The 254,047-nt window shown below is 48.1% G+C and overlaps 1 protein-coding gene and 1 long non-coding RNA gene across 4 annotated transcripts; one reads left to right on the top strand and one right to left on the bottom strand.

Annotated features, from left to right (window-relative positions):
- Positions 1-24,943: 24,943 nt before the first annotated feature.
- Positions 24,944-230,147, top strand: GALNT14 (polypeptide N-acetylgalactosaminyltransferase 14). Of its 2 annotated transcripts, XM_025454254.3 has the most exons (15): positions 24,950-25,144; positions 153,187-153,356; positions 180,346-180,444; positions 187,711-187,778; positions 190,204-190,269; positions 190,450-190,571; positions 198,322-198,409; positions 199,114-199,198; positions 201,951-202,054; positions 210,702-210,828; positions 213,060-213,152; positions 217,465-217,548; positions 218,000-218,144; positions 228,244-228,363; positions 229,573-230,147. In XM_025454254.3, the coding sequence occupies exons 1-15, from the start codon at positions 25,016-25,018 to the stop codon at positions 229,729-229,731; spliced, it is 1,659 nt and encodes a 552-aa protein (XP_025310039.1). In that variant the 5' UTR covers positions 24,950-25,015; the 3' UTR covers positions 229,732-230,147. The 2 variants fall into 2 exon arrangements, with proteins under 2 accessions (XP_025310040.1, XP_025310039.1); XM_025454255.3 differs by lacking the exons at positions 217,465-217,548; positions 218,000-218,144 and having other exon boundaries at positions 24,944-25,144; positions 229,573-229,756.
- A 4,820-nt stretch (positions 230,148-234,967) lies between these two features.
- On the bottom strand, positions 234,968-240,173 carry LOC118351138 (uncharacterized). Of its 2 annotated transcripts, none has more exons than XR_007402866.1 (3): positions 239,429-240,173; positions 237,764-237,893; positions 234,968-236,432 (listed from the first exon to the last, which is right to left on the bottom strand). It is a non-coding gene; the product is annotated as an uncharacterized LOC118351138 (long non-coding RNA). The 2 variants fall into 2 exon arrangements; XR_004806001.2 differs by having other exon boundaries at positions 239,627-240,173.
- Between the last annotated feature and the right edge of the window lie 13,874 nt (positions 240,174-254,047).

The raw sequence follows: 254,047 nt of genomic DNA, 5'->3' as shown, positions 1-254,047 counted from the left end.
GCAGCCAGTTCCCAGGATTTCTCATTTCCTAGGTATGCCCAGCACCCCTCCTGAGGCCTTTCCAGCTTTCTACATCATGCATCAAAAACAATTAGATGCACTGGGGCGGCTCGCTCGGTTAGGTGTCTGCCTTCGGCTCAGGTCATGATCCCAGAGTCCTGGGATAAAGCTCCACATCAGGCTCCCTGTTCTGGGGAGCCTCCTTCTCCCTCTCCCTCTGCCTGCCGCTCCCCCTGCTTGTGCTCTCTCTCCCGCCCTTCTCTCTGTGTCAAATAAATAAATAAAACCTTGAGGGAAAAAATCAGATGCTTTTTCAGTCAGATAAAGGATGTTGGAAGTCCCCTTAATGAGAAGCAGCAGGAAGCTGGAGAGGAGAAGCAGGCTAGTTTCTCGTGGTCAGAAACCCCAGGTCAGGGCACCCAGAAGTGAGGGGTTTCCTGGAACCCAGCCCCCCGCCCCATCACGCTCATGTACTTTTAATGTCTCTTGGGAATTCAATCTGCAATTGCCAACAGAGGATGTGCCTTTGGAGTGACCAGATGGGGACACCCGCCTTCCAAGAAGGGCCACCACTGAGCACCTAGAAAAGCAAAACAAATCATTACATGGCTAAACAGTGAGACGAGCCTGATCCGCAGCAGCAGAGGCCTTTCTAGTGATTAAATATTTGTGCTGCCAGCTGCGCACCCCCTGTCCCCCTGGACGGCGTTGTGCAACAGCGGTGAGCTCTGCTTCCCGACTGCGCGCCATCAGCTGTCAGTTACTGTCATTCCTCTGCTCACGCTGGTGCGACACCACGGTCCTCATGTGAGCGCACGGAGCTTCCGTGGCTGTCCATGCTGTCCAACTTTGCAGGTGCTTTTATGTTGGTTTGTGTCACCAAGTGTGCAGGGCGGGCCCTCTGGCACCTGTGGGTGACCTCCCCATCCTTCCCCCAGCCCAGATCCCTTTAGGCAGTGAATCCCCCTCAGGAGCGTGGGTTCCTCTCAGGCCTGAGCAAGGAGACTCTGTGACCTGCCCTGCAAGCCGCCCATAAAGCACCACAGGGGTCAGTGTATTTCATTAATAGCTGCTGCCTGACATGTTGCTAGGAGCCCATGGGAGCTTAAATAAAGATCCTTTAAGCCAAAAGTAATAGTATGCATGGGCCATAAGCAGAACCAACCTTTAAGTTTGGGGTTTTGAAACTGAAAACTTCTTCTCCCTTACAAAGAATTAGAAAAAAAAAAAGTGGTAAGCAAACAAATGTGGCTAATAGGCACTTAAAAGCTAATATTTAGGAGAAACAAATAACTTAAACCTCAGGTATGTATCTTCAAGTGTGAATCCCTCCTTAGAGCCCTAGATTTATGAGGTTTCATTTGGGGATTACCCATTTGTTCCCTGTGGCTTGGTGTCTTTACTGGTTGTTCTACTCTCTCTATCACAGCCCTGTAGGGAAAGTGGTCTTGGAAGGAGTCAGTTTGCTTCAAAACTGAGGCTCCTACTTGGTTTCAAACCATGAGCTCTAGGGGTTTGGGTGCTTTACATGTTGTAGGATACCTGGACACCTCCCTAGAGTATCTGACCAGTGGGGCCTTAAATCAGAATTCTCTGGGGACGTTTCAAACATGCACAGCTGCCAAGGTTCTTCATTTTAACACATGGCACTTTCGTGGCATGTCACGTTCTTCGAGTTTACAGATGGTTTTGTGTTGGATGTGTCTTAGGGTGGCAGCTTCCCTGGGGACAAAGGGAAGCACCTTAATTCACCGCCTACATATAAAATTCTGGGCCAAGATGTGAAAATCCACGTTTCTCACGAAAGCTCCTGTTTTGATGAAAAATCACTAAAATGGTTCTGATGTATGCAGAGAACAGTGTTTCTACCCACCTCTCTCTGTTAGCTTTCACGTATTCCATCCCCCTCCAAGAGAGGCTCCGGTCAGACGTTTCCAGAACATACCAGACTCATACCAGACACCTGCCCCATGGGCACTGGCAACTCTCACCTCCTGGCATAATGGCAAATGCTGGCTCGTGCATTTCCTCATCCTCGCTCCTCTCCTGCTCTCAGACCTGCACTTGGTCCGGAGCTCCCCAGTGCAGGACACTGAATCCGACCTGTTTGGCAACACATTTGCCTTGTCGAGGAGAGGGTGAGGAAATGAGTGTTTGGCTTGCTGGAGCCGGCATGCATGCATTAATTTTAGGGTCTTCATCTGCTTTGGTAGATAAATCACAAACATTTCCATGAATAACCACGTCTGTTATGCAAATTGGTTTCCATCCGCTGGTCTGTTGAGAATAATGTTCCATAATTACAACAGTTATTTACTTATGGGCAAATCGGCTTTCTTACCACCTTCTCCATTTGAGAGAAGCCTCCCACTGCTGTCGGAGCCTGTAGATCTGGCCAGGCTGATGGGCTCTGCATTTGTGAGCCTGTGGTCTGAGTTTGTAGACCTTTGTGAGCCTGGGGCCCAGGAGGATCCAGAAAAGTCCTACCACTGAGTGGAGATTAGAGTCCCTTCTCTGTGCTAGGACGTCTAAGACACAGTTCTCAAGGGGTTGACAGCTAGTTGAAGAAAGAGATCACATGGAACAAATGGAAGAGAAATGAGGCCTGAAATGTGTGATCCTACCTGGATCGATACAGTAAGTCTTCAGCAAGGAAGAGATTGGTGTGAAGAATTCTGACCTGGCTTATCCGAGGGGAATGTGCCCTGAGCTTTAGAAGAAGGGAAGGATACCTGGAGAGGCCTTAGGTGAGCAGGCATTCCAGGCCCAGAGCAGAAACTGGAAGAAGGATCTAACATAACATGGGCTGTCCGGGTAGGCCTCCCTGCCTGGAAGGACCCGATGGGTACCGAGCCACTACTCTCTGGCCTGTGTCATGTCAGGTGACACAGTGGTGAGGCAGGGAGGTATAGCTCCAGATAGGGAAGCTGAAGCAGGGAGAGGTTAAAACAGATTGCTCGAGGTTACAAAACCAGGAAAGACAAGGCTGGAAAAGAAGGTCGGATCAGACAACAACGGAATTTCTAGAATCCAAGAGAGAGATCCTAGAACTTGACTCTATGGGATCTTGATGTTCAGTGAAAGTGACAATGTCAGGAAGAAGACAAATCAGAGTAGGGGGTGGCTGGGGAGTGGGGACAATGATCTTACCTTCTTTTCTGGATCTCTTGACTTCCCTCCCCAAAATGTCTTTTTCACCTTGATTTTGTAAATTGAACCCAAAGAATGTTATCCATATTTTTTTATTTTCCATGTTTCACAGTTAAGGAAAATGAGACAAAGAAAAAGTACATCCCCAGCCATTTTGGCTTGTTTTACTAGCTGGTCACAGAGTGCTGACTCTCTTGGGATGTGATCTCTCCCCCTTAGTTACAATTAATAGTGGTACTGATGTCATAGGACATTCACTCCATACTTTCAGTATTGCCCAGAGTGCCTGACAGAGGTAAGTCCTTGTCTTCAGACAGCTTCCATTCCAACATGGAAGAATTTAGTTTCTACTGAGCAGAGGCATAGCATAGAATAGCTACAGGATCACATGCAGAAAAGCCTTTGTTTCCCTGGATGTCCTCTTGGTGGGAACAGATCAGAAATCTGAAAGATTGAGTATGCTAAAGAGTCTAAGTTATACAAAGAGACTGCTGACACATACAACCAAGGATTGAGCCAGATAAACCAAATATAGGATTTCCCCCTCATCTGGCAGATGGAGGGATATTGAGAAGAGAAGGGGAGGCTCGTGAGAAAGATCAGATCAGCTATGGAAAAATAAAGGAGTAATAGTTTTCTTTTTTTTTTTGTTTTTTTTTTTTTGAGTAATAGTTTTCTGCACAGTAGTTACCATGTCAGTAACTCCGCAGCCTGATGGATCTCATGGGCACAGGGGATTTATAGAGGAAGCAGTTTCTAGGTTATTCATTCATACCTTTATTCCATGAGTGTTTATTTAGAACCTACTCCATGTCTACAACTGTGTGAGGCTGGGCATTCAGAGATGAACAGACACAGCCTGGTTCATCCACAATTGGTATTCTAGTTAAAGGGACCCAAATGCTCAGGTTTATTAAAATCAGCATGGTGCTCTGAGGAGGGGTAAGTGTAAGGGGTTATGCAAGACCAAGGAGGGCTCATAATCCAGAATCAGGGAAGACTTCCAGGCAGAGGCAACATCTACTCATCATGCTGCAGCCACACTGGTCTTTTTGCAATTGCAGGTTCCTTCCCACTCCAGGGAATCCTCATTTACTGTTCCCTCAGCGTCACATGCTGTTCCCTCTCATCTTACTCTTTACTCCCATACATCTTCAAGTCTTGGCACAAACACCTCTCAAAGAGGTCTCCCCTGGGTAAACCCTCCAAACCTAAATGATGATTCCTCTGTTGCTTTTTTTCCACTACTCTTTTCCTTTCCTTTATAACACAAATGTATTTGCATCTATGTGAATCTTTAAATATTCGTCTATTTTCCCCACTAGCATGTAAGCTCCTCAAAGTAGATTTTCCTCCGCTGTGTATATAATAGTGTCTGCGACACAGAGGACTTAATAAATCTTGGTGGGATACATGCATGACCTTACCCAACAAAGGCAAGTCAAGAAACCCTCTGAATCTGTTTCTTCATCTGCAAAATGGGATTTATGAACCAACTTTCTAGGGTTTCTGCAATGTGGTTGACTGAGTAACTTCCCCCAGAGATTCTCACATCCTCATCCCTGGAGGCTATAAATATGTTACCTTTAAGGCCAAAGGGTCTTTGCAGATATGATCAAATTAAGGATTTTCAGATGGGGGGATTATTCTGGATTATCCAGATGGGTCTGCTATAATCACAGAGGTCCTTGCAAGAGGCAGGCAGGAGATCCTCCAGATGGAAGGTGATGTGGTAACAGAAGCAGAGAGACTTGAAGATGTTATGTGGCTGGCCCCGAAGATGCAGGAAGGGGCCACAGGCCAAGGACTGCAAGTTAGAGAGGGCAAGAAAGGGATTCTCCCTGGAGTCTTGGGAAGGAGCCACTCCTGCTGATACACTGATTTAGCTCCAGGAGGCTCACTTGGGACTTCTGACTTTCGGAACTGTAAGAGCAAAAAAAATTACGTTATTTTAAGCCTCTCAATTTGTAGTAATTTGTTACAGCAGCAATAGGAAACTAATACATGTAGGGATCAAATAAGATAATGTGTGGGAAGACTCTTGGAAAAACACAAAGCCAAGAATCATTATTAGTTTATGACAGCTCACCCTTGTTTATTACATTTCTGTGCGGTGCTATGTAGGTTCCAGCTCCCATAATGAGGAGAGATGCTTGAATAATAGCCCTACACCCCAAGGAAGGGTATTTTTTCATAGTTTATAATTGCCATAGAGCTTGAAAATCTTCCAGGTCTTATAGTTCTTAATTATGCTCTCATGCATATGCATCAATTACCCACATGCTCCTACCTAGCTTGTTACTGCAAAGATATTTAAAAAAAAAATATTTGGAACAGTTTCCTCTGCATGCATCTCCCTCTGAAAATATCCTATGAAATATTTCACCTCCACTGCAATAATCTGCTCCAGTTGGGACATGCTTGCCAATCTTCCCTGCTCGACAGAATTAAACCTCCCCCCTCGTCTGCCGTTTCCGTGCCTGTTTATCCTACCTGGCAATTCTCTCCTCTTAACTCCCAGTGGCTTAATTGCAGGTTTGGTCTTCTGGGTGTGTGTCTGCTTTGCTGGGTATGATCTGCAATCCAGGAGGGGCCGCGGAGTGCCTGACCCAGGTGGTTATATTTAAAAGACAGTGGAGGGAAGGGGGAGGGGGGTGTTGATGTTTTTGCTTGCTGTTTCTCCCTAAAGAAGTGGCTCTGCAGGGAGTCTCAGTGCTCCAGAGGCCATTTCATCTGCAAATGACTTTGTCAATCGATAGCATGTGTATGAACTCCCCAAGTGGCCCTTCCAGTGATTTTCAGGCCCGCCTGACTCAGTTTACCAACTTGTGAGTCAGTTTTGTTCTTCCCTGGCCCCCTCTTTCCCTTCAGTTCCTTCTCTCCCTGACTTCTCCAGTGTAAGAGATGCCCAGAGGAACTCTGCCTGTGTCTGTTGGGAAGATCATAGATCTTCATGGGGCATTTTCATCAAATGGACCAATGCCATTCTGTTGCTGAGCTAAAAGGTGGCAGACTGTCTCCATTTTTGACTGTTACATTGAACTTAAAAAAAAAAATGTCATTTGTGAAACAAGAGATCTCACCTTTGGAAACCTCCATTTTATAACGTGAGTCGGATCATTAGGTAAATCCTTCAACCTCTCTGCAGCTGTGTTTCCTTGTCTGTAAAATGGAAGTAACAATAGAAATATGGCCATATTATGGGGAGGGTTAAATTAATTAATATGTAAAATGCTTTCACATACAGTCACTTGGAGAATGCTTGTTCCCTCCTCTGTCCGCTCACCCCTACTTTAAAATTTTTTTAAATATTTTTAAAGATTTTGTTTATTATTTATGAGAGACACACACAGAGAGAGGGGGGCAGAGACACAGGTAGAGGGAGAAGCAGGCTCCATGCAGGGAGCCCGACGTGGGACTCAATCCCGGGTCTCCAGGATCAGGCCCTGGGCTGAAGGCAGCACTAAACCGCTGAGCCACCCTGCTCAGCAGGGCTGCCCTGCTCACCCCATTTTTGCACTTGAGGTGCATACACACCCTCTGGTGAGGTGGCTTTAAAGGAAGGTTCTAGGGTCTCAGTCCAGAGAGTTAGATTCGGTTGGTCTTGGGAGAAGCCTGGGAATCCGAACTTTGAGCAAGCTGCCCAGGTGGCCTTCAGACTGCTTTAGAGACTGCTCCCTGGGCTGTGAAGATGGTGAACTTGGACCATAAGCATCCTAAGGGCAGCACCTCTGGGATGTCAATTTGTGTATCATCACAGTGGCTGTCAAAGGAGACACATCCCACACACGTTGGCCAATGTTAAATGAATACCCCTGTCCTCTTTCAAGATTACCTGATTTATTTTTTTCAGGTTTTACTCCTTAGGGGGCAATTAGAAGGCTACGTATAGAGTATACTATGGCAACAACCCGTCATCTGAACGTTGAAACATGTACCCAGGGAATATCTGGGGTCCCCAGTGTCCCTCATCCCAGTGTGTCCAAATCGAATTATGTTCAATAAGCCTCAGTTCAGAGCTATGTTCTTTCTCCATGATGGCTTTCTTGGTTAGAGCTAACACTACCCTCCCCCACTTCAACCAGTTTCTCTCTGTCGTTTAAGATAGGTTAACTCAAAAAAATAAAAATAAAATAAAATAACAGGTGAACTCTGACAGGTTATGCATGTACATTAGCTCTCTCAGCAGACTGCACAGCCCTTTCTTGATAGTTTCCCCCCAAATATTTCTCAAATCCATACCCTGCTCCCACCTGGGCACAACTGGCTGGGTCCCAGCTCTACCATCTTGCTTGTATTTACTACATTGCTGCTTTGGTCTGTCCACAGCATTCTTCCCCCCATCCAAATCATTTTTTTCTTTGTAGCCAGAGGGAGTCTTTGAACACAGCAATCTCATAATGTCAGCCCTCTGCAACCCTTCCTTACCCACCTGCCACTTAAAATCCTCCCATGGCACTGCTTCCCTAACTATTGGGATAAAGCCTACAGGTTTGAACATGACCTCAAACGTTCTGTGGAGTTGAGCTGCCCCTTGCCTCTCTGGTTTTATTGTATATTAGCATCTCTTCACTTGGGACATCTTGTGCTCCCTTAAATGCAACACTCTGTGTTTGGGTACATGGCCTTTGCGCATGCTGGTCCTCCTCCTCCTAGAGTTCTCTTCTCTCATCCTTGCCCCCTGGCCTAGGTAACTTTGTTTTCTGCACTGAATGCAAATCTCACATCCTCAAGAAAGCCTCCAGTTCAACCCCCTCGCCCCAGTCTAGATAAAACTCCTTTGTTTTATGATCTCAAACTGTGTTCTTTCCCTCATTGTCCTCATCTTACTTTATAATAATGTCAGTAGTACAGATACTTGATTAATGTATGTCTCCAGGAGAGCAGGGACTTGTCTGCTTTTGTTCACCTGTGTCTCCTTTGCCTTAGAAGGTCAGACTTAACACATACCAGGTGAAGAGTTGGTGAATAAATGAAGAAGTTAATGTGCAGCTTTTACTTTGAATGGGGGCTATTGTCTTGAACTCACTCAAAAAGCACTTGGTTGTATTAAGTTCTAGGAATCATAATTAAGCTGTTGGTCTCTAGAAAATAAGTCAGAATTGAAAAATTTGTGCAAACTGGTTTATGGCTTAACTTGGACTCAGCGACCATCCTGATTGATATGTTATGACTATCTTCATTAAGTTAAGTCTTTCAATTCTCAAAGGAAGTAGATTTTGCTGACTAAATGACTTACAGAACAGACTTGGGTAGACAGATGGCTATAGAGTACTGTGTCAACATGAGTTTTGGAGACAAATGTTTTTCAGTGAGCAGGAAGGTGTCTGTATGCTCAGATAACTGGAGTATGAGCAGGTGAGTGTAGAGGTGGAAGATGTGGAATGTCTAGAGGAAGATCCTAAACAATCATACACCGTATTGTATATGGTACCCTCCATCCAAAAATGAATCTAGGAATATTATCTAAGACTAACTGTGGTTGAGGGGTGCCTGGGTGGCTTGGTTAGTTAAGCATCCAACTCTTGATTTTGGCTGAGGTCACCATCCCAGGGTCCTGGGATTGAGCCATGCTTTGGGCTTCCCACTCAGAGGGGAGTCTGCTTGTCCCCCTCTCCCACTGCCCCTCCCCCTGCTCATGCTTTTTCTCTCTAAAATAAATTAAAAAATTTTGAAAAGAGTAACTATAGGTGAGGGTAGGTGATGGGACTATAAAAGCCATGGTCAGAAAAAGGATGCTCAAAAGGTGTAAAGAAAATATGGAAGAACAAAATTATGTGTTGAATGACAGGCAGCAGTGCACAGAAAATTCAGGAAATAAAAAGACTCAAGAGATTCCCATCCCAGAAGCTGCAGTCAATATAGCTTAGGGTTCCTGCCCTAGTCAAAGCTTCCTCCTTGGCCAGTTGCTCCCAGCCCAGATTGAGAACGTTGATCAAGGCAGTCATGACTAGAGTGTGCAACCTGCTCTTGCCCTTTACTTCTCATATCATTGTTTGGTCTAGAGAAGTTTCCTGAGTGGAGCTGAGCCAATCAGATCTCTCTCTCTCTCTTGAAATTTGGAAGTGGAATACTGAGGGACTAAGAGGGTTGTCATTACCTGGGCCCAACGTGTATACAAGCAATGGCATCAGAGTCAGCTCCAGTGCAAGCCAAAGCTGAAATTATGAGAGTAGAACCCATGAGCAGCAAGATAGAGCAAGCTAGAGAGAGGTTGCAATCAAAGGACAATTTGTGTCAGAGAGAAACAGAGGGTAGCCACTTGCTTTGATCCTGTGCCTTTCAATTACTTGGATCCTCTTTCCAAAAGGCCCAGCTGGGTCAGGTGACTACAAGTTCTGTATATTCTCAATAAACTCTCTTTTAAGTAGACTAGCTTAAACGGGTCTCTCCATTCTTTATTTTCAAAAGAAATGTGAGAAGGAATCAGTGATTGAGCACGTGATGGAGTAAACAGTTCCCACTTGAATTTGAGATGTACCTGGGAGGACTCAACTTTCCTAAAGAGTAGAGTCACAAACATAGCCTCAGAAGAAACAAGCTGGAAAACTCATGCCTGTGACTAAGCTGAAAGCTAGTTCTCGTATTTATACATACCATTGGCAGTCTCTGTTACACTTGAATGAAGCGAGATTTTCCTGCCTGGACATCTGACCCAGCATGAGGTGGGCTAATGTCCTGCAATGGAGGAACACCTGAGCCTGAGGTCCAAAGTGGAGGGTCTTCTTTGTTGCTTTGAGAGATGGTAGTGGGAATGACAGGCAGAAAGAATTGCTTCAGCTTTTCCCTCTTCACCTCCAAGCGCAGCCTGGCCCAGCAAAGTGCTTGTAGTCCCTTCCCTGCTCTTCTAGATTATTGCTAAGGTCTTAGAACCATGATGATGCCCTTGTAAAATTACATTGGTTGCTATTCCTTTAGGATGGTGTCTCAGCCGCCAGCTCTAAATGTTTCAGGTGTTCAAAGCAGCAGATTCAGCACCCTCCTTATTGGCCTTGGTGTTGCCAGTTAGCCAGTAAGTATTTACTGAACATCCCCTGGGTGCCCATCTCTGCACCAGGTGTTCCATGTATTTGGCTTATATGTGTGAAGAAAACAGTTAATTGACTACTAGTTTTGCTATTCTGTTGGAAGGGTTCTGACGCTTTGGTGAGCATTGCCAGGGCAACCAGGCCAAGAGTCTGTTAATTAATTAATATCACAGTGATTGCGCCCAAGTCTAGCTAAAGAGAAGAGGGAGCTGGTTGGGATGATTTTCTTCCTTGTGAGGGATAGATGAAAGAGAAACATGGAGTTTTATAGCATAATAGATGTTTTGTCTTATTTTAAGGCTAACTGGGGAAAGACACTGAAAGAACTGGCATGAGAGGGGTTGTGGATGAAAATAGTTCAGCTCATAAGCAACTGGATGACCAGAAGAAAAATAGCGAAGAGAGAAGGAAACTATCACTGAAATATCTATCAGGAGAAAAGCTCAATTGCTGAGTTTGGGTTCCGGTTCCATGTTAAGGCTAGCCTTCTGATCAGGGTTCCTGAGAAGATCCACTTAAAAGGGCTTTCATGGAAACAATTGGGAATCCATGAAGAAAGACCCATACTTGTGTGTTTTGTGTATTTTTTTTAATATCGCATGTGTACATATTTAATAACAAAAACCAATTAGTGCTTGTCCGGCTTCCCCATTGGGAACACAAAGTAAATAAAACAAAGACTGTGTACATGATGGTTTTTTACTTAAAGATGCAAATTCATTCTTCCCACAGTCCTGGCTGCCTTTTTGTGTTTTGGGCTCCATTCTATAGCTAAAGGTCGTGGAGTATGGAGTGGACTCCAAAGGAACTCTAGTAGGGTGAACTGGGCTGATCAGATTCTTTCTCTCTTCAAGGATTTCACTAAGAAACTAAATTCATCAATAATTAGGAGCTTAAATGGGGGCTCAGGGGAGGTCACAGAGACTGGTGCTAGGCAGCCGTTTTGTTCTATGAGTACCCAGAAACAGAGAACAAGACTGGGGAGAGAAGGCAAATCCCTTCCTCATTCATTCTTTATTCATTTAAAACTGTTCGATGAGCACCTTCTATGCGTCATACTGTCTTCAGGGCACAGGTGATGCAACACTGCCTAAACGAAAATCCCTTTCCTCAGAGAGTCTACATTCTGGTGGAGTAAGAGAGAGATATAGAATAAATAAACATATCTTATATCTCCAGTCGTATGAAGGGAAAAAAAAGCCCCTAAGGCCATAAAGATTGATATTGATGGTTGTGAGGCTGTTATTTTGACAAGGAGGAAGGAGAGGTAAAACAAGGAAACCATCCATGTGGCTATCCAGGGGGATATAATGAAGTGGGCCACTGAGAGGATTTGAGACAAGGCTTCATGTGGTCCTAGAGAAACGGAGAGAGAAATTCTTTTGAGATCTGGTTGTCTTTTTTTTTTTTTTAAGATTTTATTTATTTATTCATGAGAGACACACAGAGAGAGGCAGAGACACAGGCAGAAGAAGAAGCAGGCTCCCCACAGGTAGCCTGATGCAGGACTCAATCCCAGGACCCTGGAGTCAGGACTTTAGGCGAAGGCAGACACTCATCCCCTGAGCCACCCAGGCATCCCAAGGGATCTGGCTGTCCTTACTGTCCTTACCGTCTTTGGGTTCTTTTAGATCCTTGGCTACATATCCAATGAATTCCCCTTTTTTTTTTGCTTAAGCCGGTTTGAGTGCTTTTCGTTTCTTGCAGTTAACAAATTTCAAAGTCATCTGCAAATCCACAAGGTGAGTCTAAAGCAGTGATAAGCTCTCTAGAATTTCTGTTAAGGCTCCCTGGTCAGAGCATGTGGCTCTTTATCACCATCTGATGATATCCGTAAAATGCAGGAGCCTAACACAGGGGCAAAAAACAACCAGTCTGTGAGTAAAAGAGATGTCAAGAGGTAATAACTCTGCAACTGTTTCTTATTCCAGTTCAGCAAATCTTGAAAACGCAAGGAATTATAGTCTTGAAAGGATTAAAAGAGTCTTTGTGCCAAGATCATTCTATTTCATCTTGGGGATTTGAGGAAACTTAGATACATTAGTTGTGTTTTTTTATTTTTATTTTTTTAATGAGGGCCACTGTTGGTCCCCATCCTGGGCTCTCTCTAGAACTGTGTAGACCCCCAGGACACACAAATATCCCAAAGTCAAAAAAGGAACCTAAGGTTATGCTGTGGCTGGTGGCTATTACTGCCACTGGACTTATGTTGTAGGAAAATATTTATTGAGTCCTTTGATGCCAGACACTTGGCATATATTACCTCCTTCTATCCCTAAGGAACTAACCTCATTCTAAAGATGAGGAAACTGAAATACAGAGATTAAGTGCCTTGCTGGATCTGTCAAGTTTGTGGTTGTAAACTCCAGAAGATTACGGTGACTGATAGAGCAGAAACAGAATATTGAGATGCATTTGGGCTGCCCACAGAGAACCAGGGCTAAGCTTCCAGAGGTATGCCTAATGTCACACCACAGAACTGGTCTGATGAGCAAGCTACCACTACCCTTATAGAGAACCAGATGCCAGTGTTTGCCTAGCTGCCATTTTTGGGTAGGTATGCAGCACCATTGCTCCTGCTATTGATGCCAGCACCATGCTTCTTTTGCCACCTAAAATTCAACCTTCTAGCTGTCATGACTCCCACTGCTCTCTGTCCCTTTTCTCTAGTCTCATCAGCTCCCGTGTAAAAATTTGGCAAAGTGGTTTCTTATTGGGAGAGTGTAAATCTGGGTCCTAGCTGCAAGAGAGGCTAGGAAAGGAAGTGGCTAGTCTTCTCAACTCCCAAGACAGATTGGTTTAGTGGGAGAATTCCTCTAAAATAGAAAGTGGCTCAGAGGAAGGCAGCCAGACATAAGTCACATGCCCACCAAAGTGGTCAATACGGAATGTCCTGTGAAGGGTGGAGTTGGTGCTCCATTTCCAGAACCCATCACTTCCCATTCCCTCTGGTAGAGCTGTTGATAGAGTGGAAGGAGATGCTCTCTTTTAAAAATGTATTAAACAGGGATCCCTGGGTGGCGCAGCGGTTTGGCGCCTGCCTTTGGCCCGGGGCGCGATCCTGGAGACCCGGGATCGAATCCCACGTCGGGCTCCCGGTGCATGGAGCCTGCTTCTCCCTCTGCCTGTGTCTCTGCCTCTCTCTCTCTCTCTCTGTGTGACTATCATAAAAAAATAAAATAAAATAAATAAAAATGTATTAAACAAACATGGTGTTGAGTATTTTCATCAAGTCCCTAAGTGGTGAGGGGTGCAGAGGTACAGAAGACATGGTCCTTGCCCCCAAGGTGATAGCTTATCTAGCCATCATTATATGGTCATGAGCAGCAATGATGGATGATCAGGGTGCCGGCCTGCTGACCTTGAAGGTCACTTCCCTGTCTGACGCCCCATGAAGAGAGCTCATTCCTGGAGTGAGTGACTCCTCAGGGACAGAAAGCTCTAGATTTTAACTCTGCTCTGTGAGACTGTGGGGCTTTCTGATCTCAGGCCAGTCATCCTGACCACAGGAGAGTTCCTTTCCCGAAGGCCTAGGACAGACTGCTGGTGGTGATTAACTTTGTAATGAGAGAAGAGGACTTTTGAAGAAGGAATATGCCGGTGCCTCTGGTGGGGTATGAAGAGTGCCTCTGGTGGGGTGCCTCTGGTGGGGTGTGAAGAGTGACGTTCTGAGGGCATGGCTCCTGGCTGGACAGATCTGACAGCCTTGAGGGTAAGAAGAGTGGATATCCTGAGAGAAGTCAGGAGAGGCTGAGAGACAGAGAATCAGGAGAGTTTGTCCTTTATTCCACATCTTTGTCTCCCATCTTGCACTGCTGGCCCGTGTCCCACCGTACTTAGCCAGCCAACAGTTTTCCTGTTACCCTTCACATGCACTATCGTGGTCTGCATGTACATGCTTGTGTATATGTGCTTAAGCATTACTGTCCTGTTAGCATTATTAGGCCATTTCCATTCAGTTCCTATAAATGGGAGCCCATGCTACCCCCCCCCACCTCCAAGTCAGACACACACACACATACCACACCCCCATGCACACTCCCACACATATCATATACCACATACACCACACCATATCACCCACAGCACACTGCCTTACACCCCCACGCCCCCACACTACACCCCCTATGTACATACACCACCACACCACACCACCCACACATCCACACACACATCCCACAACCCCCCATGCACTACACTCTCTACATAGCCCCCATACCCAACCCCCCCCAACATTACAGCCCCTATGCATACCCCACATCATACCATCACATAGCCCCATACACACCCCACACTCTCCCTCCACACTACACTCCTAACACATACCCTACCCCCCCACCACACACACATCACCCGTCATGCCACACTATACACACACACCACCTATCACACCACACCACACACATCATACCCCCCAAACCATACACACCACACCACACATACCATATCCCCCCTACATCACATTCCCTCAGACCTCCTCACCACATGCACACACGCCACATATGTCACACCATGCAGACCATATCTCCCAACACCACACACACACCACACACACCCACCACACACATATATATACTGCACGCCACCCCCACATCATACCCCCCATTCCCCACCATACACACACATACACACACACACCATACCACACACCTCCACTACACACACATCACATACTCCCCTTCCCCCCACCTCCTGCTCCCCATATTACCAGTAAAAACCTCAGAGCCATTGCTGCACCCTGGAGATTGCTTTGTCTTTGAGAGTCTGAAAAGAAAAACCCATCAGCCATCAGAGATTTTAATTATTTATTTTTAATTACACAAGCAATGCATGAATATGTTCTACTTGTAAAAAATTCACACAATACATATAAAATTAAAGTCTCCCTCAAGTGAAGAATTTTAAATAGTTCTGGTCCTCACCTGTCAGTCCACAGCAGACTGTGAATGCTCTGGTGAATGTTAGCGAGCCTGGCAGGGGTTTAAGGAAGCATGGAAGCCTTGTTACACAGGCAAGGGCGAGGGTGCTGGGGTCACTTGTAAAATGAAATGAGGGTCTCAAGCTGAATAGATCCTTTCTGTTTAGAAGCTGATGACTTTGCCAGGACTGTGCTCTTAGATTTTTATAGTTTGTTTTAAAGGAGTGAGGAAGAGGAGGCTTGGACTCCTGTACCTCCCCAGAGATGCACCCTTTTCCCTTACACCTGTGGCCTTAGGGCAGCCAGCACCACGTGCAAAGGTCCAGGATCCTGCCCTGCCGGCTTCTATTCCAGAGGGCTGCCTTCCCAGCTAGGGCAGAAGAAAGAGAATCTTCCTCAGGCACAACCTGTCCCACCTAACTTACTGAAGGGGTTTCTCAGTATTGGCTCACATTCTCCTTGAGCTTAAGGGACCTGGCTATATTTGGCCATCACAAGTGGGAAGATTTTTGTTAAATCCATCTCTTTCTTCACAACATTCTATCAGTGGGTGTTTTCTGATGACTCAATAAACCCCTGTATAAATTTGCTATGGAACTGAATAGAGATGCATCAAGGGTTTTGAAAGACGACTCAGAGATGCATTGATCTGAAGAAAGATGGAAGCAGAAAGAATCTTAGGGACCATTAGTTTAGTTCTTCAATTTCAGTTTACTTCCCAGAGAAGTAGGGTCCGATGCCCCTGATTCCCATAGGCAGAGTGAGAACTAGGATTCCTGGTGTCAGACCCTCTATTCACTATACCAGTGTTGGAATCCATGCTGCCACAGTGATCTACCACAGGACCTGGCAGGTCACAATGATTCCTGGCCCCTGGGGCTTCATCACTTCTATTTCCTACCTTAGATTAACCTTGCAAAGAATATCAGATGAAATAATGACTGTTCAGTGCCCTACAAATCGCCAAGCAATTTCCCAGTACAAAAAGTGAACTGCAGCTCAGTTATTAGAAAGACAAGCATTCTTAATTAGTCATCTACAGCAGCATTTCTCCAAGCACGATTGTCGCCTACCTGGATAAACATTTTTTGGAATCTGGAGAAGAAGCTTTGCATTTTTGTTTTGGTATGTCTTTTTAAGTTCCCTGGAAACTTGGTTATGGACTGAGTGTCCTATAATCTTAGGAGATTATTTTTAATTCAGTTAGGTATGATAATGGTGTTGTGGTTATGCCCAGGATGTCATTAATTTTAGAAAATGTGTGCTGAAGTATTTGTGGGCTATCCAGGGATTTTGTTTTGGTGTTATGTATCATGATGTCTATAATTTATTTTTAAGGGCTCAGCCATTATGAGTGCATGCATGCGTATGCCCACATATATATGGCAAAAGATTAACTACTTTTAAATGGAGGTGGTGGATATGTTATCGGTGTGGCAGTTGAGTAGATATAGTCTATCTTTCTGTATGTTTGAGAACTTTTATAATAAAACAACTAGTAAAACATTCTCGAGGTGATTCTGATTCTCTCTACTGGTTTGAGAACCATTATGGAGCTGTATTTACCAATGACGGTATGTGAGTGGAAAAGTCTTTTTAATTCCCTCCTTGGCATCTCATTAGAATTGGAGTCACTATTCCCCCTGCAATGCTGTCAAGGTTCTGTTTCCTTTTGCTTTGTTTTGCCTGTGTGAGTCATCTGCAGAGCCAAAATATTGATCTAGTAGGCCATCTTTGTCATTTCCAGGCAGGCCCAGACACATAATGAACTCAATTAGAATATATGGACTAGACCAGTGGTTCCCAAACTTGAGTGCCTAGAAACATCGCCCATGGAATTTCAGCAGGATAAGGGTGAGACACAGCTATTTGATTTAATGGCAATCAGATGTAATTCTTTTTTTTTTTTTAAGATTCTTAAAAAAAGATTTTATTCATTCATGAGAGACACAGAGAGAGAAAGGCAGAGACATAGGCAGAAGGAGAAGCAGGATCCCTGAGGGGAGACTGATGCGGAACTCCATCCCAGGATCCCAGGATCCCGACCTGAGCCAAAGGCAGATGCTCAACCACTGAGTATCTGGGTGCTCAGATGCCCCCGGGTACCCCCAGATGTAATTCTAACATACATGTAGGCTTGAGACCTATATTCTAGATAATAATGACCACAAAGCCAAGGTCATAGATTTGCTTTCCAACTTAAGAGCTGCGGAGCTGCACACAAAGAAAAGTTTTGTCCTTTTATGATATCCTACACACCTTTCCTGTTCTACCATTTTTAAATGAAGGTTTTGATGGAATAAATGAAAAAAAAAAAAAGAACCAGAATAAAGAAGGGAAATGGATCAGAGCAATTTATTGTTGCAAATACATATACTATTTCCCCCCTTCTTTTGAGGACCCACTGCATTCTATTGTAGAGGTGGTTGCATTTTATTGATCGGTGGAAAGGGACCTGTATTTGTTGTTCTCAGATTACCCAATGTATCAATGACTTCAGGAATCTTGGATGAAAAGGTAAAAATGTTTTGTCAGCATCGGTGAATTATCATCAAAATGAATGAGACTTTTAATAAAAAACACCTGATAAAAAGTTACCCAGCAAACCGAAAGGAGAAATTGAGTCTCAGGAGACAGAAAAATTAACCACTCCCTCCTCACCCAACTGTCTGTATCGTGAACACTTTCTGGGGGTTCTTTGGTCGCCATAGAGAAGATGGGGAGAACCCTGGATCCTGCAGCAGCTTCCCTTGTTCTTATGTAATACGTCTTTGCAGCTTAAACCTTTAATTAACCAGAGATGTCATCAAGAAAAGTTTGCCAAGGAAGAGGATGCCTGGTTTAATTAAAAAGATCTTTAATAGTTATTAAGGAAATCAATTTGGAAGTCAGGCCTGAGAGCCGTGATGGGGGAAGAAATCACTGAGAGGAACTTTGCCATCTCTCGGGGTAATGGATTTTAACCCTTGGATCCGCATTGCCTCAAAATCCCCGGGGCGGTGGTGCAGGGATGGAGAGGAATGCTTATCAGCACTCATCACTTTAAAATCTACATTCCGGATCCAAGAGGCAGGTCTGCCTTATGGACGAGGAGCCTAACCTTTCTGGAACGCAGTTATCCTGGCAATTGAGGGAAATAGGAAACCTTTATAAATTGAAAATCTCCTACCTCATAAGTATAAGCTATTTTTTTCCCCAAAGAGATGCATTATTTCTCCCAGAGGATTTGTGCTTCGACTGTACATCAGGCTTCTTTCCATTACTGTGCAAACCCGCCTTCTTCGGATCAAGCTAGAAAAAGGGATTTGGCTCTTTGGAGCACAAGAGAAATATTATTTTCACTTGTCTCATGAAAATGATGACACAAAAGGTGAAATAGCCAGAGGATGGGCAAAATAAATTGTCTGTGTGGAAGAAAACTGCAAAAGGGAAGGAATTTTTATTTTAAAAAACAGCATTTTGCCAACAGGGGGATGATATTAATACTATCCTCTGATGCAGCCCAGTTGAGTTCAAATGCTGAAAGCACTTTTCAAACAGTCTATGTTTAATTAATATTTGTACAGCACTTAGAGAAATTGAAGACAGGTGCAGAGTATGGCTACAAAAATAATTTTCCTGTTGCAATGGATCTATTTCTCCAGTGGACCGAAGCACCTCTACCTGGGACTCCTGTTATTACTCACTGGAAACTCAACAGAGAGGAGGTACCAGGTCTTTGAACACTCGAGCCTGCACCCTAATGGCCAGCTTATACTTTCTTGAAGAGCTGGACATAGGTCTTATATCTATTTATATTCCTCATAGCAAATTGCCCAGAATCTGTGCTCACAATGTGTTTGTTGATTGCTCTGCTGATTACTTGGAGACCTCTGGGCTTAGCAGCACCCCCTTCCCCCAAAGTGTCTTCACTATTTCACTTGAGGGACATCACTTGGAGAACTGAGGGGTCTGGGTAGATACAGGAGAACCTAGGCTTTAGCAATGAACTCATTTTCTTGCTGTAGGCAGATCATGTAGCTTCTTGGGGCTCTACTTTCCTTAATTACAAAATAAGGAGCATTGAACCAGATGTTGTCCAAGGCCCCTTCTGACCCTAACGTAGCAAGATCTGTTATTTCCCTTTTGCCTGAGCTGGGTATATCTGTTCTAAGTCAATAGAACGATGATGATGCATGGGAAATATCAGTGCTTATTAAAACATTTATGGCTGAAGTACAGGTTGTAAACCGGCAAGCAGCAGGCTGGCTCCAGACTGCACACCTGTTTAGTTTAGCCCACCTGATTTTTATATTATTTTTATTTTTGGAAGGATGGAAATTGAATTCGTTAACAATAGTTATGATTCAGGAGATTTCACATAGTTGTCTGGACTTCTGTTTGTGTTGAGAAGTTGGAAGACTCTGGCACCACTTTACCCACGCTGGCAATGATCAGTTGGAACTGCCTCCTGATGAGTCTCACATGTACCCCTACCCGCCCCCCCCCCCACCGTGTCCTCAGAATGAAGGTTGAATGCCAGTTCTGCTGCTACCACTGTGCTTACACTGTTGTCTCCCTGACTCTATCCCGTTGTACTTGTTCATGTTTCTTTCATGGCCTGTGTAGGTATGTGGGCGAAAGGGAGAGACAGTTGGAGGGATAATTAGAGTCTGATGTCAGGGACCCATGCCCTCTGAAAGGACATCTGTGCCGGGAACCCGGCTGCTTTCTGGAATGTGTGAGCAGCTAGGTGGGTAAAATGCCTTCAGCTGGTAAATGGGATCAGACACTGACTGATGTGGGCAATAGAATTATTTCCTATTTAAAGCTAGCTCAATTTGTCCACCTTGTCTCATCGTTGGATAAATGTCTTGAATATCATTTACTCTGAAAAGTGCTCCACATGAACATTTAGATTATCCTGAGCTCAACACACATACAAAAGAACTTTTAATAGCAAAGACCCATGTGTTTAGTCACCTAAGAAAATCAATCTCATGTTTAGCAACATCACTGGAAGCCCTCCTATCCATTAGAGTGGTCATGTAATTCATTGTCTAAAATAGCAATTTCTTAAAAGCCAAAGGGGGGCTATTAATATTTATGCCAGGAAAATAGGAATAAACTGGGAATTTCTCACGTGAACTGGGGCACGTGGTCACCCTGCTCAATATGCAATAGCCACTCATGACTCAATTACAGGACATGCCCCTGGACCCTGGAAGTTATCCTGGAAATTAGGTTTGTCCCATTTATCCCCTGGGGCATGCTTGGTTCCTCTTACTGTTGACATTCCCAAAAGATTGGAAAGAACCCACCTCAGTTCTGCTCTTTCTGGGATTCTAGCTCTCCTACTCCCTTCTACCTTTCACAAATGCCTCGAAGCTTAAGCCTACCAAGGACTGTCTTTGACAGTCAGAGATGATGCAGGTGGCTGTCAGACCTGGCTGCCTGAAATTCTGGGGACCTGGGGGAGTAAACGACAACTGTCTGAATCCCTCTGTTTCTTCCTCTTGTGTCTTCCTTTTCAGAGACCCTTCTAGGTAATTCAGGTTGAAGAATTTTCCTCTACTTTTCTGTAAGCTGATCAGGTCTCCCCTTCATGCAACTAGAACTTAGCACTTTCTGGATGGGTGGGTGGAGGTGGTGGTTCATGGCTCAGGTCACTGCAAGACACTACCACTGAAGACCAAATCACTTTCTACAACCAGGGAAGACATATCATTGTGGCAAGAATAGTTTTCTATTTTGTATTTGGGTAAGGAACAAAGAAAGTTTGTGGGGGGGGGGGCATTTCAAATAGTGAAAGAAGAAGCAGGCTTTTGAAATGCAAAGATACAAATCCCTTTCTAGGAAGCAAATCCTACCTAGGGAAAAAAAAAAAAAGGGGAGGAGGCGTTGAGGGAAGCGGGATGGCGAAAGGAGTTGTTTAATGGATAGAGAAAGATCCAGAAAGGTGATTCTCAGATCTCTTAGATAAAGCCACCCACCTACTCATCAAAGATAGGAGGAAAAGCCGGTTGGCTTTATCCTTCTGACAAAGATGCACCAATGTGGCAGAGAGAGGAGGTAGGGAGATTGGCAATTCTCATTTACCAAGCAGCCTCAACTACTCTATCACTCACTTTATCAAAAAGCCTTGCAAGAGGCTTGGGGCATGTGGTCGTGACCGAATCTATGGTGGCAGGAGAAAGGGAGAGGAACATAGAGGCAAAGGGGCTGATGCATTATTTACAGTTGGAGAATTTGAATGGAGCAGACTGCAGGAGTTGGCCCCAAGACCTGTGTCTGTATGACTATGGAATAAAGACAAGACATCTTTGAATTCTTGGTGTGCTACCTTCTGCTGCCAGGGACCCTGCCAGTGCTGGGCCAGCATGCGTGTGCCTCATCTCTCCACTGGGCTACAATCTGCCCTGCTACCAGTTACCTTTCCCCGTAAAGACCTCAGCAGAAAGCTGTCCAGGCCTCTGTGGGTAAAATCTCATTCGGTTGGCACAGAGGGCATCTCGCTGGTGGTGACAGGTCTAATAAGCATGCAGATGGAAGACACGCATGCACACACACTCTCTCACTTAAGTCACACAGTGGGCAGAGAGGAAGGATGCAGGGAATTGGATCCGAAAGAACAAAAGGCTGCAGGCTCTGCAGCAAGCTCAGTGAGAATGACGAGAGGACAGCTCAAGGAAGCCAGAAGCAAAGTGTGAAAACCCAAAGCAAAAGCCGCTGGAGAGCATGTGCATTGGACTTCACAGCTTCCCCCCTGCTTCCAGCTTACATTTGCTCCATATGCTGCTTTACACAGCTTTCCGGGGCCATAATGGGTTTTATTCCATAGTTTTTATACTAACATGAATGACTCACATCTGCTCCGATACCCAATTTCCTCTCTAATGTCTTCGGCTGTGAGGAGAGAACAGTTTGCACAGAACCTGCCAACGATAGGAGTGGCAGAAAGAGTCCTAATCCAGGGACAAGGAAGGCTAGGACCCTAGGTGTGTGAGCTGGAAGGGTCTCTGAGAGAGCATGATGTTATGGATGGGGAAACTGAGACCCAGAGAAATGAGGAACTTGCTCAGGAACATCAGGGCCAGAGAGGTAGATCCACTGTGGCGCACCCAGATATTCCTAATTCCTTATTCCTAATGAGTATACTTATTTAATTCATCTTATTTCCTGCCATGTTAAATCTTTTGCTAGGAGCTTTTCCTCCCCATATAAGTCTGTGATGAGAAAAAAGTAACTTGGATTAATCACCAGTGATAGCTAATCCCCCACTGGGATCAACTGTGCTCTGCATTACTTAAGCTGGTTATTAAAGTTTTAAATATCCGGCAGGGCATGGGGGACCCCGTGCTGGGTCCTGGGGGAGACCTACAGGGCTGGGTTCTGTGTGGGGACTCACCTGGCTTCCAGATGTTTGATGTCCCACCTGAAGTGGTTTTCAATCCTGATGAACAGTTACTGGTCCAACAACCCAGATTAATATGCCTTTTGGCTAGATCACGTAATGACACTTGGCAAACTGGATTCCCTTGACAGCTTCCATAGGCCCAGGGAATCTTCTCCACTTCAAAATAATGACCCGAGAAGCCAGCGCCTTGGAAAGCAATCTCTGCTCTCCTAGGCATTGCAGGTCCTGCGTGGAGCTGCCTCAGGATACCCAGGGCCTCGGTTTCCCCAGAAGTCAAACAGAATGAAGCACCTCAGCCCCTCGGCAGCAGGCAGTGTGGTGCCACCGCACCATCCCTAAAGCTTGGCGGTTGTGTAACTGTCTGCCATCTGGTACTCAGAAGCAGCACATCACAAAGCGCTGAGCAATGGACTACGGTGTGGTGCTGCAGCTCCTGCCTGGAGCCGACTGCATCTCAGCGGCTTGCCTGGGGGTCCCCTGCGGAGCCTGCCGCAGCACAGGCTGGAGCCCGCAGGTCCAGGCTGAGGCCCCTGGAAGAGATCCAGGGAGCTCAGGATGCTGCAGGGATGGGCTTTCGGTCTGCTCTCCTTAGTCCTCCCTGGATTTTTGCCTGGCCAAAGTGGCAGCTGGGGAGCCTACCCAACCTTTCAGCATACAGAGTTCTACTAAAAGTGAGCCCTGGACCCCCTTACCCCCAACCTCCTTGGCCCAGTTTCTGTATGATGGTCTGAGAGTTCAGCTGAATCTGAAAATGGGCTGCCAAGCGTACTCAGCTTTTCTGGGTTGACTGTCACCTCTGTTCCCAACCCAAAGCTTGTTACATACAGCCTGGCCAAGGAGTCTTTGGAGCCATGAAGCAGGACTGCCCTGTGGCTGAATGACAAGGCACCAAGCACAGGGAGCTTTCAGCAGATTCCTCCGTAACTGACCCCACTTCTTGGGGGGCTCCATTTTACTGGAGAATGAATTCCAGAGCACTGCTTCACACCTGTCCCACCTGCAGATAGGGTATGGGGCTTCCCCTATGCTGAGCTCTGTGAGGAGAGGCAGAAGGATGGTGGCTACACAGTGGTGGGTTCATCCTCCTCACCTACCTCAGCAACTTAATGACCTAAGCACCCTCCGGGTACGGTTGTGTACATTGAAACGGCACAGTTCTGGCAGTCACCGTTCCCCAGGCAGGACAGAGTTTTTAATACCCCTCTTGGAGGGATCAAACGGTCAGAATAACACCAGCACCTTGAATTCAGCTTTCACAACTATTCACTCACTGTCAGAGGAGGTATTTCTACCATCCCCACCATTTACAGATGAAGGATCTAGGGCTAGGGAACGGTAAAGGACTTGCTCAATATTTGCACAGCTGGTTAGGTCTGACCCAGGCCTGGAACTCCCTAGTCCTGTGACAGCACCGTTATTCCCGCGGAGCTGAGGCCTACGTGGGAATCCAATTCCCAATTTGCTCTGCCTCCAGACCAAAACGGCTGGACTCTGCAAAAAGGAGAATGCACACTCCAAAGGCATTTGGGAAAGGCGTCTTCCCCAGGGCCCTTTTCCAAGTACCCCATAGGGTTGGCACACCTTTGGATCCCCGCTTCCTTACAAGCACGGAGCCCCGAGGCTTTACAGGGACGGGAAACCCTTCAGGGAGATAATTGCGTCTTAATTTTTAAAAAGATTTCTTTAAAGTTAAATTTAGACCAGCTCAGCGTTCCATTAAGCAGAAAAAGTTGCCTGGCACCTGCGGGCGGGCGGAGAACCACCCCGGGGAGTCGGCTGAACTCGGCCTGGGGGCTGAAGTGCCCTCGCGGAGGGCGGGAGGCGGGGCAGCGCGGCGCGGGCTCCGGGAGGGCGGGGGCCCTGGGGGCGGGCCCGGGACTGAGCGCCACGTGCAGCCCCCGCGGCGGGCGGGCGGGAAAGTCCTCCCGGGCCGGCCCGAGGGCCCAGCTTGCAGCCTCGGGTCCCGCCCGCCCCGCCCCGCCCCAGGCCGCCCCGGAGCCGCGCGGTGCGCCTCGGTCGGAGGGCGGCGGTAGCGCCCCCTTGCAGGGCCCCGCTCGCTGCCGCCCGGGCTCCCCGGAGTGGGTCTGCCGGGCCCAGGCTCTCGCCGCGCTCCCTCCCCCTCCTCCGTCGTGCTCCTCCCGGGGGGCCCGGCACAGCCTCGCCTTCCCCCCTCCCCGCAGCTCGAGTCCGTTTCCCCGCGGCGGCGGCGGGCGAGGCGGCGGCGGGCGAGGCAGCGGCGGCGGCGGCGGCGCGGGGAGCATCTCGGCCGCCACTGCGCTTCCCCGGCGCGCGCGGGTGTCCGGCTCGGCCGCCCTTCGCCGCCCCCCCCGCCCGCCCCGCCCCGCCTCGCCTCCGCGCCCCTGCTCGCCTCCCTCCCGAGCGCGGGGCGCCCAGCCGCTCCTCGCCGCCCGCGCGCCCGGACCCCGGGGCCGCCGCTCTCCCGCGCTCCTGCCCCGCAGACCCTGGCCGCCAGGGGGTGCCCCCGGGGCGCGGCGCCGCGGAGACGACCCGGCGAACGGGACCATGCGGCGCCTGACTCGCCGCTTGGCGCTGCCGATCTTCGGGGTGCTCTGGATCACCGTGCTGCTGTTCTTCTGGGTGACCAAGAAGAAGTTGGAGGTGCCGCCGGGACCCGAAGTGCAGACCCCCAAGGTACGGGCCCGGGCGGCGGCTTGCGGGAGTGCGCGCAGCCCCGGGAAGCCGGGGCGGGGGTCCGGGTGCCGCGAGCAGGTGGCGGGGCGCCGGGTGCGGCCACGGACCGACGCTTCTGGGTGCAGAGGGGCCCGGGGCACCCAGGGGACCCACGGAGCTGGGCGTGGGAGCGGGCGGAGCGGGGCGCCGAACTTGGGCAGGCGCGGGGGTCCCGGGGCGCAGGGGCGCCGCCCACCAGCCGCTCAGGGGTGTCGGCCGGCGGGTCGGGGCACGCCGCGGGCGGCGGGGGGGCGGGGGCCGGGGCTGGCGCCCGCGAGGAGTCCGGCCGCGGCGCTGACCTGCTTCCTCCCGCGGCTGCCAGGCCCGACCAGGGGAGGCCGGAGGCCCGGGGTGCGCCGCGCCTGTGCATCACGGGCGAGCGCGGTGCCGCCTCCCGCGCGCCTGCTGCCGGGGCGGGGGGGGGGGGGGTGGGCGCCGGCCTGTCGCCACCCCTGCTTCCCAGTTGTCCCCGAGCTCTTCAGCTGCGTGGGACGTTGAATGCGCCCTGAACGCCGCTGAGGAGCACCGGCTCCTCAAGCAGACGTCTTGGTGTCGGTGGGGAGTTGGGGCAAATGAGGATCTAAGCGGCTTTTCCAACTCCTGCCCAAGCGCAGCCACAAGGTTCTCCCTCCAGACTCACTCCTTCCTTTAATTCAGAGCCCCCATTCCTGCGTCTCCTCTTCCGCAGACCCGGCCCTGGGACCCAGAAGGAGGACAGCCAGGCAACATTTGTGAACTGGGAAAAAGCCCTTGGAGGAGGTTGTGGTTTGAAGCAGGAGGCCAAAAAGGGGCAGAAGGGGGAGAGAGGGGAGTCTCCCCGGGAAGTGTAGCACAGAGGACCCGCTTTGTGCCAGGCACACAGTGGGTGCTTCTTCCTAAGTAATTTTATAAGTTGGGTGGTATCCTAATTTTGTAGATTAAGAAACAGGTTCAGTCTTTGTACCTTGCCTTAGATCCCTCTGGAACTCAGACCTCTGATATTCAGAATCTTTCCACTATATCAAGGTGTCTCTCAGATCCCCTTTTAGCTAAGTCTTCTGGAATCTTGCTAATGCCCAGTTGGGTTCCACAAGCAATGCGCTAGGTGCTGTGGGTCCAGAGATGCAGAATTGGCTCTCTGGAGGTAGGGGATTTGCTCAGGAATGGGCCAGGACCATGCAGTTCGCTGAGGGCCAACGGGGCTCAGTGCTCTGGGTGTCATGGGAGCCTGGCGACTTCCTGGAGGAGGAGGATGTAACAGAACTGAGTTGAGAAAGATGAACAGTAGTTTTGCCAGGAGGTAGGGAGGGCATTCCAGGTAGAGGTTAACTGTACCGAACAGGCTGAGAGGAATGACACAGCAGGTTGTGTGAGTTTGGCATAATTTGAGCGTAAACCACATGGCTGATGACAGGAATGAGGTTGAGGGCAGGTATATAAGGGTCAGATTGGCTAGGACCTTGTGGGTGCTAGGGGCCCTGAGGGGGCGGTTAGTAAGCAGGGGAGTGATGGGATCAGACTGGTGACTTCAAGCAGCCTTTGGAGCACTGGATCAATTTCCTCACCTCACACCTGCACCTGCAGGGAGATCTGGAGAGCTTTTCTTCTTTCTCCCTGGGGTGGTTCTGCTCCTTGTGATGCAGTTAATGATGCCTGCAGGGACGTGAACTCTCTCCATTTTGCCTTGAACCTCATTACCTTGAACCTCATTACCGTATGCTTACTTATTCTTAGTTTACACCAGGGAGCTGGGACAAGAAATCTGTATCCCTCTTTGTGCACTTTGTCTCTCATCCTTACCTGGTGTGTGCTGGACACACAGTTATTGAGTACAGCTAGATGCCAGGCTCTGTGCTAGGTTTGGGGGCTGTTGTGATGAGGATACTGTGTCCTGTTGTGATGAGGATACTGTGTCCGTGCCCCTTTGCAGGGAGCTGGGAAGGCTTTCACGGATTCCTGGTTGAGTCAGAATTATAAATAAATGCATAGTGGATGGGATTGGGGGAGTGGTCTAATAGTGGAATTCTGGGCATAGTGGGTGCAGGCATGGAAGAGGGGGTCTTCTAGTTTTGACCCTTTGCTTTTTGTCTGAACATCTTATTTCTTCTTCCCATTTCCTGTATTCTTTCGAAGCACAATTAAAATCTTGATACCTTTTATTATCAGGCCCCCTTCTTAGTGTATTTCTCCTTTCTGTTTTTCACCCTGGGTGTATGACCTTGTGTGTCCACATCTATGTGTTGTGTGTATTTGTGTCTGGTACATGTATCTGAGGAAAGAGATGGAGAGACAAAGAGTCCTTCTTGGCGCCAGAACAGTTTTATTGCTGGGACTGATCTATTTTGGAAATTTGCACATCCTGTCCAGAGGACTGCAGCTGGTTCCCAAACCTGACTGCACGTCAGGATCCCCTGGAGAGCTCATTTAACATACAAGTTTTGGGTTTATTGCAGTGATTATGATTCAGTGGGTTTGGGAGAAGGTTCTAGAATCACTGTCTTTACAAGTGTTGCATGTGAGTCTGAAGCGGCCTATTGATGGGTATCATTTGGAGCTAGATGAAGAATACCAAGTGTGTTGATTTTTTTGTGGTTTGGTTGGCCCCATGTAAATATGGCCGGATTATTTCATTCTTCTTGAGTTCTTCCAGGACCGAGCTCGTGTGAGCATGTGCACTCAGGTGAAATAACAGTAGCTAGCATTTGTGTAATGCTTTACAAATTCACAAACTCTATTTCATGGCATATTGGCTCACTTGATATAGGGCAGATCATACTTTTATGCAGTTGAGACTGAATGATGAAGTTCTACAATTGGCCCAAGATAACAAGGTTATTACTAAGTGGCAGCATCAGGGATCAGAATGGAATAGGGTCATTTTGGGACAGGCTCCTTCCATGCCGCCATGCTATGTGGACTGCCTGGGTCTGCACTTGTGGCTGATGGGGTAAGGCTAGGGATATTTACAGCCTGTGCTTCCCAACCTACTCTCCAGCGTTTCCATGGCTCATCCCTAGACACTTGCCTTTGGAGAGCTCCAGGGAAGGCAGAGGATGTTGTAATTTGTGAGGGAACCACCTTGGAGGGAAATTGTGCTCTGCCCTTGGAGGAGGTCATCTGGGGCAGAGGAGGCTTCTTTGCACCCCGATGGGGAGGGTTGCATCCAGTGGTTGAAGCACCACTGATTTAGGAATCCTTGCCAGGGCTGATTGTTGCCTCAGTGGTAGGGATTCGGATGGAACATTTGTCTATTGTAGGGGAAAAAACTCAGTTGGAGTGAGTTCACTACCCCAGCTTTTCCTAGGAAATGTTCATTCCTTGTGGGGGGGCTGGGGGGGGAGCTCCTGCCTTGGGCATGTCGAAGCCTTAGGGAAGTTTTTAATCTCGCCCAGGCACCTTCCCACTGTGATGGAGGGGGTGAGCTTATTTTCCAAAGCACGAGCAGTGGGCTCATCTTCCCTTAAAACCATTTAGAGAAGTCAGGGAATTGGTGGAGGGACTGGAGACTATGGCCGGGGTTCTTGGGCCAGGGAGCCCTCTGTATATATTCCATGCAGCAAGTCACCTTCCCTGGGGTCTGCTACAGGCTCTAGTTCCTGGGTCCTTCCTTGCCTTCCCACCCAGCATTGAAAAGCATCCTCATTCACCTAGTGATGGGATCTCCAAAGTGGGCCTGATAATAAAATAAAACCTATGCCTTGTCACAATCCAACTGATGTAGAGAAGGCATGCTGCACTCCTGGTTTAAGGAAATTAATTGGATTTTTTTTTTTTTTTTTTTAGTTCCAAGAAGGGCTGGTTCTATTAATAGCTCAAGTAAAGATTTCTTTAAGTTTGACTTTTTAATGTTGATTGGATTCTTTTACCAGGTCCCCCACCCCCAAATTCTGCAGAGCTCTAATTCCTAATTGAAAATCATATAACAAGTTTGGTGTCTTAATTCAAACTGTATTTTAGTGATAAATACTGTACCACTATAAATACCTGAAAAATGTTTTCATTTCTTCTTTCCAATATCGTTTGTTTGCCATTTGGAGAATTATACAATAACTGACAGAATTAAAAAAAAAAAAAAGCAGCAAATTTGTCTCTTACTTCCAAGAAACTAAATTTAGTCCAGGGGCTTAGGGCTTAGTAAAAGCAAAAGAATTTGAGGCTTGAGGGTACTTTTTGAGGAAGGTATTGGAAATGTAAAGGCTTTGAATAAAGTGCCTCGGGCCCATGTAGATGTATTTGTGCTCTACTAGAAATATAGCAAACACTATCAGAAAAGAGCTTGTCTTTCTGTAATATTTGCATACCGCAAATACCTTGAGTATATGACACTGTTATTTTATTCCCCATTTAGTAGATCATTTCTCCCATTAGAAAAAAATCATGAATTTTAGAGAGACCCTATTAATCTGCTGATACTCAGTGCATGCATATTGGACTCTGTCCAGGGAATTTTGATTCTGGCAAGAACACAAGGAGCCCACTGTCAGATGAATGTTGGCCCATTCATCCACTCCTGTGTGCTGGTACCTGTGTCCTGCGCTGGGCTGTTTTTGCCTCTGCGGCGGTTCTCAGAGCAGGTGGAGGGTAGTGTTGCCTTGTGGTCCAGCAGGGGTTGCTGTAAGAGAATGGGAAATATGAAAGTAGTAGGTTGGAACGTCAGGTGTCCAAGAAATGGCATGTCTTTGTTTTGTGGATCACAAGAAGCTACATTTTTTTTTTAACCTTGAGCTCTCCCCCCACCCCCAAAACCTGGGCCTTTAGGTGGGTGAGAATCATCTCTCCATCTTGGTTGGTTTTTGGCCTGCCCTGGGTGGTACCCATGTCCCAGCTTGCTTTCCCAGCCAGCACACCCCTGCAGGGCCAGGCGGGAGGCCCTGTTCTCAGACCTATGGATCTGTTCTGAGGGACTCCCTTTGAGTCACTCTCGGGAGCTGTCTCCCTGAACCCTTGTTCCCCTGAGTGGCCTCCTCCTTTTAGAAACAAAGACCGGGAATCCCTGTCTCAGATGTTCTGGAGGCACAGAACGATCCTGCTCAAATCCGAGAAAACCAAGGGGCAAAATCAAGAAGGAAAGAGAAATTAACGTCCTTGTCAAGAGCCTCCCCAGCCTGTCAAGAGACTATCCTTTTTCAAGGTTGCTGCTGTGTTTGTATCATTTAAAAGTGTTAATTTCCGCAGGGCAGGTCGTTTGTAAACGGCCCAGGGACAGAATGAGGCTGCGGTGGCTGATGCCGAGGCCCCAGGTCTCCACACGGGCCTGGTTCCCGGCCCTCTCGTCTACCTCCTCTCCTGCATCCTCTCCCACAGCTTTCCATCCCAGATTTCCAGAACACTCTTATCCCTTATCAGGCACATTTGAAGAAACGTGTTGCCGTGTCCTTGTTTACTGTCCAACGTGTACGGTTTTGTCCCTCATCCAGAGCATCTCAAAGTCCCGGTGGCACTTCTGGAAAAGCATCTGAATTAGGGAGGAGGGGCACATCCCCGCTCGCCTCTCCGGGCCAGTCTGTGAACCCTGCACCCTGCCGTGGCTTTGGCACATTCCACCCCGGAGCCCCACGTCACGGACTCCCCATTTGCCGGGGGAGTGAGCGTGGCTGTGCCCGCCGTCGCCGTCCTCTCCGGTGGCTGCTGACTCTGCCACTGGTGGCTGCTGACTCTGCCACTGGCTGCGGTGCCCCCCAACTGCCTCAGAGACTCGCTCCCTCCCCTGGGAGCTCCCCAGCCTGCAGTGGGTGCAGCGTCACCCTCTGGCCTTCCTTGTTCACCTGCAGCCCGTTGGCAGAGCCAGAGGTAACTCAGGGGCCTTCCCCTGGGCCCCAGTCTCCCCAGCTGTGAGATGGGGGGTGGGGGCGTGCTGTGGCCCCGCGTCCGTCTCCCACTGGCCCCACCAGCAGTCTCCATCGATTTGGGTGACCCGCAGATCACGCCCAAGTGAGACCTCGTGGCTATAAATAATTATGCCACAGATACTCCGTGTCTCTTACTTATCTTTTAATTATTTTACCAGAAACGCTAGATTAACCAAAAAATAAATCAGTCTCTGAGTCCTCAGATGTTGAGCTGATTAAGAAAGAACCCCTCTGGGCTCTGGAGGAACACACACGGTACTCGGGTGCCCGGGGGAATTCTGCAGAAGCTCCTGAAATCTGCTGGCTCTGGTATTTTGGTATTTCAGAATAAATGGCCTGATGTGACCTTCTGGGGCAGCAGCCTTTGCATTTGGCAGCAGCTGCTGCCGTCACAGGACCTAATGAGCGCCAGGAAGCTGAGGGGGGAGAGGGGAGGGGGTCTCCTGCTGTGAGTGGGGGTCCTCTGTCCTCCTGCGCCTGTCTCCCCAGCAGCTCTCCCCTCCACCACGTTCTCCGTCCCCATCTTTGCGTCTCCTGGAGAGCTGGTGGGGTCTGGAGCACGGAGACCCGGGACCCTGGGCTGGGAGCCCCAGGGAGAGGTGGGGGGCTTGGGGGACAGGAGCCCGGGACTTCCCTGCAGGCTGCAGCCGGGGTCAGGAGCGGCCTGCGGGGTCCGTAAGGCCGGAGGGAAGGGGCTGCCCTGCCCGTCGGGCTCGGATGCCCTGCTCCGCAGGGACCGGGGAGCCCGCTCCCCCACTGCCTCCTGCACGCTGCCGCTTCCAAGTACCGCGTCTCTCCCGCTTACCGTTCGCAGAGACAAGATTAGGCACTTAAAAAAATAATTAAATTCTCCTCATGTCACTTGTCTTCTTAACTGTAAGCACTACAGAGATCTTTCAAGGAAATGCAGGAGAGAGCGGCGCGCTCACATGTTCCTGCCATTGGGTTTGAATTCCCAGATGAAGAGAACAGCCACCCAGCTGCCTCCTTCCTAATGATCCCGGCTGTTTAAACCCAATTTGCATCTCATTCGGGGCCAGGAGAGCATCTATAGAAAGGGTGTGACCGCCCCATCTTGACAAGCTCTCTCCAAAGAGGGCTCCCTGCCTCTCTTCCTTGTCTCACTAAGGTTTAGAAATTAGGATTTTCTTCCCCGTGGTCGGGACTGAAGATTTATGTAGCTCCTCTTGTTCCTTGGAGAACACCCTAGTCATTCATTACTCCCCTAGCCCCCACCCCCGGCCCCGCCAAGCCACAGAGAGACTGGTCCAATCAATATTTATGCGCCCATCACTCGCAGCTGCAACACACAGGCATAATGCACGCCAAATTCCTTGATGGCCATTGAAAAATTAGCTGGCACCTATATATCAGGCTCATTGTTTTCTAGGATCTCGGGGAGATCGGAGCACGTGGTGCACAGATTAATTAAGCTGCCCAGATAATTGGCTGTTAATAGATGGCCAATTGATGGCTGCCAGCTGGGTGCTGAATTGACTGAGGTCCTTACCGTGGGGCTGGGGTCTTCATCGGCAGAGGAACTGCCTCAAAGACTTGATTAATTAACGGTGGATCAGGAACAGGACGTTAAGTGGTAGCTCCTTTCCTCCACCACTTCCTGTGATGTTTTATGGTTTACACAGCGTTTGTGTTCACACATACCTCATTTGATCTTTCCTGCAACCACATGAAGTGGAAGTTATTATTATTACTCTCACTTTCTCGAGTATGATGAAGACGAGATTGGAAGGGGGAAGAGACTCTGGCAAGCATCCCCGACCAGTAAATGGCCTTGAACTCACTCTTTTGACTCTAAAGCTCGTCCTCTTTCTATTCTGGCCATGCTCAAGTTCTGGTTAGCTTCCCTTTCTGGGGAGAAATGAAATCTGTTTTATGGATGTGTATATCATATGTATGGTTTCACATGGACAAAAAGTTAATGCTCTTGCTGAGAAATGACTCCTGACCTCTTAAACACCAGCGTTGCTTTTCTGCATGCAGTAGGGAACTGAGAAGTGGGCTTTAGGGGCACCAGAGAGCCCATCTCAAGAAGGCCACTGGAGGGCCAGGAGGACTTCGGGTTTTCTTCCAGGATGGGCCAGGTGTAACACGCCCACAGGCCCTACAGGATTGTTCCACAGGATGCTGCCTTCTGCTGTGGGAAGTGGCTCCGTCCTCATACCGGTGAGCCCACACTCACCAGCCAGGCCCCTCCTGGTTTAGCTGGGGAGGTTGACAGCAAGAAATGAGGCTCTGCTGTCATTCACGAGGCTGCTGTCTCAGAAGTCAACAGGATTGTGCAATTAAGACAGACACCGTTGATTTGAATCCCTTTCATGATGAATGTGGTCCTTAAACAATCAGAAGCAATTCCCCTCTAAGAGGAAAAATGTCATTTGAAAGAACTGAAAACGTCCTACTTGAAATGTGAGGCAGGTAGTGTGGCGGGGGATGACTCCAGGGAAGTGCCTTTAGGAGATCAGTGGCATCACCGGAACCTCCATCTCAAAGACAGAGGGCGCCCTGCCTGTGTCATGCTGTTCAGCTGTGAAGACCCTGGATGACTGACCTTGACCTGTAGCTGGGCTGCTGGCTGGACCCAGCACAGGACTCAGCTTCTTTGTGGCTGCTTGGGAGGATGGGTGTGAGTTATAGTTGCTGCCCATGTGCATGTTTCAACTTAGGAAAGGATAAAATCAGGAACTGCTAATGTCTTCCTGGATATTTTAGCTGCAATTCGGATTAACTACCGCAGGGCTCATCGTGGTGCTCTTATGTGGCCTGAATGACAAAGTCAGTGTCTACTCCAAGATCCCAAGCAGACACATGACTTTTTCACTGCTGTCAATTTCCATAGAGCATGGCAACATTAAAGGGAAGTGTATTTTTAAAGACCGTGTGTGGAGTAAGAGCAAAAAGAAGTGTAAGCCTAGTAACTCTTGGTATTTTCCCTCTCCACTCGGAGGCCCTAATGATTTTCTAATCATATTTGCTCAATTCTGGATGAGATCACTCCCTGTAATTTCTCCCAGCCTCTCTTAAAACTGACATTATGGTTTCCGCTCCAGGTTTCAGCTTTTCTCCTAAAACTGAGGGTATATTTTTGGAAGTCTTCTTGGTAGTGTCTGTTAAAGCTGAACATAGTACATACCTGTGTCCCTGCAGTTTCACTCCTAGCTATAAGCCCAAGAGAAGCGAATTTGTATTTCAATGAGCATTATGCACTAGAATAGGAGTCGGTAAACTTTTTCTGGAAAGGGCCAGATAGTATTAGTATTATTATTATTATTATTATTATTATTATTATTATTATTTCTTCTTCTTCTTCTTCTTTTTCTTCTTCTTCTTCTTCTTCAGGTTATACAGTTTCTGCTGTATCTACTCGATAGTGCTATTGTAGAGTGACAGTATATATAAATAAATGAGTGTGGCTGTGTCCCAATAAAACTTTATTTATAGACACTGAAATTTGAATTCCATATATTTTTCACATCTCGTGAAATATTCTCCCTTTAGGATTACGTATTTTCAAATATTTATACGTGTAAACTGCATTCTTAGTTTGCAGGGTGTGCTAAAATAGGTGGCGGGCAGGCCAGATTTGACAGTGGGATTCTATTTATATAAAGTACGAAAACAGGCAAAACTAATCTATGATGTTAGAAGTCAATTTCATGGGGACTCTTGGTTCCAGTCAGTCACAAGGAGGAGTCAGGGGAGGGGCACCTGAGTGGCTCAGTCTGTTAAGTGTCTGCTCAGGTCGTGATCTCCGGGCCCTGGGATGGAGCCCTGTGTGGGCTCCCTGCTCACCGGGGAGTCTGCTTCTCCCCCTCCCCTACCCTCTGTGCTTGCTCTCTCTCAAATAAATAAATAAGATCTTAATATCTTTTTTATTTATTCATGAGACATACACAGAGAGAGGCAGAGACACAGGCAGAAGGAGAAGCAGGCTCCATGCAGGGAGCCTGACGTGGGACTTGATCCCGGGACTCCAGGATCACGCCCTGGGCCAAAGGCAGGAGCTAAACTGCTGAGCCACCCAGGGATCTCCCTTAAAATCTTTTTTTTTTTTTTTTTTTTTTTTTTTTTAAAGGAGGCAGGGGACATTTGGAAAGGACTGGTTCTGTTCAGTTTCTTGCTCAGGGTGTTAGTTACTCGATGTGTTCACTTTGTGAAAATTCATCCAATGCATACTCTTTTCTATGTGTGTATTTCACTTCAATGAAAAGTCAAAAAAAAAATCTGAACTGTGTGTGTGGCTTCTGACTTAGATTTTAGCACCTCATTTGGGGGTCAGAACATAGTAGCTTTTGTTCTTTTTATAGCTACTGGTTCCTGTTTCCTGGATAAGACTGTCTCTGGAGAAAGGTCTTGATATGTCTTTCCAGTTTCCCAAATCTTACTCCCTTTTATCATTGGGGAAACATTTAACAACTGGCATGGTTGGGCACCAGCCAACCAAAGTATGTGCTGAGTGTTAACCCCTTAGTTCCTGGATCATAGGAAGATGGGGAGGATTCCTGGAGAGTGCTCATGGTTGCGGGGCCTTCAGGACAGTGGGAACCTTGAGGAGGAGGTTGGCTGCTGTAGCTGTGAACTCTACCTATGCTTCCAGGTAAGAGATGGAGGCTTAAATCCAGAGAATGGAATTATGTGGCACAAGCTATTAGCTTCAGGAAACAGCTCTTTTTTTGTTTTGTTTTGTTTTGTTTTGTTTGGTATTTCGGATAAAAGCAAGGAACTAACAGTCTGAGCCTCTAGTACATGCCCGGTGCTTTGTGTGTCAAGTCACCCATTCCTCATAACAGCCCTGTGCAGTGGGGACTATTCACTTTGTTTTTCAGATGAGAAACCTCAAGACTTGGAAAGTTAAGTGACTTTCCTCAAGTCCTGCAGCTCAGAAGTGAGGAGCTGGATTCCAGATGGGACCTGTCTGGCCCCTGAGCCTACTCTTTTTCCCTTGTTGAGGCCATGCTTCCATCTCTCCCTACACAGTCACACTCACACCAGATGTGCTCTCTTGGAAGTGAAGACTCCAATAGATATTGACCTTAGCCAGTAGCCCTTTGAGCAGCCTTTGTTCTGCTTCTGGGCATTGTACACATCTTGTTTCGACCAGAAGCTATTGGTGCAGTAGTTTCATGTCTGTCAGAAGCTAGCTCTTCTAGGACAAGTCATTTTATAACAACATTCAAAGAGAAAACTTTACAGCATTTCCAAAGAGAAATATATTGTGCTTTTGCCACCATTTGACATCCTTATAAACACTTCCCTCCTGCAGATGACTGGGAGTGTTTCTGGTCCCAGGGTTGAACTTTAAAAAAGGATGTCTGCAAGGTATCACATTCATATGAATGGTACGGTGTGCTTTAGGCACACCTCAAGACTGATTGGAGAGGGGACAGTGAGAAGTGATCAACAGATGGGAAAATGCAGAGGCCCTGGTGGATAGCTAACCACTCCCAATATCATCCCTCGGAGAGGAGGAGTTTCTTATCCAGCATAATAGCACCAATTATTTGGTTGTTTGTGCTGAGGAGTTGAAAGCTATCGTGTGCCGGGAAAATACTCAGCATGGAGCAGTAATTATGGATCAGCTGATGATAAAGGATGCATTGGATTGACTGCTAATTAGATTATTAGCACCAAAAACAAATACCTGCTATTAGTACCGTGAATAAGCTGCACTTATATTTTCTACTGTAAATGCATATTCCTTTTTATAATGTGCAATTTCCTTTCTTCTCTTTTGGGGCCAAGACTTCCAATTTCCTCCAGTCATCTTAAACATATTTGTTTATTGAGCTGTAATCTGGTCATTTTCTTGTTTCCTTCCAGACTCAAAGGTAGGGGAGGGTCGGGAGAGCTGCTATGTAGTGAGTGCCACGTGTCATACCCTGAAGTGTGGGAGGTCTTTCCAGGGAAAAAGTCGGGCTATTCCGGAGCAACATCTAGATCTCTTCCAAGGGGACAGCATCTTATGAGGGATAAGGGATTGTAGAGCTTTCCCTGTGAGCTCAATGCTGGAGTTAATTGCCAAAGATATGACATGGTTGGTGGTGGTGGTTGTTGTTTTTTGTGGCACTTTAAGATTTGGTGCTTGTTATCCTGGGTTCAAGGAGGATGGGATGGACATTTGGGTGTTTCAGGTGCCAGCACCTCTTCTCCCCTCCCCACCTTGGCCATCTTTCTACTTTCTACAAGCAAGTTGAATGTGTGTCCCTAGCAGTGTGAGATTTCAGCTGTCTTCCCACCGAGGGTGGCTATGAGTTTCATGGGTAGGACCATCTGAAAGAGCCTTTGGGAGCTTCCTGAGTTGCCTGGAGAGAGATGCTGTCTCCAGCAAGAGCCAAGGGGCAGCTCTGGCTATAACCTCGGTAAGTGATGCAAGTGACTGTCAGGTGTCCTTTCTCAAGTGCTAGAGATTGACCACCATTTGACATCCTTATGACCATCATCATATGCCAGGAGTCTTTGCAGGAAGGAGAGTATTCTGAGGAGAGAGGGGTGTGTGACTATCTTTTGGGAGAAACGCTAAGTGCTTTATCTATAGTAAGTCATTCATTAATTACCACCCTATGAGGTCAGCAGGCTGAGATTTAGCTGGTGTCTGTCAGTACAGTCATGCTGGGAGTTTAAGGCTGGCACCCTTCTGATTACACAGTGCCTGAACCATACAGGTTGTGAAAATGTTCTCTTATAAATATTACCTGTGGATGACATTGATTAGCCTTATTTTGCTAATGAGGGTCTTGAGATTCAAGTTCCAATAACTTGCTCAAATCAGGAGAGCTAGTAAATGGCAGAGCTAAGACAGGTCTGGGTGATTCTGGAGCCCATGTTGGGGTGCCATCAGGATGGTTCACAAGGGACAGTGAGCCCCTTGAGGGAATTTCTCCTTTTGAATGCCTAGCTACCATGGGGTGCCTGCCACTGGGCCAAACTCATTGGTTCATCCCTCAAGCCCCTGTGGGGCTGTATGTGAAGCCTGGTGCAGGAGATGTCCCCGCCAGGGTTCTGCCCTCCTTGCCCAGGGCAAATTTGGGGCAGCAGTAGGGTATGGAGCTGTGGCTGTCTGCTGGCCCCTGGCCACTCTTCTCTAGAACCGTCTCCTTCCTGGATTTTATACTGTGTTGTGTATTACTAGAAGGACGCAACTATGTCTCTAGGATGGCTTTTTCACAGTAAAAGGGACTGTAAGATGACGAGGAGTCTTTTCTCTCTTTTGAGTCAAAGTGGAACATGAGGCCAAGGGGATGGAGAGATCTTTACTCAAGTTCACGGGATAAAGATTTAAGGCGATTGCTTTTGAATGTACTGGTTGTCTTGGTGAGGTTGACTTTCTACCCCTGGGCATGGGACTCTTCTATTCACTCAAAGGACTCTAGGGAAAGTCAGCCTCCTCCTGAAAAGCTGTTTCGCTGAAACAGAAACCTGTTACTCCACCAGGCCTCTTATTAGAAGAAGCAGCACTTAGGATGGTCTTAATTTTAATGTCATTCCGGTGATCTTTGAAGAAGTACATCTGCTTAGGATCTGCTCATCCCCAAAGTGTTTGCTGTTTGAAAAGCACACTGGTGGAGGGAGGACAGGATGGGAAAACCAATTTCCAGATAGAAGATAGGGTGACTGAGCGACCCACATTGATTGAATTTGTCAGGGATGCCTGTTGTGGTTCTGTACTTTCTGGGCACCCAAGACAGGTCTGCCTGTGGGCCACATCTGGTCCCTTCTTCCTGCTATTTTTGTATGGCCTGGGAACTAAGAGTGGGTTTTTTTTAATGGTTGGAAAAAACTCAAAAGAAAAATAATATTTTGTGACACATGAAAACTACACGAGATTTCAGATTTCAGTGTCCACAAATAAAGTTTTATGGGAACACAGTCACACGCTGGTTCCTTTATGTGTTCTTCATGGTGGCCTTCACACTGCGGTGGCAGAGTTGTATAGTGAGGGAGAAAGGGTGGGTTACAAAGCCAACATTTTACGGGGTCCTGTAGAGAAAGGGTTCACTAATCCCTGCCCCAGACCTTTGCTTCTAAAAGTGTGATTCCTGGGCAGAGGTGTTGGTGCACCTGGAAGTTTGTTAGAAATGCCAAATCTCAGACCGCCCCTACCGATTTTATGATTTTACGTCTGCATCTAAGCAAAACCTCCACGTGGTTTCTGTGCAATTAAAGTTTGAGAAATGCTGTGTCAGATATCGGCTAACTCTTACAGAAAACTTGTGTGGGACAAACTGAGGTCTAGTTAGTGCCATATTTCCCTACGTATTGTGTATTCCATTGGATTAGACTATTCAAGACTAAACTCCGCCCCCAAGACTAAACCCCCCCCCCCCCCCCTTTGGACTTGTAATTCTACTTAGAGCTGCAGGGAGATTCAGGAGGCTTCCTCAATGCCCTGTAACATGAGAGGAGCCTTGAATCTTCCAGGCATTGTGGTTACAGCAGGAACATCATTGACCAAGCCCTCACCATTGTGCTGCTCCCAGGCTGGTGGGTTCCTTGTGAGGCCAGGACCCCTACACTCAAGAGTCTTGCCTCCCTAGGGGCAGCACCAAGCCATTCCTCTTGGATCCTGCTACCCTCTGGGTGCCCACCACTCTTAGGACTGGCTGCCTCCATTGTTTTTCCAAGTTGGAAGAATTCCCTTTTTTCCCTCACCCTCTGGGCTACTTATTCCTTCCAACAACATTGGCTTTTGCCTTCTACCTTCCTGGAAGCATCGAGTCCTGATTATGTGCTGAGATGAGGGGTTAGTGTAGGGCTGGGGTGGGAGTGAGCATGTGGAATGCAGTTGAGAAGAAATAAAATGAACATCCCAATACATTATCCTACCCTACCTGCAGTATATTATGATGCAGTTGATGGGTCAGCCCATGTAATCTAGGACAGTAGCAAATGTAGACTATCTTCTTGTAGAACAAGAGGTAACTCCTACAGGAATTTAGAGCAAAGGAGATTGTGTAGGTGGCAAAAGCAAGGGAGGTCTTCTGAGGTTCTGGGACTCCAGCAAGAGTGACTGGAGGTCATTGGAAACTAGAAACAGACCAGGTGTAGAAGAGTTTGAAAGTAAAGGCATTTGCTTATTTTTGTTCTAAGATGCATGTATGTCTGAAAGTGAACAGTTGGGAATATTACATCCTACTCAGTGGGGACTTTGTTCAGTAAATGTTTTGGGTTTAAGGGTTTTAATTGCTCAGGGTATGCTTATTGCTCTTAAAGTAGCAATTCTGTGAAATTTTAACTTGATGTTCCCTTTCTTTTATCCTTTTGGCCTAAATAAGAGTCACTGTGTATGTTCTACATTTCTCACCAAGGTCAATTCAGGTTTTTCTTGACCACCTCTTTTCATCTTTAATTTGTGGGGCTGCTCTTAGAGAAATGCTTTATGGAAAATCCATCTTCCCTTTCTATATTCCCTTGAATGAGGCCTTGGTAGGGCTGTGGCCACAAGTCACCTAGATTAGTCATGTCCTTTGAAGGGTCTGCTTGGGGTCCTGAGTCCTGAAAACCTGAGTCCATGCACATGACTCATGATGTACCAAGTTAAAAAAAAAAAAAAAGTAGGATTCAAAATTGTGTCCGTAGTAGGGCCTTGTTTTAACATAAGATGTACATTGAAAAAAACTCAGAACATCCAAACGGGTGATTTACCTAAATGGGGTATTGTCTAGGCTATATTTCTCATTGCTTATGAATTAATTATTTGATTGATTGATTTAGGCTTATCTGCTCCCTAGCTTGCTCTACTTCCTTCTCCCCCACTTAGAAGCAGTGTAGTAACCTAGATATGTAAACTTCTGTATCTTTCTCTGTGCACCTGTCATTAGCACAGAAACGTAGACACACATTTACAGATCTGTTAAGGTCATTCTTACAAAGGAGAGGAGAGATGGATCATGTTGTATATATGTATGTATCTTTGCACCTTAGTAGCCTAGAAATCCTCGGGTCAGCCAGCTTGTTTTTAATGACTGCCTAATATTCTGTGGTATGGATGTGCCTTATTTCATTCACTTGTTTCCATTTGGTGGGTGTCCAGCTTGTGTCTTATCCTTTGTTACTAAACACAGTGCTGCAGTAAGTATCTATGCACACATATTCTCACACATTGGGGCTTTTGCTTCTATGTGATGGATTTTGAGGAATGGGAATTCTGAGTCAAAGGGAATCTGATTTTTGTATTAATGGGTATTTAAGATTGCTTTTAGAAACAGTGTAATAATCCACATTTCCATCAGCAAAGTGTAGGTGCTCTTTCCCCAGCATCCCCTTTAGCATAAAGGTTATTTTCCTTTTGCTAATCTAAAGGGTGGGAAAGGAGATCCTATTGTAATGTTACATTCCCCTGACCATCAGAGGTTGAATATGTTCTATGTTCATTGCTCTTAAGGATCTGGTCTTCTGTAATGTATCTATTCGTATCCTCTGCCCATTTTCCAGGAGGCTGTTTATCTTTTTCTTGACAGTTATTAGAGCTCTTTGTATGTTGTAGACAATGCATATTGGTCATATGTATTACAGACTTTTTTTTCTAATCAATTGTTACACTGTTGATTTTGTTTATGGTACATATTGCCATGTAATTTTTTGCTTGTTTTCATATAGGTGAATATGTCTTTTTAATAATAACTAATGAGCATTCTGTCTTATTAAAAAGATCTTTCTGATATTATATGTAGGTTGTATATCCTAAATTTCCTCTTCTACATGACTTAAAACAATTTTAAATCTTAAGTCCATCTGGAATTAATTTTTACATCTAGTTTGAGGTAGGGATTAAACTCAAATTAAAAGGGCTTATTTTCCTCTAAATGGGAAGGCATTTATGTCAGTATCAATAATTAAAGAAACTATCATGTCCTCTGGTGACTGACATACTACTTTGTTTCCCATAAATACTGAGTTTTAGTTCTGGGAAATCCATTCTGTTCTCTTGACCTATTTATCTCTTACTGTGCCAATATGATACTTTTACTGGATTTTTTTTTTTATTAAATCCAGTGGTTACTTGAATAATCCATTGGATTCCCTAGGTATAAAATCATATCATTATCAAAATGAGTTAAATTTCTCTCTCTTTTTTGTATGTTTCTTGGTTATTTCCTTATCTTGTTTTGTCACATGAAAACATTCAAAATGCCATACCATGCTAATATAGGACTTTTTCTTGATTTTGGTACAAATGACTATAGTGTTTCATTATTTACTGTCCACTGTTATGAAATATTTTTATTGTATTTTTAGTCATTTCCTTTTCCTATTTTGCCTCATGTTTTTAAATTAGAAATGAGTTTTTGAAATTTTTCATATTTTGATTGAATTATATAATTTTTCTCTTTTTTGATGCAGTGAATTATTTTGATTCCCTTGTTTAAACCATCCTTGCATTCCTGGGATAAACCGTATATAGTAATGGTTTATTTTTATTTGTATGGCTGGATGATTTTATTTGTTGGTGTTTATTTGGAATTTTAACATTTGTATTCATGTTAAATTGATTTATAGTGTTTTTGGTACTCTATCAGAGTTTATATTTAAAAGTAAACTGTTGCAGAAAATGAATTGGGAAGATATTTTTTAAACATGTGGGGATAGTTAAATAATTTGTATGCATCTGTTCTTTAATGGCCACATGAAACTCAGTTCTGAAATGATCTGGTCCTATTGACTTCTCCCATGGTAGCTCTTGACTACCTGGCATACCTTTTTTTTTTTTTTTTTTTAAGATTTTATTTATTTATTTGAGAGAGAGAGAGAGAGCACAGCAGGGGAAGGGACAGAGGGAGAAGCACACTCCCTGCTGGGCAGGGAGCCCAGGACTCTGGGCTCAACCCCAGGACCCTGAGATCACGACCTGAGGCGAAGGCAGACACTTAACCTACTGAGCCACCCGGGCACCCCCCTTGCATAGCTATTTTTATTTTTCAATCCAATCTGGTAGTGTTTGTATTTTAATAGGAATACTCAGCATATTATAATTCATGGAATAATTGATATATTGAATATTTACTGTTTAGTTTATTTTTATCTTTCTCCTTTATATTATTTTCACTAGTTTGGCCAATGACCATTTCAACTCCTCTGTCCTTTTTCTGTTTGGACACCTTTCTGTGCCATCAACCGAGTATTACTTTCCTTTTCAGTGCATTCAAATACCTATTTGTATGAAAGCAAGATATCAGCAAGTTTTCCCTGCCAAGCTGTTTTCCTCATTCAGTCATTATCACCCTGATGTGCTGAACTTTGTAGGACAATTTTTACTTCCTTACACTTGCTTCCATTGTAAACAGGTAAAACTTCAGAAGGCTTTTATTCACTTCATGATAGAAATCATCTAATTTCCAGGTTTTGCTAGGATAATTGAATACTTCTAGAACTAAATGTCAGGTTTTTCTTTGCAGAATGCTTCTTCTTTTTCAAGTACTATTATTTGTGACTTACATTACACATTTTAAGCCCTTTACTACTATAGATATAACAACTCAGAGGTTCACACTCACCACTGTGTTTCTCTTGACCTTGCCCATCTTGAGATTTCTGTTTAAATTCACTCATTTTTTGACTGGTGCATTTTCCTCAGATGGATTATCTTTTCTGTGAACCCTTGGTTATCCAGATGTTCTGCAGATTGGATGAGTGGGTGAAATCTCGGCTACCTGCCAGTCTGGATGGCTTCCCACTGTTTTCCTGATTCCGGTTTTGCAAATGGCAGGTATACTTGAAGCCTAGTTATGTTTCCTTTGTAAGTTACCTGTTCTTTCTGATTGCAGCATGAGATTTTCCCCTTATTCTTGAAATCTAGGAACACAGCTTGGGGTATGTCCTTTTCCATGATTCCTACAAGAAGCTCAGTTTCATTTTTAGGCTTGGGTCTTTCTTCAAGGGAAATTCTCCGCTTTCTTTTCTTAAGATTTTGTATTTATTCATTTAAGACAGAGAGATACAGAGAGAGTGATAGAGAGCATGAGCAGGCGCAGAGGCAGAGAGAGAAGCAGGATCTCCACTGAGCCAGGAGCCTGACATGGGGGTCAATCCCAGGACCTGGAGATCATGACCCAAGCTTAAGGCAGATGCTTAACCATTTAAGCCACCCAGGTACCCCTAATTTAATTCTTGTCTATTCTATATGTGTTCCTTTTTCTCTTTCTGGGATTACTGTTAACCCCAAATTGGGTCTTTGGGCTGCATCTGTTCTCCCCAAATCTTTTTGCCCTGATTTTTAGGTCTTTGTGGTTTTGCACTAGTGGTGCTATCTTTTTCCATTTGATCTTCCAGGTCACTAATTCAGGTCTCTATAGCAGTGATCCCTTTTCTCAACTCACCCGATAAGATTTTTAGTATGAAAATCATAATTTTTGTTCCAGAAAGTCTTTGTATGTGTGTGCTGTGATTGAATATCATTAAATCCTGTTATTATTTTTGTTTGTGTTGTTCTTTGGCTCCTTTATCAGCTGTTTCATCAACAGCCCCCATTTCTAAGTGTTTCACTTCTTCTTCTCTCTGGCTTCTGGTCCCCTCTGTGGGTGGCTCATTCCCGTTGTCTACTGGATGAGGCTTAGGCCAGCTGTCTTGCTGTTTTCAGGTAAGATCATCAGAGAGTGGTGATGGTATTGTCATCTTGACTTGTATACCTTGGAGTGGTTTCAGTTGGCTGGTGTTGATTCCCTGAGACAACAGAAGGAACCACCTGAATTGCTCTAGCTCCAGGCTACTGAGGACTTGGTAGGTCTGTTCAGCTTCCAGCTCTTGCTCTGGACCAGGGAGATGGAAGGCCCCCTCAGGGTGCTCATGCCTGGGAGAGTTGCCTTTCTTCCTAGGCTTCATCTCACTCTTAGCTGAGCTGTCCATGAGGTTTGGGAGCTCTGCTCTTGCTCGGCACCTCTCTGCTTTTATTCTTCATGCTATCTTTCAGTCCTGCCTCAGTTTTTTCCATCCAGCTCTGCAGAACCTGCGGTCCCCCTCACAGACTCCACACCACACCTGCATCCTGGCCTCAGGGCTTTCAAGGCTCACAAGAACACCCTGTGGTTGGATTGGAGTTCAGAGAGACAGCTCCAGATATCAGCAGGTGCATGCTCAAGACCTCATCCCAAATTGCTTCATCAGTTTCTGAATTTTCAACAGTGAATTTTCAGAAAGTTCCAAGCAAATTCTGTTCTAAGATTTTGGTTTCTTTGAATATAATTAAGTTCTAGTAGGAACATGAGAAGGTGCAGTCTGTGTTAATTTTCGTATTCTTCTACATTCCAGGAGAGGGTTTTTGCTTTAGTTATTGGGAAATGTTACTGTGATTTTATAGCAGCTTCATATAATAGCACCATTGAATAGGCCTAACTCATCTTGACTGAAATGGCTTCATTATGGGGCCATTTGGGAACTTCTAGGCTTAATCTATCACAAAGTAAGAGTTCCAGAAGGAAATGGTGATGAGATTCTATAACCAGACAAAGGAGGATTTGATGTAGCATGGGCATCAAAGTGAAGAACCTGAGGATAGGAAGAATGAGAAGATTTGAAGTAAAATCAAGAACAAGCTTGATGGTGTTGTGGGCCGATCAGCATGGTATTCCATCTTGTTCCATAGAGTAGACAGAGTGCCACCTGGACCCTGGATTGCTAGGAAGCCAGTTGGCCAAGGTGTTATCAGATGTCCTTCCAAGTGAGAACTGGAATGAACAGTCATGAATAGGTCATAAATGTTGGCCATGTTTCTTTGAAGATTATGGCATATCACAAAGATTAGCTCATGGATAATTCAAGAGATTTTCACCTTTTTCAAAATTTATTAAACACCTCTTGCATACAAAATGGTATGCCGAGTGCTGTCCCATACATCCCATTTGATCTCTACCCAACACTCTGTGAGGCAGCATTTTTACAGTTTACATGAGGAATGAGACTAAGAAGTGAGTGACTTATTCAAGGTCATGTGTCAGTAAATGCCTATGGCATGACTTTATGAGTGATTAGAGGGCCTGACTCAGATGGGACAGTGTTGTTGAAAAGCATAGGTTTTGGAGGCGCCTGGGTATCTCGGTGGGTGAAGCATTTGCCTTTGGTTCAGTTCATAATCCTGGGGTCCTGGTATTGAGCCCCTTGTTGGGCTCCCTGCTCAGCAGGCAGTCTGCTTCTCCCTCTGCCCTTCCCCCCTGCTCCTTCTCTTGCTTGCTTTCTCTTTCTCTCAAATAAAATCTTAAAAAAGAAAGAAAGAAAGAAAGAAAGAAAGAAAGAAAGAAAGAAAGAAAGAAAGAAAGAAAGAAAGAAAGAAAAGGAAAAAAAAAACCCATAGATTTTGGTCCAGGCTTTGCTCAAACAGTGCTTAGAATAAAAAAACAAGGGCAGTATGTTTGCTGTCCTGCGCCTGGGGGCTGGCTCATTGCTCTCGGGAGGAGCATTTCGGGGAACACTTCTGCTGAGTGGGCAGGCGTGTGACTGTTGGCCTTCTCTAAAGGGCGATCTTTTATGGAGTTTGAGACTGAAATGGGAGCTCAGGTCCCCTGTGGAATAGGGAGGGTTACAAAGAAGGAAATACACAGAGCTCTGGGGAGAGGAGGCACCCAGCCCCATGGTTGGAGACAGCCCCCATCCTGTGGGACTGTCCTGTTGCTAAGGTGCTTCTGGTGGCTAGTCAACAAACTTAAAGATAAATAAGCTATGAGAAAGGAGCAAAATAGATGGAGGAGGAGGGGGCGGGAAGGATCAAATGGAAACTCATCTTGCCTAGAAAAAGTTACTGAAACCAGGTGAGGACGTCCATTTGGAGCAAGGCTGTAAGTAAGTCCCTGTTCACCTGCATCCATCTGCTTTGTGTGAAAAGGCGAAGGGCACTCCTGGTGCGCTCATGCTCACAGTGATGCAGCCAGGATTCCCCAGGGGGCTGAGCTCAGGGGTGAGCTCCACACGGCCTGCAGTATTTCGTTATGCTTTACTTGCTGTTTGATGGGTTGTAGTTTGAAGTCCTGGATGAAAGCCACACATGGGGCTTCCACGGGAGATGTCCCAGACAAATGAGTCTGGGGAACCAGCAGACAGTCCTCCTTGCCCAACCCCCCAACTCCCACCTTGGGCTTCTCTGCTGTTGATTCAGTAAACAAATTAAATTCTGCACATGTTTAGCGACTATCTACCGTGTGACCAGTGCTAAACTCCGCATTGTGGGAAGAAAAGTGTAAGCAGGCCCTTTGCCCTGGAGACTTGTGGCATCTTGCAGGGGAGCCACCCCGGGAGACTTCGTCCTGGTGTCCTTGGAGCTTGTTAACGTCAAACCCTGGTCTGCGTGCTGGGCGGCTCAGTTGTGGCATTTCCCCATCCACAATCCCGAAGGTTCCCCCAGGGCTTCAGAGCTGAAGCCAGAGGCAGCGTTGTGTTCTCTGCCTCCCTCTGGTTTGCTGTCTTTGAGGCTCTGGAGCGCCTGCTGTTTAAAATTCTCTGGCTCTGCTGGGAGACCAGAGGGGTGAGGGATAGTTTGTCTGACTCTGTCTTACAAAAAGGGTGTGCACTTGGTGGGTCAGGGATGGGGAGTTCTAGGCCAAGCTCCCATCTATACCTTGTATCCACCTGAGTCTAGTTGAGTTATATCTTTGAAAATCTGACGAAGAATATTTTTCTGCATGAATCTAGTGCCCATGTGAGTTGCTGTAAGTCTCACCGATTCAGTTTTACCCACTCAGAGAAAAAGACCAATCAGCTTGACATTAATTCCCCTGAATTTGAGAACAGATGGTTTTCTGAGCACTTAGGAAAAAAAATGGGGTGATTGCCACGACTAGCCTGGCTCCCCCAAGAACATAGCATGCTTTCTTTCTTGTGAGACTTCCACTGGGAGGTCAGGGGAAGGAGATAGCAAGAGATGGTCAACACTTAGCCCAGGGGCTGTCGCTCCCTCCCCTCACACTCCAGCTCTGATTGTCCCATGCTAGCATATGTCCACAGTTTTCATGGAAGCCAGCACATGCTTGGCATCTCCTGGTACGCTTTGATTTTGCTCGTTAAAGATTGCCTTCTGGGTAAGAAACAGGGTTCTTTCTTTTTTGTGACTTTCAAAATCCCTGGCCTGTTCTGTCTCCAAGATGCCTAGTGTTTGAGAGACCTGTCCTCCAGAATCAGTACGAGTAGGACAGCCTTCGACTTGACGAGCCAGTGAGTGGAGTGCCTAGAAATGGAGCCAGGAGGAATCTGTGTGCTTCTTGCATTTATAGGGAATACAAGGATTTAGGAGGTAAGAAGGGGAGAAAGCAGGATCTCGTCTGGCTGTTCAGAGAATATTGTTTCAAAGAAAGGCAATACAAAAATTAAACCTTTTTTTTTTTTAAAGATGAGACTCCAAGACAAGGAAAGAATGGATTTGTTTTTAATGATTTCAAGTAGAATTGAGGCTGTTCCTGCAATTGTTGGAAATAAAATTGGTTAGGAAATGATGTCAGCAGAGAGTGGGGACTGTGAACCAGGAAAATAAATGAGCTCTGAAATCACCTTCTATTTTATAAATATTGTTTCTGGAGCTGAGAAAATTGAGACAGATTATTCCTTTCTCTCTCTCCCAAGCTATGGGTAGAAGAAGCCTTGAGTATCCCATTTGGACCTTGTGAGGAGCATCTCATCTTGTCCTGGCGCGCTAAGTAGCTTTGTCTGCATTTAGACACACTCCATTTCCCCTTCAAGGACCACTATCAGCAGTAGCCAATTACAAACACACCTCATAACACATTATTGAGACACACTGCACGCAAATAAGCTGGAGAGACGTTTAATGATTGTACTGCATCGCGTCCATGACAATCTGTCCGCACTGCCGTAGGACAGAGGGCCTGGTTCCTCTGTGTGTGTCGCTGTGTATATGTGCTTGTGAGCATTGCATTTGCAGTGTGTCCTAATTAGACATAATTCGAGCCAAACCAGTTTACACTTTCAAGGAAGGAGAAAGGGCATCTTTTCACATTCTGACAGGCTCTTTTGAAGCCTTGGATTCCTTGTCTTTGGTTTTCCAAAGCTATCAGCGCTATTAGCAGCCTGAATTCATTTCAGAATGGGGAGTGATGCATTTTCAGACTCACTGGGTGGCTTCTTTCTGTTATCTGTTTCTCGTGGAGAGGCAAAAGGTGGGCAATTTCGAGAAATGTTACTTAGGCAGTCACTTCCTGGCTTGGTTGTGCAGTGAGAGTTTGCCGGGTTTTATTTTCTCTGCCATTTACCAGTGCTGTTGGTCTTGAAGTAATGACGGCAGTTTTGCCACCGTGACAGCTGCATTCCAGGTCGGGGTGGAGTGGCAGCTGATTCACAAAAGCACAAGGCCTTCCTTTAGGGTGTTTGGGGTCTGGGTTCTGGGAATGAGATCGCAGTCAGCCTCAGGGGACAGACCAGAGTCCTCATTTGTTGAGGCAGGAAGCTTTTGAATTTGTCAGACCTGCTTGCTCCCTAGGTCTGAAGATGTGGACCCTGGGAAAAGGAAGTGACTTTCTCAGGAGTACCCCGCTGGTTTGTGGCAGAGCTTATCTGGAACCTGGCCTCTTGGCCCCTATTCCAAATTCTTTGCATTCTGGTTCCAAGCTAGCTTCTTTTGTGTCATAAAATGCAAGGCTCAGTAGGGAGCCTGGAGCTGCCAGCAGGGAAGCTGGGTGCCTGCTGGACCCTCCAGCTGTGAAAACCATCACAGGAGCATGCAAATGGTAACACTTGTATAGTGCTTGTTCTGGGGAAACTGTTTCCATTCCAAAGAGCCTTCTGAAGGAGGACATGTGATTTCAAAGAATTATTTTGTCAAAGGATTGTTCTCATCCTCATTCTTTCGGAAAAACTGAATGCCCAGTTTTCCTACCAGTGTTGCCTTTCTTGAGTTTTGCTCTGGTAGTTCTGGGCCTTCTTTGAGGACGTAGCAGAGGGAAGAGAGAACAAGCCTTTGTGTTTGCCTGTAAGTCAGCCTGAAATGTTTTCAGCCAGATGGAAAACTAGGTTGGGTCTTCTAGAGCCTGTTTGTATAGTTGAGTGGGTGACGTGTCCAGCCTCCCAAACTTGGAAAAATTTACTGTTCACACTTCATTCATATGTTCCCTAGTCCTTGGCAAGCGAATTGCTTTTGAAGAATTTATGTTCCCATCTGCCACTTCTATTAGTAAGGGTGATATTTGTGACTGATGTGGTGATGGTGAAGTCCTGAGGCCTCGGTGATTTAATGTTGCCTGTCTGCAGCCTGAGACTTTGGGGTTCAGGTGGGGTCAGAGGCAGGAGTCTAGGTTTGGTATTTCCTAAAACACTCCCTGGCTGAGAGAGCCTGTGTTTGCTCACAGCCATGCGGACGGTGCCAAGTAGTGGCACATTCCTACTGTTACTTTTGCAGCCAGCGAGAGAAATGAGACAGGGCAGCCAGCAAATTGGTATTTTGAAGAATCTGCTATGTCTTTGGGTGTGATTGTGGGTGTTGGTGGGGAGGCGGTGAGAGTCTGAGGCATGGGGTACGAGTCTAGTCCTAAAGAACCAGCTGTTTCCTGGCTGATGGTTATGGAAGAGCAGATGCAAAAGGAGAAATAGGATGAGAGGTAAAATGATCAGCACCATGGAAAGCACCATGCTTCTTGGCATTGAGGAGAGCCTTCCGAGCAGCAGGGAGACTTGCCTCATGTTTGCACCTTCCGTACTCAGCGTTGATCATCTTCAGAAGGAGCTAGGGAGAGGGACAGCTGTTTCTTCTGGCAGTTCTGCTCATGGGAGGCTGAGGCTTAAGGGATGACTGGTTTGAGATGTTGTGGTGAGCCAGTAGAACCGGCATACCAGACTTGCAGAATGATATGGTTTGTGCAAAACAACCTCTTTTGCTTTTGCTCTTGGATATCAAACAAGAGCAACAAGGAGAATAATTTAAAAAAAAAAACCCAACTGTCATTTTCAGTGGAATTAAAGAATAGGTATAATCTATGGAATCTGAAATAGGGGCAAGGGCTTGCCCAAGCATCTGGGTTTGCGAGAGACCACTGAGAGAAAGTGTGTGTGTGTGAAGAGGCATAGAAGAGTGGCAGGAGGGCCTCTGGGCAGAGCAGACAACCGAGAGTGCCAGCAAAGTGCATGACCTGGAGGTGCAGGGACATCCTGATGAACTCCAGCTATATCCCTTATTTGCAAACACTGGGCAGGACTTGGTGTGAGCAGAAGTGAGGAAAGGTGCCTTCTGAGTCTCTTTTGCTTTGGAGAAGCAGAGGAAGTGGATTAATACAAAGAATCCTCCAGAGAGGTCTTTTTGCAGGAAGAAATGTCTGTGGCAGTAGAAAAAAAAGTTGTCCCCCTCCTTTCCTTCTTTCCTTTGTTCCTAACATTTTTCTTGATGTATAACATACATTCAGTAAAGTATATGAATATTTTTTTTAGCTTGCCAGAATTTACCCACATGTGTCCTCGTGTAACCAACACCCAGATAAAGATCTAGAGCATTTTTGGCACCCTGGAAGTCTTTCTGGGCCTCTTCCAGATCATAACCCCTCCCACAAAGAGAGCTTTCTTTTATTTTTTTAAAAAGATTTTATTTATTTAAACATGAGAGACAGAGAGAGAGAAAGAGAGAGAGAGAGAGGCAGAGGGAGAAGCAGGCTCCATGCAGGGAGCCCGATGTGGGACCGGATTCAGGTCTCCAGGGTCACACCCCAGGATGCAGGCAGGCACTAAACCGCTGAGCTACCCAGGGATCCCCGAGAGCATTCTTTTAATAATGAAAGTTTGCCCTGCTCCTTAATTCCATCTCACAGGAACTTCCTGCAAAAAACTGGTCCACTTGGTTTCTAAAAGTCCACCTCACATAGTGATAAGTAACAGAAGAGAAATTGGGAGCATTGGTAAAATAGAAGCAAAAATATTATTGTGAAAAATGTCAATGTGGCCACAAAAATTAAGGAACCTCCAAATAAGGAACATTCCCAGGAAAATGTTCTTAGAGAGCAGATGAAAATTGCAATCAAGGATTTCACGATAAATTTAAAGACCTCAATGAGGCAATCATTTCTATGAAGAAAAACTACTAAGCAGAAACAAGAATTCTGGAAGGGGGGACAGGATGGCGAGAGGTGCAGAAACGTGAGCTGTCAGTACTCGAGGAGGAGAAAGGAAGGCAAAGCTAACTCAGAAATGAAGATCGAGTCCGAAGGATCTCAAGGGAATATAGATACTGGAAGATACAGTGTGGGACATAGGCAATAGACGTGAGAAAGGTGGATAAATGGATTGAAATAAGGAAGGCATTCACGAAGATTGGAAAAAAAGTGGTAGATATAGAAGACAAGCAATGGGAATTTGGCATATATGTAATTTTAGTCTCTGAAAGAAAATACAAAATAATTGACTAGAACAGATATTTAAAATATAAATTAGGAAAGCTTTCAGTATGTAAAAAAAAAAAAGACTTAAATCTAAATGTTAAAGAACACAAGTTTGAGTGTTGGGTGAGTTACCCAGAACAGTTAACACCAAGATATATAGCCTTCCAAAGTTTTGACATTAAAGATAGGAAATAATCCCCTCCTTCCCTCCCTCCCTTCCTCCCTCCTTCTTTCCCTCCCTTTCTTCCCTTCTTCCTTCTCATCTCCCTTCCCTCTGCTCCCCTTCCTTTACCAGCAGGGTAGAGGATACATGTAGAGGTGCCATGCCTAGAAGGTGGCTAAAATGATTGGAAGATTAGTTATGGGGGCAAATAGGTTAATTTATTGAGCAAGTAAATGAATATAGAGAGGTCAGTAGAACTCATGTTTCTCACTGTTTGAGATTTATAAACATGAAAAGAGGGAAGGCTGGAAAGAACCTGGGGTGCTGGACTGGAATTAGAAGTACTGGTATGTGTGAATTTACATACATACATTTCCTAACCCATTGTGTTGAAACGGTCTAGAAGCAGTAGAATTGCAGTAGCCCTGAGTGCCCACTGAGTACTCAGATCTTGATTTCTAAATAATATCCTCCACTAAAAATTACTGGTACTCCTCAGAGAGATGGCTGACTTAGGGAGCGAGGCAGGGAAAGTATGAAATGAACCTAAAAGGTTCTGTTTTGCAGAAAGTCAGGGAAAGATTAGGACATATCAGAAGGACACAGAAGCCACCTTGGAGTTTCCACAGGCCAAATTGAAGGCAACAAGAGCATGAGTATCAGATGGCAATCTATTGACTAAAATAGAAATCCATAGTTCATACTGTTATAAATGAATGAATGAATGAATGAATGAATATATAGATAAATAGGTAAGTTATAAGTAAATAAGTAAATGAGGGAGAAGGGAAAACTCTTCCTTACTAGAGAGTGCCAACTGATTAATGGAGAAGGAATGGTGGAAATAGATATTCACCCCTTGGCAACTATCATAATGGCAGTTGAAATAGGCAGGAGTTGTCAATGGATGCTAACTCAGGTGGGTGGAGATTTCTTAGAAGGATCACATATTGCTACAATATTGGAAAAGCCTCCCACAAAGTTGTCATCAAATACAATGCAAAGATGGTAAAGTGTAGGTGGTGAGACCAGGCAGATACCACTTTGGCCAGATGACCAAAATCCATGTCACTGGTGGTAGGATGGTTTGACCTAGGGTGCCCTGGATGAGATACACTAACAGCATAACGTCTGCTGTATTTCTAGCAAGAAAGCATGGTTTCTGTCTGGTCATGAGGAAATATAAGATGGGTCGAGGCCCTACTGAATGAAAGGTCTATAACTCATTTGAGACCTCTAAAGACTTGAGAAGCAGAGAAGAACTGAGGAAGTGTGCCACACTGGAGCAGACTGATGAGACATGGCAGCTAAATGGAGTATGTGTTGGTGAATAGGATTGTGGACCAAGAAGGAAAACGAGGCATTGTTTGAGCTGTTGGAGAAATTTGAGTGGGTCTGTGGATGGGGCTGTGCTGAACCAGTGTCGGTGTTTTGACTCAGAGGGCTGTATGGTAGTCATATGGGAGTAGGGTTCTTGTCTTTGGGAGGCATACAATGGAGTATTTAGAGATGATATACATCCTGCCAAAAGAGAAATCCCCTCTCTCCAAAGATGGGGAAAATAGACTTACATGTCACCATCTAGAGATGTGGCGTGAGGGGGTGTAAACATTTGTATTATTCTTGCGGGGTTTTTTTTTAGGTTTGGATTTACTTCAAAATTAATAAAAAGACCACGAAAAAGAATAGTAAATAAAAGGAAAGAATTTACTGGGAATCTGGGCAAAGAAAGTGAGTTACTTGTGGGAAGAAAAATATCAGCTTGGTCCCAGTTTCCTTAGCAGCAACATCTAATGCCCCAAAGACAGCAAAACATCTGAAAGAAACGCAAGGAAAGAAAAGTGTGAGCCAAAATTTATATCCATCCTAGCCATCCATCTTTTAAGTATAAAGAGTTTTGAGCATGCGATAACTCAGAGAATATTGTTCCCATGAGCCCTTCCTGAGCAAACTAGTAGAGGATGAACTTCAGCCAGCAAAGAGGAGACAGAGGTTGAATGCTGAGTATTTCCAACCGTCAATCTACACTAAAACTAAGATGAAAACAAATATAAGCATTAGAGCACCAGAGAAGAATGTCAATGTTCTGTGCCCTGATGATGACGAAATGACACAACCAACAAATATGGGAAGGGCAGAGGGAAGAGTAAATTCTCCAAATGCTTCATTCTGTAATAATAGGGACTCAAAGGATGTAATTTAGAGCTGACAAAAGAAGTGATCTAAGCATAATTATATTTAACAATAAATGGTAAACATTAAGAAAGATATTATTATTGCCTGAAGTCAGGTGGTGGGAGAGAGAGGCAGCATAGCCAGAGGAAATGGTGCCCAAGGGCTATGTCATGCGTTTATCGTCTCCCTCCCCACGTGCAGCTGCCACCGTGTTAACATCTCCATACACTTTCATAACTGCTATCCAGGGGTCTGTGTGTCTCTCTGTCCCCACTCCAGTGATGCCTTTGCTTTGCCTCTGCAGAAAGAAGTGAGGGAGAAGAAGGAAAAATAGGCCAATTTTATCTTCGCTGGTAGTATAGGATTAATAAATCATGTCCAAAGACATAGGTTGAGATTATTATGTAATGTTGCAGTTATGAATGCAACCACTAGAAAAAAACATGAACCCTCTCAGAAGAATCACACAGGAGAAACAATCATAGAAAGACTAAAAATAATGCCAAGAAACCAGAGAACGTGATATAAAATGAGAACCAGGAACAAACCTATTTGTCATGTTGCTAAATATAAATGAGTTTAACTCACCTTTTAAAAAGATTTCCAGATTGGACCACAAATCACAGCCCACTTCTATAATGTCTGTAGAGATGCCCCTAAAATAAAGTGATGCAGGAAGGTTGGAAATACAGGAAGGATAAAGGAATGTGAGAGAAACACAAATAAAGAGTAGTAATGTTGAGCTCAAATGAAGCATAATTCAGGTAAAAATGCATTAAATGAAGTAAAGGAACTTTATAATGCTAAAGTGTACATTTCACAATGAAAAAAACACAAAGCAGCAATATTGAAAGAACCAATTTCAGGAGATGCATGGAGAAATAGACCAAAGCACAATAGTAACAGATCACTTTAATTTACATGTTTCAATCTCTAAATAACTGGACAAAAATAAAAATCAATATTGAGACCTAATTAACATAATAAAGAAGATCTGATTGATAAATAGCAAACCCTGTAGACTAAAGGAAGAGAATACATCTTTCAGGGGCCCATGACACATTCACAAATATTGACCATCTATTAGGGGACAAAGATAACTTCAGTAAATCCCAAAAGGTGGGAAAAAAATACAAGCAGTATTCTCTGATACAATTAAGGTAGAAATTTTTTTTTGGTAGAAATTAATAAATACTAAAATGGAAAAGCAAGAGACCATTACACTGAATGTAAAATCAAATCAAAACATAAGAACAAAATATTTAATGCATGGTTTAAAGAGGAAAATAAAAACTGATATTGCAGATTTTCTGGAAAACAGTGATTAATGAAAACACTATTAAAACAGATGTGCTATAGCTAAAGCAGTACTCAGAGGAAAAATGATGGTCTTAAATGTATTTATGCAAAAGAATAACATAAATTAATCATCTAAGTCAAAGAATTACAATAGAATAAAACAGATTACAGCAGAGGGAAAGCAGAAGGAAGACATAGATAAAAGTAGAATTAATGAGTTAGAAAACAAAACAGTTGAAATAAATTTCAAAGAAACAGTGAAATAGATAAACTACTAGTTAATCCAATAAAGAGAATGTGGGAGCAAGTATAGATACATAAAATAAGAAATGATATGTGGGAAATAATTACATAAATAGGAAATTAAAGGTGTCACAAAAGACTGCTTGACTCAGGTCCATACAAATACGTTTGAAAGCCCAAATGAACGAGATTTTCTTCCAAGAAAATAAAATGTACTCAACTGACCCCAGAAAAAGATCCAAAATTTCCAAAGTGGAAATTAGAATGCAACCTCCCCCCGAAAACTTTCAAACAGATATACTTTGCCTCAAAGAAGAAATCACCAGCCTAAATGGTTTTACAGGAAAAATTCTATCAAGGAACAGACAATTCTAATACGTTCCAGAGCATAGACAAAGAAAAACAGTTATAAGCCTGACAAAGAAGGCACAAAGAGAAAACCAAAGACTAATCCCATTTTGAATATCAATTCAAAATTCCAAAAAAAAAAAAATATTTAGCAAGACAACTTCAGCAATACATTTGAATATCTAGGTCATAATCAAGAGGGTTTTATTCCTAGAATGCAGAATGATTCTACATTAGTGAACATTAGCAGAAAAAATATTCATGGTTATCTTCATAGATTCTGAAAAGGCCTTTGAGAAATTTCATTGATCATGTTTTAATAAAAAAAATACACCCAAGACAACAGGACAGCTGGGCACTTTCTTAACATGCTAAAAATACATCCACCTCAGACTAAAAGCCATCATCAGGCTGAATGGGGAAACAACAAATGAATTCTCACAAAAGTATGATTCATCTTGTGCTAGTGATGCTTGCCAATGCACTAGACAAGAGAAATCAATTCTAAGAGAGAAGTTCAGAAGAGACGAGCGTCACTATGTGTGCAGGTATTGTGGTTGTATGGATGGACAACATAAGAGAAATCACTGCAAAACTAGTCCAAACAATAAAAGAATCCCATAAGCAATGTGCAAAAATCAGTAAACAGAAATTAATACCTTTCATATGCACAGACATCAAATGGAATATACATAGGAGGAAATGCTCTCAGTTACAATAACATCAAAAAACATTGAATGGTGAAGAACTTGGCAGAATGTTATAGGCACATACACAATTAGTTAAAAAGGAACAGAATTAATAACCTATAAATAGATCCAAAAGCATATGATCATTTAGTATGTGTAAAGGTGGCATCTCAAATCACTGGAGGAAAATTTACATATGTGCTATTAGGATAACTGGCTGCCCTATGAGAGAGAAATAAAATTGGATCCATACCTCACACCGTATATACATCAGGATAAAATTCAAAACAAAGATGAGATGTGAATGTTAAAACTATAAAAGTACCAGAAGATAGCACAGAAGGGGCCTTTCTAACCAAGATTTAAATCCAGAAACCATAAAAGAAAAATCTGTCTTATGTGATTAGATAAAAATGGAAAGAAAAAAACCCACCAAAATCATCTAGCTAGCAAAAAAATCTACATAAAGTAAACTGAAAAGACAAATGACAAAAGACTAATCATCCTAATAGATTAAGAGCTCCAAAGAGTCAATAAGATAAAGCATTTCAGTCTAATAGAAAATAAAATAGGCAAAGTATATGACCAGATAATTCATGGAAAAAGAAATAGTATGGTTCTAAATGTGTTAAGAGATATGCTCAACCTCACCTCATAAACAATCTAATTAAATCTCTATATAAATACTTTATTTCACCTATCAGATTGCCAAAGGAAAAACAAGATGTAGAACAATGTGTATATAATACTAATTTTATATAAAAGGTGATGGAGTGGGAGTGGGGCAGAATTAGAATGTATTTATATTTGCATCTGTATGCATAAGAAATTCTGGAAGGATATATAACAAACTGAGAGTGGTTTGCCAATTGGGGTGGTGACGTGAACTAGGGATGGACCAGGGTAGAAGGGAAACTTTTCATTGTGTGCCCTCCCTCCCTTTTTTTAAACCATGTAAACACATTTTTAAAGAGGATTAGTAAACTAACAGGATTTTGACATATTCACTGATGTATTTGTCACGGGATGATGCATGCCCCCTTGTCTGCGCATAGAAAAGGGTACAAATGCTTCTACTCCAAGTAAATGTAATTTGCTCAAATTCACCCTCCTCCTCCCCACCCAGTAAGCCGTGAAGGATAGGGGCAGAGCTCCTCGGAGCCCACCATGAGTTTTTCAGGTAGAATCAGCATCATCTCGAATCACTAACTTTTATTAGGCACTAGAGTGTTTGTTTGTAGAATGCAGTGCATTTGCTGAGTTTGCAGTTTGCATTTCCCCTGACGATTTGGTATGGATCTGGATCGAGTGTTAGATGCTTGTTTTGCAGCTTTTTAATAGAAATGTAGGATGGTGATTGATACCAGCTTGAGAATGCTCAGCTCCCTATTATGATGTACATCTGAGCAGCTCCTACAAATGGAGCTTAGGACATAACATGATGGAAATGAATGGATCATAGAGCTTGACTCGTAAAACTCCCCCAGTTCACTGGTGAGGGGACACTCCAGCCCTTGAGAAGATTTCTGGCTAGCCAATGTGAGCTAGAGCTAGAACCTGAGGTTCCAGTCCTGGGCTCTTTCCCATCTGCCCATTTCCCATGATCACAAAGGTCTTGGCTTGGTCAGTGTGGTGTCCCTGTGTGGGCAGAGCAGTGTGGGAAAGGCTCACGGGGCATGGGGGTGAGTGCCACTTGTGTTAGAAGGCTTGGGTATGACCTACAGGAAACCTGACCCAAGGGGGCTTATACAAAGGAATTAGCTAGCAAAGCTGGAAAGTCCAGTTAACACCTGTGGTTTCTCTCTGTAACAAAGACTCTTTTTTTTTTTGTTTTCTCATAGCCTGTAACATTCAAGTGTCTTCTTGGATTTGTTTATTTGGTAGCGCCATGACAGCAGGGGCCTCTTCTGGCTCATCTACTCTTTTATCTCCCATATCCAGAGTAGATTTTTATAAATACTTGTGGAAGGAGTTAATTCTCTGCCCTTGGGGTGCAAGGTGGAAGAGGGAGCATGTACATGGTCTGTGTCTGGAGAGAGATTGCTCTCATAAAACACTGATGTGACAGTGGATGCTAGGAGCCCAGAAAACCAAAGTCCACTGCATCTCAAAGACTTGCAGACCATCTTTAGCTCTCTTCTCTTTCCTTGTTTCCTAGAAAATGTCTTCACTGTTCATGTTTTCCCTTCCACTGGGTTTGACTCAGGAGGGCAGAGAGAAGCTTTTGTAACTGTAGTTGGTTGTCCTGTCTCACGGGAGCAGGAGGGTCTCGAGACCACTTAGCCCAATCCTTCCCCAGCTAGAGGCTCCAGACTGTTTCTCCTCATTTAGAACTGAGATTGTGCTAATGGTGTGTAGTCTCATAGCATGAAAGGAGGAACACGGTTTTAGGAAGATGCTTTCACTGGAAAACATACAGAAAGAGGACAGGAATCCAAAGCAGGAGGTTCAGAGTCCTGACTTGTCTTCAGAGGCCATTGCCTACCATCGTCACACCTCTCCAGTTAGGTCAAGCTGTGCTCTGGCAAATGGTGGTGGTAGTGGCCATCTTCCCTGTGTGTTTCCATGGTATTCAGACAGGTTTTCACATAGGGCATGTGTTATTTGCCGACTCTAATTTGAAACTACAATGGTCATTTGTTTGTTGTGTGATCTTAGGCAAATCATTTAACTTCCTACTTTCAGATTACACTCCTGCAAAGTGGGCATAATAGCACTCTTCCCTGTGTATTTCCCAGGATTGATGTGAGAATTAGACGAGACAAAGTATAGACAGGAGCTAATCTTTTAATGACCTTGTTTTATCTCCCCAAAGTAATAGATCTTAAAGATCTTCTTAGACTAAAGCCCTTGGTTTTAGAAGGAGGAAACAAAATGACAAGAGGTTTGGCCAGGGTCGTATGCTTAGGTAGTAGAGGAAGCTGTTTCTCAGTCTCTCTGAGACAGTACTGCGGTAAATAAAATAATGCTCTCTGTCCACCAGGCTCCCCCTGAAAAGATGTCCCCACCTAATTCCCAAAAATTGTATATGCCCATTACATTATAAAGGGGAATTGAGCTGCTAATCAGTTGACCTTAAAATAAAGATGGGATCCTGGATTAACCAGGTGTGTCCAGTGTAATCACAAGAGTCCTTAAAGTGGAAGAAGGATGGGGTACTTGGCCAGCTTGGTTGGTAGAGCATGCAACTCTTGACCTCAGGGTTATAAGTTTGAGCCTCATATTGCACGTAGAGATGACTTAAAAAATAAAATCTCGGGGCACCTGGGTGGTTCAGTGGTTGAGCATCTGCCTTTAGCTCAGGTCATGATCCCAGGGTTCTGGGATCGAGTCCCACATCAGGCTCCTTGCAAGGAGCCTGCTTCTGCCTCTGCCTATGTCTCTACCTCTTTCTCTGTATCTCTCATGAATAAATAAATAAAATCTTTTTTAAAAAAATACAATCTTAAAAAGAAAGTGGAAGAAGGAGGCAGAATAGGGGCTCAGAGTGATTCAGTGTAAGGACTCTACCCTCTGTTGCTGGCTTTGAAGGTGGAGAGGAAGGAAAGAGACCAAGGAATACAAGCAGCTTCTAGAAGCCGAATGAGGGAGGGAAACCAATGCTGTCCTTAAGCCTCCAGAAGGGATGCACCCTTGTTGACACCTTGATTTTAGCTTCACTGAGACTCCTGTTGGACTTCTGACCAATAGCACTGTAGGTAAATACATTTGCATTGTTTGATGCTACTAAGCTTGTGGTAATCTGTTAGAGCAGTCCTAGAGAATGGATACAGGTACTCCTTTATCCTATTTTACAAATGAGAAAACTAGGCAGAGAAAGGTAGAGACTTTTTCTAAGTCATAAATCTCAACTGCTTTGGGAACTTTTTCTAGAGAAAGAAGTTGATGTGTTGAGTATATTTAATAACAGTTATGAGAGATAGCCTGGAAGAGATTATTAACTAGATGGTCTTGGAAAGAAATCTTCCTCTCTTTCCAGCTAGCCGGTGTTCTAGCCGTGGAGGGTCAAGAGCTTTAAAATCTATTATTTTTCAGTGACCTGGTATAATCATTACTTGTCCTGATGAGTAGGGAGGTTGACTTTCTTTGTTTTTTTTTCAGGACCAAAGAACATTTTAGTGGGAAAGTAAAAAGTACGAAGTTAGAGCAGAAACCATTGTTGGTATAATTGGAAGTGGAGACTTTGGTGTCCATCCTTTTGAAGGATGATTTCCCCCGTGCCCAATTAGCACTGGGTAGGAAGGAGTAGCTTAATGCAGAACCCGTGCTGTGTCAAATATTTTGATTGCAGTTGTTCTGTTGTTGGAGCTGATGCATATTTGTTAGCACATTTGGGGCAAGGTTGCAATTCCTAGACACTGAATGCCGGGTGGGGTCCTAGTGGTCACTCTACCTTTTGGTATTTGTGTGCGTGGCATTAAGCTATTAAGGTGACAAATCTCTATCAAAATGAAGTCACCTCTGTGTTGTCTTGACTATGCTATTTATACCTCTTTAACTCAGCATGTTATTTGTACTGTTAGTGACTCAGCTAGAGTATTCTCATTGATTCTACTCCGGACTTGACATTTGCCTGGTGGTTCTTTTGTATCGGCTCTTGGCCTCTTCCTCATTTTGATCTTGATATTCCTATTCCATGGCTTTGACCTTGCTCCTGGTCCAGTCTGCGCACTGGAAAGACAAACCACTAAGGCTAGAAAGAAGAAATGGCCTGCCTGGGGCCCAGTATCTCTGTGGCAGCAGTGGGGCCCGAGCCCAGTTTCTCCTACTCCCTTGCTTGCCCCTACCCAGCACATTCCCTACAGCCAGTCTGTGTAGAATCATCATTGCTGGACCAGGCATGGCCTGTGCCTTCCAATCTCAAAGCCAGCCTCGTGTTCTTGGGGAAAATTAATCCTGAATTTCTATTCTTTCTATGCTAAATGCTGAGAGCAGAGTAGAAGCTGAGACACCTGGGGGATGGCAGTTTGGCATGTGGAATAAAATGGATCAAGGGAGACCCAAGGCCAGAGAGTGATTGAGGGCATCTGGCCACATAGTGCCAAATGTCCAGTTTCTATAGCTCTCTGATCACACAAATAGCTTTGGCCTACAAATGGAGCCAGGTCAAAGCCTGCAGTTGAGTAGATCTTATTGTACCAAAACAAATGTGAATTACCTGCATTCAGTGGGTTTCTAGCCAATCAATATGCTTGAGAAGGGTTTCTCAAGTCCTGCTTAGGGTAGTTGAGTGCAGGCCATGGACTAACCTGGCAGCTTTACTGTTCCGTGCTCACAGATGTTTTTCTTTGTAAGAGGCTTAAAGCCTGTAGAAGTTTTTCAGGCCATTTGCATTCAACACCTGCTGGATGCTACAGAAATAAAATGATGTATACATGATAGATAATAATAAGAGATGTAACACTTGTCATTCGTTAACAGTGCTATTCATTATTCTTTGCGGCAGCGTGGTGTGATAGACTCACGTTATCCTCTTCTTGAAGAGGAGAGACACAAGCAGAGTGTGTGGGAATCGATGTATGATGTCTTTTTACTCCCTCCTCAGGATGTGTGGTTCCAGACTCCCTAGACACTGCTTGGAGAGGTGGCACGGCCTCCCCTCTGGGTTAGCTAGTAGGATCTGAAGTCCCCAGTCCTTGCAGAGCCTGGCCAGGCCCTCATGCTTTGAGCCTCCCCTTACAGTTGTTTGAGCTGTTAAGTCAGAGAATCCATCTCAAGCCAGCTCCTGCAAAATGAGACTCTTGCAGCGGTCCGGAAGCGTGGTGCCAGACCCGAGGCCTCCTGAATGGTCAGGAGCCCAGGAGTGAAAGGCTGCTGGGAGCTCCTGAAATAGTTCTTCCTCTGTCTCATCCTTCTCCTCTCTGTATATCTGCTCTATTCCTCTTCCCGGCAGACCAACACTCTGCTCCTTAGCTCTGGGCAGAAAGGTTATACTGCCAGCCAAACGGAGCTCCCTTATCTTCTCTCTCCTCCCTGACCTGCTCTCAGGTTCTAAGGTAGAAGACCCCAGTGGGCCCAGCTCCAGACAGGAGCCATTTCTAGTCCCCCAAGCCATCGCCAAAGCAGGTTGCACAAACACGCATCCCAGAACATCCTGCCCTATGGTTGCTTGTAGTAAGGAGGTCTTTCCAAGCTGAGTCATCTTCTAAAAGGTGCTGGTCACTGATCGCTACATTTCATATTTATGATGTTGTACACTCACTACCTTGAATATATGTAGTGATAGGGAACTCGTTGCTTGAGACAGCTCAGATGATTCTTTATCCTGAGCTGGACTGGGTCTCCAGCCCTACATTTACTCCTTGCAGCCAGAGCAGAGTCCTTATCTTCTTTCTTCCTGACAGGTCTTGGATAGTTGAGGGCACCCCTTAATTAACTCTCTAACCATTCTTCCTCTGACACATACATGTCTGAATCTGAGCATATGCCTGTTTGCCCTCCTGAATATGATCCATTTTGTCTATAATCTCTCTTAAAGTGGAATTCCCAGCCCAACATCAAATCCCAGTTCATTCTAGATCTTTTTCTAGGAATAGCCTTAAGGCAGGTAGAAAGATGATCTATATCAGGAGTTGGCAAACTTTTTCATTAAAGGGCCAATTAGTTAAATAATTTGGGTTTACACGCCATATGGTCTTCGTCGCAGCTACTCAAGTAACTTTCTGGTGTAGCATGAAAGCAGCCACCGACAGTATGTAAACAAGTAAGTGTGGCTGTGTTTCAATACATTTTTATTTATGGATGCTGTGATTTGAATTTCAGGTAATTTTCATGTGTCACAAAATACTCTTCTTTTGACCTTTTTTCTAACCACTTAAAAATGTAAAAACTGTTCTTCATTCATCTGTCATACGAAAACAGGAGGTAGGTTAGATTTGGGTAGTGGGCCACATTTTGCTGACCTCTACTCTATGTTCTGTAAATAAGTGCCCCCGGTCAAAACAAAGACAGTTACTTTCACCCAACCTGAAATATCACCACTGTTTAAGGAGGAAAACATGCCGTCTGCGGAAGAAGAGAAGGGAGGTCAGAGGGTCTGTTTAAAAATATACCTGAGACAGGTGATGCAGTCTTTACAACTTTAGTATGAATTAGTATTAATTAATGCCTTACCTTTATAAGACACTTACCAGTTTCCAAAACATGCATTATTTGATTTTGTCCTCACAGCATCTGTGAAGTAGATACTTTAATATCTACCTTCACAGATGAGGAGATGGTGCCTTAAAGATTAAGTGACTATCGTGGGGGATGCCCGGGTGGCTTCGTCAGTTAAGCATCTGCCTTCAGCTCAGGTCATGATCTCAGGGTTCTGGAATCAAGTTCCATGTCCGGCTCCTTACTTTTCCCTCTCCTTCTGCCTGCTGCCCCTTTCCCCGCCCCCCCTCCCCACTGGTGCTCACTCTTTCGCTCTGATCTCTCTCCCTCAAATATATAAATAAAATCTTGGGGGAAAAAAGTGATTACCTTGGGCTCCATAGTTCAGACAGAGCTGAGGCTTGGGTCGTGTTCTCTTCCTACCTGTGTTAGCATACGACAAACCATTTCTTAGGCACCCACTTGTGCCTGGCACCCTGCTAACTAAGGAAATACAGATGGATAAGATACAGCCTCAGACTCAGATTGCTCAGATCCTAGTAGGGAAAATACCTGAGGACATTTCAGCCGTTGGTTAGAAGCTCAGAGTTGGGTGCTCCTGGAAGCTCAGGAAAGGGGACACCCCCCAGCCCAGCCATGGACTGGAGTGCTTCTTGAGGGACACTTTGCTCCAACAGAGGGGAAGGGATGGGTAAGCTTGAGTTTCTCATGTCTGGAAATGATGGGAACTCAAGAGGCTAGGTTGGAGGCCTTGAGTTGAGGGAAGGTGAGCATGCTTACCTGTCTTACGAGTTTGTTGGTGGCAGCCCTGTTGCCAAGCAAGTGTTCTCTAGACCAGACCTGTTTTCTCCACATATAACTGGTGGGTGTAAAAGATGGCAGCACAGGACCTTCTGAAACTGACAGGTTCCTTGAACTGAGGCTTCAAGGTACATTCAGCCATTCTGGCTCAGGCAGGGAAGGCCCTTGGGAGTAAGCTCCCTCTGTTCTCCTTCAGGTATAAATAAGATCCGCATGGCTAGGATGGAGGGAGCATGTCGGCTGCTTGTTATTTCTGGGACCCCTTGCATGAAATACAGACTCCCTAGCATCACCTGTCAGATCTGGCAGTTTTTGTTTCATTAAAAATAAAACAGAAAGCCCTCTAAGCAATGGCATTAAAGAACATCTGGAAAATAACCCTCTGCTTTCCCAGGGAAGATGTCAGTACATCCAAGGCAGGATTGATGAAAGAATTTTTGAAGCAGCCAAGAAAAGAAAATGGATCAGGCTTCAGGGAAGTTGGCATAAGAAGGGAGCCTTAAAAGAAAAAAAAATAAAAAGCAAACCAGATAACATATCTGTCTTCAAAAACAATAGTTCTGGTGGCTAACTCTTAACAGCTGATCTTGCTTGATTTATTTTGGTCCAATCTGGCTGTCCTAGCAGACAGTAACAATACTTTTATTTCTTGAGCCAGTTAACAAGTAATTAAGCCTCCTTGGCATGAATGTCAGTGTGCCTTTGGTATTGTGCAGGGTTCAGAAGAAGCAGACTGCTTGCTGCCCCCCCCCCCCCCCCCGGCCCCGTGGCAGAGGGAAGGGGCGAGTAAATCCTGCATCAGATAGTGAAAAGGCTAATCAGGTATTGGGCTGGAGTGTAGATTACAGATGCTGTAGGAAAAGGGAGGGGTCATGGTAGGCTAGAGTCCTTAGCAGAGGCTTTCAAGGAGAAAGTAGGACTTTGTAGAATTTAAATCAGTAAAGAAGAGGCGCCTGGGTGGCTCAGTTGGCAAAACATGTGCCTTTGGCTCTGGTCATGATCCCAGGGTCCTGGGATCCAGCCCGGTTTCGGGCTCCCTGCTCAGCTGGAAGTCTGCTTTGCTTCTCCTTCTCTCTACTCATGCTCTCTTTCTCTGTGTCTCTCTTAAATAAATAAATAAATAAATAAATAAATAAATAAATAAATACTTAAAAAAAATAAGCCAGTGGAGAAAATTAAGAGGACATTTAAGGGAGAGCACACAGAAGGCAGCAAAGTACCCCCTCCCCACTTCCAACTACACTCCCCACCTGTGACCCTGGCTCATCATTCCTTGAGAAGATTGAGTCCATTTGATCTGTTCTTAACCATCCCAGGCTTTCAAACCTTCTGGCATCTGCATCCACCTTTTCTCCTCTTATAACAATAGAGGATGCACTTCCTTGCTTACCTAAGGTCAGCTCCTCCACTTGTCCTTGGGATCTCATCCCTTCTTGCTCTTCGTATAGATGTTGCCCTTCCAAAGCTAGCTCACCTTTCCCAGGCACCCGAATCCTCTTTCATTTCATAGATCATTTTCCCATTAGTATATAAATATATCTGGTATCACCTGTCTTAAAAATAACCCTAATTACACATTTCCCGCCCCCCCTTGTGTCAATCAGCTATATTCTCCATAATGCTAAGCAAAAAATAACCACAGCCTCACAGGGGCATACAAGAAGTATCTGTCTTTTTGCTCATAGGCCTGTGGGCTGGCTAGGGTTCCATGGATCTAGGCTGGGCTCCTAAGTTGTGGTTTGCATTCTAGTCTGCCACGTATCACTCATCTTCCATCATCCAGAGGCTACCCAAAGTATGTTCTTCTCATGGAGGAAGACAGGAGCCAAAGAGAACAAGTCCAATTGGGCAAGCACATCTCAAGTCTTTGTTGAAGGCATATCTACACACCTTGTTGGCCAAATCACATCAGATGTCCAAGCCCAACATCAGCGGGGTGGGAAATACATTCTTCTCATGGAGATTGAGAGAGGGAGCAAATACTTACTGAACAATAACATACCATGTCCTTCCTCTTCAGTGCCTTTGTTCTGGTTCTCTGGATAGCTTTTAGAAGGGGTTGCCCATACATGATGTCTCACTCACTTCAGTGGCTCTTCTACAACCACTCTACCTGGGCCTATCTCGTCAAGGTAAGCAACATCGTCCATACAGTCAAAGCCAACAGATGTGTTTCCATCCTTGTCTTAACTTCCTCCACCTTGTGTGTCACTCCCTCTTTCTGGAATTCCTCTTTCATGACTTAAGCAGCTCCTGGTTTTCCTCCTTCCTCCCTGACTCCTCATCTGGCCCCAGCTCAGTGGTGGCATTTCTAATAACTTGGTCTGGAGTTCCTCTTCTCTGCTTTCTTGAAACCCCATAGCTGTTTACAGAGTTTGTGTACCTTCTCTATGTTGGTGACTCCTGAATGTCTGCCTTTAACACAGGAATCTGATTTTTAGGCTCCTCTACTCTTAAGCCATCTTAACATTGACATTCGGATGTCACGGTCACCCCCTAACTTAGTACATCCAAATGGAATTGTTTTTCCCTGTATAATTTGCCGCTCAATGTCCTCACCTTCAGCTAGACAGAGCACATTGGCACCTGCCTCAGAGCCTTTGTAAAGGCTATTTCTCATGCCTGAGATGCCTTTTGTTTTTCTTCTGCCATCCCCCTGTTTTCCTTCCCATGACTGGTGTCTGGTCATTGTCCAGGTCATGAAGTCAAATGTCCCTAACCCAGAGAAGCCCCCCTTCACCATCCATGTGCTGCCTCATTTTTTTTTAATGTTTCCTACCAGTTAGCATAATTGGTCATTCTTTTATTTGTTCCCTTGGATGTTTTCTGTGTCCTTAAGTAGAACATAGACTTTTTAGCAGGCGCTCAGTAAATATTTGCTGAATTAATGAATTCGAAAGGCCCTTGGAGACTGGTTCACTGTTTGCCAGCCTGCAGGCTGTGGACCCCTGGAGGGCTGTGGAATTATTACCCTGGGTCCGAGGATCCATAGTACACCAATCATTGCTTTGCTGTTGGATAACTAAGTAATAAATCTCACTCCTAGGTGTACTACTGTTTTTCAAATGATGATATTGTAATGAATAAAGTACAGATTCATTTGAAGGTATTCCTACATTCATAGGGCTATTTTATCTCACCTGTGAACATAATTTGTATAACTTCTGTCTTTATAGCTGTAGAAGGATGAAGGTACTAGCTCAAGGTCACATTCTTCAGCAGTAGAAAGGCCTGGAGGGGGTTGGAAAAGAAAGGTCAGGGGACTGGGGAGCTGCAAAGCCTGGTGATTAAGAGCACGGCAGTGAGGCAGATACTCTGAAGGTACCTGGATCAGCGGGGTATCCCACGCCCATGGGCTTGAGCTGCTGTTTGTGATTGAAAGGCTGTGGCTGGCGCCGTAGTAGCAGGTGTCAGGGTCGAAGAGCTAGTGACTCCGTGGGCCTGAGAACCAAGGGTTAGCCTGGAATAGAGTGTGGTCCCAGTCCAGAGATCTTGGGATGCTTGATGGCCAGGGTTGGGTGTGGTGGTGGCAGAGCCAGTGTCACATGTGGGCAAGAAATGAACCCTTAACATTAGAGGAACAGAAAAAAAGCACAAAACAGCGAAGGGGTCGCAGTCATGTTCAGAGAGGCTGGGCAGTGGCTGCTAACAACCACAGGGGAAGGTGGAAGGGGAATGATGGCCTGGCGAAGAAGGAGGTGTGTCAGAGGTGGTGGGGTCTAGTGTGGGACTTGGGGTTCCCTGGTGAGTACATGGGCATCCTGACTGCCCTGCCTGGCCTGCTGTGCCCCCATGACCCCCGCTCCATTCCTGTTGCTTTCCTGGGAGTAACACTTCCTCGTCATCTTTTGGCTCAGAGTTGAATGGATCTGTGGCTGTTTGAAACTCTGAAGGTCATACTTGAGCACTGGCTCCGTCCTTTCCCTAGAAGTCTCTGTCCTGATCCTAGATCACCTTTCTGGATGCCTGGAAGGTAAGAAGCAAGAAATGGAGACTCCGAGCCAGGCTCCTCATCAGACAAGTCCATCTGGTGTGGCTAAATGCCATTAATGGGGGAGTGGGCTCTCCTTCTTGACTTGTGGGCCTGGCACCCTGGTGGGTTAGCAGATGTCTGCTTGAAGTTACGTTCCCCATGTATGGAGGGCTGTGCTGTGCCCCATGCAGTGCTAACGGTGACACATGCTGCCTTTAATGCTTGCTCACACCAGCTACGGGTGAGTCAGCTTGTAGATCAGAGGCTGAGGTTCAGCAAAGCTACTGTGTCATCAAGGAGCAGAGCCATCGTTCCAGGCCTGATATGTAGGGTGTCTGCACCAGTCTGCTCTTCCCCGCCTGAGCAGCGTTCCCAAGCAGGTCACCTCCACTACCTCCATGACATCAAAGCCCTTAATAAACATGGGGGAGCTGGACACATGCCCTGCAGGGGTTCAAATGCCACACTGGACGGCTGGCCCAAAGAGGACTCTCCTGGCCCTGAGGACTCTGCTTTGTCGCATCAACCATCATTATTAGTTCAGTGTACGTTCTGGATCCCCATCCAGATCCACACCTTTAGGATTCCAGAATCAACTATCTGAGCTTCAGCCAACACACTGAACCACCCAGCAGCTTCCTTGTCTTGATCAGCTCTCTTCTCTGAGACTAGTTTCTTAACCAAAAAAGGGAGGGAGTATAATGCTAGTTATTTTGGAATTTTTGGTTGAGGATTGGAGACAGAGTGTGAGGGGGTGCCTCTGGCCCTGGCTGTCCCAGGGCTCACTCGGCGTCTGTGAGCTGAGGCTGAATTGGAGGTCTGGACCAGAACCCAGTGTGCCTTCCCCTCTGCCGTGCTGCATACCAGCAGCCCGTCGACACGGTGAGCCTCATCCATCCCCAAGCCCCTCGGTGAGCTCAGGGAGTGCTCAGCTGCTTCCACAGCAACAGTCTGTCACCAGGATTTTCCAGGCCTTCCTTGCCCCACCCCCCACCCCTCATTTGAAGATTCAGCAGCAGGAAGAGAGGAAGTAGGGACCCAGAGCTGAGTGACTGCCCTTTCCTCAGGTCACTCGTGGGGCTCACTGACAGGGGTGTGGGGGAAGGCCTTGGCCTGACATGGGGGGAGCAGGGCAGCCCGCAAAACCACGGCTTCCTGAGCTTATTCCCAGCCAAGTGCCCAGGCCTTTCCACAGAGGCACGTACAGGGAAGCAGCAGGAGGGAATCCCAGCCCAGCACTCCACTTGCTTACGTGACAGGCATGGGTCAAGTGCCAGTCACCTGCCAGCTCCTGCAGTGAGGTGCTGGGCAGAGGTTAGCACTCGGGGAAAGGTAGGGAGACCTGCTGGAAGTCCCTGATCCCGGCACAGCCAGACCCCATGTCCTCACTATTCCTTCCTTCCTCCTGTTCTGTTTTCTTTAACTGGAACCGTCAGGAGGAAATGATTAGACTGGGCAGCTCATTAACAGTTATCGATTCTCTTCATTCCCTTCACCAGGTGCCTTGAAGGGATAAGCTAGACGTGGTCCTCAAACAAGAAAACCCTGCTTTGCCCTTGAGCAGATGTGATGTCCGGCTTCCTGACTATACTGGCCCTTGATCCCCACAGCTAAAGGTTCTTGGGGCCACCTGCAGCTTCTGTCCCACCCCCAGACTCTGTGATCAGTCTGGGTCCTTCTCAGGGAGGGGTGGACCAGCCATCCCAGTTCGCCTGGGTCTTTCTGGCTTTGGCACTGGATGCCCCATGTCCTGGGAAACCCATCAGTCCTGGGCAAGCTGGATAGTTGGTTACACCAGCAGGGAACACTTCATCACCATCATCATGAGTAATTATTAATACTGAGCACTTCCCATGTACCTGGCTGACCTGTGTTCCACGTTCTAAATCTTTAGGAGGCCACTACTCCCTTCTAGGAAGCTGAGAGAGAAGTTGCAGTTAATTCATCTGGTTAACTACACCACTTCCCTGAACCCCTAACTCATGTGTTGAGCATCAGCTTCCTGTGGGGCCCTTCCAATCCCCTTGTTCTAAAAACTGGTTTCCTCCTAGCTCCTGCCTTGTCCTGGTCTGTGGCTGTCCACCCCTCCTATGGCGGAGGTCCAGGGAGGACAACAGTCCCCTGTGACTGAGACCAGCTTTCCTTCTGACATCCATCCCAGAATTCTACAAGAGTCTGGAGTGTCGCACATGCACTGCAGTCCCTAGGTGTGGCCTTTACACCTGCACTCTAGATCCTGTGTGGTTGTCTTCACCTGTGCTTGCTCATTGACATCTCATGTAATTTATGGAGCATTGAACTGACAGTGAAAAATGGAATGGTTGTCTGGGTACCAGCGTGTTGTAAGTCTGTGGGTGGTTCACCCTTGTGGTCACGTGGCTGAACACCGGCTGTGCTCACTGCCACTGCCCAGCATCACGAGAGCATCGTACTGTATATTGCTAGCCTGACAAAAGATCAAAGTTCCAAATATAAAGTATGGTCTCTACTCAATGCATATTGCTTTGCACCGTGGTGAAGTCAAAAAGGTGTAAGTTAAACCCTCGTAAATCAGGGACTGTCTGTAGTTGGTGTTTGGTTGGCCTTCCCAGGAATATCTGCTCTTTGTCCTGTTTGCAAGGCATGAAGGGAAAAGTCCTTTTCATATCAGCCTCAGCATCCTATAAGTAGGCCAGTAGACCACTGAAAATAACATCATGCACTCCAGAGGCATGTATAAATGACTTTTGGGTAGGTTGGGCTCGATTAAAATCGAATTGATTCAGATCATGATTTGAATCACTAGTCAGGAAGAGTCGATTAAATCAATATTTTCCCTTCAAAAATGCATTCGTTTTTGATATAATTTTAATGCACAGTCTTCACAACTCTGACAGAGATAGATGTGGTTTTCATTTTTAGAAGTTACATACCATGCATTTTTAAGCTCTGATTTATTTTGACATTTCGTTGAATCAATTTTGCAGCCACTTCTGAGTCTTGAGTGATGACTTGGTTATTTTATTTACCAAAGCTAATCAAACAAATGTGTATAATTTTCCCAACAAAATAAGCATGTGCACTTTTGAATGTTTTAACTATTTTTTGCTGTAAATGTAAAAATGTGTCTTTGCCGAGATAAATTAGACTATTGGGTCAGATCCAACCCAAAATACTTATCATATTGTATTTTGGAGTTAATTCAATCTTTACCTTTCCTTTCTGCTTATTTCCATATTAGAAGAGAAAGGGGAGTTTTCCTAGTTCCCAAATGATTTTTATTTTTATCTTTTAAAAGATTTTATTTATTTGAGAGAGAGAGAGAGTGCACAAGTGGGAGGAAGGGGCAGAGGGAGAGAGAGAAGCAGACTCCCCACTGAGCAGGGATCCCGACTTGGGGCTCGATCCCAGGACCCTGAGATCATGATCTGAGCCGAAGTCAGACACTTGACCAACTGAACCACCAAGGTACCCCCAAATTATTTTTAAATTTAGGTTTAATTCATCTTCTTTGGAAGAAATTCTTGGATATATAGAGAAGAAATGTTTGTGATCACACACTCTTAATTAATATTCCTCTTCATCATTGTTGAGAATCCACGTGCTTACCTGCCAACCATCGGCCTGGCTTTCAGGAAGCCTTACCAGCATCTTTTGTGATTAATTGAGCTTTACCTTCCCTGAAACAAATTCTCTTTACAGGGATCAGTGGATTTTATTTTAAGAAAGTATTGTCAGAATAACAAATCATTTTAAGATGCACATTTGGAGTCAGACACAGTCTTAGAGAGGGCTCTCTTATAGAAGGGCTACTTCTCTTCTATCAGCATCAGAATGTTTGAGATACATACAGCTTTAGAGCTCAGATACTGTACTTCGATTTATGAGTTTACCTCTGTCTTTTCTGATCCTGTTTCTGGCTTCAACCCGTGGCATCATCTCTTAGACCTTGGCCATATGCATTCTCTGCCTGCTGGGAAGTCAAGTGTCTGTTGATACATGAATGGATAAAGAAAAGGTAGTATAAATATACAATGGAACATTATTTAACCATAAAAAAGGAAATTCTGTCATTTGTGACAGCAAGAATGAACCTGGAGGATGTTATGCTACGTGGAATAAGCCGGAGGCAGGAAGAGAAATCTATATGATCTTACTTATATGTGGAATCTAAAATAGTCAAATTCACAGAAGCAGAGAGTAGAATGGTGGCTGCCAGGGGCCTGGGAAAGGGAAATGGAGACGTGCTCCAGATACGAAGGATGAATGAATTCTGGGCACCTAATGTACAGCATGTGACTGTACTTAATAATGCTTTATTATATGCTTGAAATTTGCTGAGAGTAGATCTTAATTGCTCTCACGAAAAACAAACAAACAAAAAGTTAACTATGTCAAGTGAGGGTGTTTTATGTTAAAGAAAAGAAAAAAGTTCTATATTTTCCAAGCTCTTTAGTTTTATGGGTTTTTTTTGGAGGGGGCTTAAAATGTAAATGCATTTTTGTTTATTTACCCTTTTCATATAATCCTAATAGAATAGAATCATAATATTTTAGAGTTGGAAAGAAGACAGTGATTTCCTAGTCCCGTCCTCAAACTGATGCTTTAATGTAAAAATTCAATGACTTGAACTGGTAACAAGCCTGGGATGAGTAACCATGTCCCCTGAGTCTCCCAGAACAGGGTGTTTCCTGAAATAAACCATGCCTGGGCTTGGGGGAATTTCTTCACCTGGAAAGAAATGATTTTTTTTTTAAACTGTTCTCCATATACCAACATCTAACTTTTATTTACTCACAGCTGTCCTTTACTGGACTCTCATAGTGCTGCATGTAGAGGCTAAGTGTGGTATGGTTTCTTAGTAGGGACACCAGATTTAGGAAATAGAAATAGAGGACACCAGTTATATTTGAATTTCAGGTAAACAATGAATACTTTGTTTAGTATAAGTATGTCCCAAATATTGCATGGAACATACTTATACTAAAACCGAACCGAGCAGGGCATCCTATATTTTATCTTGTGATCCTATTCTCCCTGTTATGTGGGGTTCTTTTTTTTTGGGGGGGGGGTCCTGTGGTATTTGTAAGATGTCAGGTGACATACATAATCCACCTTACAGGTGGCCAGACACGCTTGAGTTGTATTTTCACCGTATACTTTACTCTTCTGTGTTGTTCATTAAAAAAAAAAAAAAAAAACCTTATTTTGGTCCACTCTGATTTTGCTCCCTGTAACATATGCATGAACGTGCACCACTGCGTCACTTTGAGAAGGGATCCCGATGCTTGCAGAGCTCATCCCCTGCCTAAACTAAGTTTGCTTGGCCCCTGGTTGCAGCCGCCTGGCACAATGCAGGAGGCTGGAGCGATGCCCTGAGCACAGGGCCTGGTCTTCCCTGGGAGCACCGGGAGGTTCAGTGTCCGGGTGACCACCAGAGGGAGCAGGTGAGATGGGGGCCAAGTGTCATGAACCTCACTATGCCCAGAATGGGAGATCTAGACCCCTGTGACTAAAGAAGCCTGTGGAAAGCTGGTGCTGCCTCGCTCCCTTAGCTGGTTGATGGGAACCTCACCAGGAAGCTGATTATTGTTAGATGCATTGCTTTCTATTTGGAGGAGCACCTCTTCTCCATCTGTCTTTCCTCCTGAGGTGGGGGCTTGGGCTGTGGCTCTGAGTTCATATAAGCTGTTTTCCCAAAGGTGTGGTCACCTAGCCAAATATCCTGGTATGCATTTCCATTTCTCCTTTGTGTCCTCAAATTGAAAGTGCTCCAGGGCTGAGGCCTGGGTCCAGCCATCTCACTCGGAAACCAACTCCAGCCCCCCTGGTATAGCTTGCCTGGTCTCCCTCTGAGGCCCTGAGATGGGCTGGTTGTCGCAGGGCACCCAGTTTGCAGCCCTGTGCTCCTCTGGTCTGTGAGCCAACCCTTCTCTGCCCTGTTCTCTCTTCACAGCTCCATTCTCTCAGACCTGAATCTTGTCCCTGGCTTTGATTATATGTGTGAGTGCCGTTCCCTGCTGCTTCTCTTGGTGGTCTCACCATACTTTCTGATTTCTGGGTCTTTGCCATGAGCAAAGAGCCTGCCCTGAGTGGGCAACGTGGCCCCCAGGAGCCAGGTCCTATGACCTCCCTGGTTGGGGTGCTGTGCAGGGTTTGGGTGCTCTGCAGGGCTGGGCCCAGGGAAGCTCATGTCAACTCGTGGGGTGCAGGGTATGTGGGACTGATTCCATGAGAGGCCAGGGAGGCCAGATCCTTTCAGGATTGCTTTGATGAGAACTCGAGACGTAGGCCTTTAATACTAAAGTCATATAGTTGGCTTTGATTCTGGACACAGTTTTCAGATAACCTTTAAAATGACAGGGTTTCTTATCAATCTATGTTCCTTTAATGAGAGAAGAGCTGATTGAGACCGGAGTTAGGGGGCAGACCCGGTGAGCTTCTGATGACTAATGTTATCAAACCTAATTACTATTTTCAAAGCCTTGCTGGACCTCGGAAGGTTGTCGAGTAGGATCATTACTGTTCAAGTTTTCTCCTCCTGAGCCTGAGCATCTCCTGCTGGAGCCTGCGCCTGGCACGTTCCGCCTGTTGCTCCTGTTGACTGCAGCACATAATTGGTCCTGGTCTTTGCCCAGCTCTTGGTCTCAGACCCAGTGCGGTGTCCACTGGAGCCAGGCCCCTCCAGATAACCTCTGGTCCTTCCTTTTTCCCTCCTTGTCGCTTCTGCTGTGGCAGAGCGACAGCCCCAGCTCCTTCCAGGGCTGCCCCAGCCTCTGGGTGTTTGCTGGTCTGTCCTGTACCCAGGGTCCCCGTGGGCCTGGTGTGTGCCCTGCGGCCTCTCACCCTGGGCTGTGGCTAGACTGCATGTGCAATGGATGGAGGTTGTGGTAAGCTGCCAATTATGGACTGAAACCCACAGGTGAAGAAATGGAGTGAGAAGTGTGTGTGTTTTGCTGGTACTTAGGGAAAAGCCCGTTTAATTAAAGGCAGATAAGGAGGTAAATAAGGATTTCTGGGGATCGTGGAAGGGGACCTCTGGGCACTTTTGATGTCATTATTGGATGATAGAACTGTTTATTATTTTAAAGTTTATTTTACAACTTAGGCTTTCATTTGCCTTCATACAGAAACTCTTAGACATCAAACGAGATTAGCTGGTGTCTTTGGAGGTTTGTAACAGGAATGGAAATGGGGAAAGAAATATTTAGAGAGAAGGAAAAAGTATTTCCTGAGATAATTGAGGGGAAAAGAGGGACAGATGTTACAGAGGGAAGCAGATGTTAAAATGGAGAGAAGGAAACCACTCGAGATGGCAGGAGCTGAGCTGTGGATGGTAAGAGGTAGGCATGTATATTGGATTTCAGAGCTTCCTTGAGGAATACAGGAGAAAATAAGTAACAAGGGAGCCCACAGTTTGCAATTAAGATTAGGTCCTTTAAATGCAGAAAGTTCTTAAGGACTCATTTTTGTGGCCATCATCATGTCACTTAACCTAAACTCTTTGCACCCGTGTTTACTGTCTGTAAAATGGGCGTTCTAATAACACCCCCCCCCCATCATTGCAAGATTCCAATGAGATGATGTTTATAATGGCTTAGCACAGTATCTGGCATATCTAATCAACAGAAGCTGCAATTATTATAAGGATTATTCCTGTAATAATACAAATAACAGTAATCATTAATGCATCTGTCATAAGGGATAGGGTGCCATTGTACAGAATTCACATTTGTATAGGACCTGGGAGAGCTGGGACTATGTAAGTTTGCTGGAGCTTGTGACTGCCTAGCTGCTTTAGCTGACCTTACGTCCTGGTTCACTTCGCCAGTCCCATTTATAAGGGTTGTCCCAGTGTAGTTGTTAGCAATGCCTCCTTTCACTTTTTAAAACATTTTATTTATTTATTAGAGAGAGAGAGAGAGAGAGTGGGAGGAGCAGAGAGATAAAGACAGAGATAAGCAGATTCTTTACTGAGCACAGAGCCCAACTTGGGGCTCCATCCCAGGACCCTGAGATCACGACCTGAGCTGAACTCAGACACTTAACCAGCTGAGGCACCCAGGCACCCCCTCCTTTCATTCCTAAGTGTTCCAGTTGGATGATAAGCTGTAGAGTTACTCTGCGTATGGTTCTTGCTGTCTGAATCAGTGAGACAGTATTATTGAATTATTCATTGTTTCCTGTTTTCTCAGAGAGATTTTGAGTTTTTTGAGGCCATTATCTATACATGTATGTGTAAATCTGTGTGTATGTACACATACACACACACACACACACACCTAGTATTGTTTTGCATCCACACTGGTGCTTCTAAAGTGCCCATCCTATAGGGATGTTGGTGACCTCATCCTTCAGGAGTCATCTCTATGGACCGCCTTTCACTGCTCCATGGGCCTGTCACAGAGAGGGAGTCATCAGAGGATGGTGGGCTAAGAGGAGAGATGGGGAGAGGGTGTTCCTAGGAACAAAGTTGGTTCTAAAGTGTGGAGCCGTGGACAGACCACGGTTTGCTTCCTTTCCTACCACTTAGGAGCTCTATGCTCCTGGGCAGTCAGGCAACTTCTCAGAGTCTCTGTTTATAGAGACAATGTGAGTAACAAATTAGACCTTGAAGGTATGTTAGAAAGGTGCCATTGCATGGAACCTGACTGGGTGCCCAGCAGATGGGAATCCTTGAGTAGGATAGCCCTCTGGATAAATGTGGGCAGCCTTGCATCCCTACCTGCTCCTACTGAGCTCCTTTCTCCTGCCCTTCCAGCTGATCATTATTCACCATGGGTTCCAGGGCTGTGGGTGACCTGAGCATGCTTGAGTTCAGGCAGCTTCTGACCAGGTAGACAGGTGGGTCAGTTCATCCATTCAGTAAGTAGTTATGGAAGGTGCATGTGGGCACAGTCTTGGGCTTGAGGGATGCCCTGGTGAACTGCCGGATGCAATCCCTGGTCTTGCAGAAGTCGTGACTGTTGGGAGTTCTTTGCAGGGTGCTTTAGAAAGCTTTCTTTCCCTGACTCATGAATGTATAGAACTTTCCAGAGTCACAGAGCCCGGCATCTGGGAGGAGTTTTTCTACCATACGGTTTGAACTTCTTGCCTGCCTTGAAGTTAAATCATGTTATTCAAATGGGATATTTGTGATTCAATAATCAATTCAACAGTGAAAGGAAAAGGAGCAGCTTGCCAGTCCTGGCAGAGTAAATCATCCCGTAAGCACATGAGGAGCAGCAGCCCCTAATAGCTCTTGTAAACATGCTGTCACTCTCGGGGTTGGGCCTGGTCCAGCCCAACCTCGCTCTGACGTGCATCTCTGTTTCTCAGAAGTGCTGCTACTGCCCGCTGTGACATATATTCTGCATCCGTCAAGAAGCACTTTTCAAACCTATGTCTCTGGGCCCCAGAGATTGTTTCTGATTGTTCCCAGATCAGTCAGTAAGCCTTTTGGGATGGAGCAGCTTCTGGGCGGGTGGAAAGTAGAGGCTCAAAGATGAGTGAGACACATTTGCATGTGAAAGATGTGTGGGGACAGTGGAACCCCTGTCTTGTGCCAAGCCCTGGTTATACCATCCCTAATGCTCGCAGCAGCTGTCCCTTGTTAGCTTCATTTCTCAGGTGAGGAAGCTAAGACTCAGGAAGTTAGGTGACTTCTCCAAGGTCACAAAGCTGAGATTTGGGTCCGGATCTGACTCTGCTGTGTTCTCTGCTCAGCACACTGTGAACTGAAAATCTCCGTCAGACCCGTCTCTGTTAGCTCTGTTTGCCGTGTAAACCCCAACTGATTATAATTATGTGCAGAGAACTCAGGGCTCATATAATATACAGGAAGACAGGTCGTCTGGGGTAAGGCTGAGGGCCCCGCGTGGCAGTAGAAAGAGAGGGTTCCACCCGATTTTGCTCTTCCTTTCCTTTTGAGTCGCCAAATTTGCTTCTTTTTTTTTTTTTTTCATAGCAAAGACAATTTATCTGTGATTTGTCTATCTTCTGCCTAGAATGCAGGCTCCAGGAGGGCAAAGTCTGTCGGTTTTCTTGAGCAATGTATCCCCTGTACTTCAACCAATATCTGCACACATCCAGCATGAAACAAATATACATATATATATTTAAAGATTTACTTATTTATTTGAGGGGGGTAGGGAGCGGGCATGTGGGCAGGAGGGAGGGACAGAGGGAAAGGGAGAGAGAATCTCCAGTAGACTCTCTCCTGAGCACAGAGCCTGATCCAGGCCTGATCCATGACCCTGAGATCATGACCTGAGCTGAAATTAAGAGTCGGATGCTTAATAGGCTGAGTCACCCAGGCACCCCACAAATACATATTTAAAGTCTCATCTTTATAATGAACATGTCGTGAGTACATATAATATGCCAGGCACAGGGCAAAGTTATTTATGTTATCCAGATCTGACAATCCCCGTGGAGTGAGTCCTATAAATAGCCCCATTTGGCAGAGGAGGACTCTGGAGCATAAAGCGGTTAAACAGCTTGCCCAGAATCCTGCAGCTGGTTAGTGTGGGAGCCGGGGCTGTTTGACTCCAGATCAGAAGCCCTCAGATACTATTCCTGGGCCACCTCTTGCTGCCATTGCTGAAGCAACAGGGGGAGGAGTTTGCCTGGCAAAGGTGGCCTGACCCCCGGGGTTCCTGGTACTTCTTCTGACCTTGGGTGTTTCCCTTATGTCTTCCATGTACCCAACACTTAGCTGTTCTAGTGCAAAAGCCAGTTTCTCATTGTGTGTTGAGAACACGGGGCTCAGATGAGACCCACAGACAGTTGGCAAGCCCAGCGCAGGAAACGTGTGGTCACGGCAGGAGCACTGGGCTAGAGTCTGGTGGGGATGGCTTGTGTCACCCTGTCCCACACACCTCTGCGTGGTGTCCTAGGACGCAGAACATCCCTCACCTTCTTGCCCCATCTAGAGGGCTGAGGGGCAAGTCCCATGGTCCCTGTGTGCTGAGGTGAGCGTTCCTGTCGGAGGGACACACCTGCCTGACTTGTAGAGGGACCGGGTGTCCCTAGGTCTCCTTCAGCTCCGGGAATCTGAGTCCCGTGAGTTCAGTGAGGGGGGAAGCAAAGGCAGGCAGAATTTTCCAGGGAAACCAAAGCAGGGGGCTGTGACACAGAAGTGAGAAGGGAGAGCAAGAAGCAGGGCTGGAGGGGACAGAGAGGGGATGCGCCCCGACTCGGAGGCAGTGAGCATGGGAGAGAGGAAGGCAACAAAGAAACAAGACAAGGGGAGCAGGAAGAGGAAGTAGATGTGCATTTACTGTGTGTATATGAGAGAGAGAGAGAGAGAGAGAGAGAAAGAGAGAGAGAGAGCAGAAGTGAGAGAGAAACACAGTGGAGGAAGGAGCCTGGAAGGAGGTAAATGAGGAAGGGGAAGTGAGCTCTTTCCAGCCTGAGCCCACCACTCCCCCCCCCCCCACCCCCCGGCATCCCCATGCCATCTGCACAGCTCAGGTTCAAGCCCAGGCCACAATCCTTGCATCCCGAAATGCCCTGCCTGCCCCGGTTCACCTGTTCTTCCATGTGTCTTTCTGGCCCCTCCCGATCCCCTCTGTCCTTTCTTCCCCACAAGGGTGGTCCCTACACAGCAGCCCTTTCTGTCCCCTGGTGATGTCTCCGCAGGGGACGCTAATCGGCACCTCCAGTCTGGACCCCTGTGTCCACGCCGCCCCCAGAACCCAGCTGGCCTCCTGGGATGTGACATGAAGGGACATGGGGTGGTGTGGTTGGTTTCATGCTCTGCTGTTGCCATTTCGAAATTCGTAATGAGCGTTGAACAAGGCACTCGCGTTTTCATTTGGGGGTTAGGCCCTGCCAATTTGGTAGCCAGCCCTGCCTCAGAGCCCAGAAACCCACTGTGGGGCCTGAAGAAACAGACAGACGTCACCCAGAACTCAGCAGTAAGAGGAAGGGAGGCCCAGACATGTCTGGTCAGGTGGGGAGAAAGCAGCAGGGAGTAGCTGGGAAGCTGTGGGCAAATCCCTGGGCCCAGGTGAGCCAGGAAATCCTGTAAGGCAGGAGGCACACCGAGTCTGAGCCTACAAGGCCTCTGAGGCAGCAGTGTGGCTTTGGGTTGTCTGAGTGGGTAAGGAAGGGAGCTGGAATGGCCATAATGACAGATGCAATGTCACTTGACACCAGTTTCTGAACAAAGCTGCTCTGTCCACCCTGGGTCTCATATCTGAGTTGGCTGCCCTCGGAGCTATTGGCTCTTCATTGTGCTCTGGTGTCCTCTGGACTTTGTTCAGAAAGTCAGGTGCCCAGACTTAGGATGATCATCCTTGGTTTGAGTCTATTTCTGCTCTTTTCCAAGTCCAAGGAGGTCATGAGATCTTTCTGCCAGTAAAAACAGCCCTTACCACTCCTGCAAGTGCAGGTCCAGCCCTGAGAAGAGCCTGCCTCTCCCAATCCCTCAAACATCAAATCACCCCAACTTGTAAATCTCCATTTTTGCAATTGGACAAATGATTTTGGATTGCCCGACCAACTCAGAGAGTTGGGCATTTGCCTCCACGCTGGAATTTGGATGCACCTGAGGAAAAAAAAAATATCAGAATTCGAGATGTAGGATTTCAAATTAAAATTAGAAGTGTGGTTCACAGCGCTGCTTGTTTTGGCTGCGCTGGCTCATGGCTGTCAGCCGCCTCCCCTAGAGCACACTTGATAAATCGCTGCTGAGCGTTTTCTTGGGTTGGTGGAAAATGGATGAATCACAGGGCTTTTGGAGCCTAGCTGCAAACTTGTTTAAGGTCAGTGTAAGGGGTGTCTGGGTAGCTCAGTGGTTGAATGTCTGCCTTTGGCTCAGGTTGTGATCCCGGGGTCTTGGGATCTAGACCCCCGTTGGGTTCCCTGTAGGGAGCCTGCTTCTCCCTCTGCCTGTGTCTCTGCCTCCTTCTCATGAATAAATAAAGAAAATCTTTTTTTTTTTTTTTTTAAAGTCAATGTAAAATGGGCAGGTGGAAGAAGATGACCTTTGAATAGGGACCCCTGGGGGTGGGGGGTGGGGGGGTTGGCAGGCAGGGTACAAGCATCTCTGTTCCTGAAAACAGGACAGCCCAGGCAGGGCCAGCATGGTGTTGCCATTTCTGGCTTCCTTCTGTCATCAGAGCAACATGAGGACCTAACAGCCATCTCCTAGGTTTGTTTATGGGCTCCTTTCAAGACCAGGGGCAAGTGCTAAGCCCATCCTGGATTTATGACCGGTGCTTGGGCAACGAGCGTGTGTATGGAGCAGTTCTCAGTTAGCCTGGGGAAGAAGGCCTTGAACGTGGGTCAGAGTGTGTGTCCTGCCCAGTGGTGGTGGCAGGCCCCTCCTGGGCTTCACTCAGGCTGTGGCTTATGGTTTGTGTCTTTTCTCCTAGAGGTTCTTGGAGGATGCTTTGTGGAGCTTGGAGGGGAGGTACAGAAGGATGGAGTGAAGCTTGTGGCTTTGCTGTTGATTGACTGATTAAGCCAGAGCCTTTACTTCACCCAGGTTTGGGCCAGTGTTGATGGATTTCTCTCCTCCCTGTCACAGCGTCTACTTCTCACGGAGCAAGGCAGTTCATCACCCCATTGGGATGGGGAGACAAATGACAGCACTGATATGAACTGGGGAGGGTTAGATAAAACCAGGGAGCTATCACACACAACAGTGGACAGTCATTTAAAAGGAAATCCATCTCATCGTGGCCTGAGGCCTCTTGGGAAGAAAGAGACATCTTCCTATGGCGAGTTCAGTTTTTACTGCTGGGGGTCAGTCTCCACGAGCCTGGCCCCTCCCTGCTCCTGCAGGTTGGCACGACCATGGATTGCTTCCAGTGCACTCTCCTGGGGTCAGAGGGAAGAGGGAAGACTGGACACTGTGTGGGTTCAGGTCTAGCACCCGCATTCTGGGGCCGCCCTTCCTCGAGGGAGGGGTTACATTTCACTGCTTGGAGAGTCGTCTCATTTGTAAATTGGGGGTATTAGAAGCATTTACATCATAGGGTTGTCATGAAGAATAAGGGAGAGACTGCCAGCAAAGGGCTCAGGATGTGGCTAGGGTACAGTGAGAGGTGTGATGTGTGTAGGGCAGATTTGAGCTGTCTAGCCTATCCCAGGACAAGCACACCCTAATAAGCACTGGCCTCACCTTCCCTATGTTGCCTTGGGGTAGCTAACTAACAATGAGAAGGCTTAACGCTCTTTCTGAAATACTGACCTTCCTCCTGCCCGTCTCCAAAAAGGAAGATAAAGTGGGGGGTCATTCTAGCATCTTACTGTTTAAAAAAAAAATAGCTCTATTGAGATCTAATTTACATACCATAAGATTCATCCATATAAAGTATAGACCTCAGTGGTTTTAGTGTATTCATAGGGTTGTACAACCATCACCATAATAAAATTTTAGAGCATCTTCTTTCCCAGAGAGGAAGCTCAATACCCATTACCATTCACTCCCCATGACCCCCCGCCCCCCCGGCCCCTGGAGACTGCTAGTCTACTTTCCATCTCTGTGGATTTATCTATTCTGGACAGTTCATGTAAATGGAATCCTACAATCTGTGGCCTTTTATGACACACTTCCCTCAGTGTCATGCTTTCACAAGGTCCATTGAGGTTGTAGCATAATTTAGAACTTCATTCTTTTTAGTTAGCAAATAGTATTTCCTTGTATGGATGTACCTCATTTTGTTCACCCATTTATTAGCTGGTGGATGTTTGGGTTGTTTCCACTTTAGTATGCATAACCCAGCATCCACTTAATCACTCTGGGGCCCCATGGCTGTTCAGGGCTGCCAAGGGCTGGTGGTGAGCTGCTATGGCCCTGCTTCTAGTTTGTATCCCCAGGGGTTAGGAGGGGAACAGAGGTAGTAACTCAGCACTTCTTGTGACTATTTGAACCAAGTTTGCCATCGGTTACATACCTTTCTTGGGGTGCAGCCCTTGCTGTTCCTTTAGAAGCAACTTTAATATAGGTGCCTGCAGGGCTGGGTCCCTGATAATGGGACCAATTTGGTTCCAGTTTGGGCAATGACTTGGAGTCCCTGTCTGGGTGGGGCTGGAACAGGATGGGAAGTAGAGGTGCTTGAGCTCTGTTGCTGCTACAGATGGGGAGAATCCACACCCACAAAAGAGAAGAGCAAATTTTGGGAGGGTGCATCCCCAGCCTTTCTGCCTGCATCTCCTCCCACCCCCCCCCCCCAGGTGATGGCACATGCAAACAGTAATACTGTACACTTCCAGACTGCCCGGATTTGGCTTAGCCACAGGGTGACATTGAGCAGGTCAGTGAGCACATCGGAGCCCCAGTCGTTGTCTGAAAAATGGGGAGAGGCATGCCCACCTCATAAAATGTTAATGAAAATTAAGGGAGCTGATGGTACTGGAAGCAGAGCAAGGCGTCCACACGAAAGGTCATTTTTATTGCACGAGTAGGCATGGACTCTTAAGCCCTCCATTTACAATAGGGATAGGCTCCTCTGTCTTTGAAGCTGGTAAACTGAGGCATGGAAAGCAACCTCAGTCTCAGAGCCACTAGGGACAGAGCTGGAGATGCTCCTGGTTTCACAGCAGATCCAGTGGCCTGCAGACCACCCTACTTTCCTGAGCAAATGTGTTGTCTGCCCGTCACAGAAGTCCCTGGAAGGAGGACCCTGGAGAAGCCACTGTCTATGCTTAGGATGTGGATGCAGAAAGCCTAGGTCTCCCTGATTCTGGTTGTGCTGCATCACTGCTGTTGCTGGGGTGGGTGTCCCTGCCCCCAGTGGGTTAGGGCCGGTGTCCCAGGACCTCAGCAGGGACATGGGTGAAGTGAGGGGTGGCCACTTCCCCTCCCAGTGTACCCCTTTCTCAGCCTCACCAGACCTAGGAATTGGATTTCCACAGCCACACAGGGGCTTCCCACTCTGACTCAATTTTCCTCTTCTGTTTCTGGAGAGTGGCCCAGCCTGGGGGAGCCGGTGTGGTGCGGCACCATGGGGGGGGGGGGGGCGGCAGGGTAGGCTGGCCTTTGGAGAACCAGACCACCAGAGCAGGTGTCCACGGCGACGGTGGGGACCCCGCCTGCAGCCGAACCAGCGGGCCGCACTGCTCTCCCACTCTCCGCAGACACCCGTATTTGCACCCGATTTTCATCTTTCCAGCAGGATCGTTGGCCAAGATGTAGCTGTTGTCCACCCGTGTCAGCATTTCCGAGGAGAAGAGCTCTAATTAAAGGCTTCCCCGCATGGCCCCCTCCCTGCGCGCTCAGCTGGAGTGACATAAATTAGCCCCTTGTTTCTCTTGCACAAGCAAACCGAGACCCCTAAAGGTGGCTGGCCACCGCCGCCTGCCCCCCCCCCTCCGCCCCCCGCCCCAGCCAGTCTCCAGGCAGCCACCCGGCATCCCTGGGCAGAGCAGGTGAAAGATGGCCTTTGTCCAAGCCACAGCCGTGCTCCTCTGGCTTCTGACAGGCTCCCAGCTGCTTTACAGCAGGAGAGGGTGCTATGAATTCTCCCTCGGTCTCCCTCCACCGCCTGCTGCTCTGGCCCCTGGGGTGGCCTGGAAACAGCCTAGCCGAGGAGCTGATGGAAAGCAGCTAACAGTGGGCACACACAGAATGCAGCCTCCACAGACTGATGAGAAGGGGAAACAGAGTCATGGGGAGGGAGCATATGTGGTGTCCGACTCGGGACTAGGCCCCTGGCAGCTGTTAGCTCATCTCTCCTACGTATCAGTTGTGCTGGCAAGTTAAGGTAAGCAAGGCTCAGAAAGGTGGAGCCACCTGCCCTAGGTCACACAGCCAGGGAGATGCTGGGGGCAGGGATTCGGATCTTGAGTTGAAAGCCTGTGCTCTGGTCATTGTGCTCCACTGCCTTTCCGTGGGTTGCGTTTTCAGGCAGTTTGTGGGGATATTAGATAAGTCATAAGGCACATAAGGCACGTGTCACAGTTGGAACTCGAACCCAGGTCAGCCTCTGGCCTTTGGCCCTGCTACTCTCCTTTCCCTGGGCACCTGGAGAAGGTCTGGTGGACACTCAGGATTTGTTGAGCACCTAGAGAGGCTGTGCAGAAGGTTTGTTGTTGTCATTCTCAAAGCAGGAGGCTCCCCAGTGCACTTGGAGGGTGATTCACTTTGCAATGCTTCAATTCACATAATTTTTTAAATCCAATACAGTGAGCAGAATCTATAAAATCTGAGACCCGGGAGGGGCCATTACCAAGCTGATGGGGCTGGAAGGTGTGCAGGGGCATTCAGTCATCCAGGGCCTTCCTCCTGGCCCCTGACTGGTTCTGGCTAGCCCCAGCCAGCACTCTGCTGTTGGCACCCTCATCTTGTTCCCTGGGACTGGCCAGGCACGGAGCTGAATGTTTTACCTACGGTATCTGCTTTGCCTTAATTCTTGTCACTCTGCTGTGAAGTACCCTCCCTATTTTTCAGTGCAAAAATGGAGCTCAGAGAGAGTCAAAGATTCATCTAAGTACACACAGCTATTAAAAAGAAGGGAAGGATTTGGACTGTCTCACAGCAGTACTTTCCCCGTGATCATCTTAGCCTTCTGTGGAGGGAGGAGAGAGGCCGGGGGAGGCTTGAAGACAGAGTGTGAGACATCAGACATCATCTCTGCCCTTAAGGCCCTAGGGACTTAGAGCATCCACCTAATAACAGTTAAAATAATAAAAGAGAGGATGATAAAGGACCAGGAGGGATGCACAGACTGCAAATTTTGTGGGAGTCCCGAGCGGGGTGGCCTTCACGGCTGATCTGGAAGGGAGAGGTCTGTTTGGGGCTTGCTTCCAGCCTCCTTCCTTGCCCCCACTTTTCATCCCTCTACTTGAAGCATAGCCAGCCTGGAAGTGTGAGCGCTTAATCTGCCGGCAATGAAGGAGGAGATGAATCTCTTTAACTGTGCTAACAGTTTTTCATGGCTCTCTCTCTCTCTCTCTCTCTCCTCGTCCCTGTTTATTCTGGAGATCGATACAGACAAAGGAAAAGTTGTTCCCTGGGAGGACCTGGCTGGGCAGTTTTTAAAAATATCCTTAGTCCTTCTTGCCCAGACCCCTTGCCGTTCCCTCATTACATTTATTTAGAGCAGAGCCATTTCGGACAAGCGATATACCAGGTGGTGATATTGAACCGGGAGCTCTGATTGCTGCAGCCTGGCCGGTGGCTGGGCTAGGGGACCACCTGGATGCCAGGTGCATGGACATCTGACTCAAGGAGCTCCTCTCTTTCCCTCAGACAGGAAGGTTTACTTTGTGAGCCAGAAGCAGGAGAGGGCTGCCTTCCAGAGGCAGAGGACCCCCTGGGGGTAGGGAAGGAGACCCCCTGGTGGGTGGGGCAGAGGACTGCCCTCCCTTCTCCCCCCCCACGCCCCCCCCCCAAGGGTAGGTGTTCTTCTGGCTTCAGCTCTTAAGGTGTGGGGGTGTCTGGCAAGATCCAAAAATCCAAAAGATGATATAAAGTGTACCAATCCAACAAGAATCCGTATCCCCTGTATCATATATTTTAATGTGTAAACGTAGCCTCGGCTGTTCTGTAAGCTGGTTGAATGATCCTGAGAATTAGAATAGACATTAACTTGCAAATGTTTTCCCTAGTGGAATCCTTTTAGTTTGATGGAAGTCTATGCCAGGCTGCCAAGGTGAACTAGATAGAGGGGAGCTCTGGGTTTTGGGTAGACTCTACTGCCTCAGTTTCCTCTCTGTGCCCCCATAGCACCTGGGGCTCTGAGGGAGGTCAGGAGGAGTTGGCCCCAGAGGATTTTTCTAGCTCTAATGTTCTAGAAATTGACTATCTTATGTTCTTTTTCTCTTGGGTTTGTGCCTATATCTAGACTCTCTAGGGAGCCAGTGAAAGCTGCGGTGGCCAAGACATTGTCTTGCATTTGCTGTGTGTCCTCACACACAGTAGGAACATGAAAGCAGATTTGTACCCGGTGGAGTTTCAGTCTCCGTTCTCACTAAAATCAAATGTTTGCAGCAGGGGTTCTGGGGAAAGAGCCACTCCTCACCAGTGTGAATGTGACATTGTTCTGAGTTCCGGAGGAGCTGGCCTGAGCCTTGCCATTCCCCCTGCTGCCATCTGTGAGAAGGGGCTTGCTTCTCAGCCCTGTAGGGAGAAAATGAGAACAAAACCCTCATCCCAGACGTTTCCTCCTGTAGAATTGTCTTTTCAAATCTTTTCCATCCAGGCAAAATTACTTGTGAGTACTACTAGTCGATGATTCCGTTCATCCTCAAGATCTTATTGAAACCGTTTGGTCTGGGCACTGCACTAAATGCTGAGGGTATGAATAACCCTAAACTGTGATCCTGTTCTCAGGACTGTTCAGTGTAGGTGGTGACAGGAAGCAAAGCGGGGCAGATGGCAGGGTTATAGGATGTAGTCATCAGTGCTCAGAAAAGAGACAGGTGCAGAGTAGGATGTAAGGCTTTACTCTGAGATGGCCAGGGGACTGGGCTTTAAAGTATAAGAAATATCAGAAAGGGAGACAGAACATGAGAGACTCCTAACTCTGGGAAACAGACTAGGGGTGGTGGAAGGGGAGGAGGGTGGGGGGTGGGGGTGACTGGGTGGCAGGCACTGAGGTGGGCACTTGACGGGATGAGCACTGGGTGTTATTTTGTAATGTTGGCAAATTGAACAATAAAAAATAAATATATTAAAAAAAATATAAGGGATAATGTACAGAGCGTTCTAGGCAGGGGGGAAGCATGAGCAAACCCACAATGCCTGTTCTCTTAGGGTTTCCCAGTCGTTTGGAGTTGTCGGGATCTCAGGTCTGCTGGGGAGAGTTGCTGGAGGTGCACCTGGCCAGAAAGTTTGGGTTCCAAATGGAAAAGGTCGTATATGCCGCAGGGTGAAGAGTTTGTTTCCAGGAGGAGAAATTTATGGTCATTGCTGTTTTAGGCACATGGCTCTTGTGTTTTAGAGGAGACATACTGGAGTGAGGAAGAAGGGGAACTCAGTTGTCCTTGGGGTTGCCCAGGCGGAGAGGGGATGCTTTCGTCTCAAATTCGAGAGAAGAGGATGGATGCCAGGGATATCCGGAAGTGGGATGGATGAGCCCGTCAATGGACATGAAGGTTGAGAAGACAAATGAAGAAAGAGGCCAGGGGTGCCTGGGTGGCTCAGTGGTTGAGCGTCTGTCTTTGGCTCAGGTCATGATCCCAGGGTCCTGGGATCGAGTCCCGCATCAGGGTCTCCCCAAGGAGTCTGCGTCTCCCTCTGTCTCTGCCTCTCTCTGTGTGTCTCTCGTGAATAAATAAAATCGTTAAAAAAGTAAAAAGAGGCCAGATATTTGGCCTAAGAAGCTGGGCAGAGGGAGGAAGTTGGTGTTGCTCAGAGTCAGGTGCAGAAAGAGCACTGTGGGAGTGGGCGGGGGTCATGAGGTGGCCTGAGTTTGTGGAGTGTATGGGACATCCCTGGGGTGCCCTGCAGGGGGTCTGGTGAAGCCTGGGGCCCTTGGCATCAGAGTGAAGGCCGACTACCCGGGTGCAGATGAGCCATCGGGGAGCACTTTTGGAGGATAGGAAGAGAAACACCAACACTTAAACCTGAAAGGGAGGGGATCCCTGGGTGGCTCAGCGGTTTGGCGCCTGCCTTCGGCCCAGGCGGAGTCCCGGGATCAAGTCCCACGTCGGGCTCCCTGCATGGAGCCTGCTTCTCCCTCTGCCTGTGTCTCTGCCTCTCTCTCTATGTCTATCATGAATGAATGAATGAATAAATAAATAAATAAATCTTTAAAAAAAAAAAAACCTGAAAGGGAGAAGAGGCAGAGAAGAAATGCAGGGTCCAGAGGAGCGGCCTCCCGTGTTCCTCAGAGATGCGCCCAGGGCTTCTCTGGAAAAGTCCTGACCAGGGGGCGGGGGTGGGGGACGCGTCCAGAGAGGACTCAGGCCCCGGAGCAGAGCCAGGGGACTCCGTAGAACTGGCTCCTTCCGTGCCACACTGGCTTCCCTCGAAGAGAGGTGACCCGCTGGGCGCAGAGCACCGGGACGCGTGGAGAGAGGGCGGTGTAAGGGAGGCGTCACCCGCAGGCGCCCACAGCCCAGGCCCAGGAGAGGCGCGGCGCGGCTCCCCGGGGTCGCAGGCTGTGGGGAGCCGCTATTAGCAGCCTTTGATAGCAGGACTGTAGTTAATGGTTAGCAAATGTTTTATGAACAGCTTCCTCGCGCTCCGTGAAGGCGGATCCAATTTATTGGGAACGGAGCTGCTCGGGAGTGCCTGCCCGGCCGCTGCCCCCGCTCCAGGGCTTTCTCTCAGGCGCCGCGGCCGGGTCTGGCGGCCTGTGCCAGTTGCTGGCCCAGCGGAGGCCCAGTGGCCAGCTTGTGGCGGCCGAAGACAGTCTAGACAAGCTCCGCGGTCCTGAGAGATTCTCTCCGGCCCAGGAGGAAAAAAAAAAAATCATGACCGGGGACCTCCTTGGTTCCAGTTCTGGCTGGGAGACTGGTTTCCCCGTCACTCTTGGGCAAGCCATTTAACCTTTCTGCCTCTGGTCTCTCCATCTGTGAAGTGCAGCTAATAACACCTCTCTTCCTCTCAAGTGTATTGTAGGAATTAATGGCCATGAAGCATTTCGAGGGTTGGGGAGAGGAAAGGCTCGGGATGGTGTCCACACTAAGCATTCAGGGAGAGTCAGGAATTCCCGGTGACAGGGAGAGGAAGTATAATTTGACGTTACCAATAAATCAGAGACTAAATTGAGTTTCTGAGGGTGTGTGTTCAGAACAAGTCACACTCTAGGATAAGGGCATAAAGCATTGAGCTGTTTCCGTTCAGAGTAGAAGTGGGCTGAGATTTCTGTTCTTTTTTTTTTTTTTAATTTAATTTATTTATTTGACAGAGCACAAGCAGGGGGAGCAGCAGACAAAGGCAGAGGGAGAAGCCGACTCCGAGCTGAGCGAGGACACCTGCCCCCATGTGGGGCTCGATCCCAGGACCCTGGGATCATGCCCTGAGCTGAAGGCAGACACTTAACTGACTGAGCCACCCAGGTGCCCCTCTGTTTTTAATTCAAAGAAAATGAGCACTTTTCTCATGGATGCTGAACAGGTGCAGAGGGTAGAGCTGGCTGGCTCACCTCCCCTTTAAAACAAGGGTTTAAAAAAAATGGTGTCTTTTGGGAAATAAAGAGGTTAAGCTTTTTAGCCCTTCAACTTTTACCTAAATGTAAGAGGTTTCTGTGCTCTTTCTGCTTTTCCTGGAATTGTTTTCTCTAAATTACACAATTAAACCAGAAACGCTCAATGGCCAGTAGATGGATGACTTCCATGCCTTTTCTGTTCTTCCGTGAAGGGCCTGTCTTTCCAGACAATTGCAGGGTTGTGGTGGTGAGGTTTGTTGAGTCATTTATATCTGCTATCTTAGATCTCTCTGTTGGGAAAGAAATTGAGACGTTTAGAAAATTGGAGAACTAGGTCTGGTTCTGGTACTTAGTGAATGTATGATTTTGGATGAGGCTCTTAATATCTCTGAACTTGGTCTCATCCAAAAGATAAGTGTTGCAAGGCCCACTTCGTGATGTATGGATCAAATGGGGCATCCTCTGTGAGAGCTCTGTGTGCTCTCAGGTGTGGGCATTTATTGCCAGGAGGAACGATGAAGGAAATGAAGAGGACATGTGGAGGGTCTCATCCCCCAACCAGGTGACTCCTCTGGGGGCAGCCTGACCTCCTCCTTTTGTCCTTTGAGAAGTGACCCCCTGGCTGCTGATGCTTGGCCTCTGAGCCCTCTGTGCTACCAAGATGACATCCCCCTTCCCCCACAGAAAGGTTCTGGCCATTCTTGAAAAGGTATATTCTTGACTTGTTAGCCAAGAACAAGCTGCAAGTAACCTGTCCTTGGAGTTCATGGCTAGTTCTAAAATGGAAGGTGACTCCCCTGGCTTCCATGGGCCAGGCATCCTGCTCCGTCCTTTAGGCACACGGCCCACTGAACCCTCACAGCTCCCTGATGATGAGGCAGGTGTTGTGGTTCCCCTTTCCTGGACCGGCAGGCCCAGATTGGTGGGTTACTTTGCTCAAGGTCATGTAGCTAGGGAGCAGTTTTAGCAGTGAGGTTCCAGCAAGCAACAGCTGGCACGCATAGAGACTATGGCCTAGGGGACATTAATGAAGGAGCTTCTTAACGACCTGGGGGCAGGGGAAAAAGGGAGCCAGCAGAGGGCAGAGAAGCCCTCTGGGACCAGGAAGCACAAGAAGCACTTACCCACTAGGGCTGGAGGGGCAGAGGATGGCTCTGTAGTAGTCAGCAGCTGGGTGGAGCACAGAGCAGGATGGAAAGTGTCAGAGACAATATATCTGGGGGCATAGGATGCAAACCCCAGACTCTGACACCAGAATGGGGCCCGTTCTGTTGCACTAAGCTGACCAGTATTTCCTACTCTCGGGTGGGGTGCAGTTGTCATGTGATGTCCTAAGGCTCAATGACAAAAAAGAGAAGCAGCTGGTGATCTTCCTGGTGTTATAAAGATGGTTGTTGTGGGGCGCCTGGCTGGCTCATTTGGTGGAACATGCACTCTTGAGTTCGAGCCCCACCTTGAAGGTAGAGTTTACTTTAAAAAATGAGTAAAATTTAGAAGTTAAAAAAAAAGAGGGGGGCACCTGGGTGGCTCAGTGGGTTAAGTGTCTGCCTGCAGCTCAGGTCATGATCCTGAGGTCTTGGGATTGAGCCTGGCATTGGGTTCCCAGCTCAGCATGGAGTCTGCCTCTCCTTCTCCCTCTGCTCTTTCCCCTACTTGTGCTCCCTCTCTCTGTCTCTCTCAAATAAATAAATAAAATCTTAAAAAGAAAAAAAAAAAAAAGAGGGCTGTTGCTTCTCCTGTGGTGTCCAAGCCAGACCCAGTGCCCTGTGGCTGAGTCGGTCCTCCTAACTGGCCCCAACTTTACATGTACACAGTATAGCTGCTACAGCTGTTTCAAAATGTTTTTTTCCATCTTTGTTACTACCTTGAAATTACAGCAATTATTAGTCTATTGTAGGATCTTGTTGTTGAAAGCATTAATAAAAAAATACATGTATTACTGCATTAAGTTTTAGAAAACATTTTGAAAAACCACATTTGAATATGATTCATTTCCTTTGTATCACTATGCACTTTAGTTTATGCATTTATAAGCATTATTCTGAGAAGGGCTTCCCATGGCATGCATACACACAGAAGTCCTGGGCTGCATGGGGTGACCCTGCATACATTGCTGCCTATGGAGGTACCGGATTGTGGTTGGTGATACCTTGAAGGTCTCAGTCATAGGACCTGACCTGAGTCCCAAGGTCAAGACCCCTGGACCAAGCTTTAGGGTGGTTCTGGCGCTTTCTGTCTCTGGATTCACTGAGCCAAACACTGATCCTTTCTGAAAAAATCACACTTCTGAGACAGATTGCTTCCCCAGAGTGTGATCTCTTCATCCCCAGCCTTCCTCAGAACCACTGGGGGAGCTTATTAAAATGTAGACTTCCAAGACCCCACCTTAGACCTACTGATCCAGAACTGGGGGGCAGGGCCTAGTTATCTGCATTTGATAAGTTTCTTGGGTGATTTGGGGGCTGCACTGCTATTTGAGACCCAGAGCCACTCCTCTAGATTGCTTATGCTCTGGGGCTTTTAATTTGACCTCAAGTTCAGAATTGTGAATTGAATTTTCAAGAACCCATCCAAGTTTTAAACCAAACTACACTCTGTTGGGATAAAAAAAAAAGCATGCAAGCAAGGAGAATCATGGCTTTTGGCACTGTACATACATGTCTCTCCTCTCATCCAGTGTCACAAGTCTTCTTGTTAGGCCAGGCTGTGTCTCTTTGCTGTCCTCTCCATCTGGGCCACACTTCAGAAGAGAAATAAAGCGCCTAGTCACTGTACTATCAGGGTCCCTTCCGCTGTTGGAAGGTAGGAGAAGTAACAGATCCACTGTTCAGTCTTTCAGGTGGCCAGTGGTAGCCAGGGGCTAGCCAGTGGGGAGCCTGTCTCTTGGCAGTGAGCCTGCTTGAAGTCCTCCTGTTACAAGAGGAGACCCCTTCAATGACCAGGTGGCAGGAATGTGCCCGGGGCTCAGAGAGCAGATGATGGCATCATGGTCCCTTTGGCCTCCAGCAGCTGGAGTATTAGCTGACCTGGGCTCTTCTATCTCAACCTTGAAGTTTTGCATTGCAAAGACCAGGCGGCTAATCAAGTGAAATGACAAGGCTGTGGTTTATCCAGAACCTTTAGTCCTAGCGTTTAGAGCGCTACCCAAAGGTCAGCTTTCAAGGGATAACTGCCTGTGTCATTGACGCCTTTTGAAATATTAGAGTAAGTCAAAAGCAGTATGCTGGCACCTTGCTAATGGGTGTATACTTTCCAAATTTTCATTAGCCCTTCTGAGGATTGCCAGTGTTATACAGATGATCCATTTGATAGCAGTGAGCATGAAGATACATAGTGTCTGTGCTGTGAATAATAATTTCAGCTTTCATTTAAATTACTCCTTTTCGAGAGCATGATTTCTTTTATGGGCGGTATTTTCATGCCTGAATCCTCCTTTGCTCAGCTAGTTTGATGGGCAGAACTCTGGCTCAGAGTTTCCTGCTTCTGGTTCCGTATGGACCACCCAGAAGATGGGCAGATAGATATTCCCAGCTGCTCCACCCTGAGGACCCGTTAGTACTTTAAATCTTGCTCAGTGGTTTCCTGTCTTGAAGGATGTTATCCACTAAATAAGTGGCTCTGATGTTATGGTGCTTTTGTTTTTCCACTTTCAGGAACCAAAATATATTTACTAATTAGAGTTTCTGATTGGCATGGGAGCCAGTAATACTGACTGCATTGATTTCATTCTAGTCAAAGGCAAAGAAATGTGACATCTTATTTCTCCTATGGGGCTTTATCAAGCAAATGAAGTCTACTAGGCTTTGGAATATATGCAGACAGCTCGCAGTGCCCTGTTACTACATTCAAGGGCCCCTGGAGATTGGGAACCCCTGGGTTGTTGTTGTTCTTTCTGTTCATTCATTTGTTGATTCATTTACAAGAAACTTTTGTGGACCGGGCAAAGTACTGGGTGCTAGGGATGTAGCATGGAGTGAGACAGACCAGAGTCTGCTCTAGGCAGAGACAGGGAACAGATCAGGAGAGGTCAGGCAGTGAGAAATGCCATAATAACCATAAAACAGGATGATGGCCTGAAGAATCGCAGGGGCCAGTTCAGATTAGGCAGGTGGGAGAGCCTCTCAGAGGAGGGGATCTTGGAGACAGGAATGACAAGAAGGAGCCAGCCATGCCAAGATTATCCTTTGTCACGTTGATGGAATAGCCAGAGTAAGTCCACACAGATGTAAATGGGACGTCAGTCTTCTATCAAACCATGGGAAAAAAAAAAATCAGAACAGCCATTAAGGAGACAGCTCACCCCAGAGGACCAAAGCATTTGTCACACTTCCTCAAAGTGGCCAGCCTTTTTTTAAAACCTCTCTCCGTAAATCATGTATGATCTCTTTGAAGGTATTTGCTCTCCTCACATGCACAGAGCCTAACGCAGTGCCTGGCTCAGAGGAGGCCTGCAGTAAATTCTATGCGTGGATGAAGGATGAAGGAATGAATAAGGTTTTCAATCTCCTCGGGCTTTGCATAATGATGCTGTGGTGGGCTTCTGCCTCAGCAGTGACAGGGGCTCAGAAGTGGGCAGGAACTAGTAAAAGAGCTCTTCTTGGCCTTGATCTGACTTACTAGTCACTCGAACACAATGGTCTGAAGACCAGCATGAGAAGAAAAAGATTAGCTCCTAGTGAAGTATGAATGCCCTGCCGTGTCTCTTGTTAAGGAAGCACAGTAGCTAAGAAGCCAGTGTAATCAGAAGTATGATTATCTTTGGCTTCAGGCCACAGATGGAACAGGTGCCTCCAAGGGAAATGATGAAATATCCCGTGTGGGATGGTCCCTAGATGCATTTTTGTGGATCTTATTTTGAAGGGTGGTCCTGCTCGAGAACTACAGCTGGCTAAGATCTGATTCATGGCTGCATTGGAGATGAACAGACACAGGAGGGTGTGACAGAGGGTCCCAGGAAAGTCCTGGGCAGAACACCAGCACAGGCCTACAGGTACAAGAAGTAGAATGCAAGGCAAGGGCCTGGAGCCCAGGGAGGGCTGGTGGGGACCCCTGAGGCTCTGCTTTGGTGTGTGTATCAAACTCAGTCCCTCAGCTTGGGGTTGGGCCTGGGCCTGGGCTGAGTGAGGTGCATTTGTAGTTGATCTGAAATTAAAAATTAATTGGGCATCTGGTCTTTTTATTTGGTAAATTTGGCAATTCTGATTTGAAGGCAAAAGGCAGAAGCTCCCAAAAAGGACCAGATTTCTAAAGCATCTGCTGCTTGGCCGTCCTCTGCAGGCAAAGTTGATGGAGTTGGTGTGTTTCTTCCACCTCCTGAGCACATGTTCCTCTGAGTCAGCAGTTGAGCTGGGGGAGGGGGCCCGAGTGGCTTGGACTGATGCAGAGGGAAGAGGTGTCTTGGCCAAATGGAGGAAGGGAAAACTGATGTCTTCCAGGGGACCAGGCTTCTCCAGAGAGCAGGCTGCTGGTCTGTGCTACCCATCCTTGAACAAGTGAGTGAAGTGAAAATGCTCAACTTTCTACTTTGTTGTTTGACCTTGAGTATGTCTTCTGGCAGCCCCTAGAATGTGACATAGAAGATGTCATGCACCCAGCTGTATGGGTCAATGTTCCTCTCAGGTGAAGGTTCTCTCCTTCACAGAGAGGGGGGCCCAAAGCTCGCAGGAGCACAGAAAGATGAGTGGCTCAGTGTTATGTGGGGTACTGGGAATGCAGCCCAAGCTTGTGGACTCCTGGGTCAGCTTAGCATCCACAGGCCCTGGGCAGACTCGCAGATGCTACTTCTTTCCTCAACTCTGAGAGAATTGCAGGTGGGACAACTTAGAAGGGGTAGCGGCTGGCCCTGGTGAGGTGGATCTGTTGCGTGCTATTGGGTAACTCGACACCTCAGTGAGCGCATCTCCCTGGCAGGTGGCATATTTGTTCTCCTCACTGAGGAAATTCTGTTAGCCTGAGGCACACATGACTAGGGGGGAGTAGAAAGTTGAGTGACGTGTTGTTATTTTTGAGTTGAAAATGAGAGGCAGGGGTGGAGAATGTCCACTGAGCTATTTCTGAAGCGTTTGTCACTGTCACTTTTGAGTTCAGAGAGAGACATCCTCCTAAGACAATCAATATGAACTCTTTATTTCAGTGACTGAACTATATAGCTGTGGAAGCACCTGTGATGGGGTGTCACAGTCTCTAAATCCACGGAGGGACGTCAACAGGATAGTGAAGGAAACAGGTGCCTCTGACCCTGCCAGTGATGTTCTGGACTCTCTGCTTCCCTTGTATTAGAGTTTTCCAGAGCAGCAGGCCTGGTGTGTGTGTGCATGTCTTCATATCCACATCTATCTATCTGCCTCTCTGAATGAGATTAATTTTAAGGCATCGGCTCACATGATTGTGCAGCCGGTGAGCCTGAAATCTACAGGGCTGGACATTCAGGTGAGAGCTGGTGTTGCAGCCTTGGTTTGAAATTCATACGGCTGGCCAGGCAGGATGGAAACATAGGGAGGGTTTCTGTGTTGGCCATCTTAAGGAGAATTCCTTCTTCTTTGGGAAACCTCAAAACCTTGGTCTTTGTTCTTTAATTCATTGGGTGAGGCCCACCCACATTAGGGAGGACAGTCTGCTTGACTCAAAGTCTGTTGAGCTAAATGTTAATCTTCATTCAAAGTCTACTGACTTCTATGTTAATTACATGTTTAAGATACCTTCTCAGCCACGTTTAGACTAGTGTTGGCCAAAAGACTGGGCCCCATTGCCTTGCCCAGCTGACACAGAGCATATGCATCACAGTGAGCTTGTCCAGATGTGCTGAGTGTGCCGAGCCAGCCATAGACACAGGTGGAATGTCGGGCACTTTTGGGAGAATATTTCTCTCCAGTAAGGGGCTGGGCCACTGGCTTTTCTACAGGTTTGCAAAGGTCAGTGTGTCCATCTTGATTTCCCCTTCTTTTCTTATTACCCTGTCACATTCTTTTTTTGCTTGGGAGAGATCAGTCTTTGTTCCTTTAAGGCCTTCAACTGATTGGATGAGGCCCACCCACATGGCAGAGGGTCATCTGCTTGACAAAGAGTCTACTGATTGTAAATAGGAATCACATCTAAAACATACTTTCCACAGCAACATCTAGACTGGTGTTTGACCAACTGGGCACTGTAACCTAGCCTGGTTTAAACACAGAATTAACTGTATACCTTCTCTCTGCTTCATCCTGATAATTGAGAAACTCTGCTGTTGCCTGAGATGAGAAGGGTGCACTGCCAGCCTTTCCCTCCCTGGCCAGGGATTATTACTCTGCCTTCATGATGAGAATTCCAAACACACCAGCTGGGTAGAGGGTTTCTGTGAAACCCCTGAAGGCAGGTTCAAAAGGATTCCACCGTTGGGCTGCCTGATGTGAGCCCAGAGTATTTAACGTGGCTCAAGGTTTTCTACCCAGTTCATTTTACCCTCTATCCAGGGGTCTTTTCTTGGAATGGAGATGGTTTCTCTGCCCCATCTTCCTGCCTGATTCCTTGGATTGCCCCAGACCCCACTACTCATAGTATGAAGACCCTTAACTTCTAGAAGGGCTGCACATTCTTTTTGTTATTATTATTTATTAAGCTTTTTAGTTTGGAATAATCTCAGATTCACAGAAAAGTTGCAAAGCTAGTACAGAGAGTTTCTGCACACCCCTCACCTAGCTCTCCCTGACATTGTCATCTTATATCCTCTGGAACATTTGTCACAATCCAGAAATCTGCATGGGTGCATGACTATTAACTCCAGACTCTATTTGCCTTCCACTCATTTTTCGGTTCCAGGCTCGGGTCCAGGACGCCGCATCGCATTCAGTGCTCAGGCAGGCACCCGTCTGTGTGCCACTCCTCACCACACCCCACCCCCGCTTCTCCCCTTCTCCCCGCTGCAGTCTGCATATCTCTGGTTGAGTGGCCACTGACTGGAAGCTCATGGTGTTAGCTGTTGATCGTTGTTCAGAGGCCCAACCGGAGCTTTCTTCCCTCCTGCCCACTGGGAGGAAGGAAGTCACCCTGGCCACTTGGTAAATATTTTACGACATCTAATGGAATCAAGTTGTTTACTCTGCAGAAAATAGAAAGGCATTAGTTAAAGAAAGTAACAAGCTGGCTGGTTGCTGACTCTTCAGGTTTAGTGAGAGGCCTGGGAGCCTGAATGATTTCCAGTTAAAGGGTTTTAGTGCTGGCCTGCAGCTAGACCATCCCAGAAGGGGTTGGCTCCTGCTGGTTCTCAAGGCTGTGCCCTAGCACCAGAGCCCCAGGGGCCAGGATTGGGAGCCAAGCTCCTGCCATCTCAGACTCACTAGGGACCCTGCTGGGTTCCTGCTCAGCTCTGACTCTTTTTTTTTTTTTAAGATTTATTTATTTATTCATGAGAGACACAGAGAGAGAGAGTCAGAGACCTAGGCAGAGGGAGAAGCAGGCTTCCTGTGGGAGCCTGATGGGGACTTGATCCCAGGACGCCGGGATCATGCACTGAGCTGAAGGCAGACACTCAAACACTGAGCCACCCAGGCACCCCAGCTCTGACCCCTAATGCCTCACCGTAGACCTCATTACCAAGTAGTTCTCCCCTTGGCTTCTTCCTCCCCAGCTGGACTCTTTGGCCCGTGCCCCGTGGAGGTGACCTGCAAGGCCGTGGACCTCATCCTGAAACTGTCATGTCTCTGCCCTCCTAGGATCCTGGTGAGCTGTGCCCGTCAGCACAGCCCCTCGCCCACAAGACCCAGCCTTCTCATCTGGAAGGAGAAGCCTGGGGCTCAGTACTGGGCCCCGAGACAGAGTGAGACAGCGCAGCTGGTGGTGGCTGGAGAGTGCGAAGGCCTGTGTCCTCACAGGGCTGTGGGTCTGGTACATTTCCTGCTCCTTCGAGCCCCCCACCCCATCTCCAGGTCCTGTGTCTCCTTTTTCATACTTTGCCCCCCAAGAGTTTCATTTCACAGAAGAGTGAGATAAAAATGTTTATTATTTAAACCAAGGCGTATAAAGGCTGTAGTAAATTGTTTTGATGCCATTTACAAGCTGTGCATTGTAGTAAAGTTTAATGTGAAGTCAGAAGGGAATCAGTGAGGGAGGTCTGAGCAGAATCTGGAATGAGGAGGAACTGGGCTTTATAGACCCTCAGGTCTGCAGTTTGCTCTCCTCTTGGCACACCACCCTGAGAAGGGCATTGTCTGCTTTGGTCCTCCCTGTTTGCCCTGGGGCTTCCTCTGCGCCCCCTCAGCCTGCAGACTCCTCTGCCCTGCACCTCCTCACCCCCCATTGAGGTCCTCCTCACCCCCTGGGCCCCTGCCACATAGGCGCCACAGCTCAGGGATTCTCTGTGACCATGGGCCAGAGAGTGAGCTGCCAGCTTGGTTACAGGGTGCCTCTACCTAGGGCCGTGCTGGCCTGCTGTCCCCTGGTCACCATGGAGCCAGGGCCCGGAGATGGCTCAGCCCTGCCCTGGGGCGTTAAGGACCATTTGGCTGGACTTTGGAGATTTCTGAGGAACCTCGGGTCATCTTTCTTGGTCCTCTTGAACAATAATCATTCCCACTTGGAGCATTTAATAAGTTTTGTGTATGATACCTGAATGACACAGACCCTAACCTGAGAAGGTGGGATCTGAGGCAGATGACACCTGTGTGGGTGGTCAGATGCCCGGAGTAAGACAAACGAGGACTGTCAGGGAAGCAAGCGAGTGGCTCTCTGTAGTTCCGCTACAGAGAGCTGGCTGGATAAAATATACTTTATGAGAACATGCAGCGTTTGCAAGGACAACACAGGATATTTGTAATGGCTGTGCTCCTCCCTTCTCATTTGTGAGGGAGGGCTGGCCAGGCAGGGTAAGGGGAAGAGAAGGGAAGGGAGTGTGGGGTGCTGTGGGCTGGAGGGGTCCTGGTGGGAATGAACAGGTCAGGGGAAGGGCCTAGTCTTCTGTTGAGTAGTAGGGGTCGAGTTCAGCCCTGATCGTGAGGATGGGAGGAGCCTCTTGGGTTGGGGGCAGGGCATTGACCTGGCCCAAGATGGAGAGAGGAATAGCAGGAGCACCGAGTGAAGGAGTCAGCTCAGAGACCTTGTACTTTGAGAAGAGGAAGAGACTGTGGTTCATAGTGGGCCCTTCAGCACGGGAGGGCAATATCAGAACTCCATGGAAGGATGCAGATGTTGGTGTGGGAAGACAAACGAGGCAGGAGCTGGCCTGGGAGGCTGTCCCAGAGCCTGGTCGTCTCTGGCACTCCCACTCTTTTATTTCTGCTCCTGAGGACCTGACCGTTCACTTCATTAGTTTCCAAAGGCTGGTGAGTAATAATTGGATGGAGAGATGGAATTGGGTTGGGGCAGGGAGAGCTCCTCCCTCAGCCTTGGTCTTCCAGAGCAGCTTTTACCCTCCAGTTGCCATTAGTGGTTATCAGCTAACAAAGAAGTAGAGCCCTGACTTCCCTAGTCAGGGTCCTCGTAGGGCAGATTGGCTGGTTGGGGGCACATTGGCCATTCCTGTGTCCCCTAGCCAGCAGGGCCCAGGGTTCCTGATAGAAAGCAGGAAAAACAGAGCACTACGGGTTTCCTGACCCCCACCCTCCCGCCTGGTGTGGACAGCATGTACACCCAGAAGTCCTCCTTGGGTGGTGATGAGGCTACTCGGAGCCTGATCCGGGGCCTGCCCCTCTGGGCCCTGGCCAAGTGGCTTTAAGGCCCTCATGTCTGGGCTGTTTCTCCCAGAGGGCTGGGTGCTATTTCTCGGGTGTTTGGAGGCATCCCACGTGCTCAGCAGCTTTGGATTAAAATGTTCTGAATCTACCTATTATAGACCTTAAGCTGGAGCCCCGAGGGACTGGTGCTTGGCTGCAAGCCTGCACTCCCAGAATAGGTCGGGTACTGGAACTGGAAGCCAGCCTGGAGATGGGGTGGGTGGACAACCTCGGGCTCCCACAGCTCAACCGTGGTTGTACGTGTCCTCTTCCCAGTCTTGGCTAGTAGGAAGCTTCTGTCACAACTGGGTCCCCTTACGCTCTGCAACTCATCTGTGGAGATGGTCCACATGCAGATTCTGAGGCCTGCTTGCCGAGTTTGTGATGTGTTGTGGCCCTGGGATCTGCATTCTGGAAACACTCTCCTGAGTGATCCTGACCTGCAGCCAGACTTGGGACCCCTTACCCTAGTCCTCCTCTGCTCGAGAAAGGAATCCTTCGAGGTCATTAGGCCAGGCTCTCGAGAATTTGGACATGAAAGGGAGATGGGGAATCCTTGGGGATCCTGGCCTTGTTTTGAGTTCTACCAAGGTAAGACCTGCTACCCGTGATGCCCAGTGGATCTCAGAGAAATGGTTCTCAGGAAGAGCCCGTTCCAAAGCTGTTGGAGCCCAGTGAGTGGCTACAAATGGGAGCCCAGCCCCTGGGACTCCCTGTCTTAGAAAGACATGGTAAGGTAAGGAGCAGCGTAAGGAAGATGAGGGGCTCTAGGGTTGCAGTGACATAGGGTTACCCTAGCAGGTTCACCTCCTTCCGCAGGAGTGATGTCATGCTACAGAAAAGCCTCTAACAGCCCACATGCTGACTTCATGTGAGATGTTCTCCTCGTGCCTTCCTTTCTTGCCTTGCTGGGTCTCGCTGGAGGTGTGGGGGAGGTGGGCTGGCAAGGCGGGCCTTCTCCATGCTCCTCTCAGCAGCATGAGGCCTGCAGCTCAGCCTCCTGCCTGGCAGGCCCTGCCCTGTTCTCTCCTGGAGGAGTGCTCATTGCCCCAGCTGATGGCTGCCACTGGGCACCCTCTGGTGATCTGTGCTGTGAGATTAGCCCTGCACAGTGGGGAAGACTCATGGACGCCTGGGTGGCTCAGCAGGTTAAACGTCTGCCGTCGGCTCAGGTCATGATCCTGGGGTCCTGGGATGGAGCCTCCCATCGGGCTCCCTGCTCTGTGGGGAGCCTGCCTCTCCCTCTCCCTCTGCCTGCTGCTCCCTCTGCTTGTGCTCTCTCTCTGTGTAGGATAAATACATAAAATCTTTAAAAACCTAACAAAACACCGGGGGACAGACCTGAATGGAGTCTGTTTCCAGCCACACCCCCTCCCAGCATCTGAGCCCAGGTGAGGGGCTCAGCCGCCTTGAGCTTGAGGTTCTCCACTCGCAAAAGAGGATTTAAAAAAAAAAAATTCTCTGTCTGAGATCTGCATCAGGCCTGGAGGAAAAAGTTTCTGTTGTGTGTTTTCGTAAAGAATAAATATGCAAACCCACAAAAAAAAAAAGGATTTTAATGTCTATCCTGCCTCCCTTATAGAAACGTTTTAAAGACAAGTGAGCTGAGGGATGGGAGACTGTCTTGAAGATTCTAAAGCAAGGCCTGTGAACTTGAAATGTATGACATACATGAGTGGGCCGAGCAATGAAGAGTGGTGGGAGCAGTGGACTGGAGAGCAAAATCAGATTCGATTAGAAAAAATAGGTACCGTAGGCTCCAGATAATGCAAATTTAAGGACCAAATTTGTCTTGTAGGGCAACAATAAACTACTGTAAAGTGTCATTCGAAAGCCAGGTGGCCATCATGAATTTCCATACCACACTTCTGACGTTTTCCAAACAATGCCCTACAAAGTAGTTTATGGCTGGATATGTTTGTGTTTAGGGGCCATGAGGTATGGGCTCCCGGGTCAGCCTGCTTCAATCCAAAGCGGTCTCTGGTTGCTTGGGCACATTATTTCAACTTGCTCTGCTTTCTCTCTGTCTCTGTCTCTCTGTCTCTGTCTCTGTCTCTCTCTCTTTGTCTCTCCATGTAAAATGTGAATGATAATAGCATGTACTTTCAGTAAGGATTAAATGACATACTCCATGAAAAGCTTAGCCCAATGACTACTTGTAACTTAATCTACCCCCAAAGAGTATATTATTATTTATTATTATTACCGCTATTGTATTGTAATATTATCCCTGCTTTGTTGCACAAAGGATTGGAGTGGTGTGTGCAACAAGAACAGTGTGATGACTCCAAACTCTGGGAAACGAATAAGGGGTAGTGGAAAGGGAGGTGGGCAGGGGATGGGGTGACTGGGTGACAGGCACTGAGGGGGGCACTTGACGGGATGAGCACTGGCTGTTATGCTATAAGTTGGCAAATTGAACTCCAATTTAAAATATTTAAAAAAATATTTTAAAAAAGAGATGGAAATAGAGAGTAGGAAGCTAAGAGCAGAAAAAGGTCACCACAGTGGCCGATCCAGGCCAGAGATGATGGTGGTGCCTTTGTCCCTGGGTGCTGGGACATAGAAATGCCCCCCTCATGGCTATAGCTTTAGAGTTCAAGGTGTGGGCCAGTGTTCTCATCCTCTCATGTGTCCCAGATCCTGGGCGATGTTCATAGATTTCAGTGGTCCCATCCTTGGCCTGCACCTGTATCTAAACCTCTCCCTGCACATCCTGGTCATGCTTCTAATCCCAGCATGCAAATAGCTCCTGACGTCTGCATCCTTGAAGCCCTTTCTGAAGGTTTTCTAGATGCTGATTTTCTACGACCATGTTGGTTTGAATGTCCAATGCCTTTGATGGATCAGACACCCCATACTTAGTAACTACCAAGTGCACTTGAGATAGAGTGTAGCCAGAATGTCATTTCTTGAAGCCTCCTTTCTGGTTTATGCATTGTTAATGTAGAGTATTGAAGGAAAAGCTTCTAGAATACAGAAATCATACCCCTCTTTATCTTGCTCTGAATTGCATCCTAGGCACAGAAAGATACTTAATAAATCAATGTCTTGATGAAAATGGTGGTGTTGTCAGTAAATGATAATAATCAGGAATGCAAAAGAGAAAGCATTACTTGATTTGAATGTGAACCTTGGGTTTTGGGGGAAAGCACACTCTATGCAAGTTCCGAGGGGTGCATATTTTAAGGGGCAGTGTGTTGAGTTTGCAACGCCTGTTGCTGGATGAAATGAGCCCTGCGCTATTCTGTTGCTGAGGCTTTGCAAGTATTACTGCAAACTCCAATGCATCAGGACAAAAGGCCTGTCTTTTCCCAACACTGTGTGGCTTTCAAGGGTTTACTAATGGGAACATGAAGAAACAATTCCATGCAGAAATTGATCTCTGAATTGATCTTGGAGTAAGCTGCTAGTCCTTTGCTGTGTTGTTATAGAGGCCAGTATATGAAGTCTGCCGCCAGGAAACTTGACAGCATTCACAGAGGGCGGATCCTCCTGGTACTGCTCTCCAAGACGCAGGGAGGCATCCTACAGCCAGGCAGGCCCATTCCCTCCTCATCCTTTACCTTTGCCCACCCCACCGCTGATTTCATCACTGTTGTGTCTGATTTCACAACACCTTGTAGAGACTTCTTTGTTTACGGGTTGGTCTCTCTGGACTGTGGGAAGAGACTGCTGTGGTGTGATGTTTTATTAATCTTTATATGCACAGGACACCCCCCCCCCCCACACACACACATAGTGAGTCTTCAATATGTATCCATTGAATGAATTAAATAATTTTGGGAAAGCACTAAAAATCACATGGTCCCTCCCTTCCTGGTGAGGTGGAGGACCCCAGCAAATTTTAACCCCTTGTCTGGAGTCCCATGGGCAGACTAACCATGCAGGAACTGGATCCTTTGCCTTCTGTCTCCAAGTGCAGCATTTTACACTGAAGTGGTTGAGCTGTGCTTTTTCTCCTCTTGTTTGTCTACATGTTTTTTTTTTTTTCTTCTTCATTCATCCATTCATTGACTCATTCCTACGTTTATTTCTCGAACAGCTTCCTTTGAGCTAGGTACAAAACAACACAGATAAAGAACACTAACAGCTTTTATTTTAGCAAGGGAAGATAGCCAGTAAATAATAAGCATGTTCAAGGAGGAAAGTATATGGTGTGTCAGAAGGAAAGAAGTGCTGTGTAAAAAGAAATAGGAGAGCAAAGCAGGGGATTGGAAATACCAAGGAGGGGCAGATGGTAGGCTGCAGCATTTCATGGGGTGAAAGTGACAAAGTGAGGCTTGAACAAAGACTTGAAGGAGGTGAAAGATTGTCTTGCCAATATCTGGGGGAGTGTGTTCCAGGCAGAGGAAAGAACCAAAGCAATGGCTCTAGCATAAGAGTGTGCAGGAGTGCTGGAAGAACAGCAAGGGGCTGGTGGAGCTGCAGTGGATGGGCCAGGTGAGGATAGGGGGAGCAGGAGGGGATGATATGAGACAGGTGACAGGAACTATGTCAAGGAGGGCCTTATAAGCCAGAAAAAGGACTTAGGCTTACACATGGGGGAAATAAGAAGCTACTGGTGGTTTGGAGGAAAGGAATGATATGACTTGACTTGTATTTGAAAAGGACCATCCTGGCTCTTGCAATAAAATAGGCTTCAGGAGAGGATGGTAGAAGCAGTGAGACCCATTAGGAGACTGTTAAAATAATCCAGGTCAAAGTAGTAGAGGCTTAGTTCAAGATGGCAGCAGCAGTGGAAGTGGTGAGAAGGGCAGAGGCTGGGTGTGCTTGTCAAAGAAAGCCTGCAGGGGTTCCTGCTGGATTGGATACAGGGTGCAAGAAAGAAAAGGGTATTTCAAAGTATTTCGACTGGATAGATGGGTGGAGTTGCCCATCTTGCAGCCCCCGCTCCTACCCCTACTAGTTCCATGCCTAAGGTGGAATTCGAGTGGGGAGATACAGTAGGCTATCTATCCTAGTGAGACTACGGTCCACCCCTATTTTTTGTGCCTTCAGTCTTTCTTCCTCACCAATTCAAACACCACTCTTTTAATAATCCCTTTGAAATCCATCACCTCCTTCACAACATCTACCTGGACTAATTTTACCTGGCTGAAGTCTCCCAGTTCATTCCATAGTCATACACGGATATGCTTTACTTAACACAGTAGATGGGTTTTTGAAAAGAGAGGTGTAAGTCACCTTTCCAAAAAAATATTAAAGCCTATTTTATATTCACCAGGGGAGCTAACTATTTAAAGTACCCTATTATTAATGCTTTTGTAAGGTGAAGAATCCTTTTGTTAGACGACTATGGATCTCCACTAATTTATCAGTTATGAAAGATCAGGGTATAAACGTATAAAACTGAGCACACACTTGTATAATATGTCTCTAGACATGAGGTACCTGCTAAGCATCTCATCGGAGGGCCTCTTGGGACCTCAGGCTCAGAGTACTCTCACCTGAGCTCATCATTTTCCTCCTAAATCATCTTCCTCTTGTACTCCCTGTTTCTTGAAGGCCTGAAGCCCCAGAGTCATCTCTTGATGTCTGCTCTCCTCATTCTCTTCCTGTTCCCAGTTCACCCTCTCCACATTTGTGAACCCCCTGCATCTCCTGCATTCTCTCCATGACCCTCTACTTCTGTTATGGTTCAAGTGCCCAAGACATTTTCATGGACTTCTTAATACTTTGCCCCGTAACTGCTTCATCCGTGTGGTCTCAGAGCACATCCCACATTCAGCTATTCAAGTCAACTGCCCAAAGCATCCTTCTTACCATGACCCTTCTCTGTTTAAACATCTGTAACCTCCCCATCACCTTGCTGTGGCTTACAGTCTAAATCCCTGAGCATAGTGTCCAAAACCCTGCCTGTGAGCAACCTGTGTGCACTTTTCTGATTCCCTCACCACCACTTATCCCATTCATCCTCATGTACTGTGAGGGGCATCTGTGAAGAAGCATGTCCTACACCCCTGCAGCCCTGAGCATGAGCAGGTGGGGGCCTGCACCTGCACCACCCCTGGCCTGCAGTGCCCCTCCGGCCACCTTATTCTGCTCAGATCCTTCCATTTCAGCTTGAACAACCCTTCTTCTTTGTAGCCTTTTCACTCCTCAGACAGAAGTGACCCCTTCTTTCATAGCACTTTATGCAAGTCACTTGTATAACACATATCCCTCTTCTAGTGTTTTGTTATTCTTCCTGTCATGTCTTCTTCACCAACTTACATCCTTCCTGCCCACTGGGTGCTATCATAATCCTCACCTTTTTCTTTCATGCCTTATGTGTAGTGAGCACATAATAAGGATATGTAGCATGACACTATGGCTGTCCTTGTTCTTAGCGTGTTTTATCATTGACATAAGAGGCCCACATTAAATTGTAAGTCTTGAGAAGTCTGGAACTGTCTTTGGCTTTTTTTTTTTTTTTTTTTTTTTTACCTTCAGTCCTTACCATACAGTCTCCACAGATGGCATTTATTGTGCTAAGTGCCAAATTCTCCCGTTAGCCCTTGTGTTTTAAGGTTGCATGATCCTAATGGTGGAAACTACAGCAAATTGGGAATTCATCCAGGCACTCTGGCCTCTGGTTTGTTTATTTATTCATTCATTTATTTATATCTCATGTAGCAGGAATGAATTTCAGGCCACAACAGTAGGGTGCAAGAAATGTCACATTTCTTTATATCTCTAAATCAAATTGAATCAGTGCCAAGCTTCCACCTGCTGAGCTGGCAGGAAATTTAATTTGTCTTTTGAGAGACCACCACTCCCAACCACTCCCCGAGGATTGTATAAAAGCCTTAGGTTTCTCACCAGTTCTGAAGATCCATACTGGTTGTGTCCTACCCCACATGGTCTGCAGGCCATTGGCTCCTCTACTTCCATATTAAGAGAGCTTGAGGGCCTAAACTGGAAGCATTGGTTTTTTTCTGAGATGCACTCCTGTAGTCCCAGGGGCACAGTAAGGAGAGAAGCTCCAGTGTCCACCACTCATGGTACCTTCACAAACCAGGTCTATCTCAGCATCAGAGGACATTCTCAACTTCCTCCAGATGAGAGAGGGAAAATATCTCTTGTTCCCTTTATCCTTTTAGTATGGTCAAAAAAATTAATTACACAATGATTTTCCTATCACACATCTTAATAAAAGGATTTAGGCTCAGGACACATCCTAAATCCATGACAGTAGAAAAATAGAAAGAATTGGGACCAGGGAAAGAATTCAAAACTTCAGTAACTATAATTGCTATAATTAAGCTTCACATTTGACTCTAAGCTTCCTGGTTGCCAAAGTGAAAAGGGAGACATGGTTTCATGATTCTGTTATCAGAAAGGGGAAAACAATGAGTTTCTTAAGCGAAGCAAAGCCTTTTCTATTGCTTCGTTCAAAAATAAATTTCTTATGTGAACAGAAAGTCAAGCAGAGGTATTGCATACAGACCTGTGTATCTTGTAGCCTAAAGCTCTTGATAACCCCTTGCAAGGATAAGTATTCATGGGAGCCTGCACATAGGAGCACTGACCACACACATTGATCTGTACTTTTGCTACCTTTATTTCCTGTTCCAACTTTTAAATATGGCCAGATATTACTGACATCACCAGTGCACCATAGTCTTAAGTAGAACAAAGATTGAAGTAAACATCTGCTAAAGATCATAACTTAAGTGACAGAGAAGTGTGATTAATGTGAACAAGTAGGTTTTGCTCTTGATGTTTCCTTGGTCTGTTGATGGCTTTGGCCGTTACTTTCTCCTGCTGAAATCTCTTTGAGCAAAGGGACTGGGACTCTATATTCATCATTGAATTGCCAATGCCAAGCATGGTACCTGACTTCACAGATGTTAAATAAATCATTGTTGAATTAATATGCTGGTTTATTGCCTCTATTTCATATCTGTAACATGATATTTTAAGTTACTCTCTTGTGTTTCAAGAATAATATGGAGCTAAATGAGAAAAGATTTCCTCCCGAGGCGGACCCTTCCCACCTCATATATGACAGAACTAAGGAAATAGGCTTAATGATCCATCAGTGATTTAGGGAACATGGGAGGAAAAGCATGTATACTGTTAGTGAGGACAGTGAAAACTGGTGGGCTGCTGGGTAGAAAACATGAAGTTGTGGTCTATAAAGGAATAATTATTATATCAAAAAGCATAGGGGATCCCTGGGTGGCGCAGCGGTTTGGCGCCTGCCTTTGGCCCAGGGCGCGATCCTGGAGACCCGGGATCGAATCCCACATCAGGGCTCCCAGTGCATGGAGCCTGCTTCTCCCTCTGCCTGTGTCTCTGCCTCTCTCTCTCTCTCTCTCTGTGACTATCATAAATAAATAAAAATTTTAAAAAAATCATAAAACTGGATTCAAGTCTTAGAGTATATCTTTACTTGCTGTGAGACCTTCGTCATATCATTTCATTTTCTCATCTGTAAAATGAGGAGAATAGCATCTATTTCTGGTGGTTCCTTTCTGCAATAAAAAGTCTCTCTATAAACTGAGAATTACTAAGGGGATGTTTCTTATTATCCTTGTTGTTACTTGTTGTAAGTGAGAGATAGGCATCTCAGAGAAATTGTATGAGAGGAATCTCACTGACCAGAATGAACATGATATATTCAAAAGTCAATGATTAAGTTAGAATAAATGAATCCAGCAAAGTTACAGAATACAAAATCAACACAGAAATGAGTTGTGTTTCTATACATTAACAATAAACACTTTGAAGAGGAAATTAGGAAAACAACTTTATTTATAATAGTATCAAAAAGTATAAAAAACTTAGGATTAAACCTAACTGGGGTGAAAGATTTGTACACTGAGAACTACAAAACATGCTGCCAAAAATAAGGAAGGCAAAAGTAAATGGAAAGACATCCCATGTTCATGGACTGGAAGACTTAATATTGTTAACATATCAGTACTACCCAAAGTGGTCTGTGAATCTGTTGTGTTGGATCTTTCACAATTCCCATCAAAATCCCCGTAACATTGTTTGCAGAAGCAGACAAATCCATCCTAAAAAATTTCATTGGAATCTCAAGGAACCCTGAATAGCCAAAACAATTTGAAAGAGTAGAACAGAATTGGATGAATCATGGTGTTTGAGTTCAAAACATGTTCTAAAGCACAATAATAAAAACCGTGTGATACTGGCATAAAAGACACATATAGGCGAACAGAATAGAATAGTGGGTTCAGAAATAAACCCTTCTGTGTGTGGTCATACGATCTTCAGCAGTGGTGTCAAGACCTCTCAATGTTGAAAGGACAATCTCTTCAACAAATGGTATTGGGAAAACTGTACACCTGCTCACAAAAGAATTCATTTGGACTCTTACCTTACATCACAGACAAAAATGGACCCAACATGGATTAAAGACATAAGATCCTAAACTATGAAACTCCTAGAAGAAAACAGGGAAAATCTTTATTGTGTTGGACTTGGTAATGAGTTCTTGAATGGGGCATGAAAAATACAGGCAACAACAACAAAAATAGACAAAACTAAATCAGCCTTAAAAACTGGTACATAAAAGGACACAACAGAGTGATAAGGAAACCTACAGAATGGGAGAATATTTGCAAATCCTTTATCTCTTAAGGACTTAATATCTAGCATATACAAAGAACTCTTACAGCTTCACACACACACACAAAATCAAATAACCTGATTTAAAAATAGGCAAAACACTTGGATAGACACTGCTCCCAAAATAATATACAAATGGTCAACAAGCATATGAAAAGATACTCAAAATCACTAATCATCAAAGAAGTTAAAATAAAAACCATAGTGAGGTATCACCTCACACCCAGGGGATGGCTACCATAAAAAAAAAAAAAAAGAGCTCTTACAAAAACAGAAAATAACAAACATGGTTAAGGATGGAGAAGTTGGTAACCTTTTGAGCTGTTGGTGGAATTGTAAAATGGTGCAATCACTATGGAAAACAGTATAGTATTTCCTAAAAAATTAAAAATAGATCATACAATAATATGACCCAGCAATCCCATTTCTGGATACATATCCAAAAGAATTAAAAGCAGGGTCTTGAAGAAATACTTTTGCACCCATGCTCTTGGCAAGCAGTATTCACAATAGCCAAGAGGTAGAAGCAACCCAAATGTCCATCAACATGTGAGTAAAAAAGCAAAATGTACACAATGAAATATATGTATCAGAATACCATAGAGTCTTGAAAAGAAATCCTGTCACATGCTACAATATGGTTGACATTGTGGACATTATGCTAAGGGAAATAAGCCAACATGAAAAGGACTAATAACTTATGATTCCACTTATGTGAGGTATCTACAGTAGCCAAATTCATAGAAATAGAAAGTAGAGGGGAAAGGAGAGTTATTTAATGGGCATATGATACAGAGTTTCAGTTCTGCAAGGTGAAAAAGTTCAGGATCTATTTCACAACAAGGTAAAAATTCTGTTTTTTAACAATTAAAAAATTCTGTTGTTTAACAATTAAAAATTGTTAAGATGATAAATTGTACATGTATAATCTTTATCATGATTAAAATAGCAACAACAACAACAACAACAACAAAAAAACCTCAGCTGTTGAAGCACTTCCAAAGGGCAGAGTAGTTATCTCCAAAAATTGCTCTGTCATAAAAACAATGAGAATGCTGGCAAAAATTGCCCAAACCAACTTTTCTAGAATTCTAAAAATTGACGACTTACAATGTTTTTTCAAGAAAAGTGGCTGAACCTTAGTAAGAACAGTGAATTTTGTGACATTTTAACTTGCCCTGTTTCCATTTGCTTCAGCTCTGCAATATTATTAACAACCAACAGTCTAAAAACTACAATAGCTATGAAAACCGGCATACTAGCAGCTCTGGAGGAGGCAGAATGGAGTTGGAACCCCCTCCCTCCTTTCCCCCTGCCGAAGCCCCATCTTTTGAGAATTATCACTATTTGACCTGTCTGGTGGTTCCCTGAAAATGCCCCATTCTTGGGGCTTATGTTTATTTGACCTAACTCAGAGAGCACTCACTGCAAACATCCCTATCATTAGGGCATTTGTAAAAAAAAAAAAAAAAAAAAATAGTGGCAAATTAGTGGCAATTATTTAGTATCATTGTGGCATGAAACAGTGATAAACAGGGAAAATAAGAAGCTGACCCAAATACTTAAAAATCTAGGGAATAAGATATCAATTGGAGGCTGCCATATTCTTGCTAACCTAGAAAGCCACAAACGTGGCACAGCCACAGAGCTGTGTTCATGGCCAAGAAATACCAGAAGAGGCCTTAATTTCTCACCCTTCATTGATTTTGAGGCTTTATGCAGGCAGGAATGAAGGATGAAGCAGAGTTGTAATGTTAAAGGCATGCCCTAACACACACATACACAATCTCTCAGGAAAGTCACTAAACACACAAATAGCCCTAACAGCAGCAATAACAAACCCTGAAGAGGAGAAGTTATCTGATTTCCAGAGCTGCCACATTGTATTATTTAAATATCCAATTTTCAGTAACACCAAAAATTGTAAGAAATGCAAAGAAATAGGAAAACATGGCTCATACACAGGGGCACAAAAGGAATCAATAGAAACTGTTTGTGAGGAGCTCAGACTTTGGACTTACCGAAGACTTTAAACCAGCAGTTATAAATATGTTCAAAGAACTAAAAGAAATTGTGCCTAAATAATTAAAGGAAAGTATGCAAACATTGTTTCATTAAATAGAGAATATCATAAAGAGATAGAAATGATCTAAAAACTGAATAACCATTCTGGAGTTGGAAAATGTAATAACGGAAAAAATTCACTAGAGAAGCTCAACAGTAGATTTGAGTTGTTATAAGAAAGAATCAGAAAGCTTAAAAATAAGCCAATTGGGACTATGCAGTCTGAGGAACAGGGTGAAAAAAGAGTTAAGAAGAATGGACAAAATATCGGAGACCTGTGGGACACTGTAAAGCATACTAATATATGAATTATAGGAATCCCAGAAGAAGAGAAAAGAATGTGTCAGAAAATTGAAAGAAGTGATGTCCCAAAATTCCAAATTTATGAAAAACATTAATCTGCACATCCAAGAAATTCAACAAATTCAAGTAGAATGAACTTAAAGAATTCTATACCTAGATACATCATAATCACACTGTCAAAAGTCAAAGACAAAGTGAGCATCTTGAAGGCAGCAAGAGAAAAGAAGAGACTTGTCACATGGATGAGATCCTAGTAAGATTAACAGCTGACTTCTCATAAGAAATCTTGGAGGTTAGAAATCTGTGGTATGAAATATTCAAAGTGTTGAAGAAGAAAGACTGTCACCCAAGCATTGTATATTCAGTAAAAGCCATCATTCAAATATGAAAGAGAAATTAAGATATTCTCAGACAAAAACTGAAGGAGTTGGTTATTAGACTACCTTCTCTATGAGAAATATTAAAGAGGGTCTTTCAGGGTGAGATGAAAGCACACTTGATGTGATTCAAATCCACATGAAAAAATAAAAAGTAGTAAAAGCTGCTATAGTATAAATATATTTTTATCCATTACCCTTTTAGTTTTCTTATTTCCTTTTAAAGACAACTATACCAAGCAATAATTATAAAACCTTGTTGATAGGCTTATAATGCATATAATATAATATATAATTTGTATGGCAAAATTAGCAGCAAGTGTGGGGGGAGGGTGGAACTATATTGGAGCAAAGATTTTATATACTATTAAAAATAAATTAATATTAATCTGAATATGGCTGTTATAAATTAAGACATTAATTGTAATCTCTAGGGAACCCACTAAAAAATAACCTTAAAAAAACAGAAATGAAAGAAAGAAGTGGAGAATAAAAACTACACTAGGAAACATCCATTTAACATAAAAGAAGGCAGAAATGCAAAAATAAAGGAATAAAGACATAAGACATATGGAAAACAAATAGCAAAATGGAGTCATAAATCCTACCTTAACATTAATTACATTAAATTTAAATGGACCAAACACTCCAATAAAATGGCAAAATGGATTTTTTAAAAATTATTTAACTATATGCTATGTATAGGAAGAACTCAAAGAATTTGGAAGTAAAAGAATGGTTAAAAATGTGACACAAACAAGAACCAAAAGGAGGCATATTAATATTAGGCATAATAGATTTTAAAACAGTGTTATTTAATAGAGACCAAGAAGAACATTTTATAGTAAGAGAGTCAGTTTATCAGGAAGACATAACAGATGTAAGCATATAATCAGAGCCCCCAAATACATGAAGCAATAACAGAATTGAAAGAAAAAACAGTTTGACAATATTTGGAGACTTCACTACTCCACTTTCAGTAATGTCTAGAGAAAGTCAGCACATGACCAAAAAGGAATAGAAGGTTTGAACACTATAAGATCTAACATAGTTTTAGAACGCTTTATCTAACAATAGCAGATTACATGTTCTCAAATGCACATGGGACATTCTCCATGATAGACCAGAAGTCAGGCCATGAAACAACTTCAGTGTGTTTAAAAAGATTGAAATCATACAAAGTAGTTGCCCCAACCACAGTGAAGTGAAATTGGAAATCAATTACAGAAGGAAATCTGGGAAACTATACTCCTCCAAAACCAGTGGGATTAGAGAAGAAATCCCAGAGAAGGTGGAAAATACTTTGGGAAGCATGAAAATGAAAACACAACGTATCTCTGGTGCAGCCACTCTGGAGAACAATATGGAGATCCATATTGTTAAAAAGAAGTTAAAAATAGAGCTACCCTACAATCCAGAAGTTGTACTACTGGGTATTTACCCAAAGAATGCAAATTATGAATTCAAAGGGATATATGCACCTTGATGTTTATAGTAGCATTGTCTATAATAGCCAAATTCTAGAAACAGCCCAAGTGCCCATCGACTAATGAAATGGGTAAAGAAGAGGTAGTATGTATTGTGTGTGTGTATATATACATAAATATATATTAATATATTTTTATATATAAAGGAATATTACTCAGCCATAAAAAGAATGAAATCTTTCCATTTGCAATGACATGGATCAATCTAGACAGTATTTATGCTAAGCAAAATAAGTCAGAGAAAGACAAATACCATATGATTTCACTCATGTGGAATTTAAGAAACAAAATGGATGAACAAAAGGAAGAAAGAGAGAGAGAGAGAGAGAGGCAAACCAAGAAATAGACTATTAACTATAGAGAATGAACTGATGGTTACTGGAGGGGAGGTGGGTAGGGCGATGGGCTAAGCAGGTGATGAGGATTAAGGAGTACACTGGCTGTGATGAGCCCCAGGTGATGTGTGGAAGTGTTGAATCACTGTATCTAACACCTGAAACTAGTATAACACTGTATGTTAACTAACTGGAATTTAAATAAGAACTTTTTAAAAATGTGTGAATCCACCTAAAAAAAAAAAAAGAAGAAAAAGAAAATACAACATACCAAAACTTAAGAGATGCTGCCAAACCATTGCTTAGAGGGAAATTTCTGGCTTTAGGTGCTTATATTTAAAAAGAAGAAAGATCTCAAACCTCTACCTTAAGAAATTAGAAAAAAAACCAGATCAAACAGAAGGAAGGAAATTAGTAAAGATTAGAGCAGAAATGAATCACGTAGAGATTACAGAAACAACCACAAAGATCAAAAGTCAGTACCTGGAATAGCTATTGGAGCTCAGTGGAGCTCTCCAGGCAGAGCTGCAAAGGACAGTGGGGCCGTTTTGCAGGGCCCTGGTGCTGGACTAAAGCACTATATTTTGACGTGCGGGCTGGCAAGAGTCCTTGAAACTTTCTCCTAGAAGAGTAACAACATGAAGTAAGTGCTCTAAAGGATTATTGGGTGTCGGTGTTCATTACTTGGAGGCAGTGTTTGGTACATTATAAGGGCTAAGGAGTGAGATCAGCAAGGTGAAGCAAGCAGCCACTGTGCTAATCCGGGCAGCTAGAGACAAAAGCCTAAGAGCAGAGTCATCGCCATGGAAGAGCATGTTCAGTATAAAAGGGTTTAGGGAGGAAAGTAGACTTCAGAGGATTTTTTTTTTTTTTCAGATTGTATTTTAAGTAATCTCTACACCCAGTTGACCTGACATGGGGCTGGAACTCACAACCCTGAGATCAAGAGTCACATGCTCTACTGACTAAACCAGCCAGGAGTCCTGACTTCATAGGTTTTGGTGGCTGTTTGGGTCTTTGATCTGAGAAGTAAGAAAGGAGAAAAACTGAGTGTATTCTTGGCTCTGTAATTTACTAGCTGTTTGATCTTAGGCAGTTCTTCTGAGCCCTGGTCCCTTTACCTATGAGATAAGAATAGCAATGCTTGTCTGGCCTACATTTCAGGACTTTGTGTATGATTGAAATGGGATAATGGGTATAAAATAGGTGTAGAAGCTACTTGTGAATGCTCAAACTCTTGACAAGTGTGAGGGTTTGTTTGCTATTATCAAATAATGAGTTCAGTTTCTGATGTGCATTTTCAATAATGAGAAACTCTCAGTGGAAATGTTGTAAGGATGGTTGGAAACGTGGGAGGGAATTCTGCGAGAAATTAGTGCCAGAACTAACATTTGGGCATCACCTGCCTATCTTGGGGAGGGTAGTGGGATGTGGGTGGCTTGGGCAAGCATTCAGCCAGTGGAGAAATCCAAATGGCTAGGGCCAGAGACAGGCCGGGGTGGAGCCAGGAACACAGAACCAGGTTCCCTGAGTTGCAGCTTGCCATTACCCCTGAGGCGTGACGGAGAGGATAGCAGGTCTGGATGAGTGAATGTCTGTGATCTGTACATGGGAGTTTCCTTAGAAAATTAAGCAGGCGAAATAGTATGACCGGAATTTGGCTGGAGAATCACAAGTAAGGAATGGTAGGCAACAGGGATAGCCTGTTCACCCTAAACGATTGGCTTTGGAAGAAAGAATTGGGACAGTTTCAAAGTCTTGTATTGAAATGTCATGGCTTCTGAATTTGAAATAGAAACTCTGTTGTGGTTCTGCTGTTGGAAGTGTCAGGGTTATGAAGGAGGCCACCGGGAAAGATGGGAACCCCATCTTTTCCCTGCTGCTGGTGCATTGCATTTTGCAAGTAGGAGCCATGCTACACAAGATAGGTCAGTGGGAACCCCTCTCCATGGAGGCAGAAAGGAAATGCCTGGCAAATCAGAGGTACCCCAGAACCTCAAGACCTCATTCTCTTTTCAGTGACTCAGCCTGAGCACCTGCAGAAACAGCCCACCCGAGCCAGCAGAGCTCATTTCAGAGACCTGATTCTTTTACTGCCATCTGTCCCTTTACGTGCAACACCAGCTAGATTATGCCCAATCTGCTCCCCAACCCAAGGATGTTCACTGATGACAGTGTGGCACTAAGCTTGGGGTGAAGTGTGACTCCAGGCCCCTCCCAATTCAGGACTACTCTGGGGGCTGACTGATCCAGTGGTCCCTTAGGGGTTGGGATGCAGCCTTCCCTGGCACCTTATCCCACAGAGCCCAGCTGTTTTTCCAGCATGAGCTAAGTACAGCTCAAGGCAGGGCTTCCTGGCTCCCAAGTGTGGGACACATCTTCTGCTCTTGACAGCAGATCTGTGGGAGGTTGATATGGCCTTAATCAGCTCAGCTGTGCTGCTGAGCTGTGCTGAGGAGGGGCTTCCTGTCCTGGGAAAGAGAAAGGATCTCGGGGTGGTGACGGCAGCAAGAATATTCTCAACAGCTACCCTGGCAGGAAGATTGCAGAATCAAGTTGTGCACTTGCTTGCACAGACCTCGGGCTACTTCACTTACTTCCTGGCCCCAAGATACTTCTTAATATGCTTGACCTCAGAAGGCACCAGAAAAGTAAAAGGAAGAAAAGTCAAGCCCAGCTACCCAGAACTGCCAAATTCATCGGTTTCTTGCAGCCTGAAATGAAAATTACCCTGCCTTTGGTTGCTGTTTAGGATACCCAGGAGCCCGGTGCTTCCGTCCTTGCACATGTGGTCACTCTTGCTCTCCCTCCACACCGTCCTGATTTTCTCAGCCCCACCCCTGAGTACAGGTGAGGATAATCATTCTGGGATGTCAGTGGCTGAGGGTATCTTGAGTAGGTGACTCCTCAACAGCCATCCCCACCAGTTCGCTGGGGATCACAAGCACAGAAGGCTTCCTGAGAAAAAGCACTCTTACACAGGTTAGGGCTTTGGGCCTGGGCCCCTGATGGGTCACCCACCTCTGGGAGCTGGCCTCATCACCAGGGGCTTCAGGGACTCCTTTGTATCCATGAATCTGGCCCCTGGGTATTCCTCCCAAAATCCCACCATGATTTCAGCATGATCTTCCTGAAGGGCAAAGATGCCATGTTCCAAATGAAGGAAGGTCCCTGGAAGGTGGTATGGCAGGTACAAGGACTTCCTAAACGTACAGGCAGCAGGATCAGGGCACAGCGCAGCAGTGCCAGAGACAGAGCCCCAAACGGGAAAATGCTTACTGGAGAGAGAACATATTGTATCTGATCCATGCTCTGTGACTCCATGAGGGTGCAGAGGGGAAGGAGAAAGCCTCTGTCTGTCCCCCAAGTTGAAATATAGAGCCAAGATCCTCCACCCAAAGCCACATTTCCTTATGGAAGTCTAAGGTTGGTAGCCATTCTCAAGGCTTGGGCAGGACATTCAGAGACTTCCTTTTTCTCCATATAATGTTGTCTGGATGGATTCAAATGTTGCAAATGTGTGCCAACAAGCCTAACTGTTTGGGAACTTGGTTTCCTTAATTTGGTGAATAACGTGGGGAGGAGGAAGTGGTGAGCCCAGTAGGGGAAGGTGCAGTGACATTGGTAGATGAGCAGCTAATCCAAGAATCTGCAGGGCCATATGCAAAGGTAGACTGGTTCAAAGTAGTATTAATACTTTAGTGAACCTAAATAGAGTTGTTTCCTCATCACCAGTTGTGATGATGGCTTCATACCTAAATCCAGTCGTTTGAAAACAATGGTCTGGTGAACTCAAAATGAAAGTGTATCCAAGTCAAATGCTTTATTTTGTTATTATTTAGAAATATTTATTATTTTTATGTATTTCCTTTTTTATATATAAATTTTTTTATTGGTGTTCAATTTGTCAACATATAGAATAACACCCAGTGCTCATCCCGTCAAGTGCCCACCTCAGTGCCCGTCACCCAGTTACCCCCCCCTTATGAGCATTTCCAGTTACCCATGCGAGGCAGTGGTAAGCAGGAAATAATGGAACTTGCTCCCTAGCCCTGGGGCTGCTTATACTTTGGGGCCACATGATGGGACTCCTAAGACCATCCAGACATTCACCCCTAAAGTGACCTCCGGGTGTCAGGACAGGACTTGGATGTCTACAATTTTGAGAAAGGGCCTGGAGTTTCATAACCTGCTTAAAGGCTATAATGTTACATTCTCTGAACTCAGAGTGATCTCCATTATAGGAAACTACGTTCTCATCTTAGCATTGTATAATTTGAGCTCGCTGGCTTGGAGTGTGAGGTTTTGCCAATGTTTCTGGACATCCTCCTGCTAATGGAGACAGAAGTGTCACCTACTCTCTGCTGTAGGCAGCTGAGATCATTGGTGGCAGTTTCCTATAATTACTGCATTTTCTGAACAGTAGTAGTGACTTCTTTAACTTTTGTTTTCTAAGCCTTTTCAACAACTTTATAACTTGCTAAATACCTCTGTTAAATCCCTCTTGTTTAAAATACCTGGAATGGGGGCACCTGGGTGGTTCAGTAGGTTAAGCATCTGCCTTCAGCTCAGGTCACGATCCTGGGTCCTGGAATCGCGTCCTGCATCAGGTTCCCTGCTTGGCAGGGAGTCTGCTTCTCCTTTTACCCCTCACCCCACCCATGTTCTCTCTCTCTCTCTCTCTCTCTCTCTCTCTCAAATAAATAAATAAATAAATAAATAAATAAATAATAAATTTAAAAAAATACCTGAAGTGGTCTCTGATACAAACCCTTTGTTTTTCTCTTCTTCTGTCCCACTCTGGTGTCCAGGCTGTGTGATTTCTAGAACTGGGGGAGCAGTATTACTGACAGGAGCAGTATTTCTGACACAGACTATTATGTGTGGGAGACACTGGGGGGAGGGAGTAGGTAATTGCTGCCATGTCAGGGAGCCTCTCCCACATTGGTCACCAGGAATGGCAGCGGTTTCCACAGATCTCCTTAGCTTCATTCCCAGCACGTCAGTTAGGTGCTGGAGACTCCACTGCTTCCTCCTGTGCTGTTCTGAAAACTCAGAATGGGCAGGCCAGTCCGTACATAATTGATTTCTGATATGCTTCTGCAGTGGTGAGGACCCTTGAAGTTGTCTGGTGGGGAATTTATTTGTTCATTTAGCTGTTTTCCAACTGCTCAACGTCTAGAAAACACACATGTGATAAGTGCATTTGTATGATATGTTCTCATAGAGATGATGTGCTGTGGCCGCAGAGAGCAGAGGGCTCACTCTTTTCTGAAAGGACAGTGGGAGGCGTATTAGTTAGCATGTGGACTGCAGCAAAGACACCAAAAATTGTAGTGGTTCAACCAAGATGGAAGCTGCTTCATGTCTCTCTGTATGGTCCAGAGGTGGTCCGGGTTGGTGGCACTCTGCAATCTGAGGTCACATGGAAAGCCAAGCTCTGTCTCGTTGCTCCTCCATGCCTCAGAGTGTTGTCCTTGTCGTTACACTCACATCCCAGTCCAGGGGGCAGAGGGAGGATTGAGGGATAGTCAATATCCTCTTTAAAGGTCAAGACCTGTATGTAGCCCACACCACTTCCACTCACCTTTCATTTGTTATGTGGTTCCATCTGGCTGTGGGGTAGACAGGGAAGTACAGTCACTAGCTGGAATCCAGGGTCTCTGTTACCAAATGGATGACGTGGGGCAGGATTCAAGGCCAGGGGGCTTCACTGGGAGAGGACGCAAGAGCTGCTGCTGCCCTGCGTGAGGCTGGCTCCATGGAGGGCCCGTGGCCAGTGCTACTGGTGGAGGCAGTGGGCTGATGCTGGTGGCCGAGGCAGTGCAAGGGTATCAGTTTGTGTAAGAGCCTCAGAGCTTGTCTGTCCCTTCATTTTACAAATGACAAGATGGTTGCAGAGACCTGATGTGACTTGCCCAGGTCCCCCTGCCCAGTGGGTTACTGGAGAGGAACCGTGATCCCACCGTACGCGCTTCCGGGCCTGTGGTCTCTGCAGCCTGCACGGTAGCATTTTTTGTGGGTGGCGCATTTCGATTAGTGGGGGTCCAGGAGAGCTGAGGGGAGCACGTAAGAATGAGCAGGGCCCTCATTCCTGGCCCTCCGCCTTTGTTCTGGAAAGCAGCATTTCTGTTTCTGATTTTGTTTTTTTTGGTTTTTAACCTGGCCAGTCTGTCCACCCCAGGCCCCTCCCGGCCATGGCTGTCCTGGCCTGCGAGCTGTCCTTCCCTCCTCCCACCTCCCCTTCCCCGCCAGATAGCGCCGCAGTGAAATACCACCTTGGCTGAGTCAGGGCGTTTGTCATTTTTACACCGCCACGTCCTAGTGTCTTCTGCTCCCGGTGACAAATAAATCCCTGGGCTGATGGCTGGCCCCGGCCATTCATTAAGCAAATAAAGCCCCAGTGTGTGAGTCGGAGACTCGTAAATAATCCCTGGTGTTTTATCCCAGTCGCCTGCTGCCTCCCCGGCTTTGCATATTTATAATACAGGAGCAGTATTTCTGACACAGACTATTATGTGTGGGAGACACTGGGGGGAAGGACGGGCCCCAGCTCTAACCTGGATGGAGCTGGCCTGTTAGCAGCCTGGGTGTGGGCAGTGGCCCCAGAGCCCTGAATCTGCCGTGGTCCGCCCATAGCTGGTCCCGGATGGACTACGTTCTCATCTGGCTCTGAGTTGAGGTGAGGACAAGTGGGGAGACCTGGGACAGGTGGCAGGTCCAGCCTGTTGTGTCGTGGGGTAGGGGACCATCATCTTGGATGTGGCTGTAGAGAACATCAGAGGCCTCCTTAGGCGAGGTAAGTGGTCAGTGAAGGACCCATAGGGATGTGTCCCCTCAGAGGGGCCAGGTACCCTCATGCCTGTCCCTCTGGGCAGGCTCCTATGTCAGGAAGTCAGGCTTCTGGCACCGAGGAGCCGAAGAAGGATGAGGAAAAGTTCACGCTAGTGACAAGGAGCATGGTGAGAATCGTTAACAGGACCATTTAACATTAAAGGTGGGGTTCACGTGTACAAGCATATTCGTATGCGCTATGCACCTGACTGCATATGGCTGTGAGCAGCAATCCTCATTCACCTGAGGAAGATGCCACAGATGCAGCCAGCTTGCCCCCAACATGCATGCGTGTGCTCACGCACACATGCACACACACACCATGGCTCTCTTGGCATGTCATACTCCTCAGGCAGCAGTTGTTACCCAAAGCCTTCCAGAGGCAAAGATTGGTATTTATAGAAGTGTACGTACGGCCTACATGGCTACGTGATGGGGGATGTGAGTTTCATTTCGACTCCCATTTCACCGCGTAGGGAGGGCATGTGAAATTGTGGTGATAAATAGAAACATAGATCATGGGCATCTAATACTTCATCCCAGTCCCGAAAGGAATACTGTTAACCCACTGGTATCTGTGTGCCAGGTTTCTTCCTAAATTTGCCAAGGGTTGGGCAATCCCACTCGTCAGCACTTTTGCCTGGGATCTGTGTGCCCTGTGCTAGGACCTCTGAGGCCTGACTGAGCCCCATAACTTCTTAGATAAGAAAATACTGAAAGCAGAACCTATCTTTAAGCCCCAGTGTGGGGGTCTGGTTCTCCACCAGGCTTAGGTAGTGTCAAGTGGACCAGAGTGTTTTTTTTTTAATAAGGATTATGGTGCATCAGTGAATTGTACATTTTTAGGTGCCAGACAGAATGAGAAGGTATTACAAACAGAAAGGGCGAGTGTCATTCATAAAAGGTGAGTCTCTCTTGTATTTATAGGTGTAGATGCTGTGTAGGTGTCCTGGTCTCAGTGCAAAATGTATTTCTCACCTTAGGTTGCACTGGAAAAAGTGGACAGCATGGGGAAGACAGGAGAGGATAGGGCTCTGGACTCAAGAGTTGTGGGTCCTGGGTTCGATTCCCACAGAGACAGGACTGGAGCCTGTTGTGATTCTTGGGGCAGGCTCCCTTCTGATAAATGATAGGCACAAAGGCCTTAGGAATCTCCTTAGAAGCAAACATCTCCATGCGGCAGCCAAGATGACCTGGTGTCACCTCATTCTAGGCCCCATTCATCTCTGAGCCAGGGCAGGGTGGCCACTTCAGCCATCACGGGCCACACTCCAGCATCTGTCTGGAGAGAGAAGACAAGATACTCTGCATCTGATTAAAAGCAACAGGAGGGTGTCAGGGAGACAGAAGTAGCTCTCCTTCTTGGAAGCCAGCCAAGGCATCCTCGTGCCAAGATTAAGAAGGATAATAACAACAGCCATAATAGTGGGACGAAAACACTTCTACAAGGCCTCAGGGACTGGCAAAGTAATAGGAGATGGGAAATCAAGATGGACACTCTGACCCTTGCAAACATCCTACAGAAAAGCCAGTGGCCTAGCCCCTTCCTGGAGGGAAGGGTCCTCCTGAAAGTGCCTGATATTCCACCGGGATGTCTGGCCAGCTCTGCACACTTGGCACATCTAAGGACAAGCTCACAGCAATGGTTAATGCTATGTGTCAGCTGGGGGAACCTGTTGGCCCCAAGTGTTTGATCAACACCAGTCTAGGTATTTCTGTGAAGGTATTTTGAACATGCGATAGGCATTTAAGTCAGTAGACTTTGGGATCCCTGGGTGGCGCAGCGGTTTTGTGCCTGCCTTTGGCCCAGGGTGCGATCCTGGAGACCTGGAGACCCGGATTGAATCCTACGTCGGGCTCCTGGTGCATGGAGCCTGCTTCTCCCTCTCCCTGTGTCTCTGCTTTCTCTCTTTCTCTCTCTCTCTCTGTGTGACTATCATAAATAAATAAAAATTTAAAAAAATAAAATAAAATAAATCAGTAGACTTTGAGTCAGGCAGATTACCATATATCATGTGGTTGGGCCTCCTCCAGTTGGTTAAAAGCCTTAAGAGCAAAGAGTGAGGTTTACTAAAGAAGAATTCATCTCAAGATGGGAATGTAGAAACCTTATCTGAGTTTCTGGTCTTTGGATTCCAGACTGCACCATCAACTCTTGCTGGAGCCAGTTCCTTAAAATCTCCCATCTCTGTCTCCTATTGTAGAATGTTAGTGATGGGAGGGCTCCCTGCAGATCCTGATGCCAGCCCCTCTCACAGAGTAGCAGAATAAGGTGGGGAGGGACGCCAGCTCTGGAATCAGACTTCCTGTGTGGGGATCTAGGCTTGTCAGCTTCTTAGCATTATAATAAATCTGCCTCAGTTTTTTCACCTTTGCAATAGGTATGATAGTGAGTTGTGAGAAGGATTAAATGTATTTAGCCTAAGTACTTCAACACTATTAGTAATTTTATTATTATCATGCAATTTTTAAAAGTTGCCCCAAATGGATGAAGTGTCTGGCCTGCTGCACATGGAGTGTCTGTGGGATAGCTGAGCCACATGTTATGTATTTTGACTTCCAGTCTAAGAACTCCTGTACTGCTCTAGGAGCCTGTCATCACTGCCGGGAAGATGGTCCCAGAACCTTCTGTGTGGGATCACTCTCCTCAGAGGTTTTCAGTGGCTCCCCACTGCTTCTCCAAATAAAATCCATATTTTTGGGCTTGGTGCTTACTCAGAAAATGTTTATTGATAGAATAATGTACCAGACTCTGGACTGGGTGCCTGGGATACCCAATGAAGCTCCTGCCCTCATGGGGCTCACATTCTAGTGAGAGAAGATGGAAAGCAAAGGGATACATAATCTGTATGAATGAATATGTAGAAAAACAGAAAAGAATAAGGGGAAGGGTGGTCTAGATGAGACCTCTAAAGAGGTGAGGTAAGATCTGGACAGAAGGGAGTGAGCTGGGCAGATACCTGAGGGAAATGCATTCCAACTGGAAGGAACAGCAGGTGGAAGGATCCTGAGGTGGGAGCTTGATGGACACCAGAAAGGAACAGTGAGGAGCCCAGTATGATTGGAGTAGAGTGAATAAGAAGAGAGGAAAGAACACAGGGATCTTTGGACCACTGTAAGGACTTTATTCCTGAGTGAGATGTGCAGCCAGGAGAAAGTTTTGGGCAGAAGTGCAATGTAATCTGACTCATGTGCTTAATGGATGACTCTTTTGGTTGCTGTGTGGAGGATACCCTCCGAGGAGAAAGGGAAGAAACAGGGGAGACCAGTTAGAATTCAAGTGAGAGGCTCAAGTGAGCATGGGCACAGAGGTAGTGATGGAATCACCATAATCACATGGGTTATATTGCAAGTTTATGACAGAAAGGAAGTGAAGAGTGAGACGGAGGAGGATAGGATTTATGTTGAAGGCTGCAGAAGCGAGATGAATGAATTTGCCTCTTACCAAGTGGAGAAAGCTCAAAGGAGCAGGTTTGGAGAGGAAATCAAGACCTGTGTTGGGGACTTATGTCAGGAAATATTTTAGACCTTCCAGTGGAGGTGCTGTGTAAGCAGTTGGACATGAAAAGGGAGAGAAGTTGGAGGTAAAGATAAAAATGTAGGAGTCATCTTTATGGTGAAATCCTTGATGCTAGATGAGATCATGAAAGGAGTGTGTGTGGATACAGTGGAGAAGATGGCAGGGTGCTTTGGCATTTAGCAGGGAGGAGACTGAAAAGGGGTGGCCAGAGAGGTGGGAGGGAACCCAGAACAGAGCAGTGTCCCAAGGCAAAGTAGGAGAGCACCCCAGTGGGAGGGCTGGAACTACCATGCAATGATGCTGCTGGGTCAAGCATGAGAGAACTGAGAATTATGGATTGACTTTAACCATGTGGAAGTCATGGATGACCTTCATAAGGGCCATTCATAAATCATGGATGACCTCCATAAGAATCATTCATAAATCATGGATGACCTCCATAAGGATCATTCATAAATCATGGATGATCTCCATAAGGATCATTCATAAATCATGGATGATCTCCATAAGGATCATTCATAAATCATGGATGACCTCCATAAGGATCATTCATAAATCATGGATGACCTCCATAAAGGCCATTTCAGTGGAGACATGGGGAAAGAGCCTGATGGGCTGGAGCTCAGCAGAGAAGAGGAAGAGACAATGAAGGCAGGACTCTTTCTATAAAGACAAGCCAAGAAAGGGGGGGTATTTGTTGGAGAGGGATTTGGGGTCAAAGGAGGGTTTTTAAAAATAATTTTATTACTTAAGTGCAGTTGACATACAACATTATATTAGCTTCAGATGTACAACACGGCAGTTCAGTTCTATACATTATGTAATGCTCATCACAGTAAGTGTAATCACCATCTGTCACTGCACAACATATTACAATATTATGAACTATTATTTCCAATGCTGTACTTTTCATCTCCCCATGACTTATTTATTTTATAACTGGGAGTTTGTACCTCTTAATCCCCTTCACCTCTTTCGTCCATCTTCCCAACCACCGCCCCTCTGGCAACTATTAGTTTGTTCTCTGTATTTATGAGTCTGTTTCCATTTTTTCATTTGTTTTGTTTTTTTAGATTCCACGTATAAGTGAAATCATGGTATTTGTCTTTCTTTGTCTGACTTATTTCACTTAGCATTACACCCTCTGAGTCCATCCATGTTGTTGGCAAGATACTATTTTTTTAATGTCTGAGTAATATTCCATCATGTATCTCTCTCTCTCTCTCTCTCTCTCTCTCTCTCACACACACACACACACACACACACACACACACACCCCATATCTTCTTTATCCATTCATCTATTGATGGACACTTGGGTTGCTTTCATATCTTGGCCATTGTAAATATGCTGCAATAAACATTGGGGTGCATAGGCCTTTTCAAATTAGTGTTTCCATTTTCTCTGGGTAAATACCCAGTAGTGCAATTACTAGATCATATGGCATTTCTATTTTTAATTTTTTGAGGAACCTCCTTACTGTTGTCCACAATGGTTGCACAAATTTATGTTCCCACCAGGAGTGCGCAGGGGTTCCCTTTTCTCCACATCCTTACTAACATATGTAATTTCTTGTCTTTTTGATACTAGCCATTCTGACAGGTGTGAGGTGATACCTCCTTATAGTTTTGATTTGCATTTTCCTGATGATTAGTGTGATGTTGAGCATCTTTCCATATGTCTGTTGGCCATCAGTATGTCTTTGGAAAAACATCTATTCAGGCCCCCTGCCCGTTTTTAACCAGATTATTTGGTCCCTTTTTTTTGGGTGTTGAGTTATAGAAGTTCATTACATACTTTGGATATTAGCCCTTATATCATTTGCAAGTATCTTTTCCCATTCAGTAGGCTGCCTTTTGTTTTGTTGATAGCATAAGAAAGATCTTTGAAAGATGGGAAATACTGTTCTAGGTTTGTGTGCTGATTGATACAAATGATCCAACAGAGAGGGGAAATGTGATGATGTAAGACAAAAATTATAGGAAAGAATTCCTTGAGGAAGCAAGAGGGGATGAGATCTAAATAGTATACTTGGTAGCTAAGGCCTCCCATACTCTACCTCACTAACATTATTTTTCAGCCACCAGAACCTTTTCCAGGCAAGGTTTAGAATTTTACCATTCCTTCAATCATGTCTTTTTTTGTTTTCCCTCCATAGTTTGGCCAGACCCTTAGAAAACTGTCTCCCACATCTCAATCTGTTGAAATTATCCTGTTCTTCAAAGCCTGACACAGATGTGCCTCTGCCATAGCATCCACAAGTCCCCTTTCAGAAGTGGTCCCTCTTGACCATCTGTGCCCTTTGCTAGGGCTCTCTAGAGCACTTAGCATCATTATTGACCTCTCTGCTAAGTGGACAGCTGCATAGCAGGGCCACCGGTGGCAGAGGAGTGGGAGGAAGAGGTCAGCTCCCATAAGCTTACCTAGAACTCTGCCATTAGAAAAGCCACAGGGAACCTCTGTCCATTTCAGCATCCATGACCCCAAGCCAGGTAGTATGAGAGGGCTGGGGCCTAGCATCCCATCATCCCCCACTGAGGGGACCCCTGGGGGCTCAGTGGCCATATTTTGGACCTGGCAATGTCCACATTATAAAAGAAAGCAGACTTTGATTTGCCAGCTGTATCAGTATTTCACTTGGTAAAATCAAGTCGGTGACAAAGAACAGCTCTCCCTTCATCCCTCCTCCCCTTCCCTTTCTAACCCACACCTCACGCTTATACACATATTTGCAAAACACATGCAGGGTCTCTGAAGATACCCCAGTCTCCAAGAACCAGAGGGCGAGAACACCTACTTACTTGCTGACGCACCTGCTCTTAAGGCCTTCACTGTACACACAGCCTATCCAATTTTTACTAATTGTGGCAACAACCCTGTAAAGTAGATACTATATCCCCATTTGATGGATGAGAAAATCAGCTACTGATTTGCAGAGGAGTGCAGAAAGCTCCCAAGTGCACATAGCCAGAGCAGGACAGAGCACACATTTTATCTCAAGTCTTCCACTTCCAGGCTCAGGCTCCCGTGCCTTTTCAACTACACCAGGGGTTGGCAGACTTTTTCTCTAAAGGGCTTGGTAGTAAATATTTTAGGCTTTGCCGGCCATATGGTCTCAGCTCTGCTGTTGTAGTGAGAAAGCCATGGACAGCGTGTTAACGAGTGGATGTGGCTGTGTCTCCATAAAACTTTATTTATCGGAGCAGGTGGCAGGCTGGATTTGGCCCACAGGTGTAAGGGAGAGGACGTCTGACCTCCTCCAAAGCTGCCCCTCACCTTGATGCCCTTTTGTGGCCACCGCTTCATACGACCCCTGGAGTTGTTCCTCCCTCGCCTGCACACCAGCTCATCTGTGCCATGCCTGCATGTTTTTCTAGCTCTCGCATGAATCTCTCTTGGCTCCGGGACGGGCATTCATGCTCCTGCCTTCCCTCCAGGCCCATTGGCAGGTGATTAAGAGCCCGGCTATACATTTCTGACAGCAGTGGCTGGCAGGAGGGACCGTGCGGCTGAGATAAGCAAGTGTGTGCTGGGGAAGGGGCCAGCCATGTGGGACGTGGGTTTCATTCCTGGAGAGGAGTAATAAGCATGTAATTGGCTTTTCAGAAACACTCAGGCTGCTGGAAAGCCTGTTTCTCCTGCACACCATGCACTCTTTAGAGTGGCAGAGACTGGCTCACCCAGAGCAGGGATGAATTCTGGATCAGCAGGTGGGGCTGCCTTGTCCCAGATGAGCACTATAAGCTGTATGATGTTTGGGAGCCAAGAGGCAGAGTAGGACAAGACAGAGAATGTAGGCTGGTCCTGCTGGGAGCACACTTCCCCTCCCCAGCGGGGGCTGAAATGCATCTCCGGAGGGCTAGTCCTAGACCCAAGGCGAGGAGTGGAGAATTCACCAGAGGCCGCACTGCCTGCAATGTGTAGATGAACCCATCCTCATATGATGCCAAGGTCACCTTGAAGTCCAGGCACAGGTGGGAATGGTCCAGCCTCCAGCCTTGTGCTGCCCAGAGGGGTGTTCTGATGGTCTCCAAGCCAAGGAGAGCAGGGGCTTCTGGTGGCCCCCTGCTTCTTTCTAAACCCCTCTGTTCCCTGCAGTGTAACTGATCACATGGAGGTATTAAAACCGGTAGCCAGGTTTTAGACAGAAGGGAGACAGAAAACTCAGCTTCTACTTTAGGTTTAGTCCCCTTTTAACACACACAAATGAAATGCACAGGTCTGCAGATTGAGTCTGTCTTCACGTCGGCGGTAATGACCCAGCACTGCTTTGCTGTGTGGTAGTAGCAAGACACATCCCTGTGGCACGCGTGTTCCTGGGTCCCTGGCCGTTTCGCTCGTCCGTTCCGCAGCGATGCTGCTCGTGGGGTGGACTGCCTGAGCACCTCCGCTCCCTGCGCCAGCCCAGCGCCGTACTGCAGTTCTGGCGCAGAGTGTCCTGTGTACTGCTCGGTTGCCAAGGTACCTTTCCACGCGTCCTTCGACGTCATTCCCATAGTGACCCTGTGCCCTAGGCGGGTCAGGTGTCATGCTTTCTGTTTTACCGAGGAGGAGGGAACGGAGATCACAAGCTCAGGATTCGTGGAGTCACACAGGAAGCCGGGGCAGAGACGGGCCAGGACTCCAGCACTCTTTCCTCTGCCCCAGGCTGCCATTGTCACCACGGTCGGTCTGGGCTCCAGGCTGGGGTGCGCGCTCCTGGACAGAGAGCAGTAGCCACGGAGGCAAGGAACCCTTGCATCCCCTGGACCCACCCGATCGTGACTGTCATGATGTGTTGCTGACTGCAGGCTCCCGACACTGGACTGGGCTGTGTGGTCGTGTGAGGAACCCTGCAGCCTCTGGCCTAGCCCAGACCTACGGGGCAGAGTCCCCATGAGCGGTCATTATATGAGCGAATGACAAGTGACCCGGGCCCTCACAAATGACGGCAACGATGGGAGCTAGTGGCGTGTGTTAGGCTGGGGAGTGTGTCAGGCGTCAGATGCTGGGCACCGCAGGTCCTGGAGGAAGGGTTCTTTACCATGAAAATCAAAGCCACTCAAAATAAGCCAACGGATTCTCAGCCTGGGTCCCTTTCTGAATTCAGGCCACACGGTCTTGTGTTGACCCAGAGCGTCAGCTGAAGGGAGGCCTGGCAGTCTCCGCCTCTCCTATCCCTCTGTCCTTCCCCGGTGCCAGAGACAGGCGGCCCCTCCATCAGCAGAGTGTCCCCTGGGGCTGCCAGGCCACCCGCACCCCACACCCTGGCCATGCTCCTGAGGCCACTGCTCCCCGCCCATGGGCATCCAGAGTCGTGCCGCCCCCCCGGGGCCCAGGGCCGCAGGCAGGGTAACCTCACCCTTGTCGCTGTAACTACAGCTGCCCTTATCACTCACCCAGACGGCTCACCGTTGTTTAACAACATATTAAACCATTAGTCTCTATGCCAGCGGGTTCAGCTAGTTCACAGTGGCAAGAGCTGATCATTAAATCCCCTTTGCCCTGCTTAATCTCTTTTAAATTGGTTGCTTTTTAATTTCATCAAGTGCCCTCTTTCTCAACCATTCTGTCACCCACCCGGTACAGCAGCGCTGGCATAGTCCTGGTGGGAGGGGGAGGCCTCAGCGTCTTCCTAAGGCAGGTGGGATCTCCGTGGCTGTGGGGTCACCGGAACAGAGCCTGAGCAGGATCCTCTCCTTGCAGAACGGGCCTCCACAGCAGGTGCCACGAACAGGTTATTGGTCCCACATCCCTTACGCTCACCTCTGACTCACTCATCAGGATTCTGATCTTTGAGCCTTTGCTTCATCAAGAACCTGGGTCCCCTGCAGGTAGAAACAAAAATCTTGTGTCTTCTCAGGAGGAAATTTGAATATTTATAAGAATGGAGAGTGTGTTATGGATGTTACCCCAGTAACTTCACGTGTGGTTGAGGCTGTCCGGGAGTCCGGAGAATCCGTATTGCTGGGCCTGTCAGAAATGCTGGCGGCAGGTGGGGAAGGGAGGTGCAGGAGGCTGAGGGTCCGGTGTTACTCCTAGCAGGCCCTGTGGACCATGGGAGAGTGAGGTCCAGCTCTGGAGGTCCCAGGGCTCAGGGCATGGGGATGGAGGGACCTAGAATTTTAGGAACTCACTGAAAATGTGGAGCCAGAATTGATATGTTGAGATATCAATTGGAAGTGCCATTAGCAGGATGACCATGGGGCCAGACAGTTTGGGGTTCAAACGAAATGCCTGCCATGGTTAGCTTTGAGTCTTTGCTCATCCAGGAAGTGGTCATCAAGTTACTTGCTTGCCTGGTTGCTAGGAGGGGTCAGAGCATAATGCACATAGTGCTCCTAGCCCGGAGCCTGGCACTTTCCAGTGCCGATGGCTGATGTCCAGGGAGCATTTACTGCATGCCAGGCACTATTCTAAATGAGACAGGTATTACCCGTGTCTTGGGTCAGGATCCACAATGCAGAGCCTCGTCAAAGTGATGTGAGTGAGAGCACTCCGAGGAGCAGGGGCATGAGGGAAGTGGTAGGGCGGAGGAAGGGTAATTGGCCTTGCCATGCAAGGCTGAGGCCTTGGAAGCTAGCTTTGGCCTGGCCCCCTGGGGAGCCCCAGAGCAAAGTCAGCTCCGCCTTGGCACTGGCTGCTCCCTGGAGCTGGGGATGTAAGCTCCAGGAGAGGCAGGTCCTGCTCAGCAGAAGGCAGTTCTCTGAGGAAGTCTGGCAGCCAGTGCTCTCAGCTGCTGGGGGATGGGGGGACCGGTACAGTGAATGGGATCTGGGAGGGGCCCCAGTGGCACCCACCACAGTCCACCATTCCCTGGGGTACAATCCATACACCATCCAGGAGTCTCTGGGATTCATTCCGGTTGGGTGGTTTCTAGGGAAACCTGTGAGGGGAGGGCTAGCAGAACAAAACGTGGCTCCCGATGCTACAGTTGTTCCCAGGGCTGGACCCGATCCTCACCAGCCATCCTGGATCACCACCCCCCAACCCAACCTGCCCCGAGGGCCTGTCTAGGTGGCCTGCCAGGCAAGGTGATCCAGACTCTCCTCCCCAGTGCCCTGCTTACTGTACCTCTGGCAATCAGGACTTGCAGTACCTGCTTATTATCCAGTCGTGATTGAGCCAAGACATGCTCCAGGGAGTCCCCTGAATGCCAAGCATATGCCTCCCGCCTCCATTACACAGTGGGCCCACCTCCTCCCTACACCTCAGTCATCCTTCTGTTAGCGGTCTTCTGGGCCTGCTGCTCTACTGGTACGAAGAGTCAAAACTAAAGCAGTGGCAGCCATAGCTTCAGGTCTAAGGGGACTCTGTCCTAGTAGGTGGGTCCAAGAGGTAGAAGTGTCCCCTCTGTGGGGCCCAGGAGGAAAAAAAGCACAGACTCCCTGAATGTGGGAGTAGTGAATAGGTCCACTCCTACATTTACTCCCTGGTACTCAGGCCCATGAATCTCCCCTGCTGTCAAGCACCATATCCTGGCCACCAGCGCATGGCAGCTCCCAGAGGGATGCTGCACTCTCGGGGCATTATCACTAGGCTGCTATCGTAGCAACATGCCACCGGGCTGGCAGATTCTGGGTGGCATAGTGTGTTTTAGGACTGGTGGATCTATACTCTTGTACCTACTACTTTTCCCCCTGTCTGACATAAGATGGGTCCCCTGGTACCAGACAGTGTTATGGAGAATTCCCGATGATGGGTCGGACTCCCCGTGAGCTGCCTCTACTGGCATCTTTTGCCTTGCGAGGCAACCCTCGGCAACGGACCTGCTATTAACGAAACTACGGTTTCAAACTTCACCAGTGTTTCCACTAATGCACTTTGTCTCTTCTGGGACCCAATTCCAGGTCCCACGTTGCATTCGATTGTTCTATCTCCTTGGTCTCTTTCCATCTGTGACAGTTTCTCTGTCTTTCCTTGTCTTTCATGACCTTGATAACTTCGCAGAGTGCTAGTCAGTTATTTTGTACAATGTCTCTCAATTGGGTTTGTCTGCTGTTTTCTCCTGATTAGATTGAGCTTATGTGCTTTTGGCAAGAAGGCCGTGGAGGTGATGCTGAGCCCTCCTGAGCACATCATTTGGGGGGGGATTTGCAATATTGATGTCTTATTACTGTGGTATTCACCTCAACCGCTTGGCTAAGGTGATGCCTGCCAGATTTCTCCATTTAAAATTGTCATTTGTTCCCTTTATAGTTAAGGAAAGTCTTGGTGAAATGTACTTTGAAACTGCAAAAATCCTGTTTCTTTTCAAACTTTAGCCCACCTCTTTTAAGATAGATGGATGCAGCTTTTTTTTTTTTTTTTGGATGCAGTTTTTATGCTGTTTTATGGACTCTTTTTAAAAATTTATTCATGAGAGACACAGAGGAAGAGGCATAGACACAGGCAGAGGGAGAAGCAGGCTCCATGCAGGGAGCCTGATGTGGGACTCGATCCCAGGTCTCTAGGATCACATCCTGGGCTGAAGGGGACATTAAACCGCTGAGCCACCTGGGCTGCCCTATGGGCTCTTTCATAGGTGGTGTTGACTTCTTTCTACAGTGCTCCTGTTGAGAGTGGAATTTGGGACACCCCATGCAGGGGGAGGCAGCTACCTCTCTGCTTTCATTGGCAGGGAATACCCTTCCACCCTGCCCAGGCTTTGCTTCCTGAGTTCTTTTCTTACTCGTTCACTTGCTAATTTACACTCAATCTCCTGTTTCTCTTGCTTTTCTCCCTCTTTCCTTCATTTGCTTGTTGAATTAATTGTGGTCCAAAGACTTCATGCTAGGGATGCAGTCACCTCTGAACTCTGCACTCTTGGGGTGTCTGGGATCGACCCCCATATCAGGCTCCCTGCTCAGAAGAGAGTGCTTCTCCCTACCCCCATAACTCATTCTCTCTTTCTCTCTTTCTCTCCCTCTCTCAAATAAATAAATAAAATCAGGGCACCTGGGTGGCCCAGTCAGTTAAGCATCTGCCTTTGGCTCAGGTCATGATCCTGGGGTCCTAGGATGGAGCCCCATGTTGGGCTCTCTGCTCAGAAGAGAGTCTGCTTCTCCCTCTCCCTCTGCCCCTCCCCCTGCTTGTGTTTTTTTTCTCTCTGTCTCTCAAATAAATAAGATCTTTTAAAAATAAATAAATAGGTAGATAAAATGTTTTTAAAAAAACACAAACTCTGCACTCTAGGCATGTGGTAGACCCAGAGAACTTGGGAGACCAGTGACCCCATCCCCATATTTCCCTGATAAGGAAATAGACCCTGATTTGTGAAGAGGAGCAGGTGGGTCCAGAGGAAACCAGTGCCAGATCTAGAACTCGGCCTCCTGACCTGTGTGTGCTGTGTTCCCCATGGTGCCCCATTCCTCAGGGCTGGTCAGATGGAGACTCCCTCCAGGCCCCCAGCTCCTCGTAGGAGGTAAAGTCTTACTTCCCATTTAGTCTTGAGCTTCTCAACCTCTGTCCTGAGGAGAGGGGTTGCTCTATGCAGGGTTGGAATTTGGGAGCCCCACACCCTCCCTGGGGAACGCTTCTCTCTGCTCTGACTTGTAGCATTGGGACAGTGACCTTCATGAGAGCCCAGATATCCCCTGAGCTCTCTAGACCCGAACGGTGGATCCTTTTGCCTTTTTCCTGGTGGGGGGAGTTGGGGTCCTCACTTCCATTCTTGTTTTTACCCTCATCTTTGTGAAATGTTTACCTTTCTTTACCATCTTTACCTTCACCTCTTAGTGAAATGTTATGTGCAAGGCACTGCTTTTTGCAGGGGTGTTTTCATTTAATCCTTAAACCCTAGAAGATGGGCACGATTCTCCTGCGTTACAGGTGATGAGGCTCAAGTAGGTTAAGTAGCTTACTCCAGATACATAAATGGTAAGTTTAGTGACCATTCCCATAGTTTTTTGGGTTTGTTTTCATAATTAAATAGATTCGGTGCTCTACTGGTTCTTCTACTTCATTCCCAGACTTTTCGTTTTGAACCATCCCTTCACTGGCCGGCAGCAATCATCTAGCAGATTCTTCCAAACAGCTTAGGTGCACTGTCATCCCGGAGTTCTCTGATGGCGAGAACGTCAGCCTCTCGCCTTCACCCCTGAACAACACCCTCACGGGGTAAGATGCTCTCAGGTCACATGTGGCCTTAGCCTCTGTGGCATCCATTCATTGTCCTCCAACGGTGAGTGTTGCTCTGAGCAAGTCTGAGGTCAGCCAGTGTTTTCCCTTTTGTAGGTGACTTATTAGGTCGGCCCGGATGCTTGCTGACTTCTGTCTTGATTTTCCGAGTTCAATACCTAAGCCAGGAAAGATCGCTGCGCCCATTGTCCTGTATCAGTGTTCCACGGAACGTGGCCCGCTCTTTTGTTGCACACGTCCAGTTCTTGATTCATTTCAGGAGTGTCATTTAAGAAAAAGATGAATGCCTTTTGTGTGTTCTACCTATGTCTCTGCTTCATGTCCACCAGCTTTCTGATGTTGGCTCACCTTTGCTGTTTCTACATGGCTTTTTTCTGCTCCGGTGGCTTTCATCATGGAAGCCTTTCTCCTGTGCCATCACAGCCGGTCACCCGGGGACCTGCTGCTAGCAGGTGGCAGACCAGAACCGAGACCCTTTAGTTGATATAATTAGATTCTCTGCTGTGTCTGCTCTGCTTCTTGGAATTTCGACATTTCTTTTTGTTGGTTCTGCAAAAGTGTGTTGTGGTTTTCAACAGTATAACCCTTCGTATCATGTCTTTGTTTTATTATCTAATCTTTTGGCTCTTGTTTTAGTGAATTCACGTTCTTAGATTGTTCTAGAACCCGAAGCATTTTCGAGTAATTTATTTTTGTTCCTTAGATCATGCTTTCTTTCACACTGGGGTTTCTGGTGTGTGTGTGTGGGGGGGGGGTATATGTTGTTGGTGGTTTATTATTATTTTTTTTTTTCATGCTCTGCTCCCTTTCTTTGTTTTTGTTTTCTCCTTCCCAGCAACGTGACTGCATTATGGCCATTCAGTTGATCTTCATCTTGCCTGACCTCCTGACCCCAATTTAGGGCAGGGCAGTTTTATTTTTATTTTTTATTTTTAAAGATTTTATGGAGACTGAGACAGAAGCAGGTTCCCTGGTTCCCTGTGGGGAGCCTGATGTGGGACTTGATCCCAGAACCCTGGAATCACAACCTGAGCCGAAGGCAGACGTTCAACCACTGAGCCACCCAGGCGCCCCAAGGCAGGGCAGTTCTTGACCTCTTTCTTAGCATGTCCGAGCCTGTCCACTTCCCCCCACAAGGCGTAGTTTGAGGGCTGGGAGTTCTGTGTTCCACTTCCTGCAGTCTGAGCATGTTGGCCGGGGGAGGATGGAGAGGCAGAGCTGGTCTAGGGCTGTGAGCCATCTCCAATAAGGCACGCCACCTCTATGAGATACCAGAATCCGCAGAAAAAAACCACTCTCCTACCTCTAGGGCATGTGCAGTTTGGACAGGAAGGCCTAATAAGCAGATAATTATAGTAAGTGCTATGAACTGAAGGGGACATTTTTAGATGCTGGGTCATAATTTTCAACTTTCTTCTATTACAGGTGGTGGCAGTTTAAGGATAAAGATACCAGTAAGGATACTAGAGTGGAGGGACCAGGATCAACCAATGCAGCTCAATGCAGCTGAAGTTCAGGGAAGGACTTGCAGCCCGTGGGAAGGGATGGGACTCAGTTGTATTTTAGCAGTCATTTCAGCAGCAGAGTGGAAAATTAAATGCAGATCTAAAGACTTATATCCCCAGAGCACATCTTTGGTCAGCTCTGCAAAGAGGCCAAGGAAATATATTTCTTACTCGAAACTGAAGCAGCAAGGAGTAGAAGAGTTCCTGAACCTGGCTGACATCCCCCCCTCCTTATCCTGCACTGTTTCAAATACCCTCAGCTTCTGGGCAACAGCTGGAAGACACCCCGCTTTCTCTCTTGGGCTGTCTCATGGACCTCTGGAGAGGTTTTCCAGGGCTGCCCAGATGGCAGCCGGGGCTGGGGGCTGTACATCTGGATAATCTATCTCAAAGTTGCTGTCTTTTTACGGCATAGCACAGGAAAGGGACCAATTATGGGGTCCCTCTGCACAGCAGGCCTCATTACTGTGCTCAGCATGAAATGGGCAGAGGCTGGCAGAGCTGGGAAACTGGCTTCTGCCCCCGAAAGGGTAGCTAGGAAGGGAGGCAGAAGGGCATCATTGATTTCTTCCCCTTCAGGCCATGTGAGCTCATCTTTTCAGGGAGGCACCCACGTTTCTACACTGGACTTGTCAGCCAGGTGCCTTCTGGGGCTCTGGGTAGCACTGGCTCTTAGATACTGGAAGCAGAGGTTTGCATCTGTGAATACAAGGATGTTGTTCTGGGGAGGAGGGCCATGGCTTCCATCACACTGCAAAGGGGGCCGTGCCTCATCAGAATAGTTAAGAATACCCTCTCTCTCTCTCAGCCCTACATTTGATGGGTGGGGGAACGAGCCAGAGACCCAGAGAGCAGAAGTGACTTCCCCAAGGACCCAAGATGTGGTGGCGGAGGCAGATCTAAAAAGCCAGATCTCCTGGCTCCCTCTAGGACATTCCTCATTGCCTCCTTGGTGACATCACTTCCTGCCCTGCAGACACTGAGTGTTTTCTTCACTTTACTAACAAATAAACATGGGGCTGCTATTTATTGAGTGCCTGGTGTATGCACAGTGCAGCACTTAATATTTTATAGTATTCCATTAGTTCATAAACCAGCATCATGGTTTCACAGAGTGGGCAGCTGTGATGTTCTCCATTGCCAAGGAAAGGTCAAATCACTTGCCCAAGGTCTCAGAGATAGAAACTGGGGGAGAAAGATGGCAAACCCAGCCCTGCTGGGCATATACTCTTCCCATTTCCCCTGGCTCCCTCTGTATGAGACTCCTATCAGCCTGGCCCATCCCTACAGGTCCAAGCTGGGACTTGCATGCTTCCCAAAGCATTCTGACAGGCCTGGCCCCAGGTGGCCTTCCCTTCTCTGGCCTTTTTTGTAGGCAGATGACCCTGATTCCCCAACCAGTCCTGCTCCTTCCTTGCTGGCTACCTTTGGGCATATCTCCTTCTCTTCCTCTAGCCTCTGCTTGTGTCTGACATAGGAATCATAGTATCCCAATCCTGGGGCTCTCAATGAGATAATTCATGTCCATAGAGTCATTTATTCAACAAATATTGGAGAATCTACCATGGGCTAGGAGCTACCCACACAGGGTATCACCTGCACAGTTTGCAAGGGTGAGTGAGAAGACATGGCTCTGGCTTTCAGGACTGCCAAGGCCTGGTCAGAGAGGCAGACAGGAAATAAAATACTTAAGAGTTAGCTGGTGCAGGCTGGGGTGTCCAGATGCTTTGAAGGAGAGGTACAAAGTTCTAGGAGAATATAAGGAGAGGGACACTTGGGTAGCTAAATGGTTGAACATCTGTCTTCGGCTCAGGTCATGATCCTGGAGTCCTGGGACCGAGTCCCGCATCGGGCTCCCCATGGGGAGCCCACTTCTCCCTCTGCCTGTGTTTCTGCCTCACTCTGTGTGTCTCTCATGAATTAAAAATGTATATATACAAGGACAGACTGATTCAACCTGACGTCCATGGAAGGCCTCTTTAAAGAAGCAACACTATGTTTGAGGCTGATGGCAGAGTAGAAGTGAGTCAGATGAAGACTGTTCCAGGGAGAGAGCCCAACAGGCATGGAGGCCTGTTTGCTAGGGCTGCCATAAGAAAATACCACACACTGGGGGTGGGAGGGGCTTAAACAACAGAAATTCCTTTTCTTGCAGTTCTGGAAGCCTGGAGTCCAAGGTCAAAGTGTTTACAGTGTCATTTTCTCTTGAGGCCTCTCTCCTTGGCTTGCAGATGACTGCCTTCCTGCTGTATCCTCTCATGGCCTTTTCTCTGTGTGAGAACACCCCTGCTATCTCTGTCTTTTTTTTATAAGGACACCAATCGTGAGGGATTAGGGCTTCACTCTGACGGCTATTTCACCTAACCACCTCTTTGAAGGCCCTATCTCCAAATACAGTCCCATGGATTACACCCTGCGCTCCCCACCAGATGACGTTATTTAACCCTAGTTACTTCTTTAGAGGCGCTATCTCCAGATACGGTCATATTTGAATCTTGAAGGGAAGAGAGAACTCGGCCTATAAACAGACAGGAAAGATCTGATCTTGATTTAGAAGCTGAAGAGGTCAGCGTGGCTGGAGTATCATGAACAAAGAGGAAAGGAGAATGGGATGACACTGGAGAGTTGGCAGGGGTGAGGGAGCCAGAGCGGAGAGGGGACATTATTCTGAGTGCAGGGGGAGCCACTGGAGAGGTTTGGATCTAGAATGGGAGAGAGAGGATCAGGTGTGACTTTCAAAAGATGATTCTGGAAAATGGGTGGTTGGGGCCAAGAGTACAAGTGCAGAGTGGGGCTAATTGCCATTAGTGGTGATGGGGCACAGCTGTAGAGATAGGGGAGGGCAGGGGGATGGATGGAGACATGTTTTAGGACATGGTGATGGGTTAGATATGTGGGGCGAGGGGTTCAGGCTAAAGGCAAAGGTGAGAGAGAAACATCAGAAAGAAAGACTCAGATTCCTCTGTGAGTCACTTACCCCATTCCTTCACGCGGGAAAGTTAGGAGGGGATGCTAGTTGGGACGGGAAGGTCAAGCATTCCATCTGGAACCTACTCGGGGTGAGACACCCAAGTGAGCGTGTCAGGTAGGCCTCTGCTCAGTGTAGAGGTGGAGCTCAGCAAGGAGATCCAGGCCGGAAAGCTAGGTGGGGAGTTAGCCACCTGTGAGAGGGGGTGGAGGCACAGGAATAGAGGTCACCAGTGGTAAGCAGGTAAGGAGACGAGAAGAGGAATCAGGATGCAGCCCCTGAGAATGCCAACATTTCAAAGCCAGGGAGGAGAGGAAGCCAGCAAAGGAGATGGAGACGAGGCCAGAGCGTGAGGAGGAGCCTGAGAGAGGGGGGTGCTCCTAGAAGCCAGCAGACATTGGCTGGTAGGCACCCAGTCACTGTGGATCCCTTTCCTTGCCACTCTCCTTCTTACTGAATTTTGTCTGTTTCTGAATATCTATTGGCCCTTTCCCTCAGGTGACAGAAACTCAAGAAATAATGAGTTAATGGATGAGCACACACATGCGCAGAGTGAAGGAAGAAGGGCAGCTCTTATGGGTGGGCCTTGGTGGTTGGGGGAGCAGGGGGTGCGGGGGGACATGTGTAACTACCCTCTCTCGCTCCTGCAGCCCTGGGCATTGATTCTATCCGAGGGTCTAGGCTGGGTGCAAGTTTCCTGGAAACCCATGGCCCTGTGGAGCCGCAGGCCCTCTGGGGAGCCACTTCTCATGCTCGGCAGGCATCCTGGCCTGGTCGGGACTGAGCCAGTCCCCTTGGCTGCCCATGCAGGGAGCCGCCTCCCCCAGCAGGTCGCCAGAGTCCCTGTCGCCTTTCCTCCCCTAGCAGTGTCGACTGCACTGTAATCACACAATTATGATGCCATTAAAATGTCACATTTGGAGAAATCCATATAAACAAAGCATTAACAACCACTTGAAAATTGCAGTCTTTACCACTAATGACCTACTTTCTCTACACACCGCGCCCTCCCGCCACCCCCACTCGTCTGCCTCTTTTCCCAGCCCTCCTTTCAGAGGCACACCAGAAGGTACAGTCTGTCTGTCGTCTCTGCTGCCTGGAAATCCTTGATGTCTAATGTGCTGGAAGAAGCTTTTTGATGGGGCCCAAGACATCGAGGCCAGGGGAGCCCATCGCTGAGCCACTGAGTGAATCAGGCAAGAGGAAGCTACACCTATGTAGAGCTAAGGTCCTGATGGAAGGGCCCCCAGACAGAGGCTGGCTGGCCCTTGGAAAGTTGAAGAAAGAAGATGGTGCTGAAAAGTCTGAAAGGTGGCTTAATGCCTTGGCTGTGACCTTTCTTCGCCATCTTAGGAAGCAGAGCTGGAACCAGAGATGTAGTGGTCACATGCTCACAACATAACACAAGTTATGAGTTAGACAAGTGTCCTGCTTGGGGACTGTGGGCCAGGGGGCTCTGGATCCCTGCTGCTGTGAGTCCAGGAGAAGCAGGTGGGCTGAGCAGAGAGGCACAGGCCAAGAGAGCCTTGATAGTTTTAACTTCGTTTCCCAGAAGAGCGCTCTGGGAAATCTCAGATACTGAATTTTCTTTGTCACCAGAATCTGATTTTAATGCATGAAGAAAATGGATTACTTAAAGGAATTTTATATATGAGTGCTCTTATAAAATAAAGTGAATGAGTGCTCTTATAAAGTAAAACATAAACCAAAACAGCTCTGGCAAGTAATTAATCTCTTCCAATGTATCTGAATTGCAAATCTGGATTCCCATAGAGGTCCCGGATGTGATTAAAGCGAGAGTATGCCTAATTCTGAAAAAGCGAAGAGGAGGCCACCGTGGATAAAAGAAGTTGAGTTGGTGTGTAGGCGGTATTTTAAATAGCGCTTCTGGTACTTCCCACCCCCTCACAGTTCACAACTCACCTGCAGAAGGGATCATGCCACAAGCACTCTGATGAATGGGCAAGAAAGGTTGGTGACCAGCACGTCATTTGGGGGAGCAATTATTGGTGTTTCCTAAAGTGAGGGAAATGGGGGTCTTGTTTATGAGCAAGTGCATCCTAAGCCCCTTTTAATAGTTGCGTGACATGGTATGGACCACATTCCCACTGTGTCATAAAGATGGCCAGTGTGTAGGACAGGCTCTGGAGGATCTCTCTCTGTTTTTCAGCCCACTGCCATTATCACTCGCTGTGCCACCTACAGTACTAAATTTGCCCTTGGCCGAGGCAGGCCTCCCACCCTCACCCGGATTCAGCAGGCAAGCCGTCCGGGTACTCTGGGTCTGCTTTTGACATAAAAAGAGCCAGCCAGCGGCCCCCATGGGGTCCTACCAGATAAAGTCATTTCAAAGTCATTCACTCCAACCCACACCTACATATTCAGCAGCTGACCTAGTTTTCAGGGAGCTGGAGGGTATCTGGATGTCACCTTATTTACAGAGAAGATAGAGAACGCGCTAAGCTCCGGCCTGCGCTGCACACGGTATCTGGGGAGATCTGGCCTCCACCTCGGAGGTGTGGAAAGGAAGGGAACAAATTCTCAGCTGAGAGCTTAAGGCTGCTTGCTAATGTCACCTTCGGGGAGTGAATGACAGGGCTTAGGGGACACTTGAGTCTGAAACTTCTTTTCTAGCCAGAATCTAGTTTAGTGTGTGGATTAGGAAAGGTGTTTCCAGGTAATGTAGTAGAAGGTGTATGACTGCATCTGGCCGTATTGCCTCCCTTCTTCCTCATCCTGCTCTAGGCAGGTGCTGGCACAGGGGCCCCTCTGCCCGTGACCCCCTGCCACTGCGGGTCCTGCCTAAGGACCCAGCAGAGCCTACCTGTTTGGGTTTAATCCCAGCACTTCCACTTACTTGGCCAAATCCCTTTAGACTCTCAATCCTCAGTTTCCCTTCAGTAACATAGGGTTCGTCATAGCACCTACTTCTGTCTTGTCCTGAAGATGTGATGAGTAACATTTTTATTTTTATTTTTTTTAAGGATTTTATTTATTTATTCATGAGAGACACAGAGAGGGAGAGAGAGACAGAGAGAGAGACACAGGCAGAAGGAGAAGCAGGCTCCATGTAGGGAGCCCAACGTGGGACTCGATCCCCGGGTCTCCAGGATCACGCTCTGGGCTCATGTGTTCAGTGGAAGAGAGGGGTCCACCTCAAGCAGGGAGTCCTGACGTCCAGGTTCCTTGGCTGATGGGAAACCTGAAGTCTCAAGCAGGGTCAGGCTTCTGACCTCACCCCTGAGATTCCTCAGGTCTCTCCCCAGAATCACCGGCACAGCTTCTGTGCTGGCCTGTGTTCCCACCTCCACGCTGTACAAAGGGACTTAGCTCAGAGGCCCTGCAAAGCTCAATTTATACCATCCTAAGCTAGAAGTAACCCTTAGCTATTATGCTTTTTTTTTTTTTTTTAATTTTCGCAATGAATCATTTTATTAACTCAGAATTTTTGCTGTATCATAATTTGGAGGCTGTACATGTGTCCTGATAGGGTTTTAGAAGAGATAGTGGGTTGGAATCATCTATATCCATGGTTCTCAATGCTTTCCAGGGAACACTGTCAATGTTTGGATGTATTTTTAATTTTTATGACTAGAGAGATGAGTGGTGCTTGCGTTTGTGCTACTGGTATTTAGTGGGTAGTGGGTAGAGGGCTAAAAATTCTATAGTGCACGGAGCTATTACACGTAAGATAGTTTTACATCGTATCATTTGCACGGCCCTGAGCTCAAACCCATGTTTGAGATATGAACTTTTGCGTAGGTCCGCCCTGCTGAGGGTCCCAGGACACATCTGGTTAGTAATGACCTGTGCTTTTATCACAGCAGTCAGGTGATGCAAACAGTCACCTGTGGATGCTGTCAGAGACCGCATTTCTGCCACAGGAAGGAAGAAGCTAAACATAAATTGGCTGGCTGTAAATTGCCTTTTCTCTCCATTAGCATTCAGTCCCCAAAAGAAATAATAGTGACTGTAGCAGTGTTGACCATAATAATACGTTACATATGCATTATGTTTTGCCAAGAAATTTTTCAGGCTGTGTCTCATTTCTGAGATCTAATGTGGGCCTGTAAAGTGATGTGGGGTAAAGATTAGTACTGCCCTTGAGACGAAGGATAAAAACTGACCACAAGTAGTTGAAAGGGCACATGAAGTAGACCGAGGCTCGGACCCTGCTTTTCCTGACTTGCGTTCTCTTCACGACATCAAAGGAAACTTGGAGAAGGATTACAGGGTCATCCCTGGTGCAGTGCTCCCCCCTCTCTGCCCATCTCCACCTTCTCACACGCAAACACTCTGGCAGCTATAATTCTGCTGAAATTCTACTGATTTCCAGTGAAATCAGGCTGAAATGGATAAGGGGCTCCCTGAAGGAGAAAAGTCAAAAAAATGGAACTTGCGGTGTGAGCACTGTTCCCTTCCCATCAGCCTTCCTCCTTTATCTTTCTTTACCATTCTCCTTTTATTCCCCTACTGCCCCCAGGGTCACAGTTTGGTGGCCTTCAGGCCAAATGCAGGCCTGTGGGCATATTTTGCCTCACCCAAAGGGGAGATCTAAAGAGTGGTAAGTAGTAGGCAGGTGTTGTGCGATACTTAACTGATACTTACTGGCATTTCTGTTCTCAGTGACCCTAAAGGCATGTCCAGTTGTGACCCCTGCTAGATACCTGGGTTCAGTAGTGCCCCTGGACAGTTGCTTGGCTCCATACCTATTCCTTGAGGCAAAATTGCTTTCTGATGATCCCTAAAGATACTTCCCAGCTCTGCGCAGGCAAGGAGGGAGGAGGAGTCTGACTTTGGGGGAGAGATTTCTTCTGTCTCTGAGAAATGCAAATCTTGTTTTTAGTGCTTTATTCTTTCCTTCTCGAAGTCGCTTCCTGTGAGGCGTGGGGCAAGGCCCTAACCTTGAGGCCCCCTCTCAGTCCTGCCAGAGGCCACTGTGGCCCAGTTGAAAGATGTCTGCAGCAATCCCTTGCAGGTGCACCCCCAGTCTGAGGAGGTGACCGCTCACGCAGGGTGGCTCACTGTCCACACCAGAGATGGGCTGTTGCAGCGTCCTGCTCTGTCCAGCTGGAGGCTTCCCCTCCTGAGCCCACTTCTGACTGTTCTCTTCCGAAGTACAGATTCTCTGCTTCGTCTCTCTTGGGCACCGATTCCATCCCTTAGAGCATGTTCTCTTTCCAGCATCCGCCTCCTGGTTGGGGGCAAATGCATCTGCCTGTGTCACCATGTGGTCCACCAAATCCTCTTTCTCCTGAGCCCCGTAGGGGTACCTGGCTCCCTGCCCTCCCCAATCTCTTGCTCCCTGGATTCCAGACCTGGGAGGGACGAGGCTTCTGGTGTTCGAGCAGTTGGCTTCCTGCTCCAGTCTTTGAACACAAGAGGATGCAGAAATGAATGCTGTGGGTAGAGCTAGCTCTCACCGTCCTCATGCCTACCAGCAATCAGGGGGTGTTCTTTATGCCAGCTGTAGCAATTTGAGATGCCACTCCAACTAAAGGGGGGGGCTCTGGGTTTCGTCTTTAGTGAATTTAGTGAACTTAGGAATTTGTAGGACTTTGAGTAGGAAGGGAGCAGACACATCGGCATTAGTGCTCAGGCACCCTGGCACCTGCGGGGGAGCCGGGCCCTCTTCCCCATTCTCACGCAGACTTAAAAACTTCCCCGGTACCTCCCTGTCATGCTAATTAGTAAGCAAATTAATCTTCATATAAGGTCCAAATTGTGTGTGTTTCTTCTTTTCTATTCCAGAAACAAAAGCTGGGCTTCTGTCCATTCTATTAATCATATTATATTTCACAGTTGGGGTTTTTAGGCAATTAGAATAATGATCAGAACTTCTCCTCTTCCAGAAAGCTCAAAGCCTCTCCCAAAGCTGTATTTGTGTGATGTGTTGTTGGGATACAAGGTGGTGTGTGTCTGTTTGGGGCAGTGGCAGGGAGGGGAGAGCTGGGCAGTGGAGGCTCTTGCTGTCAGAGCCTCAGTGAGATTGACTGGAGGACTGGAGAAAAGCCAGTGTTAGGGTTTTAGGCTTGGCCTCCAAGCTGGCAGACTTTCCCGGGGCTCAGAGAAGCCGCAGCAAGCAGCTCCCAGCAGACCCATTTTGTAGGTGCCTGGCTCTAGGGTGGGATAGGGGGTGAAAAGTAGGGAAGAAATGGAAGGAGCTAGAATAGAAGAATAAACTCATCCCTGCTGATGACATGCTACCTCATTTGGCCCAAGAAATAGCCCTTTCCTCCTCCATTATATGTCCATTCCATCCTCTACATTCTTTAAGGAGTGACTTTCGTATAATTAATACTAACCATTAAACTACAGCATTAAAGGAGCAATTGCCTAATTCTGAGGAAAATTTAAATTTATTACCAGCACCCGAGATAAAATGAATACTGAAGAGAAGGAGAGAAAACCCTGCAGAAGATAAATAGAAAGCCAAGTGGGATATTGACTTGATCCTTCTCCAGTGCAGGGTAATTTGGCTTCTAAAGTGAGTTAGATCATAATAAATTAAATTTAGATTTCTGCACATCAGTTAAATAACTCCCAAGACAGAATTCCAGTGAGAGGAAGAGGTGATAATACATGGTGGAAATATTAAAATGAAGATCTTATCTAATAATCCATAATTGATGTGCTGTCCCTAGATGAGGGAAAAGGATTTTCCAGCTCTTTCCTTTGCTATGAGCCCAAGTGAGCTGGCTGGCCCTTCCTTCTTTGTTGGAGTTTGTCTTGCACGCTGGGGCAGAGGGGGCCAGGGGTGGAGGGAATCCATTCTCAGGGCCCTTCCTTTTCCAGACCTTTCATCCTGGGCAGGACTTACATAGAGATTGTGCCGTCCTCTTCACTCCCTGGACTGGCCCTTGGAAAAATAAGATCAGTTCCCAGCTGGGCAGACATTAGAATAATAGTAATGTCATTGGGTGAGCAGATACTTCTCCATTTTTATGACTGCCCAACAAGGGGCTAAAAAGTGGCCCTGGATGAATGAAACATTCAGTGATGTTGAAGGAACACAAGCTTTGAAGCCAAAAGTCCTGAGTTAGTCTCCATAGCGAACTTTTGATCTTTGTGGTCTGAAGCAGGCTCCTGTTGTTTCCTTAACTCTCAGTGTTCTCATGTGTGAAATGGGAACAACACAGCTGGCTTGCCTACGTCACAGGGGTAATACAAATGCAGCATTGTAGTGAAAAAGCTTTGGAGGTAATAATAAGCTTTTCTGTTTGGCCTGTTTGATACTGACCTTCAATCCTTATTATACTTTTTCATTTCTAAAAGTTATACTCAGTTCTTTTTCAGTGAACTTTTGTTCTTTGCTAATTTTTTATTTCCTGTTTTAACTGTTTTATCTACGGTTATGCTTTATTTTGTATCTGTAATTCCTGCCTCTGAAGTCTCTGGAAGATCTAAATCTGTTGTTTGTAGTTTCCACTAACTGTCACTCCCATGTGTCTGATTTTTTTTTTTTTTAAGATTTATTTTACTTATTTTAGAGAGAGCACGCAGTGGGGGAGAACCAGAGGGAACGGGAGAGAGAAGCATAAACAGACTCTGTGCTGAGTACAGAACCTGACGCAGGGCTCAATCTCATGACCCTGATATCAGACCTGAGTTGAAACCAAGGGTTGGACGCTTACCCGACTGAGGCACCTGGGCACTTCTGATATATATATATATTTTTTTTACATTTTATTTTATTTCTTTTAATAAATTTATTTTTTATTGGTGTTCAATTTACCAACATACAGAACACCCAGTGCTCATCCCGTCAAGTGCCCCCCTCAGTGCCCGTCACCCAGTCACCCCCACCCCCCGCCCTCCTCCCCTTCCACCACCCCTAGTTCGTTTCCCAGAGTTAGGAGTCTTTATGTTCTGTCTCCCTTTCTGATATTTCCCACACATTTCTTCTCCCTTCCCTTATATTCCCTTTCACTATTATTTATATTCCCCAAATGAATGAGAACATATAATGTTTGTCCTTCTCCGATTGACTTACTTCACTCGGCATAATACCCTCCAGTTCCATCCACGTTGAAGCAAATGGTGGGTATTTGTCGTTCCTAATGGCTGAGTAATATTCCATTATATACATAGACCACATCTTCTTTATCCATTCATCTTTCGATGGACACCGAGGCTCCTTCCACAGTTTGGCTATTGTGGCGATTGCTGCTATAAACATCGGGGTGCAGGTGTCCCGGCGTTTCATTGCATCTGTATCTTTGGGGTAAATCCCCAGCAGTGCAATTGCTGGGTCATAGGGCAGGCATTTTTTATTGTGATTTCACCTTTTGGTGAGCTTTGTAGGAATCCTGGAGATCTGAGTTGGAGATGCTTTTCTCTAAATAGGATTTACATTTGCTTCTGACAGGCAACAGGTTCTGCTTCAATATTAGAAGGAAATTTCTAGAAGTTGCAGGCCTTTGAAGCTTGGAGTGGGCTCCTTGGGACCTCTGTGTGCCTGGATGGACCCAGGAGGGACATCCCACTGGACACTAGAATGTTTTGCTGGGATTTCAAGTATTGGATGGATGGATGAATTCTATCATCTTTAATAAGTTGTATCATTGCTTTCAATTCTGATCTCCTGTGTGTTAACCTGGTGTATTCCAGCCTTCCTGCAGGAATCTGCCTCTGGACTTGCACCCTTCCTACCCTGGCTGGGGGGAGACTGGGTACCCAGAAAGGAGAGTCATGGGCTGGTGGGGTGATAGTGAAGGGGGCACAGAGATCCTCTGAGGGAAGAAGATCCCGAGAAAGAAGTTGGCTGAGAAAAATGATGGGAAACATGTAGATAGTCTTTGAAGATGACCCAAGGAAATAGCAGGAAGGCTCTGGGAAGACAGTGTCATCCAATGGTCGGGAGCATGGGAGCTGGAGCCAGACTCCATGGGTTTAAATCCTACCTCGAGCACATAGTACCTGTGTGACATTGAGCAAGGCACTTACTCTCTCTATGCCTTGGTTTCCCCACTTGTAAAATGGGATTGGTAAAATTAGCATCTGTGATTGTGAGGATTAGATAGATGCAGATGTTTATGACACATGATAGGTACCCCCGACGTGTTACTTCTTTTATCACAGGGTAAGTTTGAGAAGTTTTATTAAGGATAAGCACAGTTCAGAATAGGATAGAAGCCTCCTCGTGGGATAGAGACTTTCTCATTCTAATGGGGCAGGTTGTAGGTCAGGGAAGAAGAGACCTAGGGCAATGAGAGAGCTAGTAGCTGGAGAAAGAAGACAGGGAGCCAAACACATTGAAATCATAGAGAGTCACATAATCAGCTCTAATAGTATTAGAGCTAAAGAGCCTGAAAGTGGAATGAGAGGAACAGGCCAGGGAAGGTCAGAGGAAAGGGGACTCAGGGTATCTCCCAAATGCATGGTGGGAGGAAAGAAATGAAACCACTTAGATGTGCTTCTAAGCGTTCATTTTTGGTGCCAAACTATTTCAATATTTAGTGCCCAGGTTTGGCTGACTTAATCAGATATATTCCATGGAAAAGATGGTCTTTGTTTTCTGTGCGTGGCATCGTACTTAGGGTTGGAAACACACGTGCTCTAGATTGAGCAAATTCTGGTCAGAGATGGGACACCTGGGTGGCTCTGCGGTTGAGCATCTGCCTTTCACTCAGGATGATGGTGGTGGGGTCCTGGGATTGAGTCCCATATCGAGCTCCCTGCAGGGAACCTGCTTTTCCCTTTGTCTATGCCTCTGTGTGTGTGTGTGTCTCTCATGAATAAATAAATAAAATCTTAAAAAAAAAAATTCTGGTCAGAGAGTCAAGTGAGATCTTGCTTGGGGGCCACGGGTGGTGGGGGCCCTCCTGTGTGGAGGGGGCACAGTCTTGAGGTGGGTTTAGGTCTCCCTTCCCACCAGGTTCGATTACAGGTCACCTTCCAGCTGGGCTCCTTGTGGCAGTCTCTTCCTTCCACTTTGTTGTGCACATGTGGCCAGAGACCACCTCCACCTGACCTGTTTCATATAGACCCAGCCGTGTTCCAGAGTTTTCTTTCACTCATGTGCTCTTTGCAGTCCACACTCTGGCCTCCCCATTCCTGAGCTAGCTATGCCCTGAACACATTCTCCCTCCTCCAGGTCTTCCTGCCTTTTGTCTGGGTTTTTCACTACACGTGTATACTCCTCTCATTTCCTCCTAAGCAAAGCAAACTGTGTTCATCATTCAAGCACGAACTCATTTGACACTTCTTCCGGGAAGCCTTCCCCACTTCCCTCATTCCTCTGGTATAGGTGTTAGAGATGTGTTCGTGCATGCCTCTCTGCAACCTTGCAGCCTCCTCGAGGCCTGGGGCCTTCGATCTTTGCATCTCCCCTCCATAGCACCAGAGTGCTCTAGGGGTCACCACTGATTTAGAGGATTGCAATGAATCTAATTGGGAATGAGCCAGAGGGAGATGATACAGGGCCGTATGGCCCTTCCCTGGACAGTGAGATGTCAGGGTCACCCTGTGGTGATATTCCAAGTATGGGTGACAGGTGTCAGGCTGTGACATTGCACAGCACACGCAGGGATCTCACACCACACCCCCTGTGTAGCAGCAGTATTCCAGGACATTAATAAAATCAATTATTGGATAAAAATCACTGGTTTCCAAAGCTTCATTTTGTGCTATTAGCAGGAGAATGCTGTTTCAAAGGGAGATAACAGAGAGAGAGAGAGATCAATTACCAGATTAGATCAAGTGGTGCGTGATCTAACTGCACACTGGCAGCTGCCCCCTGTGGGTAGAGCACCTGCCCTGCCATCTGTAGGGCCTGCCCTGGGCCTTCCTGTCAGGTTCCCCACGTACAGAGGGCATCCTGGTCAGCGATGGGATGGGCGGTACTCAGGCAGCTTTTCATACTTGCACAGTGACTAGAGTCAGTAGCACATGAGTGAGCATCTCATCCTTGGGGATATTGCCAGCCCCGGAGCCCCAGTCCTCACCTTCCAGGGCAGAGCCTGGTCAATAGGTTCTTCCCAGAGATACAGAGTTCTTTGTGCTTTGATGAACTTGAAAGGTCTGAGTGGCTCTCCCTGGGGGTGAAAATGTCAGCATCCATTCACTGGGCAGTGGCCACTGAGGGAAGCGTCCAGCGTGGGGAGGCTCTGAAGCCCACAGCCTCCTCTGGCTGTGCGGAGAGTCTCTGCTTGGGTGCTGAGCTGGTGTGGGCGGAGTGATGAGGCAGCCTGGCTCTGGGCAGGAGCCACCCCCTCCTGCCTTGTCAGTGGCCTCACCTTCTCTGCTGTGTGAATGCCCTGGAGGGCCTGGGAGACTGAGCTCTCCTTTGGGCTCTGCCACTGGCCCACCTGTGCAGACAAGCACATAACTTCTGTGAGAACGTGTCTTCCCAGCTTGGCACAGAGTCTGGGGAGGATGAAACAAGATCGTGAATCCAGAAGCTACCTTATACATTCTAAAGTGCCATGTCCAGGTACAGTGAGGGTATTACTTGTTCCCGCATTGATGCTTTGGAAAAATAATAGCAGATTTAGGGGCACCTGGGTGGCTCAGTCAGTTAAGTGTCCGACTCTTGATTGTGGCTCAGGTCATGATCTCAAAGATGGAACCCCGTTCCATCTGCACTCAGATGCACTCCATCAGGCTCTGCACTCAGCACGGAGTCTGCTTGGGATTCCCTCTATCTCCCTCTCCCTCTGCCCCTTCCCTCTGCCTACTCTTTCTCTCTCAAATAAATAAAGAAACCCTAAAAAAAATAATCACAGATTCCTGGGTTGGAGGAAGAAGCGAACACACAGGCGTCCATCTGGTGGGTCGCACACTATCATAGATGGATCGCCTACTTCCCATCTCTTCCTGTGGCATAGGGGGAATGACAGTCATTTGGTACCTGTTCTGCACCAGCTACTGTGTCAGCACTTTTCAGCCAGGTGTTCTCAAATTGCCCTGCTGAGGTGGTCCATGGGGTCAGGACACTAGAACGCAAGTCCCAGCCCTGCCACTTCCTGATGGTGGGATCCTGAGCAAGGTATGTAGCCTGCGGAGGCTGTTTTCTTGTCTGTGTAGTGGGCCTATGATCCCTGCCCACCTTCTAGAACTACCAGGAGCAGCGAGTAAAGATTCTCACATGGGACCCTGTACAGAGCGCTCAGTAAGCAGCAGCTGTCTTCATTGCATTGTTCTGTTTGTTACTATCGTTGCTGGTGGTTTTCTTAACATCCTACCTCTGGCTCCGTCTTTGGGCTGAACTTTGCTAGACAGACCTGTTCTCTGCAGTTGGGCGGTGACACGCAGAGGAGGCTGGTGGAGGGCTGGGAGCCATTCTCACTGACTTCCCATTTGTGCCACACAGACTTTGGAGGCTGACTGGGAGGACCTGTGGGACCAGTTTGATGAGCGGCAGTATCTGAATGCCAAAAAGTGGCGCGTTGGTGACGATCCCTATAAGCTGTATGCTTTCAACCAGCGGGAGAGCGAGCGGATCTCCAGCAGTCGGGCAGTCCCGGACACTCGCCATCTGAGGTACTTCGCCCCTACTCCCCCTTGTCACTCTCCCCCCTCCCCGGTGGTCATGACCGAGCAGCAGCAGGCTGGGTTCGTGCGGTGCCCACGCCAGGAATCGGGCAGATGTGCCATCTGCTGCCGGCTGGACGCTGAAGGGTCTGTGATGTGTAGCTCACACGCTCTGTGCCGCTCACTGCTGGGGCCATCCCCAGGCACTTCCAGGGAGAAATGTGTGGGCACCTCCTTCACCTGCACCTGGCCCCCCCCCCCCCCCCCCGCACCCAGTGGCCACCCTGAAATCCTGGAGCACTGAAGACCCGATGGCCTGGGCCTGTGTTCCTGGCAGATCCCCATGGCATGGCCTGGCTTGGCTTTCAAACGGAGGGAGGGCAGGATGGCCAGACCCCTGGGAAGGCGGGTTGGTGGCCTGTTCAGTCACTGGTCGTTGGAAGGTCATTTCCTCTTGCAGCCCGAGCACGTTTTGTTGTGCGAGATGAACAACCAGAGGGGCTTCTTCACACGCCTCTGCTGTCTGCTTCGGAGCAGCCCGTTCACACAGGCTCGTTCTGCTATCTGCCACCCAGCCATGCCTTCCAGTGGGCTGCAGAGGTCAGGGCTGAAACACTGCAGAGAGCTTTATTTCTCAGCGGAAAGGGTCTTTCTGAAGTCTTTCTCGTTGCCTCATTACCAGTCCTTCCTAGAGTCAAAGCCACAGGCTACTTTGAGGTCTGAGTGAGCAGGTCTGTCTCCACCCCACCTCCTCCATGCTGGCTTCCCTGACTATACCTGCGTAGTCCAGCTGTGCCAAAGGCCCCCTGGGGGGTGGGTGTCTTTCTGCCTACTGTGGGAAATCACTCAGCACCAGCTCCCAAGAGCAGCCTGGCACGTTTGGCATGGAGAAGCTCAAAGGCATTGTTAAATTGAGAGGCTAGGGGACTGGTGTTAGCTTCCTAGCTTTCTGTCTCCATCTGGGTCTGTGGGTACCCGCTCGTGGACACTGGGGTTTATGAGCAGGGTGGTAAGAATTTTGATGACTTTTGAGGCTGGTCAATCTGAAGGTACTTTAAGCAGGCAGTCTGTGAAGGCCGATGGACTCTGTTTCCCCAACTAGGCTGTATAGCTTAGAAACCTTGATGCACATAATGTGTCCTGTGGAGGGGCTGAAGCCGTCCTTGTTAGTCACCACCATTCATGAAAGGAACTGGAGTCCTGGTTTCCCCATAGAAATAATGCCAGGGCAGTGAGCTGGCTGTAAGGCATCTGTGGCTTCACAGGTCTTCAGAAGAAGACTCCAAGAGTCTGCAAACTTAACCCTCCCCTTGAAGTACCCATGAGACTCTTCTTAGCAGCACAGAGTCCCCCACACAGAGATCCAGGGCATTGGTTGTACCTCGAACATTCCCTGCTACTGACCTGAAGGCTTCTTAAAGTCAGAGTCTTGTATTACAACTATCAAAATTCTCCAGCACTAATCCTGGTCCTTGGCATCTGATAGAATTTTCTTTAAAAATTAGGTAATTTGGGGCACCTGAGTGGCTTCAGTGGCTTGGTTAAGCTTCTACCTTCAGCTCAGGCCATGATCCCAGGGTCCTGGGATGGAGCCCTACACTGGGCTCCCTGCTCAGCGGGGAGCCTGCTTCTCTCTCTTCCTCTGCTCCTCACCCTGCTCATGCTTGCTTTCTCTCTCACTCAAATAAATAAATAAAATATTAAAGAAAAAAAAAACAATAGGTAATTTTATTTCCTTGAGTGGAGACTACAGGTAGAACAGGGAAGAAGGAGAGAGAAGAAGGCTGAGAAGCCCCCCTGATCTCAGGTGGGGTGGTCCTTCCCCTGTCCAGAGTCCAGACCGTGAGACCCTCCAGAAGACAAAGGACAGCCTCCTGCCCAGGAAAGGAGCCAGTGCATCTGGGCAAGAGCTCTGCCCCCACCTGTAGAAGGGAGGCAGGAAGTGGGGGCTTCACTGAGCTGGCAGGTGCAAAGGGACATCCTGAGCCGGACAGATTTCTGTGGTCAACCTGGTCTGTGATCTGAGAGGCAGAAATGAAAGCAATTTACAAGGGCCAGAAATACATGCTGGTTGTGAGTGAAGAACTGACACAGTCCCCGAGGATCCGAGTTTCCCAGGTCCTGTTTGGGGCTCTCACGCAGTCTGCTGTATCTGTTAAGTAAGTGTGGTCCGCTGGCATGGCAGCAAGAGGGAAAGGAGGACTTAGACCAAATCCAAGGCACCCTTGGGGAATCCAGAGAGGAAAAGTCTATCTGCCATATGTCTGCCTCCGGGCACTGACCTTGCCCAGTAGGAGCTGGGATTGTGTTACTCGGAGGATTTCAGATTTGTGGATCCTGATTCAAAAGAGCAGCAAGTGGAGAGGACAGGATATTGGGAACGAAGGCAAGCACATGGGACCAGGCAGCCGTGGTAGGTCTGTTGAGCACTGACTGTGTATAAGGCCGTGGGCTAGTGCCAGCAGAGGCCAACAATTGAATTGGCCATCTCCAGGCTGACTTTGATATGGGGCTGACCCTGTGCACACATCACTCTTGTACTAATGAGCATTCCAGAGACTGCCAGCAAAGCCCAGTGTTCCTCTCTCAGATGGGCCCCACTGGGGTTGACCTGTCTACTACTGCCAGCCCTCATCTCCCAGGGAATCTGTGTCTGTGAGGTGAAAACCACCAGCTAAGTCCCTTAATCCTAGGATCCCAGCCTCCTTGTATCCCGACTTCATCCTGACATAATGCCTGACTTCAGCCAGCCAGTGTGCCTGGGCTGCTGAAGCCCTAAAGCCCTTCTTGGGCCCTGCCTACCCCAGCTCTGAGCAGCTGGGGCTGCTGGTGACCTGTCTCCTATAACACATCAGCAGGATTCTGTCAATGGCTGGCATTTGGACCTGGATCATACTTTGCCCTGGGGGCTCACCTGTACATTGCAAGCCGCTGGCCAGCATCTTTGGCCTCTACCCACTAGATGCCAGTAGTACCCCCCCCCCCATGTTGTGACATTGCCAGATGTCTCCTGAGGGGCAAAGCTGCAGTGAGAATGAGCCACTGCTGTAGAGTCAGCCCCACTTGTTACCTGAGTTCTCGAGAGTGAAGTTTCAACATGAATTATCAGCCCCAGCAACAGAACGAAGCCTTCTGCCCTCTAAGGGGAGCCGTCTTTGCTAGCATCTACTACAGTGCCTGGTGTGTGATAGACGTTCAAGAAACATTTGTTGAACAAATGTGAGGGAAAGTAAATCTGCAGACACTTGACTACTTTCTCCCATCTGTCTTCTGTGCAAAGAGGGAAAGAGGCCTGAGAGGCAGCCCCCTTACACCTCTCCCTCCATCTTCAGTGGCTTTAGATGAGGAGGCAGGAGAACAGACTCAGTGAAAGGGGAAAAAAGCATTTTCCCTTAAAGAGTTCTCATTACTGGGAAGAGAAGAGTGAAGAAACAGCATGGGGGAGTGGCCTGTGCTTATTAAATTTGCTTCCAATTTTCTTACCACAGTAATTGGATTCTGATTTATAGGACATGTGTGGACAAGCGCCTGAGACAGAACTATTAGCTGAGCATTAGAGCACACGCTGCTGGGCGGCTAGCATTGGGGACATCGCTCAGGAATCCAGAGATGCTGTGAGGCTGGAGGAGGCAGCAGGTGGAGGGAGGAGGATGAGGCTGTGGAGGTTTTCACCCAAAAGGCAGCTGGGCTGATGGAAAAGCCAAACTGCACTGGCAGTATAGAACCCCTCGCAAGCCTGTCGTGGTCCGGCGTCGTATGAAAGCAGCCCCAGAGAGGCCAGGGATTTTGTTTCCCCATATGGAATAGAACAGTCACATTGTTTTCTCAGTCCTCCTGGGTGCCCGGGGAGGTGGCTGGATTGCCCTAGAGAGTGGAATGACCAAGGCAAGGAGGCAGGCTGGGAACTCCCCATTCCCAGGCTTTATGGGGGGTGGGGTTTAGTGAGTGATGTCCTCATCTCGGCTACTTTAGAAAGTATCTGTGGTTTCAGATAGATACCCTGTACATTCACCCTTTGGAGTTGACAAGCGAGCCTTCCCATGCCCACCCACCCCTGGCCTAACATGTAACATTTTCACATGAGATTGAAGATTGAGATTGAAACCTGCTGTCATCAGCCATTAGACACATCTTGGCCATGACTCAGTTTCCTCATCCCTGATCCGGGGCCTGTGGGAGGCGTGGGGATCAGGTGAGAAGCCATGGCCTTCCACGTGTCCCCGCTCCTTTCTCAGCTTTGTTCTCTCATTGCAGTTGGACTTGATAGCCTTGAAGCTTCCTCGGTACATGAGTCACTGCAGTTTGCACATTAGTGCACGCTTCTGTGGTTGGTTTTCTCATTCTAGATGTATCCACATCCATGCATTCAGCTCTCCTGCCTGCCTCCCTGGGAATCTCATGACTGCACTTGCATTGGGGCAACCTAGTTCCACATTTTCCCCTGAGATCCATAATCCTGTTAACATCTACGAGAGCCTGAACTCCCAGGGCACCACCAGGGTCCTCTGGGGTCACGAAGATGAAGACGTGGCTGTCTGTATCACGGTGGCGGTAGCATGCCATAAATAACTGTTGAAATGTAAGGAAGAGACCACATCTAGCTGGGGTGAGTGTGAGATTTCCCAGGGGAGTTCTCCTGTTTATCCAGCACTGGCTGGTCCAACAAATCGTCCTCATTTTCCAATTGTGCCACCCCCACCACTGTCGCCACACATTTTGGTGACAACAGCTGGATTTGTCATCATCCAAGTAGCCCATAGAACATCTGGCAGACAAGAAGCCATTAAACGGAGGCACACCCCTCGAGCAGGGAGGAAATATTTTGATAAAGCAAATGTATATTTTTGCTGTTGCCTAGCAATACTTATTATGGGATTGCTTTGATTGCAGGGGAGCAGGTGGCAGGGTGGACCGCGCCCGTGAGCCGCGAGCTGGAAGGCGTTGCATCTGGGAAGCCTCATTAGGTCACTTCCTCCTGGCTGGCTGGGTTTGATTGTTCCCCTCAGAGTACCGTCCCAGCCTTTGTCCAGTGCAGTGCTAAATGGTTCAAACAGTGGGATACCCATCGCTTGCCTGAAGGGAAAATTCTACACTTCGATACATCTCACCGGGAAGACATTTTTCCTTTGCTCCTTTTCATCCTGGGAAATGAAGGGGCAGTGGCCCAGTCTGGGATTGCATGTCTCCCTCCTTGTATTTACTCGGTTGGAATGGCTGCCAAAGATCATCATCATTTCTCTCCTTGTACTCGTCACTTAGCAGTAATAGGATAAAAATCTTTACGGCTGGAACGGCTAAGCATAAAAAATGTTCATATTCCCTCAGAGTCAAGGCTCTTCCACTAGCTTAGCACAGAGTTGGTGATTCCACATCAAGGCAGAGGGGAGGAGAGAGGAAACCCATCACAGACACTTAGCTTTTGCAAACATGCTCTCCCCATCTGCTACGTTCTGGGCCCTCCTGTGCACCATTTTTCAAGACAAGAGTTTGTGAGCCTATTGATAGTAGCTCTGAGTGCGCTTCACTCCAGAGCATCGTGGAGTCTCAGGGATCCTTGGCAGGAGCCAGGGGGCAGCAAGCTGAGTTTCTGAACATCCTAGAAGCGGCTCTGTAGAAGAACAGTGTCTGCTGGCCTGGGGGTGGCTCTCTGAGTACCAGGTACATGGCATAGAAGTGGGTTCTCACTGGGGCATGAGGGCAAGGGAAACCACAGAGGCTGAGATGGGAGGTACCTCTTAGGCCGGATTCCTTCCACTCCTGGTCCCCTGGGTCCCTGCGTGCTGCCCCTGTCCCTCTGCCACTGCCTGCTCTGTGAGTTTCAGGCAGATTTCCCAGAGTGGTTGCATCTCAGCCTTTGAAAGGGGACCAGTCAAGAAAATTGCTGATGAGAATTCATCTGAACAAAGCACCCTAATTGATGTTTTCACACACCTTATTTAAGCTTTGACATTATGTGTCTCATTCATTCGTTTTCCCATTCTTTCACTCATTCATCCACTCAACACATTTATCAAGCACTAACCACATGCCAAGCTCTGTGTTAGAAATTGGTCTCCACTCTCCAGGAGCTCATGGTCTATGGAGAAAATGGGACTGACTCCTGATACTCTACTGTGGGTTGCTCTGAGGCCATATTTTTGATTCTGGAGCTAATGCATGGGACTTCCTGTCCCCGATTCCCAGGAACCCATCTCCCTCCCCGTCCTGGTTTTGGTGTCGCTATTTCTGTCTTGGCCACGGAGCAAGCCATACGAGTTACGAGCTTTCCTGTAAAAAAGTCAGAACGGCATTAAGCTGGCCTACCCAGGAGAAGGCATTTATACTTGGAGGGGAGGCAGAGGCTTTCTGAAGGAAATGGCATTTGAGCTGGAATTGGGGGCGACAGGTAGGATTTTAGCAGGTGGCAAGCATCCCAGATTGAGGGAGCAGCATACGCAAAGACGAGGTGGGAGAGCCACATTGTTTTGCAGGAGTCAGTCCAATTTCCTTGGAGTGTGGGTGATGGAGGGGAGAATAATTCTGGATGCAAAACTGGGGGTCGTGTCATAACAAAGTCTTGAATTGAGGATAAGGAGCTTAGAGTTAGTTCAGTCAATGTTGGAATGCTTGGACTTTCATTCTGTCATGGCCTCATCATCTCAGCGACCCCAGATGTCCTAAGCAACATGTCCCTGCCCAATGCTGGGTCAGCGGAGCTCCTGCTGGTGGGGAGTGAGTGGAGGGCATAAGGTAGGACTGAGCAGAACTGTGCCAGGCAGCAGTGATGCACTTCCCGCCCCCCCCCCGCCCCCCAAGGAAGGATAGACAATGGTAGGCAACCTCTAAAAGCAAGCTTAGCCTGAACTGGGGCGGACCCAAGGGGGTAGAGTATGGTATGGGATCCTGGCCTTAAGGCACTGGCCTCCTCAGGGTGGGGGTGTTGGGTCTTACACTGGGGAGTTTATTCTGGGGTGAGGTGGGAGAGATAAGCAAGAACTGGTCTGGAGGGAAAAGGAGCTGGTGGGGACCTGCAAAAGGAGTCTGTCCTTGACCCGCACCTGACTGTTGAGTTTAGGATTGAGCACCAGTACTGGCTATAAAAAGACTTGGACAGAGAAGCAAGACTAGCAGATTGAGCACATACCTAGATAGAGAGATCCAGGCTCAGAGAGGTTAAGGGACATGTCCAAGATCACACAGCTAGTCAATGCTTAGCCAAAACTCAAAATCAAGTTTTCAGATTCTAGGTTTATAGATATATAAATATATTCTGTCCCCAACATAAAGCCCATATTATGTCCAAGTTCACTGCTGTGTGTATGTGTGTGTGTGTATGTGTGTGTTTTACTGCAGCTTATAGGGCAAAGAGAAGAAATGCTGCATGAGGATTTTGTTTCCCAGTTAAGGTAGTTTGATATTTCTATTTCAGCTTTGCTTGGAGGCATGGGTGTAGCATAGTTCAGTCAGCTAACAGAGTCAGTTGTTTCTTGTAGTGTTCTCTCAGCAAGACCAAAGAGAACCCATGTGCCTTTGAAAGGTACTAAATGGCTTTAGTTCTGGAGGCGTGTTTCTCTCCCCCCGCCCCCGCCACGCATCCCCACCCTGGTTTGCCTCCTTTATTACACATTGCCCGAGGAAGGAGACAATGCAAAGAAATGTGGAAAGACACGGAGAAGTGTGTTCAGTGCCTAGGATTGGGAATTTGATCTGGAACGAACTATTTCCCCCACAAAATTTATCCTGCTGATTATTGAGTATTATGTTACTAGGTGTCAACCTTCAAAATTAAACAATAAAGGTTGTTGAGCAGCAAATGAGTTTGGCCAGAAAGAACAGAGAAATTGCATTTTGGGACATACAAACTATGGGGGATTGTGGGCAAGTCCGAAGAACAAAAGATAAAGCATCCTTCGTAGGTGAAAGGAGGAGTTTGGAGAGGTCGTTCTGAACAAACATTCATTGGACAAAAATGCAGTGGTGGCGGCTTCTCATTGGCTGCAGGCCAGGGCAGCTTCCCGTTGCTGGGCTGAGAGGAAATCTTCCTTCTTCCTTCTGGACTGTGTATTTTGTTGTTGGGTTTTTAAATATTTATTTATTTATTTATTTATTAGAGAGAGAGAGCGCGTGAGCACACAGGAGTCGGGAGAGAGGGGTGGAGGGAGAAGCAGACTCCGCAGGACCCGAGATTATGACCTGAGCCAAAGGCAGATGCTTCACCGACGGAGCTACCCAGGCGCCCTTGGACTGTGTGTATTGAATAAGGCTTCCTTTATTCATTTTCATGTAGGGATATATCAGTAAACAAGCAGTCCAAACACTTGCTCTCATGGAGCTTATTGGATTCCCCAGGTAGGCTGCCTGGCTGGGATCTCCTTGCTGCCCACCGCAGGTTGCCAGTACCTTCTCAACAGTGGGCCACTCACCCTAAGAGGAAGGTTCCCATAAGCTAGCCTTGAAAACAAGCCCTAGCCCATGCACTTGGAGCTGGTAACACCACAAAGGGAAGGTGGCATCATTTCTCTTTCCTCTAATTATCCTTTTTTTTTTTTTTTTTTGTTCATTGATTTTTGGGACCCCACAGTGTTTTGGGACACATTTAAGAAGGCAGAAGGCTAAAGAGGAGACCCTGGATTTGCATTCTGCACTGGGTGTTCTCTTTAGTGCTGTTGGGGTCATCAGGACAGCTGACATGCTCAAGAGAAGAGATGGGATTGGTGAGTTTGGCTGTGGCTCTTGCCCATGTTATGGGCTGTATTGAATTCTTCCACTTTGGTGGCTTTTGAAATATCCCTGCAAGACCAAAATATGCCCAAAGACTCAGAGCCTCTCTTCATCTTAAGTAAACTTTGAATCAGAGTACCATATATGTACAGAAGAGTTGACACTTCATTCATGTACACTTGAAGAAATTTCCAGGGAGAGCCCACCCCCATTCCTACATCAAGCACCTCCATCAAGGACAAGATGACTCTTGGTGCCAGAGCCACCCTAATGTCCCTGCCCCTTCCTCCCCACCGTGGAACACTCTCCTGACTTCAAATGCCATAGACTAATATTGCTTGTTTTTGAACTTTTATAAATGGATTTAATACAGTATGCTCTTGTGTGTCTGGCTTCCCTCAAAATTAAGGGTATGAAATCCAGCCACACTTTCAAGATGCGGTGTGTTCATTCTCACGGCTGTAGAGTATTCCTTTGTATGAGTATATTGCCAATGATATATATGTTCTACTGTGAATGCTCCTTTTTGGGGTTTTTCCTTTAATGAATCTTGTACTTGTCTTGGTGAACATGGGTCTCCACCCCACCGGCTGTGGATGCGTCTGGGAGTTCCAGGGGCTCTTCGCCTTTGTCATCAGTGACTGGCTTTCGTGTGTTTCACTTGAGCCTTCGAGAGCCTGAGTCATGTTATCTTCCTGTGGTTTAGGTTTGCCTTTCTTTGGTGATCAGTGAGGTGGAGCACCTTTCAGAAGCTCACGGGCCACTCTGGTACCCCATTGAGTGTTTTATACCTGCTCTCTTCACCTTCCTAGGCCATTTGTCCAACAACCAAAGCACAAAGCCTGATTTTTAGTCTGCCCTCTATAACCTTCTGAGTGTTTTGTACATTTTCTCCCACATCATGGCAGTGCAGTGAAGGAGAGGGAAGCTACTGGACAGAGCACGAGAAGCCGTGGGTCCTAAGATAGTGCCCAACCCTTCAGCTGTCAGGGTGTTGTCTCCTCACAGGTAAGAAGAGGGAAGTAGCTCAGGGATGCTTAATAAGGTCGCTTTCGAGCCCTGTCTGCTAGATGAAAATACCTCTGCTGGGAAGAATGTGCAGGAATGATTTATGGAGTGAATCTGATTGGAGGCGATTTCCATTAGCAGGACTCCCTCCAGCTCAGGGGCACCTCCCCTCCCCTGTGGCCCCGGAGGATTCCTTCCCCTCATACACTTCTCTTCCTGAGGGGACTCAAGAGGCCATGCGTGCTGTCCTTATCACCACCTTGTCCATTTCTGTGGGGCCCGTGTGCCTTCCCCTGGGTGGAGGTCACCAGACCCCCCTTCCCAGCTGGAGACGCCAACGTCAGCTGCTTTAATGGCATCTTTGCACTTCTCTGAAGGCCCCTGGGATCTCTTCAACAGCAAAGCAGTTTGGCACATCACACAAATGGCAGCTTGAGTGAAGACTGGTAACCTGCCCAGTTTTTGGTGTAGAATAAAGAGTTGTAACATAGGAACCTTACCCCTTTGTAACCCGGAGCACTGTCATGTTGGGTTACCATTCCCCCCTAGCTCTGCAAAGAATGATGGGCTGGTGTGATGTGCCACATGCGTCTCTAATGACAGAAAGGAACGGAGCTAACAGAACAGGCCTGGGGACATCCTGAGAGGCTTGGGCACCTGGCATAATTCCTAAGTAAAATCTGAATGTCAGCAGTCCTCAGAATAAGAGCAACCACACCCTCCAGCTCTACGAGACATCACAGAGGCTCTCACATCCCCTTCCCGGGACTTTCTTAGCGACCCTTCAGGTGAAGGGATCACTGCCACCTGATAGGGGAGGAAACGGAGCCCGGGCACTGTAACTGATTAACTGTGAGCTTTGAGATAGGGCATGTCTGCCAGTTATCTGCTGCTCCTCGGGTGAGTCATTCAAACTCCTCGAGCCTCGATTCCTCATCCTGAAATGGGAATGATCATGGTAGCCAGGGTTGCTGTCAGGGTGAGGCGAAATACTCCATGCTGAGCACTGAGCGCAGTCTTGAACCCCCAGTAAGCACTGTTTGAGCTGTGGTGAGGTGCTGATGAATCGTCAGATGGGTTTTAGTTCCAGGATTAGCATGAGCTCCCTGCCAGGCCCTATGATCTTTCCACGGCTCCGCAGCAGGTGGAGGAGGCAGGGCCGAGAGGGGGCCGGCCCCGCAGGAGCAAGGAGCCATGTGAATGGGTTTGCAGAGGTCCTGGCTCTGTGCCCGCTCCCCCACCTCTGAGTTGGGGCACGTTCCAGGAACAAGGTGGTGCGGGGGTGGAGAGGGTGCGGGCAGAGAAGTTCTGCACAGAGCTTCCTGCCTCAGCCTTGGCTCCTGGCGCCCAAACACTTAACTTGCCTGAATGTCAAACTTAACTTTAAAAACCGGAGCGCAAAATAAGCAATGAGGCAATCGCGATGCCACGTCTGGTGGAATGTGTACTTTTAAAATAGTGGGGATGGAAGCCAAGGCCAGCAGAGGGAGTGATTTCGGGGCCGGGCGCCAGGAAGTGGAACCGAGTCTGATAGCAGATGAAAAGAGCAGAGGAGGTGACAGCTGTGGGCGGGCGGCTGTGGAAAGCCGGTGCTGGCCAGGGTGACAGACAGTGGGATGGAGTGACGTGAGCAGTGGGCCTGGGGGCGGCTGGAAAAGCAGCTGAAGAAGGCACCATGTGACCGAGGAAGGGGGACCCGTGGAGTCACGTAGCAGCCTCGCAGCCAGGGCTTCGGTGTGGGCTAGCAGGATCGGCCAGTGCCCCTGTGGTCGTCCTCGGTGTCCCTAAGGCCGCAGGAGCGACCCTTCTATGTGACAGAAGCCCACGGGTCCAGCTCTCACCTTCTGCCCCCACCCAGCCCCCACCATGACCTTGATCCCAGCCAGAGCAGATATCATTCCATCTGCTCTCTTGCTTTCCTGCTTCTCCACATTTTCCCCTGGTTCGTCATATGAACACATCATTTTTAAAAAAGATTTTTTTTATTTATTAGAGAGAAAGAGCACTCGTACAGAGGAAGGGACAAAGGGAGACGGAGAATCTCCAGCAGATTCTGTGCTGAGCATGGAGCCCGATGACGAGGCTCAGTCCCATGACCCTGAGATCATGACCCGAGCCAAAATCAAGAGTCGGATGTTCAATGGACTGAGCCACCCAGGTGCCCCACTGGACGCATCTATCATTTATCCCTTACCCCGAGCCTCACTGAACCTGCCTGTACTACCTCTCGAGATAGCAGGCCGCCCGCTTTGCTCTCACCTGCTCCATCTCAGGACAGGTCCTACTGTTCACCTTGGAGCCAAGCCCAAACCTTTGGAGTCCCACATGGCCCACCCTTATTCTGTTGAGTCTGCCTCCTAGAGAGCCCGTGGTCCCTGGCCTTGCTTGCCATCCTCAGTGACTATCCCCTGTGGCCTGGGTGACTATGGCAGCCTCTACCACCCTCCAGTATGGTTCTGGCCCCTTACCAGTCCATCACCCACTCTTTCTCCATGGAGAGTTTTCCAAATGCAGACGCTTCGCTTCCCATCTAAAACCTTTCAGATGTTGGCTCATCATTGGCTCACATCTTCCAGAAGGCAGGTCCACCCAGCCAGTTGGGGCTGTGGCTGCCTGACTGTGCTCGAGACTTCATGCCTCTTTATCTTTGCTGCTCTGTCTTCTCAGGGCACTCCTTCATCTTTCAGAAACCTGGGGCAGTTGTGTGGGGGGGGGGAGGAGGGAGGCTGTCCTCCATGAAGACATCTCACCCCCTCGGGCTAAGGTCAGCAGCTCCTCCTCACTCCTGAGCTCACTTGTGAGCCCTCATTACCCTGAGGGGCACACATCAGTCTCCCCGCTGAGACCTGGAGCAAGCTGGGGCCGGTGAGGTGTGCCAGCAGAGTGCCTGACACTGAGCCCCTCATCGGTACCGGCTGAGAGACTGTGCACCCGAAGAGCACTCACTGGATTCACTGTCAGAACCGTCTACTGAAGACATGAGGGTTTGGGAGTGCAGGTGTGGGAAAGCATCCTTGAAACAGAGAGAGAAATCAAATCATGGGAAATTTAAAACCACCTTCACTCAACAAAGAATTCTCTGTTAGCACATAAATCCGGGACCACAATCAGCCAGTGTTTATTGATCAAACAGTTCTCCTGACGTGTGGTAGGCACCTTGTCTATGTTTTCCCAGCTAAGCCTCCCAACATCTTCTCTGTGATTCCGATTTAGAGATGAGGACGTTGACTCACTTGCCCTTATGAGCATCAAGAAGTAGAAAAGTGGGCCCTGGCCCATGGAGAAAACAGCACAGCTTTGCAGGCAGGGGAGTAAGTCCCATGAGAAGCGTGGTGGCGGAGTCTGCTGTGCGTGGCACAAGGGCTATGATTCAGGCAGCCCTGGATGGGAAGGTGGAGGCATGGGGGTGGGGAGGCATGTGGAGGTCGTGTTGGAGGGAAGTGAGTGGACTGGGGTAGTAGAGCTGGAAGGCAGGGGAACAGCGGGGCAGGGCTGGGGGTCAGGGTGATGAGGAGGCCTTGGGTTATAGTCTGGTTTAGCTTCAAGGAACCAGGCGAGGGTAGGGAGAGTGGTGTGTGAGCGTGTGTGGAAAGCAGCGGGGAAGGAGATGGAGGGACAGTTCTGCAGGCTTAGAACAGTCAGGGGGCTCTTGTAGGGTGTGGCCCTGGCTTGGGGGGGGGGGAGGTGAGAATAAAGGAGGCATGAGGCAGAAGGTGGTTCAGGACTGACTTGGAATGGACGGATTGGACTGATGAGACGTGCACGGGTAGGTATGAGAAGACCTGGCTTTTTACCTCTCCACTTGAGGGACAGTTGGCCCTCAAGCAGGCCATTTCTGAGCTCAGCGGGCTGGGCCTGGCTGCATCCCTGGACTCACTAGGGCTACAGGTCTTATCTCAGCTGCTTCAATCTGAGGATTGATGGCAAAAGGTAAAAGGAAGCCCTGACTATTCTCTAATCCTTTAGCTGGAAAGTCTGAGAAATATCTGGAAATAGCTCAGGGAGCATCAAAGGGAGACACCAGTCTTTAGCAGTGAGGGACAGCCCAGACTTGTGGTTTTCCATCTTTCCAGAACCTTCCAGCATGTGCCAGGGCCAGTGTGAAATAAAGGCCGAGAGCCAGCCAATTGGATGACCATCCAGGGGCACCCCAGGGGAGCGAGTAAGAGCACAGAGTCAGGAGCCAGCCCATCTGGTTTTATCTGGAGGCTCTGCTGCTTACTGACCTGCCCTCAAAGTCCCCTCCACAACGAGAGGGGAGGAGCCCCAGCACTACCTCAGAGAATCTTTGCGCAGATCTAAAGCTCTTGGAAGAAGGCCTGAGCCAGAGCCAGGGGTCAGTAGGTGTTGTCTGTTATTACTATTGTGTAATGTGATTCACGCAGGGCTAAAATAAGACTCGAAGGAGCCCTTGTCCCAGACACCGAGGCATCTTTTTCAGAAACATTGCAAAAATAGGCCTTGGCCCACCTCCGCACTTCCTGGTCCCAGCTACGCTCTGCATTTGCCTTTTGAGAACATTCTCCCCTGTGTTGTGTGCACGCACACGTACACGCGTGCACACACACGCACATGGTTGCCATCTGGGTGGTGCTCTGTACCAGCGCACACAGATCCTGGCGGCATCCCAAGAGAAGCCTTTTTGCTGCCTGCTGAGAGCAGTTGCTCTTCCTGGAGGGAAGGTACTGCTGCCTATCTGTGGTTTCCCCAAACCACAGGGTCCCACTCATTTCAAAGGAGCTGATAAGCAAAACAGCAAAATCGGTTCTCCGGGAAAGCAAGAGGGTCCTGTGCAGAGGGGAGCAGTGGTGGGTTCTAGGAGGCCTGAGCTCAGCCCGAGCTATCTGCCTTCCCCAGTCAGGTGTGCATTCTGGGTCAGGTTGCACGGGCAGCCAAAGGCGTGAGGAGATAAATTGGGACCAGGGATCAGAAAAACCATACCAATATGTTAGGTTCAGCAGCACCAAGGATGGACCTGAGGCTGCTGGTTCCGGAGCAAAGAGTGGAGATGTCCTGTCCTCCACGCTTGGTGTCCATGGTGTGGGGGGTGGGCAGTCAAATACAGGCTCATCATAGTGGATAGACCTTTGAGCTGTACTTTCATGTGTGAATTAGTGCAAATCTGATCCTTGGTGTCGGAAGAGAGGATACCATGAGAAAGATGTTCTTAAAGCTTAATTTTACAATTTAAAGGGTTTTTAATGATTCTGAAATTGCAGCCTTTTCTAATGTTTACACACCATTTTATGAAAGGATGATATTAGATGGTGGGATTTTTAAAATATGTTCTCTCTTCCACAAAATAAGATGTTGCAAACCTAATAATGGTCTTTATAATTTTTTAAGTTTTATTTTACTCATACAAAAGAACCCTGCATCTAGAAATGATTGTCTGGCACTAATGCTGAAATTTGAAATTGGGCTGTATACAAGCTAAGGTTGAGTAATATCTAGGACGTCAACATCCAATAAAAATAGATGTAAGCCATGTAGGTAATGTAAAATCTTCTGGTAGACACGTTTGAAAAAGCAAAAGAAACAAGTGAAATTCTTTTTAATAATATGTTTTATTTAATTCAGTTTACCCAAATTTTGTCACTTTGACATACAGTGAGTGTGATGAGCTATTTTACATTGTTTTTCATACAAAGTCTTGGAAATCTTGTGCATATTTCACACTCCAATACCCAATGGCTATCACATCAGACAGCCTGGGTCCAGGCAAAGAGGGTGCCTGAGCCATGCCTGGCAACCCTGTCTGGGTAGGATTGTCTCTCGCTTCTCACTTGAAAGAACAACTGTTCATCATCTTTGAACAGGTTTGATGGACACCTTGATAATACCAGACACTGTTCTTCTCCCTAGGACTTTGCTAATCAAGAACATTCTGGCCCTTTAAACATAGCTGGGTATTTCTGGTGCTACAGAGAATGTGTCAGAGTCTCCACAGGCACCAAATGGCTGTCTTGGATATCTCCCAGGACAACCTTTACCCGGGGCTCCCTGTTTGTGCCACTATGGCTCCATATTCTAACTTCAGTAGTTTTAATGATTTGTTTGGTCTCTCTTCTCTGTATGACTGACCTTGGCACCTTGCTCAGTGTATATAGTTCAGCAGATTCCTTGAGCTGGTGTCACTCATACCTTGGCAAGGGACATTGTCCCCTCTGGCTTTGCCCCTGTGCGAGTGCCCCTGTTTCCTCCTTCATGCGTCCACTCATTCTTCAGAAATGTATACCTACTGTCTAAGCACTGTGCTAGGTTCGGAGGTCGCAACACAAAGGAGTCCTTGCCTGGCTAAGTAGAGGGGAGAGAAAAATAAGTTCACAACTTTTGGTAATCGATTACAGAGATGTCCTAGGAGAGTGCACTGGGAAAACCTTGAGAGATCAAGAAATACTTTCCAGGGAAAGTAACTTCAAAGCCAAGATTAGAATAAGAGAAAATGGCCCAACCTTGGAAGAGAAGAGAGTGCATTTCAGACACATGGGAGGGAGGCCGTGGCTACAGAGGTCCGGAGAGAAAAGAGTGGGTCAGGCAAAAGGTGTCCGGATCTGGAGCATGCGGGGTGGGGAGGAGTCAGAAGTGGTGCCGGGTCACTAGGAGAGGAAGCCATAATTAGAAGTTTCAATGTCATTTTGTGAGCAGTTAGGCAGCATTGAAACATGTTAAAAATTTGCAGTTTGGAAAGATCATTCTAGCTGCAGTGTGCAGGCTAGATTGGAAAGGGATAAAGCCAGCTTGGAAGTTGCTGCAGTAATATAGAGAAGACATGATGGGAATGTGAAGAAACAGCCAGGTCGAGAGATAAATTAAGAAGGATTGACAGGACTAGGCCTTTCATTAGATTAGGAGGCCACGGAGAGGCATGATTCGAGAATATCTCTTGGATTTGAATACACGGTAGATGGTAGACTGGGGAAGACAAAAGGCATAGCAGGCTTGGCTGAGGTGCTGGAGGCAGAGGGTGGGTAAAGAAGAGGTCACCTCATGGGGATATCCCAGGGAAGGTGCTCATCAAGATTAGGGATAGGGTTGGGGTCATTAGCAGACAGATAGAAAATTGAAGCCTTGGAAAAAAGTTGTGTCATCCAAAGAGAAGGAAGACTGAGAAGAAGTGGTTTAGGAGAATTTGGGTGGGATTGGGAACACGAGAACTTCAGATGAGGGAAGAAGAGGAAAACCCAGGAGAGGGGCACCTGGGTAGCTCAGTGGTTGAGCGTCTGCCTTTGACTCAGGTCGTGATCCCAGGGTCTTGGGATCGAGTCCTGCATCAGGCTCCCTGTGGGGAGCCTGCTTTTCCCTCTGCCTATGTCTCGGCCTCTCTCTCTGTGTCTTTCATGAATAAATGAATAAAATCTTAAAAAACAAACAAACAAAACTCAGAAGAGACAGCCTAAGAGGATAGCCACACTAAGGTGACTTCGCTAAAGCCAAGGGCAAAGAATCAAGTATCGAATAAAGTGTGTGACTGTCAATGTCAAGTGCTACAGAGATAACAAGTAAAGACTGACAAGTTTCCACTAGCTTAGTGACACTGAGAAGTGATAGGGACCTTGGTGGTAGGATTTGGTGGGGAGAGGGGAAAATGGGGCACTGGAAAGCAGAGGTGGGCAGTAACGCTCTATAGACTGAGCCTGAGGCCTCTCTCTATCATCTGACTGGGGCCCCCAAGCTTGGTTCCTTGAAGGAAATAGCAAGTTCAGTCATTAAGACCCAGAAGATCTTAGACCACTAACTAGCAGGGTGGCCTTGGGCAGGTCATTTCACTGTTCAGGGCCTCAGTTTCCTCATCTGTGAATAAACAGGGAGCTGGAACCAATTTTTTCTAAACCTGTGTCCCACAGAATTCTCTTAGGTAAATGCTATGCTTTACTCACCATATATCCAGTAGATATGTGAGTTCCCACCATGTGTAAGGGATTGTCTGCTAGGAAGAAGGAAGAGTGTGAGGGTGGGGAGGGGGCAGGTTTTGAGGTCAAAGCTGCATAAACAATAGGCTAGGAGAAGTCTCAAAACTTGTAACATATTCATGTGTATTGGTGGATCACCAGAAGGGTGATCTAGTATTTTTCCAGTATTTCTCATTTGTCCAACTGATTTGACTTGTCTACACTTTATTCACGGAGCATGCATAGTCTTCTCCTGGAGACACTGTCCACCAGCTGGCAGTGTAGGGAGTGATTAGCCAGATGCTCTTCCTGGTACTTTCTACTGTTATAGCAAGTCAGGGATTTGAGGAGGGAGATAGAGAATCCAAAGCAGCCTCCACGCTGAGTACAGGGCTCAGTCCCATGACCCCAAGATCATGATCTGAACCAAAACCAAGAGCCACCCAGGCCCCTGACACCATGGCCTCTATATAATAGCAGCCTTCTTCCCCAATTAGCTTCCCAGTTTGTCAGCAAAGACCCCTCTTGGGCATTCTTACATTGCCAGGAAAATGGGCTTGCAGAGCTGTTTTCTGGGAACACTATTCTGATCTATGGGCTGCAATTAATCTGATGGTGGAAGTGCTCTAGAATGGTCAAGATGTAGGTTTCTTAGAAATGTGATGCTACTGAGAGTAGCTGGCTGAGAAATCCAGGAGGATACTTGGGAGGAAGAAGTGAACTGCAGGCCCCAAGATGGATGACAGAGTCAACGAGGAATATGGTGGTGGTTGGTGCAAGGGAAGGCATTTGTTAGCCTAAGTAGGCTCACCCTGAGATCAAGTCTTCTGTTAAATGGCCTTGTGTTCCTGGAGGGATGTCAATGATACCATCTAGGTCAGCCTTTCTGCAAGAGAATTAACCCTTTAAGCCCCAGAACATCCACTATAATGAAAGGAATTAACTTCTCCTTTACCCATGTGGAAGGGTACTCCTGTGAACCATCCATGGGAGAAGTGAGCAAAGAATCAGACAATGTTCTTGTATTGTATGGTTCATATTAAGAACTCCTGGGATGCCGGGGGGGTGGGGGGGGAGGTCACAGCTGTTGAGCGTCTGCCTTCGGCTCAGGGCATGATCCCAGAGTCCCAGGATCGAGTCCCACATTGGGCTTCCTGCATGGAGCCTGCTTCTCCCTCTGCCTATGTCTCTGACTCTCTCTCAGTGTCTCTCATGAATAAATAAATAAATAAAATAAATAAATGAATAAACAAACAAACAAAATCTTAAAAAAAAAAAAAAAACTCCTGAGGGAGTTGAATCTATAAAGATTGGAACAACCCCAAAAGGGACTCCTGGAGAACTTCTCTGTGTATGTAGGGTCCCCGGCATCCATAACTAGCATCATCTTGAAGAATGGGGGCCATCAAAGGGTCCTGTGGGGGCTCTGGGAGCACGTCATTTGGACAGCCATGATGCAGTTGCACAGCTTTTCCATCAACTGCCCAAGAGGATTTACCACTGACCCCAGGGGTGTGAGAAATGCTGCTGACCTTGTTTCTTCAGGTAGCTAAGAGTACCTTGTCTGTTGCTGCATAACAAATTACCCACAAATTAGTGGCTTCACAGGACATTTATTATCTCAGTTTCTGTGGGTCAGGCATTCGGGTATGGCTCAGGTGTCTCACAGGCAGTGAGCCGTGGGTCAGCTGGAGCTACTGGCATCTCAGGACAAAACTGGGCTGGACCCTCATCCCAGTTCCTTCTTGTGGTTGTGGGCAGGATTCAGTTCCTCAACGGCTGTTGACCTGAGGTCATGCTCCGTTCCTTGCCTTGTGAGGCTCCCCAACATGGCAGCTTACTTCACCCAAGAATGCAAGCCAAAAGGACAGATGTCCCGGTCTTTCCTAACAGAATCTCAGAAGTGGCATCCCGTCACTTTAGTTGTACTCTGTTCCTGAATGTGTCAGCCCACATTCCGGGGGAGGGAACTGCACAAGGCCTTGGGGGTGGGAGACCATCTACTGCCCACCAATAGTACCCAACCAGGTTTCTAGGCAGCTCACTGTCCTGCCCTGGCCCACAAACCCCCTTCCCAAAGTAAAGGATTTTAATAAATTGTTCAGCAATTAAAACCTGGCAGCATAATGGAGTAGCAGATCTCACTGTTATTCTAAGTATCTTTCATGAGATGTAGAATTTCTGTAATCCTAAGTGAGGACAGCTGTTGAGGCAAGACCTAGGAGCAGTATATATTTATGTGGATGAACAAATTAATCTGCATGTGAAATCCCAGTGAAATTGACATGAAATAAAAATTTCATGCCTTACAGTGTATCTGTGTTGCCCATGAAATGAGATTAAAAGGAATTTCTGACTTTACAGTTGTCATACTTTTCATACTGCTTGCATTTTTCCTCTTCTAAAGACTTGAATTTGGACCTAGAGGCCAGACACAAGCTTGGCATTTTATACCTTTTGGCCACCTTCCTTTTCCTCTTGGCTGGGAGCAGGCTTCCTTACATAGAACTAAACCGGGAACATATTAGATGTTCTCCGCTCTAAGTACAAAACCTGTGACTCTAAACACTGGCAGCGTGCTCACTCCCTGTCCCAAGGCAGCTGACATACTGAAAAGGTCGGTCGGCCAAGAGCTTAGCCCCCCTCATCCTTCCTCACACACATCAGCTTTGTGGTGGGTGTTCGTGTCCTGGGGAACGAGGGGAGGACTTGGTGGTCTCCCTGAGACCTCTTCAGGGCTGGAGCCATGACGTGGTGAGATGAGACGAGAGTGCAGGAGGGATGGGGGATGTGCCCCCTTACCCCTGCACCTGGAAATCCACGGATTGTCACTCCCTTGGAGGCAGTGTTCTCCCAGGAAACGGGTCCCATCTCTACTTTATGCCTGTGTTTCCCTTGGCCCCTGTGCCTGTAGAGTTCAGATATGGAACGTACAGAGAAGACAGCCCATTCACTTTCTCTGGCTGAGTCTGGCCTCTGCTGCATGTGCAGGAAGCAGAGGGATGGGCACAGCTTTCTGTTTAGGAATAGATGTTCATGAATTGCTCCTCCCAGGGCCTCACTGATACCACACCTTTGCTGGCTCCAATCTGGGCGGTAAGTTGGAGCCCCTGTAGGGACTCCCCAGTGGCAGCTTAGCCAGCACTTTGCCTGTCCTCCTCTAAACTATCCAGGAGCATCAGCCTGTCCTTCCCCTCCAGGAGGGTTGTTCCAAGAGCTGAGTTCCAGAGCTCAGTGGAAACTGCTTCTTGGGGGGCACCTGGGTCATTCAGTCAGTTAAGCATCTACCTTCAGCTCAGGTCATGATCCTGGGGTCCTGGGACTAAGCTCCATGTCGGGCTCCCTGCTCCATGGGGAGCTTCTCCCTCTCCCTCTACTCTTCCCCACTCTGCTTGTACTCTTTCTCTCTCTGCCTCTCAAGTAAATAAAATCTAGACACAAAGAAAGAAAAGAAAAGAAAAGAAAAGAAAAGAAAAGAAAAGAAAAGAAAAGAAAAGAAAAGAAAGGAGAAAGAGAAAAAGAGAAAAAGAAAAAGAAAGAAACTAACTGCTTCTTGGGTTGATGACTTGAGTGGGAACACATGTGTCCACAGGGCACATACAGGACCAGAACAGCAGCTGGAGACTCATGGATACCCTAATGCTTGGAACACTGCTGGCATGGAGGTGTTGTGGCATGGTGACAGTTGTGGCATGGTGACAAGGACGTCTGGCAGGCCTGGGTTTGAATCCCCGCTTTGGCTGCAGCCAGTTATTTAACCTCCCAGTGCCTCAGTTTCCTCCTGAGTGAGTCCATGAAGCAGTGGCCCTTCATAAGGTTATGGTGCCCATAAGGTTATGGAGCATTAGATATGCAGGGTGCTCAACACAGTGGCTGGTAGCAGGGGCCACTTTTGAGAGAGAGAACATGCGTGTGTACACAAGCTGGGCAAGGGTATGGCAGGAGGCAGAGGTGGAGAAAGAATCCCAAGCAGGGGCCATGCCCAGCATGGAGCCCAGCATGGGGCTGGATCCCACAACCCCAAGATCGTGACCTGAGTTGAAATCAAGAGTCAGATGCTTAACCGACTGAGCCACCCAGGCGCCCCCAAAGTAGTTTAATTTCATCACTGTAAACTAGAAGCTAAGGCTTAGAGAAGTGGAGTCACTGCCAAGCTCCCAAGTGATGACACACCCAGGGTGTCCCCCCGCCCCCAAGGCCTGCGTGATCTCCATTACATCTTGCCTCGTATTTGTGTGACCTTTCCCCTTACTGCCTCAGTCTCCCCTCTGGGATGCCAGAGCCCTGCTTCAGGAGTGTGTCTTATCACACTATTGTCTGCGTTGTCAATGGCAGGGGAGTGCAGTGGCTTTCTTTTCCATCAGTGTGTTGGTAATAATTCTGCTCTCCTCTGCTTCAGAATTGCTGGGTCGGCCTCTCCATCACTCCCTCCTGTTTTGACACTCCACGATAAAAACCCACATGTTTATAATTTATGACCATGTCTCTTCTTCCGTAGGGGTGGAGTGCTGTAGGAGGAAGAAGTATGTCCAGAAATCAAAGGACCCGGGTGCCAGCCTTAGCAGGCACACTTGGGGCCACTAGGAGCCTCTGTTGCCCACTGATAAAATGGGGATGATGATGATGACGATATCATAACACTGCTTACAGGCAGCTGTCACTTTCATGAGCTTGTGTACACGGGATGCCTGGGTGACTCCGTCAGTTAAGCATCTGCCTTTGGCTCAGGTTGTATCCTGGGGTCCTGGGATGGAGCCCCATGTCGGGCTTTGAGCTCAGAGGGGAGCCTGCTTCCCCATCCACCTGTGCCCCTCCCCCCTCCTTGCGCATGCGCTTTCTCTCTCTCAAATAAATAAAATCTTTAAAAAACAAAACATGTGCACATTATATTTCAATGGTAACAGCGACCACCACTTAGTATGTTTCTGACATACCCGCGTTGGCACCTGTTGGGGTGCAGGGGTGGGGTAGGGGAGCAGTGATTGGTGTGGAGAGACGGAAAGAGATGGAGGAGGGAGAGGCTCCTCCCTGTGCCCTGGGGCTGGCGTTGCAAACCTCTGTGGGAGCGTCCTCGGCCGGGAAGTGGCACTGGACACTCAAGAAGTTGGTGGTTCAGGAAGCACTTTGAGACACACCTCAGCTTGGGGAAATCAAGAGTCTCTGTTGAGTTTTTCAGGAAAAAGAAACCAAAAAACACAGAACAACCAAAAAAAACTACACGTGGGAAATGAGCTCAGCGGAGCATCCGTTACTCAGGAGGTGTGGGGGCCGTCAGGACAGCAGCCCGGCAGGCAGGCTCCCCGCACGCTGGCCCGCCCTTCCTCCCCCCTCTACCCCCACAGCGATCTTCCCTGCTCACTGGCTCTTCTCTCCAGTAAAACCCCTGAATCTTTAATAAATTATAAACATGCTTTCCCATCTGTCTGCGGCGCCAGATCTCAGCATTGGTAGCTTTTGACATTCCCCCAGTGTCCCTAATAGATCTTGCCATTTGATTAATCTTTTAGATCCTTCTCCCAGAGAGCCCACCATCCGAGCTGACTCTCCTCAGCGTCCACCTTGAAGGATTTGTCTCCGCCTCTCTGCCTTGTCGCTCCCAGTACCTGCTGCTCATTCCCAAGCAGGACTGCAGGATGCTAGGGACAGGTGGCAGTTAGAAGTCACGGGACCTGGGTTCAGCTGGCCTGAGCCACTCACCGGCCGTGTGACCCCTGAGTGAGATTCTGAGCCTCTGGTTCTCCTCTTGTGTGGAGTAGAGGTTCTCAGATGCTGTTGCGAGGGTCAGATGAGACCGTGAATGCACTGTGACCAGGGGCAGGAGGAAGGCACCGTGAAGTCCCCGGAGCCAGGCCACCCAGGCCATAGGGTGCAAGGCACTGTCCTGCTGCCTGCCCTCCGTGGGCCTTTGCACGCTGGAGCTCTTCGGGGTTCCCCGCCCCACCTCCAGAAGAGCCCCCTGTCCCTTATCCTGCAGGCTCATGAGGCTGGAGGGGAGTGAGGTCCAAGAGCACGACCACCCAGGCTCCTGCCAGTGCCTGTCACACCACCACGTTCTTCCCAGTTTAGGAGGTTGGACTGGGTCATCTCCAAGACCCTTTCCTTTTCACAACCATGAGCTCTTGGTTCTCGTCGGAAAGCACAGAACGTTGCGTGGAGGCTGGTTCAGCTACTAGAGCCATGATAATAAGAATTCCAGCTACCATTTACTTGGCATCTGTTTTTTTTTTTTTTAAGATTTTATTTATTTATTCATGAGACACCCAGAGAGAGAGAGAGAAAGAGAGAGAGAGAGAGGAAGAGACACAGGCAGAGGGAGAAACAGGCTCCATGCAGGGAGCCCGATGTGGGACTCAATCCCGGGTCTCCAGGATCACGCCCTGGGCTGAAGGCGGTGCTAAACTGCTGAGCCATCTGGGCTGCCCTACTTGGCATCTGTTAAACACCTGGTGCTTTGCCTGCAGTCTGTGGTCTTCACAAGCCTGCAAGGAAGGTGTCTGTCTGCATTTTATAGGTGACACGTCCAAGTTCGGAGAAGGCAAATGATGTGCCCAAGGGCACACAGCCAGTTTTTGTCAGAGTCAGGATTCTGGCATCACAGCCCAGCTTTCTTTCTCTAACGCTGATGCTGCGTCCTTTGCTCTCCCCCACCTCCTCTTGCCTCTCAGAGCCCCTCGCCCTCTGTCGGACAGGACAGAACCGCCCAATGGGAGGAGTAGCCTGCACATTTGAACTGGATGTTGAAGATAATGGTCGTGACAGTTTTGTCAAGCACGGACTGTTGCCTAACAACATAGTAATAATCTAGGAGGAAAAAAATCTCCTAGTTAAAAATTGTTGTCTCCGCTTTCCAGATGGAGAAACTGAGGCTCAGAAAAGTCCATTCGACGTCCAGCCACACAGTTGAGCCTAAGCTGCACAGCGGTCTTTGTGAGGTTCTTTCAAATCAGCCGTGTTTATTCGGTGTCAGCTACCATGGAAGCTTCTGATTACTATGCTGTAGGACGCTTAAGCAGGATCCTACATGATGAGCAGTCAGCGGACTGGAGAGGACGTGGTTGGTCCGTAGTCCCACAGATGCTCTGTGGTGTACGACCCCCGGGTGAATATTCTATGAACTGTCTCACGCAGCTCTCGGTCTCAGGGTTGAAAACCGTGCCGGGACTGGGACGCTGTGCCTCATGTCTCTCAGATCATCCCTACCTCGTCCAGCACCTCCTCATCCAGGAAGACTCCACCACCCCAGGTGGGGTACGCCTGCCTCTTCTCTCCGAGCCCTGTGCGTGTGCATGCTGCTGGGTCATTGTGCCCATACACGCCTGCCTCCCAGCTGGGTATGGCTGAGGCAGGAGAAATGACCTCTGTCCCCAGAAGCTCTCTGAACAGCAGCTCCCCGTACCCTCCCCCCCGGCCCCCTGCACCAGCCGACCCTAAATAACTTACATCACCAAAACTAGGATTTGGGGTCCCTTTGCCATTCCCGGGACTGTCCCCAGTGCCTGACCTTTGGCACAGCCCTGGCAGTTGTGGTCTTTGAGTCACTCGATTCGATCTTTCTTTTTGTCCTCTCTCTCTGACAGAGACAAGGAGGTCCTGCTAATCTCAGTAGGTGAGATTCACTGGGAGCCTTCGGGAAGGCTGGCTGCCACACGTTTGAAAACCGTCAACTCTAAGTCACCAGCTGAGCTAGGAAGGCATCTCCCAAATTTCTTTCTCCCTTTCTCCGTGAATGGGCATCTGCTCTGCACAGTTCTTGTTTTAGGGACATGGAGATAGACAAGGATCCTTCCCTAGAGGAACTCATAGTCAAATGGGGAAGCCAGCCCATTCTCAGAAAGTTCTAGAAGAGAGATATGTACAGAATTACAGGAGCACAAACAGCGGGTCATTATTTATCTGGGGGAGTATGGAATGCCTTCACAGCAGAAGGGACATTTGCTCTGGGTCTTGAAGGATAAGTAGGAGCTCATTGGGTGGTGAAAGGAGGAAGGACATTGTTCTGTACAGAAGTCATAGTGTGAGCAGTGGTGGAGAGTTCTGGCAGCAAACGATGCTGTCACTGTGGGAGGTCTCGAGGGCTGTGATAGGGACTTTGGACTTTCTGCATCAGGAGCTACTGAGGGCTTTGGGCCAGAAGAAGGCCTGGGCAGAGTTGTGTGTTAGACAGGATAGGAGTGTCAGGGACAGAGGATGGAGGCAGGAAGACCAGGCAGTCAGGAGGCTGCCACAGGGATCCCCGAGAGAAGCAAGGACTCTCAGAGCGGGACCCACAGGGACGAGGGGGGAGGAGTGGATTCCGGAGGGTTTTCTTAGTAGGTGGAGCTGACATGATAAGGTGAAGAGTTGTCTCTGCAGGCCTGAAGGCCTGAAGGTCATGACTCACATTTCTACTGTCCCTTCCCCTCGTTGGCCTAGGACTGAGATGAGGTGTTTTCAGCCACAGACTTCTTTGAGAATCTAGTGACAACTATGAATCATCTTCCCAGAGGGAAAAAAACCAAACAGAACCACAACAAACCACACATTTGCATACACTACTTTGCAAACAATTTCAGCGGGCTCCTGGTCCCCTGGAAGGCCAGCCTTGGATCCCTGGACCCCAAATGCAAAGCCTTGAGCTGAGGACGAAATTGGAAAATGAAGAGAAGAAACATTTGACTCACCAAATGTCTGTTATTTACTTCCTCGTTTAATATCACTCCCCGTAATTGGACAGGCCCTGAAAGAGCGAGTAACAGGAGGAAGCACTTACCCAGGGATAGTCCCCGGTGGCACCGGCATCACTTGGCGGGTTTATTTTCATTATTATAGTAATTTTCGGGCTGCGGGCTACAATTTTCCCTTGCAGCGAGGTATTAAATTGAAATTACCCCAGATGTAATTGTCATACAAAATGATCCTGGACACGTGGAAATGAATGCTTTTTCAGGACGGGGTTTTATTGTCTCTGCCAGGGTTTTAGGGCTCTGCCTCGTTAAGCATGCCGGATTTCCACGTGTGTGCCAGGAGGTCGGGGTCCGCGTGGTGTGGTGGGCTGGGGCTGCCGGCCCAGGACACGGACCAGGGAGCAGAGCCCAAGACTTGGCGGTGGCACCGTGTGGCTGCTAGGACCCGCTGTGCATTAACTTGGGCATGCAAGAAACCCCACGCTGATATTCTGTACACTAACTTAATTTGGATCCGAGCTCAAGTTCCCCTGAGGAGATGGGAAATCTAGTTTCGCTCATTTTGGGAACCCCCCTGCCCTGGGGGTCTTAACCCAGGCTGTGCAGCTGGGGCAGTCCCCGCAGACAGCAGGCATCCCTCTGTGCTGGTGACTTCCACAGTGCCCTTGGTTCCAGCCCTTCCCATCCGCTCTGCCCCCTGAAGGTCTTACTGTCGTCCTGCCTTTCCTTCCCCAGATGTACCATGCTGGTGTACTGCGCGGACCTCCCCCCCACCAGCATCATCATCACCTTCCACAACGAGGCCCGCTCCACCCTGCTCAGAACCATTCGCAGGTAAGACCACCTTCCTGGGCCCTCCCAGGCCTGCCCTGGGAAGAGGGTGTCTGCTCACGGTGGCAGGGACGGGGGAGGGGGAGGCTGGCCCTGTCATAAAAATGTCAGGCATTTCTGACTCTTAGGACTTGGCTCTGCCAAGTGCCGTGGGCCCAGCACCTGCATCGCCACAGCCTTCCACGTGGCCACAAGCCACGGTGCAAATCCAAGCAGCCCGAAGGCAGTGGCTGACATTGACTTTCCCAACCACCCACCTTCTGTTCCAACCCTGATCCTGCTCCGCCTCCCCACCAGCCCTCAGCACCAAGGCTGGGCCCCATTCTTGCTCTCACAAGTGCATCCTTCCTTTGGCCCATGGCCTGTGTGAATCTGGAACATAACAGAAGTTCCAGCACCAGCTCCCAGCAGAACTCCCCTCAGAACACAGACGGGACCCTAGGGACTTGGCCCTGGTTGTTTTGGCTCCCCTTCCCCATGCTGTGTCCTTCCACAACTCCGAAGCTCTCTCCCCATGCCCATCCTCCCCTCAACACCATCTGGCCTCCCCTTCGTCTCTCAGGTCTCCAGCAGCATTGGCATCTCAGACGGTGGCAATGGCAACCATCAGTCACGAGGTCCCCTTATGTGCAGACATGCCACAGCTCATGCTCTCAGCTGGGGAGGTGAGAGGCCACTGCTGTACCCACTCTATAGCTGAGGAAACTGAGACTCAGAGACACTAAATCAAAGCCTCCTGTTGCTCAGCTAATAGTGGTGAAGCTGGGTTCAAACCCTTACACTCTGACAGTTCTTCTCAGCAGCCTCCATGGGCCAGGCTAGTCTCCCAGGTGGTGTTCAGCATCCCTGGTGTTGGGGCTGGCCCTGGGATAAAGTGCCTGCATACTCCCAGGGCCCCGGGACCCATGGCCGGCATGAGCCCGTCCCTATCTGGTAGGCAGCACAACACATGGTCGCCTGATCCCACAGAGAGGGAGGCCCTAGGATAGGACCACCAAGCATGGCAAAGTCTCTTGTCATTTCCCTCACTAAGCCATTCCTTCCTCTGCCTCGCTGTGGGCAGGCAGGGAAGCTCCAGGTGATGGGAGGGAGTCAGCAATAGGCTCACCCTGACGGCAGGCACCAAGTCTTGGGTGCCACCTGCCACTTAGGACGAATGTTTGCCGTGCAGGGTCCGTGTGTCCCATATAAATGCAGGGAGGGACCTGCCCAAACACGCATTGTCTCACCCCTGTCCACCGGGGCAGCTCTGTCTGCTGCCCAGATGTCCTTGGCAGCCGGCTGGCTGGTTCCTTCTGCCAGCTGCTTGCCCTGACTGTCCTAGCTGCTGTATTCGCCCCACAGATCACCAGATTCACATTTGATTTTCCAGCAAGGCTTCAGTTCTTGGTAAGAAAACGCCCTGAGTCACTCACTGTCAGGAGTCACTGAGAGTCTCACATTAGACTAATAAAGTACCTTTCTGATTTGTAAACCCGAGCAGGTATGTGTCGAGGAACACGGGTACAAGATGATCGGATTTACCTGGGTCTTTTCTGGTGAAGGGAGACTGTTGTTTCTGGGCCTTGCAGATTGAGCAGCCGGGCAGTGGAGCAGAGGTGGCTGCTTTCAGAATGCCAGCCATAGCCCCACTGCCATCATGATCTCCTTGGCACTAGGTAGGCTTTCTGGAACAAATTTAGGGCAACCTCTGCCTTTCCCACAATTCAGGGTGGCTATTCCACAAGGTCATGTCTGGGCATGTCTGCCAGATGTTTCCATGAGGACACTATAGGATCAGAGAATGGCTCCTCGCCTTCTGGACTGGCCTCTCTTCTTCCTGAAGGAGTCCTCTGACATCATACACCTCCACCGCCTCAACACACACACACACACACACACACACACACACACACACAAAGGCCTTCTGATGGGCTCCTTTCTGCACATCTCAACTCTAGCACTTAATGCATTTTTCCCAGATGTAATCTTCAATGAATTCCATTAGGGTAAGGACTACATCTTGTTCATCTCTTACCTGAGTTCCCTGTGACTCAGTTGACTGATCAAGGAAATGGGCATAATGACCATAGCTACCACATAGAGTTGCTTTGGGTTCAGTCAGGTAAGGAACCAACAACCGTGGCCAGCATAGCCTGGGTACTTGAGCAACATGAGCTATGTCTGTGTTCACATCTGCATAGTTGCTGAGTTCTCAAAAGAAAAGAGGCTGTGGGGGTACCTGGGGTCACAAGACCTATGGTTAATTCCTTCCCTTATAAGGCACTTCCTAGCCAGGTGACCTTGTGTGGGTCACTGACTGCATCCATAAGGAAAAGGATAAAAATACCTTTCATGTTTCCAGTGTTCCAGTTCTATCACATTTCCCACAAGAAGGCATTACCTGGGGACATGTTATAATATGTTATAATATCCTGTGGGGCTCCCAAGTCCCCGCATATTTCCCATATAGGGTCACTCCAGCTGCTGCCTGTAGACTCATCCCTTTCAGCTATAAGACATATTTTCCTTTCTCTTCCCACTGCTCCTCCATCTCTTTATAATAGTAATAATGACACTTTATAATAATATTATTAATATTTTAAAAGTATGTTGAGCTTTATGGTCTCCAGAACATATTACATCTCACATCAGTTGGAGTCCCATCCGGAACTTGTGAAGTCAGGGGTGCATAAGGTGAAGGGAGGCCCAAGGCCACCAGGCTGAGAAGCACAGGAGCCAAGACTGAGGCTTCTGACTTCCTGAGGGAATGTGGGGGACAGCTAAGGGTGCAGCCCCAGCGCCACTGTCCACCACCCTGATGAGGGCTGCCCTGAGGCCCCGGTGCCCTATGCTCTGAAAGGGGACTTGAGTCCCAACCATTCCACTTTTCAGAAGGCACCGCAGAAGTGCCAGACCATACACCAAACTGCTAGGCACTTTGCCAGGAGACCCATGGACCCACTTCCTGCCTCTGGGGAACTTCTGACATAGGCCAGGCCCCCTGGCTCAGATCCAAGTGTGATTATGTGGAAACAGCAGAACCTGGGGAGAAGTGTGTGTGGACTGACAGGCTTTTACATCATAAGTAGGGTGAAGGTGAATTTTGGGGATGGAAGCGAGGAAGATTACTTCTAGAAGTTTCCATGGCCCGGTATTATTTGCCCTGGGATTTGCTACCTTCCTCAAACTCCCTATCTCCATGCACTAATAAATCACTGGCCCTGAGATGGACCTGAATGAGGAGCACTTCCTATCTCATTTTGTCATCAATGAAAGGATCTTCTCTAAGGTATCTTTCATCTTTAATGTTCCAGAATTCTGATGGCATTGGTGTCAGGCTCTGAAAAAAAAATGCTCAAGGAGAGGACTGAAGGTACCCTCTCCCTCCCACCCCCCAGCACTTGGCCAAGCTTTCGTCCCTCTGACCATCCCTACCCAAGCCCTCTGGCCCCCTGGCCCCCTGAGCTCCCGAGGTAGCTAGGGGGCTGGGGGCTGGAAGGACACACATGGGGCACTCAGAGCCAGGCAGCAGCCTGATGGGGGTGGATGATGCGGGGAGGGAAAGAGCCACAACCCAGATCAGTGAGGGGACTTCTTTCACTTCAGGAGAGAGAAAGCAAGCCCTGAGGAATCGTTCATCCAGTGGGTCCCTGTGTATGCGTGAGACCCAGGGCCATCCCCTTTCCTTTCGGGATCCTTCAACCTTACACCTCCCATGGGGGCTCTAGCTCGGGTGCAGTTGATCTCTTTATATCCTGAATCTCCTTACTGCTACTTTTTTGTAAAATCCTGGATTTAGAAAAACAAGTTCTTAGGTTAGGGTGGATAGGAAATGGGACTCTGGAGTGAGATATCCCTACTCTGCTACCAACTGTGTGACCCTGGATAAGCTCCTGTACCCCTCTGCCTCAGTTTCCTTTTCTGTAAAACAAGAACTACTGATAATTACCTCATATGATTATGGAGAAGAGTGAGTACAGATAGATAAAGCCCTTGATGCAGTGCATGGCACCGAGGGAGCCTGTACAAGTGACAGCAGGCGCCGTGATGCCCCTCCAGCCAGGGTAGGCAGCAGTGCTGTGGCTCTCACACTTGAGCCCACATCATATCCCCTGGAGATTCCCATCCTAACTCAGGTGTCCTAACTCAATAAGGCTAGTGGGGCCCAAGTATTTACATTTGCAACAAGTCCCCGGGTGATGTAGATGCTGCTGGCCCTGGGACCACGCTTTGAGAACCAGAATCATCATTATTGCCAATACCCGGCTTCTGAAAGCAGCCACGGCGCTATGCTCAATGCTAAGCACCTCTCATGCAGCCGAGAAAGGTACTGCAAGTTCAGCACCTAAGTACCTCAGTACTGAAGCTCTGAAGCCAGCGAATAGCAGATATGGGGATAGAGTACTTGAACCCAAGTCAGCCTGACTCCAGAACAACTAACCTCAACTGTCAGCCTGCCTCAGGTCTTCATTCAACTGGTATTTATGGAGCATTTGATAAACCCTGCCTGCATATAGCACCTCGGAGTTCACAAAGCAATTTCAAATACATTTCCTCATTTCATACGCACAAAAGCCTGTGAAGTAGGTCAAGTATTAATATCTCCTGCCTTTACAAGGAAAATGTAATTACAGATGAAAACGAAGGCTGGGAGCAGCCTGGCGGCTCGTTCAGGATTGCATAGCTAGTAGATGGTGGAGGCCACCCGGCCTCCCACGCTGCTCACATGGCCTTGCCCGCCGCCGCCTCCCAGGATGCTTTAGTGTGGGCCCCACCGTCGGGGCCCAGTAGCGGAAAGTAGAAGGTGTAGGTAGACGCTGGCTACACAGCTACCCCTGGCAGAGAAGTGAGCTGTGTGTAAGGAGACTCCATTCTAGAATACTTCCCGGGAAGAGTACGGTCCGGGTATGCCCGTGAGGTGAGCCCTCGCTCCCATGCTGAGGCTCTAGGGACGGAGCATGGAACAGCCAACAGCCATAGTGGGAGAGAGGCTTATCCTCAGCTGGAGGAAAAGGAGGGCTGGCTTTGTGGTAGAGGGGCTGGTGAAGTGTTCTGGTGGACAAACGGGGGTGATGGAGCAGCCAGGGTCCAGGTGGTGGGAATGGCAGCGATATGCAGAGGGGAGGGCCCTGGGCCAGGCCAGGTCCCCTGGGCTAGACCTGACCTTTCTCCTCGAGCCACCCTCGGAGCCCAGAACACCTGCCCATCTCAGGCCCTCCCAATCCTGAGCCACTTTTCCTGGAGCCCCCCGCTATCACTCCAATTGCTCTGATTAGAGGAGCAAAAACAAGCCAGGTGTTACCAGGAAATGGTCTAATTAGCACTTAGTGCTGACGATTTCGGAGTTGTTTTTTTTTTTTCTTTTTTAAACCCTGGACATTTTTTATTCGCTAATCATCTCTCAGTTCAACTAGCACAGAGCTGCACGCGATTTACCTTTTGATGTTCACAGAAGAAGAACTCTTGAATTTCAAAGAGCCGGCAGGGATTTGGGGGGAATCTCATGCAGAAGCTGCAGCCTTAATCAAACCTCATTAGAGGGTATTCTTCAAGCAGGTTTTCCTCTCTTGCTGCCTCCCTCCCCGCTTCCCTGTCTGATTAGGGGACTGGTTATTGGGTTGGTGTGTGTTTTCTTTGGGACTGTCAATTGATCCCATGTGGCGAGGGTCTCCTCCCACCACCCTCTGCCCCTCCCTGTCTCCACCTCCCAACCAAGAGCTCAGGGCTTGGAGTCAGGGTTCCTCTCCCACCTTATACTAGTTGCCATGGTGAGAATTAAGGCTTCATAAATAAAAGTAGCTCCAGGCAAAGTTCTCCTCCTAGAGAGTCTCTTCATCCTGCTTCCACAGGGTGGCTCACCTCAACGGTTCTCAGACTGGCCCTCCTGAGAGGAGAACACTCAGTGCCTCCACCAGCACCATCTGAACCCCTCCCCAACCCGCACAGGGCCACGAGCATCCCATGGTGGGCGGGGTGGCCCTGGAATGTGTCTGAGGAACTGTGTGGTTTGGGATGTTCAGAGGTTGATTATGGCCTGAAACCCCCAGAGGAACATGGAAACCCAGCCTTGCCTTATGAGTACAGATCCACAGCATAGGCTGACATGTGAAGTCAATCCCAGAATCATTACTGCCGCACAAAAATAGTGGTAATTGCCACTTCGAGCTAGACATGGTGCTGAATGTTCTAGAAACATTTTCTCTCCAATCCTCCCAACGGCCAAGTGAGGTAGATACTACTGTTCTTATTCCTGTTGTGCAGATGGGGCTACTCACTACACAGAGTGGTAGAGCCACTTGCCCAGGATCCCACAGCTTGTAGCAAGTAGCTCCTCGACTGCCAACTTCTGGCAGGTAGAACAGGCCTTCCCTTTGGTCCTCGTAGAACCTAAGCATATAGTAGGTGTGCAGTACACACCCCTGGAGGGACTGATGGGCCACAGCTCTGGGCTGGCCTCTGGTGACACAGAGAGTACTGACAAGGACCCTGCCCCCAGAGATAGGACCATCTAAAGGGGCCAGCAAAACCAGCCCTCAGAGTCCAGCATGGAGAAGGCCGCAGGATAGTGCTCACTGAGTAGCTGGGAAGCTGTTAGGGAGTAAATGTGTTGAACTGGTGGCAGAGGAAGGGTGTTTCATGGCATCAGGGGTGACCAGGCTCTTGGTTATGAGCAAGCAAGATGCCACCAAATCAGGGCCTAAAGCATGAGGAGGCTGGGAACAGGGGCCGTGTCCAGATTGTGAAGAGGATGCTGAGGGTTTGAGTGTAGACAGTGGCGAGCCACTGTGACGTTTTGTCAACTTATTTGTTTGCATGAGTGAGGAAAGTCACACTTTCCAGAGATCAGACCTAGGCTCCAGAAAGCTCCCTCTTAAGGCCCTGAGAGGATGGCCTGGACAGGTCAAGGCAGCTGCAAAAAATGAGGCAAAAGTTGAGCTTCTATCTTATACAGAGGTATAAGAGTTGGACACGGTTTGAGGGACCTTTTCTAGTAGAACCAGGAGGTCTTGGTCACTGATTGGATACGGGGCTTTTGGGTGGCAGCGAGGGAGGGCAGTCATTGAGGATGACTCCTGGGTTCCTGTCTCGGTGCCAAGTGCATGGGTGGCATTCCCTAGGAGAAAGCGGGGTCATATCCCAGGGGCTCCCAGGTGAGTAGTGTGACGGTGCAAGCCCTTTGGTTGCTCTGAGTTTTCATTCCTCAAATGAGATGGTGTCTAAAGCTCCGGTTAACACATACGTTTGCCACTAGAAGTCTTAATTATCTCCCCTCCTTCCACCTCACAGCGTATTAAATCGCACACCTATGAATCTGATCCAGGAAATCATATTAGTGGATGACTTCAGCAATGACCGTAAGTATCTTGGCCCCCTGGCTCTGTGGGTACAAGTTTCTGTTCCCAGACCCCGAGTAACAGGCAGGGGCAGTCCACTGGTTCTCCAGGGATGGAGGAAAGCCTGGGTTTGTAGCAGATATGGAAGCCTTGGAGTGTCCATGAGGGGCTCGAGAGGGAGATAAGCCTTATATTTTAAAAAACAATTTCTTGGGGCGCCTGGGTGGCTCAATCGGTTAAGTGTCCTTCAGCTCAGGTCATGATCTCGGGGTCTTGGGATTGAGCCCCACATCAGGCTCCCTTTCCAGTAGGGAATCTGCTTCTCCCTCTCTCTGCGCATGTGTGCTCGCTCACTCTGTCTCTGTCAAAACAAATATTAAATAAAATCTTAAAAAAAAAAAAAACAGAAATACCCCCAAATTTCTTGGATTCTCTGCCGTGAGTCTTTGAGGACCTATGCAGTAAATTTAGTAGATCCTTGATTGGGTTGGGGGGGGGGGTGTGTGTGCACACACACGTATGTCACTGCCCCCTAACCAACGTTCTTGGACATGGAAACCTTCAGAGGATTGACCCTGGGACCCAGAGCTCAGAGCAATTTGTATCACTAGAGGTTCCTGACTTGTATCTGGGGTAATCTGCTAGTCTGAGCCGAGTCTGAAACACCCTCTCCTTTCATTCCTGCACGAGGGCTGGGTGGACTCTGGGGGGGTGCCATTGGGACATCCCATCACCTGGCCATGCCCAGTGAGTAGCTGCCTTCTGACCATCCAGCCAATGGGCACTTTTTCCTAGCTACCCTATTAAAGAACCACATCTCCTTTCCCCAAGAAGAGCATATAGGTGTCTTCAGATGTGTGTGTGTTAAGTTTGACGGACGTGACAACTGTAGAAGCATCCTCAGATGTCAAGTGTTGGTAGTACTGACTCCTCTGAGAGCCATCATCCCAGCAGCCTGGGTACAGTTCCAGTCAGGACCAACTCTTCCCAGTGACAAACCAGGGGGAGCAGGCAATGGCCCTGGGGACAGTTGCAAGCCCTAGGAGAAGAGTCTGTCCCCACCAGTGCTGATGCTGAAAAGTAGGCATAGGAGCCACTACCACCCCAAAGTCTGCTATAGGATGGCTGTAACCCACACCCATGGCATAGCCTCAGAACCCTGGAAGTAACGCCTAAGTGAGCTGTGCACCGGGTCCAGAGTACTAAGGTAAGACTCTGAGTACTGAAACTCGGTGATCTCCCTTCCCTAGAGAGGAAGGAGTGGGAGGTGGCCTGGCACTGAAGCTGGAGAAGCATAGACTGCTGGATTGACTCAGAAGTGGAACAGCTTTGTGAAGCCAGACTGCCCAGCTTCAAACCCAAGACTTGTCACTTATGCACTGGCTATGTACCTCTGCCAGAGGTTAACTTCCATGTGCCTCAGTTTCCCTGATGTACAGTGGAGATCATTATAATTATATGGCTTATGTAAGGATTTAGAAGTGTTAACACATTCAAAGTGCTGGAACAGTACCAGGCCCAGAGGGAGCCTCTGTGAGTCTTTGCTATCACTCTGTAGAGTCCAGAGCCAAAGAGAGGCTAAGGCTGGTAAACCAGTGAAGCAAAGCCAACATGGTGGTGTCACAATATAGAGTTTAGAGGATTGATAAATTAAGCAAGTGACAGGGCAAGCAGGCAAGCCAGAGGATGGTGTGTGTGTTAAGGATGCTTAAGATGCACCTCCTGCCCATCCTGGCACATTCCCCCGAACAGTGGAAAGTTAAGCCAGCTCTGTGTGATGGGATACACTGGACAGATCACTTAACATATAAAGTCCCTAGTTATCAAAAGTCCATGATCAGAAAGGAAACTCTGAAATCCATCTCATCCATTGTGTGGTCTCCCAGCAGTTTTTGCTAGACCCCACTAGAGTGAGCAGGACTCTGTCTCATGTTTTTAATTGTCTGTGAAAAAGGAGAAGAGTCTCCAGGTGACCATACCAAGAATTCCCATCTGGAAGTGTGTCCTAGTAAGCGCACAGGTGCTGCTGTGTGACTGATCTGCTTCAAAGAGGCCACCTTGGGGCGCCTAGGTGGCTCAGTGGTTGAGCGTCTGCCTTTGGCTCAGATTGTGATCTGGGGGTCCTGGGATCAAGTTCTGTCATCAGGCTCCCAGGAGGGAGCCTGCTTCTTCCTCTGCCTATGTCTCTGCCTCTCTATGTCTCTCATAAATAAAGAAAATTTTTGGAAAAAAAAGAAAGGCCCCCTTGAGGCCACTTGGCATGGACTGGGCCTCGTATCTCAATAGAAGTGGTCAGTCTACCTTGTCCAAAACCCACAACCACCCCTGGAGTCAGGACAGGGCTCTGCAGTTGGGGGTGGGGACAGCAAGCTGGGCTGTCTCACCTACTCTTCCGGTTCACGTCCATCCCGGGGTGCTCATGCCACATAACCTTTTATCTTCACAGCTGACGACTGCTTGCAGCTCATCAAGTTGCCCAAGGTGAAGTGTATACGCAATAGTGAGCGGCAAGGTAGGTCTGTGCAGGGCGGCAGGCCCCTGGGGCGTAAGTGGGGGGGGGGGGTGTTGAGGGTGTGTGTGTGAGCATCTGGGTGCGTGTTTAGTGTGTAGGGAATGTCCTATGGCTCCTCCATGAGCTCTCTGGGAGATGGAAGGACAGGGGCACAGCCTTGTCTGTTTGTCCCTACCACAGGTCTTGTCCGGTCCCGGATCCGGGGCGCTAATGTCGCCAAGGGCACCACTCTGACTTTCCTGGACAGTCACTGCGAGGTGAACAGGGACTGGCTCCAGCCCCTGCTGCACAGAGTCAAAGAGGTGAGTGGGGCAGACTGTGGGTCAGGGTGCTGCGTCCCCACCTCCTCTCAGCTCTCTCAAGCCAGTATTTCACGTATGCCCCCCGGGACCCTCTGGGAGGGAGCATGGCACTGATTCTATCCCCATGTTAAAGATGGAGAAACTGAGGTAGAGCAGCCTGCCCACAGTCACAACGCAGGCAGTGGTGGGGCAAGGCCAGGGACCTGTTCTTTGTATCACACTGTCACCGCAGTAGGCCTGTGAGTGGGGCTTCTGGCAGCAGCTGATACATGGTGCGTGCAGAACTATTTCTGCCAGACAATAGAAGATTCCAGAAAGGGAGCCCTGATGAGTGCCATTTGTGACAAGAGGCAGCGGAGTTAACTGGGCCTTGTCACCCAATTCCTGAGGCTTTTGTCATTACCTCCACCCATGCATCACCCTTGCCCAGAGGCCAAGGCAGGTTGGCAGGATGCGAAGAAACCTAAATTCCTTGCCTCTGCCTACCCTTGAATTGCTCTGGAATTCTGTATGCTTTCTCTCTCCATGTCTCAGTTACTCCTTTTGAAAGTGAAAAAACCTTTCTCTGACGTTCCCACTGTTACTTTATATTCCGCAAAGACCATCCTCCCTGGTCCTGACCTGCAGACGGCACTGCCTTTGTGCAGGTCCCACCCTCCCTGAGTTACGGATGGACTCGCACGGCTGCTACGAGGTCGGGTATTTTTCACATGCCCATTTCTCAGACAAGGACACAGAGTCGGGGGAGTGGTGGGACTTGGGCTGGTTTTCCTTGGCTGGCACCACCCGCACCAGGGCCCCCACACCATCTCCCCTGTGCTGTGGCGATCTCCTTCTCCCCTTTTTTCCTTTGTGGTAGCCACTCTGCTCCTACCCACTAATGGCTGTGTTGAGGATGAAAGAATCAGTATATATGAACTGCTCAGAGAAGTGGGAAATCCTTCCTGACTTTGTTCATCCTGATGAGAGACATCAGTGGGTTTGCAGGGCTCTCGCACATGGGCCCAGACGTTCATACCCATCCTGTGACCGCTGCCCTGAGATTGAGGGATGCTTAATGCTGTTTAGGAAAATGCTCTCTCTCCCTCTTTCTGGCACAATCCAGGTGAAGAGGTCTGCATTGAGGAATAGTAGGTTATGAACAGACTGTTTAGTTGAAGGGCTTGGGACTGTTTAGTTGTAAGGACCTGGCCTAGAGGCCCTTACAAATCCTCCCCTCACTGTCCCAGAGAGGAGGGGGTTGGGGGTGGGGCTGAATGTGCCAACCCTCTATCAGGTGGTTTGTCCACTGCCCCCCCCACCCCCGTGAGCAGTCACCTCATTAGCATAAACTCAGGTTGGGTGAAAGGATTACTGTATATAACAAAGATGCCCCCCCCACCCTCCCCCCCGTCACCATGGAAACTGAGGAAATCCCAAGGTTTTTAGAAGCTCTTGTGCAGTGGATCAGGAACAAAGGCCAGGTGTATATTTCTTCTTATATCACAACATCACAGTATATACCATATTTTTAATTAATCTTTTAATTTTAATTCCACTATAGTTAATCTACAGAGTTAGGTTCAGGCGTACAATATAGTGATTCAACAATTCTGCGTATTACTCATCGCAACAAGTGTACTCTTTTAATTCCCTTCACCTGTTTACCCATCCGCCTCCCACTTCCCCTCTGGAAATCATCTGTTCATTCCCTGTGATTAAGAGTCTGTTTCTTGGTTTCTATCTCTCTTTTTTTTTTTTTCCTTTGCTCATTTGTTTTATTTTTTAAATTCCACATATGAGTGAAATCATATGGCATTTGTTTTTCTCTGACTGATGTATTTCATTTAGCATTAAACCTTCTGGATCCATCCATGTTGTTGCAAATGGCAAGATTTCATTCTTTTTATGGCTGAGTAATATTCCTCTTTATCCATTCATCAGTCGATAGACACTTGGCAGCTTCCATGGTTTGGCTATTGTAAATAATGCTGCAATAAACATAGGAGTGCATATATCCCTTTGAATTAACATTTTTGTATTTTGGGGGTAAACACGTAGTAGTGTGATTACTGGATCATAGGGTAGTTCTATTTCTAACTTCTCAAGGAACCTCCATACTTTGCACAGTGGCTGTACCAGTTTGCATTCCCACCAACAGTGCAAGAGGGTTCCTATTTCTCCACATCCTCTCCAACAATTGTTTCTTGCGCTGTTTATTTTAGCCATTCTCATAGCTGTGAGGTGGTAACTCATTGTGGTTTTGATTTGCATTTGCCTGATGATGAGTGATGTTGAGCATCTTTTCATGTGTCTGTTGGCCATCTGTATGTCTTTGGAGAAATGTCTGTTCAGGTCCTCTGCCCATTTTTTAATTGATTGGGGTTTTTTGGGTTTTTTTCTTTTTTTTGGTTTGAGTTTTAGAAGTTCTTTATATATTTTGGACACTAACCCTTTATTAGATATGTCATTTACAAATATCTTCTCCCATTCTGTAGTTTGTCTTTTAGCCGTGTTGATTGTTTTCTTTGCTGTGCAGAAGCTTTTTATTTTGATGTAGTTCCAATAGTTTATTTTGGCTTTTGCTTCCCTTGCCTCAGGAGACCGATCTAGAAAAAAATTGCTGTGTCCGATATCAGAGAAATTACTGTCTGAACACCACATTCTGTTTATCCATTCCTCTGCTAAAAGATATTTTGGGTTGTTTCCACCTTTTTTACTATTGAGAATAGCGCTGCTGCAAACATTAGTATGTAAGTTTGAGTACCTGCTTCCAATTCTCTGGGGTGCATACCAATGAGTGGAATGACAGGGTCATGTGGCAATTCAGTGTTTGACCTGTGGGAACCCCCAGGCTGATGGAGCCCTGCAGGATATGTTGGGGGGCCTTGCTTTCAGACAGCCTTAAAGAACCCTTTCCACCCCAGTGCCTTGGAGGCTGTCACAGAAGCCCTCTCTGAAAATTGCTCTCATTTCTGCCCCCCTGGCCAGCTTCACCTGCAGATCAGAGAAGATTTCATCTCCTCCTTCTTGCATGGGAGTGCTCCTTACAGCCCCGTGCTCCTATGGGAGTCATTTGGCCCTAGGGTAGAGCTCACCCTTCCAGGCCGAGATCCCAGTCCTCACCACTGTCTGACCTAAAGCTCAGTAGCAGAGGGCTGGTCAGACAGACCCAGGGTTGTGGTCCAGCTCTGCCCCTTGCAGGGGAGACAGCAGCCTCCATGGGCTGCAAAGGTTTTTACAAGACCCTGATTCCTATTGATGGCATGTTTCCCTGAGACATCCCCTTCAGGACAGGGATGTGGGCGTGTGTTGGCCTCTGTTAACACATGTCTTTGTGTCTTGTCTCCGAGTAGAACGTGATTTGATCTTGTGAGTGGAAGTAGAAATTTTAAGCTGTAATTGGAGTTTGGGATTTTCAAAAATAGAAAGAGATAAGAAAGAGCTGGGTTGGGGCTGTCAGAAGCCGTCCTCAGCTGGTCTCATCCACATGGAACCCTCTCAGTGTCCCGTTTCTTCCCTTCAGTTACGTGATGATACTTGAAACAAGCACCAGGTTGGTTTTAATTTTTTTAACAGAGGCCTCTTTTTTTCCCCCACTCCTTATCTACATATTTCTTTAGTTGGAAAAAAGATTTTAAGAAATTTCAATCCCAGTAGCATTTGGTAAATTTATATAAATAATGGCTTACATATGCTTCAAAGCCTTTCACACGCCTCCCTCCCTTATTCCATCCAAAAGCCCTGTTAGGAAGGCAAGACAGTTTGGCAAATAATAATTTGTCTTCACTTTATAGATGAAGAGACAGATCCTCAGTGTGTGTTGGTGTGTTTAAGGTAACATGTATTCTAGATGACAGAACCAGAACTAGAACGTAGATCTCCCGTCACCTCCTCGAGGACCCCTCCTTCTCCTTCACCCCTCCCTCTAGGCTGCCGTAGAGGCCCCATCATAATCCTCTATCCCCTGTCCCACACCTTCCCTAGACTGTGAGGCCTTACTCATCTTTGTACCCGCCACACTTCTGAAACTATAAGAGGTGCTCATTAAAGCTGGTTGACCAAATGAGTGAATTATTTTCTTAGGAGGTTTTTTTAAAGAAAATTACTATTATTTTTTTATTATTTTTTTAGGGGGGTTAGAGAGGCAGAGGGAGAGGAAAAGAGAGAATCTTAAGCAGGCTCCATGCCCAGCACAGAGCCCAATTCAGAGCTTGATCTCACAACCCTGAGATCATGACCTGAGCCGAAATCAAGAGTAGGGCGCTAAACCAACTGAGCCACCCAAGCACCCATCTCCTGGAGTTTTTTGAGTGCCTGTTCACTTAATGATATGAATGGGTAGAGAAAGAGGGGTATACTGCAGGGATGATTGATGGCCATTGGCTGGTGCATGCAGCCTCTGTCATTGCTGCCAGTGGGGCAGGGCTGGAGCTCAGATTTGTGTTGGGGAGGAGAGGAGAGGGGATGCAGTCCTGGGTCTGTCAGGGATTACTCCAGCTGTCTGAGTCAGCCTACCTCTGGGCCTAGCCTTAAAGACCACCCCCTGGAGCACTGGGTATGGTACTCCACACCAAAGAGACCCAGGTGGGTCTGGGTATCTTTATGGAGAGTCAGTCCCTCTATCCCCGAACCTGCAGGAGGAGAGGTCATCTTTCTCAGCTGTAACTGGCCCACCTGCTTTGCTGCCAGCCACTGACATAGTGCCCTCAGAGGGAGCTCAGTGACAGTCTTTTCAGCCAGCGCAATGGAACACCAGGCTGAGGGCTGTAGGAGTAGAGCAGTTACGGACTTCCTAGTCACTCACAGAGGTTTGTGTCCTGGCCTTAAGGGTTATGTATATAAAGTCTCCTGCAGCTTCTTTTTAAGGTCCTGGTTCCATACAGCACTTAGCCCCAAACATCCCTCGTTGCCTATGTGGTCTCCCTGCCTCTAAGCCGACACTACACATGAACCGTGACAGGAATAATAGAAGGGCAGAAGCCCTCAGAACTTACAAGGAGAGTCCTTGGGTGGCTTCTGGGGAAGACTGTGGCCGAGATAAGCAACCAGCATTTTGCTTTGTCTTTCAGTTTCCAAATATTGAGGAGAGATTTTTTTAAAAATTAGGATTACATTTCAGGGGTCCCCAAGACCACCCCCAGTTTCAATAATTCACTAGAAGGACTTGGAACTTAGCAAAGCTGTTACATTCATGATTACTGTTTAGGATAACAAATGGAAACAGGTGAAAATCAGCTGGAAATAGGGGAAAGTGCATAGAGAGGGTTTTAGGCAGAAGCTTCCAGTGGACCAGCCCCAGTGGGGCTGTACAGATAGCCCTTACTTCTCCCAGCAAGGACGTACAACAACACGCACAGAGCACTGAGAAACAGGGAAGCCCACCCTAGCCTTGGTGTCTGGGCTTTGTGCTGCTGGTCAGCCACGTCTGTGTGACTGACCCCCCATGGTCTCCACGCTCCTCCAGAGGTCAGACGGAGCTGGTACAAGCCCAAGGCCCTTGCTGTAAGTCACGCTGTTAGCATAGACTATCTGGCATATCCCAAGACTCCCAGGTAAACAGAGACACTCTTAGAAACAGGACATTGTGCAGGCTTAGACGTTGCTGCCCAGAAGCCAGGCAAGAGCCAAACATATTTGTGGGCAAGATTAATCCTTTACCATACAAGGGTCTACATCAGGACTCAGTGAAGCTACAGAGACCTAAAAACTCAACAAGCAAAGGCGAAATGAGAACTGTGTCGGATTCACAGAAGAAGTTCAGTCTCTGAACTTCTGAGAACATGTCAGAATTCAAGTCACAGGAATATCTTTGGGGTTGTGTCCATGGGTAGGTATTGGTGTGGATGGCTAGGAGTGTGCATGCAGTGTGCCCCGCCCCCCAACACACACACACACACACACACACACACACACATACACACAGATTCAGGATGACAGTGCCTGAGGAGAAGAGCCTGGAGAGCTGTGGCAGCTGGGCAGGTGCCGTGTTGACTGCGGAAGAAGCATCTGTGCACGTCCCAGAGGTAGAAGCAATGCATTGAAAATGAGCATTTCTTTCCACATGGGCCACTTGGCTTCCAAGGTACCTTGTCACTGTCAGGATGAGTCACATGTGGAAGCTGAGGGCCAAATGAAGTCTGTGAACATAAAAGCAGGCACCCGGTGAGTCTGAGCTTAAAATAAGAAGACAGCCTCATTTGGGAGAGAGATTGAACCAGGAAATGAAATGGCTGCAAGGAGAAACAGGCTCCGGCCTATGCCAGCCAGGGAGATAGGTGTGGAGGATTGCAAAAGTGGCCCTGCCTGATTTCCCCACACCTGCTGGTCCTCCTAGGCTGCCTGATTCCTGCTTGGCTGTGGAGTGTTCTTTCCACTGCCCCAGTCCCTCCTCCTGCAAGCCAGGTACAGGGTGTTCTACCCAGAGTGTGGAAGACTTTCAAAATCTGTGCAATGCCTTGACAGCCCCCAAGCATGGTGACTATGTCTTACATATTTTGAAAACATTTCCTGGGTGACTTTGATGTGTGGACAGGGTGGCCTGAGGGATGTAGCAAGTGATGAAGCTGGAGAGTGAGATACCGGCCTATTGTGGATGGTCTTGAATGCCAGGCTAAAGAGTTCAAATGTATCTTCCAGGCAGCTCAGGTTTTTAACTGCTGAGCTGCAGAGTGAGATTTTCCCATCAGAATGACATCTTCCCTAGCCACCTAAGGGAAGAGGGTGAGATAAGGTTAGAAGTCCACCGCGGTATGCCAGGTGTGAGAGAGGAGAAGCACAACACACTCAGAAGAGCAGTTTCCGAGTTAGAATCGGTGAAGCTTCTCTGTTGGGGAGGCAGGGCTACACAGCGGTTCTGTTTAGCAGAAATAGGCAACTGAGGGCAAGGAGCACCTGTGGGGAGAAGAGTGTGAGAGCATCACTGAAAGTCCATGTGAAATCCACATGGAAATGGCCACTGGCATAGTGGATCCAAGTCTGGAAGCAAGGTGGCAAGTCAGAGCTGGAGGCACAGATCTGTGAGCGTCCCGGGCAACATCTGAAACTCGGAGTCCCCAGAGATGCTATTCATCAACTTGCCTATAAACATAGGCACTGAGGACACCTGGGTGGCTCAGTCGGTTAAGCATCTGCCTTTGGCTCAGGTCATGATCTCAGGATCCTGGGATTGTGCCTCAAGTCGGGCTTCCTGCTCAGTGGGGGAGTCTGCTTCTCTTGGTCTCTCTTACCCTCTGCCCCTCCCCATTGCTTGTTCTCTCTCTCTCTCTCTCTCTCTCTCTCAAATAAATAAAGTCTTAAAAAAATAGATTTTGAATGAAAATATTTGGAAATTCCAAGATGTTCTTCCTGTGGGTGGGTGGCTTTCCTTCATGGGACTGCAGGCTGAGGTCACCTGTGACTGTGGCCTCCGCCTCCCACTAGTGGTGAGGGACTCCCAGAGCCTCCTCCTTCCTATCTTTCCCTTCCTCGGTGTTGTCACTCTCCAGCCACCCCTGCTGTGTTCCTGCCATGCTCACATGGCCGTTGGGGCTAACAAGGCCACCAGGAGTCAGATAAAGGCTCTTAGCATTTTAGGTATTAGAACTAGAGAAGTCATAGCATCCAGTACTCCATTTTATAGATGAGAAAATTGAGATTCAGAGATGGGAGTGCTTGGTCAGGGCCACAAAACCAGCCTGGCATTACAAAGGTGAGGCCCTCCCCAAGCCCACTGATTCCCAGCCTGGCTCCTTGATGCCACAGACTGAGCCTGGAGCCTGCTGTCTTACAGGACTACACGCGGGTGGTGTGCCCTGTGATTGACATCATCAGCTTGGATAACTTCAACTACATCGAGTCAGCCGCAGAGCTCAGAGGGGGTGAGTGGAGCCAATGCTTTCTCCCCAACGAAGCCTCGCTGCTCCCCCTGGTCGGCACTTTCTAGGGGGAGAGTGCGGAGAGGTCTGGTAGTGTCTGGAGTGTCCAGCCCTGCATCCTATAACATCAGTAGCTCTAGTGTGGTGTTGCCCCCGAGACCATGGATGGGGTGGCCAGGATAACGTGCAGGGCATATCCAGACCCCAGAGCTCTGGCTCTGATAGGAGCTCACTCTGGGACCTGAGAATAGGGGGGAAGCCAAGTACCTTCTGGCTAGACAGGGCCTGACCTGTTCTGGCACCTCAGCATCGGGCACCGCGCTCTCTCTGAGGCCCACCACGGTTCTCCTCAGGGCCTCATGTGGCCCCCCAAGACTGATTTGAGGTGATTCAGCCCCTTAAAAACTCGCTCACATCTTCCCAAGGCACCTGGCCGAGGGCCATTCCTGTAACTGTCCATCCTGTCCCTTTGGGCTCTGTCAAAACTGACTCTGTCTTCTGCCCTTTATCCCCTACCTCTGCCCAGCACAGAAGGCTCAAAAGGCAATAGGAGGTAGAAGGAAACTGTGAGAGGGAAATCCGATGGCCTTCTTGCTGCTCGGCCTGGGTGATACCTGCTGTCCCCAGGACGAACTTACCTGGAGTGTTTATGAGCTTCTAGAAAGGGATGTGTTGTGCAAGTCAACTGAACGGGCGCTGTGTTCTAGGGTTTGACTGGAGCCTCCACTTCCAATGGGAGCAGCTCTCCCCAGAGCAGAAGGCCCGGCGCCTGGACCCTGCTGAGCCCATTAGGTAAGTCAGGGCAGGGGTGGGTAGGCAGGTCTGTCACTACTGGGTCCTTCCATTGCTACATGGTATAGGAGGCATTCCACATTAGACACCCAAAGGATTGGGCAGAGACCAAGAGCACCCTTGGCCAGGCTGGCCCCACTTTGCCCTTACTTGAGGAGTTTCTGTCTTCAAGGAGACTTCACCTAAGGGGACAGAGGTCTGGTAAGACCTGTACTGAGGATTTGCCCAGTGTGGTCCTCCTATACACATGCCACCATGTACTTATACTTCCCATTAAATGTCAGAGGGTCCCAGATGGTCCAGATGGCTTGGACCTCTGATGGGGGGAGGTTGGTCCCTTTGTCAGAGCAGAGCCACTAGGTCTTGGATGTCACGATTCAGCCCAGGAAGGTCAGGTCAGCATTGCTGTAAAGGGAGAGGCCTGGCCACTGCCGCTTAGTAACAAACACGTCTGTTCTGTCCTCTGTGAGAATGTGACAGTGGCATTGAATCTGGGCTCTTTTGTAGTGCTGTAGATGCTTTGTCCTGATGTGTATTCTCCCTTCATGTGGGAGACTCACAGCCTGGGGTTGGGAGCCTGTCCGAGGGCCTGGAGTAGGATAGAGCATCGTGTCCACCCAGGCAGGGAGCCTGGGTTCTCAGCTTGGGATGTTCCTACCTAAGACTGGCGCACGTGTCCCAGAGCTGTTGGTGATCTCCACGTTGACACTTGCCCACCTCAGGTGGGGTGTCAAGAGATAAGAAGTGCTTGGAGAAGTATGGAGAAGGCCACTGGGGTGCAGTTTCTCTCACCAATGACTTAGGGATGCCCTGGATTCTTCTTGAATATCTCTATCTCTAGACCTGCCATGTAGTAAATGTTTGATTATTTGCATTGAATTAACTTAAGTCGGATGGAGAACCAAGGAGCAAGGAGGAGCCAAACGGTGACACTTCGATAGAAGTGTGTGGTTAGAACTCTTCCAGGGACCTGTCTCACCCACCTGCTTACCCCTGCCCCCTCCGCCAGCCTTCATGAGCTGGAGTGATGCCAAGAGGGAGATTGGAGCTGGACGGTGGACCAGCTAATGTGCTCTATTTCTGAACCTTCTTACCACACCTAGCACCATGCAGTGCACAACAGCTTCTCAGTTACTCTCCAGAGGTGGCACCTGATGTAGTGGTGGACCGAGTCGAGGACAAAGGTGGCAGTGGCAATGGTGATGCAGCCTCCTCAGGGATTTTCCTTCTCTGTCCCACTGCCAGGGTCCTCAGGGCATGTTCTGTTCCTGTGGGAATCCCTCTCTCCTCAGAGAATGAGCGTTTCCCAGGAATAGGCCAAGTCTCAGAACAGCATGGAGTTTGTGGCACTGTGGGAGACCTGGTTTCTTGACCTGCTCTCTACCAACTAACTGACATGGGGGAAAAGTCCCTCGGCCCTCTGGGCCCACTGGATGGGAGGCCAGGCCCCCGAGGGCTCGCCCACCTCTCCCAGCTGTCGCTCCTTATAGATACTCATCCTGAGGCTCACTGGATTATTTGGTTGGACTCTGCTGTCCTCACCTGCCTTCTTCAGCACCCTGTTCCTTTCCTGGTGGCTTCTCTGGCATCTCTCTCAGCAGTCAGAGGCAGGACAGGTGGAGATAAGATGCCAAGGAAAAAGACAAAGCTGAGGGTGTGTTAGTTTGTGGGGGCTGCTGCAGCAACGTACACACACAGTGGCCTATCGATAGAAATGTGTGGTGTCCCAGATCTGGAAGCTAGAAGTCCAAAATCAAGGTGTCAGCAGCATTGTTTGCTTCTGAGGGCTATGCTGGCTTGCTTGCTTGCTTGTTTTTTTTTTTTTTTTTTTTTAAAGAATTATTTATTTATTTGTTTGTTTGTTTGTTTGTTTATTTATTTATTTTAAAGAGAGAGCACACGTAGTGGGGAGGGACAGAAGGGGAGGGGAAGCAGAGTCCCTGATGAGCAGGGAGCCCGATCCCAGGACCCTGAGATCTTGACCTGAGCCGAAGCCAAGAGTCAGACAGTTAACCAACCAAGCCACCCAGCCACCCCTCTCCTTGGCTTTCAGATGACCTTCTTCTCCGTGTCTCTTCACACTATGTGCTCTGTATGCACTTCTGTTTCTCTGGCTCAGTGTTTCCTTTTTATTAGGACACGAGTACGTGGGATTGGGGTCCACCCTAATGACCTCATTTTAACTTGATTATCTCTGTAGATACTCTCTCTCCAAATTAGGTCACACTCTGAGGTACTAAGGGCCCTAGAACCCCGATATATTATTTTAGGGTTACATAACACCTCACAAGAGGGGTAAAGAAGAACAAAAGGGGGAGAGCCCAATCTCAGGAAAAGGAAGTGCCATTAACAGGTACAGCCTCTGTCCTTCTCCTCTTCCTGGTCAGTGGCCCACTGCCTGGGCTCCCGTAAGTGGAGCCCCCCAAGAGAGCCACACTGGGCAGAGCCTGTGGGAGAGGCCAGGGAGGATCCCCTAGGCCCTGAGAACAGTGGGCTTCTGAATGAGACCCAGATTCTGCCCCCAACACCCAGAAGGCATGCTTATGAGTAAATTAGCCTGTTTTCAAGATCAGATTTAAAATCAAAAGGGAAACCCCCGGAGCACGTTTTAGGTAACACATTGGCCCTTTCAAAGAGGAAAAGCAGTGGGGAGAAGAGAGCGCTGAGTTCTGTGCTGCCCTGGCAGATGAATGTAATAGTGATCCCTCCCTCTTTTCCTTTCTCTACCCATCTTTTCCTTCCGAATGCCTAGGACTCCCATCATAGCTGGAGGGCTCTTCGTGATGGACAAATCCTGGTTCAATTACCTGGGGAAATACGATACAGACATGGACATCTGGGGTGGAGAGAATTTCGGTGAGTCCCTGTGTCTACGTCCTGGGGCCGGGTGGCATCTCTATGTCCTGGGACCACATGCACGTGGGGAGTAAGTCACCCCTTGGAGGTGAGGCCAGGTGGGGCACCAGAGGAGTGTTGCTGGGAGGCTGAGCACCAGGAAAGCCTCCCCAGGGAAGACCACCAGGGGCAAGTAAAAATGTAGAAGCCAGGAAGACTAAAGAAGAATAGCACGCTCAAGGCCCAGAGGCAGGCTTGAGGTGGGAGTGCTGAAAGGGGGGATTTGGAGGTAGAAGGAACCTGGGCATGAGGAGGATTGACAGTGACCCCTGGAAAGCTTGGTAAACGTCTGTTGGCTGCTCTGTGCACATAGCACTCAGTGCCAGTAATGAAGAGGGCCTGGGGTAGTTACCACAGAAGGTTGGAAGCATCTGGGCCTTCTCTTCTGGTGAGAGAGAACAGGGTGAGGATGGATGAGGTCACAAGTTCCCGGACTGCAAACACGTGGTGTCAAGATGCATTCTGCAGCTCTAGGAGAAAAGCAGCCCGGGACCCGCTCGTGTGGGTCAGTTATGAGTGCCTCTCCTCCTGCCTCATGTGTTAGAAGTGTAACTTGGGGGTGCTTCTTGGGGTTGTTGTGAAAATCCATGGAGCTGGATCTGTAAAACTCCCAGCACCATCCGGGCACGGCAAATGCTTGTCTCCTTTCACTGCTTCTGGCAGGCGGGACCCCCAAAGGTGACTAGAACATGGGCTGCTCAGGCAGGGATTCGGCTCTATTCTGTTCCCAGCCATCTCTGGTGCTTAGAATCGTGCCCCTGTGAAGGAGGCTCCCGTAAGTACTTGTGGAACAAAGCACTGGAGGAGAAGAGCCAGAGGCCAGAGTGTCACCGGGGAGCATTTTGCACAGGCTCCCCGAGAGGGGCGCGGCCCAGAGAATGCATGGTCCATGGGGCTCAGCTGGGGCACTCAGCAGTAATCCCATGCATTGTCCTCTGCCATTGTTTGCTCCCGTCTCTGCCTCCAGAGTGTTTTATGGCTTTCTTCCTCAGTCACTAAGAGTTATTTTCCAGAAATTTATGGCTGCCAGCCTGACCTGCAGCATCTGTTCTCCCAAACTGGGCAGTGGAGAGAAATCCATCAGAAAAGTACATCTTTTGCCATCCCGGGGGCTGGACCAGAAGCTCAGCAAAGAAGCAGAAAACCCCAAACCCATGAACTGGAGTGATTCCCCCTCCTGGTACCCAGTCCTGGAACACAGCAGGGAAATCGGGTCCGGGTTGGAGGGCAGCTCTGCCTGCACGGGCCCAGGAGAACTTGGAACCAGGTAGAGCCTTGTCATTCCCAGTGGGGACGAAATTTCTGTCTCTCTAGAGACAGCCAGCGGGACATGCTGTTCATTCACAGTGCCTCTCAGGATCCTTAGGGCTGTCCTCCGGCCTTTCCTCCCATCATCAAATGAATCCTTTCTGCAGCACTTCTGATAGATAGTAGTCATCCTGTCTCTGCTCCAGTGCTGTTGATGACAATTGTGTTCACTGCTTCACAGTTGAGCACGTTCCGGTGCTGTGAATTTTCGCATTGAATTGTTAGAAGATTCTTCTAGGGTGCAGGACATCTCATGCTAGCCTCTGCTGGGGCTTCCTCTGCCCCCTTGAACCTTACAAAGTGAGTGTGATCCTTCCTCCACATGGCAGTCACGTTGGGATTCAGGCAGCATGTTATTTTTAATGATGGCACATTCTGGTCCAACCTACTGGTACCTCCTGTTTATGGCAGTGTTGACATACATCTGCTCATATCAAGTGGCAATCTCAGCTAGTTGCTTCCTGGTGGTTCGACACTCATGAGTGCTGATTTGAATGGGGAAGGAAGGAGGGGCTTCTGAGGAGGTGTAGGAGAGGCATTTTACAATCCATCACAAATTTTTTTAAATACCCCCCAAAAAAAAAACTACCGCAGGCAGCTATCCCAGGAGACACTGTTTTCTCCCATCCTGACATTCCGTTACGTTATAGCTGGCTCCCAGCACTTTGAAAGCCATTTCTGGATTTTTTTTTTTTAACATTTTATATGCCAGAAGGCGCAGTGCTTTTCCAATGGTACATATATCATGCAGAGCAGCCCAGCTCTGCGGGTGAGCATAGGTAGGCACCAGAGTGCATGAAGGTGGGGATCTGGAAAAGCCCATCAGGATGGGGTGATCAGGGTTTGGTGGAGTCAGGGAACACTCCTCTTCAGAGGAGAGATGATAGCGAAGGAAGGGGTTCTTGCTCCAGAGAGTGACGGAGGGGACCCTCCGCACCACCCAGCTCACCACATCCTGAGATCCACCCCTCTCTCCATCCCCAGGACTATTCTGTTCCCCTCAAAGCCAGCCTCCCTCCGGGCCAGAGATCACTGTCTGAAATGCAGGCTTTCCCATTTCCCAGACCAGGCAGCCGTTGTGGCTGCTGCTTGGCCCAAGGTCAGGGCCCACACTCCTCAGCCAAGTCCCTCCTGGTCCTTGCCCATGTCTCCACCCATCAGTCTGGAAGCATGAACAGAACCTCCAGCAGTGCCCAGACATGCCCGACCTTCTGCAACCACCTTGCCTCCCTTCTCCACCAAGTGCTGATTCTGCTGTGCAACAGAGCCCTGCAGCAGCCTCCTCCCAGGACCAGGACACCTTCCCTGCCCACTCTCTTGCCCACCATCCTCGCTCTATACCCCTCAGCAGCTGGTTCTCCTCTCTACGGGCTACTGAGCTCTTTTGTGTATTTGTGTTCATTCATTTGTGGCTGCCGCCTGCCTGCTACTAAACCCAGCAGAAGGCGAGAAGACTCCTCCAACTTCTAGTCCTCAGGGCTCAGAACACCAGAAACTGCTGGCTACCTGTGTGTGTTCAAAACCAAGAGCTGGGAGCTTGCAAGCAGATTCTTTACTTTTCTTTCTTTTTTTTTTTTTTTTTTTAAGATTTTATTTATTCATGAGAGACACAGAGAGAGAGGGGCAGAGACACAGGCAGAGGGAGAAGCAGGCTCCCTGTGGTGGGAACCCGATGCAGGGCTCGATCCCAGGACCCTGGGAATACAACCTGAACCAAAGGCAGACACTCAACCACTGAGCAAGCAGATTCTACAGAGGAGCATGGTCTGCTGATACCTCGATGTGGGCCTTGTGAGACCTTCAGGAGGGAGCCAGCCAAACCCACACACTAGGTCCATGTGTCCTTTGTTACGGCAGCAAAACAGATTCCCTTCCCTATCCCAGGACTGCTCTAAGTAGGCGATGCACATGCCCCTGCTTCCCCTTCAGATCCACTCAAGCAGCACTTACTAAAGGGGCATCGTATCTGACTTGCTGGTGCACCTTATCCCCCAAAACTTCTCTTTCTGACTCTCCCTCTTCGTGCTAGATGGTTCAGGGTAATAGAAAATGGCTTCTCTGAGAAGAGCATCCAAGTCTGATGAGAAGTCCTCTTTCCTTGCAGATAGGGAGCTAAGCTAAAGCAGGCTGCTCTTCAGTTCTCAGTTCCTCCTCTGGGCTGCTGCCAAAGCCCAGGCAAAGTCTCCCAGGGCCATCCTCTCCCACTGCTCCTGAACTTCCCCACATCTACTCAAGGCCCATCAGAGAGGATACAGATGGCTTCTTTTCTGTAAGGAGTATGGAAAGTTTAGGGCACCATCTTGGCATTTGCAGTTGGATGGCCATGGGTGGCCATGGTGTCCCTTTGGCTAGTCTTAGTTCAACAGCTTGGGGCCTGGATACCGCGTGATTGGCCCAGATGGTACAAAGTACAATTTCGTGGACCAATAAGATGTTCTCTACCCAAGTCCACGTGTTCATTGAAAAATAATAACAGAACTTCCAGGCCCAGGAGGTCCTGAGACCTTAAAGATCATTAAACGGAATACTCTGTTGGCACATTTATGTGTGTGGACTTAGGAATAACAGAAGCCATGTAGGTGCCCACCATTGCCCACTCCACTTCCCCATCTTGAGTGGGTTTCATATGGCCAGAGATATAGTGGGTCATGCTGCTGTGTGTACAATGTGTGTTTGTGCACGATACATGGAGCTCCATGTAAAACAGGATCATTGTATTCAGTGGAGCTCATGTCTAAAGCTCCTTCCACCTTTGTTCAGAAACCAGATATGAAATGAAATTGGAACCTTGATGGGTCTGGCTGAGCAATGGCGTGTGAAGAGCTGTGGTTTGGCTTCTGGGGAGAAAGCGTCCCCTTTCCCATCCAGCAGCCATGGGCTTGTCAGGTAGACGCTGGTCTGGGAGCTGGGGCTGTGCAGGGAGGCCCATGGAGCCCTGTTAGACAACCAGTGGGTGGGGGAGGAGATAGGAGAAAAGAGGTAAGGATGGAGGATGGGGAGGGCAATTTGCCCTCAAGTGTGAATCTGACGTCTAAAGAAAATAAGATACCAGTGCCCTCAATGAGCGTGGAATAATTACACGTCTCCCTGCCTGGAATTCAGAGTGGATTAGGGCCTGCATGACAGTCATCGCCGGGGAGATCGTGTGGGCGCTGACTCAGCGAGAACCCCCTACAGATTCCCTACATCATCTTTTCGCTCCGTCCTCCTCACTTAAGAAAGTGATGACTTTGCAGGAGCCGCCGACAGGGGGGCGGAGGGTCTAGGTGGTGCCTGGGAGGCCTGCTGCCCCACGCCTCCCTGCATGTGCACTTCTGATGCATGAGCCCTGCCGCACGGCGCCTCTGGATGTCAAGACTTTCCCAGGAGTCAGCACATACCTGTGAGGACAGTTATCCTGACATTAGTGGTGTAGACAAGGGCAGGGGAACTCCACGTCCGGGATGCTAAGTATCCCACACCGTATACTGTGACCCATCATGCTAATCTGCTCACTCCAGGCTGCGCCACCCAGACCTCTCAACTGTGGGGGCAGCACAGCAGTGTGGGTCTGGCCCTGGGTCTCCGATCACCTCAGTTATAACACTCAGGACCCTGGAACACAGAAGCCATTACTGCATCTTGGGCTGCAGGCACCTTGGGGTGGCATCAGCAAGACAGAAGGGGCACGAAGACAGACATTTGTCAGGACTGAATGGATGAGCAGAGGAGGTGCCATGTGGAGGCTGGTCATAGAGGAGGCTCTCGTGTTGGCCAGTAGAAGCCTTGAAGGCAGTGTCTTTGCAGCCATAGCCGCGTTGGCTGACAGTGGCTGTCGAGTGCTGAGGGCGGGTGGAGGCAGGGTGAGGGCTGCATTCTGGAGTGGGGAGATGTGCTTCTGCCCCCAGGCACCTGCTGGCAGGTGTCAGGTCAGAACCGCTTCTGCACCATAAAATGACATCCGCAACCATGAGCGGGGTTGTTAGGATGACTGAGACGCTACCACCTGAGAGAGGAGGACTGAACAAAGCGCAGCCCAGGGGGAGATGAAGAGGTCATCTTTCTCCCATGGCTCGTGTTTGCAGAATTGAGATACGTGGCGGTTTTTGGCCAAAGCACCAGACTCAGGAAAATGAGGAGAGGGAGAGCTGGTTTTACAGGTGGAGGCGAGGCAGCAGGCTGCAGCGGGCTGTGGAAGGGTGGCAGGGGCAGAAGATACACCGCTTCTGCTGGTGTCCACGCTCCTTTGCGGAGCATCCCACAGCCCCTGGAAGCTGGTGCTGGAGCCAGAGAGAGCTGGGGCTGGTGGCATGAAGGCGAGCCCTCAACATCAAGTGAACCGCAGGGTCAGCTGAGGAAACGGTGTCAGGAGGACACTGTAAAGACAGAGCCTTGGATGGAAAAATGCCAGGAGACCAGAAGGAAAGTGGAGAAGGACCAGGGTCAGGTGACTGCTTTGCAAGGTGGGGACCTGTCCACGCAGTGGCAGAAGGGCAGGATTCATAGATGCGGAGGGAAGGAAGATTCTGGGCAAGGGGAGCCAGAGGAAGAAACAGGTGGCAGGGGTAGGAGGGGGTGGGGAAGGGAACCGAAGCATAGTTTAGAGGGATTCGCTTTGCAAATGAGGAGGGACATATGTCTTATTTGAATACATGGAAAGGAAGAGACTGTAGCCAAAACGTATGCATATTTTTGGAAGAGGGCTGGCACAAAATTTGTAGGTTATATCTAGTAAACCAGATCTCCGTCTCTAGTTTTGAAAGATGAGAGGGCTTTCCTTTTTGGGAACTGGAGCAGACCGTATTTTGAGATCCTGGGGAGGAAATGATTAGAACACAGTAGACTTTTGGAACACACTGTTAAGGAGGATGTCCTGAGACTAAAGTCACACACGCTCTAACAGTTCCACAGCCCGACCCCTGCAGCCCCTCCACGCACTCACTGCAAGGTGGAGAGGCGGGTGGTAGCCATCAGCTAAGCTCACTCACTGCTCCCTGCCTGCCCCCCACCAACGCCAGGCTGGGGGGGAGGATCCCAACAGCACCCCAGCCCAATGCCACATTGCTATGTATCGGGGACCTTGATGGAAAGTCAAAATCTTGAATGCTAAGTCCACAGATTTCAAGCGGCTACTGATGGCAGAAGAAGGAGGCTGGAAGCGGGCACAGGAGGGCAGTGCTAATGGGGTCTGTGTTTCAGAGACTGGCTTAAGGGGTGTCTGACCATGGCTCTGGCTCATTTTTCCATGTACTTAAGTTTTCCCCATGTTCTTAAAATTCTGTTTCATTTGATGTGGACAGCAACCCTGTGGAGGTCTTTTATGATGTTGGCTTGACATGTGAAAAAGCCAGCCTCAGTGAGGTGAAGCAGGTTTCCCCAGGGACATGGCTACAGACTCCAGGCTGTGGACCCCAAAGCCAAGCTCTCCCATCTCCTTCCCTCCCTGTTCTTGCCATCGTGTGGAAGCAATCTTGAGAAGTCCTTTCTTTATGCTAGTGCACACATTGTCCCCCACCCCCGGTCCCCGAGCCTCCTGGAAATGAGCTGTAGCCCATTCGGGGCAGCACCTAGGCAGGCAGAAGGGCAGGTGTAGAGAAGGTGGCAGCAGTGGGGTTGGTGTCAAGGGAGCCTTGTCTGCAACTCAAGGACATGGGGCAGAGGCAGGTAGGTAAAGGCAGGCTGAGGACAGGTGAGTGAGAGAGCAGGTGAGGATGGCAATGAAACCTCGTGTCTAGGCACTTGCTCAGAGAACTGGAAAGGAGACAAAAGAGGAACTCAGGTGAAGGAGCCCAGGGAGGTGGGACCCAAAGTGCTAGAGATTGCAGGGCATGTATATGGTACGAAGGTACTAGAATACTCACATCCCCATTCCCCACTCCTGGACCCCAACCTGCTTCCACATGCCCCCCGACACACCCCCACCCCCAGCCACCACCATCAGGAACAGTCACCCATGGACATGGATTTCTCTTGAGCCAGCCTGCCCTCCTCATATTTGAGCTTGATTGCAGAAGCATGGACAAGATGGGAATTCCCGAATGAGAAGCCGGCATTTCCCACCCCCTGGGGTGCGCGGGGGAGCCTGCCCTGGGTGCAGTCAATAAGGAGGTACACTGTCTGTAACAAGTTAAAAGCAATCACAAAGCTTTGAAACAGCCATTCAGCTGCTCTAAACAACAGCAGTGATAAGACACTCCCCTTCACCAGGGTGGCATGCCACTGCTTCCATCTGGGGCGGAAGCGCCGCTTCAAGCCTGCTAGAACCCAGCCCCAGGGGAGAAAAGCACACCCCAGCCTACTCCCAGCTGCCTCTGCGGACTCCGCTCCTCCTGCAGCTGCAGCAGCCGACCAGGAACAAATGGGCCTGTGTGCAAAATCCCCGCCCTGGGGAGCGACCCCAGCAACAGCTTAAAATCTTCCAGCATTTTCTACAGCTGCTCTCGGTTACTGCCTAGGCTGCTTCCTCCGGGGCTAGGATTCAGGCACCCTTACAGAGTGTAGAACTGCAGTCAGGGTGTTGAGGGGTGCTCTGGGCACCTTGTCCCGGTGCTTCCCAGGAATCCTGCCCATGGGGGTTGCTAGTCTGTCAGAGTGTGACACTCACTCCCTTCATGACAGCCCCTTCTGTCTGGGCCTTAACGGTTGGGGAAGTTCGCCTGTATTCTTTTTTTGAAGATTTTATTTATTTATTCATGAGAGACACACAGAGAGAGGCAGAGACACAGCCAGAGGGAGAAGCAGGTTCCCCATGGTGAGCCCGATGTGGGACTCGATCCCAGGACCCTGGGATCACGACCTGAGCCAAAGGCAGACGCTCAACCACCGAGCCGCCCAGGCATCCCTGCATGTATTCTTGAATGGAAACTCTTTCTTCTTGGTCCTGATTCTGACCCTCTGGGGTCATAGGAGCATGTCTAACCCATCTTCCCTGTGTCCAGAAGCAGCAGTCTGGTCACCCCAAGGCTTCTGTTTTCCAGGCTAAATAAAGCACTGCAGCCGGGCCCTGCACTGTGCTGTCCCCCAGACGTGGCCACCCCAGGAATGTGCTCCTCCAAGCCAGCCTCTGTGTCCATAGTCACTCTTGTCACCCTCCCAGTTAGGAGTTCTCCTCATCCCCATTTGCAGAAGGGGAAACTGAGGTGGCACAGCCAGCAGAGCACGCAGTCTGGCTGTGGATCCAGCTCTGAACCCCAAACCCCGGGCTGGATGCAGCCGGCCCTGACCACCTCCTTGGACCTGCTGCCTCCATGCTGCCACCCTGTGTCCCCTCCCCGTTGGGAGGGCACAGAGCAGTGATGAGGGGGGCACGGCTGTCTTGCAGAAATCTCCTTCAGGGTGTGGATGTGCGGCGGCAGCCTGGAGATTGTCCCCTGCAGCCGAGTGGGCCATGTCTTCCGCAAGAAACACCCGTATGTTTTCCCAGATGGAAACGCCAACACATACATAAAGTAAGTGCGAGTCCCGGGAGTTCTATGGGGGCAACAGAAAGCCCAGGGCTTTCCTGGTGGTGGGCTGTGGCTGCCCCATGTTCTCTGGTAGGTTGCCTGAGTGTTCTGGTTGCTCAGGAGCCACAGCTCCCTAGGGGGTCTGCCAAAGCAAGAGGTGGTCGGGCTGGCCCACCCAGCAATAGGAGGAGGCCTGAAGCTCTTCTCCACCACTGACTTCCCCAAGGCTTGACATGGCCCACAAATCACTGGGTGGCACCGTCCTGCAGAGCTCTGGGTGTTTGGGATGGGGGAAGAAGATGCCATTTTTGCCTCCCAAATTCTAGAAGATCCTCCACTCACACTTTGAGGCTGGGTCACCAGGGGAAAGGTCGTCGGGAGGATTTGAGAGTGGGGACACACAAGTGGCTGAGCTCACATGCCTGCCCCAGGGCCCTGCAGGTGCATAGACAGGATCCAGGCTAGGGCAAGCCCTGCACCCTGGGCTTCTTCCCTAGGGTGTTTGCACCTCCTGCTGAGGGACAGGATGATGATCCCAGGGTCTCAGTGAGCGGGTGGCATCCACCTACTTATTCCTGCTCCATACACCTCCTGCCTTCATACACCTCCTCCTGTGATTCCTCCTGCCTCAGTCTCCTCTTCTGTTTCAGAAACATTTCACATATGTCCCTCTTTCCTCCAGCTTCTTCTCACCCTTTCCCTTATTCTCTGGTCTCTCATCATCTGACAGCCTCACTTTACCCATTTGTCCTCCTTTTCCCTGTTTTCTGTCATTGGGTCCATTTAGGGGAGGGAGAGGCCAAGCACCTACCTCTCTTGGTGCTTTTCTTCCTTCAGGGTGTCGTTTCCTCATCTGTCGGCACACGTATAAGCAGGTAGGGGCCACGTCCTGACACAACCGTCTCGAGGCTGGCCTGGATTTGAGCAGGTGGAAAGTTAACACCTTTTGCAAAAACTGGGTGGGCAAGGGTAGGGTGGTGAGAAACCCAGCAGACTCCCAAGATAGGGCTGCCTCGGCCTCCTGGGTTTCCAGGAGGATAGGGGAGTGGGGGACAGCTGGTAGAAAAAATGATGTGGGCCCTCCTAGGGGTAAGGGGACAGACCTGGGCTCCAGAACATTCACCGTGTTCAAGTGTGGGCCCTGGCCCTGGGGTTAGTCAGTGGTTGGAGAAAGGTAGCACAGGTGTCTCCTGAGCAGCATCCAGTTTGCTGATGGCTAGGCCTGGGCAGGGAGCCAGCGAGGCACAGGTGCCTGCCTTCTGTGCACTGAGAGCGGGCCACGGGTGAGTGACTGTCATTTTGGGCCCAACAGCTTGGAAGGGCTTGCCATCGTCCCCCACGGAGCGTGTCTGCTCTGACAGAACCAGAAGTGGATGGGAGCATGGCCTGGTTAGCGAGGCCCCAAACTGCCTGACACCCCCAGGGGGCGGGAGGGGGGCTGCTCCTACACTGCCCCTGGCGTCTGACTTTCCGATGACCTCTCCCTTGCTCTGGGGCTCTTCCTGGCTTCTCTGTCTCCCTGCCTGCTAAATTGTGACAACCTCCATGTCAGTCCCTCTTTCTCTCTCTGTTGACCTTTGAGGTCAGACCCAGAGCAAACACCTGATGGGAAAGACTAGCATGCTGGCAAAATGTCTGACAGGGGGCTTAATGACTCGATTCTTTGCACCCGCACCATGCTGAGCGCATGGGCCCTGGGAAGCCGGCATGATTGGCTTCCCTGCCTTGAGCTGGGACCCCAGCACTTCCCCTGCATCAAGGGGGAGCACCTGGAGTAGGATGGAGGCAAGATGACCACCACAGGCCCTGCCTCTCTCCTCTTGGTTGCTGGCAACATGGGATTTGTGGGCTCCCCTCTCCCTTTTCTTTTCTTTTCTTTTCTTTTCTTTTCTTTTCTTTTCTTTTCTTTTCTTTTCTTTTCTTTTCTTTCTTTCTTTCTTTCTTTCTTTCTTTCTTTCTTTCTTTCTTTCTTTCTTTCTTTCTTTTTTTTCTGAGCTGCTTAAGTTCCATCTCTGGTACAATTTTTTTCTGGTATGTACCTTTTGGGGAAGAGCTCACCCTTACTGCTAAAGTCCTGTGTCTTGGAGTCAAGGGCCCTTTGGAGATTGGTTGGGACTTGGCTAGACCCAGAATCCACACAAGAATGCTCTTACTGGATTGTGGGGGGGCCCCAGCTGGGTCATGCTGCCTGCGTGTGCATTTAAACCACAGCGGGACACCCCGTATCTCCCCAGGAACACCAAGCGGACAGCTGAGGTGTGGATGGATGAATACAAGCAATACTACTATGCTGCCCGGCCCTTCGCCCTGGAGAGGCCCTTTGGGAAGTAAGTCCCCCTTCTGGCTGCTTTGTGCAGAGGGCCAGGAAGAACACCAGCTCCTGACAGCCTCGCCACTTAGCTGGTCAGCCAGTCTCCAGTCTCTGCAAGGCACAGGCTGTGGCTGCTCTCCTCTATACCCCCCTTGCTCCTGCCTTGTCCTGGGCTTGTGGGGTTTTCGGCAGCTCTTGTGGCAAATGACTGTGGGACCAGTGGTGCAGGGGGGTGAGCTGTGCCTTGCACAATGGAGCAACATTTCTAGCTTTTTACAGGAAGGTAGGATGTGGGACACGCTGACCTTAGTCCCTCCGGGTCAGAGCTGCTCCTCCTCGTTCTGAGTCACCCAAGCCCAAACCGCCCTCCTTCCTTGGAGGAGCAGTGTCCTACAGGTATCCCCCAGAGCTGTGTTCCAGCTTCGTCGGAGTAGACTAAGACAGGGAAGGAATTCTGTGCCAGATGCCGTAAATACAATCCTGTGAGTGCTCCCCAAACCCTGAGAAACGGGTTTGATTGCCACTATGTTGCAGGACAAGAGATTGAGGCTTCTGTAGGGTGAGGTAGGTACTTGCCCTGATCACATCTCGGTACCAGGGGGATGAGGCTCAAACCATACCCGTCTATCTGATCCCAAAACCATATAGGTTGCATTCTCCAACCCAGAGCTGAGAAGGGAAAAACAGAAACCTCGTCTGTGTTGTCATCTGAGGGCTTCCAGGGGCAGCCAGTGGCTTTTGTCCTGCTAACGTCCCTCGGTCAGACAGGCTGGTGAGCAGATGGGTGTCTGCAGCCCGTCCCTGCTCAGGAGGATTAAATCAGACACGGCCAAAATGGCTTGCATCTGAAATTATAGACCCAGGCTGTCCCCCCAGTTCAGTCGCTCAGAACCTCACAAGGAGTGAGGAGAGTCCTGAATCCACATCAGACTTCCAGCCCACTGACCATGGCCATGCACCCCGGCCTTTCTTTACCTTCCTCCCTCCCCAGCTTGGGTTCCGCTCTCTTATTTAGAGAGAGGGCTTAAAAGACCTTATTCTCAGCATTTTGCCCTGTTGAGCGTCTGTCAGGACCTCAGGCAAGTTTTCTCAACCCTGGATGACCCTGACTTTGTGCCTTCCCCCCCTCCTGTGCTCAGGCTGCTGAAGATTCTGGAAAGTATCAGCCGATGCTGCTAACATACTGTGGCCATCAGTGTCAGGCAGGCCCGTAGTAGGGCTGTCAGTCCTGCTGCCTTTCCTGGCCATCATTCTCCCCAGTCTCCGTTAAACCTCTCTATCCAGGATCTCTGGGTGGCTCAGTGTTTTGGCGCCTGCCTTTGGCCCGGGGCACGATTCTGGAGACCCAGGATCGAGTCCCACGTTGGGCTCCCGGCATGGATCCTGCTTCTCCCTCTGCCTCTCTCTCTCTCTCTCCCTCTCTCCCTCTGTCTATCATGAATAAATAAATACATCTTTTAAAAAAATAAATAAACCTCTCTATCCGCCCCCCTCCGAGTCTACCCGTCATTCACGGCAGCTGTTTTATAGCTGAAATAGATGGCATCGACTTCCCCAAACCAACCGATCTGGTAACTTGGCCCTACTGGCTCCCTTCTTCTTCCATCTCGAAAGATAGGTGTGCCTCATGTCGTGTTAGACCAGCCGCCGACCTGTGCTCAGGATCCACCTTTCATCTGCATTCATTCGTAAATCAACATTTATCAAGCTCCCTCTGCCTGGATTCCTCCCTTTCCTGCCTCCTGGCTCAGAGCTTCTTAAACTTTAATGTGCACACGGATCTCCTGGGGAATCTTGTTAAAATGTGGCTGCTGATTCCGTAGGGTTGAATTTCTAATAACTCCCAGGTGGGTGCCATGCTGCTGGTCTGAGGGCCTGTCCTGGCAGAGCAGAGCTCTAGGGCAATGCCTCCCAAACTAGCCTGCACATTGCAGGCACCAAGGAGCTTCAGAAGCTACAGATGCTGCTCCCAGAGAGCTGATTGGGTCTGGGACATGGCCTGGGCTGGGCTGGGGAATTTTTAAAAGGCAGCCCCCCACCCACCCCAGCCCAGGATTCTAATGTACAGCTGGTGTGGGAACCACTGCTCTAGGGACTCTGCCCTCCACTTCCTCATCCCTACTAATGTGTCTTTGCTGATACATGGTCCCCATCAGCTTTTAAACTGATTCAGGGTCTTCTATCTTAAAACCATTTAAAAAGGGAGAGAAGAAGGTGCCTCGTTAGCACAGTAGGCAGCGCATCAGTCTCATAAAAAGGAAGAGGAGGAAAGGAAACAATCTACAAAAACTTTTCTTCAACCCAGTATCACTCGTCCCCTACACCTGTCTGCTCCTGTGGGGCCAAACATCCTAAAGCACCTGCCCGCATATGCTGTGGGCGACCCACCCCCCTGGGCCCCTTACGCCGTCTCTCCCACCCATCCCATCTGGCGCAGCTCCAACCATGCTGTCTGTGCCTGCGGCTGTGGTTGTACTGCTGCTCAGGCTCCACCTTCTCGGTCCATGGCAGCCTCACCTTTCTCTTTCCTGCCATGTTTGTAGTCTTTTTCGAGGGCCTGTCATCACCGTCTGCGTACTGTGTGTTCTCCCCGACGTCAGCCGCCACTTCTTTGGCTGCTGACTCTTGGGTCTGTGTTCCTGACCTGGGCCTCCCCCCGGAGCCACAGTCCCTTCAATCCCAGTAGGAACTGGATATCTCCACCTGGACGCCTCCCAGACTCCTCCAGTCCTAAAAGAAACTCATCTGCTTTGCTTCAAATTTGCTCCCCATTCTGCATCCCCCATCTCCATGAACATGCTTCCTCGTGTCCTGTTGCCCAAGGCAGAAATCTGAGCAATCTTCCCTCCCTCCACCTTCCCATGTCAAACAGTCCCCAGGTCCTGGTGCCACTGCCTCCATCATGCACACAGCACCCAAGTCTTTGCTAAACACTGAACGTGGCACTTTAAAAAAAAAAAAAATGAAGTCATTCCTCTGCCCATGTTGCTTGGAGTCTGGGGAGGCAATGTGGTTAGTGGGAAGGAAGATGTCCTGGTGGTGAGAATGCCTGGTCCAGTGTGGAGCAGAAGGAGGTGAGGCTGGCCTGACCAGAGCCAGTCCCCTGTGCTCACCCAGGAAGGACAAGGTATATAAATGGAGCCAAGAGGGGTGGTGGCAGAGCAGCTGAGAAAAATGGAGGGACTTGGACCTATCACTTCTCTCCATTCCACCCCCCCCTTCCCTACCTGAGAGCACCCTCAGCACCTGGGCTTCTACAGCCACCTCCCAGTGCTCTCTCTGACTCCAGCTTTGCCCAATCAGACCCAATCACCACCAATAAGATGCTCTGGAAGTTCAGGCATCACCATGTCATGCTTTGCTTAGAACCTGCCTGTTGCATCCATTGCCTGAAAGTCCAAACTCCTCCACTGTGGCCTCCCAGACCCTATATGGTCTGTTTCTTCATCTCTCCTCCTGCTCACTTCCCCTCTGCCATCCTCCACATACATACATACGTTCATGCACGCACATAGTGTAACCTCCGCGGCACTTCTCCTACCATAGGACCGCTCCTTTACATGGTCCTATCTCCCTTTGCTGTTCCCCAGCCTCTACCGGAGGCCCCGACCTCACCCACTTTTTGGTTTGTCTAGATAGTGTCCACTTGTCCTTCCAGATACCAGCTTCAGCCTTACCACCTTGGTGACTGCTGACTTGACCAGCAAGGATATACCTCTAAGATGCTCCTCACAGCCCCTGCATGCCCACCCCACATCCAGGGTTGTGATTGCTTGTTTTTCCTTACCTTTCCCTATTGTTCAAAAGCTCACCATTCATCATTTCCCACCTTGGGCACAATACCTGGCACATAGTAGGGGCTGCATAAATATTTGATGAACAAAGGCATCACCCGGCCCCAGAACCAGCCAAAGAACCTGCTGCTTTGAGGGTGGGGTGGTCCGGAGTGGTATTTTGTCTACAGAATCCAAAGAGAAATGTGTGGGTAAGTAGACTCAGAGCCCCAGTGGTGTATTATTAACAACACACTGCATGTTCTTGTAGCCTTGTTTTTAATGAAAAGTAAAAACACCCCCAAACTCCATTTTCAAGTAAAAGCACAAATCCTTAGTGTCATTACCACACCAATGTGAGCTATTGCTAAGTGTTTTCCATAGCTCTGTCTGGAGCTCTAGAAACCTCTCCTGGTTAATTTCTCCAGCGCCCTCGGGAGAGAGGTGGGCACGGCGTGGGCACAGCTTGTGCTCCGTGTCTCTTAACCTCGTACCTATCTCTGACACACAGCTGTGCTTTTGTCTTTGTGCCTACCCCTGCCCCCCTCCCCCTAGCATTGAGAGCAGATTGGACCTGAGGAAGAATCTGCAGTGCCAGAGCTTCAAGTGGTACCTGGAGAATGTCTATCCAGAACTCAGGTACCCGCCCTACCTTTTGAGCCTTTGCCTGCTGTGAGGAAATGCCATCGGCTGACTTGGTCTGGAAAGAGGACATCCCGTGGGCAACTGGATAAAGGTTTTTAAGTATAGGGAGGTCTGTAAAGACCAGTTGGCTTCCCTTATTCCTGAAACCAGGAGAGGAATTAAGTTAATCAGTAGCATGAGGGATGGAGGTTAGCTAGTAGCAGCATTTCTCAACTGCTGGGGTTTGAGTCCCAGGTGTGACCTGAGGCTGATGCTATCTCCAAGCCAGGTTCCATGGGTGTCTTCTTGCTACCTTGTTCCTAGCAGGAGCCCCCACTCCAGCACAAGTCGCTGTAATGCCACCCCAGTGAGATGCCCCTCAAAACACTGCCTCCAGCTCTCCAGCTGCTAATGCCACTAAGCCAGAAAGCAGCCGGTTCTCATCTCTCCTCTGGTTTTCCTCCAGAATCCCCAACGATTCCTCCATCCAGAAGGGTAATATCCGACAGAGACAGAAGTGCCTAGAGTCTCAAAGGCAGAAAAACACAGAAATCTACGACCTCAGGTTAAGCCCCTGTGTCAAGACCAAAGGCAAGGATGCAAAATCCCAGGTAAGGAACAGGCTGGGGAGAGAACGTGTACAGGGACTCAGCCTCTGTCACCTGCTCTTATGTGACACCAGGTGTCCACTTACACCCAGAGCCTAGCAACAGAACAGGAGAAGTATGATTTCCCCTCACTCTGGGACTGGGTTCACTCCACTGGGTTTCCACATGTGTGGACATGTGTGCGGTTTCTCTGGAAGATCTCTTACCAGGCCACATTGTGCCTATAGGAAGTCACCATCAAATTAGCAGGATCTAAGGAGTACGTCATTCGCATCCATCCTGCTGGCAAGTAAGTGAGGGCTAGGTCAGGCAGGGCAGGGCGAGCAGCTACCTGGAAAACATGAAATGCTGATGGAGAGAAGCGTGCCTCTGGGTGACGCTGGTCCAGGATGACATGCCTGCTCTGAGGCTCCCCGCCGCTCTAACCCTGACTTCTGGTGGGCACATCGGGTCTGGTAAAACCATCGCCGTCATCCACCGCCCCCATCGCTGGCAGGGGCCTCGTTCACCTGCGCCCCATCCCCACTGCGTCCCATCCTCAGCAGGCCTGTGACTCCACCTGCCCCAGGCCTGGAGGAAGCACAGGAATCCGTTCTCAGAAAGGTTGCCTCGTGCCTGTGCCTTCATCCATTCATCCACATGGCACGCCCACGTCCCGTGGGTCAGTGTTCTCCCTCTGGGGATGGAAAGCTTTTAAAGGTCACGGGCAAACCCACAGTCTGTCTCTGCCTCTGTCACACTTGCCGGCTGGACACGTTAAAGCACATCCAGCGCATAACTTCCTCCTGGTCCCCACGGCACAGCTGGATCTCTCCAGCATTCCTGTTCTTTCTCGCTCTTCTCTTTGCCAGCTCCTGTCCTCCTCTTTCCTGTGCTCGTGGGGAATATTACCGGGGCTTTTAGGTCGCTATTCTGTTCTCTGTAAATGGTTTCTTGTTTCATCCAAGCTCCCAGCTTTGGCCACATCCTCTCTTTCATTGATTCACAGATTCTGGTTTTCATCCCCCCACGAATTCACGCATTCACTCAGTAACCATCTCTGTTCTCTGCTGTGAAGACACGGAGATGAATGACTAGGTTGCGCATCTCCGTGGTCCCCCAAGGGATCTAATGCAGGAAAAAACAAGTAAGCAGCTGTTCTGATAGAAGCTCGGTCCGGGATGGAATGTGGTCCAGGCTGCTCTAGAAGCACTGAGGGATGGTGTCCACCGTATGCAGGAGAGTCAGGGACGTCTTCCCAGAGGCCTTGAAAATGAGCTGCATCCTGAGAGCAGAGTAGAAATAAGCCATATCAGGAAAGGGAGGAGGAGCAGCCCAGGAAGCACAGCACGCGTGGAGGCCTGGGCTGTGGCTGGGGGACCAGAGCGAGCCTACAGCCGCCACGAAGTCATCCATGATGTCTGTGATTCTAGTGTACGGACAGCGACGAGCAGTTGCCAAGTGCCACAGCCACCTCCCTGGCCCACTGCTTCCCTCCATGTGACTGCTCTCTCCCAGGCTCCACGGCTCTGATCCCATCCATCTGCCCTGGCTCCTCTTTCTCCTGGTCCCCATTTCTGCAGGTCCTGTCCCTTTTCTCCTCAAATAGCTCCCCATGGACCTTGCATTCATTCCTCCATGCCTGATCAGCCTTCCTCAGCTTTGGCACTGTTGATGTTCTGGGCTGGATGAGTCTTTGTGCTGGGGACTGCCCTGTGCTCTGAGGTCTGCCTAGAAGCATCCCTGGCCTCCACCCATCAGATGCCAGTGCACCCCACACGCACCATTCATGACAATCAAACTATCTCCAGGCTACACCAAACGCCCCTGGGACATAAAACCACCCGGACTGGAAACCACTGTGTTAGGTTATAGCCATAGCCTCCAGCCCCCACCCCTCATCCCCCAACATGTCACATTCAAACCATGGTTCCCCACCTCAGTACAGCCTTCAGTGGCTCCCTGCTGCCTGCCTCCAGAACCCACACCCGCAGCACCAGCCTCTCACTTAGAGTGGCTTTTCCCAGACCCATTTCTCTGCTCCAGCAGGACATGGGAAGGGCTGCCTGAGTTAGACAGGAAAGAAAAGTCAAGCAGAGGTGTCAATTTTGCTTGAGGTATGGCGGCCTGCCTGGGAATGACACCGTTTGCTCAAGTAGTATTTTGTAAAATGTTGTGACTAGCTGATGCCCATCCCTCTCTTCTGAACCTGTGTGTGGGTGCTATTCATAGGGGATCCCAATGGCCAGAATGTTGTCACCATCTTTTCCCTGGGACAAGAGTTTGCTCAATCTATCTTCAGTGAAACAGCATCTTTTCTGGTACTTAATGTCTTTGGCTGAATAAGGAAGTAGGAGGAGAGGAGCCATGGATCTCTGGGTATTGGAGAGGGTTCTCCAATGGCCCAGCCCTGGTGAAAGATTGCCAAACCTTCGTTTGACTGGAGAGTAATAGTACCTATTCCAGCTGACCTGCTAATGGCAGAGAAAGGGGAGGAAAAGCAGTCATCTGTGGGAAACTAAGGGTGATCATAGTAACAGTCTTTGAGCCAAAAGGTCTTTCTAGAAGATAGGGCCAAGCTATCACTCCTTCCCACTTTGGCAAGAACAGTTGGATTTGTGTAGCAGCAGCATGAACTCAAGAAAAATGGAAGAAGACTCTGAGATTGGAGTTTCACCAGCTTCCACAGAGGACAGCGAGTGCCCGTGGTGCTCCTGGTCCGAGGTTGCATGCCGGGTGCTGGGTGGAGCTAAATTGGATTAGACACAGCCCCCCTCCCAGCAGTAGGCCTGGGATGCACGTCCAAGTCTTCTGAAGGTGTGAACCTGCTTCAGACAGATAGAAGTCTACATAACTATTTCAGCTGGAATAATCCCCAAGTGTGCATGTGTGCACGTATATGCATGTGTGTAAGACATACACCCTTGTAGCACTGACTTATGTTACCTTTCTTGTCCTTTCAGTATCTTTCCCTCCTTCTTGCATAAGAAAGGGCTTTCTTCTACTGTGTTAGGGCATCCAGAGGTTCTCTCCTCTGACCCTGCTCTGCCTCTTTGCCCCTCCTAACGTTTCCTTTTCTTCTTGGTCTACCTCTTGGTCTGTCCAGAGGGGGACCACTTCTGCCCCTCACACCGCTTCCCATAACTCTTTCCACCCTCTCTCAGGCTGCCTCCTCTTTTGCCTGAGGGAAGCCATATCAAGGAAGGAACACAAGAGCCCTGTTAAAGAGGTTTACTATTATCCTAATTTTACAGATGGAACCAGGGCCTGGAGAGATTATCCAAGGTCCTAGACTAGTAAGTGGTGAAGGTAAGAGTTGGAAAATCTGGCTACCACGGCCTTGTTCTGCTATTGCTGCCACTGCCAGAGCCACAGCTGGTTCCAGAACACTTACCTTCAAGTTCAGTCATGAGAGGAGATGCCTGGCACTGATCCCTCTCCCAGAGACAAATATTGTAAACATGAAAACCATATAGATCAGCTCCATTGTGACAGCAGCGAACTGGCCAGTTCCTACTGGCAGCCCCTGAGAAAGGCAACGGGTCACACCCTGTGTCAGGCCTGGGGAGGAGGCAGGCCAGACAGGAGACCCCCCTGCCATTGATGGGACTGAGGAAAAGGATGGATAGGGGCCCATGGACTCCACACCAGAGCAGAGGGCACACATAGCCCTGGCTTCCAGCCTGTGCCTATCCCCCTTTACTCCTGCCCTGGCTCTGTCCCCCTCTGTGAACTCCCAGCCTTCATATCCACACTCCGTCACTCCCCTCTAAATGGCCCCCTTTGCAGCCAGCTGTGTATAGTAGGGACACAGCCTACCCTTGGGAGGACAGACCCAGGGTAGGATCTACACAGATCCTGAAATCTCCAAGGTTCAGGCCATTTGGGTAGAGGATTCAGGGGTTCCAGATATCTGGAGTAAAAGAACACCAGCAGGTGGGAGCCACGAGCTCAGGGTTCTGCTTCCAGCTGGCTACATGCTCTCCAGGGGGTGCGACCCCAGGCACATGGGAGTCTTCACTGTTGAAAGGAGACAATCATATCCTGGTTGTTCTCTGCTGCTGGCTCACGTCCCTGCCCCACCCCCAGCCCAGCTATCCTTCACCCTGCCTTACCTCTCTTTCTTGGCCGGTTTGTCAACCTTGGGAACAAAGTGTTTAATCTTCTTGTGTATTGAAGATGTCGGCAAGCTGATGCCTTGGGTGAAGTACAAGAGAAATACATCATCAGTTTGCAAACGCGCAAAGACCAAGAAGCCTCCAGGTTAACGAGTTTCCTCTTAACTTTATTGGATTCTCTAGAAAAATATTTGTGTGAAAGATGGAAGGAAGACAGATGCACCATTCTCCTTGCTATCCCAATTTAAAGAAAGGGAGAAAAACATAAAAAGTTTGCAGTGTGTCATTTGAGGCAGTGTAGGCTACTGGCTTATGAAGGATGCGTGTAGGCTGCTGGACGCTTGGGTGGGCAAGAGAAGCTAAAAGCTCTCCCCCACACACACACCTGCACTCCCCTTGGCACCTCTAGGTAAGTCTGCCTGCAGGACAGGTGCCCAGCGTGTTCACTTCCCCATCTGATACTACCCTTCCTCCCCATGCTTTCTCAACACACCATTGGGAAAGGCCCCATCATAACTGCCTCTCCAGCAGATCTCCTGGGAGGCAAAGCAAAGGCAGTTTTCCAAAGGAAGCTCTCTGGGCCCATGTCTCTTCCTGTTGGCTTCCTCCATCACCGCCGTCAACGTGCAGACAGTAATTCAGCACTTGCTCTGTGGACAGCACCCTCCTGACCACCACCCTGTGGGAACCCAGGTGCCTTACAGTGACCCTCCATGGCCAGGACTAATGTCACCACTTCACATTTGAGGGGACTGAGGTACAGAGTTCAGATCTCACCCAGGTTTGCAGGAGGAATAAGCAGAAGAGCCAGGACTCCAGCCCCCGCAGCCACTCCAGGGCTCCACAGCAGGACCCAGCAGCAAAGGTACTGGGTGTGGGCTTTTGATCACATGCATATAAAATGTATCCTGACAGCTTGGGATGAAGGGACAGGATGGACTTGGAAATAGAGAAAAGACCCTGGCAGTGAGTCCAGCAAAGTTCTCAAAAGCAGGGAGCATGTCTCCGAGGCTGCCAGGTCACCCTGCTGCCGTTAGTCACCAGGGAGAGGCTGAAGTCTGTGTCCCTGTGGCTGAAGGAGGTGTGCCAAGCACGGCCAGGCAGTGCCTTTGGGTGATCCTTCCGGGATGGCTGCCCCGAGAAGTCGACGGAAATAAAGTGTTGCTTGAGTCTGTTCGTTTGTGTCTGAAGAGGCTAAAGGGTCGTGTGTGACCTGCAGTGTGACTTAGGGGGCAGTGGCCCTGGATGCTCTCAGCTCAGATCCAGTCTCACCAAAAAGGCCCTGCATTCATAGTCAACCCTGCGGTCTGCTCCCAGAGTGACCTCTGACCTCTCTTCCCTTCCATAAAGTCATACTTGCCTTGCAGGATCACCGTGATGATGAATAGACTATGAATACAAAGCATCTAGAACCAGGAGCCCTCATACATGAGTTAGTTTGCCCATCCAACCACAACATAACCAGCAGCACTGCTTGGCACTTGGGCTGTCTCTTTAAATGGGGAGCTCACTGCCATTAGTAACTGACATAGGATTCTGTGTTCATGAAAACACAGCCCCTACCTTCTCTCCACGTGTGAATATCTCCTCACCTGACCATTGCACCTCCCACAGGTCATCAGAGTCCTATTGGTGGCCACTGCACCAAGGCTAGCCCCTGGCTGTATGTTCTGTAGGCATCATCTAGATTAGTCATCACACAACCCCATGGGCCATGTCCTGTTATCCCCACTGTTTCACAGATGGGATAAGTGAGGCTTAGAGAAGGGATGTCCAGTGCTCCCCAGGTCATACACAAGTAATGCTGGGCCTGCTGCTTCTAGGGACCAGGCCCTTCAGGCTAGGCTACAGGGTCTCAACCTCAGTACTGTTGGAGTTAATACCAGATAATTCTTTGTTGTAGAGACTGTCCTGTGCACTGTAGCTGTTTGCCAGCATCCCCGGTCCCACCCACTGGATGCCAGTAACTCACCCACCTAGTCATAGTAATCAAAAAGTGCTTCCAAACACTGCCACATGGCTCTTGGATGGATGGATGGATGGATGGATGGATGGATGGATGGATGGATAGATGATAGATAGATAGATAGATAGATAGATAGATAGATAGATAGATAGATAGAAGCAAGATCATCCTAGCTGAGAGCTGCTGTCCCAGGCTGGTTGCTTCTCTCCAACTAGTGGTCACCCGGGGCCATTTAAAGGTCAGCCCCTGGGCCTGGGCCCCTACCCATCTCATGCCTGCCTCTTCCAGAATTTGTCCCCTTTAGACATGCCCCCTTAAAAGCATCTTTCTTCTCTGCTGCTCCATCCAGTGCAAGACAGTGAACCCAAAGCTGGCTGCTGTGGCCTGTTTCATTCCACCCCTCAAGGCTGTGGCCAGATGGGCATTGCCCAGAGTCCCCTACCTGCCAGGCTGCTCCCTTCTCTATATGCAGGGGCTGTCCTCCAGAGACCCCCACTAAGCACAGAAGGCTGTCGATCCTGGGCCACCCCCTCCTCCTCATCAGTTCCCCTCTCCCGGGGCAGGAACAAAGGGGCTGGAGGGCCTTCTAGATCGTATATCAACACCTGAGCCCTTTTAATTGCCTCATCCTCCTTAGTCCCTTACTGGCCTATCCCTGAAGGAGTGGTGCCATCCACACCACCTCTGGGTTACCTTCCCTGGGTATGGCTGTGTCTGTGTGCACTGGGGGTGGGAGCTGTGACTTGGCCAAACCCTCTTAATGGAGCTGTCAGCGGATGGCCCAGCGTACACTGCTGTAGCCAGGCCAGCCTGAGCAACCACTGCTACCTTCCCAAATCCATTTCTGACTCCAGGATTCATTTAATAAACCCATTCATCACCGGCTGTTCTGGAAGTCTGACAGGCTGCAGAATGGGAATAAGAAACCTCTTCTCCCTTCCCGCCCCACCTGCTTCTGTGATCTGCTTCCCTCTCTCCTCCCTTGCAGATCTGGCCAGAGAGCTGCATTCCTCTGAGAAATTGTGAGGCTGAATTATTTCAGTGCCAGTAAAACACCAGCTAATGCAAAGTCCACTTAGCGTAAAGGCTTCGATCCCTCATCCGTGCATGTGCACATTCTCCCCTTGGGGATCCTAAGGTGGTTTCCTCCGAGCTCAGCCCCAGCCGGGTACCATATGCGTTCCTTCCCGAAAGGCATTAGTGGACCGGCATCTCAGATGTCAAAAGAGGCATCAACCCACCTCCTGCCCTCTCATGCCCTCCCCAGTACTTGCAGTTTTTAATGCCCCTAGGGTATTACAAAAGAAGAAATGCCAAGATGAGCTTTCAGAAATTGTGTATTTCAAGTTTTTATGTTTAATTAGTTAATACTTTTAACATAAAAAATACAAAGTTAGTGTATTGTGGTAATGAAAATAATTGCAGGATTTATTTTTAAGATGCCAATTCATGGTTCACAGCAGCTGTGTGGGTGGGTAATGGGTCAGAGAGATGGACCTTATCTTCTTTCCACATCACTGACTGTATGTTTAGACTCATTTCCCAACAATGGCAGAAATCTCTAGCCGAGGCCAGTTGTATGGTGGGCTTGGGCAGTGGTTCTCTGGCAGCCCTGTCCTTGGGTTTGGGCCTGGGCTTCAGGCCTTTCTCTCCCCTCCCCACATAGAATTCTCAGGACACACATCCAAGACCTGCTCCCACCTTCTAGATCCCACTCCAGATGTCAAGCACCCCAGAATCCCTTGCCCAGATGGCCCTAGCCTGATGTCAGGACCTGCATGGATCTCCTGAGGGTAGACCATGTCCCTAGCACACACCTAGACCCAAGGGGGGTGCCATTTAAATGGTAATAACCAAGTGAGCGTGGATATGCAGATAGGGGAGTTCATGATGGGGGACAGAGCCAGGGCAGGAAGTAAAGGAGAGCAGGCACAGGAAACCAGCGCTGTATGTACCCCACTGGTGGAGCTCGTAGAATGTGGACCTCCATTCATCCTCTTACCCAGTTCCCATCAATGCCAGGGAGGGGCCTGCTCTCAGCTGCCCACTCCCTAGTGTCCTACATGGAGTGTGACTTTTGTCCCCCTCCCCGGCCAGTGGGAACTGGCCGGCTCTCCAATGTCACAGTGGAGCTGAGCTCTAGTTTCCATATTTACAACCTGGAAGAGGGCTCTCAGGGACTCTAGACACTACTTGTGATTAAGCTTGATTAGGAGGAGCTAAGTCTGTGGCAGCAACAGCAAAGGAGCCAGAGAGAGTTGGTCGGAGAGCGTTGGATAACTTCTGTGAGCCTTTCATCATGTAGAATGGAGACAATAATAATAATAACATATCTAGTAGGATTTTTGTGAAGACTAAAGCGATCTGTGCCAAGCCCCCAGGACAGTGCCTAGCACATAGTAAGTGCTCAGTAAATGTTGGCCGTCAATAACAGGATCCTGATTGCTGCATCCCCTCTGTGTGTACAGATGTCTTTCCCTTTCCCTTCCCTTATCCCAAAGGGAAGCGAATGGCGTGTGTAGGATGGTGATGTTCAAGGCCAGAGCAGCACTTCTTGATACATCCCAAGGAGGACATTTCATTACATTTATTATTTTAAAAATTAAATATATATAAATCTAGAAGTAGATGGAAGAGTATAAAGAACCCCCTGTAGCCATCCCCAAGTTTCAAGAATTCTTAACTCACAGCCAGTCTTTTATCCATCAGTAATTTCCATCTGCTCCCAAGAGAGTGCCTTCTGGTCTACGTCTTCTCCCAACACCAGCAGTTTGAAAAGGGACACAAGCATCCACTCGCAGGACCCAACCCCTAGGGGACAGCGGCTTCCACTGGGCTGGTGGCCCCATCCAGGTGTCCGGAACAGGGAAGGTTCCAGATCAGGAGAGGCAATGCTCTGCCTGCAGGTGGTCTGGTGAGGCAGCAGCAGGACCTGAGCCTGCGGGCAAGGAGGGGACAGGCCAGGGCACAGAAAGACGCTGAAGATGTCACCAGTTCGTGGAAGTCAGGAGAGGGGCCAGGGCCGGGAGGTGGCTGCCAGGAGCTAGGGAAGGTACAGAACAAGCATGAATGCCGGCTCAGCTTATGGGATACATGGTCTTAGAGCGGGGGTTGGGGACCAGCCAGGTAAGGACAGGGCTCAGGCCCAGGAGCAGTAGCTGATGAGCAGCCTGGTCCAGAGGCTGAGGGTCAGCTGGCTAGCAGGGGTGGAGTAGAGAAGGGGTCCAGCCCTTGACAGGGTGGTCTCTGCAGCCTCCCCCCGCCCAGGGCATCCAGTTCACCTTCTTTGCCCCATGATGAGGCCTCTACCAGCTGGTTGCTCTCTGATCTCCAACATTTTGGAGACTGGGCGAGGAACATCCCTTGTCATGACCTTTCCTCTCCCCAGCCTCCCTGTCCGTTCACTTGTTCAGCTTCCCTCCCTATGGGAGCTCTGGGGCCCAGAGATGTGTTGGCCTCTAGTGCTGGAGTGCACATACCTCCTGGGGTCATTTCTGGTCATGACCTTCTGTCCCTCCGCTCCTCTTCTCCTCCCCTCGGCACACTCCCTATTCCCTTTGTTGCACCATCTGCCTCTTATTAGAACACTCCTGTTTTCAGGACGCTGATTGGATTCCTTTTCAAAGAAGGGACATCCTAAAGACAGCTGGGGCTGACCTGCCAGGTAGCTGCTTATGGTGGCAAGTGTGGGGAATAGACATGGATCCAGACAGAGAAACTGGAGACTGCATAGCTGGGCTGGGGTGTTGTCCAAGCTTCCCCACCTCAAGTCCAGAATTGTTCAGCACCTCCCAAAGGCAGCCTGCATGCCCAGGCCAGGCCCCTTCCTGGACGTGGAGATGGAGACTTCAGAGGGGGCATGACCTGGGAGTCTCTGGCTATGGAGTCCCATTTTCCAAGGTGATTTTGTTGACGGTCTGTTACTGCTAGGACCCCTGGTGCTTTTTACCCAGCTGCACTAATGATCACACAGCCCCAGGAGTGTCCCACCAGGCTTCCAAGGATCTTGATGTGAACCCTCTGGCCTCTTCCCCTCCAGATATGGGCCTTCACATACACCCAGCAGATCCTCCAGGAGGAGCTGTGCCTGTCTGTTGTCACCGTGTTCCCTGGCGCCCCAGTGGTTCTTGTCGTCTGTAAGAATGGAGATGACAAACAGGTGAGTGCTCAGTAGGTGCACCTGGGGCATGGCTACCTTCAGTGACGGATGAGACTACCTGTGTAGGTCTAAGTCCCACCTGCAAGACCAGGGAGAAACTTTAGAAGCAGAGGGGTGGATCAGAAAGAGGCCCTTCTGGTTAGGAGAGGAGGGCAGGGATGGTGGCAGCAGTGGTTGGCTCACATCCGGATGCCTGTGGACCTGGTTGAGCCACTATGGACACGCACATCTTGTACTCACTTGTCTGGCTCTGACACCCACCTGGCATCCCAGAGCTCTACTCCTCCGGGGCAAGACCCTCAGAGCCACAGATTGAGTAGTACTCAACTCCTGGCCTTCAGGGGCCTTGGGCCGTAGCAGGGTGTCCACCAAGATTCATAGCACTCTGGATGCACCCATGTGGCCAGCCGAGCCCAAGTCATTGACTCCACACAGCTTCCTGCTGACTGCTTATTGGCATTAGAGAGATGGACATTTGGATGCCCTTTCTATAGCTCACTAGCGGTGTGAGCCACGGCAGGTTCCTGGACTTCGGTTCTCTGAAGTTGAAGATGCCCGCCACACGGGGCAGCTGTCTAGAGTGATTAACTGAAGTGGTCTGTGGCACCTGCGCAGTGGTGGTTCCCCCAAAACATGTTCGTTCTTCCTTCCTTGTCCCGTGAGGTCAAGTCTGGAGAGTAGTGGCATCAGATTTCTTGCCCCCCCCCTCCCAACCTGGGCCCTTCATGTGCTAAAGCACTTTTGGAGGAGCACAGGTTTGTGGTGTTGGTGTTGGATGCTGCCTGGAAGCCTCTCTGCCCTCCTGCATCCCATCCCCCAGCATCCCATCCCCCAGCTCGCTCTCCCGAGTGCACATCGTTTCTCTGGTTGCTCCTGTAACTAATGTGCTTCCCATTTTCTGGCTTGTTGCTTGGAAAGTTATTGCCTTCTAATGAGTTTTCCTAGCAAATATATTGATTTTTCCTTTTACTTTTTTATCCGGAAAAAAACCCACAAAAAAAAAAAAATGCAGAAACCAACAATAATACCTGGCAAAGCAATTAGTTGCAGCTTTATTCCTCTGTGAGACCATGAAGTCAAGTCTCTGGGTGACCCTAGCCACATGGTGTAAACATGTCTGATTATTCTGGAACTCCTGATATTATCAATAGATCCTGGACCTTTAGCCAGAGAATTTGGGTTCATGCTCTCTCCTCTCTGTCTTCTCAGCAATGGACCAAGACTGGTTCCCACATCGAGCACATAGCATCCCACCTCTGCCTAGACACGGACATGTTTGGTGATGGCTCTGAGAATGGCAGGGAAATCGTGGTCAACGTGTGTGAGTCATCACTTATGAGCCAGCACTGGGACCTGGTGAGCTCTTGAGGACCTGAGCCAGAACCAGCGGGGCTGTGGGTGACATTTCCCCAGATGAAAAGCAGACTGGGAATCAGGCTACAAGCAGCCCACAGCTACTGTAGATGCTCTGAACCGGGAGGTGGAGGCAAAGCCCCCCCGGATAGGAGCAGATGTCTCAGGGAGGATGGAGGAAGGGATTGAAAGCCAAGTGGGGCTCAGAGACAGATCCTACATGTTCTCCGTGCTGTTCCAGTTCCAGTCCTGGCCCCATCTGCCCTTCACTGGAATCTGGGGAGAGAGATCTCGTGGGGAGTGTTTATGTTGTTCCCTTTCTTTCAGAAGAGGCCAGAGAGAAAAGCCTTTTTTGTCACTAGGCCAAGACTAAATTGAGAAATAAAGAATGGAGGTTGTTTTCAAAACAAATAAAGGAACCTTGGAAGTTTTCTCTGTGCATCTCTTACTTTGTTTTGACTAATGCTAGCTTAGTGCCAACCTGGGTTCTCCATTCAGAGGGGATGCAGGAAGGTTGGGCCTCTTGGCAGAGTAGACAAAGAGGACAGGGAAATGGGAGACCTGTGCCCTCATCCTGGACTGCCACCCATAGGCTGTGTGACCTTAAACAGACACACACCTCTGGCCCTTCATCCTCCAATGTGTCACGTGGGGGAGCAGAAGCAGATCCATGGTTCTTCCCCAGGGATAGTGTCCCATCCAGAGAAATCATGTCTGTGCAGCTTCAGGAGCTCCTGGTGGGGTCCAGGCTTCCCAGCTGATTCTGACGCCCCTCTCTGGCTGGAACCACTCCCCTATATGTCTCTCTGGGCCCTTGTTGCTTTATAGCCTGTGGCCACTAGCTTGGGAGTTTCCTACTCTAGTAAATCCCCAGTATGCCCTGGGAATTAGGTACTGTGTTTGTCTATATCTATTAACTAGAGTTTGAGAAAAGAACCAATCTAGGGGTACTGGAGTGGCTCAGTTGGTTAAGCATCTGCCTTCAGCTCAGGTCATGATCCCAGGGTCCTGAGATTGAGGCCCATGTCAGGGCTTGCTGCTCAGTGGGGAGCCTGCTTCTCCCCTGCCCCTCCCCCCTGTCCTGAGCTCACTCTCTCATTTTCTCTCTTTCTCTCTCTCTCTCTCAAATAAATAAAACTCTTTAAGAAAAAAGATAACCAATCCGTATTGTTTTAAAATTCCCACATAGGCCCATACATTCTCTGCTGAGGTATGTTTGGTGTGAGCTATTTGGTAATGGTGTTAGTTATCTACTGCTGAGTAACAAATTATACCCCAAAACTTAGCAACTTAAAGCAATATAAGTTTGTTATCAAATGGTTTCTATGGGCCAAGAATCTAGACACAGCTCTGCAGGGTCTCTGGCTTCAGGCAAAGGCTGCAGTCAGGGTATTGTCAGGGACTCCTGTCATCTCAAGGTTCAACCAGGAGGATCTGTCCCAGGCTCACTCAGTGGTTGTTGGCAGGATCTGGTTGTCACAGCCTATTGGCCAGAAGCCACCCTCAGTTCCTTGCTATACAGGCCTCTCCAACACAACAGCTGACTTGACCGAAGCAAGCAAGCCCAGAAAGCAAGGGTGCCAGCAAGATGGAAGTTACAGTCTTCTAGAACCTAATCTCACAAGTTACTGTCTATCCCTTTTACCACCTTCTGTGTGATAGAAGCAAATCACTAGGCTCAGCCACCACTGAAGGGGAGGGAATTACACAGGAGAGCTGATGCCAGGAGGGTGGACCATTGGGAGCCATTTTTGATTCTGGCTGTCCCAGTAACTACTATGCCCTAAATAGGTATTTGTCTCCCCTTCACCCAGAAAGCCTTTGGTGAGGGCCACTGTTCAAGCTCATCATTACTGAGGATACTGCAGGGGTAGGAAACCCAGGGCTGAGCGTTCACACCCAGAATCTTCTCTGGAGGTTGTATTTGTTTATGCAATCCTCCTATTACCTTCTTTAGTTATGATTTGTCTCTTTTTGGGGGGCTATTTCATTCACTGCTCTGAAAAGGAGAGGAGGCCATGGGATAGATAAAGACATCTATTGAAGATGATCTAATGGCTTTTAGAGCTGTGTCCACAGGGTTTAAACTGGCCTTGCAGAGAAGAAGGAAAGACCAGATAGGTTCACCAGCACCCTTTCCCCTGAGAGGGGAAACAGGCGCTGCACTAAAATAACTCAAGGAGCCGAGGTCCTCCCCTATTCTCCCTCTGTATCTGTGCCTGTCCTTGAGTTCCCTGGTGGCAGGAAAGCTGTCTCTTGCCTTGCCTTATCACCATCATGGGGCTGGACACGTCAAGCTCTTAGTGAATGTTTTCCTAAATGGATGATTGGCAAAACTATTCCTTGTCCAAGATGAAATAACTTTACTCACATTTTACTAGCCCTGTAGAGTCACAGAGTGTAGGTGGCTCTAGGTCCCTTCTTGAACACCCAAGGAAATGGGGAAGCAAAAATGAGGCCTCTGTCCCAGGAGGACAAACATCTTTAACCAGGCTGCTTTGATGTGGCTGGAGAGCTAGCACTCAGCAATGCCATTGACTTTAGCAATCCTACCCACCCCCTTTTACTAGTGAAAGGACTTGGGGTAATAGTGAAGAGTAATCCACTAATGGAGACACAGACAGTTCACATGTGAGCTATAGGGCATATGTCTTAAGGCTTCTCTAGCGGGTTATGGGGGATAACTGATGAGGTGAATGAGAATCATGACAACCATGGAGAGTTATCCACCCTCTGTTCACTAAGCTGATGCTGATGATGCCAAAGCAAGAGTAATTTGTGATTTGAAGTCAGAAATAGCAATAGTACCAAATGTCTCCTAACTCAGGACAACACTAATGCCCTGATGGAACAGGGACCCACTCTGGGACACCTTGGCCTGCAGTCGCACAGCAGAGTGAGGACGCCCAAGCTTTACATGGTGGTTACATCTTTCAGTGGGTGCTGAATCAGAGGCCTTGGTCAACTCCGATCATTGAGTCTGAGTGCCAGATTTCAGTAACCTGGAAAAGCTCACTTCTTAGTAGACCACTAGTAGTCATGTGAAAGTAAAAATTTGTCAGATTACATCAGCCTATGAAAAGAGAAGGGACCTACACTCTTCATATTCTAAGGACTCAAAAAATTGAGACCCCTAAACTGAGCTTGGAGTCACTACCCTGGAGCGGTCTTACCACACTGCCAGGTGAGGAGGTGGCCAGTTGTGGTAGAAGCCCCCTCACCTAGGATCACATCTAGCTGGTGGGCTCAGCTACAAACAGTAAGGGCTCCTAAGTATCTTAAGGGTGTGATGTGCAAATTCAGTGGAAGAGATTTTATACATACATTTTTTATATATACTGGAAAGAAAAGAGGCAGGGGCTCTGGGCACACTCCAGGGTCTGGATTAGTGTTGGAAAGATGATGATCGAATGGACGGGCAGAAATCAGAACTTTTGGATATTTCTAGGAGCAGCATAGGTGACCAAGCTGGGTGCCATGTTGAATCTGAGCCTTGCTCTCTTGTCAGTTTATTTCCTTATATGCCATATAACTCCTTTGTATGAGCTCATTTTCAGCAGAACTCATTTTCTCTGGGCACCACGTGCCCAGGTTGTGGAGGCATGTCTCAGAGAAGGTTCAAATCTGCTTCTGTTTCTTCCCATTGATTTTAAACCAGTCTATACATTGATTTCTCCAATTGTGGTTTCCACTCTGTGAAAGTGATAGGAATTTGGACCCCTCATCTACATTGGGCACAAGCTTGGTTTTCAATCTTTTCTCCACCCAAATTATTGCCCTGCTGTCATGGCATCACCATTCACCCAGCTGGTAAGTGGGGATTGTTGGCCCTTTTAAGCAACCAACTGTATGTAGGGTCTTGTTTCTGGTTTCAGCCACCCAGGAGTCCATGGCCTTCATATCTTGCCTTTTCTTGGAGGTTTGGAACTCCAGCCATCTGGATTTGATTCCCCATCAGTTCACACTCACCACCTTGGCTTTGAATTCACATTCATTTTTTGGAATCTGGGATTTCCCCTTCCTTTCAAGTGCAGCTGTGATTTCAAATTGTTTTATTGTATTTTATACAATATTTACATATGTACGTGGGAGGGGACTTCCTATATCAGCTCAGACCAAAATTCCTTAGTATTGTAATTAGCTGTCACCACTGTCTTTCCCAATGGCTGCGGGACACCATATCTTAGTATAGACACTCAATAAATTTCTGTGAATGAGTGAGAGAATAAGCCTGTGATTCTTTAGTACCACTTCCTAATTACCTCCTGGCTATAGCTATCAGACATTAGGGTTTTAAAAAGACAGCAAAGACAGAAATGGAAGACCAAGAAGACAAATTTATAACAATGAAATCTTGTTATAATACCCATAGATTTAGGGATCATGCATATTTTACTTCGTAATGACAGAATTTAATACTGAAAGTGCTAACTGGAAAGAACTATCAGTAATGGAAATCTTTAATACTGCAGGAGAGCCCAGCAAGAGAGAATCTGTTCTCATAAACTCTGGGGGATGGTGACAGGAGAGTAGACGGGCAGCGTTTGCATTTCATCTACAAGAATCTCAGGCATTTTTCCCTGGTATCTGGCAACATCAGTCCTGGCTGGCCCTCACGGAGAGACTCACCTTTACCTATGGTCCAAGTAGTTTGCCTATGCTGGATTTAAGTCCCCTGCCTTCCCCGACTCCACAGGCTGAGCCAGTGCCTACTGTGCCCCCAGGGAGCCAGTGCCCTAACCTGTCCGTTCCCTCTGCACGGTGACACACCTGGGCAGCATCCAGCACCCAGAGGACACAGTAAAGATGTGAAGGTTCCAGGAAAAGTCTAGCAGCTGTGTGGACACAGAAGCCTCTGGGGCATCGCAGGTGGCGCGTGGGAGCCTCTTCTCTCCAACACGCAGAGCCAACCTCCCAGGCTCCCTGGTGGTCTGAGGTCTCAGGCAGCGCGACTCGGATTAGCACAATCCCAAGCTCCGAGCGCTTTTCCATTTGCCATGGAGCCGACTAATTTAATGAAGCCGTCACAGCGCACACCTCAGGGCTTATTGGAAAAGGACTGGAGCACGACATTATTTCACAGCGGTAGATTGCATCATTTTCATTTCACGGCTTTCCAATGGGAAATAATAAAACAAAATTACAAACATAATGAAGAAAGAAAGGAAGGACAAAAAAAAAAAAAAAAAAACAAACCCAAAACCAAAACCTTGGGTGAGAGACACATCCTCTGTGCTGCGACAGGGCTGGTTACCTTATTCATTTGAGCCAGTAAATATTATCTGGCTTTGCTCCGCAGGAAGGAGCAGCCCCGGATGCCTCCACCTGCTGCTGGAGATAACAGGCTGCAATAGCTCACTGTCCAGCGCGGCGGGGAGCGCGGAGCACCCCTGCCCAAGGCTCCCTGCGTGGCCTCATGAGAAGCTCCAGCCTCCCAGGGCACCTCCCTCCCAGGGTGGCTGCTCTGGCGAGAAGGGTCCCCCGACCGGGGGTGGGGGGGCCCGGGGGAGTGCACCAGGGCGCTCTGCCTCCCAACTCCCGCTTGGCACATCCCCAGCACCAGGAGGGAAGCAAGGAAGTCCCTGCCCCCATCCTTTTCTACAGGGCTTGGCTGTGACAAGGTGAGCTGACAGCCAGAGGCTAAATAGGAGACAACAGACTGAGGGAGCTGTGTTCCCAAACTGTTCTCATTCATGGTGTGGAGGCGGAGGTGTGAGATGAAGGGAGGCAGCCGGCTGAGCTGGGCCTTTTATTCTTTCCCGGCAGGCCTGTCCTTCAATGTGATGAGGTGCCCTGGGCCTGTCCCCACATGGAGGAGACTGAACCCCTTCCACCCACCCCTCCTGTCCTGTACTGAAAATGACTCTCTCCTTTGTGCATGCAGGAGCTGGAGGGGCCTCCTGCAACCTTCTCGCTTGTGCAGTCAATGCTGCCCCTTGAGCTGGTCCTTCCCCATTCACTGCGCAGTACCCTAGTTTCTCCTGCCCTGATTTAGGGGGAAAAGCCTTCCCTGAGCCTCTCCCCCTTTCCTTTGATCCACATGCTTCTCTGGAACACAGTTGTTAGCCCCATGGCCTTGGGGCAGCTACTGTAGGCTCAGGTCCTCCTCCGTTGCTAGCTCTGTGACTAGAGACCAATTACTTCACTTCTCTGAACTCGATTTCCTCTTCTGTCGATGGGGCAGTCGTCATAGCTATCTCAGAATTTTACTGTGAGGTTAAGGGAAATGTGGAGTTCTCAGCACAGAGCCAGGAGTATACTCTGTCTTTAAAGATGTTTGTTGTCATTATAGTTTTATTGTGAGGATTGAACGTGGACATCTGGAGCAGAGGGCAGGGCTCATGAGTGTCAAAGGCTGAGCTCAGCCCTCAGAGGTCACTTAGAGGTCAGGCTGGGCCTGAGACTCCCCCTGTGTGGTTGCCTTAGGGTCACGGAGGACCCACCTCCCAGCAACACTGCTCTCTGGTCCGGAATTGGGGATGAGGGAGGGGAAGGAAGCAGAGAACAGTGTGGCCACTGGGGATCCTCTCACCAGTCCTGGCCCTTTGTTGCCTGCAGCTTTTCACTGTTTCTGCCCTTGGTGCTTGGTAAGTCTCTGTGTTCATTCCCCACCTGCACCCACTGCTCCGGTCTGTCACCTGCATACTGACCCCATGTGTGCCACAGTCCATGCTGAGCCCTGCAGGTTGTGGGGGGAAACCAGGCGCATCTTGATCCTGATGGAGGAGAACAGAAGATAAGCATGCACATAACAGAGGCTAGCAGAGCAGGTCTGGCCTTGCCCAGACCCCCAGAAGCTCCCCCTCGAACTCAGAAACAGTCATGCCACACCCCCAACACCCAGGAAACATCTCAGCTCTGCTTCCTCCCCTCGGCTCTTATATATGAGTTCTGCCTCTCTTCACTTACCAGCCCAGGACCTGCATGATTTTCCATTTTGGAGGCACCTCCAGATGCTATCAGACCACTGCACCCAGCACCCCATGCCCTGGGCTTGTACCTTCCTCCTGTCAGGGTCCCCAGCTCAGGGAGTGGGGACTGATCTCTCACTAACTGGGGGGCAGTAGTTCTAGATCCACTAATGATCTTATAGGACACTCAGTCTTGAACAAGGAGAGAGGATGTCGAGGACCCAAAGCAGTTCAGACAGAATGTTGGATCAGAAAAGACTTTCAAAAAAAAGGACTCTGCGTTTCAGAGGAAGAAAAGGCCCCATATGAGATGAACTTGAAGCATAAGCCAGGTTTCAAAAAGATGGAGTGGGGAAGCATCCCTGGTGACGAGAGCAGCTGAGCAAAGGTGCAAAGAAGTGGGGGAAAGGTGGGTCTTTTTCAGGGAAAGTGGAGCAGGTCAACCAGCCTGTGGTGCAGAAGACATGGAAGAGAGTGTGGGTCAGAGAGGAGAGAGGAGGCCTCAAATGCCAAGCAGAAGATTCTGGCTTGATTGGGTAGGTAGCTGTGAGCCACTGAAGGTGTTGGAGCAGGAGAGTAATATTGACCAGAGTGCAAGAAGAGGAAGATGGGTTAAGTCGCAGGACGTAAGGTGCGATTCTGTGAAGATGGGCCTATTAGAGTCTTCAGAAATAGTCCAAGAGAGAGTACGAGGCCTAAACCATGTCCCTGTCCCTCAATGTGGAAGATAACACAGTGATTCTGAGCAATTGTGGTGGCAGACGTGACATGGGAGGGGGGCCAAAGGTGGGGAGAGCAGGTGGGGCCAGGGGGGAGAGGGGCCTCAGTGCTGAGGGGATCCTGTTCCGTCTGCTGAACAAATGCCTTCATGGTCCCATATTTAATTGTTCTATTTGAGTATCTGATAACCAGGCTTAATTAGTTAATTATAAAACATTTTAGACACACAAAGGAAGAATAGTAGCATAGCAACCACTTACACAGCACTTAACTCTGTGCTCGGCATTGTTCTGAGAGCTTTAAAGATTTTAACTTAGTCAATCCTCATGAAAGTAATAGCTATATGATAATAATACCACCATTATCTCTGTCCTACGAGTGAATAACTCGGGGGCCAAGAAGGTTAAGTCATTTACCCAAAGTCATGCAACTGGTAGTAGAAGTGAGATTCGGGTCCAAGGAGTCTTCTCCAGAGTTCGGGGTTCATCACCACTGGGCTCTGCTGCTCCTCTCCATAAGGATGAAAATCACAAATATCCTGCATTCCTGCCAGAAAGAAAATGACAGATGAAGCTTTAAATTAAGTATTTCTGCACGTTTAACTACTGGTTAGCCACACTGACCTCAGATTCATTCACCCACCAACCATTTGTTAGGTGAAGAAGGGAGAAAGGAATTAGCACTCAGTGAGCTATTATCATGTGCCAACTGTATGCCGACGTGCTCTGCCTTCACTGTTTTATTAGATGCTCGTAGCCGCCTGCTGAGGTAGGTATCATCCTCATGATTTCCCAGATTAGGAATTTGAATCTCCAAAAAGTTAAATAGCTGGTCAAGGAGGCCCAACGTATACAAGTGGCAGGCCTGCTTCTCAGTGACCACGCGGCCTCCCAAAGCACGTGGCAGTTCAGCCCCCCGGATGTAGATGGAGATCGCCAAGCAACAAATATTTACTAGGTGCCTGTTATATGGCCGGCATTATGCCTGGCCGCCAGGCCTTGCCCTCAAGAACAGCAGAAGAGAGAAACAGGTTTTCTTTCAGAAAGATTTGGGACAGGAGGACGATGTGCTCCCAGCTGTAGCAGAGGTCACTAGAGTGCAAGGACCACCAAGGAGGGAGGGGGAAAGCTTCTCAGGGGATGGGATGGCTGGTAGGACAAGAGGAAGACAGGGTACAGCCCCAGCCCCAGGAACCCACTTTTGCTTCTCCACACTGTCTTTCAGTGCCTGCCTCAACCTGGCTGTAGTAAAACGGACTCATTATCTTGAACTTTTGGCCATTTGTTCTGTGGTTGTAGAACATGGAGCTGAATGAAGGCAGAGTCAGCCCCTAGGAGGCCCCTTCCAGGCCCTGCAGGATGAGGGGTATGGGGAGGCTAGCTGTCCCCTGCATCCCCAACGGTCGGTCCCCTTGCGTCCTCAAGGAATGTCTCACATCTTCCTGTGCTCCTGTGTTCCCACGGCCCCCTCTGCAAAGCTGCTGGAGCCCTTCCTACATGAGCTGCACCTCCTATTTATGAGTCCCCCCCCAACACCCACTGCCATTTCTTTGCAAGCTCCTTGAAAGATGGGCCCCGCACGGCATCCAGCAGGGTCTGGCTCTCGAAGTGTGCTTGCTGAACTGAATCGCCCCGAATGGACCGAACCAGGTTTTCCACACAAAGCCACTCCTTCCTTTGCTCCCGTGTCTGGTGCCAGCAGGGACCATATACATCTTTCTTTCCAGAGCAGGCCCTGGCAACTTGGACAGCACAAACAGGCCATACATAGTTGATTCTAACCACCAAGAATTCTTTCTGTTGGATCACAAAGCAAATGAAAACCTCTCAAACCAGCCTCTGTTGATGGAGAATGGGGAATTGATGCTACAAATTTAACAGGAACCTAGAGCACCCAGAAGCTGCCTTGAGGGAGCTCCTGGCTGTCCGTAGGGTTGTATGGCCTCCCTGAGCAGGACCGGCCCATCTGAGAATGGCAGGGCAGTAGGCAGGAGTCCAAAGGATGACCACTGACTGCCATCCCCTGCTACAGTTGGCTTTGGATGACATCCTGACCAAGTGGGTTTCAGGGTGACAGCCTACCTGTGAAGTGGAGTCTGGAGAGGGTACCTCATAGGGAGGCAAGGTGGGCACTGGCAAACATGTTCCAACCATGGGACATAGTTCACATCCCGGAACCAGAAGCTCCAGTGTGAGAACACGTCTTGGAGATTAAGTCCCTGTGTGCTGGAGATCCAGTGTGGCCAGACGGAAATTCTCTGTGATAAAACAAAGTCCTACCTGGGAAAACCGGTTTGATGACTGTGCCTCTTCTCTGGCCATTCTTTCTCGTTACAACAGCCCAACAGCATGGCCTTGAGTTCTCTATTTCTCTGGTAGGATGGAAGAAAAATCTAGACTCCTGAGCACGAACAGAACTTTGAAGGAGCATTTCCAGTCCAACTCCAAATTCTTGGCAAACCGGTACCCAAATCGTCGCAACCACTTGCTTCCATTTTGAAATGTCTGTAGAAATTGCTCTTAATTTGCTCAAACCAGTACTTGGCAGGTACCTACTTCATGCAGGGAGCCAGGTCTTCTGAGGCTGCAGTGAAATAAAATGCCCACACCCTGCCCATAACTACCTTACAAGGGAAGTGTTGGTTTTCCCATCCACAGAGCAGGACTCCGTGTTCCAGGGCAAGGTAGTAACTTGTCCGAGGACTCAGTGAGCCCTGACAGCCCGCACAGCCGGGCTGAAATCCACCACTTTCGGCTCCAGATCCCAGGCCCCTGTTCTTGTTCCCTTTATTTCCAAGAAAGTTTACCTTTTGAAAACCTAGTCAAGAAAAACAGGAGCATGATATAGTATAAGTAAGAAGTTCAAAATGTAACACATTTTCAAAGTTATCTTTTCTGTTCATGATGAGAAAAGCTGAGGTTTTGAATTGATAACGGCTAGGCCAGTCAGATTGAAAGAAAAAAAAAAAGATTTAGGCCACCACTAAGGGCTGTTACCAGCTATCTTTGTCTTGTTAAAAAAAAAAAAAAAAACCCACCTCAAATTTACATTTAATTATTTGTTATCCGAAGAATACTTGTTTGAAGTCATGTTTACATACAGAAATCTCCTATTCCACATGTACTCCCTTTCCCCAGAGGCATCCATCCTTCATACTTCTAGGGTTTTCCCCTGGCATTTACCTCTATAATTGAATATTATACAGCTGTTTCTTGAAATATCAATTTTAGACATTATCTATTGACTTTGTGCCATGGGAGATAAGGACTTAGTTTTTCCACACCACTGCCCACATTGCTTTATCCCAGTGGCAAATTTATAAAATAAATTTTGGCAAAATCAATAATCAGCACTTATACACCGAGCCAAATGGTGAATTACAACCAAACTCCTTTCTTGTACAATCTTTTGTTTTTCCTAGAATTAATCATTGCTTCATCTTTTTCATTTCTCTGGTTTTCTGTGAATCTCTCACACTTTTCTCTGAATTTCCCAACATGTCATAATACTACTTGCTATGATCTCAAACAAATCCTCATTCCTTTTTTTTCTTCTTTCCTTAAGAATTTTCCCTCAAGAGGCTCTCTGTTCAGATGTTCCAATGTTACTGGTTGTTCTCTCTGCAGGTTGCCTGACATCCTGGCAATTCTCTTCTCTGATCTCTAATTTTGGCTCCCCTCTTTCCTGGGTCGTAGTTCCTATTTCTTCATTTTCTTTCTTTCTTTCTTTCTTTCTTTCTTTCTTTCTTTCTTTCTTTCTTTCTTTCTTTCTTTCTTTCTTTCTTTCTTTCTTTCTTTTTTTTTCCTAGACAACATCCTAGAGTATGTTCCTAAGAAAGGGGGGTAAACTTTTTGAACTCGAATTTGTAAAGGTAAAATTCTTGAATTGTAAGAATGTCTTTATTCTACTTCACATATCTTCTGTACTTTGGTTGTATATAAAATTCTAGGGTGAAAGCATTTTCCTTCAGAATTCTGAAGCCATCATTGTCGGAACTGTCTGAGATTTTGCCCTTCTTGCTAGCGACAGGCTGGCCTGCCACAGTTTCATGGAGGCTGCCAGAAGACACAAGACTGCTGGGTCAGAGCTAAAGGATAGTTATTACTCACAGTAACGGGAGGAGTCAGAATGTCTGCACATTTTGCAGTGATTCCCCTCACCTCCGTTCTCATAAGGGGCAGAAATAGGGCCAAGTGATACCTGCCCACACACAGGGAGTTGGATTATAGCAGGGGAACCCTGAGCTTAGGGAACCTAAATCTTTTATAATGGGCATGTCTGCCTTTTGCTCTGGAAGGAAACACTATTGCCACTGTCAGTGCCTCTCTCATAAGACATTGAGAAATCCAAGAGACACAGGCAAATCATCTGCCGAAATTTGTTTCCTTGCCTCTAGCTTCTGCTGCCACTTCTGAGCTTCCATTGATACCAGCAAAGGTTTCTTACCTTACCTTCTTATTTCCTCCCTGAGAGACTTTGGACCATCTCCTTATTCCTGGTCTTCTGATATTTCCAAATGTCAATTTGGAGACTCTTATAGCCTACATTTCTGGAGATTGTTCTAGTGCTATTTCTTTGGTTGTTAGATGGTTTCTTTCTCCCTTGCACCCCCTTATGGAATTCCCTAGTTTTCTTTGCATTTGTTTTGTTTGTTTTGTTCTCTTTTAGTTGGGAGGATTTCCTCAATTTCCTACCAACTGTGGACATAAGAGTAAATGTAAGAAGGAGACACTAAACAGCCTAACAGTCTGTGTGCATGGGCAGGACTTGCCACCTGGTGAGCTGAAACAGAGTGATCACAGGTGATCTGGCCTTTTCATTGTCGGGGGGATCCCCATGGTCAATATCAGTATGTGTTTGTTCTTGGTTCCTCCTATTTCTCTAAAGAACAATCTGATGTCAGACTTGAATTTCTGGACACAAGTCAGGGGAAGAGAGCTAAGGCTACCACAAGTCAGCAAGCATATTTTTATGAAGGAAAAGAAACTTTTTGAACTTCACATGCCATGGGAGATAAGGACTTAGTTTTTCCACACCACTGCCCACATTGCTCTCCTTTTATCCCAGTGGCAAATTTATAAAATAAATTTTGGCAAAATCAATAATCAGCACTTATACACTGAGCCAAATGGTGAATTACAACCAAACTCCTTTCTTGTACAATCTTTATTGTACAAGAAATATTTTTATGAAGGAAAAGAAATATGCATGATAAACCAACTCCCCATGACCTTTGTGTCCTCACAGTAGTCCTACCCGCATTCCCACTGTCTCAAGGGGTGGACCTTAGCTTAGTTACAGCTTATTATGGTGTAGAAGAAATTCACTAGAAATTCATCAAATCAGCGGAATGTATGATTCAAATACATACTGATGAAGTCCCAATAGTTCATTTTTGCTTTTGTTTTTCTTGCCTTCATGGATGAATCTTGCAAGAAGTTACTGCGGCCAAGTTCAAAAAGGGTGTTGCCTGTGTTCTTCTCTAGGATTTTGATGGAATCTTGTCTCACATTTAGATCTTTCATCCATTTTGAGTTTATCTTTGTGTATGGTGCAAGAGAGTGGTCTAGTTTCATTCTTCTGCATGTGGATGTCCAATTTTCCCAGCACCATTTATTGAAGAGACTGTCTTTTTTCCAGTGGATAGTTTTTCCTCCTTTGTCGAATATTAGTTGACCATAAAGTTGAGGGTCCACTTCTGGATTCTCTATTCTGTTCCATTGATCTATGTGTCTGTCTTTGTGCCAATACCACACTTGCATGATGACCACATCATGACCACAGCTTTGTAGTACAACCTGAAATCTGGCATTGTGATGCCCCTAGCTATGGTTTTCTTTTTTAAAATTCCCCTGGCTATTTGGGGTCTTTTCTGATTCCACACATCTTAAAATAATTAGAGGATGTGGAGAAAGGGGAACCCTCCTGCACTGTTGGTGGGAATGTGAACCTGTGCAGCTACTCTGGAAAACTCTGTGGAGGTTCCTCAAAGAGTTAAAAATAGATCTGCCCTATGACCCAGCAATTGCACTGTTGGAGATTTACTCCAAAGATACAGATGCAATGAAACGCTGGGACAACTGCACCCTGATGTTTATAGCAGCAATGTCCACAATAGCCAAACTGTGGAAGGAGTTTGTCCATCAAAAGATGAATGGATAAAGAAGATGTGGTTTATAAAAAAAAAAAGAAGAAGAAGAAGAAGAAGATGTGGTTTATGTATACAATGGGATATTACTCAGCCATTAAAAACGACAAATACCCACCATTTGCTTCGACGTGGATGGAACTGGAGGGTATTATGCTGAGTGAAATAAGTCAATCAGAGAAGGACAAACATTATATGGTCTCATTCATTTGGGGAATATAAAAAATAGTGAAAGGGAATAAAGGGGAAAGGAGAAAAAGCGAGTGGGAAATATCAGAAAGGGAGACAGAACATGAGAGACTCTTAACTCTGGGAAACGAACTAGGGGTGGTGGAAGGGGAGGTGGGCGGGGGGTGGGGGTGACTGGGTGACGGGCACTGAGGGGGGCACTTGATGGGATGAGCACTGGGTGTTATTCTATATGTTGGCAAATTGAACACCAATAAAAAATAAATTTATAAAAAAAAAAAACAAATACGTACTGATTCACACTAACTGTGCTTTCTCACACAGACATTGTCAGTCTTCCTGGGTCTGTCTGTGGGGAGGGGTAGGTAGTAGATCTGGTACAGGACATCAAGAGAGATTCTGGGGTCCTGATGACAATATTTCCACATGGAACTTCCTGAAGAAAATGACCGCTTTCCTTTCTCGTTTTATGTCATTTGACCTTGGTTTCTTGATCTTCAAGTTGGTGTTTGCCCTTCTTTTTAAGGATTTTTCTTTGCCTAGTGTTTGTGAGCTAGTCACTCTCACTTTCTGAACTCCTGGTTCCCATGTCTTGCAGACCTCTTACCTCTTGCCAAAACTTCATTAAGTCTTAAGTTTCAAGGTCACTTCCTTTGTCACCACCTGCACATGCGCTCGTAGAACAGGAAAGCCCATAATCTCTTCCAATAGTGCATCTGACTTACTCTATCCAAATCTCAGTGGCTGGAGCCTGGGAACTAGTATTTTGAGAAGATACCTTACATGATTCATTCTGATGTCCTCCTAGTTGACAGGGATTTGTATACTCTTGCCTGTCATGACTAATGCCTGAATTTGGAGTTCTGACATCCTCCTAGGCCACGTGTCTCTGGTGCAAACCTGTGCACTCAAACCTCTGCCAATCTACTGCCCTGACTGGACAGAGTCTAAATGCCAGACCCTAAACTTTGCATCACCCCCCAACTCCCCAACTATGGTCCTCCCACCCTGACCCTTTCCTGTCCTCGCCCAGGCCCCTGGTCTCAGACTGGTTTGGTGGGCTTACTTGCCCTTGCCAAGACCCATGTCCTTCCACCATCTCCCCCACTACCCCCCACTCCCCATATGCCCACATCCTGGAATCTTGCCCCACTCTATGTGCACCATCCTGATCTGCCTGTGCACAGGTCCCATAAATAGAAAGGATGCTATTGAGTGTTACAATAGTCAGTCTGAGGAGAAAGCCATGGCTTCCAGTTGGCATTGCAGGGGGTGTCACATTGAAACAGGATTTCAGCCAGGCTTTTTGTATATTCCAAGAGGAAAGTAAAGTCCAATCTAGAAAATACTCACCAAAAGCCTCCTGCTGTTACAACACAGGTACAACTATAATTACTATTCCTACTAATCATCATAGATTTTATTGAAACCCTACTCAAAGATAAACCTTTCATATGTATGTGTGTATGTATACATACATACCTTGTATATGTATTTACATGTATTTGAGATTTTTCAACAAACCTACAAGGCATGATTATCCCCATTTTAGAGATGTGAGCAATTAAGCACAGAGAATTTTTCTTCTCAAAGCAAGAAAGTGCTAAAAGGAAGCCTGGCAGCCCAGTCTCCTGACTGGTTTCTTTTCCCCTTGCCATGTGCTCCCGCTGTTTCCCTGTAATTAAAGAATCAGCTCCTCCCTCTGAGAGGACCAGCCTCCGCTTTCTCTTCCCAGGGAGACATCTGCAAATAAAACTCACATCAAATCACTGTCTCCCCCTCAGCATGTAGACCGCAGACTCCTCCCTCTTGGGGGTCCATTATTTTGGGAGGTGAAGTGTGGCTAATAGTGATATTGATAATTGGTGACCAGGAAAGCTATCTGAAAGGCAAGGTGGCATGGCAAAGCTGCAAGCCCATTTCACTTGACACCCTTTCTTTTCATTCCCCAGAGCTGTCTGAGGCCTTTGCTCAGAAACTGAAAACATTCATGGTTCGATGCAGCCCCAGATCTGAATTACTCTGTAAAAATTAAGTGCTTTTAGAGTTAGGCAAGCAAGAAAATATTTGACTTTTGTTCTAATGAAAGCTATTGTTAACATTTAAGATACAGAAAATAACCATACATTTGCACTTCAGACTCTAGGATTTGCCAGCATGCTGGGGTATGCAGACTTTCAAGTGTACCATACATGAAAATCTAGGTTTCTGGAAAAGTTAAACTACAGGAGATTATTTAACTCTTACAAAAATACATTTTGTACAGGAATTCCAACAATTTGAAAACCTGAATCTTTCATCAGGCCCTGCCACCTACTGGCAGAACCTCTCTGCCCCTCAGTGTTCATTTCTGTAAAATGGGGAGATACGGGATGAGGGTGTCTCACCTGTACTACAATGCTGGTATGAGAATCTAATGAGATACAGAGTATAACACAAGAGGGGCTGTGGAAAGAGAAGGTACATTCTACTTGAGGGAAGTAGAGGGCTGGAGGAAAGGGGAGGAGGAATTTCTTTTCCAGAAGTGATACCCCAAGTTGTTGGGAGACCAGTCTCCACCTACATAAACTGCGAACAGTCTGCTCTTAGCTGCCAGCAAAATGCGAGTTGTTCCATTATCCTGCACAGTATCACCTTGCCGCCCTGCTATTCGGTTAAAAGTAAAGCTCCTGAGTACATTTTAATTTTGATCATTAGTTACAAGATTTTCTTGTTAATTCTGATTCAGCAGATTTTGCTGAGACAGCTCTATTTTTTTCCCTTTTATTTTGGTTGTGCTGCACAGAGCCTATTCAGACAGACAATAAATCCGGGTAGCTAACCTCCCTCCCAGGGATGAATCATCTGCAACTTTGGAAAGGACACAGCCATGAGGATGGTGAGGAGGGTCGTCCTCCCAGGTTTCTTTACAGGTAACTCTGGGGGACCTTTGTGATTCTGGCCCCAGGATACAAACCTGCCACTGGATTACAACAGGGATAACAAGACTCCCCCCAGAGCTCAATAGCAGGCAAATCAGGGGGAAAAAAAAATAGAACAACCCAGGACACTCAGCAAAATCAGTTCCTGCTTTCTGCTGCTTTTATTAGATCACAGGTATCATGTGTCTGAATTTGCTGTAGATTTATCTAACCTGGAGGCACCAACAGAATTTTGCAACCAGCACAATTGGTTTGGGAGCCCTGTACTTCCCCCTCCTTTCCTTCCTTGTGTAACTCTCCATGGCCACTGACATGAGTAGGTTTATTGTTCTCTTTGGTCTGATAGGTAACCTCCCCCTGACCTTGAACCTAGGACAACAATGAGCTCATCCATGCTAGAATGTTGTTCGGGTCAGTTGTAATACCCTTCCCAGGGACCGGTGGTATTTTTAGACATTCTTGAGAAGAGCTAGCACTCATGGACATTTTAGCTTGTGCTAGGCACTTTCCATGACACTTTTTATATATTAACTCATTTAAATGCCATCTCAACCCTGTAAGCTAGGTATAATTATTATCCTCAGATACAGATGGGGGAACAGAGGCACAGAAAAGCTCAATAGCTCTCTGTAGTTGCCCTTGTTAGTGAGTGCAGAGCTGGGATTTGGTCACCAGTTCCAGAGTCCATACCCTTAGATATTACACTTTATTGGTGAAACTTGATGTTGTCACAAGATATTGCATGGAGTGGCCTGATGGCAATAGCAGGACAGCTCCATCTCAGGGGAGAGAGCAGGCCTGGGTCAGACCTATGACAGGAATGAGGCTGGAGCTGGAGAAACAGACCTCGTTGATTGGCCCAGAGGAAGTCCTGTCTAATGGCATCCAATCCAGGGCAAGAAGTAGCATCTCAGTCAAGCAGCCCACATCATGGAGCCTAAATAGAATGGAAAGGTGTCCCAGACCAACAGATAACCCAGGAGAAGAAACACTGGGCCATGCAGCCATCAGGGATAATAGCCAGCAGGCTACAGAACCCAGGTCAGACCCCAAGCTGAGGTGGGCTTGAGAGCAGGAGCTAAGAGTAAGTTAGGAATCTCTGCCTCACCTCATAGACAAAAATTAATTCAAAATGAATCAATGACATAAATACAAAGGCTAAAGCCATAAAACTCCTAGCAGAAAACATAGGTTAAATATTCATGACCTCAGTTTTGGTAATGACTTCTTGCATATGACACCAAAACCATAAGCAACACAAGAACAAAAAGTAAGATAACTGGGACTCCATCAGAATTCAAAGCTTTTATGCATCAAAGGCCACCATCAAGAAGATGAAGAGACAACCTACAGGATGGTTGAAAATACTTGCAAATCATAGATCTAATAAGAGCCTGGGATCCAGAATATATAAAGAACTCTTACAACTCAACAACAGAAAGGCAAACAATCCAATTTTAAAATAGAGAAAGGAATTACATCAACATTTCTCCAAAGAAGGCCTACAGATGGCTAGTGAGCACATGAAAAGATGCTCCCCATCACTAGTCATCAGAAAACTACAAATCAAAACCACGAGGAGATAACCCTTCATACTCCCTGGGATGACTATGATCAAAAAAACAGAATAGAAGTTTGGACAAGGATGTGGGGAAATTGGAACGCTCATACCATACTGGTGAGAATATAAATGTTCAGCTTCTGCAGAAAACAGTTTGGTCTTTCCTCAAAAAGTTAAGCATAGAGTTTATGGTAAGACCCAGGCATTCCACGCCTGGGTATATACCCCCAAAGAACTGCAAATAGTTACTCAAACAAATATACGTACATGCCATGCATATTCATGGAAGTCCTATTTACCATAGCCAAGAGTGGGAATGATAGGAATGTTCAGCAATGGATGAATGGATAAATAAATTACGTTTTATGTGTACAAGGAGATGTTATTTCACGTGAGAAGGAGTATAGTGCCAATACACGCTACAATGTGGACGAAACTCAAAAACATCATGCGAAGTGAAAACAAAAAAGCCCGATGCAAAAGTTCTCATATTGTGTGATTCCATTTATATGAAATATCCAGAATAGGTAAATCCATAGAGACAGCAGATTGGTGGTTGCCAGGCAATGTGGGGAGAAGAAAATGAAAAGTAACTGCTTAATGGATATGGAGTTTCCTTTTGGAGTGATGAAAATATTTTGGAACAAGATAGTAGTGGTTATACAACATTATGGATGTACTAAATGCTACTGAATTGCTCACTTTAAAATGGTGAATTTTATATTATGTGAATTTCACTTCAATTAAAAAAAAAAAAAAAGAATAAGTTAGGCCCCTCCAATACTCTTGGCACCAGGCAGGGACCAAGACAGGTTCCCAGGTAGTTGAGCAAAGATATAAACAACAGGGCGAAGTCTTGGGCACCAAGCAGAGCCCCAGGATATTGGGTTGGGGCTCCTGAGCAGGTATAGCCCCTGGGTTGGGGGCAAAGCCAGCAGGAGAGATGGACTGAGCCCAGGGCGGGCAGGGAGGAACCTGGGATCCCTTTCCGGGTGGGAGGTTACCCCCAGCAAGGAGAGCAAAAGGGAGTAACCATGGGACACAGGGAGCTTCTACGATTTGGGGCATTTCTGGCCTCCCTTCCACAAGTTGCATTAGCCTGGAGCTTCAGATGAATGCATTTGGCGGATAATGGATCCCAAACAGAGAAACAAGGGGGAGGAGTGGTGAAGGAGGGAATGTTCTGTTGTTGTTTGGCAAATGAACAAAACAGCTGGAGGTAAAGCTTTTGTTACAGGCTGCCATCTCTGATTCATGCGCCTTTATAATCCTGACTACGATTTGAGGGAGCCAGGAAGAGTGATTATTACCTCTCTGGCTGCACCCACCAGCATGGGGTTTATTAGAAGTAGACGGCCGTTTAGCAATGTCAGGGGCACGTCGTCGTTATGAAGAACAGGCCCCTCCTGGGTGAGAGCCACCGCTCCTCCTTGGATGCCCAAGGCAGCGTGCTCAGGAGTGTGAGGCCAGACTGAACTCTGGCTGCTAGCAAGGACCTGGGGCCTAGGGGAGGGGGCGGTTGTTGAGCCTGAAACGTGGGGCAAAGCCTCCATGTCTGAGTGAAGCTTGGTTTTGAGGGTAGGGAGTGGAATCCCTCTAACTTCCCCTCGGGCCCTCAACTAGAAGTAGCAGGAAAGGCCAGGAATTTGCGGAAAGGAACAATAGGCCTTTGACACCTCCACCCACACCCCACCCTGGGCTCCTCCCCTACTCCTTCCTATGCCTCTCCTTCTTCTCCTGTACCCTCAGGCTGCCTTTTGCCCACTGAGCTCCCCAAAACTGTCAACTTCTCTACCTAGACTCTAAAGCCAAGCTGAAAGCTGCTGTTCCAGGAGTAGGGGGTGGTGAACTCAGGCCACCTCTTCCTGGGACTTCACTGCTCCCTCTATGGTGGGCCTTTCTCTCCGTCCCCACCTGCCGCCATCCTACCCTGCCTGGAAGGCCAACTTGCGTGACCTCCGTCTTGAAATCTGTCTTGGCTGCCCACCCAGATGTGCTGTCCTTCCCTCTAAATAACCTAGAACCTGCTTGTGTCTCTCTGAAGGCTTGTCCTATTGCGTCTCGCCTGGTGGTTATTTCTGGACTTGTCTTGCTGCTCTTAGGTAAGGCTGTATGTCCACCTCTGAATCATCTCCTAGGGCCTAGCATACAAGAGATGGTATGTGATTGAATGAAGGAATACAGAGGTGAATGAATCCTTCCAACCTGATTATGTGGAAGAGTCTCCAAGACACTGCTGACCCATCCGGGAATCTCTGTGCCACCAGCTGTGTGTCATGGTGCAGATAGCCCAGCTATAGCTTTTCACTGAGAAAGTGTGTGGGAAGGAAGAAGGGCAGAGGCTCCAGAGCCAGGCCCTCTAGCTCTCTGGGGAGTACCCTGGCCTTTTGCTATCCCATCAAAGGGGCCTGCACTGGAAAGCAAAAATAAAGGGAGTCCCTTTATTTATTCTTTGTCATCTGAATCCCTTTTTAATTTATTATTTATCATCCGAGTCCCTTTTTTATTAAAACCAGACTGAGTCCTAGACATGCCAGGACTTCAGTTACATAAGCCACTGAGGAAGGGAGAGAGGCTGGAGCAGGTGAGGATGAGGGCAGGCAGCAGGAGTGCTGGGGACAGCAGCACAGTTCCTGTCACCTGCCGGGGTTGCAGGAGAAAGCCAGGTGGAGTTGGCAGTCCACAAGGCAAGGAAATGGCTTGCAGGATATTGGGCCCCCAGCCAGGTGAGCCAGGCCTTTTGATTGGGACTCAGCACAGGACATGAGGCAGGTGCTCCTCTTCCTCATAGCCTGAGCAACTTGAGCAGGCCAGGGAGGGGCCGGCGCCAACACGCCAGTCCAGGCAAAGGATTTGCCCTGAGCCCAGGCAGACACCTGGTAAGGGTGGGCAAGTTAACTCCTGACCTTGGGGAGCCAGTGGCTGATGCTGTGTGCCCCGCTGGGAGTTAGAACTGGTTCAGCTCCGATGGGGCCAGGCTTACGCTCTCCTGGGCTGCAGGTCTGGAGGGCTGGCGAAGGCAAGGATTGCCCCCCAGCACCCATTCCCATGACTTTTCTTCCCTTGAGCCCTCTTCTCCCACCTTGAATTCCAAGAAACAAAGCAGGAAGGGAGAGAATCGAACCAGCCAAGGAGGGGTGGGGGCAGGGGCAGGGAATGGTAGAAGTAACAGGGGCGGATGGAGGTTCTCAGTACATAAAACTTGTATACAATTTGGTGGGCTCATGTCTTAAAACATGACAAATGCACATAGGATATGGAGCCTTGCAAGCAATCATGCCAGAGAGTGACCTAAGCCTAAACTCAATTCCCCACCCCTTGTTGCACTTGCACCCCCACCCCCACCCAGGAAGTCAACCTTTACCCAGTCTGGGGCAATTGTATAGATGGAGTGGGGGTGGCGTAGGGGCGGGGGTAGAGCTAAATGTCCAGGAGAAGTAGAGGCAGCCGCTTCCCAGCTCATGTCTCTCCTCTCTGAGGAACCTGGCTGGGCTCCCCAGGCTGCCTCCCACCCAGCCTCCCCCCTCTTCCAATTAAAACATCTATTCTGTATTTCCTGCATGCAGCACCCTTAATATTAGGTCTGAAAACAATTTGCAATCAGTTGTACTAATTAATCTAATTGAATTTAATTTCCCTTTCTTGGTGTTAGGGGTGAGCGAACTCCATATGCTGACTTATGTAAAGCAATATGCAAATTTGTATCTTGAGCCCAGAGCCCTGCAAATGTTTTTGATTACAAAAAAGGCTGTGCTGAGGCCCTAGAGAAATGAACCACTGCCATTTCTGGCCTGACACCCCTGTATTCCAGCTGCCTGGGCACACTATCCTCAGTGCTATGCCACCTGTGGCTTGGTCACCCTTCTTCCTGCCTCACACCACACTGTTGGGTTCCTCCAAGGGGTTCTTGGAAACCCAGATACCATATTTTCACTTTAACTCTTCAGAATCTGGGTTTCTTTCCTTTATTATGCCGCCACTCCTTCTCCCTCAGCCTCCCATTAAGCTCAAGGATGGATTCTAACTTTGGCTAGAAAGTCTGATGAGCCCCTGGTTGGTGAGACATTCAGTTGGGGAGGTGGTGGGTAGTGCTTTCCCAGCTGCCCCAGATCCCTCCAACAGAGGCCAGTTGTAGGGTTTGGATGGGGAAGCCCCCCATCCAAGTGCAGGGACACCAGGCATGTCGCCCTAGCTAGCCCTCAGCTCCCGTGGAGAGGGCCTAGTATCACCCATTGATGACAGTAGAGCAGAGGGTTGTGAGCCAGGATTAGCCGATTAGCCGATTAGTCAAGGCCATGTCCCGGGTCCCTTGCAGAGCCCTGCCCCCAAGAGCTCCCCCACAGAGAAGTGCTGAGGACAAACAAGGGTACCAAGGCTGTCAATCACCAAAGAGCTTGTGTCCCCAGTGCTTTCACTCTGTTAAAACCCAATGTCTTGATTTGGGGTTGGCTTCAAAAAAACCCAGGATGGGGAGAGGGGGATGGTGCAGAGTAGAGAAGAAACTAGAGGAGCCCTGAGTTAAAAATTGTCGAAGCCATGTAATGGCTCATTGGGGTTTATTATACTTTTCTATTTCCATACGTGTTTGAAATTTTCAGTTCTAGCTCTGAAGCTTGTTCTAAGAGTTGCCTTTTTGCTTCCACTCTAGTGGAAGCATATAATGGGAATGAGAAGAACAGAGGAAGCTTTACTGTCAGCTCCTGCCACACCAATACCAGTAGGAACGGAGGCTCTATCCTCTCACCTCCCCAGACAGGGTAAGGGAGGGAGCTCCTGTCTGAGGTGGGGGTGGGGTGGGGTGGGGGTGGCATCGCTGTTGCAGCCACCTGCTGGTCTCCAGGCTCTATAGATCCATTAATTTGGTGGATCCTAGCAGCAGGTTTCAAACGGTAAAACAGCAATGAAAGGGACCAGGCTGTGGAGGACAGGTTGGAAAAGTAGGAGGCTGGGGGGTGGGGGGAGGAAGATCCATTCTGGGGGTTTACAAAGTTTTTGCAAGAGAAAAAAAATGTGAGGTTTGAATAGAGCAGAGCTAATGGCTATGGAGAGGAAGAAGACAGATTAGAAATACTCTCAAGAGCAACCCATCGCCCATCTGGGAGAGATGAGCAGGCAGGAAGCATCCAAGATTGCTCCAGTATGCCTAAACTGGTGGTAAAATCATCACTTGAGACCAAAAACATCCAGGTTGGGGAGAAGATTAGGGAATGGAGAGGAAAAGCAATGTTGTTGCTTGTTGTTGTTGTTGTTGTTGTTGTTGTTTTCTCCATCAGGGGCACCTGGGTGGCTCAGTGGTTGAACATCTGCCTTCAGCTCAGGATGTGATCCCGGGGGACTGGGATAGAGTCCTACATCGGGCTCCCTGCAGGGAGCCTGCTTCTCCCTCTTCCTATGTCTCTGCCTCTCTCTGTGTGTGTCTCTCATGAATAAATAAATAAAATCTTTTTTAAAAAATTAATTTGGGGCGCAATAAGAACCCAAGCTATCTAAGAGGTTGGGAATATGACCCTGGAGCCCCAGGATGAAGCAAGAGCAGGATGGAAAGGCCTGGAAGTCATAAGCAGATCAAGGACAGACCTGTGCATGAGGACAGTGAGCCAGCCAGTGAGAAGATCCCAGGGAATTCCAGTGTTCACGGGGCCAGAGGAGGGACTAGAGACAGCAGGCTAGGAGAGAAAATCAAAGAAGCACTTCAAAGTGGAAGAAAGAGAATTGGAGCTCTAATGGTGGAAGGCAGGAGAGGAGAGAATTCCAGAAAGGGAGTATAATGATGCCACATCCTGCAGAGAGGACTCATAAAATGAGGTCTGCACAAGATTTCACACAAAATTTGTGCACTGGATTTCCCACAAAGAGGTCACCATCGACTGTGGCAAGAGCG

The sequence above is a fragment of the Canis lupus genome, chromosome 17, assembly GCF_003254725.2.
Source record: "Canis lupus dingo isolate Sandy chromosome 17, ASM325472v2, whole genome shotgun sequence".
Lineage (NCBI taxonomy): Eukaryota > Metazoa > Chordata > Mammalia > Carnivora > Canidae > Canis > Canis lupus.
Note: the sequence above shows the minus strand (reverse complement) of the source record. Positions and strands in the feature narration are given on the sequence as shown.

Coding starts and splice junctions, on each gene's coding strand:
- GALNT14 (XM_025454254.3), top strand. CDS start 25,016: ATGCGGCGCCTGACTCGCCGCTTGGCGCTGCCGATCTTCGGGGTGCTC. Junction 25,145..153,186: donor CCGAAGTGCAGACCCCCAAG/GTACGGGCCCGG, acceptor TGTGCCACACAG/ACTTTGGAGGCTGACTGGGA. Junction 210,829..213,059: donor AACGCCAACACATACATAAA/GTAAGTGCGAGT, acceptor GTATCTCCCCAG/GAACACCAAGCGGACAGCTG.